General features: G+C 42.5%; 4 protein-coding genes across 26 annotated transcripts in view; 1 reads left to right on the top strand and 3 right to left on the bottom strand.

Moving 5' to 3' along the window:
- NRG1 (neuregulin 1) overlaps positions 1-6,306 on the bottom strand; it is a 456,310-nt gene extending 450,004 nt beyond the window's left edge. For 8 of the 13 annotated variants that reach the window (XM_072358889.1, XM_072358887.1, XM_072358892.1 and 5 more), the window contains exon 1: positions 6,260-6,306. Coding sequence is in view for 1 of the 13 variants with exons in the window: in XM_072358891.1 (XP_072214992.1) it covers positions 6,260-6,264 (5 nt within the window). In the remaining 12 variants the exon portion in view is untranslated. Of the gene's footprint in view, positions 1-737; positions 899-4,116; positions 4,154-6,259 lie in introns of those variants that run through there. The other 5 variants (XM_072358896.1, XM_072358897.1, XM_072358898.1 and 2 more) reach the window with 3 other exon arrangements.
- Positions 6,307-73,067: 66,761 nt separating this feature from the next.
- LOC140264553 (uncharacterized) lies at positions 73,068-73,682 on the top strand. The gene is given in 3 exon segments (XM_072360407.1): positions 73,068-73,188; positions 73,191-73,302; positions 73,304-73,682. Coding segments are annotated over 3 exon segments (612 nt in total).
- A 32,843-nt stretch (positions 73,683-106,525) lies between these two features.
- Positions 106,526-124,010, bottom strand: LPL (lipoprotein lipase). Of its 4 annotated transcripts, none has more exons than XM_072359323.1 (11): positions 123,918-124,010; positions 123,560-123,673; positions 116,928-117,091; positions 116,616-116,795; positions 115,822-115,933; positions 113,681-113,914; positions 113,188-113,430; positions 111,978-112,098; positions 110,848-111,030; positions 109,611-109,715; positions 106,526-108,779 (listed from the first exon to the last, which is right to left on the bottom strand). In XM_072359323.1, the coding sequence occupies exons 2-11, from the start codon at positions 123,624-123,626 to the stop codon at positions 108,734-108,736; spliced, it is 1,455 nt and encodes a 484-aa protein (XP_072215424.1). In that variant the 5' UTR covers positions 123,627-123,673; positions 123,918-124,010; the 3' UTR covers positions 106,526-108,733. The 4 variants fall into 4 exon arrangements, with proteins under 4 accessions (XP_072215424.1, XP_072215421.1, XP_072215422.1 ...); XM_072359320.1 differs by having other exon boundaries at positions 116,928-117,094; positions 123,918-124,006; XM_072359321.1 differs by lacking the exon at positions 123,918-124,010 and having other exon boundaries at positions 123,560-123,849.
- A 12,523-nt stretch (positions 124,011-136,533) lies between these two features.
- PSD3 (pleckstrin and Sec7 domain containing 3) lies at positions 136,534-274,309 on the bottom strand. 8 transcript variants are annotated; one of them, XM_072360361.1, is made up of 18 exons: positions 267,898-268,065; positions 260,802-260,910; positions 247,665-248,730; positions 246,079-246,474; positions 232,759-232,965; positions 232,574-232,654; positions 229,200-229,312; positions 226,730-226,788; positions 222,755-222,844; positions 198,419-198,462; positions 187,191-187,384; positions 185,177-185,247; positions 178,541-178,698; positions 177,517-177,661; positions 174,174-174,317; positions 168,526-168,666; positions 136,987-137,198; positions 136,534-136,894 (listed from the first exon to the last, which is right to left on the bottom strand). In XM_072360361.1, the coding sequence occupies exons 1-17, from the start codon at positions 268,063-268,065 to the stop codon at positions 137,172-137,174; spliced, it is 3,213 nt and encodes a 1,070-aa protein (XP_072216462.1). In that variant the 3' UTR covers positions 136,534-136,894; positions 136,987-137,171. The 8 variants fall into 8 exon arrangements, with proteins under 8 accessions (XP_072216462.1, XP_072216465.1, XP_072216463.1 ...); XM_072360364.1 differs by lacking the exons at positions 136,534-136,894; positions 136,987-137,198; positions 267,898-268,065 and adding an exon at positions 274,231-274,309 and having other exon boundaries at positions 158,860-168,666; XM_072360362.1 differs by lacking the exons at positions 136,534-136,894; positions 136,987-137,198; positions 267,898-268,065 and adding an exon at positions 273,840-273,956 and having other exon boundaries at positions 158,860-168,666.
- Between the last annotated feature and the right edge of the window lie 14,049 nt (positions 274,310-288,358).

The following is a 288,358-nucleotide window of genomic DNA, read 5'->3' as shown; positions in this document are numbered from 1 at the left end:
GTGGTCAAAAATAGTACTGAACATTGTGAATAACTAATGATAAAAAATTATACCAAAAAATTCTAACTGCCAAATGATTCTGTGAAAATATGTTTGATGACAGATGATGTCACCAAAAGAATGAATCAAAACATATTTGCTACTTGGAGCTGGTCTTTTTCCCATGGCTATGTATTTCCCACTGAGCAGTACAATAGAATTAGCTGTTCTCCTTCAGCCTCATATAGTTAATAACAAACATGAAAGCTGAGAAGAAAGAAGAATGTGGTCAGCATGTACGCGGCCTGCCCTAGCAGGAAAGACTGAATGTTTTAGACAGCTGTACCAAAAACTAATTGAGTCCCAATTCACCTGTTGTGAATCAGATTCCATCCTTCCACCAGGCTACCAAATGCTCTTTCACACAAAGAATGTGCTAAAACATACATACAGATAACTGTTATAAAACAACAACTGCTCTTGTCTGAAAGCAGACAGATTACAAATTAATTTTGACTGCTGCTGTGAAAAGACTCACTGCATGATGAAAAAAGATGCATTACTGTGTACAGATTAGGGCATTGTGAATGTTTTCTGATAGATACATACTTTATAAACAAATCAATATTAGGAGAACATTTTCAAAACATTATAGAAAATGTATAGGCTAATTTACACCGAAGAGTTGATTTTTTCATTTGGGCAGTTTAGAGTGTAAATATGCCAGAATCCCAGTGTGTACAGAAAACCAGACGTACCTTAGTTGAAGTCTGACATTTTCTGAAGTTCCTCATGCATTCTTGAAGCTTGCTATTTCTTCTCTGTAAGTGAGAAAGTCCCTTTGGAATGTGGAGGAATCATATCATCCCAGAAAGGCAATGCTTCCCAAATTTCTTCTGACTCACTTACTTGTGAACTGCTGCATAGATACACATGATGTGGAGCTGAGAGCTTATACAGTTGCAAGTTTCCCTTTTGTTTCCTCAGAGCTTGCATACATTTTTTGAGCATGTGAAAGTTTTTCTGAGTCATATATTTGCTACTCAAAGACCTTGTTTTGGATGTTGGTTTTGGTCAAATTATGATATGAGCTGCAACAGTCTCTGTCCAATAGCTCTATCAGGTTAAGAGTTAGCCATGAAGCAGTCATATTTCCTCTCTGCCTTATTCAACAAGCTGGTTTATTTAGCTGGCAGTCTCATTAAGAATCTAAAACTTTGTTAAGCCATAACATACTTTATAATCACTGAGCATTTATAGGTTCAGTTAAAACTTGAACACAGTGAAGACATACGTTGTAAAAACTTAGTTAAAATCTTCATTGGTTTTCTCAGACATGAAGTGCTAAATTGAGCAGTGAGCTTCAGGGAAGATGCTTGAGTCTATTTGTATGTACATCAACAGATTTTTCTTCTACAATATACTCTACCCATCAATAAGCTGACATAAATAATAAAAATATCCATAATAAAATAATATGCCAGTTTAGTGAACTATTTTAACAATGGAACTGCTGGTGTGCATGACTCACTTCTTATTAAGGTAATGATGGTGATGCACCCTATTTAGATATGCATCTCATTGCTGAAGATGATCTTGGCATGAGAACAGCAATATACCTATGCTATTCCAGAACATTACACAATCAGAAAACATGTACCTATTTGCAGGCAAAATGTGTGCTTACTATCAAATAAACAATAACAATTACTGCCAGAATGCAATGAAAGCACATTACTACTAAGCGTTAGAATGCAGCTCCCATATATATCAATAGATACACAAACATATATGAATGTAAAGGTGGAGAAAGTGTTTCAGGTTGTCTAAAAATAATTTAACGCACATCTCTTGATTTTCTTTTCCATGCAAAAAAAATGTGACTGGTCTCATTTCATATTTAGAAGTATTAAGAATTGCATCTTGCAATGCAGGTATTCTGATATGACTCATCACTCATATTATTTTGGAAGAAAACTGTGCTTGCCATTGTTGCTGCTGCTGGTTCTAGAAGTGGAGCCCTCTGGGCAGTGAGACTGACACATGAGCAAAGCAGAGACAATCTCTGCTCTACTCCTTCATGTGAGCAATCCCAGTCAAAAAACTGAATACAGAAGTGTGTGGTTGCATGTGGAAGGAATAGTCAAGAAATATTGTTACTTCTATCATGTAAGTTGAAAGAGTAGTAAATGAAGGTACACACGATGTCAGGGGAAAGATGCTCCCTCCTAGCAATGCAAGGTCCCCACCAGAGGGTAGACACTACAGAAGCCAGAGACAATACTAAAATTCACATTTGTTTCAAGGGCATGGGATTGGGCTTAGGGTGAGCACAAGAGGTAAACTGTGTACTCAGAAGGGCTGTCTAGCACTTCAAAAATTTGCCTCTTGGATGAGTTTCTCCACCTTAAAAAAAAAAAAAAAAAAAAAAAAAAAAAAAAAGAAGCAATTCATTAGAATGTGAGTTGGGGAGGCTAGGAAGGCTGCAAAATCCAGACCACAAGAGCCAGGTAGAAGCGCTGCCTTGACACACAGAGCTAGTGACAGGCATCTAGCTCCTTCAAGCAAAAGGGAAGAGGAGAAAATGCAGTTCAAACAGCTGTTGGAGCAGCAACACAGGAAAAAAAAAAAAAAAAAAAAAAAAAAAAAAGGAGCCTCCCACACAGGCTGCTTGATCAGGATCCAGCCCTTCATAACATTTCTTATTCCAACAAGTACAATTCAAGAAAACAATCTGCCCCATTTATATCATGATGTAAACATGGGATTTACACAAGCATAAGTATGAATCTAAAAGAATGACAGAGAAATATATTCAGAATTTACACTTCCAGTTCAGCAGAGCATGCAGAGCACACAATCTCCAAATAAGTATTTCCAGACAGTGGAACATCCTTTCTTTTAAAGAGACACATTAATCAATCTTAGCTAGCCTCAAACTGATGTTTATAGATAAAACAATTTAGAATGAACTATTGATGGAGTTTATTTTCAGTAGTGCTGGGAAAGGCTACAAATCAGAGTATGAAAGAGAGCAAAGTATTTAAAGTGGGTTTTAAGTCTGCTCTTTCCTCTTAATTTGAGTCCATCTGTGAAAGTGACTGTGAAATCATGTAGCTACTCAAAGACTGAGCTGACAACATGTTTAAAGTTTAGAATAAGCTTTCTTATTCCTCCCCTCATCATATGATTAGAAACATCTGTATGTCAGGAAGAAATGTGACACTTCAGCCGAGGCTGCTAACCAAACCTAAGTGATTTAGCACACTTGAGGTCTTGATTTAACCTTGTTGTTACAGAGAAGGCCTGCAACACCCACTAGAATTATATGTGTGCAAGCTGGGGAATAAAGATAAAAACAAACTCCCTGGCACAGGCAAATATTAAGTCAACTATTTTTACCTCAGATCTCCAAATGTATTTTTAAGTTGCTAAAATTTAGGAGCAACCCCTGAAGCAACTACAGGCAGTTAGGTCTGATGAATAGAGATGAAAAATTTTCTCATGTTCTGTATATCATATCCATACATAATAGAAGAAATGCATTTTAACTTCTCATTAAATTAAATGGATTTTAGGCACCATGGTGAATATATTTAAATAATTTTTGTAAGTACAAAGATATTTTTTTCAAACCCAATTAGTGCCGACATAGATACAATCAGACTATTACTAGTCTCAGAGTTAATTTCATGATATGGCTTTGTGACAATCTCAAGAAATGAAAAATACAGTCAAAATGCCCATCTGCAGCCAGCACATACAATATTCACTGTGTTACTAAATGGTTCATGAAGTTAAGGTTGGACTGAGAGAGTGGTGAGGTATTGGAATAGACTGTCCAAGGTGTCGAAGGAGTTGCCATCCCTGGAGGTGCTCAAGAACAGCCTAGATGTGGTACTGAGGAACATAGTTCAGTGGACAGTGTTGGTGGTTTTAATCCATAAAATTAGTCATACATGACTGCAAAGCTGAGCCATCAAAACACTCTGGATCCTTAACTTCTTCCTATTTTAACTACTGCTCAATGACAGTAAAATATATTGCAAGTGGGTACAGGTGTACTTCTAATAAGAATATGGGGGCTGCATAGCAAGCAAGACTGAACAAGTACACAGCTCTTGTATCAAAACCCACCTTCAGCCAAATGTTGACTAGTGCTTCCACAGCCCTTCTGCAGAGAGAGCAGAGAAAGTACTTCACAACCCAGTAGAAATTAAGGTAGTAAGGAATATGTGTTTAGATGTTGCTACATGAGTAATATGTAACCTTAGGTTGAGTGTCTCGTGTCCTCTCCTACACAGGAGTGGAGAAGGCAGATTATCACTGTTGACATTTCATCTCATGATTGATAGGCTTCCATGTTCTTTTTACACAGGCATTGTAAATTTCCTCTTATAAAGCATGTGAGCAGTCCAGCATGGAAGGCTCTATGACTTTCTGCATGATTGATCATGCCAGCAGAGCACACACAAGCCTAATGACTGAAGGCTCTGTCTTTAAAATGTTGGGGAACATTTATTTCCATGGTGAAATCTGCCTAAAGTCAGTAGAAGCACTTATACAAGCAGAGAAAGCGGGAAAGGAAAATTTATGAATGGGAGACAATGTCAAGACATTCCTGAGTTGTTTCATTCTTAATCTCCCACAGTTTCAGGAGAAGCAACTAAGGCCTATGTGGGAAAGAAGTAAAATTTTCTTTAGAACAGACTCAAGCAAAATGGTGTAGTTTCATCTTAAATAATAATGATAATAATAAATTGGTCTTCTAGCACAGTAAATGAGCATAAGATGAGGCTTACAAGCTGGGATATGCCAGCCAATGGCATACAAATTTTACTGAACCAAAAACAAGACTGAGTATGAATTGAGAGGATTCCAGATTTATTAGGTTTTACTCACTCAAACCCAAGATTTTCATGGAATTCCATTTAGAATGGCCTGAATTATTGCACTATTATTGTGTTATTCGTTTTGTAGAAGGAACCTTCACCTCTAGAAAAGTACTTTGATGGCTTCCGCACAGTTAAACAATGGTCTTTGTCCATGGCTAACCTTCCTGATTATTCAACAGACTTGTTACCACAGAGTTTAATTCCTCTCAGTCATAATCTAGCAATGCCTGTGGCACACAGTATTGTTTGCTTTTTAAGCAGGCAACTTCGTATCAGCTTCCAAAATAAACAAACAAATAAATAAATAAAAATAAAAAATAAAAATCTAACAGTGTCACACATCATGGAGTTATAGAGTTCATCTGCCTCTAAATCCTATGAGTACCTAGGAGCGAAGACCCGTGGATAACTGAATGTGAAAGCACGGCTTCTTCATGCCTACATAGAGACACTGAAGATCAGCAAATAATATATTTAAGATTAAAAAATGAATGTAATTCCAAACGTGCAACAGTGCAGTTCACTATTCATGAAAAAGGATTATTACAAGAAATGCCATGGAAACAATGACAAACAGCATGTTTAGTTGATGTAGTCTAACAAGCTAACACTGACTGATAGAAGGGAAGATTCGGAGTGTATAGTTACTGCTTCTTTTACATTCATAGAAGTTTTCATTAAAATAAATGAATTTACTCCTAGGAGTAAGGATGCATTTTCCCCCAGCCACCAGTTTTATCACTATCTGACGTAAGACCAAGAAAATGTAAGAATAAGACAGCTAAGCTTCAGCTGAGCCCAAATTCATTTAAGCTAATGCACAGCAAAAACAGACTGTATGTTTTCATTTGCAAAACTGCAGGGTGCCACTTCACACTGCCTGCTGCAAACAAATGCTGAGCAGATACAGTCTCAAAATGCCAACAGAAAAGCCCATCCGACACTGGGCTGCTATCCCGCGCTGTGCTTGTGTCACCCTACGTTCTCACCGATTACTCATGGTCTAATGTTCCAGCTGCTTTCTGCGACGACTGAATCGAAAACCCTGCATGTGTACCCGACAGGGCGCAGACACATACGTTCTGCCCTAGTCCAGCTACAATCCCACTCCCGCACAGCGACAACGCTTCCAGAATGGGGACGGGGAGCCCGCCTTTCCGCGCTCCCTCTCTGCCTTCACAGCTGCCGCGCCCGGCGCCGCGCTCAGCACCACGGACAGAGCCCCGCAGGAGCCGCGCAGACCTCCGGGCCGGGTCACGCGGGGCCGGCTCGGGGCCGGCAGGGCGCGGCCGCCTCCCGGATGCCCACTCACACACGCACACACGCACACACACACACACACACACAAACACACTCACGCACACCACAGCGCCGCTTGCACTCACCACATCCCCCGCAGGACGCCCCGCCGCCGCCGCCGCCGCCGCCGCCCGCCGCCCGCGGCGCCGCCGACGCCCCCCGCAGCGCGGCGGCGGTGGCGCCGGGCGGCCGCGGCTCCATGCGGAGGGCAGCGGCGGCGGCTCGCCTGCCCCCGGCCGCCCCGCGGAAGCCGCCGCCGCCGCGCACAGTCGAAGCGGGAGGGCGGGGAGCCGCGGCCGCATGGTGCTGCCCGCCGACGCCGCCCCGCCCGCCGCCCGCCCCCCGCGCACCGCACCGCCCCCCGCGCCAGCGCTGCTGTGCACCCCCCGGCGGCCGGGGCTGTTGGCAGGGAGGCGGGGGCAATCCAGAAGCCCCCGGCCCACCGAGTCTGTGAGCAGGAATCGTTCATTAGGCTGCTCCTTTCGTAAACCGAATTGGATATTGTTCCTGTGGCATACGGAGGTAATGTAGGGATGCAATATGCTCCCTCATTGAAATAAAATCCTACCAGATTGAGAAGACTGTGGCACAGGCATCAGCAAGGGTCTCAGAACGCCAAGCATACACAGAGCAATATCTCCCGACCCTAAATGGTGTTTAGACAGGGTAGGCAAACAACAGAAAAAGCATAGGCCACTAGATTCCATCTTGAAAAGCAAACTGGAGAACCCAGATTTCAAACTTTTAATTAAAACAACAACAAACTCCTACTGGCTCACTGATGCTTTCCAGCCTCATGGAAGGGCCCACTTGACACTTCTGATGATTTCATACAACCATACAATAGCCTGAGTTGGAAAGGACCCATAAGAATCACAGAGTCCAACCCCAGATCCAAGCAGCACCACCCAACTCCAAACCCTCTGTCTGAGAGCAGTGTCCATACAGTCCTTGAACTCCAGCACTGAGGTCGTGCCCCCCTGCCCTGTGAGGCACGTTCAATGTCCACTCCCTTTCCCTGACCCCCAGCTGCCCCTCCCTTGGCACAGCTCCATGCTGTTCCCTCGGGCCCTGTTGCTGTCACACAGAGCAGAGCTCAGCACTGCCCTCCTCTCCCTGTGGGGAGCAGCAGCCACCATGAGGTCTCCCCTCAGCTCCTCTGCTTTGTACTGAGCACACCAAGAGACCACAGCCACTCCTTATATGTCCTGCCTTCCAGACTCTTAACCACCATCACAGTCCTCCATTGGAAGCTCTCTAATAGTTGTATGCCCATGTTATACTTTGATGCCCAGAGCTGCACCCAGTACTGTGGGCCATGTCCAGTCAGGTTTGCCTGGGCTAAACTCCAAGAAGTTCCCAGCGGCCCATTCCTTCAGCCTTCTCAAGATCCTCTGAAGAGCAGCTCCTTCCTGTATATCCACTTCTCACCCCAGCAAGGAAACAATAGCAGACTTGCTGAAAATGCACTGTCACAACACTCTACTCACCAGTAAGGACACTAGGAAGTCTCAGCCTTAATGGTTACTTCAGAGGAACTTTGTGTGGCTGACTAAAGCACTTTGAGCTTCACAGTACTGTCCATTTTCCACAGCTCTTCTAGTCCATGCATCCAGTGTGGACAGCCTAATAGTTAGGCTCCTGAATGAGCAATGAATAATAATTAAAAATACATGCATTATTTTATTTTTTGCTGAGATTACTGATTACTTCAATACATCCCAAATTTGAGCAGTGCTTAACAAAGAGGTCTGATTTTCAATGAAATCTGTGACTGGAGCTCAGATATTTCTAGACAGCACAGCTTGCTGGTAATTTTTGGCTTTCTGAAAAGTCACACTTTGTAAACTTCCTTTTGAGTCACCTGATCTCTTCTGCTGCAAGCTGGCTACCCTGGCTGATCGCAGCTCCACAACTCAAATCCACCCTGACCACCTAATAAGGAACTCTCATTTTTATACCCTGCCTTGTCAAAGTTCCTTTGCCCCATCCTTTCATTTTAAAAAATAAAATAATGCTTATCTTTTTAGAATAATGGGCAACTTGGAAAGTAGTGTCCTCTTTGTAGAAGAAAAAGCTCTTATGTTTCGTATGTTTTTGCTTTCACTTGTATTTGCATTTTAAAAATAAAAGACTACTTATCTCCTTAATGCTGTTGATCTAATGTATCTTACTGCTTTTTTTTATCTAGAGCTTAACTAACCTTGCAAGATGACCACCATCCCACTGATTGCTATTCTGGGTGAGAATCTCCAATTAAGAAAGAATCAGAGTACATGTTTATGACTAAACATGCTTCAGTTATTCAGCAAAGCACTGCAACCTATGCTTAAACACTCAGACATCTTTCTGGGTGAGGACTTTACTCTGGAGCAAAAAAAACGAGTCACCTGCATTTCATCTTTCAAGCTTAGATAATAAAAATGCCCAGAAAGAATGTCAAAAATATAGTTTTGTTTCCAGTATGAGTTCGCTCAGTGCCCACTACCATACCCATACAGGAAATAATATGGACTAAAAAAACTGGAAAACTTAGATCTTCCTCTCTCTAATGTGAAATCCTTTCATAGCTTCCCAAAACAAACATGCAGTACAACTCCCAGGTATTCAGCACAAATACCTAACACAAAAGCTGTGTCAGCTCTGGTCGTACAGCTCAGCATGTCTTCTCACAACATGAAACAGTTCCTGACAGAAGCTCTTGTATCTCAGAGGTTTTAAGAGTAGATGACAAGACTCTTGCATTGATAAGTAGATCTACAATAACCATTACATACTTGGAACAAGGTGAGAACTTTACAACCATGTGTAATTCATCTAAGTATGTGCTGGTGACACAGATCAGACAAACTCCAGAAAAACACATGCCAGACCAATTGCCATGCTTCTACTTCCAAGTGGCAGGCCTGCTGCATAAACCAATGCTATTCTTTTATGAGCTGCTCTCTGAAGTTCAATCCGGTCATCACTAAAGTGTGCTGCCATACCCTCACAAACTGTGACCTTCTGCTGCTCTCTGTGGGCCAACACTTAGTAGCAGCAGCTCTGGATGGGCAGCAGCCACAGTGGGAATTTCCACCACGCAATACACTGAGTTTTTAACTCTCATGCATGGCTGCTTGGAGTTTAAGAGGAAAATATGATGATTCCTACAGATCTTCAGTATCAGGAAGATCTTCAGCACCCTTCAGGCTAAGGTTAGCATGTCTAGAAATGGATCTAAGCCCCTAAGATACATTTTCCTCTTTTTGTAACTACCATGTACTCACTGACATCTTTGGCAGCTTATCTGGCTGTCTTTCATATTTAAATTTGATGGCATTCAAGAGTAGGAATACTTCATACATAAAAAATATGCTGAGGCATAATTTCAATAATGTGTGATTAATGGCAGGCAGTGTTGAAAGCGAAATATCTCAGGCAAAAATAAGTATTTTCATTTCTTTCTTTTTCTTTTTTTTTCTCCAGAAGATTTGAAACCATGAGGGTAAAGAAAACAAGGAAAGGAAAAAGAAAAGGAAAAAGAAAAGGAAAAAGAAAAAGAAAAAGAAAAAGAAAAAGAAAAAGAAAAAGAAAAAGAAAAAGAAAAAGAAAAAGAAAAAGAAAAAGAAAGAGAAAAAGAAAAAGAAAAAGAAAAAGAAAAAGAAAAAGAAAAAGAAAAAGAAAAAGAAAAAGAAAAAGAAAAAGAAAAAGAAAAAGAAAAAGAAAAAGAAAAAGAAAAAGAAAAAGAACCATTCCTGCACTGTTTCAGGACAGAACACAAAAGTAAACATAGTAGATTTTGCATGCAGGAAAGAAAAAGTATTTGAAGGGAAAAAAAAAAAAAAAAAAAAAAAAAAAAAAAGTAGTGAATAAAGGGTAAATATCCATTTATTTATTTATTTTTCACCTAAAGAAAAAATAGTATCTACACATTGTAACAGGAATTCTGTTCATGAAGTCTTCCTCAAGAGAATGACAGTAGCAGAGACTGCCACATTGCAGCAGCAGTTATCTGCAAGAAAGCTGAAGGCCGTGCAAGGAGGGGCTTTAAATTGCTTTTGTTCATTTTTCTGAAAATTAGGAGATCCTCTATCTGAGATAATTCTTTCCTCCTTTCTTGTCACTCCTGAGTGCTTATGAGAAATTCAGCACTGCCTCTAAGACTTTGTTCTCACAGAACAAAGAAGACAAGCTTTTCAACTTCCTCATCTGAAAAGGACTTTCTGATAGTTGTTCTAACAGCTTTCCCTGTCTTGACCTAATGTCAGTCTGACTCTTCAGCAGAGGTACACAGTACTGCTTGTGAGATCATACCAAGGACTTGAATAGGAGCTTCTTACTGGAAATTACCCTTAAGCACAAAGGCCATACTTGCTTCTCCATCTGCCCCAGCCTACATCTTTCTCTTTCCTTTTTTGCCAGAAGGGAGGTTGTGTTTCTTACTGCTGTGTTCTCACCCCATGTACAATGTCTTTGTATCCCTACTGTCCTCAAAATAACCCACTCTTCCCACAGGACATCCTGCTAATCATGTCATACACCGTACATTTTTGTACCAGTGTCAGTGCCAAAAGATACTCAATAAGGCTTGTCCTATTACAGGATAGTAGGAACTGTTACGACTCCAGCAACCATGTCCTAGCTCCCTCTTCACAGATCACTGGATCTCCATTCAGAGGCTGGGCCCTTGGGGTGTGTGCTCAGGCTGAGGGACACAGCTTTACAAACACTGCTGAACGCTGACAAGGCACACAGCACACAGGCACAGCACCATCCCCTCCTGCTCTGGGGCTGGCAGAGCCAGCAGGCCCTAGTGCAGGCCCACACAAGAGATCTGCAGGCCATCATCGTGGGTGTGCCTGTCACCTCAGTGCTGCTCACACCACATCTGTGTGTGCTGGTCCCCTGTTAGCTGTAATAATTGCATGGAGCAACACAATACAGAGAAATGGTGAAGCAAGGATTTAGTAGGAATGTGGGACAAGACAAGATGATCAAGTTCGGCAATTCAGACAAAACCACTGAAGTTCTTTCAAAATATCATTTTCCTGCAGGACTTCAGAAGAAACACAACTAGCAGCCTGATCTTTGTTGGAACGTTTTTCCAAAAGCACCATGTCAATAAGATGTTTACAGTAACTTAGCATTACTTCAGTCTTTGTTGTAAAACATATCAAAGCCAGGCATAAAATAAATGAACTGCACACAGCACAGAAATATAGCTATAAACTTTTTCAACAGGCAGCATACACCTGTTCCAAAAACACTAACAGTTTTGTTTTGGTTTGGTTTTTTTCTCACTCCAAGATTACATCTATTGGCTGTGCCAGATGAAAAGTTAAAACTACAGTGTTCGTTGGTAGCATATAATGGAATCATAGAATCATCTGAATTAGAAAGGGACCCTAAAAGGCTACCTAGTCCTACTCCCTGGAGTGAATGGGGACACCTATAGTTGGATCAGGTGCTCAGAGCCCCATGAATTACTCAAGGAATGAGGCCTCCACCACCATTGTGGGCAACTTGTGACAGTGCTTCACCACCTTTATTGTAAAAAAACTTCTTCTTTATACTCAGTCTAAATCCTTCCCCTCCCCACCTTTTGCTTGAAACAACTTCCCCTTCTCCTGTCATAACAGACCCCGCTAAAGAGTCTCTCACCTTACTTCTTATGATGGTGACATATGTATGATGGTGACAGAATAATAACCGATTCTTTCCATAAGAGTTAGACTTACTTAATAAGAGGTTTATAGAAGCAGTGAGGATTATTGTAATGTTAGAACGTGAGATGATCCAGATGAAACGCGTATGGCCTTTTAGCTCCCTCTGGTGGCTAAATTGCAAATCATTATTGAACTTGCCACTTCACTAACAAATCCAACCTTTTGGTTAGGCAAACACTCTTTGCACATTCAGAAAAATAAAAGATTAGATCCCAGTGGTAACTTTGCCTCAGTCATTTTGGAAAGGATTACCACATGGGAGTTTTAACTCCTTGGGACAGGAGTATTGTTTTATTATTATTTATTATTATTATTATTATTATTATTATTATTATTATTGCTTCAGGGAAACAGATACATGCTCTTTGTTGATAGTTACAAACTCATTGCAGTGAAAAATTTATCTTATGTCCTGTAGACATGCATTTTTGTAGGAATTTTCAGTGTTATAAATGCAGTCTCTAAACTATCTATTTCACTTTGCCCTTGAAGTCTCACAAAACTTTGGAGAAAACAGCTCATCGGTTTGCAATATAGTTCATATAGAATGGGTGTGAGATGGAAACTCCCGACAGTTTCAAGTCTGATAGCTTAAATGCGTTACCAGTGCCAAAGTACAACCTTTAAAAGGTAATCTTCATTTACTGTAATGGCACTAAAAGAAAATACTGCAATTCCAATTAATTTTGTTAGAGACAGAATTCCATGCACTTCACAAAACAAAAGTAAAAAGACCCTCTTTCACCATATGTGAATAGGATCACAGAACCACAGAATAGACTGAGTTGGAAAGGACCTCAAAGATCATCTAGTTCCAACCCACCCTGCCATGTGGCTGCTAGATTAAGAACTAAATCAGGGCCCCATTCAACCTGGCCTTGAACATCTCCAGGAAGGGGCATTCACAGCTTCCCTGAGCAACCCATTCATTTTCTTACCAACTTCTGAGTGGAAAAGTTCCCCCTGACAACCAATCTAAATCTCCCTTCCTTTAGTTTAAAACCAACCCCCTTTGACCTCCCCTCTTCCCCCCCCCCCCCCCAACCACCCCTTTTTCTATCACTATCTACTTGTGTAAAAAGTTTATTTACTTCCTGTTTATGATCTCCCTTTAAATACTGGAATGTCATAATGCCTTCTTTTCTCCAGACTGAACAAGTCTTGTACCCCCAGCCTGTCATTTTAGAAGACATTCTTCAGTCCTCTGATCATCCACTTGACCTTTCTCTGAGCCTTCTCCAAAAGCTCCATATCATTTCTGTGCTGGGGGCCCAGACCTGGATGCATTACTCCATAGGGATCCTCACGAGGGCAGAGTAGAGGAGAGCAACCATCTCCTTCACCTTGCTGGCCACCTCTCTTTTGTTGCAAGACAGAATACAGTTGGCCTTCTGAGCTGCAAGTGCATACTGCTGGATAATGTTAAGTTTTTCATCTACCAGGATCCCCAAATCCTTCTCCACAGGGCTGCTCTCAAGCAGTTCTCTCTCCTTGTATTCATATCTGGAATTGACCTCAACCAAGCACAATATCTTGTTGAACCTCAATATCTTTACATCGGTCTACTTTGTAATCTTGTCAAGGTCTCTCTGGATGTCATCCCTTCCTTCTGCCGTAGCAGCTTCACCACACATTCGGTGTTGTCAGCAAACTTGCTGAGAGGGTACATTCAATCACTGTGTCTGTGTCTCTGTTAAAGAGTATCAGTGCCAAGACAGTCCCCTGGGGGACACCACTAGTTGCTGCCTCCACCTGTACTTAGGGCCACAACCTTCTGGCTGTGATTATCCAACCAATTACTTACTCAATATACTTCACCCTTCAAACCCACATCTTTCTAATTTAGATATAAGGATGTGGTGAGGGACTGTGTCAAAGGCCTTGCTGAAGTCCAGGTTGATGACGTTAGTTTCCTTTCATTTGTTCTTCAAATCTGGTGGAAGGTCACCAGACTGGTCAAATACAACCTGCCCTTGGCGAAGGCCCTATTAGGATCTCTCATGTGCCTCAACGTCTCTTCCAGGAGGATCTATTCCATCAGTGAGTCTCACCACACTATAGTTATCTCTGTATAACTCATTTCAACTACAATTAGTCCCCCAGCTTATTTTCCTGTGAAAAAACAGCTTTTTTTTTCTTTTTTTTTTTTTTTTTCTTTTTTTTTTTTTTAACCTTTCACCAATACCCAGTAGCAGTTCATATATGAGTAATGATAATGTTGATCTGAACTTGGACAAGATAGATGACTCCCTAAAGAATTACCTGGAGATATCCAAGCTTAATATTTTGTTCCAGAAGCAGAGAGGCAGGAAGTAGAATGTTCTTCTAGGAAAAGTGTCTGTTTTTTACCAGTTTCAGGTAGCAGACAAATTTTCTGTGAACAGACAACAGGAAAGGGAGGAATTAAGTTTAGGTTACTGGGAAACAGGGACCAAATGGAAAGGACAATCTGTCAAACTTGTCCTTATTTTCATTGTAAAACTGTTACAGAAATAAAAAACTAGATCTTTCCTCCTGACTATGTTACTCAAGTGTTCACAGTTGAAGAAAATCTGTTCTACTTACTTATGTTTAGACCATTTCATACAAGGTAATTTTTAAAAGCCTGGCAGTGTTCTTTACTTGTGTTTATGGTGTGTTGGGTTTTTGTTTGTTTTTCCTAAAACCTTCTTGGCAATGAAACTCCAAGTGGTCCTCAATTCATTGCCTGTCTGCAGGCAGGTTTGACTACAAAGTGATTTCTCTACAACTGGCATAAAGCAGAGATAAATGCTTCTATGCATATAGCCCTCGTGTTGTTATATCATTCTATTTTTGCATACATTAAGACTCCAAATTTACATAAATGTGCAAATACCTGAGGAGCTTGTAAGAACTGATTTTCATTTACATTAAAATCCATTGATGCTGAGAAAATATGGAAAAGATGTGGTGTAAATGGAGCAGCAATTTACTTTGAATGTGAAACAATACTTTTTTTTTAATAGGATTGAGACTGTTTTATAAACAGGAGTGAATTCACAGTTGGGTATTTTCCCCATGTATGAGGATGTTCCCTCCACCAATAAAGACCTGTGTCAGGAGGGCAGAGTTAAAGCAGTGCATTCATACTGTTATGTGCAGAGCTTTAGATCTTGCATTATTCTTGAAGAAAGAGCTATATTATACACTACTTAAATATCTACAAAATGAGAGGCAATAATAAATCATGTGTCATCTGTGACTGGAATGTATGTCAAGTCTTATTTCAGTATTAAATGCCTATGTTCACCAAACGTGTGTCTCTCATTCTGTTCTTCTGCCTCCTTAGAGGTCCAACTAAAAAGTTTTTAGTCTCAACTAATTCCATTACTTGACTTACTCAAGCAAAATCAAAAGGAAAACAGTACAGCACATTTTTTCTCAGATTGAATGGCACAATTTGTGGATAGGCTTAGAGCTACTTCTGATCCTTGTCCTCTGTTGGAAGATCAGTACAAAAATAATAGCAAGTGAACCATAACCTTCCTAGAAAAATTAGCTATTTTTGAACTATGATTTTTGTTATCCTCACTCTCTGTGTAAGAAAATTAACTGTCCTTTAAAAAGAATAAGAATACAAGGACAAAAACCAAAAAGTCAGGATAAGCAGCTCACCAGGATACAAGTGACACATGATCAAAACCTGACTGCTTTTATATTATGTCATGAAAATAAACATACCCTTACATACTTTTTTAAACAGTTCGATGAACTGCAGTGTGAGACACTGGCAGATCAGACCAAATGTGCTTCTTTAGCAGGTGCTGATCTAGAGCAGTATATGACAATCTGCCTAAAGATGAATAAAATCTTACAAAAGTAAAAAATGTACAAAGCTAACTGCACAAACTGCTTTGCTGATTCTCTAAGGGACAAAGTAGCCAACTGCCATGAAGTTGCTACCCTCTCCTCTCCTCTCCTCTCCTCTCCTCTCCTCTCCTCTCCTCTCCTCTCCTCTCCTCTCCTCTCCTCTCCTCTCCTCTCCTCTCCTCTCCTCTCCTCTCCTCTCCTCTCCTCTCCTCTCCTCTCCTCTCCTCTCCTCTCCTCTCCTCTCCTCTCCTCTCCTCTCCTCTCCTCTCCTCTCTTCTCATAAAGAACTACATATGTAAAAGAAGTTGTCTGTGGAAGATATTTCCCTCTTTATTTTGGAAGCATAGTTGATGAGATATTAAATATAATTGTGATTTACTTTGTCTGCAAATCTCTTACTATATATATACTATATATCTCTTACTGCAACAATAGAAGCAAAGTTATACATAATGAAACAGCATTCAGATAAAAAAACTCTAATATTAATCATACGTCATTTTCCTGTGTTAAAAGTATTCAAGTATACATCAGTTTAACTCCTGTGACAATGACAAAATGTAAGATTGTTTTCTCCCTTTGCAAGAAACTGGAATAATTACATCTTGATTTTTTCTCATTATCCATTTTCCGGTCATATGTATTAAACAAACACTGGTTTTTGAATTGACATTTTCTTCACTCAATTGATATATATGTAATAATAAAGCATCCTTTTCCCTATGTCACTGAGGCTTTAATCCTTCTCCTTTAGGGAAGATTCTTAGATGAAATCTGTGGTCTGTACTTGAAAAGCTCTAGGAAAATTATTCCATTTTCAGGGAAGCTACATGGATGCAAAAGCAGTATTGACTCTGGAGTCCCTTTCAAGAAAAAACAGGCTGGCCCCTTTCTTAAAAAAAGGCAGAAAGTCCTTTTTTGGGATAAAGACGAGCCAGACAAACAAGACTTGTTCACAATTGTTTGACTCTGAGGACAATGTCATAGCCAAGAATATTCATCAGTGTAGAGAAATATATGTCCCAACCCCCTAACAACTTCTTACATCTAACTTAAAATCTAATGAGATTTAGCTGCCCTACCTATACTAGGCAGACTTTAAAGAAAAGGCTATTAAAGTTGTGGGGTTTTTTTTTGCAGCACATATGGGGTATAATCAATGTAGCAAGCAGCACTAACACAGAAAATGTCAAGATTACACTTCACAGTGGAAAACTGGTGACAAAAATATCATTTTTCTGAAAGATGAGTAATTTTCTTTTCTTCTCTTGAGAGAGAAAAAGGGACTTATCTGAATGGGATGCAATTGACCCTGTTTTGGTTTACTTGACCTTCTTGCTCTTAAAACAGAACAAAGTATATCAAAGAATTGTCTTCCCATACTCTCAGTCCCTCACATTAAATAGCTCTAGAAATTAGATGTCCACAAAATGAGCAACATTTTGGTGTATTCTAAATTGAACTGATGCCACAAAATGTCACAGTCAGTTGATAGAAGGTGGGCTAAATGACTTTCAATTATTACCTGTACATAAGAAAGAAAGGAAGTTTCACTTCTGTCATCAGTGACTCTAAGACCTTGTGTCCCAAAGCTCAAGGTGATTAAGTAAGAACATCTTTTATCTACATCGTTTCCTCCTCCCTCTCCCCACAGAAACTGTTGAATAACAGATCTACACCGTGATTTCCAGCCATTGCACCACCATCAGAACTTGTAGTGCAGTACAGTGATAAAAACCTGATACTCATGTCACATATCACATGGTTTCCTTTTACAGTCTCTGTGATCTCACTTTGGTGAGCAGCAGATATAATGACCAGAAACACAGCTAGCTTTACAGTATGAACAACTTCATGCAAATCTCACACACAAAGAAAGTGCAAGCTGTATATTTCTTGCCAGTGCTAAAACAACAAAGGGAATACTTAGGGACCAATGCTTCATAATTTCTTCCATTATTTGTCTTAAAGAAATTTTACAGCTGAGTCTATTATATATTAAAATATTGACTTGCAAATGCTGAGAATTAGAATATATGGGGAAAAATATGAAGACCTAATAGATACCTTCTTCTTTCAGATCTACAAAGGAGGCTCAGGTGGAGGGAGGTAGTACTGACTCTGGTGAGTTAGCAAGTATCAGACTTCCCCTAGCAGAAAAAAGCAGTTTATAATTAGGCCTGAGCTAAAGAGAGATAACCTGTGATCAGGGAGGAGAGGCTGAAAGTATACATCAAAAAGCACTGAGCTGCCCAGACATGGGATGCTGGTGAACATAGAGATAGTTATGAACAACAAAGAGATTCCACTCACCTCAGTACATTACCAAGTGGTTATCATGCAAGTGAACATCTGGTGAGACATTTGACATGGTACGCTTATAGAAGACTCTACTGTGAGCCAGCCACCTAAAGTTTTGCTGACATCTGGAGATGAAAAGAAAATAAATATCAGTTTTTCAGGATATTCAATTTCTCAAATTTGAAGAAGTATCTTATGATAAAAAATATGTTCTACTTCAGTCCATCTTGCTAAGCAGAACCCTTCCACATCCTTGCATACATACATGTAGACAAGCCCCAGCTCAGTCAGGTTCTCAGTAGGAATATTTGAAGTGAGCAATGAGTTAGCAAACAAAAGTCACATTAGTCAGTGAGTGCCTCATAATGGTCAGAACTGATTTTATAATCAAAGGTCACATAAGTTGGGATAAATTCTGTATCTTGCAATCTATTTTCTTGAGAGAACTAGTTAAAATATGACAAATATTTAGTTTTTTTCCTCAGAGTCTGCTATGTTTTAACTTTCATGGTACCTAGAGTTTGAATTTAGATATGGTTACTTCTGTGAATTTTGAAGCCTGAAATTTGTTTACTCTTTATTTCATTCTTTTAATTATATTTGTCTCTTTTTCCTTGGCAGTATTATAATTATTTGTCTTAACATTATCTATGCTCAGCAAGCCTTTGCTTGTAATGTATTCTTCTGTAAATAAGGTGTAAAACCAAACACGCAATTCAGTAATTCAAGGACTCACTTTGGAAACACTGCTATGGCACACAAAAAGAATAGTTCATTATGGAAAAATTTTGTAGGATTTTTTTGTTTGTTTTACAAGTTTTTAAAAGTAATAAAGACTATTTTCTTTCCTTTTCCATTTCCAAATGGAAAACTGTATGGAATAGCATAATAAATTACTGGTCAAGTAATGAACTGCTTCTTTCCAACATGCTGTAGCAGATGCTCTGCATAAAATGAAAATCAAGTATATTCTGATCTTCCAGTCAGTATACCCTCTCAGATCACATCTATTATTGATAATAAACTAGTCCTCTTTAGTTAGAAGGTCTAGTTCTAGTAATTCTGTCTACTTACTTATAAACTCTTTTACATATTTGGTCAACATGACAACAACCTACAGTGAGTTCCAGAGTTTGTCTCTTTGTATTTATCTTTCAGAAAAGTTACAGAGGCTTCAAGAGAGATGTTATCTCTTTTCATAACTGCAACAGCTTCATCTCCAGTGAAGGTGGAGCTGTGTAGAGGCTTCTGTGTAACACTTCTTGCACAAAGGGTTTCAACTACTTTGCCTTTGCTAATGAATTAACCAGAACCTACACTTCTCTTTGAACTTTGATTCTCCACCCATTTTTGCAACTCTGATCATAGCAGTTACCAGGAGTCAAATTAAAAAATTTTATATTTATATTTATATTTAATATTTGTTTTTACTTTTGACATTTTCAGAGCAAATAACTCCTTTTCATAAAGAATTTTTAATTTGTGAGTCTCCCTTAAACTTAGAATAGTTAGGAAATAGATCCAATGCTTTGGTTCATGAAAAGAATATTGCTGAATGTGTTTCCATGATACCAGATAAGTGTCCTTTCCTTTTCTAAATACAAAAGACTTGCCTCCAGATTATTGAAGTTTAGGTGTTGCACAACCACTCAGGATGAAACCTTATGAGTTGGTCTAAAATGACTTGAATCAAAAGGCAGCACAGTGTCGATGTAGAAACTTGTGACTTATAATAGAAACAGGTTTGGTAGATTGGCTGGATATAATGTGTCTTGATTTTGCAGTGTTTGGGAGTACCTTTCATGGAAAATATTTGAAGAAAATGTATAGGCATGGAATGGAAACTGGAAATGTTGTCACAAATAAAGCTAGGCAGCAAAAGACAAATTGGGCCATGGGAATGAGCAGCTAGATCTCAACACTGCAAAGTACAGGGTGCATTCAGAAAGGGTCCACATCATGAAGAAGTTAGTTAGGACCTATCTGTTAAGGATGAACTAAGTTTGAGTCATTGCTTTGAAATATAAATGTAAAGCTATGTCAAAAAATATATATAGAAAATGTACATTCTCGACCAAATTATCTTGCTGTTTTCTTTAACTAGAAAATGAGCTTCAGGGAAATTTACAAATAAATCCAAGAACTGGTTCACAAAACCTGTTTCTCAGAAATGAGTCTTTTCATCTTCTGCCAGGCTTTTATCCCCACTTAATTCAGTAATAAAATGACTCCAACTCTTCAAATAAACTTTCTGATGTCTTGTTCAAAGGCTACTGCTGATGACTTTCCATCATTTCTGATGTTTCTAAATAAAAGATTCCTTTATTTCAGAAATAGTTACACAAATGTCCTGATATCTTAATCACCATGTACTCAAAGTGCTTGGCATTCATTCATATGACAAAGAAGAGTTATACCAAGAGCAAAATTAACCTTCAGATAATGCCTTTTGTCACAGGGCCCCTCTGCACTGTGGTCTTCTATCTCCTCCAAGCATAGCTCAGCTTCCCTCCTGGAACAAAGAAGTCTACAACAGTTCAGAGATGTATCCATCAAGGGCTGTGTCTATTCACAAAAGAGGACAAAATTGGAAAAAGTGAAAGTTAAAAAAAATAAATGGACAGAGAATGGAGATCAGAGAGTCAGAGCACAGCTAGAAAGCCTGACTACTTTCCTGATGAACAGTATTTGCTCTGCATGCATTTGCACAGCAAGAAATTGCCATTTGTACTGGGCTTTTCCTGAAAGTGTTAAGAGTATGCAAAATTGATCTAGATGTCACAGGAGGAATCCAGTGATTCAAAATATTACCTGTTCCAGGCTGATAAGTTTCACTGAAAGTAAAAGCAAAATATGTGAAGGCAGTATAACAGGTTCTTAATTACAGCTGATTTTTACTAATCTAAAATACATACTGTCTTTGAGAATTTTATGTAAGGAAAAGTTAATACAGCAGTCATTCTTTTCAAATGGTATGAAGAGATGAAGAATTTATTCACACATCTTGTGAGAAGTAAAGAAAGAAGGCAAATTTTTAATAACAGAAGGACCTATTTCTGCTAAGACTCATCTTCACAGCTGCAAATGAATTGTTTGTGCAGAAATAGTAGTTTGGAAGAACAATTTAGTTTTGCAATAATCCCTCAGATGGTGATGAGTCAGTGAAAGCTCCCATTTTCACATCTTCCTTCAGCCATTGAATAAACAACTTTGTTTTCATATTGCCAGAATGCTCCAGCAAACTCCAGAATTCACTAGCATTGTTGCTGGATATAAATAGAGCTTTTTTGTGTGTGTGTGTGTGTGTGTGTGCCACAAGGAATCTGCAGCTGCTTGCTGAATACAGACAGAAAGCAAATGTTTTGCACTTGTTACAGATACACATATGCATATCTTCTCCTCCAAGCTGCTCTGCTTTGAATGAATTTCCCCAGAGCCAAGCCACTGCATCACTTATACATAATAAAAAGGTTGCTTGCTCGGAGTCTCTTTGTCTCTTCCAAAGTTCCTCCAGGTTAATGTTTCCTGTGGGCTGAGGCAGAATGAGAGTCACATGCATCTTATTTTCTGTGTACAGCTGCTCAGATTGCAAACAGACCTCCAAAGTATGACTTTCATTTATCTGCGACACACTAGAAGAGTGTATCCTGACCTCTTGGAACCATGCATAGGCATATATGAATAACCTATTTATTTTTGTATTACATTAATTACTGAAATACAAAATAAAAGTCAATTTTACTCTCCCAGCTTTGGCCATAAAGATTCAGTTTTCATTTGCATTGTGATTCCATTCTTTGACTTCACACTTTCTTTGAGTGGTAAAGGAGGACTTAAATACTGAGCCTTAAAAATCTTGATTCAAGAATGAGTAATTGGAATATCATTGAAAGCATATACTTATTCTTGAACTTAAATTAGCAAAGAGGAGATGTGGCCATGATGCAGTTGTCCTAAGCTAGAGGTTGACAACAATAAAGCATCATATTGCCATTTTTGCAAGGCATAGAGGGAATTAGATTTATTTTTCTGTGGTGAATAAGGTGCATTTTTATCAGCTGCACCTTTGCTAATCAGCAGCTAGTCAGAGATGTATCTATGTTCTACATTTTCTCTAAAGATTCTGTTGCAAAACAATTACCATTTGCATTGAAAATTAACTCAGAGGTTTCTGTCCCAGATGGCAGTAAAACACAAGCAAGACACACTACCCAAAAGCCTATCAGAGTAGCAATAATATGTTCCTACAAAGACTAAAATATCCTAATGCAATGCAAAATGCAGTCATGTCCATGGAATCAGAGAATGACTGGGCTTGGATGAAATATATTACAGTCATCTTGCCCTGATCAAAAATCTAGGGCAGGTTGCTTAGGACCATGTCCAAACAGGAGACTCCACAACCTCTCTAGGCAACTTGTTCAATATTCAGTCACTTTCACACTCTCCACCTGTTAAAAAGCACGTCTAAAAATGACCCATCTGTGTTCTTAGAAAACTTTCTCCAGGTATTCATACATATATATATTGATGGGATTCCTCTCTTGCCTTCTCCTCTTCTATGAGGATAAATGTTTTTAAACTGAAAGAGGGTAGATTTAGACTAGATATTGGGAAGAGATTCTTTACTGTGAGAGTGGTGAGACACTGGAACAGGTTGCCCAGTGAGGACGTGGACACCCCCTCCCTGGAAGCATTCAAGGCCAGGCTGGATAGGGCTTTGAGCAACCTGGTCTAGCAGGAGGTATTCCTGCCTACAGCAGATGGGTTGGAATTAGGTGAACTTAGAGGTCCCCTCCAGCCCAAACCATTCTCTGATTCTAGGATTCTTCTAATTGATGACATGAACAGTGGGGTTGAGTGCACCCTTAGAAAGTCTGCAGATGATACCAAATTAGGTGATTAAGTTGTTGCTTCAGAGAGAAAGGGATGCCATCCAGAGTGACCTTGATAGCTTTGAGAGGTGGGCCTGTGCAAACAGTATGGAAAACATCAAGGCCATTTGCAATATCCTGAAGCTGGGTTGGAGTAATCCTCAGTATCAGTACTGACTGGGTGAATGATGGGCTGAGAGCAGCCCTGTGGAGAAGTATTTGGATATGGTAAATGAAAAGAACAAAAAAGAGACAGCAATATGCACTTGCAGCTCAGAAAGACAATTGTATGCTGAGCAGAACCAAAAGAAGTATGAGCAGAAGGTCAAGGAGGAATAATTCTTCCTCTCTATTCTGTTCTCTTTAGACCTCACCCTTGAGTAGTGAATCAAGATCCCCCAGCAGAAGAAAGGTGTGGAGCTGTTAGTGCAGGTCCAGTGGAGGGTCACAAAAACTATCAGGGGCTGGAGCTCCTTTTCTATGAAAGGATGTTGAGAGAATTATTTAGCCCAGAGAAGAGAAGACTGACGAAATGTAATGGCTTTCCAGTACATAAAGGGGGCCTAAAAGAAAAATGGGGAGTATGTGCAGTTATACAATAAGGGGTATCAGTTTTGAATTAAAACAGTACATTTAAAATAGAAATAAGGAAAAAAAATATATATATTTGCTCTGACTTGTGGTTAGAAGAGGTGGTCTAAAGAGGTTGTTGATGCCTCCGCCCAGGAAGAGATGATCAAGGCCAGGCTATACTGGTCTGACCCAGTCGAAGGCCTGGGCAATGGTGAGGATGTTGGATAAGGATGATCTTTAAGATCCCTTCCAATTCAAGCCATTCTATGATTTTGTAATATTTTTTTTCTTTCCTTGGACATCCATATGAAGCCAAGTCTAACCCACAGGTTAGACAATGCTATGCCAGAGTAGTCTTTTAACTCGATACAGAATTGTTAGTTTTCAGTGTGAGATTGCAATACAGTGAAAGACTGGACACAAGCCAGCATGCTGCACTCACAAAATCTTGTTTCTGTCACAGCCATTGTTAGAATTTTGACCTTGAGATCACAGTTCCACTGTATCTAAGCATCTTGGCACCAGAATGGCTTAGCACAGTGGGCCTGAAGCTCAGAATGGAACTCTGTGCACTGTTGCAGATTTCTAAATATTATCATTTGCTGAAGATTCCAGAATGACCTTGTCTCATAGAAGTAATCACTGAACTACAAAACTAAAATCTGTTATTGCAGAGATGAGGCACAAGAGTAGCAGGCACATTGTTCTCTGTGCTTCCCCAAACTATAATGGACAATGGTACAGCCCGAAGCTGCTAGAAGAAATCTAGCTAGAAGAGGCAGGATTTTGCAAGAATGAGGAAAAGTTACACAGTGTTTTACATGGGATGAATGTTCCAATTTAGTCTGTGGTAACTACTTTCTCTGATTTGCATTTTACCCCAGATTAAAGGTTGCCAGGTGGCCCAGTTAGTCCATCCCCACTCTCTGTCACACACACAGCATCATTAATGTAAACATGAAACACATTTTAAGAGCCATGAAGTAAACACAAAGCAATCATATTGCATTGCACATCTTCAGCCATTATTATCAGAAGAGAATAATCTCTGAGAACTGCTTTCCTCAGGAGCAGAACAGAAAACTTAAGATTAGCATGACCAACAAGTCTTTTCTGTCCCACTATACAGTTCCCTTCCCATGCCTCCCTCTGAAGAAAGCCAGGCTTACTGGTCTCAGCTGCACGAGGAGAAAGTGAGAGGAACAGCACATGCTTGGAATGAAAGGAGCAAATTAGAAATTTTGCACCTCAGGATGAGACAGAGCCTCTACCAGAGCACATCCTGGTAGTGTGTAAAACTGTGATGCTGTTAAGTCTTATGGCATGATAACAGGTTTTTAAAACAAAAGTAGATAAGTCTAGGTCAATCGAGTGAGGCTGTGGTAAGTTAGTCCATGACATCAGATTAATTTCATTCAACTTGCATTTTTAACGTTTGTAGAATTAAGACTCGGGCTTGATGTCAAGTTATACTGAGTAAGTTTCACTCAGCTAGTTGTTGATTTGCTTCTTCAGTGTTATTTCTTTTTCTGCACAATCGATTATTATACCTGCAAGCCACACTGTTCAAGGCAGCTTTAGCTCAAAGAGGAATTCTGTTGACAGCAAACAGAGATACAGCAAAAAATAGGAAATGTGTTGACTAGACAAACTGTAGGGCTTTTTGGCACAGGAACTCTGGAAGAATGTGGATGAGGGTGGGGTTTTACAGATCCCAGTGGTTGATGATCCCAAATATCTCACCCAAGTAAACTTCACATCTGAACAATTACAGGAACCAGACATGCTCCTGTACCACTGAACCACTCTCCCTACTCTTATGGCTCTTACAGTACTCATCAACATAAATCTGTTGTTATGAGGCTTTGGATGGCTAGGAGGCTGTGTTGGTCATCGTGACTTGCTACATAATGACTCCTCCATAATAGTATTTCAAAACTATGAAAAATTTTTTTTCCATGAATCCAGGTCTTACACCCTGCTCTCCAGTTTTGCCCCAAACTTTGTGTCTATTGATTCTGCCCTGCATTTAATGATAGAGTCCAACATTTAGTGTTTGAAAAAACCATATATCCTTGGCTACAAACAGTTGTAGGCTATCTAGAGAAACATGGCCAGTTTGCACCATGCCATGAATCTGATAAAGGTAGCACATATAAGTCAGCACAGCATTTCTCCAAAGAGAAGAAAATAAGAGAAAAATTACACACCACCACCTACATGGAATTGTAAATAGGGCTTAGGGTGATATGTTCTGTACTTGTTGATAGAAGGTCAGATGAGAACCACAGATATGTGGAAATGAACACAGAAGTTTTAGTTCTGAAGTTATGAGCCTCAGATAAGTTATCAATGTTCCTACCTACCCTACAGTATGTCACTGAAGTCCATAAAGGTTCACTTCAAAAAATAAATATAAAAATTGGCCAACTGAAGTCAGAAGCAAGCCAGGAGCCACAGAGTTTTCTTCAACTATCTCACTTGAAGACTACTTGAAATCAAGTGGTAGACCAGTCACATTTGTGCAGGCATGTAAAGTGTCTCTGACCCAGAAGGCTACAGCTCTGCCAGACTGCATAGAAAATGTTTTGTAATGCTTTCCTCTGGCCACTTGTAAGGCATAAAACTGGCAAAGGGACTAAAACAAATGCTGTCCACTTTAGATTTGAATCAACTGTAATTTTCATATCCATATCTACAGGAGGTAAAGCGGAAGATATAAAATGCTGATGGTATGAAAACAACAGTTGAGACAGGGATGAAAATACTTCCTATACATGAAAGAGTTAAACACTAGGAAAAAGCATTGTTACCATGCTGATCACTTTAAGGTGAAACATTTTTCATGCACTACTCTGAGTCTGGCACAGTATTCCCAGAACTCCTTCTGTCTTTAAAATGACTTGCTAGAGCTCACATCAAGGTTTTGCCTCGTAGGTAAGCTTGTTTTATGATAGGCCACAACAAAGGGCAGGCATTAGCTACAAGAAGTGCTAGACCACATATCTGCTAGAAATCATCCTCGCTGTTCAGTGATTTCTATTCATTTTGTTCTTTTTTGCAAGGCAGATGATCTTGCAGAAGCCCATGATTATACAACACAGATTAAAGAGAGGATGAGTCTTTTCTCTTTTGCCTTTACAAGTGACCTCTAAGCCTCCCAGAGATAGTGAAGTCTTCTGAGCATGCTGGAGGCACTAAAGTGAAAAGACATTAAAAAAATGTATTACTTAATGAAAAATACAGCGACAAAAACAGACAGAATTTTGTTATTAGATCTTACAAAAATTGCCAGTCAGAGACTGCAAGTTCTGTTTTTTTTATGCCCCCCTCAGTTAAACCCTGAAAATTTTGACTCATGCCTTGGACTCCCCCACCAACCCCGTGGATCTTTGCATATTGTTTCCCACACCTCTGCTGTAGTGATTTATTTAAAGTGTGCTCTCACCTGTGTAAAGTGCTTATAAGCTTCTATTTGTGATACACCACCAGATAAAGGAGCAGGAAGATGTCCCATGCTGCTGCACCAGAGCTCTATGACATAGCGTTCAAAATTTTTCTTAGTCTCTTGTCTTAATAGATGTTGTGCAGGCAACTCTGTGGTTCCATAACATCTCTCCCTTTCTACATCTTCAAATTACCAGTAATATTGTCACAGTGATATAATATTAATTACAGTTTGTCTAAATTAGCTCCCTAGCAGATGTCTTAGCAAAGCCAGTTAATCACATTTGGATGAGGCCACATACCTGCAAAAAATAATAGGATTCTCTGCTTGCCCCAGGAGCCAGAATTATCAGGTTAATTACACTCAACTCAGCCACTGCTGCTCTCATGAATAAAAGGATGCATTGTTCTAGATGACTTGAAATTTTAAATCCTGGTTATTCAAAATGCATGTGACTCTCTGACGTAATTAAAGAATGGGTTTGATCCCAGTGCTGAAGCTTTGTTTTCACACAAGAAACAGATAGCTCCTTGAAAAGTGCTGCATAATAGAGTTCCCCATTTTGAGGCAAAGAAAAAGCTAGGATATGCTGGTTTGACTTGCAGATATGTTTAATCAGACATCTAGCCATTTTAGTGAAAGCAAACAACAGCCTGAGCTAAGTGGTGACCCAAAAATTTCCAGTAGGACAAAATTTATATGATTTTTTAAAGTTCAACTTCATAAAGTTGTCACATGAATCTGACCCACTGAAGCCTGAGACTCCTTATAAGAAAGAGCTGAAATCTGTCAACAGCTTTTCTCTAACAACTCAGTGAGTTCACCACATAAGCTGATAATTTTGTATCCACACAACTCTGGACATTTTGAAAATGTAGTTTTTATTTAAGGAATCTGTTTCTGAGAACAGGCAGACTGAGTGGGTGCAGGCAACTTGTCCTTGATCTCACCTGAAATTTTATCCATTTTCTGTCTCAGTACATCCTGCATATAGCAGTCTTCCCCACTGCTGTCCTCAAAAATATTTGGGATTAATTTCCGCAGACAGGAGTTACTGTATGATGGCTTCTTGAAGACAAAGCAGTTGGGTAAATCTGTATTCTACTACAGAATTTTGCAACTTTTTATTTCTTTGCCACCTCCCACACAGTCATCATTACTGTGCTAAGTTTTCCTCATCTCTGAGTGAAATTACCTAGCTTGTATGCCAGCTGGCATTACATCATTACCCAAAATAGCCTGGAACACTGTATTTTGGAGCTGCTCAACACCACCTTCTCAGAGCCCTTGAAAAGTGGCTTTTAGAGCACATTTTTTTCTCCACTGTTTTCAGAGTCAGACCTAGAGTCTTCTGTGCCTGTCCACTTATCTTCAACCTGGATTGTGCCTCAGTGGTGTAATGAATAGGAAGGAAATCAGAAAGTGATAGACCTTGAAAAACAAATAGGTGCTGCTTAACCAGGGTAGACAAACAAGCTCTGACATTGATCTGGGTAAGCTGTAGAGCATTTATGTCTCTGTGTCACTCAATTTTCACATAAATGTTGGACTTGGCTTCCCTAGGAATGTGTTAGGTGTTGATCAAGCTCTTGTCTCCTGGGCTCTTCTGCTTCACAATGTACCCTGCCTGCAATATTTTCCTCCTTCGTATCTAGGAATCAAATATACAAGAGTAAATAAAGGCATGATTTCAGCAACATAATCTGAACATTAATTTTTCTGCATCTTTACAAAGAACAGAATAAACTGATGCAGTTTCTCAGACAAAACATACCATTTTAATTGGGTGCAAATCCAAACCCCCCCCCCCCCCCCCCCCCCCCAGCTCTAGAGCTTGGAAGAAGTTGCCCTGGGCTAGCTACACTTTGAGGTTCAGGACCCAAATTTGGTTTCACTGTACCTCTGATGTAGACTACACTACCTGGTGTAAACAGTAGCCCTACTAGGTCTGTTTTACTGATACATTCATGTGAATGTCTTTGAGTAGATTTGGATGGACCTACAGGAAGGAGAGGAGATGATTGTGCTGACCTCAGAAGCCATAGCGTAAGACAGGCAGAAAATACACCAGGGCATGGGACCTTGAGCTCTGCATTTCTGGGAAGCATCTACCAGGATTCAAGGGGTAAGAGAAAGTTTGTAGTGACCAATACATTTCTAACTAACTGTGAGAAAAGTATGCACAGATAAATGGAAAAAGCTGCTTTATTGGATAACAGTGGGGCAGGGTGAATTGTGTCCAGTTTATTTCAGTTTATTTATTTCAGTTTGGCCTCTCTGAGTAGCCACGAGTTTTTTGCTTTGATAGTTTAGATTTATTTTCATTCAGGCAAAACTTGGCTTTTGAGTTTAAAAACTCCTCAGCCTTTGCTGTGAAATCACTAGAGAATGAGAAAGGAACACCTGTGGTAAGATACACATATAATGTATGAATGTATATAAGTATATGCATATAAGTCCATGGGGTTGGATGATACCCATCCGAGGGTTCTGAGAGAGATGGCTGATGTGGTTGCCAAGTTGTTCTCCATAGTATCTGAAAAATCATAACTGTCTGGTGAAGTCCCCAGTGACTGATAAAAGGAAAACATTACTCCCATTTTTGAGAAAGGTAGAAAGGAAGACCCGGGGAGCTACAGGCCAGTGAGCCTCATCTCTGTTCCTGGGAAGATCACAGAGCAGATCCTCCTAGAAGCTTTATTAAGGCATATACAAGACAGAGAGGTGATTTGAGACGGCCAGCATGGCTTCACCAAGGGCAGATCTTGCCTGACCAACCTGGTCGCCTTCTGTGATGGAGTAATGGCATCGGTGGATGGGGGAATGGTGATGGATGTTGTCTTTCCTGTAAAGTCTTTTACATGGTCCCTCACCACATCCTTCTCTCTAAATTGGAGAGGTATGGATTTGAAGGACTGACTGTTTGATGGATTAAGAACTGGTTGGCTGGACACAGGCAAAAGGTTGTGATCAATGGCTCTGTGTCAGGGTGGAGACTGGTCACAAACGGTGTCCCTCAGGGGTCAGTCTTGGGACCGGTGCTCTTTAAAATCTTCATCAATGACATGGACGATGTCATTGAGTGCACCCTCAGTAAGTTCGCAGATGACACCAAGCTGAACAGTGCAGTCAGTACATTGGAGGGAAGGGAAGCCATCCAGAGGGAGCTGGACAGGCTGGAGAAGTGGGTCCGTGAGAACTTAATGACGTTCAACAAGGCCAAGTGCACTTGGGTCAGGGCATTCCCAGGTGTTTATACAAACTGGGGGAAGATCTCCTTGAGAGCAGCCCTGCAGAGAAGGGCTTCGGGTCCTTGTGGAAGAGAAGCTGGACATGAGCCAGCAGTGTGCGCTTGCAGCCCAGAAGGCCAGCTGTGTTCTGGGCTGCATGAGAAGAGGAGTAGTCAGCAGGGAGAGGGAGGTGATTGTCCCCCTCTACTCAGCTCTTGTGAGGCCCCATCTGCAGTACTGCATCCGGGCCTGGGGACCCTACACAAGAAAGATGCAAAGCTCTTGAAACAGGTTCAGAGCTGGAGCTGGAGCACCTCTCCTATGAAGAAAGGTTGAAGGAACTGTGCTTGTTTAGCATGGAGAATGTTTTGGGGAGACCTCATTGTGGCCTTCCAGTATTTTAAAGGAGCATATAAATAGGTGAGAGAATGACTGTTTACAGGGATGGATAGTGATAGGACAAGGGGGAATGGCTTTAAACTGAGACAGAGGAGGCTTAGGTTAGATGTTAGGAGGAAGTTTTTCACTCTGAGGGTGGTGAAGCACTGGAACAGGTTGCCCAAGGAGGTTGTGGATAACCTCATCCCTGGAGGCATTCAAGGTCAGGCTGGATGTGGCTCTGGGCAGCCTGGTCTGGTGGCTGGCAAGCCTGCACATAGCAGGGGGGTTGAAACTAGACGATCGTTATGGTCCCTTTCAACCCAGGCCATTCCATGACTCTGTGAATAGGTCCTTATAAACCCTAGCAACTCTATAACAAGGCTTGTTCACACACATGGAAGAAAGTGAATTTGTAGGAGTTAATAATGCTGTGTAGGCTGTAATGGCACATCTTCTAATGGTGAACAATGAAGGGTTTGTCAGAGTGAGAGCAGTTGAGCTGGCAGTTCAAGAATCTGTTTGAGCCAGGGTAAGTTACATTTCTGCCCTAGTTACAAGACCAGAGAATTAGAAACTGGAGTGACTTGGTATTTCTGAAGAATCAGTTTTAATAGCAGAAGCATGGGGGTAATAAGACAAGAAGCAAATGTTACCAAACATTTTAGCCTCAAATGATCTTTCCTGAAGGATCTGGCATACTGGCTACTGTGTAAAAGCAAGAGAATTAATGCCACAAGCTCAGTCTAGGGACTCTGCAGACCCTACATGATATCAGGTTATTTCAGAGGAGGTTTAGACTGGATATCAGGAAAAAAAATAAAATAAAATAAAATAAAATCACAGAGAGGGTTGCTGGGCATTGGAGCAGGCTGCCCAAGAAAATGTTGGAGTTGCCACCTCTGAAAGTATGTGTATGTACTACTTAGAGACACAGTTTAGCAATGGACTTACTAGCATTATGTTGATGGTTGGACTGCTGCTACTATATATACAGCAGTTTGCTATTGTAGCTTGCGCTTTCTGCTAAGGATATTGACAAGAATTGGACACTTTCCATTGGAGTGTGATTAAAAGTGTTAGTTTGGAAATGAATAAAAGGAAGTGTAGTAGACACAGACATTGCTGAGAAAACAGTGAAGAAGAACATTTGAGGATTCAAATTAAAAGATTTAAAGAATTAGAACATGAAGAAGAGAGCAGAATCCAACAGTCCAACAGTAAAGGTGAGAAAGCTTCCCATCTAGGCTCAGATTGAAATTAAATAGCTGCTACCTTCTTTGATTTACACCTTTTGAAGTCAGATCTGAGACCTATCTCAAGAAACATTTTGTTTGCAGATGTGAATGCATATAGCTTAAAATTAAGCCATGCTGGAGCAATCTGAGACCAAGTCACAGCCTATGAAAATCTAATGTGGGCAGAATACTACTCTCAGCAACTGCTGCTTCAGCCATTGTTGATGTTAGCATAAAAATTTGCCTTTATACTAAATCCATTCAAGTCGCTGCCACTATTTTATTTATTGGTGCTTATATGGGTAAAATGAATACACAGAGCTAGGCCCTTGCTTCTGCCCTTTCCAACAGCCCAGTACATCCAGAAAAATAACAAGTCATGACAAGCTGCAGGCAAGCCACTCCATTCTTTCACCATTTGTTTCCACGCCTAATATCTTGAAAACATCAGGCTGACCTTTTGTCCATTCTTGTGTAATAGAAAGCAGAGAAACTATAAGACAGTCAGGTGCAGACTACACAGGTTTCTGTCAAAGGGAGATAAATAAATATGTCAGTGGTGGTAGAAGACACAGCTTGACAGGTTATAGAACGATGTACTGGCTTTGGGCATTAACTTCACAGGGGTGAAATGCAAAACTGGCACCATTCACTCTCTTCTGTGTTCTTGGCAAGCATGTTTTTCTATTAATAGAGCATAAGTAGCTCACCAACCTCACAAAGGCATTTTGAAGTCCTTCCTGATCTTGTCTTCTGCTTTGTCTATGGAAAAACAGTTGACAAATTAAGGCATTGTTTTTACTGGGAAAAGACCGTAAAGTTTGCCAAATGCAATGCACAGTCCCACTGACCTGTCCATGGAAAGTATTCCAAGCTCTGTACAACAAAACTACTCAGTGCTGCATGTAGTAAAACAAAACAGTGTATTTCTCTCTTAAGTTCTAGCCTGTGGCTGACCTGAGCTAGGCAGAACACTAATAGCTTCAATTTCTGTGGCTCAATGTAATTGTCACCTCTTACCAAAATAGCTATGTAGAAAGTAGACAGCTGATTACTTAACCACCAAGTCATTTATTGCAGTGCAAGAGCCCTTTAGGTGAGGAAGTTTTGGGCCAAATTAAAGAGTTCCTTCATAACATGCAGTAACTGAGGTTTTCAGGGAAAATGCTTTTTTTTTAGTAAAAGAACTTTCCTAAGACAATGACTGATGACTTAGAAATGACCCCAGCATACCAATTTCAGTCTAATACATAATGAGCCAAATCTTTCTATTTATTATATCAGACCCTACAGTCTTTTCTTCATTAATTCTCTGAAGGAAATGAAGGGGAACCGGTGGAGATCTTTCAAGAGAACCTTTCTTTCCAACCCACCCTTGCTTGTAAGAACAAATGCAGACAAGAATAATCTTTCATCCTTAGCTAGGGGATTAAGTCAGTGGCTTTATGTTGTATTTGTAAAATTGCATTACTCAAGTGCAGTTGTGTCCTGCTTTCAGCTGGGACAGAGGTTTTTGGGTGTTGGGTTGTTTTTTTTTTTCCCCTTCATAGTGTCTGGTATGATGCTATGTTTTAGCTTTGAGAGAAAACAATGTTGATAACACATCAATCTTCTAGTTTTTGCTGAACAGTGATTGCACAAGGGTGCTTCAGCTTCTCATACTACCCTGCCAGTGAGGCCTTTGGTGGGGCACAAAGAGCCAAGAAGGGACAAAACAAGAACACCTGACCCAACTGGCCAAAGAGAAATTCCTGACCATATAACATCATGTGACAAAAAGTTTAAAAACTGAAAGGAATTGCCAAGGGTACAGCTGCTGCTCACAGACTGGTTTGGAAGTTGTCAGTAGGTGGTGAGCAATTGTTTTGAGTATAAATTGTTCTGTAATTATTATTATTATTATTATTATTATTATTATTATTATCATTATTATCCTTATTATCCTTATTATCCTTATTATCCTTATTATCCTTTCTTCCTTTTCTGCCTTATAGTTTTTACCTCAACCAGCAAGTTTTACATTCTTGATTTTTTTTCCCACTTCTCTCTCACATTTCAGTAAGAACTGAGAGTTTGCAAAAGACTCAGGGATGCTGAGCTACTGTAGAGTTAAATCAGAAGTTGAAATCAGGCTTCATGTGTATTAATACCAGACTGGCACTTCCTTGGAATCCTTCAGGAATGCTATGAATGCATTAATGAATGTGTATGTATTTCATATGAAAGGTGTTCTGTGAAAATCTGTGAATCACTAGGAGTGCCATAAGAGATGAATCTTTACCTTCTTGAGTTTCTTGAGTGCAAAACTGGTTGAAAGTACAATTGTCCATCAAGTGATGCAGCTGCTCTTCCCTGCTTTCCATGTTTACTTCACGTCATTCTACATAGTGCAACTAGAAAGGCTGTCTGAGGTATTAATTTGTCAGCATTTTTGGTGTGTTTCAGGTGGGAAAAAATCAGCAGCAAAACTTCTAAGCATATTCTCGTTGAAAGGAGTAAGAAACTGCATCCCCAGTTTGCACTCTCTGGTTTTCCTTTAGTCTTTTCTTTTGGTTTGGTTGAACTATAGTTATTTCAAGCAAATAATAGGCAAAGCTTTTAATGACTTTCAAATTCTCCTTTACAGAAATGTTTGAGCAAATCTTGTGCAGCTGTGTCAGAGGTTTTCTGGCCTTGACAGTATAACTGGTTGGAGCACTAAGGATGTTGAATTTCCTTTTACATTTTCTTCCTTCAAACAGCTCTGATCGTTGCAGTTAAGGAAAAAAGAAATCACACTTGTGCTTTAAACTTTTAGAGTTCTTTCAGTGGGACTTCTCCAAGGAGAAGACAACATGAGATTTGAGTTTAAACAATTTGCAGCTCTTAAGGAATCAAGAAGAAAGATTTTCTACACCATTAAGTACTGATTGCTGCTTTCTTCTGGGGAATCATCACACAGTCTGTGTTAAGGAAAAAAAATAAGACTTTAAGAGTCTCTGTAGAATCATAGGAGATGGATTGGACCCTTAAAGGCCATCTAGTTCAACTCCTCTGCAGAGAGGGACACTTACAGTTAGATCAGGTTGCTCAGAGCCAGGTTCAGCCTGACCTTGAATGTCTCCAGGGATGGGGCATCTGCCAGCTCTCTGGGCAACCTTTTCCAGCACCTCACCACCCTTATTGGAAAAATATTATTCCTTATATCCAGTCTAAATCTCCTCTCTTTTAATTTGAATTCATCTCCCCTTGTCCTATCAAAACCGACCCTGTTGAAGAGTCTACCTACTTCCTTTTTATAGCCCCATTTAGATGCAAAGAGGCCAGTATCAGATCTCCATGGAGCATTCCCTTCTAGGGCCCCAGCTCCCTCAGCTTGTCGTCATAGGAGAGGTGTTCTATCCCTTGGATCATTTTTGTGGCCCTCCTCTGCATATGCTACAACAGGTCTATGTCTCTCCTGTACTGAGGTCTCCACACCTGGACACAGTGCTCCAGGTAAGGCCTCACCAGTGCAGAGCAGAGGGGCAGGATCACCTCCCTCATCCTTCTGACCATGCTTCATTTGATGCAGCCCAGCACACAGTTGGCTTTCTGGCCTGTGAGGGTACATTGCTGTCTCATGCCCATCTGCCACCCACCAGTACCCCCAGATCCTTTTTAACAGGGCTATGCTCTACCCTTTCTTCCCCTGCCTTGTACTAATTGTGGGAGTTGCCTCATCTCAGGTGCAGATGGATTGCATTAGGATTTGTTGAATCTCATGAGGTTTGCCTGAGCCCACTGCTTGAGTCTCTCTGGGTTTTATTGCAGGGGCTGACATCCCTTTGTTCTTTGGTTCTTGGACTGTATCTGCCTCAGAACTGCTGAGATGCTGCAACCTTTGCAGAAGAAAAATGCATGTGTGCCTAAGACCTTGGCCTTAGTTGCATAAAGAATACTTAAACAGCAGAGAGAAGGAAAAATGGGCAGTTGAACAAGTAAGGACAAACAAAATCCCATGAACCAGTGTGCTGGTTCTTTGCCCAGTTTGCACAGGGGCAAAGAAAAGATGAACATAGCAAGGGATTTAAAGATTTTTTTCCACTGAGCTTGAGCCTCTGGATGTCATTGGCTCAGAGTCCTTGAGACAAAGATAATGTCTTTTTATTTGGTGGTGTTCAGATTTCTATTATTTTAATATGCCTAGAAGTTCTGAAAGATTAGATTTAAATGGTTTATGGTACCCTTTGCCAGTGAGCATAACGTGATGAAACTGCATTCCTTTCCAGTCAGGGGCCTGTAACTTGCCCCTGATTGCCCTGAGCATGACATGCTATGCTGAACCTGTGCAGAGGTCTATTGCACTCATTACACAACTGCTTATATTTAAATCATCCTTCATCCTCTTTGGACACAGATGTGCACAGACATATGTATAACATCTCTCTAGATTTGAACCCCACAGCATCTATGAATCTACCTCTAGCAATCAGTGATGCATCTGGTATAGTTGCAGAACAACATTTTAACAGTGCCCACAGAAACAGAAATTCTCTGATCCCTCACTGAAGACTAGGCTAATATCTACCCACACACCACTTAGAAAAAGAAAGGATAGAATACATGCTGACGGTACACTGAAAATTTAGCTTGATTATTCTGAGCTCAGTGGGAGTTTGCAGTAAACACCACCAAGAGAAACAGAGTTCAGCCAATGCTGAAAGCTTTGGATAAGCAGGCTTAGCCAGACCTGTGGCAGAGCATGTTCCTGTATAGTCAAAGCTTACTGCATCACTTCATTTTCTGGGGACATCCCAGTAAGGAGCAGTTATAAGATGAAAAGTACTATTGGATCCACTCTTCAGGTAATACTGAAAATAAGAAGAAGCAATTTTGCATAATTGGCGGTCTGATGTGCAGAGGGATACTGAAAACATGGGAACATCAACTCATCACTGTCTCACAGAAAATGTGTGAGCTGGACACAAGGCACAGTCGGCACAGGAAGTTTGCCCACTGTTTTATTAGATCGCATCTCTTAACCAAGTGCATGTCTCACCAGTTGTCAAAACATTACAAAGGGAAAAACATTAATTGCAGTCTCCATTTTGTTTGAGGGACACTCCTTTACGCTGTTAAGTAGAAAGGCCTGTCTTTGTACACTCCCCTCATAGTCTGACAAAAATAAAGAGACAAAATTTATAATCATAACAATAAATTAAATTCCTTATCCCGTAGATTGTCACTAATTATGTTTAGAAAACTGATCTATTTTTTAATTGGTGCCTCATGAATTTACAAATGCAATGCCGTAAGTGGAGCCAAGCAGCTGCCTCTTCTGCAAAAGAAAAAGAATCAAAGAATATGGCCATAGCTATGACAAAGAAATAACAAGCAGACACAGTTCTGCAGATGCAATGTCTAAGAAGCAGGGAAGGTATTCTTGTAGCTGACTTCGAATAGTTCTCAGATAGTTGACAGCTTTCAGTCTGGATAAAATGTGTGAAAAATCAAAGATGTTAACAGAACAGCATTTGGCATTAATAATGAACCTTCAGTATTTCTTTCCTTCTCTTTCCTTAATAATGTTCTACCGTGCCACATATAAGCTCTCTTGTTACAAGTGCTGTTTTCAAGCTAGTTACTGGCTGCTACAGGGCACCTGGAAGACAGAACAGAGTCATAACTGCCAGCTTTTGACAACAGAAGAGGAATAAGTTGTAAGAAACTGAAATAAGTAAGATGCTGCTTTAGCTAAACCACATCTTCTTTTTATTTTTTCCTTCTCCTTGCTGTTATAATCTGATTATTGAGTTCAACAGACATCTTTTCCCTGTCCCTCCCCAGGTTAGACAAATCTGACATAGCCAAGGAGAACCTTTGGATCTATGAACAGGAGACAAACTGCTGCAGTAGTGGATTTTCAGTCAGATATCTCCACCATGCACATGAGCCTGACAAAACAGAAACAGCTTTCTCAATGTTCCAGTGAAGACAGAGCCCTGTGCAAGGTGTTTCCAGCCCAAGAAAGAACAGAAAGCCAGTACCAAGAGTTTAGGATTTAAAGTGAACAGAGGCAAGAGTGGAAAGAGGAGTAACATTAAGTCTTTTAAAGGGAAATACATATTAGAACCTGCCACTGAATCTATTGGTGGAGTTAAGTCTAGGTGTGCTGACATCTAAGGTAATGCCCACATCTATTATAGCTTCAGTTTTGAAAATATTCAACTCTACAGTGGCTAGAAATGAATGCTACTAAGCTAGAAAGAGCAAGGAAGCGTTGCCATACTTTAGACAGATATTGGAAACAAAGCTGATGTGAAACTGCAGCACAGTTTCTTTCCATGATGCTGAGCTTTCTGGATTTTTCAGGCTATTGAACTACTAGCAGTTAACAGTGTCTGATTGAATTAAAGGCACTGTGTTCTTCATACAGTTAGATTTCTCATTTTAGGTAAATGTGAACACATTAACTATGGGAAAAAAAGCTTTCTTGCAAAGTGCCACAGATCTGTCAATTTCTGAAACAGAGGACAAAACTTTCATCCCACAGAACTAAATGAGCTAATAAAAAACTTCCTTTAGTAAGTAACTTTTTGTATGTGCACTGCATTAGTGGGCTTGAAGCTAAGCTTGACTGTAATGGTGCAAAAACAACATATTAGAAGATTTTGATGAACTGTTTCACGAAATGATAGGCTACTCGGTTTATTTCCATGCACTTTCTTCACCCCTTTGCTCTTCTTCATCTCTTGCACACATGAATGCTGCACACAAAATTGGACATGAAAAAGCAGCTTTGCAGCAAACTCCTCAAAATTTTATTCAACTGCCCCCTCCTGTGGATGCAGAGAGCTATGTGCATAAAAAACCACTTTCGATAGTCAATGAACAATGCGTGAAGTTAACCTGACTTGGAAGAAGTATCAGTTTTTATTAGAGCAAGTTGAACTTAGTCCTGTATATGACTGAAATAAGGCTGGCTTTCCAAGACTTCAGCTTGGAAAAAACTTTTTGTTTTAAGAAATTTATTAGTGTTTTCTGTTGTATATATTCTGTATAGTTTGGAAAGCCATGATCCACAGGAATAGTTCCGCAAATTCAGTTGAACTCTTCACAGTACTGTCAATGGTAAGAGGATCTATCACGGCCAGTGGGTTATATCTGGGCATTATCAGATGGAAAGAGGTGCAAACTAAAAGCATTCTCTGTAGGAAGAACTATCAGAGATGAGCTGCTGTTCCTACTGCATATTTATCTAAAGACAAATCCTGTCATGATACTACATGGCATACATGTTCTTCCGGACTCTATGTAATGACTGGCCAGTAAGAGATACTGATGACATGTTCTAAACATGATCTTTGTCTCAAAAGTCATCATATTTGCCATGGGGCAGGACCAGATTTTCTCAAGGCATATAAATTAGTTTGCAGGCTGCTACTGTAAATAGCACACCACCACTCTGCTGAAGTTTTCCCAGTGCAACACACATGTTCTCCTCTGCAGCATAAGCTTACTGCTTATTTAGCAACTCCAGGTTTCCTTGAAGCCTTTGACTTTTCATCTTTCTCAAAATAGACCAATTGCTTAGGCTTTCTTTAGAGGTCTTTTAAGAAATGATTCTGTGCTAGGCACCTTACAGGAAGGATTATATTTATGCAATACAGGGGATTCCCAATATCAGGTTTGGGAATAATGGATCAGTTACTCCCCATCAGCTCATATCAGCAGTGCAAGCCAGACAGTAGCCATTTTCCCTGTAAAATATGGAAAGATTACAGCAGCAAGCTATGTGTGGCAATTAGATACTGCTGGTGAACTCAGGGCCCTAATACAAGGAGTCTGGAGCCTAGTCCTCAGAAAAATTCTGTAGTGGCAAGTATACATGATCAGAATACACTATACCGGAAATGGTTATTGTCAAGGTTAAGGGACCGTTGTACAAGAGTTTATTACAAAGGCTGCTCCAAAAGTAATGCCTCTTGTTTTACTGTGTTGGTCCACAAAGTCAGAGGCAATATGCATTTCAAGGCTCCTTCCTCTAACATGTTCTGTAGTTAAGGGTTTTCCTTATTAATGCCAGCTGAAATTCAATCCTTGTGGTGAACCTTTCCTAACTCAACTGCGCATATCAACTGAAGAGGTGACCCTAGGAGTGCTGCATATAGCAAAGTACTAACCATATGATAATTAATTAGTCCACTGGCAATCAGTTGTTTAAAAGCTAATTTCATGCAGATCTATACAGTAAAAGCCCATATTCATTATTTCTAATAGTTTTTTTGTTTACTGAAAGAATAAAAAGAAAAAGAAAAAAAAAAAAAAAAAAAAAAAAAGGTATCACTTAAAAAGAAGACTCTAAAACAAAAAATGAGGTTCAAGGGGGTCCATTAGATTTCATATATTTTACAGCCATAAGATGGCAGCTGTCTAATTTAGCCATCCTAAATTCCAGGAGTTCAATTTTATTCCTAGCTTTGTTGGCAGCCTAGGAAACCAAGCTTTCATTCATGTCAAATTCCATTTCTCTATGGTAGTTCTCCAAGGGATCTTCAGTACCAAAGACCACTATCCTGTGTTGCTGTAGTACCTTAGCTCAGTCTTCAAGCTAACAAGATTTTGGTGTCAGTAACTATCGTTTCCTCTTTTACCTACAAAGAACAGTCTTCTTTCAATTTGGCAGCAGCTCCCCTGCAAGGTCTGGCAGTGACTGTTAAGAGAATCTGCCAAAAGTAATTCCTGTCAGACACATATCAAATCTAAAGTTTTTGGGAAGATCTGCTCCAGAACCCCAGTTCTTGGCTGACAAGAAGACACTGCTTCTCATGAAATCTTTTCTCTTTCATTCTCTTACATCCAAGATGACTCCAGAAGTCTGGGCTAACCCTGGTATAGCATTAATAAAGACTATTCTGCTCTATCTTTTCCCCTTGCTGATCTCTGCTTAAGGGAAAATGTGTTGGTACATCTCCAAGCTTTCAAACAACAGTGGGTAGATGAGTATGGGGTATTTGCCTAGCTAATTTTATCTACTAATGTTTTGTCATTCCTATCCTTTAGCTGCTGGAGTGGTGACACATGGATGGATAGCTTAGGAATCTGCAAGTGGTGACAAGATATCCACATTAATGTTGAGGGAAGAAGTCAGACTTTCAAGTGATATTCCAAAATTCCAGTCATAAGTGCTTGAAACAATGAGGCGGTTCCCACAGTAAGGTCATGAAGTCCTCATATTTGATGAAGTTCACTGCCAGTCTTTGCATTTGTGGTACAGCTGTTATGAGGAAGCCATGTACCTGTGATGGAGAAGTAACACAGGCATTAAGACCTCTGTTTTAGGGTTCAGTTTCAGCTCTCAGTTTTGGACCAGTTCTCTTAAAGGTTTTTGAAAATGATCTGGATACAGGAGTTGAATGCACACTAAGAAAACTAGGAGGAGCTATTGACACTTTCAAAGGTAGAGAAGCCTTGCAGAGAGGTCTTGACAGATTAAAGGGATCAATCGTCCTTAATTGTATGAAATTTACTAAGTGCTGGCTTCTGCAGCTAGGACAACATCATCCTGATTATACGTACGGACTGGGGGGCAATAATCAGGAGAGCAGCCTTGCGGAAGGGGATCTGGGAGCTTTTGTTGATGGCATAATGGTTGAGTCAGTGTTGATGACATAATGACTGAGTCAGTGCATCCTGGCAGAAATAGGGTGAACCATATCCTAGACCAGTTCCCAAAACTTGTAAACTGTCAGTATTCTTGGACTAGCATGGCTGATATCATCAAGAAACATAGAGATCATCAGGACCTACAATCATATTATTGCCAGTACAAAAAGTAAAAATCATCTCTTGACCATGTTTAAAATGAAGTTACATATTAACTGACAAGACTGATGTAACTGTTAACAGGCTTTGCTAAAATAACTAATTCTATTAGTCCTCTGAAGTGGAGTTTTCTAACATCTCTTCAGTACCAAGTGCAAGGTACGTTTCATTAATTAAGTAATTTGAGCACAGCAGATTAATGACCAGATAGGTATACTGATAGCATCTCTACCTTGGGCCATAAACCCTAGCAGCACTTAACCATTTTCACCGGTAATACTACATAAGAAATTTATTTTCAAACTTTAAAAGCTATGTAATTTCTCACATGAGAGTGCGAAAAAGAAGAAAAAAAAAAAAAAAAAAACACACAAATTTATTTTGAATTTCAAGGCTTCTAATCTGAACATGCCTATACTACCAATTAAATACTCCTTAGAGTACAAGATTGGTATTCAGATTTTACCTCTCTCTTTATCATGTTATGTATCAGCATGCATTCCTGAGTGCACAGTTATGGGTTTTAAAAGGATGCAAAAAAAAAAGATGTCTTCTGTTTTCATCTCCTGCAGATCCTGCAGTGCTGAGAGGGACCAAGGCACCACCATTTCCACTTACACATAGGCCAAAGGGGTGTAGTGCCAGGCCATGGCTAACCATCCATGACTATTCCTCTATCATCTGAAAAACATTAATTGTACTCTTAGGGAGAAGAAAGAGGAATGCTGTGAGGCTACTCAAGGCCAGCGTCAGTCAAGGAAAGAAAAGCTGTCACTGATAGGAGAGAAAATACCTGAGAGCAAGGTAAGGGCTGCATTTGAACTCCTGTGGGAACAACCAGATACACCTAGAGGGCTAGCTAAGCAGTAGTATAGGAAAAGAGTGCAAGAAGGCATCCTGCAGCCTCACAGGCTTGCATGAGGTTTTACTGAATGTACTCTCTTGCTGTAAGATCCTGCAGATATGTGCCATAGCCAGGTTGATCTGATGGAGATTCAGGGGAGACCTTATCACTGTCTACTACTACCTAAAAGAAGGCTGTAGTGAGGTGGGGGGTCAGCCTCTTTTCCCAGATAACTAACAATAAGATAAGAAGTAATGTCCTTAAGTTACACATGAGGAGTGGCACCCGGGTGGTGCACAGTGGTAGAAGTGTCGATATGCACCCTCCTGCATGGAGTCATGTCTTGATGCTGCTGGCCCAACAGAAAACTGAGGCTGTGTTCTGTCCAGATGAGCAACTGACACAACTGCATTGTGATCTCTCCGTTGACTTAGAAGTTGCAGAGGCAGCAACACCAACCAAAAAACCCACTCCAGGTGACCACGATGTGTCTGTGCAGAGTGCAGAGCCTGAGCAGCCTTGGCTTAGAGGTCACACAAGCTGTACATATCTGTGAGCTACTGATACATACTGCATGTATTTCTTTGACATGGAACTGGGGGGTGTTCTCCACCAGAGCAAGAACGAACATGGTATGTTAGCCGCTAAATGAATAAAGGCCTATCAGCCAGCTTTCAAAATGTAACTGTAAAGAAGAACTAATATTTCAGGGGGACAGGAACCACTCCCCATGATTTTAAGTGAATTCCTTATGAACTGAAAGAACACAGTTGCCATTGGGAAGAAATCAAACAGTATGTGGCACTTCCATCTAGTGGGCAGAGGGAAAACAAGCTTCCATAGCTAGAAGTGAAGCTGGAGAAATTCAGTCCTTAAATGATGTGCTCATTTTCATCATCGATGATACTTGATCACAAAAGATTTTGCTACCTGTTATGGTGAATAATTAACCACTGGAGTTCCTTTATTTCAGTCAGCCCCAAATACACTAGCTCAGGACATAAAAGCAAGGAATTTAAATAGCTCACCTTCCCTGGAAAGGCAAGTTGGTTTATCATAAAGGTCTGTCTTAAACTTAAGGTAGTAGAAGGACCAGGAGGGGAGACTGAAGGAAAACTGTTCTACTCTAAGGATGTATATGGTATGTATATGCCTGCTTCATGAGCCTTGTAGTAAATTCTAATTTGAGTATGTATTCATGATACAGAAGTAATTGATTTGTTCTGCTTTATTGGTCAAAAGCATTTAGGAGCTACACAGATGGACAGTTGTGGGTAGCATCTAGGCTTGCTTCTGTCTTTGGTGTAGCACAGTGCTATAAATCTTGCATTTCCCTTTTCATAAAGAGCTTGGTCATGCCATGGATTTGAAAAAGTGAATACTGGAAATTTTCCTCTTCTTATACAGATAATCAGATACAGATAGTAGATGATATAGATACCGGTAGACACAAATATTAGATTTTGATACAGATGTTAGATATACATACATATACATATTTGCAACAAAGGATTTACTGTGAATTTCAGAGATTCACATAGGATCTTAAAGAGACATAGGATCTTAAAATCATAGAATTGCTCAGGTTGGAAAAGACCTTAAAGATCATTGAGTCCAACCACAACCTAACCATACTAGCCTAACTCTAACAACCCTCTGCTAAATCATGTCCCTGAGCAACACAAACAAATGTTTTTAAATACATTCAGGGATGGTGACTCAACCACCTCCCTGGGGAGCCTATTCCCTTTCTGTAAAGAAGTGTTTCCTGATATCCAACCTAAACTTACCCTGGTGCAACTGGAGGCCATTTCCCCTCATTATATCAACCTGTTACCAGTGAGAAGAGACCAACCCCCACTCTTGCTGTAAGCACCTTTCAGATATTGGAAGAGAGTAATAAGGTTTCCCCTCAGCCTCCATTTTCCCAGACTAAACATCCCCAATCTCTCATGAGCTCATGAGACTGGGTATCCGTAAGTTCTCTGGTTTTGCTTAGGAGATTTTACTTTCAAATTACATGAATAGTTTTGCCCATTGTGTTCTAAAACAAAAGGACTTCCAGAGCAGAAAGACAGCTAGATCTTCCACACTGTTCAACAAATGAGCATGCTATATCTTCCTGTTGCAGCAACCCTGGCTAAGCTTGGTTCTGAGGACAAGAGAGCTGGATGACAGAGAAGTGACGATAGAAAAGATAAGATCGGCAAAATGCTGCTTTTGCTCTTCTCCAGCCCAAGGTGTTTCGTCCCTGTGGCCATAAAGCTATGCTGCTCTCCAGCTCTCAGGTCAGGCCCTGGGTTGAAGTGCTTTCGGAAGACCAGCACCATCAGTGTAACTACTTCCCTAACAAACCAACTCCCTTCGATCTAAGTGCCTTTTCATTTAGAAATAAAAATAAAAGGGAAGCAGTACTTAAAACTATAAGACCACTTTTCCCAACTCTTGGCTTCTTGGATGGCACTTTTGACATCTGTAGACAGATCCTGGCAAGTCCGTGTGTCCTATAAAGTTCTCAGGCTTGTTTTTAAAATCCCAACCGAATTAAAAATAAAAATAATAATAAAAAAAGAAAACTATCAAATCTGTGGAGGAAGAAACATGTGCATGGAAACTGCAGAATTTTCTCTGCTATGTGCTGAAAACCTTCCTACATTTAACGTTTTTTTCATGTAAAAGAAGATGGCGTGATATTTATCATCTCACCCCAGCATGGTTTCAGTATTCAGTAAAGAGTCTGCCAGGATATTCAGTCATCACTTCACCTCACCCAGTGATATGGCTGGGGGAAAGGGAGATGTAACAGCAGGCAATCGTTAGCAGGGATGTGGGAAAGGAACTTGGATTTGTTTCCTTTACTGTACTTTGCCAACTGCTTTGGAATATGAGTGCATTTAGCCTCTAAATAGAAACACAAGTTGTGTTTATCTGCCGCAGTGGTTTATTGTGCTATCTGATTTTCAGGAGAGTGGGTGAACAGCAGAAGGAAAATGAAGTTCTTTCTGTATCACATACTTCCAGTAACGTCACAACTCATATGTGGAAGACCTGTTGCTCCAAAAATATAAAAGGATCGTGGTACTTTCAGAGTGACTCACAGTCCAATCTGTTCCTTTCTGCAGAGAAACATCTTACAGAGTTGTGGCTCATCATGGTGTAAATCACTGCTTCCTCCTACTGATGCAGAACACTCCTAATTTTCAGACTCTACCTTCTTTCTACTAACTACTTAATGCTTCTGCTCCCATCCATGTACATGAGGTTCACATTGAGTCCTTCACTGAGGCTCAGCAGAAGGATTAAATGGGACTTAAATGGGGCATAAATGTGGGGATTTCCAGTCAGACTTGCAACGCAAGACACAGTTTGATTGTTCACCTCTAGAACAAATCACTGATCAAAGTCTTAAAGCTTCCAATGTTGTATTAAATTTCATGTAGCATATGGGGACGTAGTGTTTAGCAGTGACAGCTTAGCTTATCAGCTCTGGGAGAATGCTTCTCCTGCTGCATTTATGTTAAAGCTTGTACTGTATGAAGAGAAAAAGAAAATAAGAAGTCAAGCACCCACTGACCTATATGACACCCACCTTCTAAACCTCAAGGGCACATGACAAGAAATGGTAGCTTAGATTGTAAAAAGGAAAATTCTATAAGTGTAGGGTGTGATCCATCAGCTTCTGTTTGGATCAGCTTCATCCAGACTATTTAATGTGGCCTTGGCAGTCCTGTTCAGGAGCAGAAATTGGAGTAGTGCATCGAGAGCAAAGGTGTATGCTAGTTAATGAAAAAGATTTCACTGCCTTGCAGAAACCCCCTCCAACTTCAACACTGATTTAAGAAACACCCTTGAATAAGCAGTTTTTTGCAGTGGAGAAATATTAACACAAATGCAAGCAAGGGGTAATACCAGAGAAATGTAACTGCCTTTATTGTGCATTGTTGATATTCATAGCTGCAGTACAGACTACCCGAATCGCTAGTACATCCATGCAGAATTAACAACAGTGTTTGCAGAAGTACTGTTAGCATGCTAAGCTGCAAAACTGAACACAACATGAAACACACATTTCTAAGGAGTGTTTCAATTCCTGGTGCAGCCAATAGTTAGAGGTTTTGTTCGGCATTTGTTCTCTTTCACCTAAGAAATCTAAACCAGAGTCAAAGGTCAGACAACAGCTGTCTTGCAATACCAAGCTCATATTCAACCCTACAACTAACGAAAATCCCCTTTATGAAAAATTCTGGTGCTGTTCTCATGCTATTGAGCTTCCCAGTTTGGAGGTATGGGTTATCATATATCATGCTGCTCTCAAAGTGACCGACTGTGCACCCCAGTAGAACACTTGGACAGCCAACTTGACAGACCTGTGAACTGGACTTAAAGGCTTGGTCACTGAAAATAAATAAATAAATAAATGTCTCATAAATGTTACGTGCAGTGATGAGCCTTTTCTCTGATAACACACGGCCAGTGAGCTGTGTTTCCAAATTCATTTGTCTGCTCCCAGGTAAAGAATAATGGGACAGCGGTGGAAAGAGACGAGCTTTGCCTCACCAGTGATGCTGGAACAAATGGTCTAGGCCTCAGTCTAGGAAAAGGTAGCAACTTCTAGCAGCTTTCACGGTGGTCTGTGCAAACCACCATTGGACAGCCAGTTACTGGCGTCCCAAGGATTTTGCTGTGACCAGTTCACGTATTACATAAGCTTTCCAACCTGAAGTGAAGAAAGGATGAGAAGTCAGTCCTGTGAACAACTTAGTGATCTGTTTCTCTTCCTCAGCAGACATATGTTTTTGTTTTTTGTGGTTTTTTTTTTTTTTTTTTTTTTTTTTTTTCCTTCTGGTGACATAAAAATAAGAGAGATCTGGAAATATCCTGGCATGAGAGTGCAGAATATAAATGGTTTAAAATATATAAATAAATAAATAAGTTAGTATGTATGCTTTAGCCTAGAAGTCCTAATGAGAATTTAAAGGCCAGGAAATTTCATACAAAGGGGGATTAATTTCTGATGAAAACTATCAAGATTAACATAGCCGTGGGAAGTGCAAACCACTTAAACACATACCCATTCTTTCTTGTGCACAGTCTCTCCTTCCTTACTCCTAGTTACATGAAGACTTACAGAATAACTTCTGTTTATGCTAGATTACATCTTTGGAATCGCTTCTTTTTGCCTACAAATTAAAGACACTCAGTAGTTTTGCATCAGTACATGCTATGGACTCCTATCTGGATTTTTTGTCACATTTCCTGCTATAGAGCCACAACAGAATAGATATTCTCTGCTAAAGGTTTCAATACTTAGTTGCCTGGACAACGTGATGATCACAGAGAAAAGATCTGGTTTCTCTGCAGTCATGATCAGACCTGCAGAAACCTATTCCTCCTTACTGTCACCAGATGGTGCTCCAGTCCTGGACAAGTACCACTACAGGTACCTGCTGAAAAGTTTTCTGAATCCCTGGACTTCATGCCCTTCTGCCGGGTCAACTTCATTAACCAGCATTGCACTTCTGTCTCCTCTTGGCCCAAGCCCATTTTTGGCAAGGGGAAATGATCCCAGGAGAAATCCTCCCTTTGAGTTGGTTTGCTCCTTTGGACCTGAGCAGAGCTGTGGATTTTGTAGCTGCCATTTCCAGTACTGCTCCCCAATAACGGGCACTTCTATTTGGATACAGACATGCCTCAATCATCTTCTACTTATCTCTTTTCTGAGTATGACATGGTTCTATCATGACTGTCACATGCTTTTCCATCAAAGATACCAAAACTTCCACCTGGGTTGGAGTATAGTTCAAGCTGGACAGGAGAATGGTTGTGTAGACGACATGTCTAGCATGCTTGAAGTAACTGTCTTCAGGATGCTTTTGTTTCTGCCTGAATGTGTTGAACATGGCAAACTGGGCAATCTCATCATAGTCAGTCTCTGCACAACCTGACAAATCCATGGAACTCTGACAGTCATGAAAATGAATGTCTCAGCATTGGGAAGTCAATTTTTCCTGGTGTCTTGTCTTTACTATTAACCCCATCAGGTATCTTCAGAGTTGGGGGGTTTATTTATTTATTTGTTTATGTATTTATGTATTTATTTTGTCAGAGTGTAAAAGGTTCTTCAGTGTTCCCTGGCTTGTAGCACAGAATACTGCAATTTATTTTCCTGAAAAAAAGCAGTTGAAGAGATCTCGAGAGAATCTGCTTCCTGATCCCAACAGCTTTCCAGTGTGGTAATGGCCTGCTCCCTAGGATAATACAGATTATTTCCCAAAGGCTATGGGGATATATAAGACAGAAAATGATAATCTGGAGCCCAGGGAATAATCTTATTGTAGAGAATGCTTTCTGTTTTGTTTGACAGTTTATATGTTGGATGTTGGGGATAGATTTCCCGACCAGATGGATTATTAGGGAATTTCTTTCTATCTGGTTGGGTTGAGCTCAGGATCTGGTAACAGCTGCCTGGACATTCTTGTTCCTTGCCCAGAAAAAAACTTCCACTGAAATGAATGTGCCATTTTTGCAGAAGAGACTGACCTGCCCCTGACTTGAATTGTAAGGGTAGGAGGGGTTTCTGTACAGTCTTGTGCTGGAAGGGAATACTATCCCACACATTGCCTCTTGGAAACTGTGTGTTTTCTTTCTGAACATAAATACCTGTTTCTGGATAGGGTTCAAGTAAGGGACTTAATGAATGTGGCATGGACTACGTGGTGACTATCTCACTGTGAAACAGGCAGTGTTCTGCTGATTGCCCAATGTTATACATCATGAGCAAGGAGGGCATTGCCTTCCAGGGTACGAAGGACTTTTATCTGTGTTCTCCCTGCCAGGCAGACCGATTTCTTTCTCAAATGAATGTCTCTCAGTATTTAGCAAAGACACTTTGCTGGTTGGCTGGCTGTGTGCTGAAACAGGGACCCCAGTGTTTTCTCTTGGGAGGGGAATTGCTTTCAGGAGAGAAGATGTTTTGTTTGTGGCTCCTCTTACCGTCTGTGCGAGATGGCAAATTTTCCCTGTGGCCACAAGGAAAAGGGCGCTGTCTGTTTGGCTTGGAGATTTCTCCCCTCTCTGCAGAAACCTCCCTCCCCACTCAAGCAGGCCATAACTGCTGTGAGAAGACAAGTAGATGATGCTTCCACTCAGTAGGCTTATTTCTGGGGTGGATGGATGGATGGAATTTTTTCCATACCTGTCAGATTTATGATACACTGAGCTTAATGGGTGCCTTAAGAGGTAATTGAATTTTGCTTTCCTTTTCTGAAGTTGCAGAACTAGTCACTATGATTGGTCACATAATGACCATGGGTTTTCATCCTTGCCAGGAAGCTGTGGGCAGCTTAATGTCCTGATCCGTTGCTGCAGAACCAGTCTGGCCAGGGTCACAGCCTTGTCAGGTTCCCTAGGATGAAGACAGTAGCGGAAGGGTTGGAGGCTCTCATGGCAGGATCCACACAGGGAATTCTGCAGCTGGCACCTGTCTCAGGCTTAGGTCTGTAATATTCAACTCTGTGTGGGAGGGCTTGCCACCAAGATACATCCAAAATAAGCATTCAGATGAGGGAAAAGAAAGGGCACTTGTAGTCTGAGACTGAAGATTTCTATTCTTATTGCTCCTTTTGCATTCATGTTTCAAACACATTTTAGATACCTAGGGCTGTGATTTCACTGGGCAGAAGTTCCTCATAGCCACAATCCTTGGCAAAGGGCTTTGGGCAAAACTCTGTACATCATTGCAGTGAAAAAAGTCAGAAGGCAACTGCAAGCACAGCAAGAGGCAAAGATAATCAAGTACTGCAGGGAGATGAAGATGCACTGATGATAGGAATTCTAATGCTGGCACGTAAAATAGGCAGGTTGTGCATCTACGAGATGCTTTGCACTGAATAAACTGTATTCGGGGCTGCAAGCATGAAGTGATGTCAAAGATACAGCCTTTAAAACCAGAGCCTCTACTTTTACAGCAAGGCTGTTTGAGGCACCAGAGAAAAGCTTGGTAAACTACTATGTTATGCCCTGTAGGCATACTAGCTCATTGACAGCATGCTGATGGAGCCTGCAGTTCGATCAGGGTGGTTGAAACCCATTGCTTCTCACTAAAGAACAATAGAAAATCACTCCACCCAGTCTGGGAACAATACATAAATCTCCACATCCCGCCCTTGTTCTGTACAAGGAAAATCTCCCCAGTGTATGCTGAGAACAATGGGAGCAGTCTGGTCCCAAAGACATTTGGGAAACCTGCCTTTTAAGCTCGAATATCTTGGCAAATGGAATAATAAAATCTCTGGAAATTGGATTTGCCTCCAATGTTCTTCCTGTCTCACTGCCTGAGAGTCTGCACTGAACCAGCTGGCCAGGTCATAATGAAAACTGAAAATAAAATGTACCTCTCTATCGTGTCCCTCTATGTTTCCAGGACTGTTCTGTCTTTGGTATGATAGGCAAAACTGAATCAGTGTTCTGCAGCAATTAAATGAGAGTTCAAGAAGATGACCTCCAAGGTCTGAAGTCACACAATACCATCCAACCAAGAAAATTCTTGCTTCATAAACAGCTTAAACTCCATGATATTGATAAAGTATGGGGGTTCTCTGTGGAAAATTGGGTGCACTGAAAAATGGAGATCATTCATAGAAGCTGAAATTTCTCACATTTGCCTGAGGAATTACAAGAAATAGGAATTTTTCAGAACAGCTCCTTTCAGAACTTACATGGTAAAACTGATTACTGGCAACACTGCAGAGACTGTGGATTGACACACAGAGCAAGTGAAGAATGTAGTTCATGTGTAGGGTAGTTGCAGAAGTCAGGAGGAAATTTCTGCAGATGCAGAACTCCACCAGGATGCTGGGGATCTGAGCTAAGCCAAACAAAATAGCTCCAAAATGAGATCTTTTTTGCTTCTTTGCGGTCAGAGGCTACCAAGGCACTGCTGTTCCCCAACATAGCCATCATACATACTGTAGGGAGAGAATTCACTAGGGGAAAGAGAAAGGAGATGTTCTGAAGACACAAATGCTATCAAAGCCTATCTAAGGCCCCATACAACAAACAAGTAATCAGCTGTGGGAGATGAAGAGGTCAGCTTGGCCTTGTCAAATGTCTGAGATTTGAAAAGGAGACAGAAGGGGTGTTTTGTACCTTTTATGCCTATAAGATAAGCTCTCTCCTTCTTACAGAACTTGATTGCTTTCTAGCCAGTGGATTGTTAGTGGAAATGTACTGAATATGTGTGTTAGAATATAAAAGGTTTGCTTAGAAGACTGAGGAGGGATATACAAGATGGTAGGAATACACAAGATGACGCAGATACACATCGTGACCATAATCATCACAGCAATAAAGAAATCTTCCTGGCAAGTGAACCCTGTGTCATGTTGTTAGCGACAGTCAGTTTCTACCAAATGAAAGGTAATACCTGCTTTATGTGTCTTCTGTTTAGGAAACAAATGGCTCAGTAGCATTCAGCCAGCCTCCTTCCTAATTCTGCAGCCACTACTGCACAGGTGACTTGGACTTAGAAGTTTGCTTGTAGGATGACATTAAGTGATTGTCTGAACACCATGTAAAACAAGATGCCATGTGAAAGAGAGAGAAGGGCTGATGCTCAGCCTCTACACAACTACTACAGCTCTGTGCAACAGCATGAGATGCCTTAATTCAATATTGATGCATGAGCAGATGAAAGAGCCTATCCAGGAGATCCGGTTGGGCACATTGGCCTCAATACCTCAAAAAGCTGAAAGTGATGCTTATTCCTTCACAGCAAAGGTGATGGGAAGTGCATGGAATGTAGCTTTTTCAAGACCCAAACCAGACTTCTCAGAGATCTCTATGTCTTTCAGGACTACAAGATCTACTGGAAGGCTGGAGGAAATGTCCAACTCTTCTGCCTTCAGAAATCCACATTCAACAAAAACATGGAGCACAGTGGATCCAAAGAAAGATGCACCGGGAATAATTCTGTGAATCCAGGCATTGTCAGGAAGGGAGCTCTGAGACAGCTCTTTGTTTGGGGAAACCACTCAGAAAAATCAATTGGAAAGACATCTGCCTATCTCAAGGTCAGGTAGTCAGAGACTTAACTCATCACTCAATGGCTTTTTGGCAGGCTCTGCAAGAGGACCTGGCAGCTGTGTACCAATATCCTTGCAGACAAATACCTGTAACACCAGAAGCTACTTTCTCATACTGCCAAGTACACAAGCTGAATGACTCGGGGGTCATAGACAGTAAATTACCCTCTAAATGATTTTGCTTTAAGCTTGGACTGTTTTCATCACAAATAGAACTGCCTTTAAGAGAAAGTTTCTTATGCCTTGGAACGTGTTCAGCTGTGGCAACCTCTTGGTTGTAAATCTGGACAAACTATAAATGGTTGTAAAATGGACAAACTATATGCATGAATGATCATTTTTGGGCAAACAGTGGGGACATCTTTTGTACCACAACCTCACTGTACAAAGGCGAGCTAGCTCCTGCCATGAAGCAGTAGGGAGCACTGGCTATTAGAGTCATTACCCCATTTTCTCCACACCTCCTGTGCTCCTACGGAAAGTATCATGGCTACAGCTGAAACAGGATTTATGCATTGTCATATAGAATATACATCTGTAATAGAGAAAAGGCCACATGATGCCACCAATTTTATGCTACATCAAAGTGGACTAAGAACTAGCACAAACAAGGAAGAACATCCATAAACACACCTCGCTTGAATGAGATTTGAGGAGGAGACTGTGTTCCTTACCATGTGCTGACATAGATCCTTACATTACAGGATGTGTCCCAAGCATGGAGCTACTGGGCAGACAGCTGCTTAATTAAAATGTTGAATTGGTCTTTGTTCTTCTTGTTGGTGGTGAAGTTATGCATAACCAGGTTGGAAAAGAGAATAGCTTCAGGAAAATTTTCCATTAACTACAAAGAGCTTCTTTTTCCCTTCTGGAGCAATGTTAACACCACAAAATGACATGCCAAACCTGAGCCATGGACTAATCAGCTGGATCACACATCTGCGGGGAAACAGCCACCCATCTTAAGCTAGAGGGAGGCTATTTCTGGACATAAGCAAGCCCAGTTTTGGGCCCACTGGTCTGCATCAGGCCCGGAGCAGGAGCAACGTCCTGCAGGGATGGCCAGGGACCTGGCCCTATGGGAAAAGGATAAACCTGTCAGTGATAATCAGATCAACATCAATCATCTGCAAATGCAAGGGGATACAAACTCTCTGAAGAGATCCTTTCCATCCCCGCCTTCAAAGCCAATGAGATCAGCAAAGGGATTTTCCTTCTCACCAGCCCTCCCCTAAATGCTGGGAACCTCACTTGCTGCTGGCTTGCTGGACTGTTTGGGTTAGGCTATGCTGGGCAGGTTGCATTGGCTTTTGCTGTTACTACTGGCTGCTTTGCTCTTGTGTCATCACAGCTGCTTTAAGAGCTGGGGGAGGTTTAATCCTCAGTTGGAGATGTAAGCCAACTAGGAAATCCTTTGAAAATATCATTTCATTAAATATTTTGCAACCACTACACAAGAAAGTTCATCTTGTTCCAAGCCTAGTGATATGATTATAGCGAAGTACAGAGTGGCTTTTCTGACCGATACTCATGCATTTCAAAGTATGCAATTCAAACATCTCCCACACTGGAATGAAATCATCATTTTTTGTAGTTCTTCATGGAAAGAACTATTCCTTCAGGTGGCTTGTGCCCAGTTATCACAAAAGCATGATGTTTGGCTTTGTATTTCTCAGGCTGTGTTAAAATCAGCAAAAGTTTGAAACGAGCATTTCAGCTTCTCAGAAAATAACTTTGCCCCCCCTGGAACAAGAATTCACTTCAGAACTAAGATATATTTCAAACAGAATTTATTGTTTTTCTTGATGGGTTTGAGGGTGGGAGAGGGTGGATGGCAGTTTTTTGGGGTGGTTTGTTTTGTTGGTTTTTTTGTTTGTTTGTTTGTTTTTTGGTTGCAGTGTTTTTCTTTGTTGTGTTGTGCTTTGTTTTTTGTTGGATTTTGTTTCTTTGCTTATTTATTTTGTGAACTATGGCAAGCTTGCCAGCAAGGACTTCTGGCAAAAATATGCTATTTTTGAAATTTTAAATTCTTGATCACCCCTATCTGTGCATCCTACTTGCTCCAAATTAGTAGATCTGGTAACAAAGCCCATGCCTTTACAAATGGAGGCCCAGGTCATATCCCTAAAAGCAAGCATCGAAGAGAATTTATTAAGAGCACCTTATTTTAACATTCTGGGGAAGAAAAAATATGCAGCCTTTGTGAGCCTCTCCCAGGACTTTGTCCCAGGCCTCACTATTCAACAGATCTTTTACTCTATTCTAGCAGCCTTAGATCATGCAGCAGGATGCTGATCCTGGGAAAGAGCAGTTTGTTTTTAACAAGAGAGTGATACACCACTCAGCTACTCTGCAAAATACCCACAAGGCTCCTGGTGCCCATGTGCATGGGCTGTAGTCTCAACAAGCAGCTTTTCTAGCTAACGAGTGTATTCTAACAGGATTGGCTATTTATCTCAAATCCCATATTGATTTAATAATTGAAGTTGCTTGGCTATTAGTGCATGTGCTCTGTTATGAGTTCTGGGACATGGTGCCCTGCATAGGCAGTAGATATCAAGGCTCAGCTGATATGGTAAAAGAATAGTGCACACAACCAGGGTCAAACCTACTAAAGCTCAGAAAAGAGAATTAACAAAGCTGTGTCATAGTCCATTGTTGTTCCCTGCGTAGCTAAGATCTCTGTGTTAATTATCAGTCAGCTCCAGTCTAAAATCCACAGACCATGTAGTTGCAATGAAGTTTTTTGGTTTTTGTTTTTATTTTGTTGTTGCTTGTTTGTTTCTTTTTTTCTTTTTCTTTTTGTCTTCTTAAACATCATGCTGTGAACACTATTTCTTTCTCTGTCTTACCTGTATGTGTAGTCTAGACTGTGTCTAGAGTTCTGCTTCTCATTTCTAAAGTGGCATTAAGACGGAAATGAGAATACGGTGATAGTATGATTGCATTACACTTCTAACTGCTGTGCTTGGATTATAAACTAATGTCGAAATATCTGCCTCTGTCTGCATGCAGCCAGAAAACATAGCTGACTTAATTGAGAACTACCCTGTTTATCGTAAATTTGTGCTCTCTTCTATCCATTATTGTTACTACATATTAATCCAAGACTAATGAGAGTGAGCTGAGGGAGTTAAATGTGATCATATTTGCATGAAGAAAACTCTAAAACTCAGAAATGAGTGCAGAACAAGTACTTTCCTTATTCCACTTTGTCTTCTAATGTGATACATGAGATATAGGATATGCTTAGGCAGGGGTTATCATCAACTATGTAAAAAAGCACTTATATCCAAATATATTATATATGCAGTACATGTTTTAATCTGAATGCCTTTTCTATCTGTGCATCTAAATCAAAGCCTGCTGATGAATATGGGAAGGGTATTGCAAATACAGCCTAAATATTGATTAAACTTAAGAAAATAATGAAGACTTCCTTACCTCCTTAATATTCCTTGCAAATACAGCTTCTTAGGCTTGGCAGAGCTAAGAAAAAGGTAACTGCAATAAAAAGGATAGTTCACATTCAATAAATCAATTATTGTAATTGTCATACATCAGAAAATGCAAATCAGTGTCTGCCTTCATTCCATTTTCTGTATTTTTTTGTAATGTATTTCTTGTCATAATACTGTTTCGTTTCTGTGCAATAAAATTGTGCTCACCAAATTCTGGCTACTTCTTTCTGAAGAAAGGAGAATATATGGAAGGTGAAAACTAAATATAGCAAAATGAAAAAAGGACCAGAATTTGATTTTAGACAAACTCTCTGAAAGTTTTCCTAGAGAAAAGAGAAGTATTATGAGAAATATGGCTATTGTGATGAACGTTTGATAACTACTTAAAAAGTAAATATTTTCTAATAGGTTTGGGAGTTTTTGTGTTGTTTGTTTTTGTTATTGTTATTTGTTATTTGTTTGTTTGTTTGTTTTAACTTTATCCTTGTATTGGTAGGAGAATAAGAATAGTCAAAATGACCAAAGAGTATTCATGTGTAAGACTGATAGGAGCATGCTGAGCAGACAACATTCAGTAGCACTGCCCAGGTCCCACAGAGGCACAGGAAGAGTAGGTTTTCTGTCAGTCTTCTTCTGCACCTGAGAAGAAAACAAAACCAAAGCATTATTCTCTGGACCCACTCCAACTGTTCCCATCTAGTCTGCCCTCTCACTTTCTTCAACAGCAACTTGGGTAAGATCTTTGATCTCATTTCAGAAAACTTACCTAGAGAAGTAGCAGGAAATACAGACCAAGCCTGCCAGCACAAAATGTCAGATGTTCACCTGAAGACTTCAGTCTTCTTGGATATCCTTTGAAATCATTGAATGAAGATGGGCATTTTGGGACAGATCCAGGCTCTGAGTCTACCCTGGGATGAGTCTCTTACCACTGAGAAGAGGGAGATTTAGAAATGTATGTCACCCTGAACATACCTATGTCTGAGAATGTCTGAGACAAACTTGAACAGTCTTTCAGGTGCTCACCAGCTGACATAGCAATGCCAAGCTGTTTCTGAGAACTGCTTTTTAAGCTGCTTGAGCAGACTGCTCTTTGAGACTTTCAGATCCAAAAAAATCTCAGCATACTTTTAGGTGAAAAGGAAGTTAATTTTGCAATCTGCATTTTGCCATCTTTTGTGAGTGAAGGCCCTATACATTTTGTGTAATACAGGGGCAGATAATAAGCATACAGCTCACCCAATGTTAAAAATGAGTATTTATCAAGCAAACAAACAAAAACTCACTAGGAATTTACAAGGGCTAAAAAGGATCTACTCAGTCAAGATTTTGTTTTATCTCAGAATCACCTTAAGACTTTAAAATATTGTGTAATACACAGCTGTGGACATAATTTATTTAAAGGCAAAAGACAAATGGGGAAATACCACCTGACTGGGAAAATCTCTGCTTGAAATCTGGCCATACTCTAAGTTTAATGAGGCACCCTGGCACAGAGGTCAAATGAACAAAAACTCTTTTTCTACACTTAAAATTGTCACATTTTTATGCTGAAATTTTGATTTCTATTCTAGCTGATCCAATCATGTCTCCAATTGCAAGCTGTTTTAAAGTCTAGCACTGCTCTCAAAAAATATTATACATGAAAGCAGATTTTTCCTAAAGATCTGTGTAGGTACAGCAGAGTATTCAATTTGCAAATAATCATGGCACATATCTCTGTCAGAAACAAGCTCTCCTTGGTGATGACAGTCAAATTAAATTTCAAAGATTCAACTTTTCCATTAAATTTGGAGTATTGGGCACTGCACTCTAAAATTTCCCATAATGTTGGTCTCTTCCTCTCTCTGGAAATGGATTAAACAGGCAGACTACACAGCCTTTCACACTGGCAACTAAGTCCTATTACATCACGCTTATTCCATAATTTAGAGGTACATACCCCAGAGAAAAGGGTCCTGAATTGCCTTGAGACATACAACATGGAAGAGTTAGAAGAGCCTTTGAGGAACAGGGACCTTGAGACAGACACATTTACTGAGAAAGCAAAATTCTTCCCTGTGTCTAGCTGAGGTCACTAGAATCTATATACCCCCACAGTTTTCTTTCAGCAGCATGCCAGTCAGCTGCCGTCAGTCCCTGCAACTACAGACGTTCTCCCTCAAAATATACCTCCTATCTGTGGCATTTCCTTTGTGGAAATGCTTTTACACTCCACATCATCTCATTTTTCATGCATTTTTCATGAAGAGGTGTGTTGGATACCATAGATTACAACTCATGCTGGCAATACTCCTGAAGTGATTGTCTCTCTGCGTGTGCTTAAAGATGTGGCAGAAGTTCTGACACGTGCATTGTGCCCCCACAAAAATCTGCTCTGGGCACTGTGTCTGCATGGTTTATAGCTGTGCTGTTCTGTTCTTAGGCTGAACACACTTCTAGAAAACTGGAGTTTAAAATAGGGGGTAGATGTATTTGGTTGAAGACTATATTGAAGATTTGCCTGTATGTTTCCTAAAGCATTTTCTGGATATCTGGAACCACATCTCATACCTCCCATGCCCTGCTTTCACATTCAGGAGCTGGTGTGTTTCCTTTCTTTTTCAAAAAGCAGCATGCTTTAGTAAGCCTTTATTACTTAGGAACCACTTGGTTCTCAGTTGGTACCCTACCTCACCTTGGAAAGACATATTCTTTTAGTACTATATGTCACAAAAACATGTCATTTCAAAACGTTTGGTGGATGGTTGGACTGGTTGATCTTGTAGATCTTTTCCAACCTTGGTGATTCTGTGATTCTGTGATTTTTGCTGGACAGGTAAGAGGAAATGTTGAGTACGTTCTATCCTACATATGCAGTCTCCAGGTGACTGAAAATATAGCAACACAGAGAATTTACAGCAATTCACAGTACTAAAAAGAAAGCACTTATTCATCATCTTTTTTCCCTCTCATACAAGATGCAGAAAGGAAAACCTTCACACTAGTGTTTGCATAGTTGCGTACTTTGGTTAGTATAATGAATGCCATATTGCATGCTCTAGATGAACACATTACTAAATCTGCTTTGCCAGTGCAACATTCAGAAAAAGCACATGACATAGCTTAAAGGAGGATCTGCCCCATGATATTCTCAGGCACAATGGTGAGGGTCACTGACCTGTAGTTCTCCAGGTCTTCTTTTCTCCCTTTCTTAAAGATGAGACTGATGTTTCCCGTTTTCCAGTCATTGGGCACTTCACCTGACAGCCATGACTTTTTAAATATGACAGAGTGTCTTGGCAACCACACCAGTGAGTTCCTTCAGAACCCTGGGATGCACATCATCCAGCCCCATAGATCTGTACACACTCAGCTTTATGAGGTGGTCGCAGAATTTCTCTGCTCTTACACTGGGAGAGATTTTGCTCTCCTGACCCCTGTCTAGAGGTTCAGGAACATGAGGAACATGGAAGCCTGACAGTCATTGAAGATTGAGGCAAAGAGCAACTTAATACCTCAGCCTCCTCCACATCTATTGTTGCCAGTTCTCCCATCATTTTTCAGAGCAGTTACACTCTCCTCAAGCTCGCTCTTCTGACAAACAAACCTGCATAATCTCTTCTTGCTAATTTTCTCATCCGCCATTAAGTTCAGTTCCACCTGCACCTTGGCTTTCCTGATCACATCTCTGCTTGTCCAGATGGCATTCTACTGAGGCCAAACATCCCTGTTTCCACTTGTTTTTTCCTTAACTCTCAGTCTGATCAGCAGGACCTTGCTCAGCTATGTCAATCTCCTACCTCCTCTGCTTGATTTCTTATGCTGGAGTACGGTCAGCTCTTGTGCTCTCAGAATGACATCCTTAGAAAAATGCCAGCTCTGTTCTGTTACTATGTCCCTGTCACTGAACACTTTTAGGGAAGGGTATCCTGTGTGACACATGGCAACAGAGTGGCAGTCTGATGGAATGGCATCTGGCATGGAAAAACTGATGAAGCACCACAAAATGAAGAGCCATCCAATCAGCTCATCTGCACAAGTCAGTAAATTACAAACAGGGAACTGTGTACAGAGCTGATTATCAGCTTCAATGCATTGGAAGGAATATCACAAAGTCTGAATCAGATGAGTCCCAGTAGTGCTCACATAGGTACAGAAAGAAGACACAAAGAACACTGTAAGTTTGTCAGATCCTACTGAACCAATACAAAACTGAAGGTAACAGTTTCCTGGACTACATCATTACCAGTGAGAAGACATGGCATCACCACTAAGAGACGGAATCAAAATGGCAGTCCATGCAGTAGTAACACATGAACTGAGAAAAAAGTTCAAGACACAACCACCAGTGGGTGAAGTGATGTGCACAGATTTTTGTGATTAGAAGGGTGTGATTTTCCTGGATTTCCTGGAATCTGGGTTAACCATCAACTCTGATCACTGCATAGCAACTAAATTGAAAGCTTAGAATTAGGTTAGAGAAGATGACAACCTTCTCTTGCAACATAATAACATCAGGCTCTATACCAATTTGAAGACCCTGAAAGACAACACAAATCCTGACTGGACCTATCGCACACACCATATAGTCTGGATTTAGTGCCCTCTGACTTCCATCTGTTCAGACCAGTGAAAGACAGGCAGTGCAGGCAACATTTTCCTTTCATACCAGCTGTGAAACAGTGGGTCACCTCTGCCAGTGCAGAGTTTTAGGAGCATAGCATGAAGACTTCTGTGCATAACTAATGGTGGGGACTATGCTGAAAAAGAGGGTTTTGTAGCTGAGAATTTGCTCTGTCAAATAGTGCTATTGTGCTCGTAGAATTGGCTGTAGTTTCCATGGAATAAATAGGAGATATTACTTCAAAGCAACCCACGTATCTAATTTAAACCTTACCTCTTTTAGTTTCAAACTGTTACCTCTAAGGTTCCCTCAGAGCCATCTCTTCTCTAGGCTAAATAACCTCAATTCTCTCAGCTTGTTTTCATAAGAGAGTTTTTCCAGCCCTCCAGTCTTCTTCCTGAGACAGAAACCTTGGTGAAGAGGCAGCTGGGCCTACAAGGCTTAGTAGCCATGCTTTATTGTGCTGGGATGCGACTGCAGTGTAGGATTCAGCAGTGGGTTTTGTGATTGTAACTTGGATTCCCAGGGTTAAAATTATGTCATCTGGATGGCAGCCTAAGAGGATAGACAGGCACTGCGTGTTCATACATTAGGGAAAAGAGACAAGACTGTTATTAAAATGTGTTTAAAAAAAAAAAAAAAAAAAAAAAAAGAGAGAGAGAGAGAGAGAGAGATAGTCTTTCTACTGCAAAGTTGATAGCAATATTGTCCCAGAGTGAAAAATGATAGATAAGGAAAGCAATCTACCCTATCCTGCCTAAGATGATTCTAATACCACCACTTGAATTTCTCACAGTGCCCAGATATCACACATAAGGTTGTCTTTTCTACCCACAATCTTTACAAATCTCCTTTATACGCAAATCCAGTTCTGCAGCATCTTTTGCAGAGTACTTGGGGTAATGCTTCCACGTGTCAGATAAGCAGTGTATGATGGCCACAGCCCTACAAATCTTACCTGAACTCCAGGATCAGGATTTAGTCAATAAGCATTGGGTTTTTTTGTGGCAAAGAGGAGTTCCTTCCATGTGTGGCTGCTTTTTGCAGCAGTCTGGCTGAAACCACTGGAGTTCCCATTGGAATGAGTAGGAATGCTGCTAGAAATGTGCTTTAGTTTAGGAATTTATCATGATAGCTCTACAGCACATATGCTTCCACTAATGGAAGCTGGAAGCAACACTGACACAAAAACTGCAGCCAAAAGTACTCCTGTAAGAAAATAAAGAACGAATCTAGAACCCCACTTTACACAGTTACCATCTGTTAAGACCAGGAGATCTTGAAATTAGAATTCTGTCGGTAAACTCTCTGCCTCTCACTATTATCACTGTCATCTTTCACTTTAACTGAGCTAGTGGGGAAGTTAAGATCAAGAAACCTCTCAAAAACAATTTATTTTTGCTTTGCTTTTTTTTAATCACCAGAAACTTCTGTTAACACTTTTTCCTTCTTGTGCCTTTGCATACCACAGTTTGGTAAAATGTGTTGGATGAAGGTGTGTCACACTGTTAATATAACTCAATGAAGTGTACAGATCACAGCAAGGCCTGGCAGGCAAGCAAACATTATTCTCATGAACTAGAAGCATGAGTTTTCTAAAGGATTGATGGGCAATTCAGATAGAAGCGGGCAGGCTGTTCTGACACCAGATACTATTTAGTGGCTAAAACAAGTAGATGTCATAAGAGAACAGAAAACAACCGGGGCGGGGGGGGGGGGGAGGGGGGGGGGGGGGGGGGGAGGAAGGGGATGTGGAAAGAAGAAAGGAAAAAAACTTCCACAGGAGAAAGGTAAATAAATGTAACCTTCCTTCAAATTTCAAAGTTGCACTTCAGTCTATAAATTCTTCAGTCCTAAAAGGAATCACATTTTAAATTATTATACATCTTTTTCAGAGGAAAATTTGTCCTTTTTTTCTACACCCATTTTTTCTGATAATTACGGGAATTATGAAATGTTCATATAGCTGTAAAAATTTTGGCTAGAGTTACTTCTAAATTTCCGCTGGGATTTAGGGACCACAATCTGTAGTCACATGAAAGGACAGAGATGGCAAGTCACAGCAGGGGGGGATAATATCTACTATAGTGCTTACCTTTTTCACATTTGCAGCTCTGACCTTATTATTCAAGCAGTGATAATACATGGCTGCAAAGGGAGAATGTAGAACTTAAGTCTTATATTGGTCACTACCTGTGGCCTGTAATACTGGGGGTACATCTGCAACCAGACAGAACCGATACAATCAGGGATGATACTAGTATACATATAAACACAAGACGTTCGAGGAGGTCCAGGATGTGGTACAGTCTACAGTTATTATATGATCTCATATGCTGCCAACTTCAATATATATTCACTTGTCCTCTGCATTCTGCTGATAACTGATCACATCTGTCCACGCTGCTCTGAGACAATGATTGTATATATACTTTGTCTTGCTGTCTTCACACAAAGCCTGATGCTTGAATTTCTTAGTTTGTCAGGTCACAAGTTCCACAGTAAAGCCTTCCCTTTCCCTTTCCCTTTCCCTTTCCCTTTCCCTTTCCCTTTCCCTTTCCCTTTCCCTTTCCCTTTCCCTTTCCCTTTCCCTTTCCCTTTCCCTTTCCCTTTCCCTTTCCCTTTCGCCTTTCCCTTTTCCTTTCTTTTTCCCTTTTCCTTTCCCTTTGCTTTTCCCTCCCCTTTTCCTTCTCCCTTTCCTTCTGGGTTCATAAAAGGCAGGCCGTGCTTGGCCAACCTCATCTCCTACAACTGGGTGACCAGACTGGTAGATAAGGGATAGGCTGTTGATGTAGACATGTTGATGTAGTCTTTGACGCTGTCTCTCACAGTATTCTGGGGAAACTGGCTGCCTGTGGCCTAGAAAGGCATGTCCAGGAACTGGCTACAGGGCTGTGCCCACTGGGTAGTGGTTAATGGAGTTAAGTCCAGCTGGTGACCCGTTCCAACTGGTGTACCCCAGGAGTCGGTGCTGGGGCCCATCTTGTTTAATACCTTCATTGATGACCTAGATGAGGGGATTGAGTGTACCCTCAGTGAGTTTGCAGATGACACCAAGTTGGCAGGTGGTGTAGAACTGCCTGAGGGTAGGGAGGTCCTTCAGAGGGATCTAGATAAGCTGGATCACTGGGGTGAGGTGAATGGGATGAGGTTCAGCAAGGTCAAGTACTGGGTCCTGCACTTTGGCCACAATAACCCCATGCAGTGCTATAGGCCTGGGGTTGAGTGTCTGGATGACTGTGAAGAGGAAAGTGACCTGGGGGTGCTGGTCAATGCTGGGCTGAACATGAGGCAGCAGTATGCTCAGGTGACCAGGAGGGCCAACAGCATCCTGGCCTGTATAAGAAATTGTGTGGCCAGCAGGAGTAATCATCACCCTGTACTCAGCTCTTGTGAGGCTGCACCTGGAATATTGTGTTTAGTTTGGTCCCCTCACTACAAGAAAGACATTGAGCCCCTGGAATGTGTCCAGAGAAGGGCAACAAAACTGGTGAGGGGTCTGGAACACAAGTTTCATGAGGAGCAGCTGAGGGAGCTGGGATTGTTTAGTCTGGAGAAGAGGAGGCTCAGGGAAGACCTCATTGCACTCTACAACTTCCTGAAGGGAGACTGTGATGAGGAGGGGCCTCTTCTCCCAGATAACAAACAGGACCCGAGGAAATGGCCACAAGTTGTACCAGAAGAGGTTTAGATTAGACATAAGGAAAAACTTTTTTTTAATCGTCTGATCTAGAGAGTATAAACACATTTCATCTTCTCCAGGATCAGTGGCTTGTGAAGGAAAAATAGATTTATTGTTCATTGGCAAAATTACCTGGACATTTATTTCAGTTCAGTGGTGAAACATTCACAGAACCCAAGCAGCTGGGTAGATTGCTATGTGTCTTAAGTAGGCAAGCAACTTAAATTGCGATCCACACGGATATAACTTAATGGCAGAGCAACTCTTATGCCAAGGAGACATGAAATAAATACACATAGAGTGATGCTTATTTCCAAGAGCTTCCTGGAATAAAAACCATGTTGTGAGAAGTCTGAGATTAGTGTCAGCTTTAGAAAATCTGGATAATCATGTCAGTAGTAACAGTAGTTCTTTGGGAATAACCTTGCATATTTGATTGCATGTTGAAGTCTGTGGAGTACCAGTTTTCCACAATATTCATTTTCTAATATTAATGGGATTGTAATTCACCTTCTGTTGGGAACAACAATTAAATTTAGGGGTGCTATAAAAAAGGAGACACTCTTTAGCAGGATCTCTTTTGGCAGGACAAGGGGAAATGGTTTCCAATTGGAAGAAGGGAGATTTAATCTGGATATAAAGAAGTCATCTTTTACAATAAGAGTAATGAAACACAGGAGGGGTTGCCCAGAGGGGTGGTGGATGCCCCATCCCTGGAAGCATTCAAAGTCAGCCTGGATGGGGCTCTGAGCACCTGATGTAGCTGTAGGTTCCTGTTCATTGTAAGGCAGTTGGACTAAATGTCCCTTAAGGGTCCCTTCCAATTCAATCGATTCTATGGTTCTGTGATTTAATTACTGAGTAAAATACAGGATTTTATAAATTTACAGAAGGAAGTTTACCTGTGATTCTATTGTGATCAATAAATAAAATCAATATTAAATTATTTTAAGTACATATTTTATCACTGGTGTGTGATAATTTTGGAATACACAAGCTGCATAATTTTCCTATCCCCTCTTTTTTGAGCAACCTGTTACCTGAAGAAGACAGACAGCTATTCACCCTCATAATGATCCAATGCACAAAAAGTAGCTTTCAAAAATAAAAATTATGCGTAAGTACAAAGACAAATTCATCTGGTGTATGCCCCCTTCATGTTTAATTTCCAGAACAATGGGAATTTATTGATGTGTTGCCTTAAGATGATAGACCAGTGGAAAAAAGTAAATTCTGACTGCTTTGATGTATCAAATGATAAAACTACCAAAATTCTACACCCACCTGTATCACGTGAGACAGTGTTACCCATACTACCATATCAATCTGTTTTTCCAGAGTATGGAAGCAAAATAAATTCCCAGGAGATGAAGATTCTAAGGGAAAGAGTGTACTGTTGCAGTAATTTCTGTTTCTTTTTCTCTCATTAAGCAATAATCTTATTCACATGACTAACTAACCAATCCCGCCAAGAAGAAATACAAGGGAATGGCCCATTAGTTCCCATTCTTCTATTACAAACAAAGTTATAAACTTCTTTTTTCATTGTTTTTGATTTCATGTTCAATCCTGCATTTGATAAAAAGTGTTTGTTTGTTGTTGTTGGTTTTGTTTTTGTTTTTTTTTTGCAAACTTAGATCACATCAGTGAATTTCTCTGTAGTAAATGGGCTGCTCTATAAGCAAACAGTTCCAGCAGAAATCCTCATTCAGCATTCCATTTCGGTACAATCCCTGGATGATGCAGATTCATGATAACGAGCTTCATTTGAAGTACGGAAGACAAAGCTAAGACTTCTATAATTGTTATTCAGCCATGTAGACAGCCATCACCACAGAAGGATGCCAGGAAGAAGGTTTTATTTTCTGCAGTGGTAGCTTCTGAAGAAGTCTGTCTGAAAAGGCTTACGTACAGCTAGTCCCAACCTCAGTCAAGAGGCTGGGCTAGACATGATGTCTCTTACAGATATTTATTCTGGTTTATGTTTATTTGTTTGCTTGCTTGCTTGTTTGTTTTTATGGCAAGTCAGAGCTTTAAGACACAGGTCTTCACTTTGAGGTAAGAGTTTGTGCCTTGTAAGAACAGCAATATGGGACTCCTACTACCCTGGCGTACAGTGCTGCTCTCATTGCAGAAGTACAAAACAATTTCATGGAGGACAGTAAATGTGACTGCCTTCTAACTGAAATTCTGCCATTTTCTGTAGCTTTATGGGCTATATAATGGCACTGAACTAAAAGTAAGTCTAGTCTTTTTCCCATTAAACAATGACTATATCAAGAATAATTTGATGCTGCTCAGTCATGACTCCTCACTTTCTCTACCAGGGCTGCTGTGTGTCCCTCAAGAGTGATTCCTTGCCTGCTGCAGTTTACTCTCAGTTGGAAGCCTTGACTGAGATTCATTGATTTCAAACTGAAGACAAAACACAATTGTCAGAGTGTTTGTCTATACAGGGGTGCTTACATAAATGATTACAAACTAAGCAGAAGCACGATTTTGAAGTGATCAAACAACATTCAGTACTTCTGCAAATTCTTCCATCAAAGAGAAGGAAGCCTCATTTTGGCCTAATTCTTGAAAGGAGTTTAATTTGAAGAATAAAGTTTAAAAATCCATTCATAATAATTTCCTCAACTCTTCCATGAAAAGTAAATTCATCTAACAGTATTTTCCTTTCCTCTCCAAGAAAATAATATCCAAAAGAGGAAAAGAGGTTCCTCCATCCACTAAAGTATTCTCCAGTGTCTCTGGTCTTATCCAAGGACAATAAGTATAATAAGGAAAGGGCTACTTTTATTATCTGCTTAGAAGCTGAACAAGTGTCTTTCAGTTGTTTTTTTTTTGGCTTTAGATAGATGTGAAATACAAAAGAGTCATATCTGTGAATAACATGTCTGTGAATAAACAGTTTTCCATCATTTCTGATTCTGCCCCAGCTAAAGAAGGAACTGATAACACTCACGAGTATGAAATGAATAAATAAATACCAGGTAAATAATTACTTCCACATCCAGGGCAAACATTCATTCAGGAAGAAGGAAGAAATCTAGCTCTGAGCTACTTCATTGCTCATCAGGTGCTTTTCATCTGGCAGTAATTGTTTTCCTGAATCTTACAAGAACAAAACATAAGAATTATTTCAAAAATGAGTTTAAAACCTGGAGGGACTCTGGAACACAGTGATAATCTCATGGGGTATGACTTTAATCTGGCAAAGAACAGTTACTCCATTTTCATTAAAGGAGATTTTATTTTTTTTTTTAATTAAGATTCTATTAAAAGAAAAATAAAGCTTATGTGTGGCTTCCAGCTCAAGTAATATACTGTAACTGCTTCAGCTTGGCAAGCATTACAAATGCAGTATTAGTAACAGCAGCATCAATATTTGCTTGTTCTCCCAAAGCAATAACATAGAGGAAGACATTATGCCTTGATTTGTTTTCAGCAACAGCTCAACGGGGAAGCATGAGACTTACCATGCTTAAAATAATTTAATAAGTAAAGCATACATCTGAGATAGAAAATAAAAACACAAGTGTGAAATTGCTTGTGACTGTTGGCAAATGCCTCATGGAAACATGAGTCTGATTTTAGTTTAGAATAAGAAATATCTGTGTCTGAAGTCCAGCTGCCTAGGTGGAGCTCAGTCAGTAAGCAGAGTGATAGAAACAGCCTTTGCTATCTGCAGTTAGTGGCACTGTGAGAGAAGGGTTGCGGAGGGGAGGAAGAAGATAAACGTGTCTTGAAACGCCAGTCATCTCCTTGCCTGGAATGGAACTGCAAGCCCGAATTTGACTCTGTGAGCATACAGACTTAAATACTTACACTTCAAACAAGGGGCAAATCCCACACTTCTCCATGATTCCATTGCCTTGTGACACTCACTAGGACCTTTGCTCCCTCACCTTCAGTTCAGATAATGACCCGAGCTCCACAGTTTTTACCGTAGAAGGGAAGGATCACTTCCTTGACCTGCTAGGAATGCTATTCCTAATGCAATCAGTTTAACTGAGAGTTAAAGCACTGATGCAAGACCACCAGATCAACATTTTGGATGCAACCTGTGAAGATGTTAGTTTTCTCTCCTTGTGCTCCTCCCAAGGAGCTTTATCCAAACATGCCTTAGCATGAGTGAACACCACTGTGCTTCTCCAGATTCAGATTCCCTTCTTAGTTGAAGGTGGCACAATTCCATGAGAAAATCCTGCCCTGAGCTCTCCATACTGGAGCTACAACTTCGAGTGGCAGGGAGACAGGATACAGAAGGATGGGAATAGAACTAGCCAAACAATTATAGATACACTTTGTGTTAAGGACCCTTCTCCTGCCCTGGACAAATTCTGTCTTTAAAAAAAAAAAAAAAAACCTGAAGTCACTGTACTTCTAGTCATTCTTGAGAAAATTAAGATTTATAGTCCAGTTCTGAACGTGGTCAGCCTCAACTATTAGAATTTTACTGAAGTCCCTTTGCTATGCAAAACTGAAAAGTATTTTATCTTTTTTATTTTATTTTATTTTATTCTGAGACAGCACATAATTCTGCTTTCAACTTTTGGCTCAGTCTTGAATATCTTTAAAGAAATGGTGATCTACTCGCTGACAGCACAAATAGACCTTATCCACAGGAGAGAATGGAATGTCAGAAACATTTATCTAACCAAAGTGAAACTGGGTCCATACTTTCACAGTAGTATTATTAGGAAGGAAACTGCCAATGTCATAGCTGCCACTTGGAGAAATTTGTGGAGGTTAACATGATTTTTCTCTGCTATTCTGTGTCTGCATAGAGCTGTTTGTGCCCGTATGTATGCATTTGCCTCCACACTGGAAAGATTTTTAAAAGATAAACAAGAGGGCCTAAGGTTGTTTATATTGGATAAAAAGAGTTTGTACACAGTTTCTGCTTACATAGCCCAGCAGCTAGCAGCAATGAAAAGACAAATTCCCACTTCTCTTAAAATCACCTATTCTTGCAAGCAAGACACATTCATGGAACCAGAGCTAAACCAATAATCAGAGCATAAGATTGCATTGTCAGGTTCTGATAATTTGCAGTAAAGCTCATAGGGCTGTACAGCTTGGACAAGAATTCCAAATGTCTTTAATGTGCCTAGAGCTCAGCATTCTGAAAGTAACAGTGTATTTAAATACTTCCCAGTATCTGGACCCTGGACGCAGATGGGTTTCAGTAATGTTCTGGTGTTACATTGTGCAGAGAAAAATGGCTGCATTTCTGGGAATTATGTTCAGAGACATACCAGACCTGTTGTACCTATTTCACAACTAATTACAATGATCTATTTTTCCTTTGACAAACTTCATGTTCTATTTAATTCTGTAAACCAAAGATTTACTTGTATCATGAGATTGACTGGACAAAATTTGTGCAGTCCTTGAAATTATCGGTTTGAGTTTCCTTGTTGTGTATAGGAGGAAGATCTAACAGCAGTTTCTGGCAGTAGCTTAACATGTTCAGTCCTTCTCTTAAGCATTTCAACAAGTACTGAGAACTGCATAGCCTTCAGCCCCTAGGGAGAAGTATTAGGGTTTCTCTTTACTCTAAAAGACAGCACATACATTTCTGACCTTGAGAAATGACTGTTTGCTCTCAGAATGTGAGTCTGGGGGTTCTGAAAGAGCTCACCATTCCTGTCCCACATGGAGGAGAAACTGGTGGTGCACAACCATCAGCCGAAAACAGAGACATGAAACAAGGAGGTTTAGCATAAGCATCATACCTTAAAAAGTAAGAACTGTACCAATGAGCTCTTCGGTGATGCCATTTCCATTCTGCCAGAAGTCTGGATGCTGTCAGGAGGGGTTGGACCAATAGGGCCATCAGTATTTCAGAGGTGGTTCCATTGGTCTGCTGGCAGTAGACCATGATCATGATTCAGGAAGAGCCTAGTTTGACCCTGCAAAAATGATGTTCCTAGCAATCCAGTTATGGTCATTCTAGCAAGTATTTGTGTATCTAGTTGACAGGAATGGCCACAATGGCTAGGTGGAGGATCTGGGATCATGCAAAACTACACAGCAGCAGGCCAGCAAGTTGTATGCTGTCTGAACTGTGGTAAAGGAACTGTGTGCATTCTTAGTTTGTGTGAAAGGGAGACAGAATAAGTCAAATGGCAGTATGTTTATTGGAAGCTAAGATATGTCCACTCCTTCAGTAGCCACCTCTAGTTGTGGTGCAACCCTCTAGATGTAGAGGGCTGTAGAGACATCCTCTAGCAGTACTGCAGCCAGTAAAACAAGAGCAAGCCACCAGACCATACACGAGGAAGCTCTTGTACCAATAAGGGAAAGAAAAATACAAAAGTCAAGACCAACATTAATACTGTAGATTTCAGTAGTTGTAAGCACCTCCTTTAAATAAATAAATAAATAAATAAATAAATCCAACAAAGGTAACAACATCAAAACTACCAGGAAATGGAGGTATGTATGGGTACAAAGCCAATCTCCAGCACACTGATTTGTATGTATTTGAAGGAACTTCTCTAAGTCAAAAGGATAACTGCAAGAAAAAATTGACAAGGAATGGGCCATCAGTAATCAGTCAATTTGTGGCTACAGGAAGGCAGATTACAATATTCTCTTGTTTGTCTTCTTTGACAGTAAGGAACTAGAATGCTTTGAATGAGAAAGGGAGGCAACTTGTTTATAAGTGATAGAAAATAAATATCTCCCAACACTGCACTTCATTAATCTCTGGCAATGGATATTGCAAGGTTGAGCATCAAGATAGATTGAAGATTACAAAGAAATTTGAAATATTTACATTTCTAAGGGAGAAAACATAATTACATGAGAGAGGATAGGTATTATATATGGAGACTGGAAGAAGAACTCACTGGGAGTAGCACTGTGAGGAAGACTTGAGGTTTACTGTCACCTCAAGTGGAAGAAGAAAGGTAGAGTTGAAAGGTCAAAAAACACTTATGAAATTTTAAAGTAAACATATTAGGCTGAGTGCTTGAAAGAAAAGTTTAAGTGAATTCAATCCTGCTAAATCTATGCTAGCTGCTAATGTCCTTGGAATTGCTTTCACTTGAACTTAGTTCACTAAATAAACAGGTTAGATCAGTATGATCACAAACCTGACTGTAAATCACTTTGGGTAACACACAGATAATAAGAACTGCAAAGCTATTTCTCTGCAGCTACAGTGAGTCAGCCAACTACACGCATGGTCTTCAAGTCTTGTCATTTAAAATAGCAAGTCAGTTTACATTACATTCGAAATCTATTTCAATCTCAAAGTAAAAAGTGTGTGATTCAACCAAAATAGGTTGAATCAGGGTTTCAAGTTTCAAGCTATTTCTTTCCATACATCCAAACTATGCCTACCAGGTAAATAAAGTTCTCATATGATAACAAGAAAAGCAACTCAAGGATAAGACAGTCATGAATGTTTTCTTCCCTTAGAAATACAAGATTACAGGAATGTCTCCTTTCTTCTTGTTGAGGCAGCCTGGGGAATGCTTTGCCCTCCTTGCTGCAAAGGCATGCTGCTGTTTCGCTTGGAGCTTGATGTCCACCAAGGCAGCGTATGTGTCAGTTCAGTTGGATCAGCCATAAGAAGGAAGAAATTAACGTTTTAATGTTTAGAAGCAGATTTGTACAAATTTGAATGAATATATACTACCTTTTGCCTACAGTTTATGTAAGGAAGGGGAAAGTCAACTGCTTTCTACTACCTTAGTGCAACAACTGAGGAGAAAAGTAATACTAGCAACCCTTTCCAGGCCTGGCTGTAGAGGATCCCTGCTTAAAATGTGGGCACCGACACTTGTTTGCATAACAGTCCTAATTCATCTCATCCTGTTAGCACAGTCAATGAATACAACTCTTTTTTTCCTTTCATTAACCATTTTGCAACAATTTATCTTCTTTTAAAGTGACAGAACTGCTAAGTAGAAAGTAAAATTGATAAGAGAAAAAAGAAGGAGAAAGGAACTTAACAGAAGTGTCTGCCTGCAATGGTAAAATGTGCATCAATTGAGAAAGTTAAAGCCTGGAAGACTGGTAAGATGGAGAGATTGGTGAAGGCATGATGATTCAATGACAGATGCACTAAGATAAAAGTTACTCCATTTTTCAGTGCATTTTATGTCAGACAAAATACATGAAGGACAGCTCAGGACATAGATGAAAAGGTAAGAACCTTCCTTTCCTGGGAAATCAGAACATCGCTGTCATAGTGCATCACTAGGACTATTTGCTGGTTGAAGAAGTCAATTTATTTAAGAGGTTCAGAGAATAGAATAAAGTAATAAATCAATGAGTAAAGCTAGCTGGAGCATTTTGAATGTAAAACTTTGAGCAGTTGTATTGAAAATTTAATACTGAAAAGGCTGAACTACTGTGTCTTTCTCACGAAACAGTTGTCTCATGAGAAAGACAGCTGATAATTCTATGGCATAGGAAAGCCCATTCAAGACTTTGCGAGCTGTAGGGGAAGAAGACCAATGTGGGTGAACCGGGATCTATTGTTGACACTCTGGAAGAAAAAAAGATTCTGTGTCCTCTACAAGAAGGGACAGGCTACTTGGGGAGATTACAAGGAAGGTGCTAAGGTGTGTAGGGAGGAAGTTAGGAAGGCAAAAGCCCAACTCAAATTTGGATTGGCCACTACAGTAAAAGAGAATAAGAAATCCTTTTACAAATATATCAATGGTAAGAGGAGAACCAAGGAAAATATCCACCCAGTGATGCAGTGGGGAATGTGGCCACTGGGGATAAGGAGAAGGATGAGGTCTTCAACGCCTGCTTTACATCTGCCTTTAATGGACAGACCAGTTATCCACAGGTCCCTGATTTGAAAGTCTGGGACCCAATGCAAAATGGAGAGGAGCTCTGCAGAGAGGGACCTGGGCATCCTGGTGGACGACAGGTTGGCCATGAGCCAGCAGTGTGCCCTTGTAGCCAAAAAGGCCAATGGCATACTGGGGTGCATTAAAAAGAGCGTAGCCAGCAGGTCAAGGGAGGTGATCCTCCCCCTCTACTCTGCCCTGGTGAGGCCTCATCTGGAATACTGTGTCCAGTTCTGGGCTCCCCAGTACAAAAAAGACAGGGATCTCTTGGAAAGAGTCCAGCGGAGGGCCACAAAGATGGTGAAGGGCCTGGAGCATCTCCCCTACGAGGAGAGACTTAGGGAACTGGGTCTGTTTAGCCTTGAGAAAAGAAGGCTGAGAGGGGACTTGATCCAGGTTTATAAATACCTGAGGTGTGGGGGCCATAGTGGTGAGGCTGGTCTGTTTTCAGTAGTGCGTGGGGACAGAACTAGGGGAAATGGGCTGAAACTTCAGCATAGGAATTTCCGCATGAATGTGCGCAAGAACTTCTTTACAGTGAGGGTGACAGAGCACTGGAACAGGCTGCCCAGGGGGGTGGTGGAGTCTCCTTCTCTGGAGATATTCAAGACCCGCCTGGACGCCTACCTGTGCGACGTGGTGTAGGGAGCCTGCTTTGGCAGGGGGGTTGGACTCGATGATCTCAAGAGGTCCCTTCCAACCCCTACAATTCTGTGATTCTGTGATTCTTATTGAATTCTTATTGATTCTCTGGTGAGGTCACATCTTGAGTACTGTGTTCAGTTTTGGGCTCCTCACTACAGGAAAGACATTGTGTTCAGAGATGGGCAATGAAACTGGTGAGATGTCTGGAGCACAAGTCTTATGAGGGGTGGCTCAGGAAGCTCAGATTGTTTAGTCTGGAGAAGAGGAGATTCAGGGGAGACCTCAGTGCATTCTACAAATTCCTGAAGAGAGGGTGTGATGAGGAGGAGCTTGGCCTCTTCTCCCAAGCAACAAACAGGACCCAAGGAAACAGTCACAATTTGTACCAGAAGAAGTTCAGATTGGATATAAGAAGGAACTTTTTTTCTCAGAGAGTGGTCTGGCACTGGAATGGCTGCCCAGGACGATGGTGGAGTCGTTGTCTCTGACAGTGTTCAGGAGGCATCTGGTGAGGAGCTATGAGATATGGTTTAGTGATTTGCTGTAGCAATGGTAATGGGAGGATGGTTGGATTAGATGATCTCGTAGGTCCTTTCCAACCTTGTGATTCTATGATTCTATGACTCTATGATAAGACATTCAGCTAGGACTGCAGAAGAAACACAAATCCGTAGGAGATGTGGACCTCTGGAGTGGCAGCTGAAGAAACGGAGTATAATGTCTCTTGTCACCTATATGCAGACAACCAAATCATATTGCAAATGACTAGCTTAACATCCTTCTCTCTTAATTTCAGTTTTTGAGTGCATATTAAATGAAAGTGGGAAGAGCCCCAGGAAACATCCTGTCCCATTGCTCCCACACCATTCCTTGGGGAGTCACAGTAGTCATATATTAAATAATGCACTACTTTGGATGTTGTCTCTTTCCCCATTTGACTCATCCACTGATCTTGCTGCTGCACCAGCAGTACTCCAGTCAGGAAGCCACTGGGCAGGAGACAAGCCGTGCCCACAGCTTATCTGTTGCTATGACAAGAAAAAATACTGTATGTGTGTGATGAAAAAAAAAAAAATACGTATTTCATATTTGTTCACTCTTTTCTGTAATTTTGTTGGAAAAAAACTTAAGGGTCTTGATTTTTAAGTTATATATTTTTTCTTCTTAAAATACATTTGGTGCTCCTTATGCTTTGTTCTTCAATAATTAACGAACACAGAAACTAAGCCAGGCCTTCACTGGTTTAAAGTCAGCAATAATTTGATGAAAAAGGCTATTTGAAGAAAAATAAATAAATAAATAAATAAATAAATAAATAAACCTTCTAATTAGACCAAAAAATGGTACACAAGAGAACTAAGTCAGGTTGTTTTAATGTCTCACAGATTTCATATATGGTCCCACTGGATTTGACCAGTTTTCTCTGTATTCATTAAAGTCTCTTTATGTCCACCTTGTTAGCTTTTCCACAGACAATGCAAACACATCTGCTTTTGACCTAGCCTACATTAAAATATTCTTTCTTTTTTCCTTTCTTTCTTTCTTTCTTTCTTTCTTTCTTTCTTTCTTTCTTTCTTTCTTTCTTTCTTTCTTTCTTTCTTTCTTTCTTTCTTTCTTTCTTTCTTTCTTTCTTTCTTTCTTTCTTTCTTTCTTTCTTTCTTTCTTTCTTTCTTTCTTCCTGTTTTTGTTATTTTTTTTAAAATCAAATCAGAAAAGCTCATGAGAAATGTTTGGAGCAGCTTGATGCTGTTATTACATTACTGATTTATATTCCCAGCCATCTCTACTCCGCTTCTGACTGTAAAATGGATGTGAAAGGACTTGTCATACCTTGAACTGTTTAGCTATTCAGCTCAGGAGCCATTCATTGCTCTGGAATAGATATTTTCTCTGGAGAAGCTGGCACACAGTACCTTCCCCTGAGCAGGTATTGTGTTACTATCTTCATGTTACATTATTATAATAATAAGTAATTATTTATACTTTTATAATTATAATTAATAATATGAGCTAGCAGTAGTTGTTACTAACAGCTGCTTAACAAGTTGCTCTGCTTTGGATTTGCATAGAAGGGAAATGTGAACCCCCATCTAATTCAGGATTGATTCTAGCATTATAAGCCATTGTTTGCAAGATGTCAGCTCCTTGGCTGTCAAGTGAGATACTGAACCACAGTTTACAGGGTTAGAAATATGTACTATGATGGTGAGAAGAGTACACCATTTATTTACATCTGAGTAGACAGAACTTTAGGAGTGTAGAAGTAATTAGCAGACTTTGTGGAACAATTACCATGTCTCGTGCAGGATTACTTGTTTGCTGCTTTCTAAGCTACAGTCGACTAAGGGCTCCCACAGTCCTAAATTAAACCTCAGTCTAGAATAACCTGTTCACCATGCCTTTCTCTACTGGGTTATGTTTTGCAAAATACAGCACATCCACAGCAGCTGTAAAACTTCAATGCCAAAGCAGATATTTTCAAGTCTAACTGCTTTATATGTTCCTCATAAATGGGGAAGAAAATGCAATACAAAGCATCTGAAACAGTCTGGTATTTTTAGATAATCAAGTTTTCCCTTCAGGTTCAATTGGAATTTTACTCCTGTGTACCATTACAGCAGCTTTTTTTTATGACATTTCTGTTAAAATCCTAAGATAGCTCCTTTACAACTATAATTTCAGCTTCTGAGTTACAGGGCATTTTCTTCACACAGCAGAGCAATGAAGCTAAGTATTTAAATGGAGACTGCTGTAATATTTCACAGTCCTACTGTAGACAGAAATGTGGTAGCAGAATTGCAAACAGTCCTTTTTCCTTGCAGTCCTGTCAAAATCCATGAAAGTGCTTGTATGTTTCCTTAATGCTGAAGCTGATAAAATGTACCTCAAATGTATATCTAAGATGTATGTAATAACTATTTGCAGGAGCAAAGCTTTACTTCAAGCAAGTGTGGGTACTTGAGCAGATTCCTTGAGCATCATGGTTAAACAAACAAAATATAGTAGATTTTCTGTTGAAATGGTCTTCAGATCTCAGTGTTTAAGGAGGAAAATTGGAATTTTAATTTATTGATTTTTTTTTTGCCCACTGATTTTTTTTATTATTATTATTTTAATTTACCCAGGCAATCTCTTGCAATACCAGGCTATATCAAAACTGAAAAACAGCAAGTATTTCCAGACGTCTTAGACACTGTGTAAACTGCAATTTATCACCTACTTTTTTTCCCTCTCTTTTTTTATTAAATGAGCTGCCCTAGGCAATTAGCTGAACTGGAATATTCACAAGATGCTTTTTCAAATGTTCTCAAGAGTACAGATAACGTCATGCAAGGTTTTTATCCTGGAAATGAAAACTAATACTGATTGATTCTACATCACTGTAGCACAGTCCTGGAAGGAATATGACTGAACACTGTAACTGATAAGACTATAGACTTTGAGAAGAAAATATTTTTGATGTCAGACTTCTGAAATTCAACAAGAGGGTCCTGTACCTGGGAAGGAATAACTGTATGCATCAATAAAGGCTGGAGGCTGACCTGCTGGGAAGGAGCTCTGCAGAGAAGGACCTGGGAGACCTGGTGGATAGCAGGTTGGCCATGAGCCAGCAGTGTGCCCTGGTAGCCAAGAAGGCCAATGGGATCCTGGGGTGCATGAAAAGGAGCGTGGCCAGCAGGTTGAGGGAGGTGATCCTCCCTCTCTTCTCTGCCCTGGTCAGGCTACATCTGGAGTACTGTGCACACTTCTGGGCTCCCCAGCTTGAGAGAGACATGCTCCTGGAGCAAGTCCAGCAAAGGGCTAATCAAATGAGAGTCAGGAACATCTCTCATATAAGGAAAAACTTGGAGGGCTAGGCCTGTTCAGACTGGAGATGGCTCAGTGAGTATCTGATCAGTATCAAGAGGGTGGGACCAGACTCTTTTCAGTGATGCCCAGCAAAAGGATAAGAGGCAATCGGTGAAAACTGAAATACAGAAAATTCCAAATGAAAATAAGGAAAAATTTCTGCAATGTGAAGGTGACTGAACACTGGCACAGACTGCCCAGAGAGGGTGTAAAGTGTCTTTTCCTCATTTAAAAGCTGTCTGGAGCCAGTCTGAGATTGTGCTCTATGGGACCTTCCTTGAGCAAGTGAGTTGGATCATATGAATTTCAGAGACTCCTTCCAACCTCAAGACTATGATTCTGTGATGTTACCTAGCTAAAGTTGTTTTTTGGTGTTGTTTTTTTTTTGTTTGTTTGTTTTTTGTTTTGTTTTGTTTTGTCTTCTTTTTGTTGTGGTTGTTTTTTGTTTTTGTTTTTGTGGTTTTTTTTTGCTTTTGTTTTTGTTTTGCTGCTGTTGTTAGATCTTTGATGCTGCTTGCAGAAAGGAGTCCTCCAGTTTTACTCACCTATGGTAGAAACAAATCTCAGTGTAACAGAAAATGATTTGATTCAACTCTTCTAGCCTACCTAACTTCAAACATATAATAATTAGACATCTAGGCATCTCTGAGCTAATTATTTCAGGCAAGATGGAAGGATGTAAGTCCAAGGCAGGTATCCATCCCACATCTCTGAGAACAGGGTGATTTGTCACCTGAAAATAACTAAGGCCATGGTTTTCAATGATTAGAGTACAGTCAGCAGACTCCCTTTACAATCTTACTTCAAATTTAGAACAGAAACCTATTTAGTTTTGTACTAACAAGCAATGATCTTCTTATCTAGTGTCAAAAAGTGTCAGAAAACCAAAGTGACACACATTTTATCTTTTAAAGGCAGTCAACAGTAAGTCTGAGAAAAAGGATAAGTCTGAGTAAGGATACTAGCTGCAAAGCTGTAATTTGATGTCTGCAGCAGAAGGGCATCTAGGGATTTGAAGAGAAACATACAGCATCAGCAAAACAGTCTTGGCTTCATTAGTTTCCACTGACTCATAAAACCAAAGGGATTGCAGTGCTTTCTTATGACTGTAATAGTAATCCCCACAACTGTGTCACATCCAACAAGTAAAAAAATAAGAATCCCTTCTGTACAAGTCATGCATTACACATGATAAATAATCTTTTTTCTTGAACCAAAAGGTAAGAAAAAAATACAGCTCCTGTGGCAGTAAGTAGTAAAGGGAGAAGAACCACAAACTTCACGACTCCCAAGGTGCAGGTCAGCCTCTCCTGCACTTCCTTGACCAGAATTAATTTGCGATATCATTGTTTGGTTTCAGACAAGTGTAACTGCTGCTGCACAGGTGACACTAAGTATTCCTACACACTCCTACTTGTTGGTGTCTGAACTCACAGGTTAAGACCAAACCTCCACATTGCTAAGCAGCTAGTTTAGCTTAGCTACCCTTAGCATAATTCAAAAGCTTCATCCAAAACCCACCAAAGCCACCTTCCATGCATGGAGCTGTGAACTGTTTTATTCATACTTTGAATGTGAGATAGAAGGCAGTCTTTCATATGCTAGGCACATGCTTTTGAACCAAGCAACCCCCATCAATTCAAGCCCGAACAAAAGCAAAATGAGGCTGACACAGAGCAGAAGCTGAGGACATATGCATACACAGGGCCAAGGCACGTGACAGGAGGCACATAAATACCCTGCAAAGGTGAAGTGTCTCACTGACTTCTGTGGCAAACAGGATAAAGCATAGATAGGAAAGTCATTTCTTATCAGAATGAACTGTTGTGAGCAGCTGACTCACCAGACAGTTGTGCTGCTGTACAGTGGGGTCTTCATAGGCTAGAGAGATGAGAAGATAAGAACATTATGACAATCATCAAGGAGAAGTGTAAAGTCCTTTGCCTGGAAAGGAACAACAGCAGACACCAGGACCTGTTTGGGGCCACCCAGGCAGAAAGCGTCTTTGTCCAGGTGGATCTGGGTGTCCTAGCGGACACCAAGTTGAACGTGAGTGAGCCATGTGCTCTTGCTGCTGAGAATGCTGTCAGTATCTTTGCTGCATTAGGCAAACTGTCACCAAGAGATCAAGAGAAGCGATCCTTCCCCTCTACTCAGGTGCTGATGAGGCCATGTCTGGAGTGATGTGCCCAGACATGGGCCCCCCAGTATAAGAGAGTCCTAGATATACTGGAAAGAGTCTAACATAGGACTGTCAAAATGGTTGAAGGACTGAAGCACCTCTTCTGTGAGGAAAGGCTGAGAGAAATGGGACTGTTCAACCTGGAAAAGAGGAGGCTTAAAGAGGATCTTACTGAGATGTATGAATATCTGAAAGAAGGATGCAAAGAAGGCAGAGCCAAGCTCTCTTCAGTGGTGTCCAGTGATGGTTCGATAGGCAGTGTGCACAAACTTGAGAAAAGAATGTTCCCTCTGAATATGAAGGAGCACGTCTGTACTGTGTTGGTGACAGAATACCGGCATGGGTTGCTCAGAGAATTTGTGAAGTCTGGAGATCTTCAAAAGCTGCCTGAATACGTGCTTGGACAAACTGCTCTAACTGTCCCTGCTTGAGCAGCAGTGCTAGACCAGATCACCAGCAAAGGTTCCTTCCAACTTCAGTCAATTCTGTGATTCTGTGATTTTGTGGTACTGTGATGTCTGAACTTAAAACATCCAAAAAGATGAGTAAGTTTTGGACAATCAAAAATTGACAAGGAGATGATCACACCAGTCCATACAAAAATCTGCTGTAAAGAGACTCAAGATTGTGTTTGAAAATGCAGGTTCAGTACATTTGAGGTGGACTGATTGTTTCTAGTGATGTGACTATAGGGGAAACATTCTTTTGCATTTTTTTTCCAATCCCTTTCAGCAGAACTAAGCCAATGCTAGGAATCTCTAGCCCATGGATTGAGTACCATTTTCAGCATGGTCTCATGTTCACTTGCCTTTGACACTGGCGAACTCAGGCATTTGCAAGTTAAGTGTCACAGCATTATGTTTGTCTGTTACAGAGAACGATGGAGAAACATTGTACAGGCATCTGTGTGTGCTCAGGAAATATGTCTCCCCCAAGAGATCACCTCTCAGGACAGCAAGTACCAGAAAACATTGAGTGACTGTGATTTTACACTCAGTTCTCTTTGTAGGACATATCTTCCTCTTTCTTCATGTTCAGATTCATTTTATAATTGCCTTTAAGCAAAATGTAAATGCAGTCTGCAGTTGTGGCCAGGACACTTTGTTTGGTAAAACAGAATCAGATTTTTTTCCTGTGTTCTAATGAGGATCTATCTCACCTCTGCAAAAATCTCTGCTCATGGTAGGAGCAAGGATTTGTACCCCTCCCTGTGGACAGTGCTGGGCACTGCACTTAATTTTGTAGGACAATAATCTATCCATTTGTGGGCAACTGTAACAAAAAAAGTATTCCATCTATCTGTTCATCAGTTTTTAAAACCCGTCTGCCTGTTAGGAAAGATAAAGGAAATATCTCCATGGGGTACACCACAAGAGATTCTAAGCTTAGAGGATAATAGATTTTAATTTAATTTTCCAGAAAATGGAAAATCATTGCATTGTTAAAGTTTACCTCACCTCTCTATCATCCTTTTCCTGGTCTTTGAGTTTCCATGCACTACCTGGCATCCTCTTACTCTCTACCCTCTATGCCAGGAGCTGTCTACAGCCATGGAAATGGTCTGAAGAGCGCAACACAGACCTTAGGTCCTAGGTGAGCCCTCAAAGAATGAAGGAAGGACATTATGCAAGCTTCTTAGTCTCTGCAGCATGTTTATGCCAAGAAAATAAGACCCATGGGAATAACTAAAGGAACTAGAACAGATTGGCCCAGTTTCAGTATTAAGTGTGTGAATCCTTTACCCTTGGAGAAAAAAGTGTAAGACAATAAATCTCTAGGGCAGCTATGACAATTCTCTGCAAGAACATGAAGGTCTGAACATTGTAGTTGCAACTGAAAAGCTTAAAAAACAGCAAACTTCTAGAAGTCCCCATTAATGGTGCAGGATCTCTTAGCAGCTACAGGTCTGTTGTGAGTAAGATAAAGTAAGGCAGAGCACTTTTGATTCACCAGATGAACCATTTACCCAGAGCACTAGGAAAATGTAATATCCGAGACAGAAGAGTCCTCCTGCAGATTCAGGATGAAGACATAAAGACTCCCTGCTGTTGCAGGTATAAAATCTGTGAGTGCAACCAGTACATGCAGTCTCTACAAAAGAGAGAGGATCTACAGATGAGATGAAGTATGGGGTTCTTAATACACCCATAAAATCTTGCATGTACCAAAGAAAGGAGCAGGGAAATACATCTCAGGTAGCCCAGCTGATAGTCTGCCCAAGTGGACAACATTTCACTCTCTCTAAACAAGCTCTGATGCCAACAGCTATCCAGATCCAAGACTCCCAACACGAGTGTAGATATTCAATCCTTTGGAATCATCAGGAGATCACTTTAGCCCTTGGAATGAAGTCTCATATGTTCTTTACCATGTCCCGGGCTTTCAAGTCTGGAACACTGAACATCGTGAAATCAGATCTGGACAGAGAACATGGGTTAAAGCTATATTAGCATGCACCTTTTTCTAACTTTGTTCTCCACTGATTGACATTATTCATGTAAAGATTTTTCTTGGCCCTTAGCAAAAAATGTAGCTTGTTTGGGGATGCATGCTAAAGGAAGTTGAAAATGTCTTGGCTAGTAATTCCTTTATTTCATAACTACTACAAAACAGACCTGCTAAATAAAATTTGGTCTGCTTCTTCACAGTATTCCCTGCTCAAACATTCACTTAAAGTCCGTTGAAATATTTATCTCCCACTGCATTCCCTGGTAAGTCAGTTATACTGTCCTTGTGCTAGCTGAAGAATCCATAAAATTTCACAGCATCTCAAGTCTGACAGTTTTAAAGTATGATTCTACAGGTATTTTTTCAGCTGATAAGTTCTCAGACCTGGTTGACTGTTACATAAGCCTTCACACCAGTTTGGGGGGAGGAGTGAAAACTGGAACGTCAGAGTGGGGAGATGTGGGTTGTTCCTGTTGAGAATCAATGGGGGCATATAAAAGTTCAAGGTAACAGGAAAACCACAGTTTTTCTGTGGAGACCAGTACCTAGAAAAGAAAACAGCTTGTTGATACATAACCTTGAACATCAAACTGTGTCCCAGAGGTTTTTAAGTTCTCCAGAAAACCATTTTCCTTTTCCTACCCTTTCTCATCCCTCTAATAAGCATAATAACATATCAGAGAAAAATAAAAGTTGGATCTTTGACAGTTAGACAACATTACAGGCCAGAACTGAATAACTGAACAAGTAAGAGCTTTGCATTCTCTGTTATCCTTGTTTGTGGTTTAAGCTGGATGCCAGTTTTATGAGGACTTTAAAAGATGAAAGCTGAAGCACAGCAAAAAGGCAAAAACTGCAGCAAGGAAAAACTGTAATAAGAGAAAGTTTAGAGAAAGGTATTTTCAGGAGTTAGCATAATTTGGAAAATGCATTCCTAGCCCTCCTGAAAATATGTGTATCTAAGTAGACAATTACTGTACATGAGTGCCTGTGACAGACCTCCACGATAAGGAGGTTAGGATGTGCGTGCCTTAGGGAAATAAATTGTACTGAAAAGTTTTCTTCGTCCTTTGGCTAATTGCACACTGTGACCCTTTCCTGTATCATGCTAACATGAATTTGCAAGCTGATTCTCCCAAAGACTTAGACAAGAATTTGACAACATAATTATACGTTTCCTTATTCAGCAGAATATTTGAACAGATGTTGCTGGCTGTGGAACTTGTGTGTTCCCAGTGAAGAGCTCATGAAGCACTTACTTGGATAGGGATAGATGAATTGACTGAGACTCCAAAGTTGAGGACTGACAAGAGAGTCTCTGCATTTAGAAAAATCTTCCTTTGAAACAAGTATATACTCTTCCTCCTAGATTTCCCTTATCTTCTCTCCCGCTTTATATTTTGGATGCAGGTGAACTGATAATACACAGTGGTGTCTGTCATTTACCTCTCTCCTTCAAATCTCAGCTTAACTTTTTCCAGAGAATCAGCATAGTACAGCTTTTTAAAACTGCTTAAACTGTCACAGAATCCCAGAGCAACCCTTTATTCCTCAGGGATGACAATCTCCAGTTTATTTATCAGTATAGGATTACAGTCAGTTCCTTAAATGAAGAAGAGTTTAATACTGTCAGGAAACATTTGAAATGGCAAAAAGAGCTTGTTTCTGGAATGATGATGCATTTAATGCACCTGCTGATCTTTCTTCACTCTTCATGACTGTTTTTTTTATAAGGCCTATGGTATTATGTTTTAACACAAGGGTATAAGCCACCTATTCTCTGCAGCTTTTGTGGAAATGATTATTTTCCAGGCCTCACTGTGTAACCATTTTCTCTAGCACATGTAATCCAAACTCTTCAGAGCCAGTGAAGAGTAACAGTCTTCCATGCATCAAACTCTACCAGCAGACAGCTTGGGATCACAACCTTCAATCACATCCTTGGTGTAGTACTTGACTAATTGAGATTGCTGCTGACACAAAAATCTCCAGCTCAATAAAAGCTTCTGCCAGAACAATATAGAATCATAGAATGGCCTGGGTTGAAAAGGACCACAATGATCATCAAGTTTCAACCCCCCAGCTATGTGCAGGGTCACCAACCACTGTACCAGGTTGCCCAGAGCCACATCCAGACTGGCCTTGAATGCCTCCAAAGATGGGGCATCCACACCATCCTTGGGCAACCTGTTACAGTGCATCACCACCCTCTGAGTGAAAAACTTCCTCCTAATATCTAACCCAAACCTCCCCCGTCTTAGTTTAAGACCATTACCCCCTGTGCTATCACTATCCACCCATGTAAAACAGTCATGTATAGATATCAGCAACTTACATTGTCCATATGGCTTTCCTTAGACATCTTTCAGAGCAGCTCAAAAATCCAGGAGAATCTCCAACAGATTTTGAGATTTCTCTCCACTATGGAATGGAAAAAGAAAAACATACTTGTCCAAAAACTGCACTCATTTCTTCAAGATACTTCTGAATCCATGCAATTGGGTTCTCCTGCTCTTGCACTTGTGTACAGATGTGAAGAAATGACAAGTTTTCCATCAATTTTAATTGTCAGATTTTCATTTAGGTTATTCTGTAATGTTGATGTCAGAAGCAGACATGCTCTGAATGTTGACAGACTGATGCTGAAAGCAACAGTTTGCATACAGTTAAAGGAAATATAGTTTTCCTTCCCTGTGATCATTTCCCTTTCAAGACTGTCATATAAAGCACAAAAAAAATAGTCATACTGGTTGAGATAAAAGGCTGATTTATCTCATATCTCAGTAATACCAAAACTAGATAGCTAAGAATGTATCTGAGGTCAGAAGAGACCTGCAATGATACTATCAAAGAATTTTGTCATGGACAGTAACTGGAAACTTCAAAAGGCACAAGCACATGCAACTTCATCCATACTGATGAACTTACAACTAATTTTCTTCCTTGAATTTTTCCTGTCACTCTTTAAGCCATGCAAAGTCGTCCCCACAACATTTTGGAGATAGGGGTCTATAGCTCAGCCCTGTCTTATGTTAGTAGCCCCGTCCTTTTCCTTGTTTTGAACATATTACCTTATGTGTCACTTTGAGTACCTTACTTATTTTGTTATGAGAAACAGTGATTTCTCTATTTCCTTCTCACTTTCTTTATGCTGTTCCCCTCAGTCAGCTCTTTTAAAGCCTACAGCATCTTCATCTGCTCTAGGAATTCCTGCTTTGCTCCACTACCTGCAATATGCAGATACAAAGCAACACAGTCCCAAAGCAGCTGGACACCCTAAAAGCTATTGTAGTGCAAATGAGTAGAACAAGTGTGAAATCAGAAATGTCCCCATTCAAAAACAATTAGAAAATAGTTAGAGGGAACAAAAGCTAGCAGATTCTCCAATTCTATAGCCTTCCCCTCAGTGTAAGACAAAAATTCCAGCAGTTTCCTTCTGCACTTCAGTCAGGTTTGTTCACACGGAAGTGTGTGGGCAGGGCTGCAAATCTAAGAAGACACTGTATTTTGCTGCTTTATCAATAATTGTGGTCATGTGGCAAGAAATCATCTGTGTGCAGCTGAGCATCAGAACAATTTTCTATCCAAAGCCTTAACTATCCCTCTCTTCCTTCCAGAAAACAGTGACTGTGACACCTGAAATACCTCAGACCCAGCAAAAAAGTTAATTTCATTAATCATAACTGCTCTGACATTTACTGTGATAAATGTCTGCTCCAACTGATACACACAGAAGAAACTTGTAATGAAAAAGCTGCTTCACCCATAACAAGAAAACCATGAATCAGAGACAATAATTCTCCCTACGAGCAGAAAATTATGTCATCATTGTTCTTGCTAGTTGTTGCTTTAAGTCATGGTGTTAGATTATGGCTCTGAGGTGTTCACTGATAAAAAAATTTGGCTTCTGTCCATGCGAAGACACTTGTCCCCATCTGTTTGAAGTAGAGGCTGCAAACACTAACTCTGTTGACAACTATGTGCACCTTCAGTTCAGGAAATTGACTTGCTTTGAATTGGGCTATGCTTACTCTGAAGGCAATAAGGATTTCTGTGCCTTGTGAGCTTTTGAGCTATAAATGGATGATTCCAATTCAATTTTTATCTGCTGAAAATGGGCCCTACTGAGTGGAAGAAAAAGAAATCTGCTACCCACTCATACCAATTTTCTTTATACAGAACCAGCACTAGAAATTGGTTAGATTTCCCCACCTAAATAAGCAAAAGGAAAAGTGAAGAATGTTTTAATCAAAGTGTATCAACACCTCCAGGATTTCTGACATCTGAAGACTCCCTGGTCTGTTGCATCTGACCCACTCCTGTCCCTGTAAACTGAAAATACATCACATTTGACATAAAGTCCAGTTTCTTAGAAGAAAGAAGTTAGTCACTCAAACAGGAAGCATACAGTTTATGCTCTGATGTGAAAGCAAGTTGTGTTTCTAACTGATTTTCTCATTTCATTAAAAGATGCAGATGTAATATAGAAACCGCGGAAGGTCTGTTTGGACTAACACTGACAGAACATGACCATATATATCCACTTCCCTAGTACCGTATGCTTTGATTTGGTTCAGCAGACTTCAGAATATCATAGTATCATAGTATTGTGCGAGTTGGAAGGGACCTTAGAGATCATCAAGTCCAACTCCCGGGATTCGAGCCTTTCTGTGTAGCAGAGCAGCATTTCTGCCACTTGCGCCACAGGGGGGATTCGAACCCCGGGCCTCTGGTGTTGCAAGCAGCAATTCTACCACTGCACTACCGGAGGCACACGAATAGGTACAAAACGCCAGAAAATGTCTACTTTTGGCATATATACAGGGCAAATGGCAAGAACTCCAGGATCAGCATTATTTGCTTCATCAAAAAATGCTATAAGCTCCTGATAATAGCCAAGAATTTGACTACAGAAGCCACACAGATGAAAAAAGCCTTAACATGAGTTCACAGTGCAATCTGACCAAGACTGGTAGGTGATATATGGCATATTGTGCATGTGGTCCTAGCAGTGTCTCCTAGCAAATGGTTGTTGTGATGCTTTAATAAAACCCTTAGTTATTCACTGGATAATAACTCTGTATCCCTGCCCCTCACACCACCTCTTGTTTGGCCTGGCCCTTCACTCATAAGAACAGCTGAGATCTTCCTGCCTCCTGACCTAGACCATACAGGACATGTTTGCAAACTGAGCACTGCCTTTTTGAACAGCGAAACAGCCAAAATCCAGTCAGTTCTGTGCTTGAAGAACTAAGAATGTACTATTAAGATAGGTGAGAGGATTTAAAAGTCGTCAGTATCACAGCTGTGAATGAATGACATGGATGACTTCCTTTAACATCTGAGTGTACTGCATGAAAGATGGGCAACTAAATGGCATGTGTTAAACCTCGTTAAAATTTTATTTTAATGCTTTTCCTCACAGAAAAAAAAAATAAAAAAAAATAAAAAATAAAAAAAAGAAGAAGAGAGAGAGAAAGAGAGAGAGAGGGAGAGAGAGAAAAGAGAGACAAAAGTGATGAAATGTAACTAATTACATAAGTAATAAGCATCAGTTCACGGTCCAGCAAGTTATCACGGTGGTACAAAGCACCACAGAAAAGCAAATAATTCTAATTAGCATTGAAGAGAATTTCGTTAAAATCAAAGAGGGTGTTGGTTTGTGGTGTGCAGCAGACATTATTTCCAAGTACAGCTGTGCAACTGTGGGCTAGACAACAGCCAAAATGGTTAATAGGTCTTTGCAGGAAGAAAGAGAAAATGCCATTGACCAAAAGGATAGCCAAAGCAAGATAACGGGACAGTGTGAGGACAGGCAGCATTACAGTATTGTGCGAGTTGGAAGGGACCTTAGAGATCATCGAGTCCCACTCCCGGGATTCGAGCCCTCTGTGTAGCAGAGCAGCATTCTGCCACTTACACCACAGGGGGGATTCAAACCCCAGGCCTCTGGTGTTGCAAGGAGCAACTTATACCACTGCGCCACCGGAGGCACACAATGTTTCTGCCCACTCTAAATCTTGACTTGCCTCAGACATCTTGCAAATGAGAGGCTTAAATCAGAGTTACATCTCCAGTTACCTGGAGAAGACATGGTTGAGATCGCAATAATTTACTCATTTGGTTTTGACAAAAGGCACACTGAGAGATGAGTGACACTTGTAATTTAGGGCTGAAGAAAGACATTGGATCTGAGAACAGGAATAATTCCTCTTGTTAACCAACAAATAGAACTGGTGCGTAGTCCCAGAAAACACAAAAAAGATTTTAAGAAATTCAAGTTTTTATTGTGTTTCTTCGTATCTGAACAGTCACTTCTGCGCGTCATACACTATCTAAATTAGATCTGCAACTGTACAATATTTCTTTCACTCTGGGAGAATTTGTGGTATTTGTGGTACAAAGGGTGGTATTTGTGGTACAAAAGCTAGAGACCCAATTCCCTTCTTGTACTTTGGAAGTCAGGACTGTTATACTTGATCACTGAACTCCTTGCCATCTGCCTAATTAAAAGAAGAATCAACTTTATTATTTCTGAGTGTCTTAGAACTGAACACAGTATTGATGTGAACTGGCAGAATAAATTCACTTCTCACATGAAAGACATTCTCAAGTACCTTCCTGGTAGTGTATTTTGCAGCCAAAGTACAAAGATGATGTGAATCAGAGAGGAAAACAGAACTGGGAGGTCCAGTCTTTGAAAATACAGTCCATAAAATAAACAACTAAGGAAAACACCTCATACAAACCTTTCTCAGCATCCTGACAATGCAGTCAACCTGGAGACAAATTGTTCATGAGGACCTTAGGCATGAGGAAACAAGGAAAGAAGAACACAGGCCCACTCCATGAGGTAAACATAGCCATGGATGTGTTGCTTCAGTTCAGTATGAGTGGGTTCTCTCCGTAAACCTTTGTGCTTGTTTCTCTCATCTAGAAATGTTTCTTCTCAGGTGATAGAAATCACACCAATGCTGTTTCTTGGATGATTTGAACAAAATTTTCCACTACGTGAAGCCAACAATAGGAGCCTGCTCAAAGCTATCATTTAGAATGGACTTTTTTTAAAAGTTGTAATTTCTAAGGGTTTTTCTTTCTGTTTTGATATTCATGGCCCCAATTTATTTATTTTTTTCTGAGACTCATCAGAAAGCCTCCTTCCACAAAACAATGTAATGAATACTAAAAATCTTGCAGCTGAAAATGTGAGGACACAGACCATGAAAATGATTTGCTCAGGGTCACAAGAACAGTCAAGGAAATTGAAGCCAGGTCTCCTGAAACACTGGGTTGGTACTTAGTTTGCTTTCTGAACCCTCATTTTAGTATTCACCTTGTGCTCCACTTTTCTGAGGTGCATTGTTTCTTGAAATTATACCTCAAAACCAGACTAGATGGGGTAGAAGCCAGCACCAGTCTCATGTCTTGTCTGAACACATATATTACTTATCACAACTTAACTTTCTAAGCCACAATACACAAGAGACATCAGGTCTGCACTGTGTTTAACAAAGCAGCTAGCGTGCAGACTGTTGTGGCTTTCATACTGATTACTCTTTTACTTGCCTTGAAGTGTTATCTAAATGTTCTTTCACAAACACTTTGAAAGGTCATTTGGATCGTGCTGATGTCTGCATCTTTTGTTTACTGACTGTCTTAACCTCTTCAAGCCATTTTCCTCCATGAATCGTTGTGTACTTAAGAAATACGGGATGAAGATAGTCAATACACATATGACACATATATGCATACGTGTGTCTGCATATCTGACATACACCACAGTATCATAAGACACTCCTGAAAATTCTCATTACATTTTTTGTAACGGCTTACATTTTCCACCTTTTCACCATTTTCTAATGCATTAAAGATAAGCAGAATGTGATCTGCATCCTGCTGTAGTTAAATTTTTGACTTTGGACCTTTACCCTGAATAGGTTCATGTGCTGAGGTCGCATCTGAGTCAATTTGCCCACAAACTCTGTGTTGCTCTTCCATGGGGGTTTTGCCTGGATACAGAAAGCTGTTTGCGTTAACGACTGTAGGCATTTCCTTTGTGTACTCTCTCTTTATATGTAAAATGACAGCAGCAATTCCTCACTCCTATTTTTTGAAAGAATCTCATTCCCATGGGATTAAAACCACCACATGAATGCACGGGGATATTACTCCTGAACCCAGCTCTGGAGAAGGCCAAAGCATGACAGCCTTTTATGCAGTTTGAAGCTTCAGATGACAATTATACAGGAGCTGTGTCCCTTTTCCCTCTGGATGCTTTTGATGGCCCCAGGCTATACAGCTATGTGTAAATCAGTTTCTTGTAACAAAAAATTCTTCTGAGAATCTCCCTTCCCTCCCCAGTTAAGCATTTACTATCCTCTTTCCTAATGCAAGTAAGCTGGTCCTTTCTGCCTTTGTACATGTTTAGTACGGATGTAAGACAGCTTAACCCCATGGCTTTTCCCACTGAGATTTCTGAACAGTTACTGCTAAGTCAAGAAATGTTAATTCTCTACAGCTTGTGCATCGGGCTATGCACTTTCACAGTGTTTCTGTTGTGCACAGAGTACCAAGCAAAAGGAGCAAATAAAGCTGACTCTAATAGCAGAGATGCTTCAAAAGCAATGCTTCCTATTTTATTATGTTGACCCACAACACCAGAAGCAGATGGTGGTGGTATGGCAGGGTTGAACTTCACAGAATCATGGAGTCATAAAATCTTACATCTGGAAGAGATCATTGAAGGTTATGTAGTACAGCTCCTCTACAATGAACAGCAAGACCAGGTTGCCTAGGGCCTGATCCAGACTCACCTTGAAAGTCTCAGGGAATGGGTTAACCACCACCTCTCTGGGCTACCCATTCCAATGCCTCATCACCCTCACTGTAAAAGACTTCTTCCTTATATCCAATCTAAATCTCCCTTCTTTAAGCTTGAAGCCATTTCCCCTTGTTTGATCACCACAGACCCTGCTAAAGAGTCTGTCCCCTTCTTTCCTGTAGCTCTCCTTTAGTTATTGAAAGGCCACATTTCAGTATCAGGTCATCTTGGAGCCCCCCTCTTCTCCAGGCTGTAATGACCCAGATCTTCCCACCAATATTCCATTACATTTTGTTGCCATGTGACAGATGACAGCAGTGGGTCAGTCTGATAGAATGGCATCTGACACAAAGTTGCAGATGGAGCAGAGGTGTAGAATTGACTTCCTCTGTGCAGAAGAAATGGCACTCACTGACATTCATTGATGCTTGCTGTAAGTTTCTGGAGACCAAGCAGTGAATGTGAGCACAGTGAGGTGATAGGAGGCATTACTTCTGGAGTGATCTACCTATTTACTTTCTTGCAGCCTTTCCATAATGATGCATACCTCTTTAAAATAAAAGACTACACAATAATCAGAGAATATGGAACAAAAGAACTTCTAAAACATCTTAATTCAACTGCTGTAACTTGATTTTCTGTTGGTTATTTTTTTCTCTCTCCTTCTTAGAGGGCACTGTGCACTCTGTGAGAGGCTCTGATTTGCCTCAGTAATGGTTGCTTCTTCCTTTCTAGAGGGTGGATTGTGTTTGGATTAAGCTACAAACTTCAGCTTTATCTCTTTTGCCATTGGCATTTCCTGGAAAGTCGTAATGCTTTTTCACTGCATTACTGAATCTATTTCTTTTTCTTGTATGTTTATGGTGGATTTCACCTGTGGATTTATCCCACTGTCAGTCTACACCTGCAAAGCAAACAGAGCCCTCACTCTTAACAGAATATGGAGAGATGTGTAGATGATTGCTTTATTCCTCTAGAGGGAACTCTTACTGTGTCTTAAACCTCTCCATGCATTTCTCTGTAAATGCCACTGGGTTGCTGAGATGAGAAAAGAGCTACTATCTATTTTCCCAGAATTAAACCTGGCAGAATTCCACTTGCAGCTGCTGTCTCCAGGTGGCAGTGACCTCCAGGTCTGCCAGAGCTCCTCTCTTAGCCCAGCCTGGCATTTCCACCTCTAAGAAATGTGCAGATCACTGTCCTAAGTAGCCGGTTGAGGCCTGGATTTAGACCTTCACCAGTACTGCTGCTGTCTGTGCTACATTGGAGCTCCAAGCTGACAAATGAAACTTGAATTCTTCTGTGTATTGGCAAAGGGCAACGGACAGCTTTGTCCTGAGGGTTTAATCCTGCAGAGCAGGAGGTGTGGGCTGGGGTGAAGTGTAGGGAATGGCAACCATAATGCAGCACTTCTAACCTGCACTGTCCCTCCACGGAGCTACCTTGCTAGTTGCAATAGCAGAAGCCTTTTTCCCTGCAGATCTTCCATCTGTTCCCACAGGCCTATGGGTGATGGAAAGTGTTCATCCAGAAGGGTCATAGTTAGGCCTGAGTAGGTTTCAAAGTCTGTGGGTGGAAAGTAGGGAGTGAACTTCTCCATGGGAGGGGCAACTTCTGCATTCAGAGGAATGTGGATATCCTCTGTTGTTACCATGGGGTCTCTGTTCCAGGCCACACTGGTCACGGGGGTGGGTGTAGTTCTATCACAGGACCTCAGGGAAGTGAATAGGGGTCAGTGCAGATTTTTTTTCCCCATCTCCAGTTCTGTTCTGAAGAGCAATGCCAATCTGCCAGCTCCTCTGATTGCCCTTATATGGAAAAGCAATAAATCACCACTTCTTTTCATTCTGCCTTGGTTCAGTGCTAGCCTTCCTACACTCCACAGAAGCCTTTATAGGGAGCAAGCCATGACGAGGTGCAGATGCAAAACCGCTGGTGCAACCTTTGACTAACTTACTGCTGAGCAAAGGGACAGCTATTAATAGTGAACTCTGATCTCAGTCAGCATCCTAACTAGGAATGGGCCAGAAATGATAATAAAAATGGAGAAAAAGTGGGTAGCTAAGCTTGTTGAAACTGCACACCTTGTCTGCATTTCACAGAAATCTCCAGTCCCATCAGCTTGGACCAGTGGAGTGAACTGCTTCCAAAAATACTCCAAGAAAAAATGTGCATTCCTGCCTGTAAATTAACTTAGGAGCGGTCTGAGGCCATCCCACCCAGCTGGGCATGTCAGGTGGCAAAGAAGTTCTGTGTGTGCAAGAGTCAGAAACACAAGCAATAACAAAGCCACTGTTTTTTCTTCTAAAAGTTTTTGAAGCTGATCACAGATATGCTGTAAGCAGGAATTACCAGCTACCCCCTGTGAGTGAAAGGCATTGAAACAAATCACCAGACAAGACAAATATGGCTTTTCAAAGAGATACCGCACACATTCTTTGTTTGTAGGCAGCTGTATAGGAGGACTGCCTAATTTGCATGTTGCCAGGAGGCCTGAGTTTATCACAGACTGAACTGATTAAAAGTGATCACAGAAACTAGTCAGACTGCACAAAACTTCTGCAGGGTAACTTTAAGTCATCAAGCAGCAGGTATGGGCTACATGTTCACTCAGTGCCTTCAAACCCAAATCTTCCCCCTCCTGATTCCCAGATTCTGTCTTTTGTTTCTGCCATATGTCACCTCCGAAGAACCTGTATGTAGCACAGAGTACTTAATATTTTTTATTATACTTAGCCAACAGTTCTCTGCTCTGTTCAGTGCAGGTATGTGCTGGAAGAGAACGCTCCTGTGTCCAAGCTGAGGGACTCTGTGTATGTGTACTACAATATGACAGAAATCCAGATAGTTGGCCAGCCTGGAGCTAACTGTGCTCACAGCTACCTTTCCAGAGGGCAGCCTGAGTGACATGTAGCTTGAGCAACCTAGACAACCTGAGAGCTCAAACCTGGAAGTAAAATGTGAAACAAACCATCTGGGCAGATGTAAGTGCAGTGTAGCATGCCTTTGCTTTGGTATGTCAGAGGGAAAAGTATATCTGAGTATGCTTTTTTCAATTCAATTGCAGTTTCTTTGGAAAGTCTTACTGAAGCTGATAGCATTTTAAGGTATGCTTTGCAGCAGTGCACTCAACAGTCAAACAGGCCACTTGTGGTTTGGTGCAATCTTTCCAGCTCTACATGTGCTTGAACTGATGTGCTCTCTTCCAGCTCACAGTCCACCTCTGTTCATAGTTTTTCACTGAGGGCTGCTAAACATGGGTGGTTGTGCTCCTTGCAGAGGGTAGAAAGTCCCAACACTATGCGGTGTAGGCAATCCCTTCACATAACTCACAGCATGAGTGGAATTCATGATCTCACATCATCTTTTTCTCAGGCACCACATCACACATCATGATAGCTCCTTGCTTTTGTAGCACAGGGAATGAAGTAACGTGAGGCTAGTAAAACAGAATAATCTGTGTAAGCAAAGGGAAATAGACAAATACAGACTTCTGAATTTCAAGTTATCATGCAATCCACTACTAGTCTTCAGTAGTTCCATACTATTCTTATTTTTTCCTCACTTTCACAGTGCCCTGTAACTCTGCCTGCTGGTGCTAGAGGGGAAGAGAGAATCTTTCCATTGTCAGAGTCTGTTATTTGGCACTGAGAAGAATTTAGATGTACAGCTTTTGAAACATGATGACTCCAGACTCCCACAAATAACTTCTATTTGCCCAAGGAGTGATCTTCTCTCAGAATGGAATACATGAGATACGCCTCCTCACAAGTTGAAAAACCATTAAGACCAAACTCACCAACTGTGAGGACATTCCTAAATTATCCCCTGTCTGTCACCTTGCTGTCCCAAGATATGGGATCCTTTTAATATTCATTTACCCAGTGAGACACGCTGCAGTGTCTGTACTGTGAAACAGAGCAGGTCTTAAGTCAGGACTACTGTTACACTAGCAGGAGGGTTTTGGCCTCTCAAACCTAAGGGAGCCACACTGATGCCCCTTTGCAGTGATGGAGTAGCATGGGATCAGAAATGGTAAAGATGTCTGTCTGAACCAGGATGTTGCTTTGTTTCCTTTTCTTTCCTAGAACTCAACTTGCTCTTAAAATTGATTTTAAAATGTTTTTCTGGTGTTGTTTTTGTTGTTGTTTTGTTTGTTTGTTTGTTTCTCCTGTAGCTCTCATAATTCCTGACTTAAAGCATGCTTGAATCTAAGGAGATTGAAAAAATCTTTTCTACTCTTAATTAGGTTCAAAGTGCTTGGCAGGAAAGAGACTGATAAAAAAAAAAAAAAAAAAAAAAAAAAAGCACTGGGAGACTTGCCTTCAATTGCTGAACCATCCATAGTCTCTGTAGGTGAGTCATTTTATCACACTATCTCTGTTCTGTATTTTTTTAATAGCTTCTAATGAGAATAGAACTCATTAATGATTGTTGGACAAGGAGGCAGCAGGAAGGTGTGGGCCACAAATGCATAGATAACAGGGTAGAGGAAAAAAAAAAAAAAAAAAAAAGAAATAATAATATGCTGTTTCAAACCCATGCTCACCAGCAGTGCCTTTGAGGGTGGGGGGAAGGGGGGATGAGGAGGAGGAAACTAAGAAAAAGCAGTCCTGAAGCCGTAAGGTTGCTCTTCACAGTGCCTGCACTATGTGTTCCTAGTGAAAGCAATTCTCACGGACAAGTTATTCCTAAAGCCATAAGCCCGAAATAGCCCTGCATCTTCCCTCAGCATCAAACCTGGTGTACACTCCTGCACAAGCAGCAGTCACATGCAAAAGTCATCTTGCTTCTTTGGCAGGAATTTGCCCGAAAGTAACCTTTCTCCCCCCGCAAAGCAGTGGCATTGTTCAATTCCCTTCTCATGTTAGTCTCATGGTGGGCTGCTTCACTGTGGCGGTCAGGCAGCAGCTATCCAAGTGAAAAGTGAAGGAAAAGGAACCTGGAGGAGTCAGTATGCAAATAAATATATAATCCATGTGTAAATATATACATATTTAGGTATATGTTGAGATTTTAGAGAGGATTGCTGCTGGACACTGCTGATCTCAGAGAGTTCAAGCTTTACTTTCCCCTGGAGGCAGGGGAAAGCTTACTTTCTACGGTGGTACTACCCAGAATGGAAATGTCATATATTTTTACATATTCTTTTCTCCTCTCTAATTTCTCCCATGCACCTAATTCTGAGAAGGTTTCTGCAGAAACTGAACAGCCTGAAAATGTAAGAGGTCACACTGTGATCCATGAGCCACATGAGAGAGAGAGGTCAGGAAACAGTGAAGAAAGAGCTGTGCTGTTGAACATTAATCTGGAGGCTGGGGACAGGGGACGAATTATATTTGGGAGAAGGTGAGTAACGTGACAAGGATGCAGTGAGTAACTTCTCGCTGCCCACTCATGCCATTTGCATGTCATTTCTTCCTAGTCTGTATTGTTTTCAGATTGTTTCCTCTTCTACAGCAACTGGTTCTCCTCTCTGCTGGTGTTACCCACCCACACCATCAGAGGAAAGGCACACCCACAGAGACTGTGGCTTTCCTAGAATTTGTTGGGGTACAGCTCATCAGGACCCCTGTTGAAGAGAGCAAATGTTTCATTAGCTCCTCCTACCACTCTCTGTCGTCTCCCCGTCCTTCAGTGGAGATTCCCTTGCTTCTAACTGAGCCTTCTGCTCCTCTTGCTGACTTATCTCCCTACCAAGGGGCCTCTGAAGGAGGCAAACAAGTATCCCAGGAACTGATAATGTGTAAGAGCCTTTTTCAGCATGCAGTAAGAAGGACACATAAAGCCTACTCACAGCTCTATGAGAATATCCCAGACTCAGGGCCTCGTTTTCTTTGTGAAACATGTAAGCAGGACCTGTCTTTCAGTGAGCACTCAAAGATATGTCTCTCCAGAAGATGCAGAGGTTCTTAAACATCTCCATCTGACTCAGCCTTGTACCAGGAGAGCACAACAGAGCATTTGAGCCAATCCACTCACTGTTCCATACACAACATGAAGAGCTCACACATTGCTGATGGAAGTTTTCTTCAGCCAGAGCTGGCAGAAATTTAGAAAATGTGTGTGTGTGTGTGTGTGTGCTCTGTAAAGGTTTTATAGTACATTGAGCATAAAAATAATAGATAAGTCTAGAAAAGGAACCTTGCAATCCACTCTTCTCCTGTCAGCAGGACTCAAATATCCAGGTTGAGGGTACGATGCCAGACAGCTGTTCCTCCTAAAAGAGAGCCCTCACACACACATCCCTCAGAGCATATTTAGTAGTGTTGTAAAAGACCATTCTCACCTCCATCTTTATTCTGAAGCATTTTTCAATCAAAGCTGAAAAACATCTGAGTCTATAAACACTGCTTGTCAACTGTAATTTGTGAACACAAAAGAGAGGAAAGGATGAGATTTCTGAGCTTACTGTTGTATCACTCACACCATTAAGAAGAAAGGGTTGCTCTCATGCTTCCCAGAGAGAGAAGATGAAGATCTGGGGCCACTGACAATCCAAGACAATCTGTCTGGTAAAGGATGCCGTGGGAATTTGAGGATATCAGACCAAGATGTGACTGAATAAGGACCAAGCCAGCTAACCATCACAATTTGTCAGGGTGGGAGGTTGAGCACAGCTGGTATCCTCGTACTGCAAGGCTATGACTAGCTTATCTTCAGCACTCAGTCTTTAAAGTGTCAAGTTACTAGGAAAGCTTCCTTTTCTCCTCTCTCTCTCCCTCACTGGTTTTTAACTTTAACAAATGTGAAAGGTGCTGATAAATACTGCAAGTGAGTGATACAGTATTTACTCACTTATGCTCCTGGTTTGTGAAATTATTTCTCTCAGTATTGCATGGTAAGGATCCTTGGATCCTTCTTATATTACCCTGTCCTTCACACAGCAATGGCTGAGGCCTGAGACCAGTCTCTTCTCTGCATCAGTCTCTTCTGCTTCCTGCTGTTTGGGGTGCTATACTGGACGTTTCTGTCCTTTGGGAAAAGTTATTCTCAGAGTTTCTCCCAAATGCTCACTTTTTCCTCTTAACATCTATTTTCCACATGACAACAGTAGCAGTCTCACATGCAAGATCCAAGTGCTGCCCAAGACTTTCTTTTCCTTTTCTTCCTACCAAGGGAACTAATGACAACTTCATCAGTCTCTGCATTCATGGAATTCTTCTCCTAGTCACTGCACAACAACTTTTGTTCCTGGCTTAACCAAGGTCATATGTTTTTTGTTGTTGTTGTTGTTTGTTTGTTTGTTTGTTTGTTTTGGTTTTTTGTTTTTTTTTTATGGATAGCTTAATAGGCTCTCATCTTTGCACTAGTATGGATAGCGTCTCAGCTTTGTAAACACTGTAAGTAAACTTCTGTTTCTACTCTGTTGTTAAACTCAGCAGAGTTGGGAAGAAGACATACAGATATGTTTCTTATTATTCTTCTTGTACAAAGGACCTGCATTCCTGACTACTCCTCTACATAGTACTTCACATGTCTATTTATGATGTCCATGGTATGGGCAGAGGTTTTTGTTTGTTGGTTTGAGGCTTGGGGGGTGGGGAAGTTCTTTAGTCGTTTGGTTGGTTGGTTGGTTGGTTGGTTGGTTTTGTTTGGTTGGTTTTGTTTTGGTTTGGTTTGGTTTGGTTTGTTTGTTTGTTTGTTTGTTTTTGTTTTTGTTTTGCTTTTTTGTTGTTGTTTTTTATGGAAGAAGATGCTGCAGAATCAAATAGTGTCCACAGTGAATATACTTCCATAAAGACAACAGAAATATTTTCTGGCAGAAAGTGCTACATGATATGATCTCCAGTAACAGTCCTTAACCAAAAGATCTATTTTACTCTTGGTCTGGGATCCTAATGGAATGTTCCTCTTCTCCATGCTTTGCATCCAGTGTCTCCTTTCTGGCACTGATACTGTCACATCACAGATGACTTTCCTTAATGCAGAAAACTATGATGTATCACTCTTCAAAAGCTGCTACATCTTGAGTGCCAATAACAGTGATACAAGTTTTCACACAGCTCAAACAGGCCACTTGTTCATGGAATACGTTTGCCTTGTGATGAGAGTTAGGGCTCTTTCCTGCTTTGGTGTGCTGGTCCTTCAATGCTTTGATGTACTCACTGAAGTTTTGTGAGGACCAAATGCACCATAGACCAAATTTGTCCTGCAGGGAGCAGGCTGTTAATCCTATTCTCTGGCAGTCAGACTGTTTCTTATATACTTTCTCAGATCCTTTTTCTAACTCTTGAAGCATGCCTTCCACAAACAACAGGATTCCATTTACCACTGTTTTACATAATATTACAAACCCTGGTTTGGCACAGTGCTAGAGAAGACCTGAACTTGATGCAGTTTTTACTCTGCAAACCGACTTTCTGTCAGTCACATACAGATAGTGCTTCTTACATCAATGATTAAAATGTTTGTCTTCAAGGATTTAATTTTTTTTATCCTATTTCTAGAAATATTCAACACAGAACTCATACTCAAGCATGTAAAATATGTATATGCTGGGATTTTCATCCATCTAGCTAAGCATGTAAGAAACAAGACATGGAGCAGAGAGGATATCCTCTATGGCACTGAGTCCGTAGTTCTCAAAATGCACTAAGTCTAAATGGAAGACTACTGCTACTTCTTTAAATGAACTTATAGAGCAATTAACAGAGGTGGTTTCACAGATAGGTACTTCTATTATGTCAGGTGGGAGACTCACAGAGAACATGGGAACACCTATCTTATTATCTCACTATGTTGTTTTTCTCTGCCTGTCATCTGTGTTGGCTTAATCCAGAAGCTGGAGGTAAAAGATATGTAAGCAAGGTTGGTAAGGGGGTAAAGGCAAACGAGAATTGCAGAGACCTTGTTAAAGAATTAGCTGATATAGGATTGTCTCCCATCTGACTATAGGTAGGTAGTCATGCAGAGAATGATACACAAGTTCACCAGGCTCCTAAGAGGCCAATGCAGGGAGAACAGGTGTGCTGGTATCAAGGCAGGGTGCTGAATTCAGAAAACTTGCTCAAAAGAGAAATGAAAGGAGAAATGGAGAATAATATTCATCATCTACCTATGCAAATTTAGGAAGAAAGTCAGTGAGACTCAGTCACTGTTGCCTTCCAGAACTCTTTGGCAACTTGGCTGTACTTTGTCTGGAAGAAAACATAAATGCAGTTATTGCTACACTTAAGATGCCCAAGGAAAAGTCTTAAACATAATTGTCCTGTTATATTGCCAGTTAACAAGATGTCACTGTGATAATTCTGTAAGAGAATGGCTGAAAACAAACAAAAAAATCATGGCAAATCCTGCAGACAAGTAATGCTAGTGCCTCAGTGAGGGCTGCTTAAGGAGGAACACTGGAAAAGGTGCCCCAGACAAGTCATATGCAGAAGGCACTGACTCTCTTTTGATGCCTCCTCATGTATATTTAAAATGATTCTTCCAAATTCAGGAGAGAAATGGGAACCAACTTTAAGTGCAATTAGATACCTAAATTTCAAATTGAAAAGCATCCAACCAGAAAAAAATACCACTGTTTTTTCACTCTAGATTTAAATCAACATGCATTGATTAAGGGAGTAAAGTTACTGTCAAAAGAATGTTCCTCAGTGTTTCCCTGATTTCTGCCTAGGGTTTCTAAATTCACGGACATTAAAGGAGAAGCAGAGAACTACAGCAAGATCTATGAACAGAGCTCTATAAAGAAAAAGGGGGTGAAAAAACAGAAAGCAACTTGCAGGTCTTGAATCAGCCACTGTATTTGTATTTGCTTAGGGATGACTTCCTCCATCGTTGTCCTGTGATCCCCAAGTGAAGAGAGGACTGATGCTGAAAGCAGTGTTTCTGTTGCACTGTTTGTTCTGTGTCTCCTATTTAAGGCCTCAGAAATTAAATGAGAGTGATTAAAATCTACTTTTTACCCTTGTACTGAAAACCTTTCTGAGCAAAGGGCAAAATTTTGCCAAGATAAACAAGAAATTTTGGCTTAATTTTGTGTCTGGGTTATAAATACATTAAAAAGGGGAGGGGGGGGGGGGGGGGAATTAGTCATATATAAATAATAGCTCAATTACATTCAAGAATATGTGGGTGGGTGTTCTGGGTGGAATAATTTGCTAAGGCAGAACTCTTCTTTACTTTTCCTCTTCCTCTTAATTTATTCCTCTTCCCTAGTAACTAACCAGCTGAATATGTACTTCTACTTTTCAAACTTTATTTATATCTTGCTCTTTGTTCTGTAATATGGGTATTTTTCTGCTACAGGTCTTGATATATCATTACCACCCTTCTCTAGGATTTGTTTTTATGGACTAAATGTTTTTAATAGAGATCAACACAATAAAGCACAATAAAGCAACTAATCGTGTACTTAACCTCAGGCTCATGCTTCTATTTTCTTGATGTCGGGAGAATGTGTATTTAAAATCCATGGTATGCTAAACAGCTTTGCTGTATTAGTTTCAGCATGGCTGATTTCACCACATAGCAGTACAGTGTAGTACGGTACCACATGCTACATCGCCAGAGATTTCTTCCCTCTTACCTCTTCTTGAGTACTTTTGGTCTTTTAATTTCTGGACTGCTTTATTTTGTTGTTGTTGTTGTTTCTTTTTCCTTCTGTTATTACTCAAATAAATAAATAAATAAATAAATAAATGCACTGTCATGTAAGACAATGCTCCAAAATTTAGATTTCAGACAAGCCACCTGGCAGGTTCAGATCAGGAAACCACATGCTCCAGCTATACAACATCCTATTCTGCAGCTTGGCAGCAGTAAGGAATTTAAAAACCACTGTGACCATACCTGGGAACACAGAGCAGAGAGTTGGAGTGAAATGGCAGCACCTCTGAGAAGGCTCCTGTTGCTTTTGGGGAATGTCTGGCTTGCCAGCAAGGAGGTCAAGGCAAATTGTGGGGTTTGCTTGGGATCTTCTAGGTCTCTCATGCCCTTCTATGAGAGCTTCTAGATGTTTAGCGGGGTATTATGTACCAGTTATTTTCTTGCTCTCATTTAATTATTTATTTATTTTTCAATTGTGTGCTACTTGCAGCACTGCAATTACGCTGTTTTGTTCTGGTAACCCATTAATTTTCAAGACTGTATGACCAAGAGCTGCTGAGAATATCTGTGGGAAGTCAACCAGAGCTGGTATTTAACCTATCACTGGAGTAGAGCATGGCCCAACATTTCATACACTCATTCTGGTAACGACCTTGAGAGGACCAGAGGCAGGAAAATTTGAGCTGCTCATTCGTTTTAAATCTAGAGTATCATAGTATCACAGTATCGTGCGAGTTGGAAGGGACCTTAGAGATCATCGAGTCCAACTCCCAGGTTTCGAGCCCTCTGTGTAGCGAAGTGGCACTTCTACCCCTGCGCCACAGGGGGGATTCGAACCCGGGCCCTCCAGTGCCGCAGGCAGCAGCTTAAATCACTGCGCCACTGGGGGCACACAATACCAGGTGTTAGATATGCACTTGAGCCCACAGACTCAAGTTTTCTACTATGAGAGTGGTGAGGTGATAGCACAGGCTGCCCAGAGAGGTTGTGGATACCTCATCCCTGGAGCTGCTCAAAGCTAGGCTGGATGGGGCCCTGTAGCATGGTCTAGTATTAAATGTGGAGGTGGGTGGTCCTGCCTGTGGCAGGAAGGTTGGAGATTTGTGATCACTGATGTCCCTTCCAACCTGGGTCATTCTGTGATTCTGTGTATGATTCTGAGTCAGTAAAAAGACTTTTCTCAGCCTGTGGGAGTTGAATCAGGCTTCATGCTGTGAGGAAAGTCAGCATCTTCATTAGAAGCACAGAACTGGTAACCCTCTCCTCACATCCAGCATCAACCATGGGAGAAGATTTTAATTCTAAGGATTATGGGAGCCTTGTGTGGCAGCAGCCCTCGAGGCCACAGGAAGAAACCCCAAAACATGCTATGCTATGGGAAGGAAGCAAGGGCTTCAACAAATCTTTTTTTTTTTTTTTTTTTTTTTTTTTTTTTTTCTAATGATTCTTCTGAAAAAAGTGTGGCCATTTTTAGCCTTCTTTCAACCTGTTCTAGCATGGGAATTTGTTCCTGCTACTTCCAAATTCCACAAAGTGCTTCTACATATGAAGAAGCAAGGCTGATATTGGCAGTACTCTCTGTTTGGGAGTGTTCTTGTTTTACTACTTGAAGTATTCTAGGTTTAAACCTAATTATGCATTTAAAAAAGCCTCTGATAGGTGGAGCAACAGATTTGTCCTCACTTCCTGGCACTTTTGAGGACAGACACATGGCCAGACAGCCTATCTCACCGTTCACCAAGTACTTCAACACAGTGGGGTGATGAACAACAGCAGAAATTCTCCACGGTCATTGGAAAGAACCAAGTCAAACGATATCAGGTTACTTCCCACAGGAAGGCCCTGCAATGAAGAACACTGTGTTTATCTGACATGAATGGCTGGGAGATTACTTCACTGGACATACACAGCACCCACGTGCTAACGCCTGCTACACCCAAAGTGAGCCCTGTTTAGCATCTGCTTTTCTGATGTTGGTGCATTGTTCTGGCTGAGCTAGCTTGAAATGATTTAGGAAAGCACCTTGAGCATTGCTGAGCAGAGATAGCACCACATACGGATGTAGAGGCATTGTTGAGACAAGCTCTACGTGGGATGTTCTGCCAAATGGTTCCCTTCCCTTCCTCTTCTCATTTCCTTGTTCTCCTTCACTGGAGAATGCTAATCCCTTTATTTGTTTATGAACAAACTGGTGACTTTCCAGACCTGCTATAAATGACATCTGCCATTAGACTGTTCTGGAAAGGGACAGCAAGAGAAACTGGTAATTGACTTCCTTCATGACGACTTGATGGCAGTTCGATTGGTCCCCTTGGACATGTAGATTTTGATTTTCCTATGTTTGTCCAGAATATGGACAGCACTTCACTAATAGCTGCCTTATTACTAGCAAAAAAGACAATACTACAGCTACTTTAGTTCTATGATTCTATGATTCCTCTCTTTTATTGAAAATTTGATTTCAATGCCTATTTCTGTTCTACTTCAACTCTAGAAACAACACATTTGCAATGTCTTGATCATCCAAAGCAGCAAGCTTCTGATGTTTTATTCACAACATGGAAAAAAAGAAATGCAGCCACATGACAGTCTGGATGGAGAAAAGTGTATTCCATAGCTAGTCATTACAGTTTATGATGGATACAAAATATGTGTTGATCATCAAAAAAGTTTTCCATGATGTCAAAGCTCATAGAAATCCAGGATCAACCATAAATTTCATAAATGTGGATAAAGGAACAGCATTCTCACTGTTGGATTAGTTGAGTGCTCTCTCAGCATTTATAGAGGAACTCCTGGACTTATGAGTTCTGGTGGATGAAAAGCCATGCATAAGCCAGCAGAGTGTGCTTACAGCTCAAAAAGCCAACAGTATCCTGATGCACTGCATCAATAGAAGGGTAGCAACAGGGGCAAGTAAGGGATTGTCCCTATCTGCTCTGCTCTCATGAGGCCCCACCTGGACTACTGCATCCAGGTCTGGGCCATCAGTGCAAGAAGGAATCAGCATTGTTGGAGAGGGTCTCTGGGAGGCCATGAAAATGCTCGGAGGGCTGGAGCACCTCTCCTATGAAGAAAGGCTGAGGGAGCTGGGCTTGTTCAGTCTGGAAAAGAGAAGGCTCCAGGAAGACCTCACTACAACCTTCCAGTTCCAAAACAGAGCTTAAAAAAGCTTAGTTCCAAAACTAAGCTATAAGAAATTCTTTACTCAGAGGGTGGTGAGGCCCTGGCACAGCTGCCCAGAGAAGCTGTGGTTCCCCATCCCTGGAAACACTCAAGGCCAGAATGGATGGGGCCCTGGACAGGTGAGATGGTGGGGGACACCCCTACCATGGCATGGGATTGGGACTGTGAGAACCTTAGGGGCCCAGCCAATCCAAGCCATTCTGTGATGATTCTATTACTTGAGATGGTAAGCTGTAATTCAGAAAGCCTTACACCATGCAATCTATTTTATAAACCGTGTACTCATTGATGTGAAAGCATGTGCACATTTCAGACACCACTGAAGAGTGTGGTGCTTTGGCATAGGAGAAAAAGCAACTACCACACTGCTAACTAAGCATGGAGACACCTACAGACAGCAGTTTCATTGCTGGATTCCAAAAATTCCTCAAAATTAAGTATGCAAAAGTAAGTTCTAGGCTTTGGTCAGGATCCCCTTGCCTTGTGGCTGCATTAGCTGGTCAGTTTCTTTACAGCCTAGACCGACTTTTTCTGCCTGTTTGTGGCACTAACTGGTGAGATGGTGCTCATCTGCCCCACATAACCCAATCCAAAGGCTGTACTCATTGCCATGAACAGCAATAACCCCAAAGACCATCACCTTCCCTGATGCAGCTGGGAATCACAGAGCAGAATACTAGAGTTATACAACGAAGTACAGCTGCAAGCATCCAGGGGGTTCCAGTGTTCTTGTTTCCCCACAGGAAACAAATTCTCTGCTTTACCTATTAATGTGTCTAGTGATGATTGTGGACTGTATAAGAATACTGCCATACTGTTATTAATGCAAATGAAGCAGTATGTGTATATATTATATATGGGTCTGTCTTACAGAGTCCTTTCAGTCCCTTAACCTAGCACCTGACACATGGGAGCTAGTGCCCTTAAAGCACTCCTATTCATTCCCCTGCTGCATTTGGGTTCCTCCCTTGCCCATCCTCCCTTTCTCATTCATTCCGCCAGGGTACTTTTGTACCCACTTCCCTTTTCCCATTCATCCATTGCCTTTGTAACCATCCCTTTTCCATGACATACTTACCCTCTGCTTGCACTAGGAGCAAAATCCTACTCCTGGTGAAGAGCTGTTTGAAACCAAGTTGGGGCTCTCTAATTACTCTCAATAATGTCCCACACATGCAGGTTACTATATCCCCCCCAGTTCTACTACTCCCCTCCAAACAGCCTTGCTACAGCACCACTTTGCATTCCAGGGTAATTGTGTTTGCTGGAGCCCACACAAGTAAAAAGGTTCCTGTGAAAACCAGTCCTGAGCTTAGCTGAGCACAAGTGTGTGCAAAAATGGTTTTTCACTGCTATTCTCTTTGGAAAGTGGTGGTGTTAGGGAACAGTAAGAAGCATGAAAAGCACAGCACATTTCCATTCAGGTACAGGGAAGTGCAGAAGCACAGTTCTGCTATTTGTTTACACAAAAAATATAAAAATAAAAATAAAGGCTATTTTAGAATGGCATGAAACTTGGAAACCTCAAACTCCAGCCGCCTCACTGCTTCACTTGTGAGCAATAACCACAGGCATGTGGAGATTTTTTTCAGTATCTTGACTTGTGGCATAACCTCTTGGGAAACATGAAGATAAAAATGAAAACAAAAACAACAACAAAAAAAAAAAAAAAAGAAAAAAAAAAACTGAATTTTTATTAAAAAAAAAAAAATTATCCCCATCGTCTTATCTCAGAATCCAAGTAAAATGCTATGGACATACAGTAGACTGTCTCATCAAAATGAAACTAGTGAGTTTGGCATCAGTTTGAGAGTTTTATTAAAACCACAGGTCTCCATTCTGTACAAAACTGAGGAGCTTTTTTTTTTTTTTTTTTAAAAGCTTATTAACCACACCGGAAATAATGCAGTGTAAATGGTTTGTTGATAAAAGTCTCTCTGTAAGCTATATACAGGATGAATACGACACAACTGTATAAATGTAAAGACTCTCGGCAACTTAAGCAATATATACAAACTACCTTTAAACACATAAATATGGTATTTACAGCTAATAAATAACATTCAAGGCTAAATCATGTGTCCCCATGTAAAAGAACCTTCATTATTTTGAATCCAAGTTCTGTATGTGTTTGTATTAGATCCTGTATTAAAAGCACACATGTTTACACACTTTATTTCCAGAGAACTTTCACTCTTAAAGAGAAAATTGCAACAAAATGTGAAGTCTATAGGGAATATATCATCATATTTATTTTTAGAGGCTTCAGAAGAAGTGGCTCAATACTTAACCCCACCCTCAGTGACTCATCCTATCTCTGCCATAGTGAGGAAATCAAATGTAAGCAATTTCCGAGTTATTAATATTCCAGCGTATTGCACTGTTTAAAACTTTTATCCCCATATATACTAGCACCATGGCTAGGAAAAAAAACAAAAAACAAAAACAAAAAAAAAAAAACACACAAACAAAAAAAACCAAAAACAAACAACTGTGCACATTCATGTATTACTGTTGGTTTTGCAAAGATAGGATTATCTTGGAGGATCACCACCTCCACATTTTGTCTTGCACATATGGGAAAAGGCTGAAAACCAGCCCCAATAGCTCACATTTCACTTCTCCAAATGCCTACCTGCAAACCCTTCTGCCTCCCCAGTATTTTGCTTATTGCCTAGAAACCTAAAGGCTATTGATTTTGTTGTTTGTTTTGAAGCATAAGAAAAACTATGCATTACTTAAAGAAAAAAGCCTTCAATACATCTAATTTTGGCAACTCACAGCATGTCTAATTCAAGTGTTTTTCAGAGAGTTCATTTTTGTGCATCACAAAATCCTTTAAATGTCACAACTCCTGTTCCCTTCTGAATTCCACCTCAGATCAGAAATCCAAGCAACTCCTAGTATCTACCATTCTATCACAGTCAAGAAGCAGAGGCTGGCAACTGGAAGTCACAATTCCAGCACAGGGAAGCAGGAATATTTTTGTCACCTAGCAACTGGTTTCAGTTGTATCAAGGACTGGATACAGCTGCCACTCATCTGAGTGAATGACATTCCATTTTAAACAGCACTGATGCTCTTAGTTTTGGCATCTCAGATGCATGTAAGTGGTAAAGAAAAAAAAAAAAAAAAAAAATTCTCTGCAGTTTTTTGTAGCTTAGTTCCACTGCAGTTTCTTACTCAGTGTTGGAAGTTAGATGACTCCATTTTTGAGGGATGGAAGCATGAATGAAAAGTTGAATGTCTGCATAGGACACTGGTATTGCTGTCTTCTATTGCAACTTATTCCAGGATAAGCTACATGGGATTACATATTTTAACAGATTATAACTATTGCTAACAAGCATTGGCATCTACACCCAGTAAAGCACATCCATAACCACAACCTAGAAGATTCATACCCATATTGGACCAGTCCCTGACATTCCTCAGTTATAGCTTTACACACAAGGGTATTTTTTCCATGAGAAATCTGCTCACTTGCCAAACACATTTGAAGACAACAAGCTCTAGCCACTGAACTGTCTGAAAATTCAGTTAGCAAGGACAGGAGAACAACAACAACAAAAATGATCTGTGCGGTTCCAGAACATTTCTTAAAATGGAAACAAAAAAAAACACACACAAAAGAAAAAGAGACCAGGTACAGAGCTTTGCATCCTTTCAATAAATACTACAAAACTGATAAAGAGGATCTGACATCAAGAAACTGACACAAGGCACCACAATTAAGCAAAATTACTTGTTCCTTCCTAACACTCACGCCTTTGGCAAGTTGTTGCAGGGGTTTCTTTGTTTTTAATTATTCAGATAATGTAACTTTATGGTTAGTAACTTTGTATGCTGAGACTTCCTTACAAGAAGCCTCCTAATATAGCTAGGTATAGCAGGAAAAAAGAAGCCAGCAGCAGATAAATATTTCTATATATTTGGTTCTGAACATCCAGTTCAGAAGGATGAACAGACTCTTCTTCCTCCCCAGTGTGGAAATTCTCATTCTTGCCACTTTTAAGCAGACTCATGTGCAGAATTTTCTTTTGAGGCTTTCTTGACACTGTGGAAAGATAAAACAAAATACAGATTTGTTAAAGAGGAGTATGTGAAGTGTGTGTTCCATTTGTCCTACTAAGACTTAAGTTTTAAAGCTACTACTTAGAAGGAGAGTTATGTGTTTGGGCTCTTCTTGGCCACTGCTGGATTTTACAAGTGTGTGACAAAGACACACCTCTCTCTAGGGCTCACCGGGTCATTGCCCTGGAGCGAAGATCCACACATGTGCTTCAGATCTCATTCTACAAACGTCCCCATGAGACCTTTCACTTACAGCAATTGCACTAAAATAAATATAACCACTTCTTCAGTTCAAACTTTAGTGGATAAAGTCCAAATAAAACTGGCTTCAAAGCTGAAAGTTTAATCTAGGTCAGAAAAGTTACTACTCAAAAAAGAAAAATGTGCTTGCATGTGCTTGCTTTGCTTCTGTACCTGCCTCCAGACCTGCAACTGGCTTGTGAGATGAAAGGGCTCAGTACTGACTAAGTGCAGATGCCTGGACATCCCTGCATTAGGGGTAAATCTCAGGCATCTTTAGATATAGGAAACCTTTCCTCTGCCTTAGTACTTGGTCTGTAAATCCACCTTGGATGCTATGAGAGCATGAGTGATAGCAACTTACACTCACTTTACAGATGTTCTAACAGCCACCCAGGGAGATCATCAGTAGAGAATGATTGTTGAGGGTTTTAAGCTGCCCAGAGCTGCCTCAGGTTAGAGCAGTGATGCTTCTGAATTTTATTTTTTTTTCAGATCAGTGCAGAAATTGGTCAGATCTTGAAAGTTGTATGAGACCCTCTCACAGCCTTAAGACAATAATGCTCACTCTTACCCTCCCTTCTTCCTGCTGACAGGCTGCTCCAAGCACTTCACAAATATTGCTGCCTCTTCTCCTTTACCAAGACGTGAGCTTCCATCTCGAGAACAGAATACCACTCTGTGAAAGAAATATTAGATAGTCAGATTGTCCTATTTTAACTGTAGAAACAATACAGCAAGGAGCAGCATTCACACTACCATGTGGGTGCTACTACTTTACCAGCCTATGAGAATCACTGGCAGAAAATTGTTAAAAGAGTTCTCAGAGAATCTCTATGCAAGAAAAGTGGGAAAACGCATCAGATACAAACCTCAAACCACAGCTTAAGTTTTATTAGTCTTCTGCATAAAAATCTTTTGGCTAAGAGATCAGAGGCTCTGCCACAACCTTCCGGATCATCTTTATTTACTATGGTCATGTGACTTTTTCTCCAGGTTAATGATCTTGGAAGAAAGCCTTGCTCCCTTGAATGTTTGCACACAGAGTAGGTTGCCAACTCCAACAAACCTAAACAGTTGCTTTTCTATTTATCAGTACTTTCCCAACCCCTATATTGGTTCTGTTCTGATAACTGCTTTTTGATAAAGGGAAAGCCTTGTTTATTTAAAGGAGTAACATACTTTTCATGACACTACACAGGATACACACATTCTCTGCTCCAAATATGCTTTTTGCTAACAGATCTCACATCTAATGAATCTATATACGTAAAAAGATTCAGGTGAAAGCAGTACTGATTCAACTAAGTGCTTTTTGAGCATTCATGTCTTAGCACATCCTGTAATATTTATGTTTTAGCTCCCACCCAGCTACTCAGCTACCCCAACTCCCAAGAAAACCCAGCTTATTACCTCCTAAGCAAATGCACTTTTCAGAAACCTTTCTGAAATCCTCATCTTTGAAAGGAAACCTGTACAAACATCCAGCAAATGAAAGAAGGAAAGGAACCGCAAGCATGATCAGAGCTGCTCACTCATGGAGATCCTCTCTTTCATATTGTAAGCAATCTGATGCAAGTGAGCAGTAGGATGCAAATGAATTCTTTGGGAGTGAAATTACAGATTGCAGATCACACTGGAAGAAAACAGCTGAATCTGGCTGAAATAAATGCAGGTTTGGTGCTGCATGAGTCTTGACTACCGGTGCTGCACTTATTTGTGATAATTTTCCATGTTTTGTCCCACCCCGTGAGACACCAGGAATAAGAAAACACTGGCAAGTACAACTCAAGGCAATCAAAGCAAGTTACTTTTTCTGAGTTTCGCCTGACTTCACTCTGACTCTCTGGATGGTGAATGCAAATGGAGTCCACCAGTCTGACCAGCTGAAGAAGGTATCTTTCTCCCACTGCAGCTTTAGCATAAGCAGGTCACCAATGTCCACTTCTGTGTAGATCAGGAAGGAGAAGGTCTTGTTGGAAGAGACTTCAGGTCTGCAAAGAATCCAAAGGATCAGAGAAAAGTTTAATTAAAAAACCAAAACACAACAACAACAAAAAAAAAGCAAAAAAAAAAAAAGCACCACAACTAATGGAGAAGTCTTAAGAGCCAGATAGGCTGAAAGTCTTAAGTAAGCTATGGAAAAGTTAGAAAAAAAAAAAAAAGGACAGAAAAGTTGAAGGGAAAATAAAACAAAGACCTCTCATACTTCAGAGAGGGAGAAAGAAAACTGTATAACAATAACTTGGATGGATGGAACAAGACAAAGAAACCTGATGATTTTGCAGAAACACTAGGAAAAGTTTCTGCTGGAAGCTAGAAAAAGCCCTGGGACAAACAACCACACAAGAGAGAAGATCTCCATTGCTGGTGTTTCTCAGGGGTTCATTAGACAAGCATCAAACAGGAACAGTTTTGGTAAAGCATTTCCTTGTCAAAAAAAAACCACATCTTGGTGGTTCCCAGCTCCATTCCCTCCCAGCCCACCCACAGAGTGTATAAGCACTGATTTATGCTTCTTAGCAGAGCTTTGGAAGCATGTCTCCCTCAGCTTCCACCTTAAGGATATCTAACAATTAATTCCAGGTCACAGCCTATATTGGAAGGAGCTTTAACACAGGTGGAACAATACAAAGATTCAGAAAGGAAGATGGGGAAACAAAAAAATCCACACTACAAAAACTCTTACTGGTCTGACCTATTACTGACTTTCTCACATCTATGTTTCAGATCTCTTATAAGGAATGGCTTCCACAGAACTTAGATCCTTAGTTTTTTCAGCGGATGAATTGATCTACTTGATCAACGACAATAACAGATTCTGGGACCCTGTAAAATGGATTTGTGTAGCTAGAGCTAGAACTCAGAGTACTTCAGCAGGGGCTTGTAATTGATTTAGGCTAGACTAAGCAGTGTATAGTTGTTTTTTGTCACTACTCACAGCGTGAAAGCAATGTTCTCACTCTCGTCTAGAGTGCCATACAAAGAGATTAGGAAAGGCTGGTCTACCTTGGTCACATTTGTCTTTCCAAAGAAATGTATCTTGACCTGATAATGGAAGACTGGAAGAAGAACACAAAAGAAGAGGCCATTAGGAAAAAAACTCACAAGTTCCAAAGAGACTGCAAATAACAAATGCACAAAATGCCCTGCACATTTCCTATGATAGGATACATAAGTATCATTAAACCAAGCTCTGTGTGTCTCCAGGACAGTGCACAAGATTTGCAACCCTTGACATGAAGCAGAAGAGCTATGTCCTCCTTACACAGGAGTTTTGGTGAAGAGAACTCAGCCTTCTGGCACCACAGATTAAGACTCAAAGGCCAAGAAAACACGGTTCCTGGAGCTATTCTAAAAAAGCATTCTAAAACATATTCTAAAACAGGAACATCCCTGTGATTGATACTCCATCACACAGTGCACACAACGATGAACATACCACATGGCACAGTCAAAGCTACAGAGAAAATATGTAAAAATAATAATAATAATAAATTCCAACCTGCAGTTATTTCCCTAGCTGAAAGCCACCCAGTTCTTTCTGCAGTGTCCATTGCAGGTCTACCACTGTGGCAATGGAAGTCAAGAACTGCTGTGAGATTTTAACATGGGAGTGGTGCTCCTCTGGCAAAAACAGTATGAGAGTCTGACAAGTCTGATGGCTGCACACCTTTAAGTAAGTTACTCATCAGGCTGAGCTCTTCTGATTATTCTCTCAGCAGCAGGAAAAATTCAACCAAATAAAAATAGTGAGAAAACTCAGATTCAGTTGTTCCAAATTGAGTCACTGTCTGCGGTGCAGAGTAAGTCCTCCTTTCATTCTATCACTTAGTTTCTTTCAGAATACCTTTCATGTTGTATTGTAACTCCACCACACCTTGAATAAAATGACATTATTCTCTGATCCTGAACTATAGCTTGCAGGTAAGCTAAATGCAGGCAAGTTTGACCCCTGCTCACTGTAAGCATCAGTGCAGCAATACTACCCACTTGCAGCATGGCTTAGTGTGTGCCGTGGTTATAAGGTGATAGCTGGACTTCATGATCTTAGAGATCTTTACCAACCCTAATGACTCTGTGTGCCCACTCTGATTCACAGCTGAAGAACAACAGCAGCAGCTCTTATCAGTAAAGCCAGCATAACCTACCTTTGTAGGGCATCTGAGCACGGGTCTTCAAGTACATTTTGGTGTTTCTCTTCGTTCTCACTCTGTTGACCTTATAACCTAAGTTGTTGCAACGGTTCTTCCGGCAGCTTAGGCAGAGGCCCTTCTCAAAGGCCTCTTTTGTGTTGCAGCGGTAGGCCATGCTGGGCTTCTCTTCATAGAGGAGTGAGTCAATAAAGAGATGGATGGACCGCTCATGAGAGCACTTCACCAGCTGATCCACATCTTCAAAGGAAAAAATACACAGAATATATATGCACACACACACGCACAAAAAAAAAAAAACAAACAAAAACAAAAAAAAAAACACAACAAACGTAAGCAGTGACATAAGCAAGAAACACTAGCTCCTAACTGAGATTTATACAGAGCATTTTGAAAGCACCTAAAGGAGCAAACCTCAGTCATCCAAAGCAGAGATATGGATGAAGATCTCCCTTAAGATTTATTCTGCTTGTTTCAAAAGCAGCCTCACCTGAAAAGCCTTTTTCAGCAATCAGGCGGAGAGCTTCTCCCAAGTTGCAGCCTGGCTGGAAACCTCCACCATTAGGGTAGATATCGATGTGTCCAACAGGCTTCTGAATCCCAATGCTGCGATCTGGAGAGCCTCGAGTGTAGGTGTGCAGAACATCCACAAAGTCAGCATCATCCGGGGAGAGGCGGATAGGGGCATCAGCATACTCAAAAGTGGGACCAGCAGGATCCAGACCTTTATTGCAAACCACAAAGAATAACTGAGATGACCATCTGTCAAAACGCTGGCTATGACAGAAAATGCCAAACTCAGCTACCACACTGCACTGGACTACTCATATGGTATCACTGAAGACATTACAGAGGGGTCATTTCAGTAACATCCATGCAGGTAGGAGAACTGAATATACTGCATGCTGTCACTATTTCAAATATAAGGTATATGTAAACACATGTAAAGAAGCACAGACAACTTCTCCACAGCTCTAGCATCTCCAGTGGATAGAAAAATACTAAAAAATATTTCCTTCAGTGTTCTCCCCTCTTGTTGAGAAACAAAGGAACTGCTAAATTTCTATTTAAAGTGTATGAAGCATGGAAAGTGTCTTGCTGCTCTTTACTAGAGGAACTGGGAAATGTAAATGAGAGCTTCATTGTCTGCACACCTAAGGGTGACATTCTAACATAATAACATCAGTAGTGCTGCAGCTTGACACCAAAAAAAGAAAAAAAAAAAAAAACAGAACCATTCTGCCAGCAAGCAAGAATTCTCATTCACAAGGCACGCACAAACAGCTTTTGTTACAGTGCCACCTCTGGCATCCAGACAGACTACTTAGGAGATGGCCGATAGAGCTGTCCACACAAGACATGTATTCCCTGCACCCATCTCTGCCCACCCAGATCAACTGAACATACTGTGAGCTGCCTCCCACTGCTGTGGAAGCTTCAGGGACTACATCCCATCATTTCCTGTGCTTAAAGGCAATGCTGTTTCCCAGGAAAATGTCCATCCTGGACACCAAGGGACAACTGTGAGGGCATGACATAGGGCCACTGGTGTTTGAGTGATTTCACAACCTTGGTGAAACCAAAAAAAATAGGAGGCCGAGAGGAAGGAAGGGTAGAGAAACAAATGCTCTGGCCACCTCATGTAAACCGCTGCCTCTTGGGAATCAGTCCTTCCTGAAGCTACTGCTGCCTAGGCCATCCTGCAGCATCCCCATGGATCTGAGATGATAGTGGGCCTTGTAGAAAAGGCCCTTGATGCTAGGAAGAAGGGAGCTGGGCTCTGTCCTGTGGCTCTGAAGCTATGTCAGCAATGAAGAAACTAGGTGAGTGGCTTTCTTAGCCTCATTTGCTGACACTGGTGCTTCCTTTCCCACTGAGATTAGTGATGAGGCAACAAAGGGCTCAACTTTCCAAATGCCGGGCTGTAAACCAAACAGTCATGCCACAGCACACTACCTTATCTAGTATACTATTCAGCCACCAAAATTAAGAAAATGATTCAAAACAGATATCTAAGTATGCATGTGAGCAGGTCAAGCATAAGTGTACTTCCTTACCCTTCCTAAAACTCTTCCCAATATTATTTTCAAGAAGATTATTTGATCCCTCTGTTACAACTTATTTTTCAGTAACCCACAGCAGAGTTGTTCAGATCATTTATCCAGTCTCCTCTTGAACCTACACAGATCTCTTGCATACGCAGCTTCCCTCAACAATGAGCTCTGCAGGTACTACAACCACTGCAGGAGGATTGTCCTCCTGCTCTTCCTGAACAGGAGCCCAGCATCTGCAAGAGATGACCATCTGAATGAAGACAACTACCTGAAGTTCTGCTGCTGCAAGAGAGAGATCTTCCTCAGAATATACATTTGGCAATCTACAATCGCATTCCCCCAAGATGGTTTCTTCATGACCAATAAATCCATCTACCAGAAGCAGAACATGAATTCTCACTCACTACCCCATGCTGATCTTTTATGAATCCTCTCCACCTCTGCTACATAAATATCAGATTCTGATTTAATGCAGAATGAACACACAACCTAAGTACACCCAACAAGCAACAACTATTCTGCTAATATTTCAGTATGAAGAGAGGACCTTCCACTCTACAACCACAGATTTTCTTACCAGTAATTCTGTTCACCTTCTTCTTGGTTAGACTCCCAGCAATTCCAGCAGCATGAGCACCCAGACTGTACCCCAGCAAGTGGACATTGTTGAGAGGATAATTGAATTTCTCCTGCAGAGGAGAGATTTCTTTAAAATCCGATGTCAAACAGGACAGCATCAGATGACAAAGGAAAATATTTTATACAAACTGCAACTTCTCTTTGAGCCACAAATAACAGAAAGCCACTAAACGTAGTTGGCATAAGTTTGCTCTATATAAGCTTGCTTGAGCTTACTGTCTTAAGGCAAAAAAAAAAAAAAAAAAATCAACATAGAAAAAACGCAGAATTATGGACAGAACATAAGACTCTGTATTATACACAGTGCTTTTAGCCATCTTTTCCCCCCAGCTTTTGGATCACCTAAGTATTTCCCAAAGGCTAGTCAGATTCCTAACAGTTTGCCAAGTGATGGCTGCTATATAATATGTAGGAACCTGGCTTTCATAACTACCTCTTACAGAGCCTTCAGAAATCTTCTGTGGACCCACAGGACTCCATGGACCACAAGGTGAATAAATGAATCTGGGCTGTAATATAAAAGGCCTTCTTGTCAAAGGGACAGCCTTTACTTTAAAGCTGGGATTTCACCAGCCCAGCTGAAACACCGTCTGTCACAGCTCAACTCAGTCTACCCAAAAGGAGACAATAACTCTTTATGTCTACTCCATTAATGGCATGAAGATAAAATTGCTGCATCGTTGTTGTGTCCCCTGGAAGATTACACATGAGACACATAAAACTACATCTTACCTCCATCCAGTCAATAAACATAGCAACATCCTTTCCCACCAGCTTCGTGTAAGCAGCAGAGACTGGGTAGTGCTGCTGAGCCCGAACCAGCCAGTCCACAACAATCACATTTGAATCAGGTTCCCTCTTGTACAGAGCATCCACCAGCTTTGGGACCCAGCTTTCATACATTCCCGTCACCTGTTATGTTGTGAGGGTTTAAAACACAGAAAAAGAGAGACCATGATATTATGCGTGACTCATAGACACCAAAGCATCTAACAGAGTATCAAGGGTGCAACCAAAAGGGATATGCCATCCTTTTCTACTTACCGTCCACCCATGGATCACTACAAAGGTTTTACTGGTATGGTTGAAGTTGCACTGTGCCAAGGTGTCCATCTGCCCAGGAACCAGGTAGCAGACATCCTCATCAGGCTCTGCAGGTGTTCTCAAGGAAAACTTGCTCTCAATTCCCTTAAAATTCATCTCCGCTTCTGCTAGACAAAATCATAATGAACACAGCAGTGGTTTAGAAGTACTAGGACAAACAGAATTCACAGTCCATGATGCTAGAGAGAGATTATGAGCAGCCAAGAAATGGAACGCACTGTTTTCATTTTCCTCAGCAGCCACATAGAAAGGAAACCAAAGGGTGAAAACTGCTCATTCTCTAAAACCCCTGCTAAAGCAGTGAGAATCTGCCCAGCCATCCAATAGGCATGAGCTCCTTTTAGGAGTCATAGTACAAGAAAGAAAGCAGCAAGTTTCTCACCATACTATCATATACTTTGACCAAACACCTTCTACATAACTTCACCACAAATACCATTTGTTTATCGTGGCTTCTTTTAGGACACAGCAGTCACAGCCCATTAAAAATATGAGCTGCTAAGTCTAAATCTTACAAAACACAGCTATTTTATCAACAAAGGAAAAACAGTGGGTAACAGATACACTAAACCAAGAATGCAAAAGCCTGTATTTTGGAGGCAGTTTTTGGTTGTGTTTTTTGTTTGGTTGGTTGGTTTTTTGTTTGTTTTTAAATCACCTGATGAACAACACTATGGGGGAAAGGGTTGTCTTCCTTTGAGTCAATTTGGAGGGAGAGGAAAAAAAATAAAATAATTACTGCTAGTAAGAAAACACATGGTGGTCTCAAAGGAACACATCTCAGAACTTCCTCCAGCTTCCATAACAACAAAAAAAAGTTATCCTTTTGTTCCTGTCAAGGCAGAAAAGTGACCTTAAGCTTCCTGCTTGCTTCTTCCTCTGTCTGGAAGGAAAGGTAAAAGACTCCTCCTGGTAGGTCTGATTCAACACTTATGCACCTCTATAGCCAGCTGACCCTGTCATTAACTGCAGGCTTAAAACCCAATGCTTTCCTGAAACCAGGCCAAACTCTGGCAACTTGCTTTTAGCAAATATTGATGGCCTGTTTTCCAAGTGCAGCTGAACTCAGGCCAGCCCCATCCTGCTCAGTGCTGTTTCCTGGCATCGTGACCACAAAGCTCTCACAAACTTCTACACACACACACACACACACACACACACACACAAACACACACAAACACACACAAACACACACAAAAACAAATGGTTTCAAGTCACCAGCAAATACCCAGAAGCATGGTGAGATCCTCAGGCTAGGCATGCAGATTTCCAAAGGCCCTCTTTTGCCCACTGGAGAAAAGGTTTTTCCTGAATCTGGTGCATCTGTAAGTCTCCATAAAGTTTTGCTTCAATGTGCAATAAAACTGGACATTGTTTCTAAAATTTGTTTCCTAGTCCTCTCACTCAAGCTTCAGCAGGGCACGCAGATTCCTGCCTGACTTCACTCAGCCCTTGGGTAGCTGCATAAGGTCTGTGAGGATCCTGCTGTCCTTGGAGGGCCACAGAGGTCAAGGTCTCAGACAGCACGCTGGCTGGCAGCAAATGCTAATGTACAAGCCTTGGAGGGACTGCAGTCACCTGCAACCAACTACTTAATGCTGCCTGCATTCCTGCACACTTGATGAAAGCAAAGCATACACAAAGAAGCTAGCAGGAGCTGCTTGCTTAACAGAGGCACAGCTCAGCTTTACTTCTGACCTTGGCAGTGCTAGGCTGGCCAGCTAATCCCAAATAATTACACTGGGCCCCCTTCCTCCTCAAGAAAGGATGCAGCTCAGGAAAAATATTTTTCTCCAGATCTGCAGAATGATTCATATAGTGGTGAAGATAAGACTTTGCCTGTAGAAAACAAGCGTTCTACTAAGCTAAATGCTGGTTTTCACAGCAGTTGTCCACTTCTAGTTGTTTCTGCAGATTCAAAACATCATTTTCTCACAACAAAGAGATCATAAATAAAGAAATAAAAAAGGTGCAAAGGCCAATTGGTTAAATATCAGCTGAAACATCTCACTTGCAGAAAACCAGTAAGACCTTGAAAGACCAGGAACAGCTTCCTAATCTAAGGCAGCAAAGCAAGGACTTTCAATTATGTGTATTCCTGTTCCACACAGGAAGGCAAAGAATAATAGTCCACCTGCTCTCTAGTTAATAGTGCTTCCCTTCATATTTAGAAATCATTTCCTTTCTGAATTAAACTTATCTGATAATCATCCAAAATCCAAATAAAATCCAAATCCCATTGTGCAGTGTGTTCTCAATTACAAACATATGCCAGAATTTGCACTTCAGTTCAGAATGCATCTTCTCTAGAAACAAGCTTCTATGAAACGAAATTTGCAATGCAACGTGTACTTCATCTTGCTATGCTGTGTGAGGAATTAGAATGTCAAGAATTACTGCAACATCCTTTCTGCTCAGAAGAAATATAACAGTGTACAGCATTCACACATGTTCAACTCCCAGCAGCAAGATACCATCTGGACAAGGCAAGTGTGTGCCGCTGAGCTTTTTACTGACTTCCCAATGGCACACTAACCAGAAGCCATCCTCGAGAGCTGCCCAAGTTTGGTGCTGCAAATTCTGTTTGAGTGACAGCACAGGATCACTGTTCCTCATTCCCCACTGCAATCATTGCAGCAGTACCTCACTTCCCATCTGTGGTGTATTAAATTTTATACAGTACAGAGGTATGTGCATAATAACAGACACACACTTAATTTGCATGCTGACCTCAATAAATACTGAAGTAATTTGAAATCATGGCTACAAAGCAAATTACTCTAGAAAGAAAGCACTTTCAGTTTTTGTACTTCAAAGTACAACTCACTCATACTGAAAGAATAGGAATCAAACTGTCATACACGGACTTTTGTCACCGACCTTGCTTTAAATCAACAAGAAAAAGAAGTCTCTTGAATCACATCCTGTCTGAGTTGGTCAAACTCTGTGACAGTGGGTCTCATTCCTGCAGTCTTACACAAAACCAAAGAAATGCAGAGACAATGTAAACATACCACAGACTAGTTAACAATGTGTTTCAACTTGAGTTAGTTAAAACAAGGAAAATCCAGAGAGCCTTCAGCATTTTTCTGGCAGGTGGGCAGGAATTTAATTGAATTTGCATCAAATTTTACATAATGTAGTTGGTAGAAGCTAGATGAAGAAATTTATGTATATCCTTGCTGAGATATTGAAGTCATTTTTGGGATGAGACTGCAACTCTATTCCTAGATGAGGCATCGATGAGGAACAGAGCTAGAGGTTAAAATTAGTAGATGAAACAAATCTATGCTTTTGCTAGAAATCACACTTTCTCAGGCTTAATTCAGCAGGGGCATAAAGGCAAGTACTATGTCGCAAGAACTTCCAGGTGCACAGTCACAAAAACAAGCACCCATTACAAAGTCAAGCTTTCAGGTCACCCTACTGACCATAAAGCCCACAGCAGTGCCCAGAAAGGGTTATTTACCTCTTTAGGGAAAGGAATAAAGGAACTAAACCACCAGTTTCAGAGTGAAGCTGGCTTCTCTTGCAGCCAGCACTGCCAAACTCCATTTTAACCTACTCCAATGCTTCTCTTGAACTTTCACTTACAAAAATCTGTTTTCACCTTCTAAAGAAGCCGCTGTCTACATCAAGGTATAGAGGATATTTTAGAACTCAGAAGTGCAGAAAATCAGCTAGCAACTAGAAGTCAGTAACCTCATTTTTCTGCTTAAACCTCAAACTTTCTCCTAAAACCCACAAAGTAGCCTTGCAAATTGTCAAATTCCACTCAGTTCATGATTCCTGTCAAATCTGAAAACATCCCACTGACTTCAACGTTCTGTCTCAATATAAACACAGGTTTACTCACTAATAAGAGATCCAACCTCAAATTTCCTTCATCAGAAGCCAATGGCAGCCTGGCAATTGTTTTGAACAAAGAAAACCATCACTGGTCACATGGGTGGAGACAGTGAATTCTGAAGAAATGACAGCATCTGGAATATGAATCAAAAACTCAAACGGCCAGTATCAGGTGCAGGATGCCAAATACAGTAATACTACATGTGCAAGAACCAGTGTAACTCAAATACAACTTAAACGGGAATCTCTGGTAAACAATATCCTGGCATTACATACACAGAAATTGGAACACTATCAGCTAGGTGCAAAGATCATCAGAAGTTATACTGTTAGCCTGTGCAAATGCAAGTCCACACACACAGAAGCAAACATCTGCATGTGACATTAAACATTTACATAACCTGTTGAAGCTAAACAGAGTAACTCATCCTCCCGTTGATAACCAGCATTAGGACAAAACATCCACTAGTTAGACTGAACTCCTAAATGAGCTCTGAGGCAAACCGATGGTCAGCTGTAATTAAGAGGCTACACAACAGGAAGCCTGATTACTTCACTTGATCTACACTATAAACTGAAAGCAGACTACTGCGTTGCAATCTGACAAAACCTTTCCCTTCAGTAAGGTTACAGTTTAACCTTGCTGTGAAAGAAGTTCCAGTTTCCAGCTTTCCAGACAGCAGAGCCCTGAGGCTGAGTTCTCCCCTCCCTTCCCAGAGAAATGAGCAACACCTCTGGACAGCACGCAGCAGGTGCCGCACGTGGCCCAACCTGGCAGCTTGGCAGGGTGAGGACATGCTGCGGCTGCTGCACTGTGTGCACAGGTGCTTACAGCTCGCTGAGGAGCTCCCTGTCAGATGCATGCTTACTCAGCTGCAGCTGGGAGACTTGTAACTCAATCCAGCAGCAAAGCTCCTGCCATCCATCAGCTCCTCTGGGATATCTGGAATTAGCCCAAGACAATAAAACACAATCACTGCCAGACCATACGGCAATATGGAGGAAAGAAAGTATGAGAAAGCCACAGCATGTAAGCGCATCCTGCACAAAGAGGTTCCAGTGAGCTTCCTTAGGAGTTTGTCTGCTCATGGCATCCCACAGCACGTGGTGATGCACAAGATCCTCAGCCGTAAGCCATCTCAGAAGGGCACTGCTTCTGCAGAGGACATGCCACAGCTGCCCTGGCAGCTCTTCCCCAAACAAGGCCATAGCAAAAGCCAACAGCTCACCTCGCACAGCAGCATTAAAAGTGTAACCCCTGCCTCCTGATTTACACTGGTAAAAATAGAGATCTGCACGTGCTCCAAGCAATTTATTATCTTTTCCTGGAACACCAATGTTATCTTCACCTACAATATAATTTTTCCATGTTGTTTATTAAATACTCTGGATTCCTGGAGGGCTGCATCATGTACTTTCCATGGTTCCTGAACATCTTTTTGCCATGGTGTCAGAGAAATAGTGCCAGGCTCAGGGCTTATACGGTTTTAGGACAATCACACAACCTGTTTTCACATATCTTGTTCCTATGGAGAAATTATGCAATCATTAAGTCTATAACAAATCAGTTCCTAGAGGTATGAAAGCCTGCTCTGGGGAGAGTTATTTTAGCATATGAAACTTGAGTACTGTGATGAAAGCCACTTTTGATTGCCTTTGATAGCAGAAGACTGGATTCAAAATGAGAATACATTCCTTTGGCTGTACCCTAGCATCCCATCCTTTTTCTTGTGAGTGGTTCCCTCCAGTTTCCTCATACACCATGGAAATAAAGGCATCTGCAGTGAAAAAGCAACAGCTTCTTTACTATACTTAAGTTTCACCTAGCAGTTTTGGGGAACTTTTGAAGAATACAGACCTCTAAAGGACACACTTCTCTCCCATACAATGGCTAAGAAAGTAATACCAGAACACAGCATTACTAAGATAAATTTGAAGAGTTGTAACATAATGAAATCAAGTCTCATTGCTTGCTAAAGCTTCAGTCATGTTGTGCATTAACCAGAGAGTTAGGAAACACCCAGTAGTCAACACACACACGTGCTACTTTCTCTGTCCTGCAGAATGCCTACACAAAAATGTAGATACCATAGGTGTGACTATACATATTGGAAGCATCTACTCCTCTGCTAACATTTTTTCCCAATGGATTTTGTTTGCTGCCCAAATGCATTATTATGACATTGATGGCATTCGGCCTTGTCTTACACAGGGCAGGCTGAGAGCCCAAGCAAGCCGGGACACAGGACTGCCACAGGGCTGCACCTCAGCACAGGACTCCAGTCCTGCACGGAGCCGGGGGACCCTACCATGATGCTACTGCTGAGTCCACCTACCTCTAGCGAAGGACTCTTAGAAGCTACCTCACCCCTAAGGAGAAAAAAAAAAAAAAAAAAAAAAAAAAAAAAAAAAAAAAAAAAAAAAAAAGCAGATCCCAAGCGCCCGAGCCGCGAAGCCGCCCCAGGACTTCCCTAGCGGGATGCGAGTCCCCCTCCCCCCCGCTCCTTCTCCAAGCCCACTCCACGATCTACGAACTAGCAGGACTGGGCGCTGCACCCGCCCCTCCCCAGCCCCTACAAGAGCTCCCCTCACCACCCACACCCAAGAGTATCCAAGGAGGAGAAGGAGCCCCACACGCCCCTGCAGCTTTCCGCCCCGCCCCGTGCACGCTGCCGCTCCGCCGGGGACCACCCGCCCCCGTCCCGCTCCGAGCCGGCACTCACCAGGATCCGACCCGGCGGCCCCACGCAGGCAGAGACAGAACACGGCCAGCAACACCGCCTTCCCCATCCTGCGTCCTCGTTCCGTGCGCTGTGCCGCGGCGGAAAAGTTTCACCCTGTGTGGGGAGTGGGTTAAAAGTAGACAACAACAAAAATAGAATAACTAAGTCTAAAAAACACGACTCTAAATAAATAACAAACACGAAGTAAAACGGAGACGCTCCGGGAAAAACCCGCAGCAACAGCCCCCTCTAAAACCTATAAGCAAACCACCCCAACTGCCACCGCTCTCTCCCGGCCCCTTAAGTCCCCGCCAATATGCAAATATGCAAATGAGCCCCCACACCCATTGGCGCGCACCACGAGGCGTGGCCACCGCTGGCCCGGGAACAGGCAGCGGGGGAGTGGGCTGGGCCGCTCCCGCGGGGCCCTCCGACCCTCGCGCCCCCGCACGGCCACGGGCACGGCTGGAAGCCGCGAGCTGCGTCAGCGGGTGCACCTCCCAGCGGGTGTACTGCCCCCACTCTTTGCCGCCCGGTGTCCCGCTGAGCTGAGACTCGCAGCCCGCCTGCACGGCCCTTCCCCTGTGTTCACCGTCCTGGTTCCCCGAGCCTCGAACGCTACCTTTCCTCTTTCCTGTGCTGTTGTACCAAGAAGCAGCTGATCTCTGCTTGTAAAGCACCTTTTGCTGCTCGCTTGAAAAGCCTTTGCCAGTGCTTTCTTTTGCCAGCAACCAAGGGAGTGCAAGCTTGGAGTGCAAGTTGCTGGAGGTTGCCCTGTGTACTCCTCAGAAATGCAGAGTTGCCTTTCCTAGCTTTTCTGCTCTTCACGCCCCTCTGCCAGCAGTTCACCAGCGATTACTTTTTGCTGCTGCCACAGGGTGAAGGATCAGCTATGTAAGGAAATGTAACAGAGAAATATTAAATTTGCAACGAGCCTTGCTTTTATTTCACTGTGCATTGTGTTGTCAAAGGCTTGGCTTCATGAAGTGCTTTCAGTGTAGGGGGGAAAGGAGGATTCCTTGGTTTTGACAACATACTGCAAATGCCATTCACTTCAAGGGCAGTGGCTTCTCAGAGTGGAAATTAAAGCACACCTGGTCCCCGTGGGCACAGCTGTTCAACAGGAGGTGGATCAGGCAGAGCAGCTCTGGGTCACCTCTGCAAATTGTCAATCTGATAAAAGACCAGTAAGATCCCAGTGCAAGTGTGTGTCTCAGGTTGGGTGTGAGGAAGAACTCCTTGGAAAGAGTGTTGAAGAAGGGCACGGGCTGCCCATGGAGGTGATGAAGTCGCTGTCCGTGGAGGTGTTCAAGAACCAGGTGGATGTGGCACTGAGGGATGTGGTTAGTTGGCATGGAGGGGACTTGGTGGTCTTAGAAGTCATTTCCAGCCTTAATGATTCTATGATTCAGTGATGCCTTTCAGAATGCAGCTTTTTATATCCAAAAGGCTCTGGAAGAATTTAACAAAGGTGCAATTGAGACTTTCTTCCAGCCAAGATGAGTTGGGTGCAGGGCATAGAGCAGCACAGGAGATGGGCTGGGAACCAGCGGCTGGGGGTGAGGAGAGGGACCACAGGGTGGGAGTGTGTGCAGGAGAAGCACAGTGTGAGCTCACTGCTTGAGTAAGTGTTGAGCATATCCTCTGACCGGTGGTTGCGACTCTCTCATCAAAACAATGGCAAGAATTTTCTCATGTCTTTTTTTGTTTCTTCTCAACTGTGTTCTAAACAATGCATTTTCTATTGATTTAATTTAGTTGAAGCTCTATAGTGTAATTTCCCCCCTAGAAGTCAACCTGGCTCCATCCAGGTTCAGACATCCTTCCTAGAAATTTCCACTCCCTGCAGCCAACATTTAGCAAATGATGAGAACAATGTAAAATAAGGCTCCATAACACATGCTGTCAGGCCACCATAGTCATAGGTGATATTTCCAAGCCACTGGAGCAAAACAGGGCATGAAGTCTGTCCCTCCCATCCTTCACAGCTATGCCAATGGCTACTGCAGGAAAAATAGTAAGTTAGAGCATAGTGGTGAGAAGACATCCAGTGCAGTGTTAGTGGCAGGTGGGATGAGGTAGAAAAGAGCTCTGTCAATGCAGGCCAGCCCAGGGGCACTGCTGACTCCCACAGCCTCTGCAGATCTGCAGGCTGTAGTCAAAACTTTAGTTCATTCCCACCCAGACAGTGGATCCTATCAATAGCCAAGGGCCGGCAGCAAATCTGCAGGCTTCCTGGAGTAAGATCTAATTTGTTACACTGGAAATGCCTGTTTGCATAATTTTATTTATTTATTTATTTATTGTTCCATCTCATGGCCATGCCTTATTTTAAGACGTGATCTTGAAAGTGTTATGCAAAGTCTCCACCTAAAAAAAAAATAAATAAATAAATAAATTGCAAACAGAACATTAAAAGCAAATTTTGATGTGATGAAAGAGAAGAGGCTGGGTGGGAAGGGGACAAATCAGTTTTGAACGAGTTGCCTAAGTCTGTTGTAAACACAGCTGCAAAATAATCTGAAATAATGGGCCATCGTGAGGGCAGGATGTGCATGTTTGCCATGCAGTTGCACTGCTCTGACACAACATTTCTCCCAGCATATATTAAGTACTCCTTCCTCGCAGATGATCATGGCCAGACTGTGAAGGAGCTTTGTGGCATCAACTCACTGCGCTTCAGTGCAGCCAACAGCTGTGAGTTTTGCTTTCTCTGTAAATCCTGTAGGGGAAGCTAAACTTGATCTATGAATCAGAGCCTGATGTATCATTCCTGGAGATGCTGAAGTAAGTGGAAGGTAACAGAGCTAAAATACATTATTTCCAATAGGGGCGAGTGGGGAGTGTGGAGGCAGGGAGATGGGAGTTGCATAACTGGGCTGGTGCTTGCACCCACAGACCATGTGCAAGGTTAGACTCAGAACAAGCCCACACGAGTCTGCCATGCAATGTGAGCAGGCTGGGTTGTGTGGTGCAGCTGGGTTAGACCTCAAGAAATTCACTGCCTCACACAGCAGCAAGCAAGGGAAGAATCAACCCCAGCATTTATTTCCACCAGACCTAAGGGAGCCTGAAACACAAGACAAAAGCCTGTGGGTGTGTATGTGTGTGTGAGAGAGAGAGAGAGAATGAGCTGACACCATGACTGTGAACATTCCTGTGCTGCTGTAGGTTCTCCTCACACAGGTAGATAGCTTGGGACAAGAGGTCATCCAACAAGCATTATATTCCTAGGAGCAAGCAAAAGCCTTGTTCTGCTTTACTACTTGTGAGGAGATGCAAGTAGGTAGGAGATCTTTGTTTTCACACTGTGAATATTTGTTTTACTCATGTGGAAGAGGAAAAAGGAAATTAAATTCAGAAAGTTAGAGTAATTTTTCATATGATTTCTCCTCCAGTAAGTTTATCAATGAGGAAGCCTTCCCACCTGCTCAAAGTTTGTTCAAAGATAACAAGAGGTAACAAGAAGGGCTCTTCTTGTGAAAACCAGCCACCTCAATAAAAGCATGGCTTGAGGGTAAGAAATGGCTCTCCCCAGCCTGTGGGCAACTGCTCCCTCAGTCTCCAGTGTCCCACATGCAATAGGAGAAGGAAAATGCTAAACAACCTTTAGCGTTCTTCACTGCCTTGCCCTTTCTAGGTCTGTGTTATGGCTTGCTGCTCCCTTCCCATGTAGCCTTATCTTGCAGACAAGGTCCTGGCTAACTGATTAGCCCAGGGCTTCATTCCTCTTTGCCCCGCTCTCTGATTTTCATTTCAGAACGCAGGCTGCCCACGTGCTCGCACAGAGAGACCTGGGCTCCAGCACAGCCTGTGCCATGGGCCTGTGCCGCTATTTTCTCAACTACACTTTAATTAGTTACCACGCTGCAAGCAGTGCCTGCCAAAGCCAACGTGCTGTCTGGCCAGAAGCATCTTTCAAAATGCATTGCCAGGGGAGATACATTCCTGTAGCCTGCTTGGGGTGGTGGACAGGGGAGGACAGGCCTGCTTCGTGCTCATTGGCTGCAGGCTGAGCCCCTCGCTGCCCCTCACACAGCTCCTAGCCCTGCCTGCAGTAGGGTAAAGATGACGTTGTCTGAAACTTCTGCAAGGTTACGCAAATGTGTGAGGGCAGGGGGGAGAAGGAGAAGGGAGAGCTCATGTCTGGGTGGCACTGCTCCATCACTGCAACACTTGGGCATGGCAGTGCAGGGACAAGGCCCACACCGTGGCAGTGAGGTGCCTGCTGGGATGCCTTCAGCCTCCCCTGCTTCTTTCATGCCATTTGCTAAGCCCGTTCTCTAATCATGGGAACAGAACCCTCTGCTTGGGCCCCAGCCTGGCAGTCTGCATCCTGCTTGCCATGGGGACAGCAAGGAGGCTGAGACGGAATGCATGGTGAAGCCAGCGTGGGAAATCATGCATGTTGTTTCTGTCTCAAGAAATGTACCAGGGAAGAGAAGCCACTTCTCTGGCCTCTGGGCTCCCCAGTGAGGGATAGGATAATCGCTCACTTTCTGCTTCTCCTTTGCTTTGCTCTGCAACACTGACAGATGGTGTGTGGTGCAGCCAAGGCTGGATTCCAGCTTGTATCTCCTCCGGTCGCTTGCGACGTACTCAGAGCAGATTCCTCCTTGGGTTAACATTTCCATCTCATCCCAAAGGGGATTTGTTTTTAATTTTCATTTAAAGTTTAGGCTGAGCTAGCACTGCTGCTCTGGACTTTCGCAACTGCTATGTAAAAACTCCCTCCTGGCCCTGTGCTGCTGATGTGGACATCCAACCCAAGTGCTCATGGAGAGAGGGCTGTGCTCTCCCAGGACAGGTCAGCCTGCCTGCAGTCAAGGCACGCTCATGGTGCACCACCAGGGACTGTTGAGGGATCTTGCAATGATTTTGTGCTCCTAGGTATCACGTGCCTCAGTTCCATGACCAAAATTACAGGAGTTTATTCTTCTTCACGTGCATAAGTGGACACATCCACATGCATGTGTACCCTCTCCATTTTACTCTTCCTGCAGGGTTTGTACATAGCTAGCTTAATGTAGATTTAGAATTCTGATATTGGTTCCCAGATCCTCTGTTCAGTATCAGATAGGCAACTAGATTATGCCAAAGAAAGGGGAGAAGTTAATTTGAGATCATCCCCAAGACTGAAGTGCAGAGCAGGGGAGGCAAGTGGCTGAGTATCTCTCTCTCCAGCTCCTGTTCAGTGATTCAAAGTCACAGAATCACACAGAATCACAGGACTGTAGGGGCTGGAAGGAACTTCTAGAGACCAAGGCCAAACCCCCCTGCCCATGAAGGCCCCCTAGACCACGTTGCACAAATAAGGTGTCCAGGCAGCTCTTGAACGTCTCCAGAGACTCCAGAGACTCCAGAACCTCCGTGGGCAGTATGTTCCAGTGCTCCATCACCCTCAATATGAAGAAGTTCTTACACTCATTTGTGCGGAACTTCCTATGCTTTGGTTTGTGGCCATTTCCCCTTGTCCTATTGCCACACACCACTAAAAGAGTTTGGCCTTCTCCCTTTGCCTCCCACGCATTAGATATTTATAGACCTGGATCAAATCCTCTCTCAGTCTTCTTTTCTCAAGGCTGAACAAACTCAGGTTGCTCAGGCTTTCCTCATAAGAGAGGTGCTCCAGGCCCTTTATCATCTTCATGGCCGTCCACAGGAGATCTCCGACTTGTTTGTATTGGGGAACCCAGAACTGGGCACAGTACTCCCTTGACCTGCTGGACACACTGTTTTTAGTGCACCCCGGGATCCCATTGGCCTTCTTGGCCACCAGGGTACACAGCTGGCTCATGACCGACCTTTTGTCCACCAGGACACCTAGGTCCCTCCCTCTGAGTTCCTCTTCAGTAGGTCAGCCCCCAACCTCTCCTGATACACGCAGTGTATCAGTGTATTCCTCCCTAGGTTCAAGACTCTACACTTGTTCTTGTCAGACCTCCTCTCTACACAGCACTCTAGGGTGTCCAGGTCTCACTGAAGGGTAGCACAGACTTCTGGTTTGTCATCCATTCCTCCCAGCTTTGTACCATTAACGAACTTGATGGGGTGGACACTATCCCCTCATCAAGGACATTGATGAAGATGTTGAACAAGACTGGGCCCAGCTTTGAGCCCTGGGGAACAGTACTAGATACAGCTCTCCAACCAGACTCTGCACTGCCAAACATCACTTTGAGCTCAGACAGTCAGCCAGTTTTCATCCCACCTCCCCATCCACTCATCTATTCCACAGGATTTCGGTCAGTGAAGCTTGGCTAAGTTTGCATATGTACTGTAAAATTTCTTTGTCTGGTCTATCCTATTTGTCACATGTGAAAAAAACAATAGAATCATAGAATCATTATTTCCATCTATTTCTTTTTTCATGTAACTTCACTGTCCTCACAAGCATTCTGACACTTTGTAGGAATGTGTACTTGCTATGGTCCCCACCCCAGAGGCAAAAGTAACTTTCCTGACAAAAGTAGGACATAACAACCAGAAGAGGATATAAACAAGCCAGAGTAGGAAGAGAGAGGAAGGGCAGAGGCTGTAGTGACAATATCCCACCACTCTTTCAACAACCATGTGAACTATGAAAGGGACTGGAGACACGGCAGACCTGCTTCTGTTGTGGAGGCCTTCAGACACTGTAGGCAGGCTCTGCAAGTTGGAAAGGGATATTTTCCTTTCACCAAGAACCACTGAGGGAAGTACCTCATCTTTCCATCAGGGCATCGGGTGAGGCCAGCACTGTCATGTGCTCAAGGCAGCCACTAATGCAGGGGACCTTTTGCCTGATTTTAAAGCCCTAAAGTGCTCAGTCTGGCATTTTTAATGCAAAAGTCACATGCATGTCACTGAAGACAGAGAGAAGGCATGTCCCAGCTCCCACTGGAGTCAAGGGGCACCTGCTCTGCATGAGGGCAGCCTCTGAAACAGAAAACACAGTCAGGCCTCATCAAGGTAGTACAGACCTTTTCACTAGGCAGTCACGTGGAGCAGATGGACATTCAGGTTTTTTTAAGTTTTCCAACATCATCTTCCTCACAGCTCATTCCTGCTGTGCCCAGTGCATCCCTGAAGCTGAAGAAGAAAGCAGGGAGACCCCGATGTTGCTGCAGGGAAACTGCTGGTGGTGACACCACATCTGGGCAGCAGTTGTCCTCTGCAGCTGCTGAGGCCTTGTGTCAGGGCTCTACAGAGATCAGGAAGCCAAGGAAAATGTTCGAAGTGGCCTGCTCCTATGTTCTGTACAGGGCAGAAGGAGACACAGAGCTGAGATGTCCTTTGGCTAAGAGGCATGACACAGTCCAAAGTATTTAAAGCCAGAGGGACACTGTGCAGGTAATGGAAAGCAAGAAAATTGTTTACTCTTTGTCTCCGTCAGGTGCCACTGGTTTCAGGCTCCAATGGATCCCTTATGTCCTTCCCATTCATATCACCCAATGTTTCCATGAGGTCCATGGTGGGAATATTTGTTCTTACATCTAGCAGTGAAGAAAGCCATCTTGTGTGTTTGTGCACAAGCTTGCAGTTGTGTGGCTGGAATGATGCCAAAAAAAAAAAAAAAAAAAAAAAAAAAAAAAAAAAAGGCTATTCTTATAAACCTTCCTGTTTACTTAGTATAGCAGCTACCTCAGTAAATGTTCCTGTGTTTAAAGTTATAAAGAGGCCATTCAAAGAGCCAATAAAAGGCTTAGAAATCTCCAGAGGATCAGACTCCAGGCATGAATTAGGTAATAGTGGTATTAGCATAGCCTGTTTCTCCAGGCGGCTGATAACATTGTAACTAACCAAACTATGACATAAATTTGCCAGAGGAAACAGGCAAAATAGCTCTGTGGGTTGTTTCAAATTACTTATCCTGCGGGAATCCTAAGAATCCCAGTTAAATAATTAGGGACATGTGAATTTGGTTTCCAATACTTCTAATGCCATGAGAACTCTAGGGAGGTGGCTTTTTAAAGGCGTATCTGTTCCTTTGTTGTTAAGTAAACTTAAATGTTCTGGGGTCATGATGCTCAAAGTCATATATACCCTTAAGGATTATTTTGTGTTACTAGGGGTTCCAGGTTTTCCCGTGTAAGACCGTAACTAGAAAGCTTTTTGACCTATAATTCTTAGGAAAATGAAGTCATCCAGAGAAGTTCCTAGGACATGAACTGTCCTGGTCTCACTCCTGGCTGCCCTGCTTGTCACCAGCCCAGGCCAAGCAGCATTCCTCCACACAGGCTGTAAGCACAGGCTGTCATGCAAAAGGCAGTTCCTGTCTCTTCTGTGAGTTAAGACTATTTTGAGCAGCAGTGGCATTTTCTGAGAACATCTGCATTCACTATTCATGGGCTACTTTTGGATGTGCTTGACTGCATTGTGGATAGGCACCCTGCAGGATGAAATGTGGGACTCCATGGCAGTAGCTCTGAGTGAAGTGTGTGATCTTGAATTCGGGTCTTATAAAAGCCACCTAAACCTCTCCTAAGTGCCATCATAGAAAATGTGAGTAGTTGCTGCTGCTGCAGAGCAGGAATGGGATGACTGTGCCCTTTGAGGCACATACATATAAGCCTACACATGTACCTGTTCCACCACCTGCAGAAGTGAGGTCATACAATTGTGCACACGTTTTTTAAACTTGTGATTTTCTGTAAATGCTGTGGTTGAGGTACAGGGCTGAACAGACAGCAGAAGCTGAGGAAATACATGCAACAGAAAAATGAACGCTACTCAGCCTAGTTTAAAAACTGCTGGGCTTTCTTTGCTTTGTTTCAAAAGACAAACGGTGAGACATTTCTTATTTACCTTCTGTTTTTTGAGGTTTAACCTTCTCCTTGTCAGACTCTTCTCTGTGGCCATGAAGGCTAAACATTTACTCTTCTGTAATGCAAGCTGTGAGTCCTGAGCAATTGCAGGACTAGAGAGAGGTCTTAAATAAACTACATGCTTCCACAAGATTCACTGTAATTCCCGAGAGCTTCCACCTCTCTTGGGGTTGATGACCAGTTCACAAGCTGCCCCAGGTTTTCTCTTGATTGTCAGCATACAATCAAACTTACTGAGTAATTATTGTACTGTTGTTTATTTATATTTGCCTTCAAGCTGGTGAAAAGCCACTCTGCTACTCCTTCAGCAGCTCATATCTCAGAGTTGTAGTTTGTTGTCCTGGTGGAGCAGGTTTGTTTTCTTTGTTGTTTTGGCTGATGGATTTCTTTTCCTTAACAGCGTGAAAAGTGGAAAGCTTTGTAAAGGAGAGAACCAGCCTCAAAGGAAGTTCCACCTGTGGTCATGGAAAAAAAATGGTTCCTACTAAAGTATTTTCCTTACACAGGGGAGAGCTAAATAAATTCTTTCTTTGTGTTTTCAGGACATGAGAGGACTCTGGTCAGAAGGGAGAACCATACTGTGAGTTGTTTTGCAGGCAATTGAAGAGGACAGTCACTGCCCTGTTCTGAGCTAGGTTGTCACCTTTATTCCATACCAAGATAAAGCAGAGACAGACAACAGAGCAAACAACGCTAATGGGATAAGGCAAATTTGGGGCTGATTAGGCATGCTAAAGGAAGGAGTCAGTGCTCCATGGATAATTCACGGCGAAACAGCTGCAGGCTTCTCTTTGGAGGCAGAAGTAAAGCTCAGCACAGTATTTTCAACTTAAGTAATTCTTGGCTTTGAAAACTCGCATTATAACTCAAACACAATATATTGCAGTTTTATGCTGAATTAGCTAAATTGCTGAAGATTAAATGATAATTCAATCAAAACTTTTTGGTTTTATATTTTAAAAGCAAAATGCTGCCTTTTAAAACTTTTCATTTTGGCGTCTCATTTCAAATTTGTTCTCAAAATGTAGAAAAGGAAACAGCCATGCAACTCTTGAATACAAATCTGAGTACTGCCACTGGTTTGATTGAGCAGCTGTGTTTGCCTCTGGCAGGTATATCAGCTGCAAGCTTTTCGGTTGCACTAAATCTCTTTGTGCATACAACTACATTCAAATATCCCATGTAAAGCCACAAAGACAGGTTCAGCTGTTCCGTACTTCACATGAATGCCAGTCTCTGAGGTGCTAAGCAGCTATAAACGTGGTTCAGCTGGCAGAGAAAGACATGTAACATCCTTTGCTTTTGCTGGAACAGTACTAGCCAGAGGAGTACTCTACAAACATGCCAGCCTGACTGATCCTGGCAGAAAAGTATCACTGTTAATGATAACCCACATCCATACATCTTGCTCTGCACATTTAGAATCCCTGCAAAAGTTAAGTTGTACTTTTGCAGTGAAGCTCGGTACAACAAACAGTGTTAATAAGATGTGGTTCCAGATATCTGGGGCCTGTAGCAGGCAGGACATGTCAGGGCTGCTGCTTTTGGACTTGCCCCCACTGGTATATCTGCATTCAAACCAGTGTGTAGGGATGTGTGAATCATGCTAGGAGTGAATGTTGCAGGATGAGCCCTCCTGATTTACCTTGCAACACAATAGAACAAAAAGTGGTTAATTGTCCAATTTTCCTACTAAGAGAGGCAAGAATAGATCTGTGTGTATATTATGTATTTAGTCTCTTTTTACCCAGACATTTTGAATACCTGCCTCTGCACTGCTAGTTTCTATTACCAGTTTTCTCTTTTCTTTTTTTCTTTTTTTCTTTTTTTTTTTTTTCTGCAAGAAAAAAAAAATAAAATAAAATAAAAAAATCCATGACATTTTCAAACGTTGAGTTTTGTCCAAAATGAAACACTTCCATTCCCAAGAATTCCCAAAACTTTATGATATCAGCATATTTCTGAAAATCTTGGGGGAGGATGGGAGGAGGGGTGTTGAGGGAAGGAAAAATCTGAAATTATAAGTGCATGAAGAATGCAGATGACTTTTTGTAATTTGACATCTGTATAATTGTTGGATTTGTTCCTTCTGGAAAGGTATTTTTTCCTGGAATTGCAGACTAGATGCTGTAAATCAACTCTAACCACCCGGTAGTAACTTCACAATAGCTGGCAGTGAAGGGTAAGGTTTCTTTACAGTGAAACAAGACCTTCTATTAGGTGGCCTTTCTCCTGAAAAGATGATCCTATTTCTGTGATAAAGAGCTGATGCACGTGGAAACAAAACCGGGTACCTCCTCAAAGGGGAGAGCTACTATGCATCCCAATGAAGTCTGGGAAGGAACTGTCTCATTCCTGCCAGCAGAACACCACAGCAGACCTTGGTCTTGTTAAGGCACAGGGCTGGGAGCATTGATTGACTTAAGCAGGGGACAGTATTAATTTCCTTCCTGGGGCCAGCTGAAATATGTCAGTGTGTGTATTTACGCTTAGTTACCCTTGCTACTGCACTCTTTGTTGCTCAGTGAGAAATCCCCATCCTCAAAACTTTTACCATTGTTGGATGCCAGTATATAGAGAGAGTCTTACAGCCATGATGTATTACCTTGCCACCTGTCATCTGATGGCTACAATGTGTATTGCAAAAGATAAATTTCCAAAAGCTCTGTAAGCTGGGTCACCCCAGGAAGTGGGAGAAGGAAAAAAAAGGTAGCAGCTTAGAGGAAGAGTTTTGTAACCCAAAACTGAGCATGAAATTTGCTTGGACAGACATGGAGGAAGACACAGTGTCAGGGAACCATGCACAGTGCCTAACAGATGATGTAGACAAAGGCTGAAGGCGTGTATTTCTGTGTCAATCAGCTTACTAGTTTTAGTCACACAGATTAGTGTATCTGTCAGCCTCCCCTTCAGCACCTGTTATTGAGGCAAAATCCGGAGCCAGAGGGACAGAGGCCTGGCCCGGTCCAACCACTGGTGCACTGCTATTCAGAATTTATCCAAAGATCCAGAGCTTAATCATCAGCCCTTAGAAGAAGTGATGTAAAATCACAGTCTGAAGTTCCAGTAATTCTAGAGCTCCAAAAACTTAGCAAAAAAGCCCCAGAATCCTGTGGAGGTTTGCTACTTTCCATGTCAGATAATCCTTGCAATTTGTGCAGTTTGTGGAGTTCATGAAGGAGGCCTCCCACTTACTGGACATGAATTCAAGCAAAATCAGTTTACTAACTTATTCTGTTATGACTTCTTCTGGCCTTTCAAAACATTTGGGATGAAAGGTAAAACAAGAAAATAGTGTTTTCATGAATATTCTTTATTTCTTAATTATGTTCAAAATCCCACTGAGAACACAATTATATAAATTGTATGATCCACATAATGATTTATTTTTCTGACTGGTTAATAATTTTTTTTTTTTTTTTTTCTTTTTTTTTTTGCTGCTATTCATTCTCACACCACCTTCAAAGACATTTGCAAACTGTAGAGTTGAAGTAGATACTGCTGGTCCATTTCTATCAATAAAGTCTCACGTGATAAGTCCCTTCTTTCAGCAGTCCTCATGTAGTTTTCAGTTGCATGAATGCACCTCTTTCCTAAATCTTTTTCTTGTGTTGATCAGTTTTCTGTCTTGTTTTCAAAACACAGCTTTCTCTTTCACCCCACTGAAATCAAACTTGAGCTTAAGGGTCCTTGCACTTGGGTAAATCATCTTAATAAATCAGTACTTAACAACCCAAGAGGAGTCCTATTCAGGCCTATTCCCCTCTAGCCTCAAACTTACTTAAATCCCAGCCTCATGTTTTGTTCCAAGAACTTACACCATCCTTTCTCTCCATACAACCACACAGACCCACTGGAAAATTAATATATTCCCCAAGGATGGAGAAGGGCAATCTAAGCCCCACGGGAGACCAGCCATGACCTTTTTAAAAGTTACAGGCCTTTCCTGTCTGACACAATCCTCTGGAGGGAGCACACAGCTGAAATTGCATGAACTGAGCTTGCTTTGCAACCACTCTAGACAAACGATTGCTAAATGCAACTCAAAATTCACAGCAGAGTGTTTTCTACAACCTGCAAATACCTTCCCTTTACAGTTAATCTGGGGATTAGTGCAGATTTGGGGAAGGTGTTTGATGCAAGGTTGATATGGACACCAAGACCTGGAAATATCTCATTGCAAAAATTACTCCTTGAATGCATATGCAGCATGTCCTCCCTACCTTTGGAGACTTTTATTTCATTACTTGGGCTTGTGCATTCTGATTGTATGAAGTATATATATTTAGCTCCCTGTATGAAAATATAAATGGAAAGGGATCTTATGCTGGAGATGAATTTGATAATGTGATACCTTCACTGTGAAACCTTACTGTGGATTTCATGTAAAGCCTCCAGTGTGAACTAAGTCTTTATGCAGAAATGCTCTGATCCAGCTCACAATTAGCTTTCAGGTGTACACTAACTGGCTCACATCACGTTTATAAGTATGACTTCAGATCACTGAAGATCCAGCACACAGGGAAACCTGAGAGAAACAAGCAGGAAAAAAGTGTTTTTGTATCATTTCTTGAATGGTTGTATGCTCATTGTCCCCCTTGGTAATGGATCAGTACTCACCACTTTAATCCCCCTCAGTCCCCAGAGGAGAGTGTCAAAGCCAGCATTGCAGTTCTTCCTGCTCACATGTTCAGCCACGTAAATCTTGAGTGAGTCAGCTGGGAGAAAGATGATGGTGTTGCTGTTCTTCCATACACTCAAGTCCAACTTTTGGCTCTTACTTGTTAAATTTTTTCCCTTGCTCCTTATCCCCCAAGGATGCAATTCAGCACCTAGAAAGTCAAACACAAGCTGTAAGATCTGTTCATTAAATTCGGTCAGAGGAAAGGTCCAGTCATTTTATTTGGATGACACCCAAGATTTGATGAACAAGAGAACAAAGCAGATTTAGCCCCTGATCCCACTCAAAAAGTAGCCTCGCTTCATGCTGCCTGAATAAGAATGTCAAGACCCACATCTCATGCCACTGACAGAGATTTCAGACTTTCTTAGAAGATCTGGAACCTGGAGAAGAAAAGGCTCCGAAGAGACATAATTGCAGCCATTCAGTGTCTAAAGGGCAACTATAAGAAAGAGTAGACTCTAGATGAGCATGATGTGATAGGATAAGGGGAAATGGTTGCAAACTAAAAGAGAAGAGATTTAGGTTAGATATAAGAAAAATAGATTTTTATGATGAGGATAGTGAAGCACTGGCATAGGTTGCCCAGATAGGTGGTGGATGCCCCATCCTTGGAGATATTCAGCGTCAGGCTTCCAGCAACCTGGTCCGTCTGTAGGTGTCCTTCCTGGGCAGCTGGACTAGATGACCACCAACAGTTCCTTCCAACTCAAATAATTCTATGATTCCATTATCTGATCATTTGACATCCAACCTGGTGCTAAAGTGGCCACCCAAATACATTAACCATTCTGGAAAAACTCAGTGCTATTAGGCAGTACCAGAGACAGACAACAAGCCATTCAAGATAGAGCTGTCTGCATGAAAACTATTGATGTTCCTTCATATTCTAAGTTGGGTCTAAAATCCTGAAAGTTAAAAATATACACAGATCTGGAAGATCTTACATACATCATTTGATCAGAAAGATAAAGTTGCAAGTCTCTTGGGAGCTACTGAAAAGAAATAGGAAGTTAAAGGTAAGGAAGTCTGGGTTATTTCCTTAAGTCTCTATCATAAGCAGTGAAATGCAAAAGAAGGAACAAAAATCTCCTAGGAGAAGCCCATCATTGCTCTGCAAAAGTATCCAAACTCATGAAAAATCAGTAAAGATCTGCATGAATTGGTTAATTATGCAATAGGACATAAACTTCTACCATTCATCCCTAGTGTACAGTTAGGAAAAAGACAGTATTACACAAATTATGAAACATACTGCTATTTTAAATTTTCTTCATTATTTGCTGAAATTAAATGCAAGCTAAGAAGTTCAGAAATATTTCTTAATACAATTTGGCCTCAGAAAAGGTCACTTGCTGCAGGAGAACTTATTCCAGTGGGGGTGATCAATGCCTTTAACCTGTAGCACTCTCTCAGCCACCAAGCTCTTCACTCTTGCCATAGACAGTTTATTACGCTGGAGACAAAGCATAGCTGAAGTTTTAACACGTACCTGGAGCAAGAAATCCCTATATTAAAGCAAGTAATCCATATTCCTACCTTCAGCTCAGGCACCACACTCAATAATGAGTTTCTAAAGATATCTAGAGTAATTTTATCTTGTTTCTTTTCTAAGAGTCTTCCCATACAGGCCGCAGGAATGAACATTTCAAGTCTATAGGTAGGAGCAGGCCTGGTCTGTGGGTCAATACCTACCTGTGGTGAGATGTTAAAGAAATTATAACACCTAGATCTGAAACATGATTATATAGTTCTAAATAGGTACTATAAAGATTTTACGATGAGATTTGTAGAAGAAGAAAAGAAGGCATGGAATGGACCCCAGATTGAAACTTCACCCAAAATACACCCTTGCATACTATCAGCTAGCTGGACTAAAGTCTAGCATGGGCAAAAGATCTTGTAATCTCATTTTGTTACTGCAAATGCCCTGAGAAGAGCCTAAACACTTTGCTGTGCCTCAGTTTACTCCCTTGGGTCATTGCCAGATGATACAGAAGACACACTGAAGCCTGCAGAGATTCATCTAAGGATCCTGGCCAATTTGTTTTTCTAGAAGAGCAATCACTGGCATATGCTATGTGCTCTCAGACTACTCTAAAACATACAGTTCCTTGCCAAACACAGTGATGGCTACTTCTAACCAATAAATGACATGATCTTGGAAGTACCTTCTCTAACTGAAGGAGAAAGCCCAGAAATCCAATTTAAACATATTTCAAGAGTGGTCTGATGGGACTCCAACTGTCTGGTGGCTGTTTTTGTGCCCAAGGAACAGTGGGCTTCATGCAGGCTGAAAGCTTTCTTCACTACATGCTTGGAACATGCCTAGAAAGCTGGATTCTGGTCTTAGATGGCACCCGCAAGTTCCAGCCTAGCATGATGAGCATCTGGCACACCTCAGTTTGATGCTAGTCTTGCTCTATAAATAGAGAAACACTGGGATTCAATGACTGGATCTACAAGGAAACACACAGCCATTCTGTCCACAGCACATTCTGACCAGGCTATCACTACATCTCCTTGTTAATGAAGAGATATCCATTGACTACTAATCCAGTTGTCACACAGTGTTTCAGGGGCACATGCAGAAAGTGTTAAAACAGTATGTCATTTTATGCCCTCTTGTACTCCTGGGTTGTTTTTCTAGCTTTCCGGCACCAAGCACAGTCCCATGGAGCTTTATATCCTGTTTTTTTTCCTGCTGCTTCTGGTGTTTGGTAGTCAGTATAGATAGTTAGAAACAAATAAACATCCCAAAACTTGCTTACACAACTTATCTTTTTTATGACAGAAAACACTAAGCCTCTCCAGCACTACCATCTTCCAGAGGCTTTGCACCACTCTTTTCTGTGGCCTTTCATATCTGGAAAGTAACATGCTGCAACTCTATCTATGACAGAATCCAAAATCTCCCAAAAGCTACTGGACAGATGATTTGTTTTGGTACTAAATCCTTGGTTTCACTTGTCCTTTACACTATAAAAGACAACACACTGTCATTTTCTTTCAAAAATAACCTTATTTTTACATCATTCAGGAAGAGTTCTCTGAACACAGCCACATAAAGTGTGAGCAAGGAAGGAGTCCTCTTTTTTCCCTTTTCTGTTGAACTCCTTCCCATTATAGAGCCAGCAAAACCAACCAGGTTTTGTAGTAAAGGCTGAAACACTCCTGGAAGCTCTGTGTCTGTGTTTGAGTGGTTCACCTTCAGGCTGGGATCTCCACATTCACCAGCAGCTCCTCACTCAGGCACCTGAACCATTCCCAGCTCTTGGCCATTTCAGGGCTAATTCTGTCCTAGCAAGTGTATATCATACCAGTGATGACATACCCTGCAGTGCTAAGATCTGAGTTGGGAAAGGGCTGCCAACAGCAGAACAGGGCCACAGCCAAGTTCAAGGAGAAGACACAATGTGTTTTGTGCCTCTGCTACTGATTCATGCTCCCTAGAGGACTCTCAGTCAGAGGAACTGGATAGCCCAGGTCAACCTGTCCTGTGAAATTTGCAGCCAAGACCATCACAGGTAGAGGAGTGGGATTTCCTAACCGCTAGGGGAAAAAAAGAAAAAGAAAAAGAAAAACAAAACAAAACAACAACAAAAAACACACACACAAAAGAAAACAAACAAACAAACAAACAAAAAAAACAACACAAAAGAAATAATCAACCTGCTGAAGCATGGTTTACTTGGCTGTCAGCTCCTTGACTGCACAAGTGAAACAGAGAGTTCTGTTATTTCTTATTATCAAAACAGACATCGTGCACATCCACTAATTTATTTAAACCAGCTGATTTCCTAGCATACAAGCCTCTTTGTTTTCCACTCCCTTTCTTATGCAAGTCTCTCCTAGCTAAGATGTTCTAGGCATGACATTGAGTAAGCAAGTGATGAACTGATTTTAAACCCCAGGGGCTAATTTCCCCTAAACAACTCCAGTGTTAGCGAACAGTGATTTCCTTCCATTGGCACATGAATAGACAATACATAATCTGTACTGCATTACATAGGAGCAAACTACTGGAGCTATGCCTTGGGGTCAGCTGTGAACCTTGTGGACCAATAGGTTCCATAATGGATCTGTCTATTCTAGATAGAGGGTTTGAACATGTCAGATGTCTAAAATGGTACTGGGTAGATGTGTTCGGGGACCTGAATTGCCCTCAAATTTTCCCTAGGATACTGCAACCAAAAATGGTAAAGCCACTGCGTGAGAAGGCAACCTGATGCCTTCCATAAGAACATCCCACACCTTGTTATACGTCACTTTCCAAGAAGAATAGACTCTGGTGCTTTGCAGCAATTTAAAAATAAACCATGAAAGAATAATTGAAGTAGACTCCATAGAATTAACATACAATGGAATTGAAAGTATTTTAATTCACAGTGAGCATTGTCTGATGCTAATTATATTCTTCATTCAAGAGTCTTCAGTCTGGGACAAAGGAATATTATGATACAAACTGAAAAATATTTAACAGTGGTCACCTGATAAGGAAATGTATTCCCCAGACCTTGCACTTGCTACACAGCTCATGTTCAGAAGCCAACTTATTCATCTCTGGTCAGCAGCAGGAGGGAGAAGGTAGAAAATAGAACCTTTCAGATTTGGGCATAGAGGGAAGTGGGCTGGAGTCACTGTCTGTGCTCTGAGGTCTTGCCAACAGGGTGCCTTCTCTGTGGCACAGGTTCCTGAGCCTATGTCATCAAGGCCAGGGTTGGCCTCTCTTTGATATAGATCAAGGTTTCCTGCTGTAAGGGAGAGATCATACACAGTTTGGTCCATTTCATTTAATTGAACTCCTGAAATGGTGGACATAAACTCCAATGAGCCTTTTCTAAACAAAATATGGGTACAGCTCTTGATAGGATAGAGAAATCACTACAGAACCAAAAGCAGCCTGATTGTCTTTGCCACAGTCAGCTTGTATGAGACATCAAATGAATTCCATACCTGAGTCAGATGCCATGCATAGCACAGAAAATAGTGGCCTGCTTGCCATGCAAAGAAAGGCATAGTCATACTGACCTCTGGAGCTAGATCAATGACACGTGCAGCACATCATCTTGACAGCAAGAAGCAGAGTTTTCTAACAGATAGCAAAATATTGGTATTTGACCACCCATGCCCCGTGGTTATGCTGTATGGTACTCCAGGGTTGAACTAAGCCTGCTTCCACCTTCAATCCTTTTTCTATAGGCTGTTCTCTGCACAGAATCCCCTTAGAGGCAGCCAGTGAATCACACAGTCCCTCATCATTATACTTGAGACACATCACCTTTAGGTAGATTTAGATGCTCCAATGGGACACCTTATCCTATTGATCTGGGCAGTGATACAGAGACAGTTAATTAAAAAGTTGTGCTTTGCCCTCTACTTCCCTGCATCAAGATGAGTAACATGATAGCCACTAGTTTCAGAGATACCTGTCCAGAGTGATCCCAGTCATGTCACTTAATGTATCCTGTCTGTCCTCTTTAGTAGTCTGTCCTCTTTAGTAGTCCCCTCATGGGTGGGCTGAGAATAGATCTTCTGCCCATAAGTCTAATGGAGCAGTACCAGCTGCTGGGACAGTGCTCTAGGATACTCCCTGACAACAAAGAGTTGAGACACGTAATTTTTCCCTTAAGTAATGTAGATATCTAAGTGTTGGGGTTTTTTGTTTGTTTTTTGATTTTATTTATTTATTTATTTATTTTTTCCTGGATTCAGGACAACATCTGGGTTTTTCACCATTCAGACTTCCCGTTGCCTTTGTGCTGCTTGCCTTTCTCCTTATAAGCGGCATCTCTCCCAGTAGCCAGTAGGCACCAGTCTCCTGTGGCAGCACTATGGCCAACCCTACTTAGCCAAGTTCCCTTTCCTGGAGTGCTGATTCTCAGCAAAATTGCATTTGCAGTGTCAAAACCAGGAACTTTCAACATCCACTTGGAAAACTCCCCCAGTTTATGACAGAGAAATTATGTCCCATGTCTTTATTTCCAGGACAGGAAATGGCTGTCCACTGGGGACAAAATGGCATTGTCGCATCCTTGGCTGTCTGTGCCATGGAGTAACACAGGACATGATTGCAACCATAACTGCAACCTAGTGCAAGACAGCGTTGTAATTACTGGTGGCACAGCTCCATTGAGCAGCAGACTGTCTTCATTCTTGGTAAGCCACTGTAGAAATGATAAGGGCATGTACTGTAGTTCTTTAATAACATGAGTAATCACATCATATTACCCTGTTTATATATTTTCTTACAGCACAAAACAACCTTGTTTCTGCTCCTGCATTTCCAACAAGAAAATGCTCGAACCAGCCTAACTTCAGACTCTGGTCTTGGATGCTGTAGTAGTGTTGGGAAAGGCTGTACCACTTTCTAGCAGGGTACTTCTGAAGGCAAGACTGAATGCTATCTCGGGTTTGAGGCACTTAAGAGAGTAAGCAATGCCACCTACTGGCATGGAAATGGAAGATTTAACTACTCCAGTGGGTGCGGTGATGGAAAGGGAAATGGCTGTCACTGCTCTTCAGAAGGTCTTTTGCAGCTTCATCTTCAGCTGAAATAGGGGTGGAGGCAATCAGGAGCTTTCCTCCTAGCAAGTGTTACTTGGCTAAGGTCTGTAGGAAAACACCTAGCAGCTAACTCACTATCTTTCACTGTTCCTTTTGGAATGAATCGTGATGAAAGCAGCAACTTGACCTGGCATTGATGAGCAGCCTGCATGCCAGGGTGGTACCAGAATATCCTCAGATGCTGAACATGGAGTGGTGATGTGAAAATACACCCTTGCCTACCAGCACTGATAGCTAAACAGGCCTTTGAAAAAGGTAAGTATTTCACACAGCTTCAAGGTCTGAAGGATTAATTTCAGAAAGAGAAGTCATCAGTGGAACTTAAGGCAATGCCTCAAATACTGAATGTCGTAGTGGATGGGCAGCTGGGTAATTCTGCCCTCATAATTACACATGAATATGGAAACATTTGCCAATAATAGGTTTTAAACACATAAAGGGAAGTAACAAAGGCTGTAACTAAACTAAGGAAGTCCCCGGGACAGGATATTCTTGAGGCAACTGCCACTGTTTGTTTCTAGAGGTGGAATGCACACTGAGGTAAGTGCTTACACAGAGCATCAGTGGAGAGCATTTCCAGAGTACTGACTATTTTTCCAGCCCTGCTCCCTTGGTTAGTGAGGTTTTCTTAACACCAGTTTCCATAAGGAGCAACACAGGATGCTGCAGGGCATGCCTGCAAAGCCTTCACAAGCTTCAGAGAGTATGCTGGCCACCAAGGAGCTGCCTCCTAACTTCTCAGAAGGGAAAGCAAAATCCTAAGATCAGCGCTGGGGGCCAACATAGGAAAGGCTAGATGTGTGCCCTGGCAAGGGGAAGGAAGACCAGAGTTGGTAAGGCCCTGGGGATGAGAGACCCCTTTGGTTGCCTTGCCCTGGCAGCCCTGGAGCATCTTGCTAACACTTTCTGGCATCCACGTGTAGATACATTACAAGGAGGGAGTCAGAAGCACACACAGCAAAGAAAGGTGCTGAGCAGTGGTGAAGAGGCACCACCAGATAGCAAAGCAGAACAGGAAGCAGGGCATGAGACCCAAGCCAGTGTGTGCATCTGACTGCAGGTGTCACTTCTGAGACCTGTCCTGCAAAACCAGGGACAGAATTAGACCCTGATCATTCACAGTTGCACATTTTCCTCTATCAGGGCCCTAATTTTAATCCTACCCTGTGTATCCCCATGTTTTTTCTCTGCTTGTCCCTAGTATGAGGAGACAACACTTCACACCTGAGCTGTGAAGTGAGAATAGTCCCAGGGAGCAAAGGAACAGAACAGAACAGAGAGTCTCCAGTGACTACAAATAATAAAATATGTGTGGTCACATCAGTTTATACAGCAGTGTATTCACACTGTACTACCACTGCAATCTAATAGGCTGAAGTAGTTGTGTGAGAGGTTCAATTAGAAGCATACAGATAAACTGTTGCTGATGAACTGCTACTAATACTTTGTGATGCCAAATCCTGCCCAAGTTAATAAATTAGGAGAGATTACAACTAATTGCTGCTTAAATAGCTGAGATTGAACATGTCTCCACAGATGCATTCACCCTCTCCCCTGCCACCTGCTCTTGGAATAATTAGTTGCAAAAGAGAAAATAAACCCAGAAACATCTGAAAGAGTAAAACTTACAGCCTTACTAAGATTATTACATGTTATACTGGCCTCAAAAGACACTGAGGTATGGAATCTATAACAAATTTGCTTTGGCCAGTGCTAAAATTGCACTGAAACCAGTGAAGCTGAAGTTATTCAAAATCAGTGCCAGTAAAGCATTGTAATGAACTATTTTCTCTAAGACAGAAAGTGGATTTAGGCAGTGACTTGGAAAAGACTGGTTCATCTTTCTCCTCAGTCATGTATTACCTGCATGATCTAATGCTCCAGGACATAACGGAACATGCACCTCACAGTCAGGTTGTTTTACTGCAACTTCAGGTGCATTGGTGGTGTGTACTGAATTGTGAATCCTCTGGTGAAATACAGATGCACTGTTTCGTTTCAGGTGTGTTAGCTGCTTTCGATGAGATGGATCAAGTAGCTGACTTCCACAATATTGTAAGCTCCCTAAACAAACAGTATCAGTTAGATACTGTGGGATAGCAAGGTGGGATAGTAAGGTGTTTACCTATTGCCACATGAGGACTAAGCTAGTGCCATACAGGAAAATCCTCTGAGACCTCCCTGGGCAATAGAGACAGTACTGCATCTGAGAAGGAGCCAGGAGCTCACCCTGGAAACAGGAGTTGGGGCAGAGTGACCCCCACTTCTCTACCCATGCTGCAGCCTACCAGGGCTGTTGCTACACTGAGCTACTGCGGGGATCTTACAGACACCAGCCTGGGCAATTCATGTGTGCTGCACCTGTCCCAGGGCAGGGAATGAATCTCATCTGCATTTGGACACAGCTGTGGGCATTTAAATGCCATCTGATTCATTAAAGCACTGTGTTGATGAACACCCAGGACCTTCCCCAGATTTGACCTCTGTGTACCTGTCATACTTAACAGCCTATCTCCACCAGTGAAGCCACCCATTATGTCTCCGTGTAGGGCAGATGCTTATTGGTGACCCACCAACCTGACAAATTCTCATCTCCTCTCAGGGCTGCTCCCTGTATGATTTGTCTTGTTTTCCATGACAGTGAATCCCATAAAACAACAATATAACATGTGGGCTGTGAGCCCTGATTTTGGCTGGGGTCACTAGATTCTGCTGTTAGACAGGTAATACATGATGACACAAAGCCACTCATCCCACTTTTAGAAACAGCCAAACACGGGGTCGTACTGTGTGTGTCATCTTGTATTTCCACTGGGTCTGGGAGAAGGTTTTAGTTACAATGCAAGAACCAGCTCTTCCAACCACAGTGCTTGGGCAGAAAACAGGGAACAGTTGGTTCAATGTGGAATCAGCAGATATACCACCACAACCTGTTTTCATAGCCCACAGCACAAAGTTCAGGGAACTCAAAGACCATCAGGCCTTCTGAACTTAGGAAACTGACCCAGAGACCACTGCGGAGTCCAGAAGGAATGCAGGACTATGTTCTGTCTGTCATTACCAGACACTAAGCAAGTTAATCTACCAAGTCTCTACAGAGAGGAAGGACAAAAGGTGTGACCCCACATCAGCCCACACAAAGGAAACTGAAGGAGTAATATTGCATCTGAGTACTCAGTCCTGTGAAGGTGAGTAGGGAGAGGGCTAAAATGGGCTTTTGGTGCACATCAGGGTCTGAGCAGGTGCCCAACACTGAGAGAAGTGGAGGGTTTAGGAGTAACCAAAGAGCCCATGACTGTAGTGTAGAAGCATCTCAGTGGAAAACACTGGATCTTGAAAGGCTGTTTAATCAAGCAGAGAAAGGTGCAATGTGAACCAATGGCTATAAACTGAAGTCTGACATTTACAATGAGATTAGAAAGATTTGTAAAATTAAGGGAGAACTAGCCATTCAGTTGGAGGTGTCAAGGGTGTATTATTAGAACCGTTCTGGAAGAGCACAGCCTGGCCCTATCCACTGCACTGACATGCACACAGCTGGGGCAACACGGGGAAGTCCCCAGCTGTAATGTAAAGCTAAGTGAGATAACTGCATCTGCTGACACTGCTCCATGGGAGGCAAAACAGGACAGGCCGGTCAGTACCAGCAAACCTGCACTGGGCTGGTAGAGGACTTTCCAATCATACCATGCTACCTCCCAGAGGAAATTCTTGGTTTTACCTTCTCTCTCTATACTTCTTCTTCTTCTTTTTTTCTTTTTTTTTTTCTTTAAGTATTTATATATACATACATATATGAACAAAAAATAACAGCTCCTGCAAGCAGTGGAATCTTAAGACTTTTTTTTTCTCCCTCATAGCTCTTACCATGCTCTCCACACTTCTGCCCTTTGAGGACCAAACCTTCATTCCCAATTCAGCCCTACAGTGTGAGAGAAGGACACCTTCAGCTAATTTACATCTAAGTGAGCATTTGTCAGAGTAAAGAATAAAGGTCTTAGTGTGCAAAATGGTTCCTGTGGCAGTACTAATCAATACTTGCTTGATGGATTGCCTGCCAGGAGTCTTTCAGGCACATCATTTTAGCTGCTAGACTTTCTGCTTGCTCACTGCTTAACAAAATAAATAGAGATGAATCATGGTATTTAACATAAAACTCCAACCCAGAATCAAAGCTGTTTAAAATGCACAGTGGTTTGCCCTGCTCCATCCTTCCTTTCCCTTTGCTCAGAAAGAATGCTAAGTCCCAGCTCTCCTGGAGCAAGCACAAGGTTTGCATGATAACCACTTCACCAAGGACGGCCCTTTCCTCTGCAATCATTGACCACAGTCCCAACACAGGGCTTGGCTCCTCTCTGCCCCTGAAGCAGGAGCTGGCTGAGAAAGAAAGAACTGAGATGTATTCCTGCGTGGCTGATGGGAGGGTGATATTTCACATATGCCTTTCTTAGTTGCTGTGATGCAATGCACAAACTGTTCCTTCTGCTCCTGCGCCTATTGTGCTACTAATCCACGTGAAAGCTCCCACCACTGAACTGTCTCCGCCTGCAACTGCATCACATTCAGAACTGCAAGCAGCAACACAGAGCCAGGTTTTCAGAAGTATTCAGTTCCTCAGTAATAACAAATGTATGTTTGTCTCTCCAAAAATTCACAGTTCTATTCAGAAACATAACTAGTAGCTGATTTCTTTATCTAGCTTGAAAATAGATGATGCTTTTCTTGAAACTCTATACACCTACAAGCCACTAATAGCCTGGGAAAGGGTGAATAATCATAGCAGTGACTATTTTGGCCAGATAGGAAAGCCAAACTTCATCTAGCAGTTCTGTCCACTCCCATATCTCACCAACCCCTAAAACACCACCCTGCAGCAAAACGCAATCAGGCAGGTGGGCAACTTGAAGGAGGGCAGGAGCTGTGCAGCCAGGAAAGACAGAAGGCAAATGATGGGAGCACAGCAGCAAAGAGGAGCTGTACTTCAGGGTCCCAGTTACCCCAGCACTGGCGTTCTGTGAGATGTTAGGGCAGCAGGAGCACGCAGGACCTGGGCTCATGGGTACAGAAAGCCTGGAGCAGGGGTGTTCAGGGAAGAGACAAAGAGGATACCTGACCTCTAGAAGCTGGTGGGTTTCAGATAGAGTGCAGCTGCAAGAAAGATCAAGAGGGACTTTGAGACTGAAGGCTCTCACTCTGCACCCCCACCCCACCATCCTCTTCACAAAGTGCTTGTGAGGTAAGCACCACGAGAGATCAGAAGGTTTGGTGCTCTTTTTGATAATGGTATGATGGGATTTTTATTTTTTTTTCCAAGTGACACACAAAGTAGATGCCCTGAAATCTTTCCAGTGGGACTTTCGTAGCTCAGATGTGTGGGAGCTGCAGGTTGACGCTCTGTGGTGCACCACTGTGGAAAGCTGGGATGCACTGCATCAAAACACAGGGAGGTCAGGCAGATCATCTGGTACAAGGACAGCTTAGAGCCAGTAATAGTAACCCCACCCAGTGCTTTGAAGAACACCTCTAGCACTTATCAACAAGGTTCTTCCTGGCCTTAAAACCAGGGACTAATTTTTGTTTTCAGTACCCAAGGAAAATTCTTCATTCACAAGTATTTTGTTTTAGTTTTGGTAACTCCTTCAGTTTTCAATATCCTTCTCTCTCTTGCTCAGCTTACTTGTAATCCAATATATCCATGGTTAATAATTGCTGTGGCAGTGAATTCTTTGAATTATAGATAAAGGATCCAAAAACAATCAGAGAACAACTTGAATATTTCATATTAGACCTAAATGTTTTATGATTGCTTGCAGAGTGAAATTAGTAAGGACACTTGGTCAGTGCTGTATAATTTATGCTGTGCTTAAGCAGGAAGATTACAGAACTGAACACATGGAAAGGCTGAGGTTGGCAGGGACATCTGTGTCCATCTGGACCAACCCTGCTCCAGCAGGAACAGCTAAAGCAGGGTGCCCAGGCCCATACCGAGTCTGCTTTTAAGTTCTCCAAGGAGACTCCATCATCTCTCTGAGCAACCTGTGGCAGTGCTCCATCACCTTCACAGCACAGAATTGCTGCCTGATGTTCTGTAGGAGCCTCCTGTGCCTCAATTTGTACACATTGCCTTTTGTCCTGGCACTGGGCACCACTGAAGAGAGCCTGTCTCCATCCCTTTTGCACCCTCTCTCCAAGTATTTATACATACCACTAAGATCCTCCCTGAACCTTCTTTTCTTGATGCTGGACAGCCCCAGCAACCTCAGCCTTTCCTCACTCCTGTGAGGAACAGAATGGAAGATCTCCATTCTTTCATCTACTTAACAGCCCTCTGCTGGACTGTCTCTTGTAGTGGCCTCACAACTCCAAGAGTAAGCTACAGTAATTTTTTTTTTTTTTTTAAATCTGTAAAGTTATTTAATATTGGGTAGGTGAATGTTTCTATTAAATAAGGGGTATCCTGCATCTTAATTCACAACACTACCCTTCCAATCTCAGTGAAAGATCAGAACTTCCATTCTTAGTTTTGTAGTTGTGCTTTCCTCCTCTCACCTGTCAGGATGGAGGCTACTGAACAGGGCAGCACCAACCTCTGCTCTCTATCCAAGCTACTGCTGTTTTTGTTTATTGTGCATAATAACAATTTTATAGAACAGTAAAACAATAACAATCTGACTGTGGGCAAAATGGTCACTGTGTGCCTGTTTCTTTGTCTTACTTTATCTGTCTGTTCCAGCTATTTTGTCTGCTAATGTTTTTGCTCTGCAGCCAGACAGTGCATCCTGACTCTACTGCAAAAAGCCCAATAAAGTACTTACCTCTGAATTTCAGTTTGAGTATAAATCTTTTGAGAGCAAATGGATCCAAACAATAGTGTGAAACCGTGGGGGGCTTGCATATTGCTTAGCATAACATTGCTTTGAACTGGGGTGATGACTTCAATACAAGTGACCATTAATAATTCTGTCTGAACTTTAACAGGAATTTTCAGAGAGGAGAGGTGCAGATATGCTTGAGGTGTTAGCTGTAATTGTGAAGTTTTCTCTGCTGACGAATCAGAACTAAACAAACTGAGAGCAGCACTGAAGAGTAAGACCAAGATGGGATGATCCTCATAAAGGAGGTAAAGCTGCCAAAGTACTCAAGGCAGCTACAAGAGGAGAGTGACTCTGGAGTGGGAGATGGGAATTCACATTGTGTATGTGCTCACAGATTCTCAGGTGAGATAATTACTTGGTCTTTTTCTGCTTCATTTCTGCCTAGAGGACATCACTATGGGGAGGAGATAGATTATGATGCAACCAGAGCAAGTAGTGGGGGGCACAGACCACAGGCTATTCCTGGTTAGAAGGGACCCATAAGGATCATTGAGTCCAACCCCTGGCTCCTCACAGGTCCACACAAAATCCAAACTCTGTGTTTGAGAGCAGTGTCCAAACATACCCTGAACTCCAGCACTGGGGCCGTGCCCACCACCCTCTGGTGCAGACCCTGTCCCTGACCTCCAGCTGCCCCTCCCCTGGCACAGCTCCGTGCCGTTCCCTCGGTCCCTGTCGCTGTCACACACAGCAGAGCTCAGCGCTGCCCTCCACTCGCTGTGAGGAGCTGCAGCTGCCATGAGGGCTCCCCTCAGCTCCTCTGCTATGCACTGAGCACCTTGAGGGACCTCAGCACCCCCACACAACACGCCCTCAGACCCTTCCCCATCTTTGTAGCTCTCCTTTGGATGCACTCTCACAGTTTCATGTCTGAAGTACAAAGGCTGAGCAGTATCTATCATGGAAATTTTGTTTTGCATTAGTCATTTGGAAAACCTTATCCAGTAGGTGTCACAGCTGAGACAGGCTGCATAGAGGGATTTTGACCTCTGACTGTAGATGTGGCTGTTTTCTTTTAAGGCAATCACTGATTTTTCTACAAGTCTATGATGACAGAAACCTGAAAGATCCAAAATGTCTCCCAGAGAAGACCTCTGAGATTCCAGATAGGGGCTCCATGCACGGTGAGCAGAGGCAGCTGTCTCTGCCCTTGTAGAGAATGAATCTCTGCAAAAGCAAATAGTACTTAATCCACAGCCCAGTAAAAGAGAGGTATGGCACAGGAAAAGTTTACTGGGAAGCCTTCACATGGAAAGATGGGAACAAAGGATGACAAACTTCAGCTAGACAATTCTACAGCTAATACAAGCAGCCAAACAAATGCAGTGTTTTCTCACATCCATCAGAAACAACAGCAACAATCAACTATGGCAGCTTTTCATTGTTCTAAGAGGAACAGGCCAAGAGCTGCAGAAACCTATAGGAGCTCTTGTTCTTGTTGTGTGCTGAGGAAATGTGGAATAAAAACTGCACTGCAATGGAAGGAACTGAATAGATAAATGGGGCTGGTCCCTAAGCAAAACCAGGATTCTAAGGCATGGGATGGCAAACTTGAAAATCTTACTGCAGAGAGATTGGTTAGGATTTGCAGGATTTTTATTTTTATTTTTTTCTGTTGTTTAAAGTCTATTTTATTTTATTTTATTTTATTTTATTTTATTTTATTTTATTTTATTTTTTAGGTTTGGTACCCCAGCAAATTTGCATTTCATAGCCAGCAGAGCTCAGCTCTCAGCTGGTGAAAGCTGAGGACATGCTCTCTGCCTTTAGCATCCATACCATCTATCCCTTGCTACGCCTGTGGTTGCTACGCCTGTGGTTTTGGCAGCCAGATTTTTTTCAAGCCTGACTCCTAGAAGCTTGAATTGAGTCAAATGGATATTTAAACCCCTCGAATTCACAGAAACAGCCTTGGTGAGTCAGAAGGAAAGGACTGCTCCTTTGATCGATCACATCTGTGACTCAAAGCCAAGTATGCATTCAAACAAGTTAAACCATCTCCAGGGCTCATAAAACATTGTGCCAGGACTTTTGTGCTCTCCATTAAAGCCATGCCAGTCTCCAAAAGCCTTGCAGTTTGCAAATCATGGGGATTAATATTTATTACTGTTGAATGTACTGTTGAATGTGGTCAAGGCCCCTGCCCTGGAGAGTTTGCATTTAAATAGTACAGGAAGAACTGGCACATGCACTCAGCCTTGGCCTTTGTCTGCTCCCAGCCAAGCTAGGGGTGAAGCCTTTCTGGTTCCCAGGCACACACCAGATCAGGCTGGGGTGGGCTGGATTCCTGGGCACCCTCTGAAATCAAGGGTGGACAAGACCCAGACTGCATGATTGGCATATGTCCCCTGGAGGACATCTGCATCTCCTAATGCTTGGCAAGGAGGCCCTGTCAGTCAGACTGCACTCTGAGCTAAACATGAAGAGGCATCTGATGAATCACAAGCACAGCAAGAGCCCATAGGGCTGTAAAATACCTCTAGGGACTTGTTTGTGCCAGATCTTGTAGAAAGTTCAAGAGGAATTAGCTAAAGATGTGAATCAAATTGCTGTGGGGAACGTGTTCAGATTTTAAGAGGCTCTTGCAGGATTGAGCATGCTGCACTCCGGAAGCCAGACTGCATGGGGGTCATCTGAATCAGAGTGCCAATGAGCAGCAGATGCAGTACATCCCACGCATTTTAAAGCAGTTACCTCCACTCAGATGCAGCTGTCCAGCTAAGACCTTTGTGGTGGCATCACCTGCCACATGGAAGTGAAGAGACATGGAAGTGGAATTACAGTGGAGCTCCATCACTGTATTCCTGAAAAGAGAGAGCATCCACATGATGCATGCTGTGGCCACAGAGGCTTCGTCAACTCATCTTTTCTTTCTGACAGTGTGCAAATAATCCCTAGGAAAAATGATAAAAGAACAAACAAAAGGTTAGTGAACATGCAGGACAGTCTAAACCAAGGGATCCCACCTTGTCAGATAGAACAATATCCTGGGAGAAACGCAAAGGTCCCCAGTCTACACACACAATGCAGTGGAAATGCCATGGCTGCGAGGTTCAAGCAGCAGAAGGGCTGATGTCTGAAATTCCCCAGCACTGGTGTCAGAGCCCAGAGCCCTTATGGACAGAGCAACTAGGGAGACTGAAGCTGGAGGACATCCTTTCATGTCCAGATGGGCGGCTGAAAGAAAAGAGTCCCATCCACCTATAAGAATTTCCTTTTTATTGCTGTAGTCCAATGTTTTGGGTCTCTCCAGCAGTTTTACTGCACTCCTGCCGGTTTACCTGCCTACCTGCCAGTGAAGATTATTTACCATGAGCACCTGCTGCTCTGGGTTCACTGATCTTCTCAGCTCCCAACATCAGAGGTTCAAGACTCAAAATGGAGCCAATGAGGAATGGTCAGAAAACTAGCCTTAGAGGAACTGGGAGGGCAGAAAAAAAAAAAAAAAAAAAAAAAAAAAGAAAGAAAAAAAAGAAAAAAAAGAAAAAAAAAAAAAAAAAAAAAAGAAGAAGGGAAAAAAAGCAGCAAATGAAAACAAGGCTCTCTGAGTGAGGTTTCACTGTACTGGGTCCCCACCACCTGCCTACTTTTTGCCCACACACCGTTTAATCAGCATGCCAGGGAGTCTGGCTCCCTGCCAACAGGAATGTGGATTCTGACAATTTGTCTGAAGTGTAGTCAGGAATTGCAGCTAAACAGAAAGAGCACTTCTTTCTCTGTGGAGCTTTTTTGTTTGGGTTTTTTTCTTTTTGGGGGGTGGGGGGGTCGTTTTTTTGTGTGTGTGTGGTGGTTTTTTTTTTCGTTTTTTTTTTTTTTCTTTCCCCCCCACCCCAAAAGCAATTACAACCTCTAACTGCCGCCCACACCTCAGTTGCCTGAGAAACGCAGCGTGGGTACGGCGGCAGTAGCAGAGATTCGGGTTTTACACTATGGTTGCTATCACTGGGTAGCTGCAAGGCCCCCACAAAACCATCTCTGCAGGATCTGCTGAAAACGCCCAGACAGGGAGAGTACTGCCACCCCAGGCACAGCCCACTTCAAGAGCCTACCATAGCAAGCATCACTCTGGGAGAAGCCAGGGGTGCAATAATTGGTGTCTGCATCACACCGCAAATTATTCTGGCTCCATCCACCCCAGACTCAGGACTTCATGTTCCAGCAGAGTACGGCTCTGTATGCGATGGAGGGCAGCATACACTGAGAGGTGGGTATCACACATGCTTTTGTTTCATCAGGAATGCTTTCCACACCTGCCATCACAGCAGTGCTCCAGTCATCACCTTATCTACCTTCAAGCACATGCCTGCTCTGGGGATTGTATCCACCCCAAGTTTCTAGAGACATGCATCCTTACTAACAGGCTGTGGCTGGAGTTCATCTGAAAAGACAAAGTGCTGTTCTGGATATGTGGGCAGAAGGGTGAAGCTTGCTCAAGCCAATTAAAAAATACCTTCTCAAAGAGGTGACAGAACATCTCTACTGAGCACTTCTGAGCACAGAGTGAAAGAGTGAGGGGGATGGACAGAAGGATGATTTATGTCTGACAAAGACTGTTCCTTCAGAGAAAAAAAAAAAAAAAACACAAACACAAACCCACTGTTTTTTGTTTTCTTTTGAACAATCTTTGCACAGTGGTGCAAGGGGAAGTTTGCTGTCTGTGAGTTTTTGTTCCCCTGCTTTTCCCAACAAAGAATTCCACATCCAGCAGCCAGCACACAGACCCAGGGATGCTGCTGTCTTCCAAGCTACAAAGCACAGAAAGGAGTACTTATCTTGGCCACCTCTGAGCAGTCTTCTCTGAAGGCCAGCACACAGCACCCTCTCTTGACCTCACGGCAGCCCTGAGAGTGTTCGAATCTCCCCTGCAAACAGTGGGGGAACACGAACTTTTTGCCAGAAGACAAAGGGAGGTGTTAGGCAACCTTCATAGGTGGCTGCTCCTTTCTTATTAATGGATTGCTTTTTCCAAGTGATAGATGGATCTGTATGCAGTTTGCTTGCCTCCCATGCTATTTCTTTACACTCTTGCTCAGTTTTCTCCTTGCTTTAGGGTTTCAAACCATTCCTTGTTGCTCTCCCCTGCTGCAAATCCTCCCTGACATTTTTTTCCACAGAGCTTCCTATCCTTGATGCTATATTCTGCAGTCATCTGCAGTTTTCCAGCCATCTGTACAATACATTTCACCTACATTTCAAGACTGCACAGATAAAGACCCACCAATGCCTTCACATGTGCAGACAAGTAGTGTTTGTTCTTAGAGAAAACATGACGCTTCTGCACTTCAGAAGTCTGTCCCCGAGATTTTAACTCACAAACCTTGATTTCTCAAAATGTCCTCCTACTGTCATTTTTGCATTCTCAGTATTCATCCTTTTTTACCTTGTGGCCCCTGGCAGAGCTCCTGCACAATTCAAATAGTTCCAAATATTCCTACAAACATCTTTTTAATTGCCGGAGTCATTAAACTTATAGTGGCTGGACCAAGTTTACACTAGGTGGAACCTGTCCCGGAGCCTTTCTCCCCATTCAACTTATTTCAGGAACCAACTCAAACCACTACTAAGAAACTGGTCAAGTTATTAAGTAAGGAACATACCAATTACCCAATAAACATAAAACTCTCACTTGTCTACAATTATACTATTTTCTCCACTATTATACAATTACAGATCTGTTAATCAGTACTTTTACATGCTACACATCACACAGAGCTACCATTCAGTTACATATCCACCACCTTTCCCTCTCCACATGACCTGTAACCAGGGTTCAAACTTATCCTTCTGCAACCCACACCAATTTTTTCAGACACAGACCTAATTTAAAATCAACGGGTTGTCGCACAGGAATTGCATCTGACTTGGGTTTGTAAGTCAGCAGCACCATTGTTCATAGGCACAAGCACCCCTCCCTCCAGAATATTCCCCCATACTTTGTTCTTCACCTGATTTTCTACCTTACTTGTCACCATTTCTGTTTCTGGAACATTTTTTGTCTCTTTTTCATACCTTCTTTTCTCTGCTTCAGGTGCTCTGTAAGACTGATACTACTTGCTCGTGACTGGCCCAGTTCTGCTACATCTGTATACATTTTTTTCCGAAGTTCCTACTGGGGCAATGTCAGCTTCATCCAGTACTGCTGATAGACTGCTTTAAGCATAGGGGACCCTACAGTTTTCTACTGTTTACCTCAGATCTTCTCTAAGAAGAATTGGTGTGCTTCAGATAATCAACAAAAAAAAAAAAAAAAAAAAGATCTACATCACCTATGTGCCTTATCCACTCAAAAATTAGCTGTGGAATCATGACCAGAAGAGAGGTCCTGTAATGAATATGACCAATCCCAGAGTGGTGGCAATCTGTTGTGTAGTAAGTAGTTCATCTCTTCTAGCGTGGCCCAATTTGAGGGAGAAATTATTAGGGTGGTGAGTGGTATAATTTCTTCTGAAAAACATCTGTTCAGCAGCAGCAAACATAGAAAGACAGAGCAGGAAAATACAATGACATAACAGATGAAAACCTGGGTCATCACCATATCATTCTCTTCATAATGCTCCAGGCTCTTAAAAGCCTCCAGGTATTTTTGTCCTTGTCTTGTCATTTAGGAGGCCACCACAGCACATCAGTACTTTGCTATCTATCTTAAGAACTCTTCCAATTTCAAATCTAGAGATATCCATGCCAACTTTAGATCTTTTAGACCTATTTGTGCTTTACTTTGGGTTGAAGTCACTCTCTCATGCTAGATTATTTATAAATAGCAAAAGACATCTGCAGTTTCTGCGGACTGTGGAGGTTTTAGCTGTATATATAACCTTCTGGGTTCACTTGATAGCTTTATTACTTGGAAATGTAAACTGAAAATGGACAACGAAGAATAAAGAGAATGTGCTCAGAATTGACTTGGTCAGATGGGAGGACAAAACAGGAAAAGATGTAGTGATCAGCACTGACATTACCTTTTACAAACAATTAAACATTCATTTGGACATTTGAGGAGGAATTAAATACACCTTCCTAAGTATAACACCCACTCCTCTTCACCACCACCTTTCTTAGAAGAAATACTAAGACATGAACATGTATTAGGACCAGAAACTCCCAAAGCTTTGATGTAACCAGGATGGGAAATACCGGAACAGCAAAGAAAAAGTCTGACATCCCATAGCATACTGTGGAAAGATAGCATAACTACCTCAAGTCTTGCTATTCATCTAAGGCAATATGCCAAGTTTCTAGGAGAAAAAAACACACAAAAAAATAATCATCTCAAAATGGTCATTCAGAAAGATCTTGGTAAGAAAAAAATAGCTTCCTTACCACTGTTCCGAACAAAACCTCACAGCCCTTCTGTGAATGTTCTCTGTGCCAAACCCATGATTGAAGGTGTCCTGTTACCCGTTCAGCAGTTCCTCCGCTCCCACAACGAGCCACATCCAGTGCAAGAACAGCAAACACAAAATCATTTGCCTTCTGTGCAATGTGCAGATTCCTTCCCTTCACTCTGGTGAACCCAATCCCAACTGTATTTCCGTGCTCTCTCTTTTTCTTTAGCATCCTGCTTTTCTGTCTGTCATGGGTCTTTGTTTCCTTCCATTCACTAGGCCATCAGCAATTTCCAACCCTGCTCTCAAGCAAAGTGTTCTGCAAAAAAAGGACAAGGGGAAAAGGCCTTAAGTTGCGCCAGGGCAAGTTCAGGTTGGATATTAGGAAGAACTTCTTTACAGAAAGGGTAGTTAGGTACTGGAATAGGCTCCCCAGGGAGGTGGTTGAATCGCCATCCCTGAATGTGTTTAAGAGCTGTTTGGATGTGGTACTCAGGGATATGATTTAGCAGAGGTTTTTTAGAGATGGGGTACTGGTTAGGCTGTGGTTGGACCTGATGATCTTCAAGGTCTTTTCCAACCTGGGTAATTCTATGATTCTATGAAAATGGCTGAGGTCATTTTCCACTTTTCCACCTCTTGCAGGGATACAAGGAGAGATGCTTGAGCTGTGCTCACTTAGGACTAGTGCACATGCACTACTGCTGGCCCCAACCACGTGTCTCCTCAAGATTCCTGTGATAGGGAGTGTTTGCTGTGTAGCACCACAATGCATTCTGCGATGCCAGTGGTATGCTGGTCCAGACTATGCTTCTGTAAGGTACGGAGTACACACACTCTCCAGCTCCTGAAACTTGGAGTCTGCTGACTGCCAGAGGCAAACAGGATGCTCCAGGGAACGGCTGTACCAGCTGGTGGATACACATTTTCCCTGGGCAGGTCAGCCCAGCTAGGGGTTGCTAAGAGCCCCCGGTACCACCTTCATGTTCCTATGCATACAAAGAAAAGGTAAGGGCTCCAAAAGAAACCATTCAACTGCAGAAGATGAAATACATTTGGTTTATTTCTTTCTAAAGTTTGTACATATACATATATCATTATACATATGTGAGATCCTTCACTAGGGTTGCTTGAGTTCAATTACATAAAAATTATTGGGAAGCTTGCAGGCTCTCTGTTGCCCGTAAGCAACACTTATTCCAGCTTATAAAAACACAGAGGAACAGAGTAATAATCAGGAACATGGACACAAGAGAGAATTCTACTTTATATCTCACAGTTTCAATACATCAAAGGCAAATTATTTGTCTGTATACTGTAGGCTTACTTTATCAGCAATGATAAAATAGAGGAAAATATTTATATACAGTCACCTCAAGTGAAAAATAAAGCAATGTAAACTTAAATTCCAAAATATTATTTTAAATGATATAACAATATCCCCAGAAGTCCTTCTTCCACAGAGAAGAGGACTGATTAAGTGCCTTCATTTATCAGGAAATGATCATTCTAGTACCAGTTACATGAAGCAGAATAAGGGAGGGCATCCTGTGGTACCTGTAGAAAAGAGCGACAACTCTGCTTCAGGAAACCATCTCTGTATAAGCAATACATGTTTGAGTCCTTGTGGACATCAGCAGCACATGGAAATGTCTCCTACGAACCAGGATTTAAATCAGCACAGCTCTGACTCTGACCACCAAGGAGGAATGTGCTTTTCTGGCAATGAATGCATCCAGGGACAAGAAGGAGTGCCCTGGTGGTAAGACATCCTCAAACCTGACCAGACCAAGAGTCAGAGCAGCAAAATTTCATGCTGCTAGAAAAGATAGTGATTACCTCAATGCTGTCTCAGAGCAGAGCCAAGAAGTACCACAGAGCAGTGAGACCAGGACTGCGTCTCCAGTGTGTCGCATGAAGAACACTCCATTGAGTCAGTGATGAGAGTAAACTGAGTTGAACAGTATTAGAAAGAAGGTTCCTGCACTTGGCAAAAGGGACAGGAGGCCACCAAAAGGAAAGATCTTGCAAGGACTGCTGTTAGGCTCAGTAAAATTAAGTCTGCACAAAAGAGATTCAGCGTGTGCACACATGTGTAAGACACTCTTTGCACTACTGCTGCCAAGGGTTACTGTTCCCATCGGGGTACTATTCAACAGTAACTGTTAATTAGGCGCTTTTTCTGAACTGCATCATCTCACTGCATCACCAAGAGAAGCAAGTAACCCGAGGGAGAGTTTGGTGCCTGAAAAGGATTACAGCTGATCCAAAGGAAGATTATGAGGATGTCCCTCTTAATTTCACCCACCGCTGCAGTCAACTTGCATCTCAGTCTTGCAAGACACTAACACTCTGGCCACGGTCCAGTGAAGCATACAGCCATAACTTCACAAAGGCTGCTCAAATACTTTTAGCTAACTGCATGATAAGAGTTCTATGACTTCAGGTAAGAATCCCACCCTCTGGCTCTGCTCCTTCTCTCCTAGGATAATGCAGATATTCCTAGCTTTGCACTAGCTAGAGCAAATGGGAAAATCCGCTGGACTTCCTTATGCCTTTACTTAGCCCAGCAACTTCTTAACAACTTCTTTAAATACCACAAGGGAAACCTTTGGGAGTCAAGCAAGAAGCCTTACAGTGATATTTTACTCCTGTTGCTCTTCTTCTCCCCACTGAAGAAAAAAACATTCCTCTTGAAATCTGGACAATTGCAGAAAGAAACCCTCACTACTGCTGTATGACTCTGTCTGCAGGAGACATCACAGGCACCTGTCCTGCTTGGACACGATTTTGGACATGAGGCCCTTCTGCTGAATTTTCACAGAGTGAGGTCAACAATTTCATAGTATCATAGTATCATAGTATCGTGCGAGTTGGAAGGGACCTTAGAGATCATCGAGTCCAACTCCCGGGATTCGAGCCCTTCTGTGTAGCAGAGCGGCACTTCTGCCACTTGTGCCACAGGGGGGATTCGAACCCCGGGCCTCTGGTGTTGCAAGCAGCAATTCTACCACTGCGCCACCGGAGGCACACAAGTAAAGCTGTATATTTGATCTTCAGAGTGTGATTTTCATTAGTAGATTCAGAAGTAGATACATATGATAACAGAAATGGGGAGATAGCCCAGTGTTGTGCTAGCAGAAAATAGAACCCAGTGATCCTTGCTTAGACTCTCAGATATATGCCTTTGCTTTCAGCTACACACAGCCCCTGGTGGGCAACACAAGGGATAGGCTAACTCTGCAAAAGCTCTGATGACTCTTTAACTTATTTTGAGAACAATTAGAACAAGCATCCTAACAAAGCTGGTAGCTTCTTAAGTGCTTTGACCAAAATAAGCCTCAGAAAAGAACAGCAGGCTCTGGAGTGTTGAGTCATAGAAGCCATACTATACCTATGGAACACATACACACATCTATAGGCATCACTTAAACACATTCACCACGTACTGTAAGCCTCAGATTGTACCTCACACAGAGAGTATTGATTTTAAAGTTTTCAAACTGCCAGAAAACTTTGTTCTTTTATCCACGTTATAACCCTAGCCTCAAGTAAGATGTCACGAATATGTACATATTAAAAAAATAAAAATTTAAAAAAATCCACCACTGTTCTCATCCTACAGTTTTTCTCAACTTGACAGCACTGAGCACCAAGTTTTCCTAAGTGTGTAAGTGACTTAAGACTATCACTGTCAATAGCACGAGCCTTGTGAAGCAGCACAAACAGGGAACCACAAATCAGCCTTTTCCCAGCAAGAGGCTCTGGGAAGACAAAGGACTTTGTGTCCAACATGTCTCCATAGCAGTTGGCTAGCTGCTAAGTGGTTAAACAAGGATATTCACATTGCCCAAGGCAAAGCTGAAACCTTGTCTGCTTGAGCAAAATGCATCTCGCTGTGCTGGTCTAGTATAGGTGAATTAAATACAGGACCACTGCTGCAGAGAGGCTGCTAGTTGCAAAGGTTTATGTCAGAGAAAAGCCACACTCTTCTAATTTGTGGCATTTCTAAACCATGTATTGCCAAGAAACGTACTTTTTCCTCAGGCCAAATACACCTTAGGCATGCACTCCAGCTGATTCCTGGCACAGCTTTAACAGCAGATGCCATGGTAGGTCCCTTATTGTTTAACAATTTATAACTTTTACAAAATACTTCATTACTCAAAGTGAATGACAGAAGCACTTTGTGCTGGCCTACATTTGCTCCTTTTGACCACAGCAGCAAAGTCAGGTCAACAGTGTAGCCTCTGGGAAAGCTGTAGTTTGGGCTTGTTAAGGAAAGTGATCTAATAAATAATTAACATAAAGCTTCAATGCAGCTAACAAAACAAATGAGGAAGGTACCTACGTGCAGGCAGGGCTGAGCTGGTTTCCTTTCACTGTTGAGCTGGATGCTGCCAACAGGAGAGCTGACATTCACACAGGGCTTCCAGACACATCTCTCCAGGGCAATCTCTTATCCTAAGTCTTATTTAAATTAGCCTCTTCCCAATGAAGCAGTGACACTCCAGTATGAGGCTGCTGCAGTCACAAGGGAGAGATGCAGCCGGTGACAGAAACCAAGGGCAGTTTCCCAAGCAGAACAGTTTATGTGAAAAGGGAAGCCAGCATTTCTAATTTCCCCCAGCACTGAGGTCAATGCTGGAGCACAGTGTGCTCCAGGACCCAGGACGTGAAGAGCCATGGAGGGTGGCACTGGCTTTCTGAATGCCTTCAGTAACATCAGCCATATAGGAACTGGTTCCATGCAGCAGACTGTAGCTTGAGGAATACAGTTTCTCTAGAGGTCAACAAGCCTCCTCTTCCTGGAGCAAAAGCTCAGAAACCCCAGGTGGAGCAGTTCACTAAGCCATACCTATGCTGCTGGGAGAGCTCAGCGAGGAGAAGTGAAGGCAAACTGCACAAATATATGCTATAAATAACACTCTCTATAAGCTGGAGATCACTTATTTCAAAGACATTTCTGACACAGCTTCTTCAGCTTGCCCTTCCTGGCAGCCTGGGCAGCTGACACCAGAAGCACATGCTGAGGAGCTTCAGTCATGCTCTGGCAACACTGGTGAAGTATGGACTTCAGAACTGCACTTTCAGAGCAGATGTGGCACCCCAGAGTTTCTGGAGATCCACGAGTAAAGTTTTAACAAGCAGCCACCTAGAAGATTGCTGCAGATAAGGTGTTTATACTGCCTTTGCTTTTGCAAAGGTGGTATTTCTGGGCATCCTCTCTCTGTGCTCGGGGACACATATTGAAAATGGTGTCTTTTTTTTCTTTCTTTTTTTCCCCACACAGCTCCCTGAAAGTTATGACCTGGAATTTGGGAAAGTCCCCAAATCCATGAAAAAGAGCATGTCAAAGTTTCTACCCAGAAGGCTGCCTCTGCCTCTGAGATTTGTAGAGAGGTGACTAGGAACATCACAAGTGTCTGGTCTCAGTGTGGGAGGGGGACCTTGTATTCATGCAGCACAACACAAGAGGAATACAGGAGCCTGAAACTCTTGTCTTGCACCTTTTAGCTATAAATGTAGCTGGGAATACAGGCTACAAATGAGCAGAATGGGAAAGCTGCTCAAAGGGTTATCTATGCAATGCAGCACTGCTTCAGAGCAGGTTTTCTCCAGGCAAGATGGGACAGTCAAATTTTCCACATTTCTACAAGCATGGAAGGAAAGAGACCTGTTACACAGAAGCAGCTGAGGTGCTAAGATGACAGACAGAAGCAGCTTGACAGAAAGGAGGAGGAGCTGTCAGACTAACTGTGATAAGGCCAGAATTGATTTAGGGTTGGAGAATGCAGACACTGTAAGCTACAAGCCGTCTGCAGAAAAAAGCCATCTCCACTTTCGAGAAGCACACCACAGCGCAATTGCTCCAGAAATGCAATGATAATCCTTCTGCAGCTGACTTTCTCCACTGCCACAGACACCTACTCACCAAAGCAACTGCTCTCATCAACTGGGAGCCCAGTCCCATTGGAGTGAGCCAAAAGCTTGGCTGTTTCAAGCTGGATGGACAACCAGCCTCAATACAAGAATGCACCAGTGCAATCCAGGTCATGAAGAGCCTCTGGAGGCCAGTTAGCTCAAATTCCTGCTCTCAGCAGTGCTCCGCTGCACACTGCACTCCAGAAGAGCCCCTAAACTTGGACAGGCAGCATCCTGGGAGTGGGCAGGATCAAGGAGAAAGCACTTAAGGGATGAGCTGTTACAGCCCTTAGAAAGCTTCTGGTAACCATTTACAAGTGGCTGGCTATAGATGAAAAAGTGTCTGAGTTGGCGTCACAGTTGAACAGTGTTCCCCCACAGCTCTGCTACATTAATCACCCTGCTGGCTGACTTATCTCTCTACATCAATTAAAGACACAACATAAATACTGGATTAAAAAGCTGCAGTCATGTTCACTGGTCCATGCGTGATTTATCTGCAAGACGCATACAAACACAGCCGGCCCAGAGATTTTCTTTCACAGCACTGCTGACAAAAATCTCAGCATCCTCCTGCCTTATAAAGGAGTGGGCAATTTTAGCTTTGGGAGAGTATCTCACCTCTGGTTGCAGGAGAGGAGCGAGAAGCACAAAGATGCCTTCCCTCCCTCCCCTTTCTGCTGTCATGTTCAGACCTAGTCCAAGCCTTCCTGCTGCTCCTCCATCAGCCAGGAGAGGAGCCCATGTATGTGAGCAGCCAGCAGTGCTTCACAGAACGATGCTGGCCCGATCCTGCTCCCTTCTCCACATCCCCCTCTCAAGACGTGGGCTGCAGCTTTGCCTGAGCGACGGTTTCCAGGCGGCACACTGCAGCAAGGAAGAACGATGCCTCCCCGGAGGCACCAACGCAAAGGCTGCCTTGGGGGCTGCTCACTCACACACACACTTGTGGTGGTCTGTCAGTTGCAGTTGAAGGAGCTGGTGCTGCATTGTCTTAACTGAGCATCTAGACACAGCTCCACCTGTGCTGATCAGGGCCCAAAACAAGCCCCATGTAACTCCAGCTCATAATGAGCATCCTCAGAAAGCCATACTAAGATCAGATGCATGGTGGGGGCAGCCAGGCATGCAGGGGCCCCAGGGGAAGGCTGGAACTCAGCAGAACACTCTTAAGATATTACAGTGGGAGCTCCTGAGTCACTGAGGTCAAACATTCAGCAAAAAGAGTCAGGGTACTGATACCATGCAAAGCCATCCAGTCAGACTCCCCGTGGTACCACCCAACAACATGCACCACTGATGCCCCCTGAGAGTCTGTGTCCATTCTTTACAATAGCATTGGGGGAAAAAAAAAAAAAAATAAAAAAGCAACTGACAGACTGACAGTACTGCTTAGTAGATGATCCTGTTCCTAAGGGAGTCCAGGAGGCTTAGGCTTTCACAACAGCATCTCCTTTTTCTCTTGGCCTCTGAAATGTGCATTTTCACTTGGGTGCCTGGGATGCCTAGAATTTGTAAAGCAATGGAGCAAAATGACATTAATTAAAACTCAAGCAGAACCTGACAAATTCTCAGTAAACTAATCTGCACATCTCAACAATCTCACCAAGAGTGCTCCAAGCTCAACAAATGTTTAATCACTAAAAAATACAGTGAAAAACTGCATTTGCTAAGCACAGATGAGACTTAAAGCTTACACCCTAATCCACTTGCTAGTATACCTTGAAATGGAAACAAAATAATAAAAACTGAAAAAAAATCATTTTTGCAGCTCACTTTTTGACTTTCCTATTGCTTCAAATCATCTCCTCTGCAACGACTTTGAAAAGGAATTAACCAGTTTCTCTGTCAAAGCTGGGAAATGCATTTTACAGGAATCATTTCTTTTTGAGCTCAGCAATTTAACTGCAGCCTACAGCAGCCAGAACATCTTAAAAGCTGAGAAAAAAAAAAAAAAAAAAAAAAGTTCAAATGTCACCTCTTCACCTTTTAAAGCTATGCACTCTGTATTCACAAGAGGTTTGCTGTGCATATTCCAGGCTGCATTTGAAAAGCTCACCCAGACAACCCCATTGTGAAAGTCAAGCAGGGCCCATTTACAAACCTGTGCCTTTTTTTCTATTTCTGTTGCATGCTTTCTATGAAATGCCACTATCTACAGCTGGGCAAGTTTTCTTCTCAAATATGCATTCAGCATCTCCCATATGTCTTTTTTCCCCTCTCAGCATAACCTCCCTCTCTACTGTTTGTTTTAAACCAGCAGAGTATGACAAACAGCTGCAGGGATCTCCTCCTGGCTTTGTTCCCCCACCCTCCACCCCCCCCCCACCATCCACCATGAGCTGTTCACCTACCAGATATGATACATACAAACAATCCCCTCCAATAAGCACTATCACACAGTGAGTCTCCCAGTGCAGCATGCTGCACTCTGTTCCTCCAGCTCCAGTAAAAGAAAGCATCTTTCTTCAGCAAGAGAACTGAAAACATGCTCCACCATAATCATACATAACTTCTACAGGCATAGCACTAAACAAGCACTGACAGTTTCTATTCAGGACTGCAGTTTTTACAGACATTGCCAGGGCTAGATGCTGACCTCCTGACTCCTTGCATAGAGCAACCACACTCAGTGGCAAATGCCAAATGTGCACATCACACAAGCATCTTGCAAATGCATCATCACACATGGAATCGGTCCCATCTGGTTTCACTGCCAGGCTGCAACTGCAGGGATTGATGTGTTTCAGTACCAGGAGGTGTTGAAGCATCTGAGGGCATGTCATCTCGGTTACAGCCAATAGTGAGCACACTGGGAAAGCACAGTGGTACTCTGTTGGGGAGGCAAGTCAAGTGGCACCTGTTAAGGCCTTTCAGTCTTTGATTGTTCCCTTTTCTGTCCATGGAACCAGCAGTTCAATAAGTTAGACTAATTGACTTGGACACTTTGGGAAGTCTGGCAGAATGCACATCCAGTCAGATGGTAATTTTTCTTGATGTGTGACCCTACATTATTTGGGCTGAAAATAACAGCACATTTCTAATCAGTCCTTGCATTGATCTTGACGTTTCTCTATACATTAAGAATTACATCCATCAGGACAGCTGCCCTGTGCCAGGCATAGAAAAAACACCAGTGATCAACATTTCTCAGATGGCCTCAAACTCACCTCTCAAGATGGTTTGTGAAATGGGCCAGAATGGTTATACTATTCTGTATATGGAAAGGGTGAGGCGAAGAGGGAAAGACTTGTCTGAGCTCACCCAGCAAGACAGTATCAAATCAGAGATTAAAACTCAGAGTGTACAGTACCAGACAAACCAATGCTCTTGCTTCCATAAGGCAACAGGGGCTGAGAAGCAGACAAATGACTTCTGCATCGTTTCTGTACTCAAGGCTGCCAAATACTGCAAAGATCTGTGGGCCAAAAAGTTTTGAAGTATGGATAGCTCTACCTGTGGTGGCCTCTCCCCAGCCTCTACTTCCTTCTGAAAGCCTGAAGCAGGATGTGCTGGAACTGCAAGGTGAGCTGGCAACTGGCAGGTGAGGGGTAAGATCTGTCAGTCAGACTGCCTTGTGCCAGCCTCCAACACAGAGTAGCCAGGATAGCATCAAACCCTGGCCCTGACTGAGAACAGGTCTATGTCATTCTCCAGTTGGCCCCAGCCTCTTCCACCTATATATCAGCTAAAACAGAAAAATCAACTGCTGAGGAAAACCATTTCCTGAAGAGAAAGGGCAAAGTACTCTATCACTGTCAGAGATATTGCATACATCCACAGTACCAACAAGGAAACTCCTGGAAAGTGGAGCATCAGGAGACAATGTATCATAAGGCTCTATATAGCAGCTAAGTGAGAGCGTATAGTTAAAAACTACACAGAGGCCCTTTGTCTTTAGAACACACTGCTAATGGTTGACATCTACAGCAGCCACCACCACAACCCAGTGGTTCATTCTGACTTGGTAATTTCTCATCTCCCTGAACACAGAGACAGCACAGGTTTGGACATCCCCCAGCCTGCTAACTCAGGAGAAGACTTCTTGCTTGGAAAGAAGCAAATGATTCCAGTGCTGTCATCCCAGCATTGTCAGAGATTTCCAGGTTGCAGTCCTTTGCATTCATGGGTCCAGAGTCAATTCAATAACAATAAGCAACAGTGGCTATTTACTACAGCACCCATTGCTAATTACCAGTACCAACATGCTCTGCACTATCAGGAAACCACTGTTCCCAGCATTGTAGACTTTATTCAGCCCTCTGCAGCTGCCTGTTTGTACAAATTTCTCACAGCTACAGCTCATATTCACAATGCTGCAGCATTTGTCCAGTTATTTTTCCCACCCACCACGTAAATAAAGTGACAAGTGACTTGAGAGATGAAAGCCACGTGCCGATGGGAGGAGATAAATGGGGAAGAGACAGAATATACGTCACAGCGCTCTACCCTTCCCCCAGCTCCTTTAGTAACAGAACACAAAAAAGTCCCGATGCTTCAATTGCTAAATGATAAATTAACAGAGCAAAGCAAAGCAGGAGCAAAGACATCTCCCACAATCTGCACAGAAACAGCAAAATATACAATAGAAAATGTCACTAACACCCCATTCAGGCAGATGCACTTATTTTTATGTATGACAGGTTATTAAATGGAAAAAATTTGACCACCGGTACTTTGCTGCATGGCTGTTCCCCTAGTTGTCATTTCCACCCTAAGTGACCTTCTGCTTAATGCTGGGTGTTTCTGGCCTGTAGTCCTTCCTCTCTGAGACACTGCGTTTCACCTTGGCACTAACTGGAGACTCCTGATTGAGCGACGAACTCGAGTGGGATTTCTTCAGTCCTGATGCATCATTCTCTCCTCCACTCAGCAGCTCCTTCACTCCTTCTTTCAGGAGGCCAATGTAAATCTCATAGCGATTTTTCTGGAAAATGAAAAGAAAGGGCTGAATCAGTGCATGACAAATTCTGCAGAAACATTTGAAAGACCATCTAGGTAACATAATAGCTTCAAGTTTAAAGTGATGTTGAAAGTAAGGAGTCTAATATGGATACGAACAATGGTGGCTAATGTAAATTACACTGTGCAAACAAAGATTTCGGTCAGGCTGTGCACAAGGAAATGCTGTGAAATTTAAAACACTCAGTTCTGCAGCATACATATCCCAGTAGTCTGATGAATGGTGGCTCTCGGCTAGCTAGAATGCATGGTTATTTCTGAGTAACAACACCAAGAAGGAGCTTTCTGACCTTAGCCCCACTGAGTCACCTCATATATATATATATAAAGTCATTGTGTGCTCAAAAAACAAAAACAAAAACAAAAACATGGATACAATGTGTGGCAAAACGAACTAAAGGAAAAGAAAAATCCCCATGGCTACAGCTGTCCCTTGCAACCCTCCATTCCCATCAGTAGGTCCTGTTTTTCTGGCTTGAGCCCGAAGGGCAGAAACCAAAGTCAGGCCCATCTAAGTTCAGACTACAGGCTTGGCCACCTTTGAGACCCTGAGAAGAAGGACACTTTGAGAAGAAGGAGTAGATGAGGGAGTAGCAGAACATATTCCCCTGACAAGACATTTTGAACAACAAAGGCTGGTTTTTGCCCAAACACTTCTATTTTTTGTATGGGAGAAGTTCACTTTACCACGAACCATTCCCGCTAGCTCTGGATTCTCATCTGAAGTGAAGTTTCCCCTTCCAATGGGAAGTTTTGTTCTGTTGTTACAACATTCTTCTGCACAGAACACCTTGGCAACTAACAAAATGAAGGTAGATAAATGAAAGGATTAACTGCAAGGCCTCAAACACATTACCTGTGGCAGGAGGTGCTGAGAATTGATCAACCCATTTTTTGCCATTTGTTCAACAATCTGACCCCAACAGAGCCACTAAGGATATGGTGCAAACATTGTAATTAAGGCGACCTCAGTGGGCAGGGGGACAGAGGTGAGAGTAAGTATTTTCACTGAAAACAGCTGCCAAACTGTTATGTTCCTGACTAAGGAAAAAGCATTTAGTGAAAATTCTTCCAACTTGTAATAAAAGTTCAGGTAATAATACCTATTTGAGGGCAGAAAGGCTAAAAGCTTGATAACTACTTTGAAGAGCAGAATATAAAGAGCAAAACATGAGAGAATGTGACAGTGTTTCCAGAGAGCCCTCTGAATAAACAAAACCTCACAGGCAGAATATACCTAAAAAGTAAATTAAAAAAAGGCATTCTTATAAAATTCCATATTTGGAGCTCTAGCTCCACAATGCAAAAGACAAACACATTAAGCAGATTAGATGTGTCATACAATATAAAAGGAAATGTAGAAACAGCAAGCAGAATTCAGACGATGCACTGGGCTGATGGATGATTCATTGCAAAATGCATGGGACATCACTGCAAAAAAAAGAAGCCAAGAAAGTGCTCTAAGGCTGGTATCAGCATAATATTCATCATGGGTGAGGGAGACATTACCACCATATGGAATTCTGCTTATTGTTGGTACACTAAACACCACCAGGGGACAAGGAGTAGTTTCTGCCTTGCACTTTCATCAGTGACCATTTCATTCTGGATATTGTGCACTTGCCATTTCTGTATCAATTAACCAATGCATCTACAAGTTTCTCATTTGATTTCAGCTCCACACTTGCTCTATTAATGTTCTGACACTTGAAGGTAAGTATTCAATTTGGCGGAAATTTCCTTAAAAAAAAAAAAAAATCTAGAAAATTCTGTCAAGAAAATAAGGCACAAAAATTAAAAATGGTTATCTATGTAGCCTGAACACATGTAAAGAAGAGATAAGGCAGCCACCCATCAAATTCCTAGATTCACCTCTCACCTAACAGCACTAAGAAGATTTCTTGCTCATGCATTTCCCATACGGAACGATCACAATCTGGAGTAGTGCTTCTTCAGATAACATGCAAAGAGAAAATGATCATTGCTTGGTTTCTACAAGCAAAGACACCAGGTAGGGAGAAATGCTTGAAGACACATCCCTGAACAAGGAACAATCAACTCCATGGTCACATCTGCTCACAAGGAAACATGACATCAGGACCCAAATCAGAAATAAGAATGATGGAAACCGAGGCAGTATAATGAAGAGAAATTACAAGGGCCTAAACAAAATAAATTTGGCTTCTTCCTCCCTAATTGGACCATGTTGCTTCCTTGGGAACTAAGAAGTCCTTTATGCGATGCTTCTGGGGATGTATCAACCTGGCCCTTCATATGCAGATGAAAAGTGTACTCAGAGAGCAGGCTCTGCCTGACAGAGACAAGTATAAAATACCACCTCTCACCTGCCTCTTGTACTTTTGCAAGGACCTCATGCAACAACATCTGCTACCAGATCCTGTATGACACTGACAGCACTCTGTTCTGAAGGGAAGGTGATGAAATTCCAAAACTGGTGGAAAGCTCCCATTCTGAATGTTCAGATAGCTCACTTTTCATTTTCCCTACAAACTGTTGAACTGATTGTTCAATACACCCTGTGAAATCTGTGTCAAATATGTGGGTAATGCAGCATTACACAGAAACACCTTGAATCACCATCTTGCACACACAACTGAAGTCAGTTTCTCCATTTGCCTGCTTAGACAGGCGTTCTTGCAGGGCTAATCACACATTTGAACCACGCAGACTAAACCTGTTCGAGGCTCTCACTAGGGAAGAGGACATATTGTTTCCTGTGCTATACTGGTTCTGCTTTGTACAAAGGTAACTGAGATACACTTTTAAAAATAAAATTGACAGAAAACACACACACACACACACACACACACAAACAAAAACAAACAAACAAAAAAAAAAACACCAAAAAACAAAACAAAACAAAAAACCAACCAACCAACCAAACAAACAAACAAAAAAATGCAACCACCTCTTTTACCATCAGTCATTACAAATAATCAGACACCATGGTCCACATTTCATCCATACTCACCATGCTTCAAGAAGCAATAGAAAATAGAAGTCGAGAGTCCCAACACAAAGCTACCTTTTGCCTTCACAAGTTACAAAACACCACCATAGAGAGAAAGTGCGTGGCTTGACTCTGCACAACTGAGTGATGTGTTCAACACTGATCAGAACTGTTTGACCATCAGCTTCCAAACTACCTCACTGCCCACATTCCCAGTCTACTAATCAGATTGTCTAAGGGTGTTAGAGAAGGTAATATCAGCATCTATGTTAAAGTCAGGACAAACCATTTCCACTGCTTTCCCTTCACCTATCAAGCCAGACGTATAATTGTAAAAGGCTATCATGGTGATCAGGCGTGATTTCTCCTTCATAAACAAAAACTGATTACACCCAGTCACTTTCTTGTCTTCAATCCTTTTGGAAGGGGTATCCTGGAGAATTTACTCTACTAGCCTCTCCTGGATGGAGAAGAATCTGACCAGCCCATACATAGTCTCTTGGGCCTTCCTCTTCTTGAAATAGGAATGACATAAACTTTCCTCCAGTCCTCAGGAACCACTCCTAGTCACCATGATTTTTCAGATGTAATTGAGAATGGCCTCCCAGTTATACCATTCACCTCCCTAAGAACTCCGCTCATGGGTGAATCTTATCAGATTCCATGGATTTGTGCGTTATCCAATTTATATCATTTCCTAACTATGTAAATCTGCCCTGCTCCAGACTTACTCCCTGGGCTCCTTTCTCCAGATTTATTCACTAGGCTCAGGGATTTGCAATGATGAAGGCTAGTCTTACCAATAGAGATCTAGGCAAAGATATTGACTACTTTGGCCTTTCTCTGCCCACTGTGACCAGGTATTCTGCTCCCTTATAGACTCCAACTAGGACCCATACTTTCCCTGGCTATTCTGCCACTAAGGTGTCTATGGAACTCTTTTCTTCTTGACCTTCCAACATTTTGCCAAATTCAACTCCACTTCCTTAAAACCAACAACACATACTTGATACTTGAACAGTATCTCTATATTCCTGCTATTACTTGCTACAGCTTCCACTTCTGCGCACTTCATTTTCAGGAGCAGCTTCTTCATTCATAAAGGCCTCTGCCACTTTTGTTTGATTTCTTACTTGTGCGGACCATTCCTGAGCTTGGAAGAGGTGATACCTGAAAACTGACCAGTTCTCCTGGAGCACTCTTCTCCTGAGGGCTGTATCCTATAGGATTCTTCCACACAGTTCAATGAACAGGCCCAAAGTTCACTGTTGCGATCTGATTCTTTGCTTCAACTTCTCCTTACAGGATCATAAAGTCCACATCTCATAGCAACTTGCTGCAATGGTTGTCTCCAGTCTTCATGTGCTTGAGTTCTTCTTTGTTCAGACAAGAAGTCCAGAGAAGTGTCTCTTCTTGTCTGCTGCTTGATTAACTGCCTTAGAAAGTTGTTGACACACACCAGAAAAGTCCTGGATTGCTTGGGCCCTGCTGTGCTGTCTCTTAAGCAGATAACAAAGTGGTCAAAATTCTTCAGGAGGACCAGGGCCTACAAGCACAAGTCTTAATGGCAGATCTTTGAAAATGGCCTAACAGAATCTCTGTGATCTGTTTACAGAATCACAGAATCACACAGAATGACCCGGGTTGGAAGGGACCTCAAGGATCATGTAGTTCCAACCCCCCTGCCTAGCAGGGCCACCAAACATACGTCTTTACTAGATCAGGTTGCCCAGAGCCCCGTCCAACCTGGTCTTGAACACCTCCAAGGACGGGGCATCCACAACCTCCCTGGGCAGCCTGTTCCAGGACCTAACCACTCTCCTAGTAAAGAACTTCCCCCTAACATCCAACCTAAATCTTCCCTCTTTTAACTTAAAACCATTTCCCCTAGTCCTGCTATTATCAGCCCTTTCGAAGAGTTTGCTCCCCTCCTGGGAGTAAGTTCCCTTCAGGTATTGAAAGGCTGCAATGAGGTTCACATCATTGTGTACCTTTTGCTTATCAGCCACTTCCTCATTTGGTTGTTGGTCAGATCACTGCAGATATGTGGCATGTAGAAAAGCAAACTAGCCAGCCACACTCCTTGAACGAAACAGCAGAAATGCATCTCAAACTCACCATATGCAATGACACCAACACAGTGCTACAGTGAAGTCCCATCACTCTGGACAACACATGGCTTTACAGCATGAGACAGCTCCTGCCTGAAAAGCTTGTAATGTTTTCAAAAAGATAAAAGGGGCACGAAGAGAGGGTCACATTTTTCCATTTTACAGATAAGGAGCTAAGCCTGCAGCCAAGGTCACAGGAAGTCTTTATCAAAAGGAGGACCCACATCCAGACTTCTGGGACTGTTGTGACTTATTTGTTGAGAAAGAACATCATCCTATTCACCTCCTGGAATAAGGTGAAAACTGAAGAAATATAGGATTATACCAGAAGAATGAGACCAGCTTCATCCACACACAACAAGTAAAGGCAATAAAGTTTCCCACATGTACCTCAAATTCCAGATAGTGGTCCTTCAGTTTGTAATCATCTACTTCCTTGCCTTTAAGCTTCTTGTCAGGAGGATAGGAGCGATGTTCAGCAAGTTCAGTGGAGATCTGCTTCAGCTTAGCTTCATGGGATTTCAGCTGTTCATCCTTCAGAAACATATTAGGCAGATAAATTACAGAACCTAAAATATTCAGTATGTAAAGTAAAAGGAGAACTTTTGCTTAATCTTAGCTAATCTTAATTAGATTGATCAGACCTGTTTTCCCAAAGCTCTGTCCCCAACAGCATTCTCAAAGGCATCCAAGTAAAGTGGCCAACTTTGCAGAAAAACTCAGCAGTGAGCAGATGCCACTGGGAAGGATAGCAAACTTGTCATCCCTCGCCTTGCTGAGAGCAACGGAAGCAGCTTGCTGCAGAGCTTTTCTGACAACATGACACTTCTGCTCTAATATATTTTTTGGCAAATTAATTAAGGCTGTTACATGGAGTCAGACCAAGGGCAGAATGAGACCCGAGGCAGGGTCTTTGCAATACAAAGGCAGTTTTTTCCAGGACAGAAAGGACATGGAATCAGAGCCCGTCCTTACATTTCCACACTACCAAATGCTCTCCAGTCCGTGGCTTCCATTTGTTCAGAAGAATGCAATGCATTCAGAAGAAGAGGGGCTGCCCTCTTCTAAAAAGGTATCTCATTTTGCTAAGCTGCTACTAGCTTTTATCCCACTGTGCAGTTGGAAAGAGTGAGGAGCTGCTACTCTCTCCTTTCTAATTTCCTTTATCATAATCCCAGGCCCACTCACTTCCTCCAGTCCATCTGTCAGCTAACCTTCCCACAGCTCAGAAGGCTTCCAGCTCCTGCTGCATGGCCTTCTGGCCCTTTCTATGCTTGGATTTAAAACTATGTTTGATTTAGGTAAATCCAAAATATAGATACCACTGCGCAGACCTTAATGATCTGGTCAGTCATAACAGCAGGTAGCACCTAGCTCAGTTACCAGACATTTACCTAGCCTTAGCGGAGAGGACTGCTGCCAGTAGTGTCCTAGTGGTGTGGATGTGCAGCTTGCAGCTTCAAGTCTATCTCAGACATATATGCAATGCACTATGAGTAACACCAAGGACTAAGCCTTTCAGCTCACATATGATCCCTACTGGTTTCCAGAAATTGTTGTTGCTGTTAGTAACTACCATGAATCCACTGTTCTTTCTGTGTCCCAACACTCTTTGTGCTAAATTGCTGGTCTCAGGGACATCCTGTTGCAGAGGGTTCTCTACTCTGATGACGGGAGGTCTTTGAAAAGCTCTTGTAATTTCCAGGGCAGCAGCCCTCTGCTGTATTTGTGTATACATTCACACCCCCAGAGGAAAAAAAAAAAAAAAAAAAAAAAAGAAAGGAAAACAAAGTTACTAAATCCTTTCTACACTGGCTACCATTATACGCAGTTTTGTCACATCCCTCCAGGCTAACTAAGATCAGACACTGAAAGCAAACTAAGTAAAACAATTGCATGGAAATTGTCATGTCTATCCTCCCTCCCTCAGCCATGTTAGGTTCTCACAGCATCTTCTGCCTGACCAGGAGGAGGCCCCTTGAAGAAGTATTGTGCATCACGATTCAGCCCACGGAATCCTAAACAGCAACCAGAGGGATTTGACAATTCCTATTTTTTTGTCTGCCAAATAAGAAGCAGCCCGCTGGCAGCTCTTCCATACTGACAGATAAAAACAGACATGTTTCTGCTTGTCTTTGAATTTATCTGCTTTGAACACTTAACATTCTTCTGCCGTTAGCTAAAACAGCTTATCTTATTCCACTTTTTGTGTCTCCCTTTCTTCAAGATACAAACCACAGGGCTGTGTTATATTTTTTCCCTTTCCAGATTAAACAGAAACAGTGAGACTGGGAAACAACGTGCTGAATGGAACAATCACACAGAACCATGAGTAAAATAAAAATGTTTTTTTTGTGTCTGGGGGAAAATTTTTGAAACCCCAGATAGCATATATAATAAAGTATGCATGAGCAAAAGGACAAGATATTATTATCCTGTATGAGACATAATTTAAACTTTAACCCAGAATAGAAGATGGAAAGTCGGTCACCACATTGTAAGAAGAAAGGCTACTGCCACAGAGCAGGAAAAAGCAGGGGCGACATAAAAAACACCCCCTTAGAGAAATGCAGATTATGAGATAATGGTTTCTAAGGAGTGTTGCTAGGCTATGAAGATGGCAAAAACACATTTAAGAAGCAATCCAGCATGGGGAGATGACTTTAAAAGTTATAGCAGCTTACTCATAAAATTATACAGCAACGATTGGGATCTCTCCCTTCTGCCACCTGATTAATGCAGTCAGTAGTGGGCTCCTGCCAATGCAGGAGAAACTGCAGGCATGTATCACATCAAAGTACACAGAGCTACAGGTGCAAGTGTCAGACACAGCCAGGCTGAAAGAAGCAGGAGATGTTTGTTCATGCAGTAAGTATGAGAGCTGTGAAAGTCCCTGACACAGGTTGTTGCAGAAGGTAAAACTTATATAATCATATGGGAAGACCAAGGATGTTCATGTAACAGTTAATGAACATGAAACAAGAACTCCCTCAGCTGATAAGGACCCCTGAAAAAATATTAGAGGAGAAATAAAGTGGTGGAAATAAACACATTCATAAAAATACCACCAGTTTGATGGTATTTGAAATGTCCTCTGCAGGTCTATATCCATGGGATGAAAATCCTGTATCTGGTACTGGTCACACTAGCTACTCTTTTCATCAGAAATATAAAGGAATTATATTCAAGTATGTTTCTTCACAGAATCATGGAATTGTCCGAGTTGGGATGGTCTTCTAGAGGTCACCTAGTCCAGTCATTCTGCAATGAACAAGGATACCTACAGGTAAGACTAGGTTGCTCAGAGCCCTGTCCAGCCTGACCTTGACTGTGTCCAGAGATGGGGATTCAAAAAACTGTGGCGAGGATCCACCACAGGCCACTGAACCACGATTCCCCCTGCTTGCTGAAAGGCTCCAGATAGCACCATGTCTCAAACTGTTCCTCTGAGCTTAGACAAGGGGAATAAGGAGCAGTGCTCTGTAGTGTTTTCTGATTTTCTCTTTGGGCTGGGGAGCAAAACTCTTTTCCAGTGTCCTCTTTGGGCCAACTTAATTCTTCTTTCTGTCTACTTAAAAGCTTGACTGAGGGAACAAACAGATTTATCTTCCTAGCAGACATACTATTTTTCCTAGAAATACTAGTGTTGACAGGAGCAAAACAATGTTAAGGATGACTTTCCAGACTCCAACCAGTCAAGAACAATCTCCGTTACCAATCACCAACAACTCACCTGAGATAGCTTTGTTGTGGTGGCTGGCAGGAGTGGGCGACTGAACTTCTTCTGGGAGCCAATTGCTGCTGGAAACGGTGGTGCAGAAAAGACAGCTGCCACACAGTTAATCTTGTTGATCCAGGTCTGCATTTCTTCTTGGCTCCTGGGAGAAAAGACACATATTAAGCACATTGTTCACTCAGCCTCCTCTCCCTCTTTCCCACCCTTCCACTGGCACTTTCAAAGTGAGAGTAAGAAGAGTGGAACAAGTTTTAGAGTCTGCCAAGTCTTCTGACTTTTGAGAGTGGTTAGTTTCAGGTGCCTCATTCACAGGCTGGCTCATGAATAAGTCCATAACTCACCCTAGCATGCATCTTTTTTTATTCCAAACCAAGTGCAACAGGAAACAGAGCCAGTCAATGCCCTGGTTCAGACATATGTCCTCAAGTCTCATCTGCTCTGCAGCCTAAGATCTCTAGGAAGTCCCATGCGGATTTCAGTAGAAAATGGCTAATACAAAAAACCTGTGCATCAGTTTTCAATGCCAGAAGTCAAAAGAAGATCATCTGTTCTGTCTGCATATCACAGCCTGAAAAACTTAATCAAATTATTCTTCTATTAAGTACTAACTTTGTTTCTAAACACAGTGTATCTTCTAGAAAGACATCCGGCTAAGTCCTGATGACATCAGGAGACAGAATCCAAGATTGCCTTCGGTCATCTGTTAAAATGATTAATCACTCTGACTGTTAAAAGTTTGTGTCTTGTTTCCAAATTGAATTTCCTGCAGCTTCAGCTTCCAGCTGCTGCATCTTGCTATGCCTTTCTCAGTTAGATTAAAAAGCCTCTTAAAACTTGATATTTCTTTCTCATGAACTACTTGTGCACTCTAATAATATCAGTGCTTAATCTTATTTCTGATCATATAAACAGACTGAACCTTTTAAGCCTCTGCTTTAAACTGTTCAGGCATGAATTTACCCCTCTTTTAGAACTGCCTTCTTCCCTCAACTATTGGCACAGATCAGAAGAGAGCACTTACTGGGCTTGAAAAAGCAGGACCCTCCAATCTGCTGTTTTAAGCTTGAGGACATTGGGTTTCTTCTCATAGTCTGTTGCCTTGGATGCCAGTGCATGATGCACACTAACTGCATTCTTCAGATCTTCCTCCAACAAAGCCTTTTCTGGCTTGTATTCATCCTACAGAAATTAGCAAGGAAAAATGACATCTTATTTCTCCATGTGCTACTTCTTTTTCCTTAATCTAAACAAAAACCTTGTTGCATAGTGATGAAAAGCATTATTAAAGTATGTGGTCTCTTTGAAAGGAAAAGAAGTAGTTCCAAATCAGCAGTAGACTATTAGTCTTCATTTCAGGAATCCTTCAGGGCCAACTGTCCACCTTCACTACTCAACTGCTCATTCCCGCTGGAGTTCTCAACTTCCACTGCTCTGCTTGTCCTTAACAGTGTAGAAGTCACCCTACCAGCCTCCACAAAGCAAATACAGCAACATTCTTTAAATCTCTCTTTTGCTACAGTGCTAGAGAGAAAACCTAGCAATGGCTGGTCTGCCAACACACTAACAGCCTTATGGATCCAGCACCATCACAGAGTTCCTTTGCACATTTTCTTCAATCTGTATCTATCTTCAGTCTTTATTAAAGGCGGATAAAAAAGAATCCCTGGGGTTACCAGGCCAGCTTCTAGTTACACCACATTATACAATCTCTTTGGAAGCACAAAGCTGTATGACCCACAGAAGAGAATACCTTCACTGAGTAGGGTCTGCAAATGGCAAGCACAGCATTGTTCAGGTTTGCAACATGGTACCACTCCCAACAAATAATAAACACAGTGAGTCAAACCCCTCTGTTTTGCAGTTGTCCGCTGGGAGCAGTGTTTGAACTCCTGAGCAACAGGAGCTGGACAAATGCACAATAATTGTGTTGCCAGAAGTTCAATTTAAAGCACACTCCAATACAAATAGCTTGCTGAACATAAGAAAATCCAGAAGCTTTCTTAAGATAATCACCAGCAGTCTTGTACAAAAGCTGTCAGCAACTGATTCTACATCTGTCCTGTATGACTTCACCAGAAATCAGTGTCATCTGAAGCACCCACCAAGGGAGCTTGTATGATGGCTGCAAAGCAGAAGAGTAATTCCCTGCAGGTATCATAACTATTGATCCCTTCACTCGAACATAAGAGTTATGAGATGGTGTTTAGCAGGCAACAGACAGGACACAAATCATACGGAAGGGACAGCATTAGCTTAAACATCCAGCAAGGAACTTCTTCTGGAGAAAAGCTACTTAAGATGCAGCTTTTGAATTAATGGACTCATTTACATGGTTTATCTGCTGCTATACAGACAGAAGTTTCAACTGCTGAAGTCATCTGTGTTCTCATCAGTGAGGCTGAGTTTGTCTGGGGCCCTCCAGGATGAGTTTCAGGGAATGACAGTCACCACCTGTAGTAACCACCATTTCCCAGATGGGAGGGCAAAACAACCCCCTATTCTGCCAGCTCCCAGGCTAGTCAAGCTACTGTAAGTCCAGAACCTGCTGCTGTTTAGATACTTCATCAGTAAGCCAAGGAAGAAGCACATAACCAGCAATATCGTCACAATCAGCAGCTCAAACTGTGTTGAGACAAGGGCACACAACCCACCACAGAGTTGTGGAAGAACAACCAGAAAGGCAGAGAACTGTTGCACTTATGTCCAAAGGGTAGCCTTCAGCCTCATCACCTATGACATAAGGAGTTTTTAAAGCCTGGTGAGCTAAGGCAAATACTCCTTATCCCTCCTGGCAATAGGTCCTGCCAAGTCCCAGCAAGTACTGAATGTACTTTCCTATCATGAGGTACTCTGCCTACTCCCATTCAGGACACTCTCTACCCCTTCTTCAAGGCAAATCTGTGAAGGTGTCTAGCCAAAGGGCAAGAACTAGACGAGGCTGGCCAACATCTCGCCCAGCTCTATCATGATGATGAAGGAAGCAAGCCTCCTCCTTCAAAGGTAGAAAAGTTGATTTCTTTGCTGGTTCTCCTGGAGGAAAGGACTGGCTCCACTATCCAGGGAATGAGAAAAAAATCAAGTGCAGGAAATGAACTTAGACCTCAGAAGCATGACATTCTGGCTTTCCTCAAATTACTGCCTTGAGACAGTGTCAGTTACCACCATGCTTGGTTCCTCTCAGCTTTCTGTAAGATGAATCCAATGGTCACAACTCATTCTGGTGTCTAAATCTGTTCCAGAACAACTCCACATTTGGGCAGTCCCAGAAGTGATACTGACTCAGAACCCCTCCTTACTGACAGTGAGATTTCATAATAATCCTTGCTAATCACACTGGATCCGCTGGTTGCACTGTACCTTGACAGCTGGATCCCTGCCAACGTCTCCAAAAGTAGTCATCAGCATACCAGAAATGTCTACTAGTAGTTGGCCAGCCTAAGAGAAAGCTGAAGGGACATGAATGTGCTGTCAAAAATCTTCCTCTAAGGCCTTCAACTCTTCTTAGCTGGCAGGCAATGCTAGGGGCAAAGGAACATCCATATTTCGTATGCCACCAAGGACAGCACATGTGCAAACGTCAGTGTGGAGGTGGAGCAGAAATGAAAGGCAGCTCACTAAAGTTAGACCAAATCAGTGGCAAGAAATATATAAGGAACCAGAAAGGAAATGTGACCTCAATATCAACTGAAAGCTGCTGTGAATGCTGCAAACAATATAACTACATACTGAATTCATCTTTCTCAGACTCCTAACAAATGACTTTTCTACATTCTGCTGACCCAGTTTCTACATGGACACACATTCCTGCATCTACTTCTGATACACTCAACTACAGCAATCAGCTTTTTACCAGCTAAGGTATCTGTGGGTGGACACCTCTGGTTTACTGCACGTAACAGATGCAAAACCCTTTCAGAAAGTTTTGTCTCTGATCACTTTACACCCTTCCTTCCTTCCTTCCTTCCTTCCTTCCTTCCTTCCTTCCTTCCTTCCTTCCTTCCTTCCTTCCTTCCTTCCTTCCTTCCTTCCTTCCTTCCTTCCTTCCTTCCTTCCTTCCTTCCTTCCTTCCTTCCTTCCTTCCTTCCTTCCTTCCTTCCTCCCTCCCTCCCTCCCTCCCTCCCTCCCTCCCTCCCTCCCTCCCTCCCTCCCTCCCTCCCTCCCTCCCTCCCTCCCTCCCTTCCTTCCTTCCTTCCTTCCTTCCTTCCTTCCTTCCTTCCTTCCTTCCTTCCTTCCTTCCTTCCTTCCTTCCTTCCTTCCTTCCTTCCTTCCTTCCTTCCTTCCTTCCTTCCTTCCTTCCTTTTTTAATTTTGACAAAGGAAATATATTTGAGAAAAACTCATAAAAATACCTGAAATCCCACAAGATTATAAAGTATCACATCATAGGGCCAAGATTTTGCAAACCTCAGAGCAGAGTCAAAACACAAATGTCCATGTCCTGCAGTGCCTGCTCATATACAATTTCTAACAAGGAATTGAGGTCAGCTTTCTGCCCTCTCCTTATAAGCCTCTTTTCTGTACACACATCACATCCCATGTCAGTCTAGCAAAAAGACATTCTGTCAAGCTCCTACTTTGCAATTTCCTCTTGCTATAAACAGAGGGCAGGAAATTAGCCTTGACCTGAGGATGTCCAGAGTCAGGGCCAACAGCCCAAACATGTCAAATTTCTCATTTTATATAATATTGTGCAGGCATGTTTAGTTGGCTAATTGTGAATGCTTCCACTGAGCCCCTCCAGTGGCCTCTGTGCTCGCTAATTCAGAAACTCTCTCTCTCAAATCACTCATTAAAAAATAAAACAATATGCAGTACAGTAATTAGCACTGGAGCTGTTCCAATGGAAAAAAATAAAAAAATAAAAAAATAAAAAAAAATAAAAAAAAATGGGCACAGAGACAAGATTGCCCAGATAAACTTCCCTGTAAATCTCAAATGACCGCCATTTAGGAACCATTCTCATCTATAGACTCTGACAGCAAAATAAGAAGAATTAGTCTGCTATGCAAACAGAATGGGAAGAGAATGGGGATCATGCTACCTACTGGGAAAATCACAGCTGTTACAAACTATTAATATTTACATTAGAGTAATGTCTTGAGGGAACAGCTGAGTTACAGATTAGCACAGAAAGCAACAGTGCAGAGGCCTGTTCATTTATCTGTGGGCATACAGTATCTAGAACAGGGAGATTTCTCTCTCCCCTGCTTAAATAGTACTCAATGCAATGGAACTATCATCACAGCTTTGTCCTCCGCAGATGTACAGATAATGAGAAAGAGGGAAATCTTGTAAATGCACATGGGCATGCATCCTGCCCCGCAGCACTGCATAATTAGGAGAGAAGGGAAACAGAGAGAAGGAAATCCCTTGGCCTTAACTACCACCATGGTTCTGCATCTCTACACAGAAATCAAGCCACTCTAAAATCCTCAACTTTGTGAAGCTGGGATCATTTCTGTCTCCCAGTACGATGCAGAAGGAAGTAACAATTCAGCAACTCTTCTATCACTAAACTTGGTCTAGCCATATATTTTAAAGCCCTGTCATTACCAACTTCTGCAACAGCATGCTTCTAACAGCACAAGGTTTATTTCAGGGCTGGAGCAAAGCCCTTCTGAACCTTCTGGAGCTGAAGAGAAATCAGGATGTTTCATTGATGCTGCATGAGGCACTGCTGCTGAGCAGGAGTCACAGGCACCCTCGGGAGGCTCACAGCTGCCCCATCACTTAGGGAGTGAGTCACTTTCCATCAGACCTCTCTGTCAACCTTTCTAGCGCCGAATTAAAAGTCTTGCTTGTCACTTGCTCTTCAGTGAAAGTGGATTCAGGGCTATGTGGGAGAGCACAGCTTTTCGGAGTAGCCATCTTGTAATCACTGAATTGAAGTGCCATGACAAATGCAAGATACACAATTGAAAAACAAATAAGAACAAGAACTCCACCAGTGTATTTGTTCTGCAAAAGTGAAATCAGTGAATTTCAGACATGAAATCACTCTCACACTTACCAAGAGATGGAGGATGACAGTGGGGAGAGCAACCTTCTGCAGAAAATCTGCATGCTATATCAGCGTCTGTAAATTCTGTCTAGGAGTTTTTAACTAACATTACAGTGATACTTACAGAAGTTTTCAATTAAGACTCTAAAATAGACAGCACCTCCACTTCTTCCCCTTGAAAGCTTATTAAATCCCCCTCAAGGATCAAATAAAAAATTAATTCATATGCTACGGACAGGAACCTTCTTACTTCTTAGGGAATCTTCCAGTCTTTTCAGATAAATGCTAAACATGACTCATTTCAGAAATCAAAGCAGCTGACTACAATTCACACAAGAAAGTGAAAATGCAAGCCTACCATATAGACCATTTTAATAAATTCTGAAGCTGCTGCCAGCAAAAGAACCAGAGGGAAGGCTTAGCTGCAGTTCAGGACACTTGGTTCTAGTCTCTCACACTGGCTTACTGCTCCAGCATGTAACATCCAACTTTTAGTGCAAATCTTTCCTCCTGTCTCCAGATATTCTGTCTGCTTCATCACTTCAGCCCTGAGCAAAGACCAGACACCTCATAAACCTGCGCTGTAAGAAATGGATTGAAACCATTCTGATCCCTCTTGAAGACCATACACCATGCTGCCTCCAAAGAAACCAACAACTTCAGAAACCCAGAACAAAGAACAAAGAAGGAAGAAGTAACAGTATGTACATGCACTCTTTACAGTTGCAAAACAATGTGGAAATGCAGAAACACTTTCAGCAGAGCATATTTCTACAGTGCAGAGCAACCTGGACAGAAATCACCTATATGAAGAACATTATACTTGTGGGAGACATAAAGGCTTCAAAATCTACAAACCAACAAAATGTGATTCTGTCAGTCCTTGCTCATATATTCCATTTAACTTTCCAAGAGAAGTCATAGTTTAAAAAAGCTTATAGTTAAAGCTGTATTACAATCAAGCTTGCGCCAAAAGACTTGAAGGGTTTGAGCTGACGCTTTTTTTAGACTTCTTGCTGGCAGAAACTAACATTTTTTTTATTTTTTTTTTTAGAAATAAGTGTTTCTATCCTGATTTAGGTAAAAAAAAAAAAAAAAAAAAAAAAGAAAAGAAAAAAAGAAAAAAAAAAAAAAAGTATCCTCCAATTCTGCTATGGAGCAGAAGCTGCAGATTCCTACCAAGATCAAGCTGCTGTTAAACTGTTTTGCAGCTGCTCTTGCAGTCACTGCAGAAAAGTATACTGTGAAAAGACTGGAAAGGAGGACAGCCTTATAGGACGTGAAGTTATACATATCAACTGCAGTGTTAAAAGCAGCCCAGAGGAATCTGTTCAAGACACAGAGAGATGATGCTGTCTTTGCTCGTGAAGCTAGCTGTTTTGTCAGTCATGGGTGACAGTGATGGCATAAACTGGAATTGACAGGGTGCACATCTGGATAGCAACAATGAGACTGAATTTGAAACTGAGAAACGGAGGGGGACAGCAGTGAAAGAATTCACATCTCACTGTCTGTGTAAACAGGGTGGGGCACAAAGAGAGCAGATACACTGCTGGTCAGAGGGAAAGGAACCTGGAGGTGGGTTGTGAGAGTGGAGAGGATGCCTGCTGCTTTATCCCCCTTTAATTACTTTCCAAAAGATAGTAATTTCTCCTACCTTCTGCAAGTACAAGACTGTTCCCTTCAGCACAGCATAAAAGGTTTTCCAGCCTCGCTTTCCCCAGGGAGCTGCAAAGAAAACAAATGAAAACCCATTTAACTCAGATCCATTTTTACACTTTGTCTAGGCAACAGGAGAGCTACATTAGTCCTGTGTTAAACCTCCTTTGTACTCTTCTTTTCAAAGGACAATGCAACTCTGCACAGCGCCTGCACATACCTGCTGTGAGGTAGAGTAATAAAACTACCCTGATGACAGCACTGGACTAGATCAGAAGGGAACAGGAGCAATGCAGAAAGCAGGCCAGAGACCTGGTCTTTCTGCTCTAGCACTGACACTGCCCCTATACTGTTAGGTCTGAGCTGTGTATAGTGATGATGTTTTTAGTAGCAAACACCCTTTCTCCATGTCAAGACAGGTTGGCAGCCACTGCTCAGAATCGGTATGTCATTGCTCAAAAAGCAATGCCTCCCAAGAGCATCCTTCCTTCTTGCAACCGTTGTTCACTCAAGTGGGCACTGAGTGGCCTGATGCCTGCTTCATCCCATCCTTTCTTCCTGCTGGGGAAGCCAAAGGGGAAGCAGAGAGGACCCAAATCAAAAATTGCCTCTCAAGAAACCTGAAATAACACTGAAGACCGTCTCAGAGGCAACACAGCCAACCCACAAATCCCTAGGAATAAGAATGGGGGTGGGGGGGGGGAGGGGGGGGAGGAGGAGTGGGAAATGAGAGAGAGAGAGTTGCAGGGAGATCAAGTATGAAAGCATGAAAGTTCCAGTCTGAAATTCAGCTGTGGTACAGGAAGAGAAGGCACGGGCTGCACAGTCACACAGAGAACAGAAGCATGCATCAAAGCTTGCTCTCCACCAAGAACACTGAGCTGAATAATGAGTGATTCTGAGTATTTGTAATTAAGTAAGTTAATCATGGCAACCATATACAATTATTTATTAAAGTTAAATAAATGTAAAATTTCAAAAGAAGAATCTACTCAGAACATCCACTCATCACAAAGAATGAGGTCAGTTTGATTACACTACCACCACTTGGATTTAGCTGTACTAGCCATACTAGTCTCCAGGTTGAAAACAGAGTCCTCCAAACATACCTTACAAAACACACTAGCACAACATGAAGATGCAAGACAGCTTAGCTTAACTAGAGTGAGTTGCAGTTGCTAAAAACTAACCACCAAGTCAGCTTTTCTCTTCAAGATTCACCCCAGCAGTATGAACCATTAGTAGCTGATCTTCAACAATAATTGGGAAAAATACAGGTGTCCTGAGTAGCCTCTGCTGTTTCTAAGATTTCAGTAGAAAGCAAGTAACTGAAGATACCCAGACAACAAAACATATGCAGAAAAATCAAAAACCTGTGATAATTAGCGCACCAAGAATGGAAGTAGGACAAGAAAGAAAAAGGTTAATTAAAAGTAAATAAGGAACACAGCAGGATTATTACAAAGAATATTTACAAAGATTATTTATGTGTGGCATAATTCTTGCTGTTACCAAACACTGCTGGACTTGTCAGTGGGGAGGAGTGGGGAAGGAGGGAATACTTATTAGGACCTTGCAAGCAGAGATGAACAACCTTTTTTTAAAGACTGAAGTAGAGGGGAGGGGAGATTTAAAACAACCTGATACCACACAAGGAAAAGGAGAATTACCAAAGTGCTAGTGAATAGCTGTAATTCACTTGTAATTGTTTTCTCTTCCATAAACCATGAGATTCATTTTCTTTGAGCACAAAAGATTCGTGCTGCTTTGCTGTATCACATTACTCATTAGGCACATGCATTAGAGCTGATGCGAATGGAACTGAACATTGTAAATCCTGGCCTGATAGTAACAGTGTGATAATCCAATTGCTGTGTTGTTCGTTATTGCTGCAATTTTCCCTAATGAAGCAGCACCATTCACCTTGAAAAGCAAACAGTCTCATCTTAAGTGGTACAGTGCAGAGATTACAAGGAAGAGAGATGTGATGTTTACATGTGAGGGATACTTACTTTTCTTTCCATCCATATCTGCATGGATTTTCCGAGCCAGAAATCCAGTTTTATACACAGCAGCATTGGGGTCATGAGGGATGTCCAGGAATGGGTTGGTAGAGTTTCCAATCCGACTTACAGCCTTCGTTTGGTTGCCATTATCTTTTTCATCTGTACCATCTGAATGAGGTTTTTTTTTCTCTTCTTCATCCCTTAATGAGTAATGAAATATGAGAATGAATGAGCAACTGACCAGCAAGGTTTCATTTTAGTAATTCTTGTCAAAACTCACCCCTCTCTTCATAAGGGACTTTATTTGGAGAGAAACCCAGATGTACACTATAACATAGACAAATTATAAGCAAAGCATCAACATCACTATAAGCAAAGTTCATCAACTTCACCAGCACAGCCTACAGAAGCTGAATTTTAAAGAAAGACCAAGTTTGCCCTTCTATATTTCCAAAAGGCAGGCTTTCAAAAGTGTTCTATGTCCTACAGCTTCGCTTATTTTTAATTCCACTTATCTGAGTGCTAAAATAGAAAATAGTTGCCTGCAAGGTTCTCCTGAAAAAATAAACTTTGATTTCTTCAAGTGTTCACATGTACATGAAAAGAATTAGATTACTAGAGATCACCAGGGCTTACTCCTTAACTTCACACATGAAACACAGGCTCTACTCTCTTCCCTTTAATTTCCTCCATAGACTAGCATAAAGACATTAACTTAAAAACTACAGTAGGTGAATTGTCTTAACTGTATCTTAGAAACAGAATGCTGCTCAAAATGTTACTTATTAGTAAAGTGTACTCAACACAGCCCTTGGGAATAACAAGGCAATTTATTTCAGCAAGTCACAAGCACTGCCTAGATAATGAACGCCTTCTTGCTTGTCAGCCAAGAGCAAAAAGGATAAGTTAACTTGGAAAACAAAGGATGTCCATGTTGTTTTCAGAGAACAATTGGTCACTGGATCTAGGTGGATGGTGCATCTGGAGGAATCATTGTTAGTGTCAGATAACAGTGCAGCCCATACTCTTTTGAAGTCCCTGCACGTTTCTTTTCAGTTGGCTGACAAAGGTGGATCAAGTAGGCTGAAGGTTGGTAACTGAAGGATATGGTGGCAATGTTTCTCCTAAATCCAGCATCTGACAAAAAAAGTCATTAACACTTGAGTGCAATGATAGCTACTTGAGGGGGAAAGTGAAATGCTGCAGCATTTCACAGGACCCAAATGATCAGCACAGATGGAAAACTACATAACCCAAAGCAGAACTTCCAAACATGCATATGTTCACAGTCTTGCATCAAACAAGGATTAACAAGGCATGCATCAGTCTCCTCCTGGGACATGCTGCAACCACATCTATGAACGATGACCCAAAGAAATATCCTCCAAGACACTGCAGACTACAGCAATCATCTGTGACAACCCAACCCTTGCTGAAATGGTTTCCTAGGGAATTTAATCTGAAGAGATACCAGGATAATGGACTGTTATAACAACAAAGAAGCCAAATCCAGAAGCACAGGCGAGATCTATCAGCTGTATGGATATGCGTGCTACATATTCCGCCAGAGAGCAACAGAAAGGTCCTAGATATTTGACTCAGTTACGGAGATGTAGATGGTGGTGCACTATATATAATCATGACGTTGTCTGGAAAAATCTTCTGATCAGTAAGGGAAATAAAACTTTTATTGGAAGACCAGACTCCTGCAAGGGATACCAGTTCTTCCATCTTCTAGCTTATCAATACGTGTGTTGCCACTCCAGAACAGAGAGAGATGCAGTAAAATTTCTGTTAGTCAAAGCAATAATAACTTCTTTGTGCAGAGTTCTGCTGAATCCCTGTCCCAAATTAAAAAATCTAGGAATTCCTGACAGTTTTGACTGTCCCCACCTTTCCTTTCTTGTTCCTACTGCTCTGACTAGCCAGTGGCAAAACCAGACCACTGTGACAAATACTTTCTATATTTGTCCATTTCAGGAGTACATTCTCTCAACACAAGTCTCTGTGTACTTCATAGTGCCTCATCTACACTAAAATCTTCCCTAGGGCACTAGCACTCAGGCTGATTTGTCGCATATAAACGCTTGCAAATTCTGGGATCTCAGCCAAGGATAAAGTGGATTTCTCATTGTCAGCAGGGACCCACAACAGTAAATGGCTTACAATTTTTTGGAATGCAGTATCTTCTTTGAGTCCATGGGAGCATTTTATCCTATGTAGATCCTGTCCTGTGGGAATGTACCTGCACTCTTATGCAAGCAACCATAGGAGTTGTGAACAGTAGGGATCCTAGATAGCACTATTGCTTAGAGTGGCACTCTCATAGTCAGCATCTCTAGGGCAGCTAATAAGCAGGAATTCTTTAAAAGACAATTGTAGATAGAGCAGACAAGGACAAAATGGTATCTGCTGTCCTGACTACTGGTCAGGGAACAGGCCTTAAAATGGACCTTCAAGCTGACACTGAAAATGGGACATCTTTGAGACTCAGAAGCCTATCACACACCTGAGAGCTGGATGTTCTGATTGTTTGGAGATCAAGACACGTAAGGCAGTCTGTAAGGTACAGTGAAGGGAACCAGAGAGGCGAGAGGAACTCATTACAGAGGACATGAAGGAATGGAAGAATGGATGATTAGCCTCTATGTCTTTCTGATCTTGAATATCTAATATTAGAGGAAATAAAACAGCAGGCTTTGGGACTCATTTCTTCAAATGTTTCATGTTACTTCAGTGGTCAAGCATAAGAAGAAAGCTGCACTGGGAGGAGTTTCTAAGCAGTAGAACAGTTCAGGTAATGTGTTTCATGTACCCTGAAAAATCAGAATAGGACTGGTCAGGAATGGAGTCAACTGGCGACAGATAAAAGCACACACCCTTGCATAGACTAGTCAGCAAAAAAGGTGATAAATGGCTGCAAAAATCACAGACTGGTAGGGGTTGGAAAGAACCTCTGGAGATCACTGTGTGTGTACAACCCCCTACAAGCAGGTTCTCCAAAGCAGGTTACTCAGGAAGTCATCCATGTGGGTATTAAATATCTCCTGAGACACTCCACAACCTCTGTGGGCAGTCTGTTACAGTGCTCTGTCACCCTCGCAGTAAATAAATCTTCTCATAGTTATATGGAACTGCCTGTGTTCCAGTCTGTGCCTGTTGCACCTTGTCCTGCTGCTGGGCACCACCAAAAAGAGACAGTCCCCATCTTCCTGACTCTTGCCCTTCGGATAATTTAAGTGTTGGCAAGATCCCCTTCTCCGCCTTCTTCAGGCTAAAGAGTTCCAGATTTCTCAGACTTTTCTCATACAGATGTTCCAGGCCCTTAATCATCTTTGCAGCCCTCTGCTGAACTCCCTCCAGTAGCTCCCCTTCTTTCTTGTGCTGAGCAGTGCCCAGAAATGGATACTGTACTCCAGATGTGGCCTTCCCAGGGCAAAGCAGACGGGGTGTGTCACCTCTCTCAATTTGACAACCACACACTTTTTAATAATACCATAGTCTTTCTTGGCCACAAGGGCACACTGCTGGCTCATGGTCAAACTTGCTCACTGGGACACTCAGATCCTTCTCTGCAGAGCTCTATCTCAGTCCCTAACCTTTACTGGTGCATGCAGTTATTCCTCCACAGGTGCAAAACTCTATACTTGTTCTTGTTGAACTTCATCAGGCTCCTCCCCATTCAACTCACTAGTTTGCTCAGATCATGTGGAATGGTAGCACAGCCTTCTGATCTTTCAGCTACTTCTCACTGATTTGTATCATCAGTAAACATACTGAGGGCAGCCTTTATCTCTTTGGCCCAGTCGCTAATGAAACTGTAGAACAAGACCAGACTCAGTACCAATCCCTGGGGAACACTGCTAGTTACAGGCTTCCAACTAGACCCTGTACCACTGATCACAACCCTCTAAGCTCCGCCAGGCAGACAGTACTCCATTTACCTCTCTGCCCACTCATCTATACTACACTTCCTAAACTTATCTACAAGGATTTTGTGAGAGACAGCATCAAAAATCTTGCTGAAATTGAGGTATACAACATCCACTGCTCTACCGTCACATAACCATCTGGTTATGACTCTGTAGAAAGCTACCAGGTTGGTGAAGCATGATTTCTGCTTGGTGAATTTTAACTACTCCTGATCATCTTCTCTTCTTCTACTTGCTTGGAGATGACATCCAGAATAAGCTGTATCATTACCTTCCCAGTGACAGAAATCAGGCTGACTAGATAGTAGTTTCCCAGGTTCTCTTTCTTGTCCTTTTGGATAGCTGCAGTGACATTGGCTATCCTCCATTTCTGAGAGACCTCTCCCACTCTCTATGACTTTTCAAAGATTATATGCAGTAGCTCAGCAATCATTTCTGCGAGCTCTCTCAGCACTCATGACTGCATCCCATTAGGGTCTACTGAACTGTGTGTTAAGTTTGCCTAGATGATCTCTGATCAGATACTCCTTAAGCAAGACGGAGGCTTCTTTTCTCCAGACTGTTTTATAGTGATACGGGTCTGGGATTCCCAAGGAGTAGCCTTAGTAGTAATGCAAAGAAAGCGTTGAGTAGCTCTGCCTTCTCAATATCCTCCATTCTCAGAGCACCCACCTCAATAAGCAGCAAGCCCACATTTTTTCTAGTCTTTCTTTTGCTACTGACATAAAAAAAGGCTTTCTTGTCCTTTACTTTGCCTGTTACATATAACTCCAAGTGGGCCATAGCCCTCCTTTGTGGCACCTCTGAAAGCCCTGATAATATTCCTATATTCCAAGTGGCCAGACCCCTTTTCCACATTCCATAGGCTTTCTTCTTCCATTTGAGTTTTTTCTTGAGTTCATTGCTCATCCATGCAGCTCTCCTGCAATTTCTGTAGGATTTCTTACGCTTAGGGATGCACCAATCTTGAGGTCTGAAGAAGTGCTGTTTGAATGTCAACTCCAGAACAGAGCTCTCCTGCCCCCCCCCTCCCCCCCTTCCAGTGCTCTAGCCCATGGGATTCCTCAAAGTAGGTCACTGAAGTGGTCAGAGGTGGGCACTCCTGACATCCAGGATTGCAATCCTACTTAATTGCCTTCTTTCTTCCATTTAAGATCCTGAACTCAACTATCTCATGGTTGCTGGATGCAAGAATGCCCACAACCTTCATGTTCCCAAGCAGTCTCTTCTTGTTTATAAGAAGTTCCAGTAGCACTCCTCTCCTCATTGGCTCTTCCACCCCTTATATTATGAAGTTGCTTTCCACATACTACAGGAATCTCCTGTACTGTGCATGCCTGGCAGTGTTGCTTTTCCAGCAGGTATCAGGGTGGTTGAAGTTTTCTACAAGAACCAGAGCATGCAATCATGAGGCTACTTTCAGCTGCTTGAAGAAAGTAGCTCATCAACTCACCTCATCAATTTCCTCCTTCTGATCAGGTGGCCTGTAGTAAACACCCACAATAGTGTAACCCACATGAGCCTGCCCCATAATTCTCACCCACAAGCTCTCCACTTGTTTATCATTCATCCCTAGGCACAGCTAGATACGTTCTTGATGCTGTCCCACTTAAAAAGCAACCCCACTATCTTACCTTGCTGGTCTTCTTTTTCCCTAAAATGTATGTATCCACCCCTGACAGCATTCCAGTCATGCAAGCTGTCCCACTAGGTCTCCATGATTGCAATGAAATCATGGTCTGACAAACACTCTAAGTATACCTGCTTATTACTCATGCTGCATTCATTGGTGTATTTGCTCTTCAGAGCTGAAAAGGGAGCAGAGGGCACAGATTTCTCTAGAGGGATTCAAGAGGATGCCTGATAGCTATACGCACCATTGTGGTGGTTAGCCTTCTGGCTCATGTCATGGAAAGCAGCTAACACTGGTCACTGTTTTGTTTGGCCTAGCTCATTTCCCATACTCTTGTAGGGCTGTACAAAACATAAGTCCTTGGAAGAACAGTCCAAAAATGGATGGACTGTAATGAAGATATATTAAACTGAGTTTATTCTGCACTAGCTTTAGAGTATGGTTGTAAAGAACAGGTGCAAAAAATTCAGCTGGCCTGAATACTGATCTTTGCTTTAAATTCTGTATTGTGAAGGATGAAACTACTTCCTCAGCCTCAGGAGGCTCTCTGAAATTATTTAGGTCCTGTAATGTCCCTAGCTTGAAGGTCTTTTGTGATGCAGATAACAGTCACCATCTAGCATCTCTATGCAAGTGTACTCCAAGTCATAGATCTGTTATCACAGAGGCAGTGATTGCATTCCTGCCAAAGCCAAGCTCAATGCCTTGTACAAGATAATGGCATAATCTTTGTGCTTTTGGGTTCTAACACAGATTTTAGTAGTAAGATATTATCATTAGGTCTGCAAGAATCTGAAGAGGTTTTTAGTCTTTTTTGTCCCTCCCAGCAGAGGGATATCAGTCTTGGCTCTCAGCCCGGAAGTGATACCTCTGGTGAGCCTCTCTGAGGACTGGAAGAGGCTAATGGTTGTAAATCCTCCTGTGGAGACTAAGGATGCAAAGCGACTACTAGCATCTCTGCTTGGCAGAGTACAGGTACAAGAAAATGCTTCTAATAGAGCTTATCTAAGACTCTCCCTACAGTAAGTAATATCTGCAAAAGGCAGGGCTTAAGTTCCATCTTCCTTTATGTTATCTCTTTGGAAAAGGATCTAAAGACAGCACAGTACAACAGACCACTGGTTTCTCATGAGAACCAGCATAACCAAAGCAATAATTTGCTTATTCTTTCATTTGAAGATGCTGAATTGAAAGAGTAGGCTTTTTTCCCACATGCTTGATTGCAGAACAACAACAGAAAATGTCTGCCTCTTAAAAACAGTTTTGAAACATAACCAGAAATGAAGATGCTGCCATACAACATGTTTTTTTGGGTTCTTAGAGAAAAACAACATCCACTTTTCTCAGTAACAAAAGCACTTCTGTACTGCTCTATAGCCTGATTTGAGGCTCTGCCCTAGAAAACACCGAGTACATCAATTTAGAAGTCAATTTAAAAGAATATTCATATTTGTAGCATATAATTATACAAAACTGATAACTTTATCATCATGAGCTTGACTTGAGAAACCAGTGGAAAGAAGGTTCCCATGGCATCTTTCCTGAATAAAGGACAGAAAAGAGAGCCAAGCAGTCACCACTTGACTCCTCTTTATAAAATCAATTAAGTTGCAAACAGAAAACATTCCAGACATTGAGGGGGGGAAAAAAAAAAAAAAAAAAAAAAAAAAAAAAAAAAAAAAAAAAAGTAAACATAACAGGGAGAGATTTCTGGATTTGACCTAGAAAAAGTTGAGCTTCTGCACAGATCAGCCCAGTTTCAGCATTCCAGTTTGCAACAGGAAACTCAGAAGTAATTTGGCAGAAACCTTTTTCCACAGCCTTGTTCTTCTCCAGCATCACTGTCTCAAACACCTATTTTTGTCTAGCTCAAAGTAGTTGATCTTTCAATGCAGTTGATTAGTGTTTTCAAGCCTAAACTTCTGTGGAAAGAAAACTGTGTCATCAATTAGTCGTAAACCATGGGATTCTCTTGAAAACTGTATTGTCCTGCTTGGAGGAAGCTATCACAGTACAACTAACTCAAATGCAGCCATTTGGTTACTGCAGTTTTGTAAGCAGCAACTTGGGATTTCATGTATTAATCCTAGATCACCACTTAGTCTATTTTAAGATGATTATTTTATTACTCCTATCATTTGCAACAGGAAGCAGATATAATATTACAAATAAAGGAGAACAACAAAGGTCACTGCTGCATTTCCATGTAGACATCACACAAATCAAACATACTTAGCTCTGGCATCTTTGAAATCAAACTCCTTTTTCTTATCCACCTTACAGTTGACAATAATTGGTGCAAAAACCAAAGGAAGAGAAACACCTACAAAACCTGGGCTGTAGAACTGTAGACAATGGGACTGAAGGGATGTTAAAATATCAGCTAATCCATCCAAGGTTGGATCCACCCCTCCTAATCCATTACAGAAAGATATTTGCTCAAATGGTTCATGAAAACCTCCAGTGAATAAACATTAATAGCTTGTACTGTCAAAGCTATTTCCAGGGTTACAAGGCTTACTGATAGAAAATTTTTCTTAATGTTAAACCCAAACTTCCTTTGATTCAAACATTAGGCAACCTACAATGGGTATGAAGAATAATTTACACCTTTCTCCTTTGCATCAGCCTTTACAACCTGAAAAGAATACATCCAGGTCCCTCTCATCAGTGTTATCTGTTCTCAGCATTAATGTTCACAGGGTTTTGAATTTATTTAGTCTTACTGGAGATGCAGGGCAGAACAAAGAGGTAATCATGAAAAATCTTATGAAAAAATTAACAAGCCTTGAGGGAGTTTAAGAAGCATGAGAAATTGAAACACAATAAAACTGGGGGGGTTCTCGTGACATCAGCACAATGAAAACAGGATGTGTTGGATTAAGTGGATGAAATAACTAATAGTAACTAACTGGATTCACTGTAGTAAGTATGAATTTTCACCAATGATTTCAGTGATTTCTCCTCACTACTTTGTGCTTTACTTGTGATAGAGAAAATGAACCATAGTACAACAGACAGGAGAACTCTAGAATGGTATTCTGTACAGAAGAAATATGGAACAGGATAAGAAACAGAAAAATCATAAATCCGATGGTTAATTTTCCCATACTGCTTTTATAAAGGCAGACAGGCAAGAGGAAATAGCAAGTAATCAAAGTAAATAGCAGAACACTTCTTGGCAGTTTTATTGTGAAAAGTAAACAAAAACTTTGGGATCTGGAGGAGAGTGCTCTCCAGATCTACATTTACTCGATGGATTCAGGGTCTGATTCATTTGTTTAACAGATCATGGCAAGTGATTCACTTTTAATGTTTTGGAGAACTCAAAACTAGAACAACTGCAGAAGAAGAACTGCAACACAATTTTCTCTTCCAGAGCTATATTCATGTTCCTTTATTATTTATTATAAATTTGTTTATTATTTATCTTACTTATTGTAAGAGAATATTCCTCCTACAGAATGCCTGAGGAAATAAATGAGGAGCACATTTGCTGATTAAGGTGCCACTGCTGTTGACTACAGAATTGGGATCAGTGGTAGCCTTTTCTCTTAGTAGGCTTAGGACCAGACTGTAATTCTACATGAAAGGGACAGTGACCCATTTAGGATGATGATATGTCTAGCTTGTAACTACTGAGATAAGGATCAGGTGGCAGTTCTACCCATCACACTCAACATCATTAGGATCCCTTGCCTAAGGACCTACTGACGGTCATTAATCCACCAATAATATACTGACAGCAACGCTCTTAAACTGTTGCCTAACTCATAAATAAGGGTCTTAAAAGTCTCAAGGTTATTCTTGCTAGTGGAAAGGTGTTTCTTCATCACATCAGGGTCACAAGGCAGCTTATCCTGAGGTTTTGCAGCCCATTTCCACATTGCCTTACTTCTCTGCCAGCCAACTCCATCAGGGAAAGCAAACGGACAGTCTTTGGAAAGGACAAAGAAGATCATCCTCAGTTCTGTCACAGCAAAACTGATCACATCTCTTTCCCACCCACTTCTCTCCTCAAGAGAAAGTAATGTGTCTTTTCTGTTCAGCTCAGGCAGTCTTAAGGCTGTCTGGAGGTACTTTACATCAGCCAAGAGATTATGTAATAGCGAGGAGAGACATCTTCACACACCTCTTCCAGACAGACCTCTGAGGCCTAAGGCTAAAGGTACTACCTCTTTAGCTTTGTCAAAAATTAGCTTCACTTCTCACCATATAAAGTAATTTTCACATCAGTTCCAGCATACTTCTGAGTTGCTTTACATCTATACCCCAAAGTCTTATTTAAGATTATGTTTTTCCCTTCTTCTAGTCTGTTTTGCTTTTTTTTTTTTTCCTCAAAATAATTCATTATCAAGAGATATGACTGGGCTATGTAAATGCCAAAGGAGTTATTGCCTATACGAGACCAGGCTATCTCATAAATCACCTTGACTTAAGCTAATGGGAGCAGAGCCGGGTGTGAGCCAGTTCCTACCTGGAAGCCACCCAAATGGATTGGACACAATATGGTCTCCTGCAAAGAGCTGAAAATTCTGAGATCATGAAAGTCATACAGCAGATTACGCTGGGTCTAAAATATCTATGATGGTGTCCTGCAAAGAGCTCTGATGTTGTGAGAAGTAAGGCTCATAAACTCACTCTTCTTCTTATAAGACTCATTAGACAATACATTTCTTGGTGACTTTCACTACCAATACAACTTCGTCATTATCCAACAAGCTTCCAAACATGGACTGCAGTCTTAGTTGGGATTAGCAGCCCCTATTGGCCTGGGTTTATGCCCTGACAGGAGAGCCAATTGAAAATTAAAAACTTCAGGAAGACCAGAAACCAGTGGGCTTGCAAGATTTGTGGCAGTGTTAGGACAGCTAGCACAAAAGATGTATAAACATGTAGTCTCAGGAAGGTGAGGCTTCAGGTAGGTAAATCCACACAGGCAAGTATTTTGTACAGCCAAAATAAATAAATAATTCCTCTATTTTACACCAATATCCACTGCTCTTCAAGAGGCAAGATCTAAAGCAGGTTCTTCTACCCATTGCTGATACACCCGCACCACATAAGACCTAATCACAGAGGAATGTTAGTTTAACATGGTCAGAAACAGAAGCTCTTTCTTATCGATAGTATTTCAGCAGTTAACATGTGTTAGCCTGTCACAAGTAGCTAATATCAGCAGATATCAGACTGTTCAATTTATCATCTTTTGTATCAGGTTGTTGTCAGGTTATCCATATTTAATCAGAAGACAAACCAAGACAATAAACCAACAGCAGGAAACTCAATCCAAGACCTGTGTTTCTATTCAGTGGTTCTGACACAGTGTACTGAAAGATAAAGGGTGAAATCAACATCTGTTTTATTTATGCAGTCATAGGACAATGGAGGATTTAATTTCTCTCTTTTCATGCTGCAGTTTCCTACTAAATGAAATGTCCTCTTTCCTTACAAACGCAGTTGGCTCCTATCACTAACTCTCCCCTCACTGGAGAAACTGATGAGGCAGTATTGCCAGGTCATTCATTAACAGAAAAGCAAACTCAGTGCATACACTGGCTATTTTCAACAGGCTTTGGAGCCTACTCAGATACTGAAATAGGAATTATAAACAGATTACTACATGGGTACTTTTTAAAAAAATTCTAAATCCCATGCAGTATACTTACATTGCCCATTCAAGCTTCTCATTCTTGATTGAGTTGTAGAGGGCCTGCAAAGGGAAAGAAAGGAGATATGATTATTTTTACCTCTGCTACTCATACATTAACACGCTAATGAAAATTATTTAACTCTGCCAGCAAGTGATCAGTCTCTGATTAAGAACCATATCTGCTTATGGTAAGATGAAAGTCTTGAGCAGAAATTGAGAAAAAAATAACAAAATGATGGGCTTGAGAGTACACTTACTTTCTGGAACAGGATCATTTTATTTTTTATTTTTAAATAATCCCAAAAGTTTGCAAAATCCATGCAGCTAGGGTCCTACATGTCACTACAAAATTTGAAGTCACATTTCTTTCCTGCTAAACCTAGTTAGACTTTTTAGCTGTTGACATTAATAGGGACAAGATTTCACTACATGGGCTTTCCCATAAAAATATAACAGGATAACTATACAAAGCCTCTAAACCTCAGAGACACCTGAATACTTCCCCTCATTCAGATATAAATACATTTAATTTAAGTGTAAAACACAAAATAAACTATATGCTGTTTTTCTATTTGAAGAACAATGTCTTAGACTGCTATCTGCTAACAAAATTACTCTTTTACATTAAAGGACAGAAGCTGGTAGGTTTGACAACAGGGATCGCAATTCTGTTGTTGATAATCAGCCTACAATGAAAAGGGAGGGTGAATTAAGCCTGGGAAGAGATCAAATCGTTGAGACAGATTCCTTTTGAGAGGAAGGATGTACATCATTTGGTTAAGAATATCTGATTCCAGCTCTTCATTAGATGATATATACAATGGATAAAAGCCTGCAATTACTATAAGCTAATGGATTTGTTCAAATAGGGCACTTGACTCAAGTGAAGTATTTTGGTATGGAATGTCCCTGATTCTCACACTTATAATCCACATTTGTGATTTACCTTATATACACAGCTAGATTTACTCCCTCTGGCACATAACTCCTACACAATCTTGAAATATGTTAATGTGTAGAAGAACTGTTGATGCACATGATTACCAAAAAGTAGCACATCAAGTACGAACAAGCCTGAAAATCACATACTATAATAGCTATGATATGCTCAACAGAAACGTTAGCACTTAAACAGTCTTAAGTCTGACCCAAACCAAAAATAATTTGGAAGACTACAGAGTTGAAGCCTTGTGCCTTTATCACAATGGAATTCACAATGGCAATCCCATGAACATATTCCACTGCTCATCCTATGATCCACTGACTCCTTTCCATATATTGAATGATCTATTTGAAGATCTTTAATATTCAGCTTTGTGAAAATCTGGCTTGCTTGAACCATATACAAGTAGGTCATACACACTAGTAAAACTTGCTGATGCTGCGCATTTAACAACTTTTAGGCACTGTGTGCCACAAAAGTAGGTTTCTCAAGAGCAATGGAACAGATATGACCATCAGGAGGAATCATCCCCCATGCTGCTCACACTAGTGGAGAGGTTCCCACCACTAAAGGCTTTCCTGCGCTACCCATAGCAATATGATTAAACATTTTCAACTCTTGAGTGCTCACTGTCTATTTATCTAAATCTTACAAGAATCCGTAACCCAAAGGCAAAGAGCCACACCAAGGTGAAGGAAAGGGATTTGCTGGCATTTTGGGGGCAATTTGCTTAATATTTGGATGTGAGTTAGCAAGAGATTGTAAGGATACTCTGCAGGCAAAAACAAACTAACAAACAACAACAACAACAACAAAACACAAGGGGCTTACATTTCTCCTACCATGCAGCTAGCAGTCTTGAAGAATTACATGCACTTCCATTTTTCTGCATAAGCAGAAAAGCAGCACTGACTGCCTGGGACTGCCCAGTACTTTAAATTAGAAGCCACAACACTTCCAATGATTTGTTATTATTTTTGACTTAGCCTTTTTGCTCTATTACTATTAAAGCATTCTCTATAGTTCAAAGACAGAAAGCTATTTCTCAGTACAAGGCGAAGAGACAGAATTTTCCCCTGCTGGCTGGACAAGCTTTGCAACATAGCCTGCCCTCAGGTATTAGAAATGCCTCTTGTTGCTTTCTGGCCTAAATGCCGGATGGGGTCACAATGCCCGAAAATGAACACTTGCCCTGTGCGGTATTGCTTTTTATGGATTTTGCTGCTAAGAAGGTCTCTAAGGATCACTGCAGCCAAAGAGCAGGACACATAAAAGCAGAACTCCAGATCAGTGAAGGAACAACAAATGCCCCAGGCTTTTGCCTTGTGGAAAGTGACATGTGTTTGTATCAAACTTTACATTTGAGCCAGACTCCATTTTCCTTCTTTAGAGAGTAACAGACACCAATCCAGTCATATGGCATACACTGGAAAGAGGACAGTGTCCCCCACAGAGCATCAAATACAACCTCTCAGCAAGTCTCTGCTATTTACAGAATGGAAGAGCACACCCCAGAAAGTATCCATGGCCCAGGCAGCTGTGTGCAGAGCATGTCCACTGAGACCTTGGCGAGCAGACCTCTTAAGGGATGGTGATGCACCCTCTCTCAACCTTGACCCCTCAACCCACCTCTCTATCAGAGACTGCTGTGCATTGGCCACTGGATGCATGAGCCTTTTCATGCTGCTTTGCATTCTTCCTCCAACACTGCTTATGCATTAGCATATTCCCATTATCTACTGGGCTTTCTCGTGACACAGAGATTACTCTCTTTCTCTGGTATTTTGCAACCAGTAGCAGACATGAACAGCCCAGCACCTGCTCTGTCATTTCATGGCTGTTTCCCAAGACCCTGATTCAGACAGCAGCTCTTTTCAGCACACATCCCTCTGGAGTATGATTAAATCAAACGAACTTGAACACAATTGCTTAAATGCTTCACTAATTTGCAACAAAGCTGATCAGAAATTATGGTAGGGACATGGTTTTTACTGTACTTGGCTAGATGCAAGGATAGGTTTTACAAATTCACTTCTCTTCCTTATTCTCTAAACTTGAATATGAAGAAAAGACCTTGATTTAAAGCACAGTTGTAACTTGACAACAGTTGGAGCTTCTTACCTGCTAGCCTGGGAAGTGTTTGGCTGATTAACCACCTAAGCCAAGAACAGGAGGCTGAACCACAGCAGGGAATGTCAGAACTAATATTTCACTGGTCTCACCTTCCAAGCTGGACTGATACTACTTGGAGAGACTCTTGCTCAGCACCCAAGGATACTGTAAACAAGATCCAGACCCCAGCTACCAGCTACTCAGCAGTGTCCAATATCACTGCTTTACCTCCTAAGCCATATTACAGACCCCAAAAATCTATGGCCTAGAGTTTTTCCTTTTCTGAGAAATGCTGATCTCTGGGTACATCATACTCAGCACTTCTCTGAGCTACCTCGGGAAACAAGAGTAGTTTTCAAGGGAGAATAAGAAATTGACTGATGTATAAAACAGAATACTACAAACCATTCTCATCTCCAAAGCTGTTTCCTTTAGCTACAATTTGACCCTTAACAGCTTGTAGTGTCTTTAAAATAAATAAATAAATAAATAAATAAATAAATAAGAATAAAGGGTGATTTATTTGTTCATAAACTGGACAACAAATGTGGACTTCCTTTTAAAAAAAAAAAAAAAAAAAAAAAAAAAAAAAAAAAAAAAAAGCAGTAAGCCTATAGATAGCTCCATGAGAAGTCACTAAGTTCCATCCTCAATTACCCTTTGGTGGGTAAACTAGAAATCTAGATTTCAACGATCTCTCAGCAATCAGTAGCTTTATCACAATTGGAAAGAGAAGCAACACTATGCAGACAGCCCCCCTGAAAACTCCCGTTTATTTACAAAGCTGACAAGAAAAAAACAAACATAAAAGGTCACTTTGTATCATTACCTTCCTCAAAACCCCGTCACATGCAAAAAACACTGAACCCATTTAAGCAGGCTGCTCTTAGCACCTGCCAGCTGCCTGCTGTGCTGTGAGTCAGTCTCTGCATGCAAAGCAGAGGAAGACACAACCAGGTGCACACACAGGGACAAAGACGTAGGGAAATGCAAAGGTACTCATCATGGTAAACTGTTTAGGTAAAAACGCTTGGCCAGTAGAGCACAAGGAAATGAATATCTCTTGGGGCACTGTGTGAGTCCTTCCTTCAAAAGGCCAAATAAGATAAGCTCTTGAAGCACAGTTTCTGTAATTGCCATAAGGTCACACTTGCATGTATCCAGAAAAGCCTGTTAAGAAGAAAATACACCTCTGGTACTTTTTTACACCTGCTTTGTGCATGAAGGGGAAAGCCAAAAGCAACTAAACGGTCAAAAACAAATCCAACTCTGTAGAGTCAGAATCACCCATATCTGTTTTTTGTTTTGTCAGGCTCTCTGCTTACATCCAGTTTTACTCTGATTTCTGCAGTCATTCCTGGGCAAAAACCATCTGATCACTGCAGGAAATGGAAACATAGCATATGGAAAATATAGGTGAGCTGATTGGTGGTAACCAGCATGGCTTCACCAAGGCCAAGTCATGTCAACAAACTTAGTGACCTTTTATGATGGAGTTACAGCATCAGTGGATAAAGGAAGAGCATCACAGTCATCAGCTATGTGGAACTGGGCAAAGCATTTGACACTGTCCTGCATGACATCTCAGTCACCAAACTGGAGAAAAATGGATTTGATGGGTGGATCGCTCAGTGGATGAGGAGTTGGCTAGGTGCTTGCACTCAGAGTTGCAGTCAACAGCTCAATGTCCAAGTGGACCATTCCAGTGACAAGTGGTGTTCCTCAGTGATCAGTGCTGGGACTGCTGTTATTTAACATCTTTGTAGGCAACACGGACAGGGGGATTAAATGCACTCTCATTAAGTTTGCAGACAATACCAAGCTGAGTTGTACAACTGAAGGGAAGCAGAGGGAAGGGATGCTACCCAGAGGGACCTGGACAGGTTTGGGAATTGGGCCCACGCCAACCTCATGAAGTTCAACAAGGCCAAGTGCAAGATCCTGCACCTGGGTAGGGGCAATCCCAAGCATAGAAACAGGTTCAGCAGAAAATGGCTTGAGAGCAGCCCTGAGGAAAAGGATTTGGGAGTGCTGGTTGATGAAAGACTCAACATGAACAGGCAGTGTGTGCTTGCAGCCCAGAAGGCCAACTGTATTCTGGGTTGCATCAAAAAAAGTGTGAGCAGCAGGTCAAGGGAGGTGATTCTGTCCTGCTCTGCTCCCTTGAGGTCTGGAGCACCTCCCTTACAAGAACAGGCTGAGAGATCTGGGGCTTCAGTCTGGAGAAGAGAAGGCTATGAGGGGACCTTCTGACAGCCTTCCAGTACCTGAAGGGAGGCCTACAGGAAAGCTGGGAAAGGAATTTTTATAAGGGAACATAATGACAGGATGAGGGAAAATGATTTTAAACTGAAAGAGGGTAGATTTAGACTAGACACCAGGAAAAAAAAAAAAAAAAAAAAAAGTCTTTACTGTGATGGCTAAGATACTGGAACAGGCTGCTCAGAGAGGATGCCCCCTCCCTGGAAGCATTCAAGGTCAGGCTGGACGGGGCTTTGAGCAACCTAGTCTAGTGGGAGGTGTCCCTACCTAAAATAGGGGGATTGGAATTAGATGATCTTAAAGGCCTCCTCCAACCCAAACCGTTCTATGATTCTATGAGATGCACCAAGTGATCTTTACAGCTTCCATCAGATGCTCCAGCTAGGCAGGAGATGGAGGATGAAGCTGCAGCTGTGTTCTTAGAGGCTGGCCCATGTCACCCTGCAGCTACTGTCACAGGTCCTGTCTGAGGACATTTCTTCTTCATTTCAGGCTGGTAGCAGAATGATTGATTTCAGGTGGACAGGTCAGCCCCAGGCACAATTCTGGACAAAGATCTCCTATTCCAGCTAGCTAGGGCCAGCTAGCACTGGAAAAAGCAGTCTGTGCATATCTTCAGGCAAGACGAATTCAGAAGCATCTCCTCCATCTGTCTCCTTTGTGTTCCATAGGTGAGAACACAGTGAAACTCACTCCACTCCCTTCCAGCCTGCATGCCAATTTAGCTCTCTCACTCATTCAGAACCAATCCATCAGCTCTACCCCAATGACTACAGCAGTTAGCCAAGCACCAGCATGGCTCCCACCATACACCATTTACTGTAGGAAGAAGCAAACACTAGAGGAATGAAGTAGATTGCAGAAGCAACAAACACCAAGCATCACAGATGTCTACATACAGTCCTGACAGGTGTTGTACTTAACATGCCAGCCCTTTGGACCACAGTATCTCTCAGTGTCACTACCTTCTGACAGGTTTGAACGGACTAACATATGTTGCTATATGTAGATGTATATACCTTGAAGGGTGACCCTCTCCCAGAAATATTAGCTGCATTTGATCTACATTACTACATTCACCATCTCCTATTCGCTACCTTCCCTCAACATTCAGATCTTTACATTTTCCTCTCCCTCCATGCATGGATCTGTAATGCCTAGTGAGATAAGGACTCAGAACACTGAGTGCCTGAAGCATCTTGCCAGCCTCAAAGTCTGCTCATGTCCAATGCCTTATGCATTTCCTCCTTCCTGTCACAGGGGTATAGCGAAGATGCCAGAGGAGTACCCCAAGAAGCCCATAGGTTAGTGCACAGCAAGGCACGTCTGCTGATATCACTCTTGATTTTATATTCCACTGGTTTGTACAACAAACATTATTCTAACAAGCCTGCATACATTATTCATAAAACAGCACAGAGCTGTTCAGCAGCATATGGAACCAATGAATGTTGTTTTGGTGTGGGTGGAGATAGGGTTGATAGAAATGTTTTAGAGAGAAGGAAAAGAGATCATTTCACCCAGGGAATTTCAAGTGCGTCACCAACTGGAGAACATTTCTAAGAGAAACTCCTCTGTTAAAAAATCTGGTTTATGTGAAGAAGATGGGGAATGGAGGAAGGAAAAAAAAAGAAGAAAGATTGTGTCAGATACATAATCATAAAACAGAAAAGGGTGGTTAGCCAGGGCTCCCAAGAGCCAAGAAATTAATGCCATACAAGAAACACTTCCTCTGTAATCTTGACACAAGGGGGTTGCTAGAAAGATTTGTCCTGTACTAGCTGGAATGCTTCTTTAATTATACTGGTAAAGGCAGCATAATGAATTATTAAAATGAACAGAAAAAAAGCTAGAGCAATGTTTCTTGATAGTGAAGCACCCACACCTCTAATATCATGAACTGTTTTACTAGACCTGTGCATTTGCAGGCAGGACAGGTACAGGCACTCTGCAATTCTGTCCATGACTGCAGGAAATCAGCGTCTGTCAGGAGATGAGATTGCTGAGCATGCTGGATCACAATGAAGACCCTGAGGTCCTCCAACTCCTTTTGCCTGGAGGCCGGATTTGACACTACTCTCTGGAGAATAAGAAAACATCAGTTTACAATATTCTTTTCACAGGTTCTCTTGCTGGCCTGTGACTGTGATACCTACCTATAATGTTCACCCAGCACGTACTACCTAGCGAAGCCCATACGTGCTGTGTGTTCACAGAAACATTTCCTAATTTTTTATGGAAGATGATGGGTCTTTGGGCTATCTGACTTCTTTGACACTGGCAGCAAGCAGATCTCACACACAGTCACCACACTCATGCCTTGTTCACACTGGCTGGAGCACAAGGGTATGTAATACTCCCTAGAGTAGCAAAATAGACTGTGATGTAAGTGCAAAGGCATCAGTGGAATATAGTTCTGGGGCATAAATAGATTAAATCTGTCTCTTATCCCTGGCAGCTAAAACAGTTACAGAAACAGGTCCTGAGTACCATAGTTCCTTTGTACTGGGAGCAGTTAAAGTACAAGGTGGTCCAGACAAAGGGGAAGGCATGTCCAGAGAGGTATGACGAAGAACAAGCTTGCAAACCAAAATCTTTGAGACGGAAAGGATCAAAATGGTACCATCATTCAAAAAATAAATAAAATAAAATAAAATAAAATCCAGCCTAGAACTGAAGACATTTTGTGAGAGGTGATGTACAAGCATGTACACATGGACTTCACTGATTAAAAGACCTCCTTCACAATGGACAAAGGCAGTAACTTCCAGTGATACAGCAGTTGAGAAGAGCTAAAACTCAACCACATATCAAGTCCCTAAATTGGTGACACCTGAATAAAATAGTTGGTCAGACAAAGAACAGCAGGAAGAATGGATCCATGGAAGGAACAGGGCTGTCCAAAATTACACATCCAATCAGTGACAGAGCCAAAAATACAAACCTCACTTGCAGTCCTGTCTACAAGAAATGTTACAGCCTGTAACAGGGACAAAAGCAGAAAAACAGACAAGAGCAATAAACCCATGCATGCTTATCTTATCAGCTGGGCAAGTACCACTGATGGGCAAGGAAGGAGCCTTCTCAGCCCTCCATAAAACAGCCTTTACAGGTTCTAGGTACTTCAGAGATACAAACGTCTTAATATGAAATAAGGAAAGAGAACCACAAACAAAACCTAACCTGCAATATACTTTAAAGCACTTGAGCCAGAAGCTCAAGCAGCTGTATCCCTCACCACAACCTCCTATTCTCAGCACTTAGGAGGAAGAAATGGGAATCCCACAGAGGGATGATCACCGTGACCACTACTGCAGCAGCAGCTATCAAAGTGAGACATCACCCCTGGGAGAAAGTCTCCACTCTGAGGACATTACACCATGTGTACACAGTAGACATTAAGCCTGTGACAGGAAGCAGAGAGGTACTGAGATTAGGTGGCTCACTCCCATAGGCAGAAACTTTGTGTACAGAAATCCTCCCAGCAAATAGACTAGAATTATTCTGGTACCTGATGTGAAAGCGTTACAAGAGTACGGTACTTGCAAGATCCAGCCCTTATTTTGGCATATGCCAAAGCAGCAGTATTTAAGTAGGAGACGCTGCATCAGCAACAGACCAAGAATGATGATCATGCTATCCCTCTGCCATAACCTCTACTGTTACACTGTTTCTTAGTTATGGTGAATATGTCTCTGGAAACAGAAATTCATAAAACAAGACTGAATAAAATATCAGTTATTTCTGTGTGCATCACTCTGATTAAAGCCCCGCAGTTAAGCCTCTGAAACATCATATAACTTGCAATCTAGCAGAGTGTGATCTGCCAGGAACTCATACACAGCATTAAGAATGTTTTCATGACAGCAGAGGAGGTTTCTCTCAGGACAGATAGAGGATTTAGAGAAGGGACAGTACAGGCAGATCCATGTGCATGCATGCTTCTTTGCATGTATGCAGACTCAAGACATGGTTAAACATCTTTATCTGTTTTGAAATACTTCAGCCTCATTCAGCATACCTCACCGAATGATTTTATCTTTTAATCCCGAACAATCAATTTGCAGAAGGAAACAAATTAGAGGCATATCTGGTTACTGCATAAAGTTTATCCAATCCTTAGAATCACTGAGCATCTCTGGGAGGGAGACAAACATTAAAGCTCTGCCCAGAGGTTCCCAGGTACCCCTCAGTAGTGATGGAATATGGAAAGAAGCAATGCTGCGTGAAGTGGGGGTTGTTCATCTCAGAAGCAAACGACTGATTTGGGCAAGGAAATGCTGAACACAACCACTGTAGCAGCTGAGCATAGCCTGTGCCACTGACAGACAGGCAGTCATGTATATGCACATAATTGATGCTTTCCTAATAAATACTTGATGGCAATGTTTAATCATGCATGCAAGTAAGAGGACGTTTTTATCTAACATCCATACCTACTATAACAGAGCTGCAGAGAAAGAGCAAAAACTATTTTTCTTCAGAAAATAATTCCCGTTAGATGGATAATCGCAAGGACATTGCTTGCTAACTCAGTCTCCTTTCCCGAAGCTCCAATTAGCATTCAGTAGCAAGTTTTCACTGCTTACTACTGCACCAAGCTCCGTGACAGGGCATTCCTCTAAAACCCAACCACTGCCACTGCACACATCAGACCTTTTTTCCACTTTTAGTCTCTCCTCAAGCCCAGAGATCTTTCTGACTTGACAGCAACTCCGTGATCACTGCAGATTATTCAAAGCCCTTAATTCCTGCAGAGCATAACCTTCTCGACATCATCACCTCCATTCTTAGCAGACAGAAACACTATAAATATTCAGTTATTTACCTTGCTTTCTTTAGTAGAAAACTCAGAAGAGTTGGAGATTTTCATAGATTTTGACCGATGGGATTGCCGCCAGAGGGATTCTTCTCGGGAGTATTTCACTGAACCTGTGGCTCTCACCCGGACTTTGCTGGTGCTCTGAACACTGTTAACTCCAATCATTTCCAAAAGTGATGGGATGGGATGGGGGAGAAGAAAGCTAATGGCACTTGCCAATCCCCTGCAGAGGTTTTGGAAAAGGTTGCGTCTGGAGAGCCCGGGCTCAAGCAATCAGTGTTTGCTTAAAAAGCACTAGGCTGTTTCCTCCAGCATCTTCAGGCACTCTGTTTGGAGCCTGCCTGATTGTTCCAGGCATTGCTCACGTCACTGGATAGGGGGGAAAAAAAAGAAGAAGAAAAAAAAAAAACAACAGAAAGAAAGAAAAAGGATGACAGAAACTCCACCCCTGCTCCACTCCCCTCTCCAGCACAGACGCCCCCTTCATACACACACCAACGGCAAGGGAGAGAGGAGGAGAGAAAGATGCTGGAACAAATGCCAGCATACTAAGCAAGAGATTCATTTTCAGTTCACACAGCCACGCTTCTCTGCCTGCAACAGCCTGCCATACTCATTACTGTCTGAAATAACAAAGGATGCTGCAAAAAGAGTGTTTAATCACCTGCCAGCTACAGGCTTCTGGGTGTTAGAAATAGTGATGGGTTCCCAAAGCACTGGAGGAACAAGTGAAAGCCCAGAGCATCATGATGAAGTCTGGGACACACACAAGCCCCATGGAGATGCCCCCATTTCATCCATTCTCAGTGAATTTGTTCAGCAACCCAAAGTATTCTCAATCCTTGGCCAGGGCCTCTCACTCCAGCAGGGGTTTGGGGAAAAGAGATGCTTTCCCCATGGATCTGCAGCAGGGCTGAGAGCAGGCAGATGCAGGTCCAGCTCTCCCCCTGACATTACTGGCAGCTGTGACCACATCATTCTGCTAGAAAAGCATATCCTCCAGCGACCAATCCTGCTCACGAGCTGCACCTTGCTCCTCCCCAGCAGGAAACCTACAAGACTCCGTGGCTGTGGGGCAACTGCCAGCATCCATGTGCGCAGCTGGCGCTGCTTGAACCCCTCAGTGGGTCAGACATGCTGCCAGCACCTAAAGTTGTGTTCTCCCAGGCATGGGGTAAGGGGAGGCCGGCAACAACTGCAGCCAGTGCTGTCACCAGGGTGAATGTGCTATATAAGGGAAAAGAGAGATGTTTACCTCAATGTTGCAAAAGCACCATCATTTCTGGCTCCTGGAGACCCAGAGCGCAGCAGACTGCGCATTGCCATGGCAACATGCTACGATAAGAGAGAACTAACTCTACTATGCTCAGCATGGGGTCACAGCAGCTGACGGACACATGCTGGGACAGGTGGAGCATCTCCTACAAGTGCCAAGGCAGGAGCAGTCAAATGGGACATCATCCCAAACTCTAGAGGGGGAAGCAGATTGTTGAAAAGGCAGCACGAGGAACCAGGACGCAGGACAGCATGAGGACCTCACCCTGGCTAACACGGGCTTTGGCAGCCTGGCCCATGACAGGCAAGGCCAGGCTAGAAACAAGGTCACAGGTCTGGAGGGCCCCAGAACCTGTTGTCACATCATAAGGCACCTTCCACCACATGCTCAGGTTCTTTAGAGAAGCCCACAGATATCCCTCGTCCTGTCTTCTCCCCAGTGAACCAGCAGCCATGCCCCAAGAAGCCAGGCCTTACAATCACTATGTTACACACTCACATGCCAGGATGACTGTACCAAAAGACAAGAGGCCACTGCCCTGGCACAAACACCTCACATTGAACCACATCTGTCAGCTCGGTGGACAGCCTCTAGCCTTGTCTCATGCCCAAGTCCCACTCAGATTCAGCAGAGCCAAGCCAAGAGCTTGCTTAGCCTCCATCCGTGCTGCAGTACCCAGCAGCAGATGAATTGAGTGGGTGTTTTACATAGTTACACCCTCCCAGCCTCCTACAATCAGGCCTGAGGGGACAAATGACCAGACAGCCACACGTTCATGGATGCGTTTTTTTGCTTGCAGAAGACGCCATTCTCTCCCTAGTGTACACCAGCAGTCACCCTTTGCTCACATTATACCAGGGATACTATAAACACAGATGCTCACTGCGGGCCATGATTGCTTTGGGCAGTGCTGAAGGGCAATGGTCACTGAACCAGGGAACAAGGAATCAAAGTATCAGAACAAAAACACTGCGTGAGAAATTTCTGATTCTCCACAGGTCCAGACTTTGTCCTGCTTGGCTACCAACTTTCCCCATCTAGCAAAGAAACAAAATGCATTTACATTTCCATGACAGTCTGGTCTAGAAAAGGCCATCCCCATCCCACACATAAGCATCACGCTGCAGATGACCTCCAGCCATTCTACACTAACTGACTTTGCAAGGTAGGCAACAGGAGACCTTTCCACTCTGGCAACAATCAAATGCATACTCAAAGCTACTTGCACCACTTCCCAGAAATCATTTTATGTTACTTAACCCAACAGAAATTATCCACTGTTAGTGCAAAAGCTTTTTAAAGAAAATCTCCTTAGTGGAAATACACTGCAATCAAACAGCTCCAGAAGAGCGAAGCAGCAGGTCCCGACAGGTGCTACAGAAATGGCCACAAATCACTCCCTAGCGTACCAACCCCCTGCCCAGGCAGAATATTCTTGTTCCCAGATTTATAAGGCCACCTCCCCAAGCACCTTCAATGCATCTGAAATAATTATATTCCTTAAATACCACATGCAGACCTAGGCCAATGTGCAATTTGCAGAGCAATTTCATTATTAAACACAAGCTGGACTGAATCACCGAAACATTTCTCTTTCCTTGCCAACATCAAGAACACCTAAGTGCTGCAGTTCCCTATCTAGCATCCTCCCAGCTAAGGTTAGAAGAACCTCAGGCAGGATGGGAACCTGAATTTACAGGGGATCACATCTGGTTTAGCTGTAAACAAGAAGTAGTCCAAAACATCAAGGGTGACAGGTTGCCTCCTGTTCATTTTTTTTTCCTCTCACCTCAAGACAGAGCATGAAAAACACCTGTCGGCTCTGAAACACAGAGAGCTCCTTGAGACAATGCTTCTGAAGCCTTAATTATCTTTATCCTATGAATTCAACTATTTTATCAGGGTCCCCAATTTTCATCTGTAAATTTTAATACAGTTGTATAGTCCTGACTGAGCAAGGAGACCCCTGTACCAGTGATTTCCTTTAGGGAAAGATCACTCTTGAACACTAGAATTCCCAGCATTTTAGAAATGATCAAGCACACAGGATTGATTTGCATCTGTAACTGAACAACAGGAATTTCTGAAGGAGAAAAGAAGTGGGTTGTTGATGTGAAGGCAGAGAAAATAATTTCTTTAAGGAGAGACTGGTAATGCCTGTACAATACCAGCAAAAAAATTAAAGCTGTCTGCACCCAATGCAATCTCCAGTTGAGGCAAGAAGCTATGGTCTTCTCTTTGATCAGAGATCAGCGAAAGAGTTGGTAGCCAAGGAGCAGGACAGAGATGCTTGGCTGGCACTGAGCCAGAACAGCATGGTGATATCACTTGGATGACCTTAAGGGCAGTGACCCTATTCGTGGATACCTTCTATCAGCATCTGTAACATGCAAACCCTAAGCTTGAAGGTGAACTTGAAACTTTGGGCTAAAGCAAATGAAGGTAGGGTGGGGACTGGGAGGCAGAATATCTACTATTCTTCCCATTCCACTTTTTTTTTTTTTTAAAGCTATACAAAAGCTTTTCACTCGTCACAAGCACTGTAGCAGACTACACCAACCATGTAACAGGCAGTCGTGCCAACTTACTGTGCAATAAACACTTTCCCATCTTTTCTTCCCACCAGTCAGGTTTCCCTGGCAGGCCAAATTTACTCAGTCCTTCCTTTGTACTCCTAATGTTATTCAACAAATCAAAAACAAAAGAAGAAAAGCTATGGAATTCAAAGTGAAATTTAATACTAGCTTTTAAGGACCAAACCCAAGGACTGAGCTATTCTGTCTGAAGAACTTCAGTGTCCTTAGACAAACCCACAAGAATCCATTAGTATCATTTAAGCCTGATTCCAGTGACAATACCATCAACAAAAGCTAACAAACAAAACACGTACACACATCAATTACCTAAAATATACTCTCAAGAGCCAGTAATCACATATTTGTGCAGCACAGGAAAGCAGCAGTATTTAATACTGCTTTTATATACTGCTGTTTGTTAAATAAACATTAAATCTTTCGTAAAAAGATTGCTTTTCTTCTTCTTTCATGCCTGTTTTTTGTTGTTGTTTTTTTTTTTTCTTCCCTCCAAAAACAGATGTAGAGGGGAAAGTTAATTCTACTGGTTAACCTACTTAACCAAAGCTCAACAACTGATCAGTGTTGACATTATTTAACTGACACTGCAGTGATATTAAAATAATGATTTCTGAGGTCCAATAACCAAGGGGAGCTGACAACCAAGATTAAATCTTAATGTCTCCCACTGCAATCCCTGTTAATAGCAAAAATACTGGAGCAACAACTTTGTTTCTAAATGCATAAGCAATCAGGTCAACACAGAAACCCAACTGTAACAAGTTTTACATATGGTGACAGAACAATGGACGTCGACTGAAATTTTCAAAATTACTCACTGAATTATCCACCTATTACCCCACAAGATAGTTCTGTTTTCCACTATCCTCAGGAGATTATCAACTAACATTTACAGACACTGAAGTTTTACCTCAGTGTCAGCAAAAAACATTTGTTGACGTCCTCAAGAAATAATCTTTTGCAGGTCATATTGTAGTACTTATGGCATACTCTGAAAGAACCCCTGGAGATGACTCTGATTTCTCATACAATACGGAAAGTAATCCTTACAATAGAAAATGGTCAAATTACTACAACCTAAAAGGCTATCCTCTGTCAGCTAAGCTATTGTAAGTGCACGAGCATGTACTTTGAGACCACCTCAACCAGGAAACAAAGCACATAAAGTCACAGTACCATAAAAAAACAACCATTGTTCCTATGAGCCCACGAGGGTAACTTAAGATTGTATGTTTTACATTATACAAGCAAGCTAAAAGCACATCTGTGATAGGCTGACTTGCAGTCACAGATGGTAAGGTTTACCCACTGGCTTTTTACATTACTAAGTCACTAAAAGCAGGCTGAGTGATGAAACCATGTTGGCTGATGGGGATAACCAGTCAATTCTAGGACTTATGTTTCTCAGAATCCATGCTATATCTTGAGCCAAAATAAATTGTTCCTAAGATGTACTGCCTTGCTGAGAACAATGGGAGAGCACAAGTTTAATGGAAAAAGCTCTTTTATAATAACAGAAATAATAAACACAATCCAAAGAAACCATGCCCTCTTTACAGTGATTAGCATTACAAGCGAAGGGATGCAGTTACCCATCTTTAGATTCTTCACAGCATATCACAGAACAGCTCAGCATTGTGGACTGGGGTCACACTGAGTTCCTTGGTCAAGCAGCATAGTCTTAAGAGGAAAAAAGTTTCTCTTCCTGCATCATTTTTTTGGGAACTAGAGTCTACTGCAAATATGGCTGGCAGAAATGAATGGAGACATATAATGGGCATCAACTCACAGAGACCACCAAATTCCTTAAGTTAAAATGTAGCTACAGAAGAGAGCAGCATCCCAAGGAAATCTAGAAATCTCTACCCCCCTACCTCCCTCCTCCCTCCCCCCCGCCCCCCAAAAAAAAAAAAAAAAAACAACAAAAAAACACACAACCAAAAAGAGCATTCCTAAGTGGCTGTAACAGAACCCCCCAGTAAGGCAAATTGAACACAGTTGCAAAACCATCAGCCACAAACAACTCCTGCAGAGAGCACACTACAGCCAACAACTTAAATAAACCCCTCACCACTCAGCACTCTCCTGGGGACTGCATTAAAAAGCAGCCCTTCCTCAGTGCCTCTTTGTGATTCAGACAGCAAACACAAAAACAACAACAAAAAAATCCAGGCCACTTCCAGAGCCACAAAAGTTTCACGTGGGTGTTGCCTGCACTGCAAGCCTGCACTGTGGAAGAAGCAGCCCACAGAGGATAAACAGGAACAGCCTCCAGCATCCCTGTCTTCCACCAATGCATACCCCTATGAAGGCATGTCTGGCTTGCCTCAGCTGCAGGAGCAAGCCAACACAGCCCTCACAATGCCTGCCAATGCCAATCGGTCAGCAGGGCAGAAAACATTTGTCTTGGATTTTCCTGGTATTTTTACTGGGACCTTAGAACTATGTTGTCAACCAAAGAAGTAGGACCTCAGACGGAAACTAGATGTTCCATTTAATATCAAATGAAATAAATATTATATACACACACACATATATAAACATACATAGAAAGTGGCAACATAGAACATTTGCCTGAAAGGAATCAGGTATCTAGGTCATAGAGAAATCTCATGTCATTGCCAAAGTCTGATGACTAACAGAAGGTAGGAATATCAAAGATTTATGGCAATAATTCCCAAGCTGGTGGAAGCAATGTTTTCTCCTTTTCCTTTTACTTTTTTTTTTTTTTTTTTTTTTTTTTAAAATGTGGTATAAATTATATTCCTACTCCTCCTTCCCTCAAGTTGCTGTACAGAACTAAAATTTCAAGCAGATCAGTGGGTGGAAGATCAAAGAATGTTTTTCAGAATTTGTTTTCTACCTACATGGAGGTGGGAGTAATATGTCATAGGGACCAAAATGTATGTGTGACATTGTATTAGAGATTTCCCAGCTCAAAAAGAGCCTAAAATTCTTTCTTTAAAGTGGCAGAGCACAGCACTGCTGAAGACTACCATTCTGTATCCTTCACAATGACAGCACAAGAAATGGGAAGCTCCGCACAGAAACATTTGTCCTTGAGGGCTGCAAAGCATTTTGGTTACACCAGAGAAGAACTGACATCCTTGGCTACCCAACAGGATGGAAAAGCTAAACAACAAATGATTCACTCGCCTGATCAACTTGTACAAGATACTGCTGAGACTGCCTCCACGGATGAAAATCCCCTCCTCTCCCTCCCCAGCGTTCATTAGGAGCCTGGTATTGAGCCATGTAATTGCAGCTAGTCCTAACAGAAAACTCTTAGCCAACTGCTTGGATTTCACTTCTTGCTGACACAGAAGCCTGGTGGGCTATGTGAAATCTCCTGAATAACAATCTGAAAGCAGAGATAAAAGTCTGAAAAGGAAAAATACTTCAGAGAAATGCAGGCCATGAAAGTAGAAACAGACCCATCTCAAAATACCCACTTCCTAGCAAAATAAGCAGTGCCTCACACAACCCCCAGACCACACAGAGGAACCATCAGTCCTGCATCACCATTGCAAAATTTTACATTTTAAGGCCATTTGAAAGTTTCACCTTCCCTGCTCAGAGGCAGAAAGTCAGTGGAGAGCATTTGACTTCTTATTATCTTATGTTGCTTTCCTAGATGTATACCTGAGCTTGTTCGGGAGAAGAATATAGCTTTTGGGTTTTCAATATTATATGATTATATAAATATATAATATTTATATATGATTATATAAATTCCTGTAACACAAAATAAAACAGATGTGCATGTCGCCTTGGGCAAAGGAGTGTCAGAATCCACGTTGATAGCAAAACTTAAAGCAACGTGCACATCACCCCAACTTGGCTTAACTGACAGTTCTGCAGAGGCATGCTTGAGCTGGTAACCATCCCTACAGAGGATAAGCTACAACACCCATCATCACATGCTAAAGCAATCAAAGCTTATCGCCGCAGGAAGGTCCTGACTGAGGATAAAGGAAAGCAAAAGCAATCCAGGTGTTCCCTTCAGCCACTGTTACTGTGGCTCTTTGGTGATTGAAAGGAAAGTATGTTTTCACAAACAACTGTTAAAGACGAGGATTAATGGTTTTATCCTGCGTTCTCTGACTTCTATACTGGATTAGACTCGGGTGTATCCTAGCAGCTGAAAGAGGCCTTCAGTAACAGATTTTTCATTTCAAACATAAGAAATGGCTGCCCCAGGAACAATATCCCCGCAGAAACATTTTAAAAAGGAAAAACTTCAATCTGGAGTGGAACCAAGGAGGTAAGTCCTGATTCCTGCCAAGCGGAACTCTGGCTCTTCTAGCAGAGCACAGACATTTTGTCCCCTCGGCCCCCACGCTTTGCCCACAGCTGCACACTGCTCCAGCAATAAACACTGCCCCTTCTGGCACGCTGTTACAAACTCTCTTCTTGTGAATTTATCTGGCTCCCTTTTCCATTCAGCAACAGCAGGAGGGTGGAAATTCTTTGCTGAAGAGCCTTAGCCACAAAGTGGAATTGCAGATGAACAATTAAGAGCATTCGAAGCAGTTTGATCAGTGTGATTTCCTTTGAGTAAACAAGAGAGGACAAGAAGTTAGCTTACTGATGCTTATTCTTCTCCAGCAAACACCTGAAATGATGGGAAAGGATCAAGCAAGGTGCCTTGTCTTTTAATTGACTGTTTGCTTTGGGTGATTTTTAAGCAGGGAAAGAGAGGAGAAGAGATAGGAGACAAAGACTGGCAAAAAAAAAAAAAAAAAAAGTATTCCTTAATTAAAGTACAGGGAACTGACAGTAAAATGAGATAAACTCTACCTTGCAGCTTCTATAGGAAATTGCATATCCCAAGAATCCTGATCAAGAATTAATATCATTTAGGAAATTAAGGGAGACTGGTTCTTCAGAAGAGAGTGCAGCACCAGTGACTCCCACTTAATTTGGTCACTTGATTACAGCTCTTTTCTGGGAGATAAAGCCCAGCCAAAAATTCAGCCTTTGAGAAAAAGCAGCTATTCTATGCAGGACTGGAGTCTTATCTCCATCAGCAGTCCCTACTGGGACAGCTCTAGCCAAGCATCCCAGCCCCTTCAGCTTGGTGAGGCTGCCTGACATCCTGGATAAGAGTCACTACCTCCACCAGAAGACATATGGCCAGGCACACCTTGTGTTCAGTGTTCCTCCTCGGGGACAACACAGCCACCAGAGCTGGGAGCAGCGGAGGTGTTGCAGATGTACAGAAATGAAGGTAGACTCCTAGTAGCTCCTTCCAGCACAACCCATGCAATTGTGTCACAACAAACTCCCATGATTCTCCATAAACAAGTTATCTTAGTCACTCCAGATGCCAAGGACATTTAAACATATGCGGACAACACAGGCAGGTGGTAACTTAGCACATGGCCTAACAACCAAGTATTTTTCCTACAGTGGAAAGCATCACACAATCTAAGTACTGCCTAACAAATGCAGGAATCCATTTCTTCAGAAATGACTCTTCGCACACTCTGTGGGATTGGGTTGCCATTTTTCTTCGTGTAAGAAAGCCCTTGTTACTGCTCCCCTGTTGGAACAAGATGACAAGAAGAAGATTCAACGACCATCATTTTACCAGCACAGCATTAGGTAGGACCACACTGCCTGTGGGAAATGAAGCATGGCCAAAATTAGACTATTTCCAAGCCACTCACATGAAGTGGAGGAAGACAATAGTTACATAACAGAGTACAATCAGCAGAGATGATATGACTGTATCAGGTTAAAGCTGGTGTGAGCATGAGGAGGAATTAGCCTGCAGAAAGTTAATCCTGCAGTGTAGGCAGGAGATTCCCAATATTCCCCTAGAGTGACTTCATTTCCCTTCAAAGTTGCAGGATACAAACAATGGCCTGCCTTTCTTCAGGAACAAGTGAACAGTGATCTGGTAATGGATTTCCTCTAGCTAACAGCCCACATATTGGATGCAGTTGTTTTAACTGCTTCTGATGCATTCAACTCACCTTCACTAATGGAGGTGCAGAATCTCTCCTGCTTTCATCACCTTCCGCAGCAGCGTTTGCAGTAGCTAACCTGGGGTTTCAGGCATATTTGCTTTGAAGATATTACTACTGTGTCTGAGTTCCTTTGTGTTTTTTGGTCTTGGTAAATTCTGTCACTTGTTTCCATCTGTAAATTCTGATAACTATGCCATTCACAGTCTGCCGTCGGGGTAAGCACTGAGCCCATCCATACTGCTGCACCAGTCAGAACATGGGTAGTCACAATTCTTTGTACTCACGAGCCCTTGCACTCCTTCCAAGGCTTAGACTCACCATGGCAAAGGGACCTTTGCTACAGAACAAAGCTGAAAACACTGCTAGTAATTCAGGAATGCGTTGCCCGGCTTGATATATAATAAAATTATTTGTATGCTTGGAGTGTAACAGCTCAGAGTCAAAGGAAAGGAGTTATAAAAGGTTTTCTTGACTTTGAAAAAATTCATTTCAATAACCTTAGTCTGCCTGGATTTAAAAGGCTTGATTCACCTTTAACACCAGTCAGCCCCACAGAGATAGTTCTGTGACCCAGTGAATCACAGCTTGGGATGCTGCTTCTTATTTACAAGGAGTTGCTCTCACTTTGAAGGTACACAGGAACCCTGGATTAAGTATAAAATACAACACTCAGGTCTACATGCACTGACAGCATGTAATGAAAATCAGGCTACTATCTCTTACTTCTGATCTTTACTAGCAGCTCATAGCAGATTAATGTGTGACAGACGGTCAAACCAGAACCAAAACAGAATATAAGGGAAAGAGCATTTGTCTGTCTGCCTGGCAAAGCACTGAATATATGAATACTGCAAGCAGATCCCATGGGGAGAAACACACTATAAATCAGAGGTTTGGCATACTTGCCACTATGGATCCCAGCTTTAAAGGAAACCTCGGATCCAACAGAAGGAGGGAGAAAAAAGAAAAAAGAGATGAGCCGTTGTGCAGATGGGTGTACAAAAGTAAAACCATTTTCACTGTTAATGAACAGACAAAAAGACACACAGTGAGTGAAACCATATTAGCATTTCTCATTTCCCTGCTATCCAGAAGAAAATCCCCATTCCCAAAGCACTATCATTGACACTAAGAATCAAGGTCTGAACTACAAGGCCTGATGGTGTTTACCACAGTGGCCTTACTGTTGGGAAAAAAAAAAAAAATAATAATAAAATAAAACCAAGGTTGGGTCCTTCATGGGAATAGCAGGGGGAAAAGTGCAATCAGATCTCATATCCAAAGCTTTCTGAAGCTGATCATGCATAAAGGAGAAGTGAATCTCCTCACATGTTCATATATGCCCACTGAAAGTCTTTTTTCCTGTTCAGACAAAATAAGCACCCAGGGCTACACTTTGGGCTCAGTGGAACTAAGGTCAACTATAGCGACTGATCTGACTCCTGCCTGCATGCCCTCTGTGTTCTGGATAGCTCAAGCAGGATTTGCAGCCCTGACTGACTGTATTAAGCAGTCACCAGTTCACAGAATCACAGACTTGTAGGGGTTGGAAGGGACCTCTAGAGATCATCGAGTCCAACCCCCCTGCCAAAGCAGGCTCCCTACACCACGTCACACAGGTAGGTGTCCAGGCGGGTCTTGAATATCTCCAGAGAAGGAGACTCCACCACCCCCCTGGGCAGCCTGAATTGGACCCACCTCAAAAACTGCAAGGCAACTTCCAAGGCCTGGATGAATGGCACTTGCAAGTCACTTGTTAAGACCTCTCCCCTCTTCTTTCAATTCCAGCAATTTGCTCGGGGGATTGGCTGTGCAAAGACTTCGTACAGTGGTGCAATGCTCATCTCAGAGCCACGAGGGGAATGCAGGAGCACCAGAGGCAGTAAAGCACAATTACTTCCCAACCACATCGTGGGTGCCAGAATCTCGCTCCCGCAGGGGCACACTGCCACCCTGTGGAAACAATCCTTCTCTCGCAGAAATCTTGAAGAGCTGCACAGAATCAGCCAGCAGCCTCAGCTGCTTGTCATTAGCTGTCCTGCTAATGCACCAGCAAGCCAAACGTGCTTCAGCACTGTGCTGAAGCAGGGCTCTGTGAATTTAATTTATTGACACTAATGCAAATTTAATTTCAGCTAAATCTTTGTAATCATACATATAGTGTCAGGGTAGCTGCTGTGGACACAGTAATGTAGCAATTGAAATGCACATTTACTGGCACTTACTCTGCTTCCCTTCACCAATAAATTAGTAGAACAAGGGACAGAACATCTAGAATATCTTCAGACAAGTCAGATGACAGACCAAAGCTGGGTCATCTGTCATCTGTCCCCAAAGCATCAGGGCAGCATGCAGAGAAGGGCAGAACATCTCAAATGAAGCAGGATGCTGAAAACCAGGTTTCTTCCATCCTACTGCCTCCAGTACATCTTGGGTCCCATTCTCTTGCTCTCAGTGGGCTGGCAAAGAGACACTCAGCCTCAGCACTAGTCTGAAGGTCAACAATAAACACCAAGATTCAGCCCCAACTGTGTACTTCTGTCAGCAGGAAAATAAACAGCAGGTGAGAATCAGTGGAAATCTCTCCTCAGTACACTCTGAAGGTTATTTAAACACAGCCTGGAGACCTTTTTATTCAATAAGGGCTGCAATTAGCTTGCAAATTAATCTCAACGCATCTCTCTATGACAGAGTAAGAAATGAACTTCCGTGAAAAAAAATTAAGTGATGCTACTGACAGATGAGCACTGCATTCAGATTTTAAAGATAAAGACTTGAAAACTAATAACAACGGATTTGATTTTACATTCCCAGTTCCTTACAATGAATCACAGAAACACAGAATCACCAAGGTTGGAAAAGACCTCCAAGATCATCCCATCCAACCAGACACCTACCACCAATATTTCCCCACTATACCACATCCCTCAGTGTAGACCCACACAGTTCTTGAACACCTCCAGGGATGGTGACTAAGCCATCCACCTGGGCAGCCCGCTTCAGCACCTGACCACTATTTCTGAGAAAAAATTTTTCTTAATATCCAACCTGAACCTCCCATGGTGCCATTCCCTATCTCTAGCTAAGCAAGAGAAGAGGTCCACCTCACCACAACATTCCTTCAGGCAGTTGTAGAGAACAATAAGATCTTCCCTGAGCCTCCTCTTCTCCAGACAGAACAATCTCAGCTCCCTCAGCCGCTTCCCGTAAGACTTATGCTCCAGATCCCTCACAATTTTGATGCCCTTCTCTGAACATACACCAAAGCCTCATGTAGTGAGGGGCCCATACCTGAACACAGTACTCAAGGTTCAGCCCCACACAGTGCAGAGTACAGTGGGATGATCACTTCCCTGCTCCTGCTGGCTTGCAGTACACTTGATACAAGGCAAGATGCCACTGGCCTTCTTTGGCCACCTGGACACACTACTGGCTCATGTTCAGCCAAGGGTCAACCAACACCCCACTGGTTCATTTTTGCCACAAGCTTGTAGTGCAGGACCCTGCATTTGGTCTTGTCCTCCCAGAAAAGCTGGAGAAACTGAAGAAACTACCAACTGCCATAAAACAAATTCTGCTACTTATGGTTATGCAGGCCCGTCTGCAATTCACAGTAGGCCTTACAAAACCCAAAGAAGAGGCAGCAGCTCTTTTGATTTACTTCAGTAGGCTGTGGGTCAGATCTCAGATGCAGCAACCTCTCAATTATTATTTCCATTACCAAAAAAAAATTATGGACTCTGGTGTATGCACTCCTCATTCAAACAGATTGCTGCTTCATGCCAACAATCACACAAAAAGAGAAATGAAACATTCTCATTATTATTGACAATGAAACAAGATTCGTCCTTTTCAGCCTCTTTCGCAGTTCTTCAGATTTGACTTCTGGCATAAACTTAATGAATAAAACCTGAAGCAAAGCAGTCTGTACCAGACAGCACATTGTAATCTGAAATTACATCTGCTCTGATGTGAAAACCCCAAAGCACCTTTGATGAAAAAACATTCGCCTTCCAGATACACAGCTCAGGATTAGTCCTTACATATTCAATAGTCAGAACCAAATGGCTGCTTCTCTCTGATTTAATCAAGAGACAGCAATCTGGGACTGCATGGCCACCTGAGCTTCTAAGACATATGGCTCTGAAACTAGCCCTATTGAACACAGGTTTCGCCTCTTCATGCTGTATGTAGCCTCAGTCAGGTTCAAGAAAAGGCAGAAGGAAAATGACAGAATATACATTGTATATATTGGATATACTTTAGGAGAGGAAACACAGTCTGTCCTGTTTCACATTCAGAAAACACAAACAGGGTGTGAGCTATCTCACTGATACTGAGATCCATGTTCTGCAGTTCATTTCTTACCTTCAACAGTCCTTTTTGGAAGTCTTTACCATCGTTCATCCCCTGGAGGTTAGCAATGAATTCTTGGCAGGTCATCTTTTTCCCAATGTTCTGGAAAGGATGACAGAAAAACAAAGCGCTATAGCCATGCTGCTTTCTAAAATGACATAAACATGCAACACCTCAGATGAATTACATCTCCCGGCTTTAATTCAAGCCCAAGGCAGGTGTACTAAGAAGTCATTCCCAACATTACTCATAGGCAAGCATCTCTTTGTTAACTTCGTTGGAAAAGGCAAGGTGCAGTTGGACCCATCTGAAAAGAAAAAAGCTAAGTACTGGAGGGTAATGAAGAGGGTGGTGCTGAAGCTCACTGGTATATGCATTGTACCTTCCACCCCTGTGTTTCCAAATGTTCTATCAGCTTCTAAGAGAAAATATTTAATTGATACTGCTGTAAGGCACAAGGAAACAAAAAACTGAGTCCCTTTCCAGACCTTTCCCTAATGCTTTCCAGTTCCCCAGTAGCAACTGCCTTGTAACAGCTAGGTACACAGAAGCAGCCATTTTCTGAGTCACAGTGCTGAGATTAACTTCACATGGAGCTGATGTCATTGGAGAGTCAGGGGTGTGTTAGAAAAAGGTTCTTCACCAGAGGGCAACAGACATCAAACAGGCTGCCCAGGACAGTAGTCAAGGCCCCAGTTACCAGAGTTCAAAGAAGTGTTTGGATACCTTCTCAGACATAGGGTTTGAATTTGGGGCAGTGCTGTGTGGAGCCAGGGGTTGGACTCAATGATGCTTGTGGTCCGTTTCAGCTCAGAATGTTCTGTGATTCTGTGACATTTCCAGGTAATCCTTTTTCTTTCTTTCTACCTCATTCATTGTCTGAAATTACCCAGCAGAGCCACAATCATAAAGTAAATGGCTGCTGGTCCCAAATCTCATCTGGAGGCTTGAGACTGCCTTAAATTGCTCTTGAATCCCAGTCTCAGTCAGCCATCAGAGAAAGTGCCTGTGCTAGGTCTCCCTAGTGCCTTGTGTGCTAGAAGCCCCAAATTTGCATGTGGGGAGCCTTGTGAGTGGGCAGAAATGATGATATCAAATTGATGAAAAGGAGGCACAAGAAGAGACATGGTAGGAACAACGGGAAATCGGGACTCTCTGATGACCAATGTATTTTTACGGATGCTAGAGAGGACAAGGTGGTATGCCTTGGCTGCAGGATAAAAACTGACTATAAACTTCTAGGTCAGCTCAGAGCTAGCCTCTGTCAGGCTACCAAGCTGCAAACCTCCACCTATAGTGCTATGTCCCAATAAGCAGTACGAACTGCACTTAGTCCCTCTGACTAATAAAAGTGCATTACAAGGTACCTGCCTTGTTTCTGCATGCAAAACAGACTGCTTACTATCCCCTTGAGGAAGCAGCCTTTCAACGTTATGGCCTCTGCCCTGCCTTGCCAGCAAAATGTGAAATATTGACAACCTACAGTGGAAGAGCTTTATGCAGACAGAAGTGAAAAGCCAAGGGATGAGTCAGTAATACAGATTATTCAATGTTACTGCTACATGATTGCTTGGGCTGCTCATCTACTGGGGATGACAGAGGACTGGGGAAATCTGGAAAATCACCAAACCTTGACTATCAACCCCAACTAGATGCAAAGGAAGATTCCACGGTCTTTGGCTACATAGAAGAAGGCAGGCAGGAATGCTCCTGCACAAGAAAGGAGATACTTCCAGAAGAGCACACAGTACTTCCCACATTATTAGAGATGTTAACAACATCATAGGGCTACAACCCAGGCTCTTTGGTTGCTGAACTTTAGAATACAGCTTGTAAGTGCAGTTTTTGGGTGCAGGCTGGAGCTGTTCTCAGACTTGCAAACACCTTCTTTCTTCCCTGTTACAGATGTCAGCCTGTTTCTGTTTCCTCCACAGCAGTCTGTAATTCTCCACACTGAGCAAGTCCAAATGCAGTACAGCCCATTTTACTTAATGAGAAAATGAGCACTCCAAATGAATAGCTGTTTTGCTTCAGGACCACAGCTAATGTCTCCAGGCAGTGCCATGCAGGTTCCAAAAGATGTGCCTGGAAGTCTAGAGCTACCCTGAACACAGTTACCTCTCCAACATGTTCTTACAGTCTGGATAATGGCAGAAAAGTGAGCATGCATCTCCAAGACATAGCTAGCAAAAAATGCTGTGTTTATATAGAGAAAGAAGTGTGGTAAAGCGGGGGATAAATAAAGGAAAAAGTAAGAGTTTGTCTACAAGAGTTAAGGGAAGGTACTGACTGGAGGCCTATAGCCTTACAAGGAGTTGAGCATACGATGAAACAAAAGCATCTGCAGTTACTCTTAGTATGTCAGCAACAAATAAAGCTCAGTGTAGACAAGCTCAAACTCATTTGTTTTCTGCTCTAGTAGAATCATGCACAGATCAGGTTGAAGCATTGTGTCCTTGTTAGGAAACAGGCAATTAGTAAATTTGTGCAAGGGGCTGCATTCCAAGTCAGAAATGCCCAACTTACCACCTATGCAGAAAAAATGCAAAACAGTAAGAAGAAAACCAAGATTAAAGGAAATCCCAGAGGGACAGAGAGAAGCAACACACATGCAGAAGTCTGGTAAACATTAGGGCTCTATACATGTAGCTGCCAGTAGGACGAATCTTCATCATTACACTGTGCATCACTCTTTCTAGTTTCAGCTACAAATCAACAGCAGCAGAGAAGGGTCAGATCATCTCTCTCCAGTATCAAAAGAAGGCCCACTAAAGCAACATAGAGAGTAATAGGTAACACTGTCAGCTCAGGCACAATATTCAGTCCTCCCTCCATGGTGTGCCAGGCTGCTCGCTGCCCTGTGTAACAGAATACGTGTGCAGGCAGTCTCCGATGCAGTCAAGGGAAGCAGAGAAGGTTGAGTTACATTAAAGCAAGCTCTCCTAATTCCACTCAGTGTTCCATGCAACTAACGTACTTCTAAGCTAAGGTAAGCCCAGCCTCCGGGGACAAAATTCTTTACAACTCCCATTCCTCTCCTGCTTCTACTATTTTCAGACAAAGATCTTCAATTTATGTGAAGTGGGCGTCAAAATCCCCGGGGAAGCCCTGGCTTTGTTACCTGCAACCACTGCAGAGCTGTGCCCCACAGGGGCTGAGCAGCCCTTGCAGACAGACCCACCAAATCACAGCCCAGGCTACCCTTGTCCCCAGGGACAAGCCTCTGTCTCCTGCTGTCCAGCCCACCATCCCTGCTGTGTAAGGACAGAGAATACCACCCACCACAGGAATACCGTGAATAGAAGGCTATTGCACCATGAGTGATGAAAGACATGTCCTAGGGCTGCTGGCACCCTGCTCCAGTGTGACTAAGAAAATTTCAGCTAGAAAATTACTTCCCTCAGGCAGCCACTTGGGAGAGGCATGCACTGGGGGAATTTAGGGCTTCAGCTCAGGATGCCCATGCCCCTCCTCAGCTTTTTTGCCTCCAGGCACACCCACCATTACCCTGGCTGAGCAGAACTCTGGTTCCACCAGATCTTCCCCCTGCAATATAAGGCCTACAACCATCACCTTCCCCTTGTGAATTTCCCAGCTTCTCTTCCTTCTTCCAATTTCCCAAATGCTTTTATATACAGGAAAGGAGAAATCAATCCCAGCAGCAGCTCCCCAGTCAGAACCACCTGCCATCACCAGGAAAGGATGGGGATCAGATAAGAAAAGGAGCTCAATGACAAGGAGCATCTTCACAAATAATGGCAAAATCACACGCAACACCAGGCCTAGATCCGTGTGCCCGTGGGCATGCTGGACAGCTCTGCCCTGTACTTCAGCAGTTCCAGGGAGAACAACCACCTCACTGTTTGCTGTCTGCAACAGAGATGTTCTAGGATCAGGCCATCAGCAAAGGGATTCTGTTGCCAGAAGACCACTGCCTCCAGGCACAGAGTTGTCAGGAACAATCTGAATGAAGCTGTGCATACTCACGTGGCCATGCAGGTCAGTGTTTAGCAGCATCAGGGCACACGTGAGACAGTGAACTCCATCTGCAGAGAGATATAACCAGTCACATGCAAACTCAAGATGTTACCCTTAAGAACAGATGAAAACCAAACCTCATAGTCTAATTGAGTCTGTTCTTTTCATGATAATCTGTTTATCAAGAAATGCAAATAAGTAAGTGAACAGTGAGGCCATTCCACAGTTGCCAAAACAGAGAGACCTTTCTTTCACCTTTTAATGAATGTCAAAACTATCTTGCAGCACCCATGAATGGAGCATACTAGACAAGAAACTGCTGAAATCAGTACCACAGCTTGAATGAATTCCTTTTTGTTTTATCTGTTTGGGACAGAAAGTGAAGACAGAACACCGCTATTTTTCTGTACGGTACGATAGAACATAACAATTGTATGTTTTTCTCCCCCTTTGGCCTTCTCCTCATTCAGTGGAGAATTCTGATGAACTTCAGCCAGATACTTTCACTGTCTAGACTTCGAGTTGGGGAATGAATACTCCAGCAGTGCCTAAGGAGGTCCAGCATGTAGCACAGGTCCTCCACAAGCCACCAGAAGAGACATGTAGTATTCCTGACTGCACCCCCAGAGTCACTGCAGTAGACCTTGGAATGTCAGTAAGGATCACCATTTGCAAAAGTAGATACCACTCTTGTGTTCCTCGTTTTCCAGGTATTTATTTCAAATTCAATCTCCAAATGCTTAAATTCAGTTTCCAAACATCGATTATACTAGGAAAAATAACTTCTCCATTCTCTTGTTTATAAACACCAGATGTCATTCTTCCCTTCTCTCACGAGGTGAGAAAAATGATCATTTATAAAGCAAAGACACCCTGTAGTGAGCTGCAAGTAAAATCTCTTGTAGGCAAATCATGTACAGATTCCCCTGTACTGTGAAAGAAAAGAAATGGTGGATGGGGATATACGTAGATTAAAAGTCAGTATGACAGTGTGATCACAGGCCTAAGGCCATTACCAAAAGACATCCCTCAAGGCAAGTACTGTTTTCTTACCGTGTTTCTAAAGGGCCTAGCACCCAAGCAACGTGGCAGAATTATAGCAGAGCATGGAATGAAAGAAGTACTATTATCATCACTAACAGCGGTAAGTCTGAAGCAGCTTGATTCTGAGACTGTGGTGCCTCTGTTCAGGTCTATGCATTTCTCCACAGCAGCCTGCCTTCCCAATTCCAAATCACAAATATATTCAGAAAATTAAGAAGGGAAGGGGAAAAGAGAAAAGCAAATGCAATCCTGGATTTCCCCCGAAAGAAACAAACACCACATTTCTGCAGTGCACCACTTGACTACTGACAGTGGAAATCCAGCATCAAAATTAAAACCCTACATAAAGTCTACAGAACTCACTTTAATTCAGCTGCTTGTACAGGCTCTGAAATGGAAATGTACTTTCTGCAACTTGGGGTAGAGTAAGGCAGCCATGTCAAAACACAAATCATTGTTTTAATCTATAAATGACAGGCTTGTTCTTACTTACTGCCTGTCCTGACTTTAAATAAGGCATTAGTACAAAGACAGAGATAGTATGGGAGCAGATCATGTCTTATCACTACCTATTCTCTTGTCTGATGGGCAAGCCAGTGAAGCTAAAGAGACACAATGAGGGCAAATACCATCTCACTTCAACAGGGTTAACCACAGAACAAGGGATAAGTAAACAAGACAGTTCTTCCAAATACAGGAGCTCCTACTTACTTACTTAGAGAACCAAAGGCACACTTCAGCCTATGCATATTTCTTTTTCACCCTCCTTCCTTTCTCAGCTTTCTCAGTGTGCGATCAACCAGCACTGGAATTACAGTCACATTCCTCTGCTGGTGTGGCTGGCTGAATTCAGGAGCCACGCCAGCTGACAGTCTGCCCTCCTTCTGAATGCCAACTTCCTTGAGTTTGATCTGTGTGCTTGTTTGTTTCTCACATCAGTTTCCAAAATGACTGAAAACAGTGGCAAGAAGGCAGCATTCTGCCTGATGTTGTTAAAGATGAAAACATGCCAGGGTCTACAGCATCCAAAATTCATCCCCATAACTGGCAAGAATGGGCGTTTGCAGCATCAGTGTGTGAGAAGAGACAAGCACTGAATGGTGTATGAAAAGTGAACTGTATTGCTTCTAGATAAGGTGGTATTCTCATTTACTGTAGCTACAGTGCAGGTACCCACACACACTCAGAGTCAGTGAGACCGAAAAACAGAACTGCAGACACTTAAATCTGGAGATGATAAAAATAAGAATTTACACTGAGGATGCCCAAAGGCCTTCTCACACGAGTACGTGTGGACAATGTGAAGGGTTTCAATGCTCACAACAGGCAGCTTCTAAAGCATGGCACAGCAATTATACATCACCATACATGCAACCATACAAACAAGGCAAGGATAGAGGGAAACTAAACATCTTCTTATAAAAAGCAAAGTTACCTTTAGAAGAAATGGTGTTTGGGTTACACTGATAGTATCTGCTGGAAAAGTGGACTAAAACTCTCTCTCGTTCCTGAGTTTCTCCAATAAGTGAAAAGGCTTTAAAGAAACTCCTAAAAGAATTGCGTAGAAAGGAGAAATTAAAATCATAAATCCTTCTATCCCCCTCAGATGGGGGGAAGCATATGTAGCTATACAGCTGAAGAAATACATAAGCACATGCCCAACAGCTGGCTTCAAGAAGCCTGTCTAGGAAAACAGACTATCAACCCATACACAGTTAATTCCAACATCACAGTACATGAACCAGGAGTTAAACTACCACTGGTCTTAACCATGGAATACACCAGTTAATAAGCAAATTTAATAACTGGACTAGTTTTTCTTCATTTTCAGTGTTTTTCATTTCTTCAGAGAAGACACTGAAGCAGGTCATGTACAACATACATCCGGGATGTTCTCTGCCATTTTCACCGGCACCTTTTAACTTTATTTCCATCACTGTTTCCATCAAAATCAGATGAACTAATCCAGGCAGTGAAGTGAGGCACATGCACTATGGGCTGGGAGTTGGGACTGAACGTAAAGCAGGACTTCTCATGGGACATGTAACACAGCAGCCACAACCCAACAGTTACCTTGGAGATGGGCAATGTGTCCATGTGCCCTGCAGAAAACATGGGAAGGAGGACAGAAATTTCTCCTGTTGAACTTCAATAGCAGAAAGAGCAACACCTGCCTTGCTATTGCTCCTGACAGTCCTGGGCAGAGGACAGATACATATGGGAGCACAGCCTGTCCAAAGAGAAGGGACATCTTCATCTGCCGCCTACTCACTCCACTATCGCTCCTGCTAGAAAAGCTAGCCTTTTGCAACCAACTCTCTTGAAGAAACAGAGAATGTCCTGGATTGAAAAGGACCTCAGAGATCACTTAGTTTCAGCTCCCTGCTGTGGCTGCCCAGAGCCATTCAGACTGGCCTTTAATGTTTCCAGTGATGGAGCATCCACAACCTCCTTGGGCAACCTGTTCCAGTGTGTCACCACCCTCTGTGTGAAAAACTTCCACCTAATATCTAACCTAAACCTCCCCTGTGTTTAAAACCATTCCCCCTTGTCCTATTACTGTTCACTCTTGTAAACAGCCGGTGCCCCTCCTATTTATACACCCCCTTCAAATATTGGAAGACCACAGTGAGGTCTCCCCAGAGCCTTCTCTTTTAACTTCTGCACTTGCCCAAATCCCCACATCTGCAGCCAAGAGATGACCTCAGTGCTATCAGCCTACACTCATTTGTCAAGATGCTTCTAAGAAAAGCCTGAAAACACAGACCCTCTGGTTCTGAAGCAAGAAGGCATACAAAATGAGAGCCTAACAGACAAATTTTAAATATCTCATAGGACTGAAATGAGCACCAGATCTGAGAAGTGAGGAATATGCCGCTGAAGTACTAAAAGTCTATCTGACCTGGAAGAATAACTATTAATTGTTTTTCTTTGATGTAAGGTCAGAGACAGACTATACTTGCAGTGATCTCACACCCGTACAGAGTGTGATCTGCCTGGTAATAACTTCATTTCACATGCAATGTATTGCAAATAACTAAATTCACAAGTACATACAACTGAGTCTCTTCAGGGCTTCTCATCCAACCCCATTTCATTCCCTAGTGGGACATTTTGAAAACTAGCTGTCCCAGCTCTTTCAGCTCAGGCTCTCTTCAGCAATAGCCCCTGCTCATGCTTGTCACCAGAGACCATCAAGCCTCTCCTTGTCTTCAGAACATTTACCCACCTAAAAGACCCTTGGATTGGCAAATGGTGGAACAACACTTGTTAAATAAACAAGAAAGATGCACGAGTGACGCAAGGTGACATGCAAATAGAGAGTAGAAGCTGAGCTGGGCAACAAATGACTGTCATTATATCCTGGACTCTCAATCAACTGCGTTACACACTATACAACAGCTTCACACAGTCTGGAGGTAATACGGGTCTGGGCTGCAGCCATGGGCTGTGGTGTGCCAACACATCGCCATGGTTTAACAAACCATGGCTCACTAGCAAGCCAACAGTAATGGCACAGCTACTTCTTACTCCTGCACATGGGAGGCAGCATACCACTGGGGATCAAGCTGATCCTTTGACTTCAGACCGTCCTATCCACTTCCTGTGCCTGACAGACTCTGCAGTTTGGCTCAGGTTCCTTGAGTGTCTAAGTATCAAGCCAGAGAGAGCATATTTTAGAGAAGGTCACAACTATTAATATTAACCAGAGATCCACAGGGAGAAGAGACCGTCTAAAAATGTGCTGCAAAATAATTAGGTGTTGGATTTCACAATTTAAAAGATGGGTATATTTAGAATCACGCCTCAGGGCATCTAACACCCAGAACAAGAAGCCAGCATCCTCCACCCTGCTCAGGGCTGGTGCTCTGCTCCTTGAAGCATACAGCACTGTAGCACTCAGTTAACCCTGCAGGTGTGTCCCCATTGCCATTAGAGTGCAGGACTTAAGTGCTGTTTTTTTTCCCTGTGCACCAGGGCATGGTTCGGATGTAGTTGCTGGCAGCTGACCTCCTGGAAATTATTTGCAAGGGGACTGACAAAACTCACAGCCTTCTGGGGTTTTTACAGTTAGTGAAAAATAATAATACTCTAGAGTAACACAGGTCACATGATTGAAACTCACTTTAAATCCCTCTCCGTTTTCTGTCAGCATTTACTATCTACCAACTGTGCCAACAGGCCACTTCTACAAAAATTTGGTACACTGCCTCCTAGGAAAAAATACTGAAAACCAACATTTGAGGCCCAACTCTGGTGTAAAATGGAACAAAACTTGAAGGATGGATTTTCAAACACCCACACTGGCAGCAACCAAACTCTCACAGGCATTTTCAATTCAGAAGCTTTCGCCGTTCTGCATATTTTTAGGTGCCTCAGGGGGACACAACAAGAGGGCTGCTGAGCCACATGAAATCCTGGCCTCTGCTTTGCACTGTGCAGCCGAGCAGAGCAAGTTCCAAAAGGCATTAGTAAAATAGTTAGTAAGCACCACACAGCTCAGCATGAGCAACAGCCTCATTCCTCAGCTGTGCCTGGCAGTCCTCCTGTTTACTGATCTGTCAAGGATCATACCTAAGCAGGTTCACCCAAAGACCTCCTTCTCCAGGAAATGCCACTGCTCCAACAGTGCTGCAATGGTGGCATGCCAAGCCAAGCAGGAGAGAAATGCTCCATCCCAGAATATGTCAATCTAAAACTCCTTTGCTATCTCTTTACCATCTAAAACTCCCACTATTCAATGAGGACAGCAAAGCACACAGCACTGTCATTAGAACAAGAAGATCAGGTTTGCAAAGAGGCATATACCTGAGTGAGAAGTCCAGCGTCATGCCTGTGAAATCAAAAAACTTAAGGTATTCTTCGGCCACAAGCTTGCTGAATTCATTGCTTTGAACAAAGAAACAAAAAAAGAAAGGTTAGTCATTCAAGAGTGAACTCCCCCAAATCAGTAACATGAGCAACAGGGCACATGCCCTCACATCAGCACGTACTTTTTACCCAAATGCTTTGCCACATCAGAGCGCTTGAATCTGTCCAGATGGTAGAGGCGTTTAGCTAGGTGCCTGGCTGCTTCCAAATTGCTGCTGCTTCCATTGCTGAGATCATGGCCAAGGGCTCCAGCAGCATCTTTCTCCTGAAGTTTATAGCTCCCCATGGCAGCACTGGAATCTAACACCATATTCTGTAGTCCAGCATCGCTATCAGATACAAAAAATGTGGAAAGAAAAAAAAGTAAGACGACAACACAGTTTTGAGAAGGATTTAATTCCTCTCAGAATAGAAGGTAATTAATAGTACAGAAGTGATATTATGTGATAGAGCATGTACCAATTAACTGAAGGAGTTCTGTAGAACAGGAACATTTATTTAACCATCGGCAGAGGATAACAGAGTTAAACACAGAGACACAAATACGGGTTTTCCATCCCAGGAACACACTGTGCTCCACACTCACCTTTTGAATATGCCCGCTCACTGAACAGGCAGCTATTTGCTACAGTCAACCCACAACTGCACCAACAACAACTTCTCATTTACTTTTTGAACTAGTATTTTTTAACCCAGTCATCTACAAGCAGCAGGTACCCAGAGTCTTTGAGAACAGCATGAAGAGGCCTCTGTATAAGCGAGCCATTAGCCACTTTTCACAGGAAAATGCAGCCAACCAGCTAGGGTGTTCAGCAGCTTCACACTGACTCGGCAGAAGTCCATTCCTCGTTTTTCCCCAGTTGTCCTGGAAACAATGATACTCCCCAAATAACCTCCCCGGAGGACTTAGCAGCAGCCCACACACAGAAGGAATCCCACTTGGAGGCTCCACCAGTGACAGTAGCAGGACTTGCAGCAAGGAGCTTGGCATGGAGAGCTGGAGAGAGACACAAACCACTGGGCCAGCCTGGAGAGCTGCTCATTTTCCTTCTGTTCCCTAATGGAAGCAGCGATTTCCCTCATCAGCTGCTCAGAGTCAGGATGTTCAGCAGTCCCAGGGCACCTTATATAAATCATACATTTATAGATTCCTCCCACTTTTACTACCAGAGGAAAGTTCTGGCTAAGCTGTGTATTGCTTCTCCCCTCAAAGAAGCAAAAACCTTCCACATAAGAAAGTGTACCCCACATATACCTCTCCGCACAGGGAAAAGCCTTTTTTTTTTTTTTTTTTAGTCTCTAAAAGCTTTTCCCAAATACTTCTGTGAAAATTCATGCACAGTCTCAGTTCTGTGTGTATGACAGCATTTCTATTTATTTATTTATTTTTAAAAAAAGCACCGTAGAGAAATTCTTTTCACTAAGCCTTAGTTTACAGGGAGCTAATGAGCGATCAGCAGAGGCCACGTGCAGGGCAGATATGAGTGGAATGAGTTAAAGATGATTTTAAACACAACACTTTGACATGCCAGAGTTTAATGTGTCACTGCAATCTTCAGGCTTGACAAGCCACAGTCAGCACAACTGATCACTCCAGCAGCAATTACCTACCAATTTACTGGAAGGTCTGCTAGTCATTTATTAGCCCTCCAGTGATGACATTTTCATGCAGTATGAACTAAGAACAAAAATATTTGCTATCCCGCACACCTCCTTCAACACATATCATCACTTGTGTCCTACCTCTCTTTCCATATATGGTTTAAGTGAGGGAGGTGTGCTGTGCTACTTAGAGAAAGGAGTGTTACCTACAGAGTAACACCAAATGGAAGAATCAAACATACCCTCACTACAACTTCTCTTTTTTTCTCCCCTTCCCCCCTCTTTTTTTTTTTTTTTTTTTTTTCCTTCCCAGTTCCAACCAAGTAACTGGGGAAAACAGTCATCCCTTGTTCTTACAAATATGCGTTTATTTAAGTGCACATAATAAGGTGTTTCATAAGTATAAATAAAAGGGCTTCATTCTCAGTGGTCTATCATGGGATTAACGTTGAAAATACAGCATTCAGAACACTGCCCACAAGCCACCCCAGAAAGCAAACAAAAAAGACCATCCTCACACTGATGTTTTGGGAAGTACCTCCTTAGCCCTCTTCAACAAAGGGCTAGCCAACATCTGAAATTCCTTTACAAATAACTAAATTTGCTAAATTTGATCTACTCCAATCTTGTGAAGAAAGCAAATTCCCAGCTCCTCTGACATGTGGCCAAAGCAACACCTTATCCATTTGCACCTGCCACAACAGGTTTTGAACACCCATCTCTAACACTCAACAAGAGCAAAGGATAACCAGGTGATCTAACACACCCACGGTGCCTTCCACACACCAATGCTACTTCAAAAGCCAGGCCAACTCGTGCAACCTTGTTCATAAATCACAGCCCTGTTTCACCACCACTCGTTACTAAAGGTAAGTATTTATAGCCTTGAAAGATGGCCAGAGCTGACAAGGAACATCTGCACTCTGCTAGGAACCAGTGCACTGCAAGAGTCAACATTACCACAAACCTCCAGGAGTTTAGAAAGAGAGGAAGTACCAGTGTCTGCCACTTAGTGAAATGAATCGTGCAGGAGCTGCAGGCTTCTGTTCTGCCTCTTGGGCCTGCCATTCAGATGCTGAGCAGGAAAGCTCAGCAAGAAGCTGGCAGAGCTGCATAGAAACCTCATCCTCCAACTTCCCCAATTTAAACTCTTCATCTTTGCTGAGAGTCCTGGAACACATAATCAGATCACGGCTTCCTTCCATCATTCTAGCAATCAAGTAACTTACTGCTTAATTAATAAATACAAGAAGGTGGTCAAAACGATAACACAGGCTATCTGTAAGCCTCGTGTTGTGGGAAATTGGAAAGAGACTTCAATTCTCAAGTTTTCTACACGGTGAGTAGACACAGCTTGTGCCACCAAAGGCATACAAACACCTTATGTTCACAGCATGGCTACTGCAAGCTGTCATTTCTATGTTCCTCCTGGACAGGTCAATTTAACAGGGCCTGGAAGGTGCTACTCAGAGGAAGGGCTGACATCTCCTAGCACCTTCAGGTTCTGCAGGTACATTCATTCCATCTGACCCTCACTGCTGAATGCAGATACTGACACCAGTTTCCTTCTGCAAAGTGCCTATAAAGGACTTAAACCAAAGTTTAAAGCAGCTTTAAAGCCTGTCTTCTATGGTCTGCAGCGTCTACACATCAGAAGTCTACAGCAGCATTACTAGCTAAATAGAGGCAGGAAAGGGTTTTAAACAGAGAGCATGACTGGACACGGATTTCTCATGCAGCTTTACTCTTTGTCATATAAAAATGAGAAACTTCCACTGACCAAAGCAAGCTGAAAATGTAGTAAATTATACTTCACATAATCCTGTATTCAAGGCCAAACTGCAACAGTACCACTGGCAACTGCCTTCGCAGCAACAGCTGCTGATCTTCATCCAGAGACTCTTGTACTAATCTCTTTTATCAGGAAACAGAAGCTACAGAAAAACAGACCTCTTCAGCCTCACAGCGCATGGGCTCTGGCTTGAAATCAGGTCCTTAGACCTCTTTTCTGTCCCCAGCAATGACCCGTCCTCCCTACTTCTTCTGCCAAAGCATTCTTACATTCTCAGCTGAGCATGCACATGCTCTGGGCCACTACTTCCAGCAGAAATTACAGCAATTCTGTCAACAGCCACTGCAGTAAATTCAGTGCTGTCTAACAGCAGCAATCACTCCTTCCATACTTACAGTTTAAACATGCAGACAGCAACATCTGCAAAGCTGCTTTCCCATAACATGCCTCATCAGCCAGGAAGGGACTGAAACACTTTGTAGTGTTTTCTTTATTTACTCCATTACTGACCAGGTGCATGGGGATTTAGCTCCTAACACCAAGGTATCTCATTCTGCTCAGCACTTGGCACACTTGATCTGTTTAAGAATTTTCTATACTAACTTTTATTCTTTTCTTCTTCATGTTGTTTGCAAAATTCAAACTCTCCACAGAAGAAGGCTGAAGAGGGCTGGTGAACAGCTACAATTTCCCAACAGCATTTGAGCAAGATCACTAACCCAAAGGTAAGGGTCCAGGCACGCTGCATCTCAGTTTCTATCTCCCAGTCTACAGGGCTGCAGTTGGAAACCTCAACATGAGTACCTGCATTGTTGGGCACATCAGACCGTGGGATGCTCATAATTTTCAGCAAAAAATTCTCAGTTTTGTCCCACGGAGAAGCACTTTAGCATTTTGTATTATGGTGATCAAATGGAGCAGCCAACACAGCCACCAGTGAGAAGATGCTCGGGGCTTGACCTAACTTGGGTTTTTTGGACAGAAAGGAGGAGGGAAGGAGCATGGGGTTCATAATGAATTTTTTCTCTCAAACAAATGCACACGCCTTTAGTATCAGCTCTGCTTCAAAGCAGGCTAAGTCAGGCATTTGCCAAACTCCATCAGAGCAAAAATACAGCAATTATTAAAAATAAGGAAGGGTGGAGAAGACTTCTGGCTCACTGAAGCTAGGGCCAGAACAAATGTTGTCTGCAGTAGGAATGCAGCATCTGCCAGGAAGCAAAACCAGGGCTGATAACGCTGCACACTACACTGCTTGTTGTTTGAAATGCCTTCATCCCAAGTCTTTTGATTCCCAAACAGCCCCCACGGCAGCTCACACCCTGCAGAGCAGCACAGATATCAGAAACGCAGGAATCATTGACAGCAGCCTGGATTGCTGAACCCAGCTAGTCTGTGTGAAAAATCCATCCCTAAGGGAATGAACTCCTGCCGCACAAACTTCCAGAGGAATGCTGATACTCAGCCAGCAACTCGCTTCCGTGCTTCAGAGCAGATGAGGAGCAATTTGTGGCACTGGCTGAGCTGTGTTTTCAAGGAGCTAAACAGCAGTGCTTGGATAGGTTGGTCCCAAAGGGAGAACCCAAGCCTCAGACATAAATTAAACCCTGGCAGCATGAGGGCATGAAAACTTGGTTCCTGTTGCAAATGACAGGCTGAGAGCAGCTCTGAACTAGGTTTTCCAGAGACAGAAGTGAGCACAAAGCCATGACAAGCAACAATTTACCAGTCACCTCCAGTTCTAGGGCACTTCCAAAATAAGACCACAGGAGGTTATAAAACAATAATGCTTTTCCCTTGTAGATGACTCATTATGCAATTTCATTCTGAACTGTTTAATCAGCTTTGAAGTCCTACAAAAAGGTTCTCTTCAAAGGCATGCTTTGAAGTAGATCACTCTTTGAGGACTGGTGCAGCTACACCTCGCTGCTGCTCAGTTCAGGGGGTGTCCATGAGCACACACAGAGGCAGCATGGACTGCAAAAACCTGAGACACCAAGGAGCTGTGAAGAGGTACTCAAGCTACCTCATGTCACAAAGGGTGGAGACAAGAACAGATAAATCCCACAGTGTTATTGGCTATCAATGAACATATATGCATAGTCACTTTCCAGCACTGACATGAATGGCTTTGCTTAAAAATAACCTCTTGCTCCCTATGATCAGATGCCTTTTTATTTGATTAAAAGAATTCCTGCCAGTCGTAAGCACACAGCTAACTGCTAAAATGTTCAGAATATGCCAGTTCTGGTAGGGCTGGATTCCAAATGCTGCCTTTACGGGATTGCAGCACTAGGACACAAAGTCCCACCACACAGGGACAGGATTACAATCGTTTTAGGAGACAGCATGTCCTTTATTATGCTGGCTCACTGCCACCCAACTACAAGTGTTTTGCTAAAAATACTCCAGGTTTATTTTCCTTTCAGCTTCAGGCTCCTTACATCACTTTGGTAGGGTTAGAGACAGTAAAGTGCACTACAGTCCCCACTCTCTTCAAGTGCCTTCCATCCCAACAACCACACCACAGCAGGAGGAAAGGAACCCACAGTACCTTGAAGCTTGACAGATAGCCAGACGTGGCCAATGGACATGGCAGCAGCCTGCACTCAGCACTGGCTCAGGTTGGCAGGTGCCTGGGCTTGGGTGAATGGAGGCTTCCTGACCCACATGGCTTTGACTTTAATGGAGATATGCCAATACATGCCAGCTTAGCGGAGCCGCTGACAGCTTTATACAGAGTGCTTTGTGCAGTGAACTGATCAGCTGCTCCATGTTCCCCTACTTTTTTTTTTTTTTTTTGTCTCAGTCAGCTCCTGGATATTTGTTTTGTTTGTTTTGTTTTTGGAGGAGGCTGGGAACTGAAGAGGCGAGGAGTCAGCAGCCCTTTTTGCCTAAAACAACAGCTTATTTAAGAGCTGGAGGCACTTTCACAAAGTCTCACTGAACTTGTACCATAAGCACTGTGTTAACCAGAGCTGGGCAAACCCATATCGTGTGGGTTTCACACAATGGGCTTCACACCAAAGCACCCACCAGCAGGGGAAACTACAGTGGCAAGTGGCTTAACTTTTCTAACATGACAAAGGAACAAATCCCTAGCTTCCAAAATGCTGACATTAGCTTCAGGAGAGCCCCAGAGAGGGGCTAAGAGCCAGCAGTGTGCTCTGCTGGCCAAAGCCAAGGCCATCCTGCCTTGTATCAGAAGTAGTGCGGCCAGCAGGAGCTGGGAGGTAACCATCCCCCTGTATTCAGCACTGGTGAGGCCACACCTCAAGTACTGTGTTCATTGTTGGGCCCCTCACTACAAGACAGACACTGAGACCCTGGAGCGTGTTCAGAAAACAGCAATGAAACTGTGAGGAATCTGGAGCACAAGTCTTATATGGGGAGCAGCAGAGGGAGCTGGGATTGTTAGCCTGGAGAAGGCTAAGGCAAAACCCTATCGCTCTCTAAACTTTGTGAAAGGAGACTGCTGTGAGGTGGGGGTCAGCCTCTTCTCCCAGGTAACAATAATAGGAGCTGTAGTTGCACCCAGAAAGTTCCAGTTTGGATATGAGGAAAAACTTCTCCAAAAGAGTGGTGATGCAGGGGCACAGGCTGCCCAGAGAGGTGGTAGAGTCATCATTCCTGGACGTGGAGTCATCATTCCTGAACCATGTGGATGTGGCACTGAGGGATGTGGTCAGTGGGCACGGTGGAATGACAGTAGGACATCGTGATGACAGAGGTCATTTCCAACCTTAATGATTCTATGACTCTGTGAATCCAAAGAAACCCATCCCTGCAGGTTGTGTCACACACTGTCTTTACCTGGACTTAGTGTTTCTGTGCCAGGCTATTGCACTTTCTCACAGCTCAGTAACCAATGGATTCATCCAGCCATGCACAGAAAATGCACTCGTATGCATGTGCTTGCTGTCTGGCTGCAGACACATTTGATGCATTCACTATTCTGTAACAGTGAGCAACACTTCTCAGAAAAGTTCTCCTTATTCCAGGCATTCTTGCATTTTGAGAAAAAAATATAACAACAAGCATAGCAGTTTCTGCACCTTTGAAAAGGTGCATGAGAAAGACAGTAGCCTGGATGCGCTGACAGGCAGGCTCAAGTCTGACTTCTGCTTCCTTTAGTCCCCTCAACCCTTTCCGGAGAACAGCCCCTTCCACCACAGAGTTGCATCATTCTATCTTTGCAAAAAAGATGAGCTCATTTCCTAATTCCAGGAACTGCAACTGCTGTTGCTGTCATTGCAGTGATTTGAGAAGTAGCTTCAGTTTTCTAAACGGGCACTTTCAAGTGAGATCTGGCATAAAAAAGGCAGCTATGGAGATCTCTACTTCTGTGAGATGCTGCCAGCAGCCGGCACAGCAAGAAGCATGACTTACCCAGTCATCACACTGAAGCCAGCTCATGAGCAAGCACACAACCAAAAATATACCAGCTTGATAGAAAGTTGCAACTGCTCCCAGCCTACACCACTTGAATGCACATCCAGATGAAGACAAGGAAGAAACAAAACCAAACGTTAGGCTGCAGTGTGCATTCAAGCATCCAGTGTTCATCTGGACCAGCTCTTATTCTCCACATGCTTCTCCATAGGTCCAAAGCAGTGGATAAAGAGTGGCAGTACCTTCTGACAGCCTCAGCCCTCCTAGGTCCCCAACATCATTGTGATGGCACGCATGAAGGCCAAAACACAGCCACTTCAGAACATAGGGATCTCAGGCAGATTTTGTACTAAACAAAACACAGTCAAGTCATAAGTTGAGTATTCAAAGGGGAAAAGTCCTACCAGGCTGCAGCTGGACAGGCTAATCAAATTAATGAAGAATGGTTATCTTAATAATTCATTCATAATAACCTCTCTTAATGGTTATTAAGTACGCAAGTCCTGCATCCCACATTTACACTGAAAATCAAATATAAGCTACCACTGGAAAAATAAAAACAAAGTGCACTCTGAAAGCCAGAAGTGTAAATAGCATGCAGGATACTGATAAGATGGGAGAGCAAATTCAAAACTGACTTTACGTATCAACAATTTTTACTACCTCTAAGGAGGAGTAAGTAGAACACCAGTAAAGAATGCCCTGGAAATGACCCACATGCAGAAGAGTGAAAACAGCTGGAACTACTCTGAGAATTTGAGAGGTCCAATCCATTAAGAGTAGCCTGACGATCACTGGGAACCACAGTCAGAATCTTCTGCATCTGCTCTAAGAACCAGCAGATTGCTTTAGGGAGTTTGTTTCTCAGCATCACCCCTTGAATTACAAAAGAGTGCATATGAGACTAAAATTGTGTTTGCATTGCTAGAGAAAACAACAACAACAAAACCAGGACCTGCAAAAATTGCTGAGCAGCAGCAGTTCTTTGAAGAAGATGGCAGGTGGCAAATATTTAGCATGTTTCAGGATTTGGAGTTGCTATACGCATTTTTTTTCTGCTATCTCCTTGGATTTGGAAAAATGTTGGGTTATATCCTACCATTAGAGATCACACTTTCAAAGACAGCTCAGGAAGATAAATGCCAGAAGTTGGATCTTTTTGTTCTGACAGTAGTAAACAAGGGAAGACGGAATGAAAAGTCTGCTACAAAGAATGCAGGAAATAAATAAATAAATAAATAAATAAATAAATAAATAAATAAATAAAGATTAAAACAAATTCTCTGTTCAGAAAGCAGAAAAGAAATGTGATCATCACAGGGAGAGCTGCTAGCTTTGAGACACAGCACTGTTCAGTTGCTCACCGCATACATAGCAAAGACACCTGAGGGAAAAGTGAGTTATATCTTACTGCTATAGAAATATGTAACCTTTCTCCCACTCTGATTCTGTACGAATGATTACACCTATCTTGGGCCACACAAACTCAGGCTCAGCATCTCAGTAGAACCTTGAAAATATTCTTTTTTATTGCCTCTGAGAAAGAGTAAATCCCAGGCACTGAGCCTGAGCCCCTCACCCTTCTCAGCATGATGCCAACAGGAGCACTGCCCTACCCTGCCATGCAGGTGCATCTGCAGGGATAGCTCACAGGTAAGAGGACCAAATGCCATCCAAATACAATGTTACTGTCACTGCATGCTGTGTGAGGACCGCATGATGTTCTAATAAGATGAAGGCTATTTCCAGGTCCTCACACACCCTCCCTCCTCCCAGCTCAGCCCCCGTCAGCTGGGGAAACTTAAGCCTATCTCAAGTACAGAAATTTGTTTCTCCCCACTGAAATGTCTCAAACACAGTTAAGAAAGAGATTAAACCCCACAATAATGACAGGAGCTGGAGTTGTTCCCAGAAGAACATAAACTGCACACACATCTTCCTTGAGGTTCCCCTTCTCCCCACATCTGAGCCAGACACAAAGGGCAAAGAAGCTCTGCTGGGAAAGGACTTGCTTCCCTAAGCAAGCCAACCTTCTGCAAGGGGCTGCATGGGTTCCCCCGGCCAGCTGCAGCCCAGGACAGCACACTCAGCCCTGCACAGCTTGCGCAAACACTTACTGCATTCAGCCATGGCCAGCAGCTGGTAGGGATGAAGTATCCGGACGCAGAGGAGCCCATAGGAACTAGCAGCCCGCAAGCCTTTAATCTTTTTTCTCTCTCTCTCTTTTTTTTTTTTTTTTTTTTTTTTTCCCTTTTTTTTTTCAGTTATGAAGACATGTGACTGGCCTTCACATACCAGGGCTGACCCCTCCCAGAGCCAGTGATTTCCTAAGAGCTGGGAAGGATGTTATCCTCCCGCCCGCTCAGCAGAACACGGGGTCACTGCGGACTGTGCATTACAGCCTCACGCCACCTAGGGTCCACGTGCCACTAGTGCCCGCGATCCTTCCCGATTCTCGGGCACGGCGGGCCGGCCCCGCTCCCAGGCCACCAGGAGTCCCCGACTCCCCTTTTGCAGCAGAGCTGTGTGCCATTTCCAGGTGTAAAGCTCTCTGCTTCCATATCCACTCTCTCCTCCCGTGCTGAACCGAGAACTGCCAGTGATTTACAACCTGTTCCTCCACCAACTAACGCAGGTACTGGGAAGCGTACTCCACCTAGGCGCTTTCCCACACGCTCTACATGTCACGGAAATAGCCGCGCATAGGGAGCTGCCGCATTTTCGCTTTCGGTTTTTGTCTCCCTCAGCTGGAAGCACGGCTTCAGCAGAAGAGGAGGGGCGGGCAAAGCAGCGCGGTGTCAGCCCGCCCCCCTCTCGCTCTCCCCGCTGCCGGGCGCAGGGCTCGAGGACCCCCGGCGGCTCCGCGCCGCACTGCAGGCGGGCATGGGCCGGAATGGGGCAGCCGCCTGCGCACCCGGTGCTCGAGCACAACCACGCTCTCTCAGCCTGTTCTCGTAGGAGGGGTGTTCCATCCCTTGGCTCGTTTTTGTGGCTCTCCTGTGTATATGTTAGAACAGGTCTATGTCTCTCCTGAGCACTGCACATCCGAATGCAGGTACTCCAGGTGAGGTCTCACCACACAAGATTACCTCCCTCACCCTGCTGGCCAAGCTTCTTTTGATGTAGCCCAGGATGTAGTTAGCTTTCTGGGCTGTGAAGGGACACTGCTAGCTCACATCCATCTGCCACCCATGAGTAGGCCCAAGCCCTTTCCAGCAGGGCTGTGATCTATCTTTACATCCCCCAGCTTGTACTCATAGCGGGTGCTATCACAACCCGGGTACAAGGCCTTGCACTTGGATTTGTTGAATGTTGCATGAGGTTGCTTCAGGTAATTCAATCACACATGCAGTCCCTTAGCAACAGTAACTGTTTGCTTGTCAGCTATGGTTCACCTGAGCATCGCAGTGATGGTCCATCTTCATCCTCACCTAAATAAATCCAGTGCAATCCTCAGCACTCAGACTCCACATCTCAACAGCATGCTGCAGCACCACAGTTCTTCCATGGCTTCAGTACTACAGAATACATGGTTTACCAGCCATCTGTGCCCTGGTATAATACAACACAATTTTAGACTGTCAGAGTGGGGGGCAGTTAATTAGGATATTGTTTGGAGGATTACCCCTTTGGGCACACCCGTGCCTGGCTGCTCTGCTGCAGCTACACTCTTTTATCCCTACCCACCATAAGACAGCAAGCTCTCAGGCTTTGTACCTAACAGAGTCGTGCAGATTGCAACAGCAGCTTGATTACAAACACACTTCTGTGAAAATTTTTGTTTTTTCAGTAGGAGAGAAGCTCTTTAACAAGCTTCTGTTAGCATTTCTCAATCACTGCAAGTTTAAGCTCGAATGAACTTAATTCCTAATGAAATCCACACTAGGTGGGCAATCAGCATGTTTCCAAGCTCTGCCTAAGCTCACCTCGTCCTCATGACAACTGCCATCTTGTGAACCTTGCCCAAGGATAATTTTCAGCAATGAGGGCCACCTAAGGCAACACCTAAGGGTAACATATCAGAGTATGCACACTGCTTGTCTTCTGCTACTTCACAGTCTTATGGCAGACACAAGTTTCAGTGGAAGAGGGAGCTGCAAGTGTCAGGACTGACTTCAGTTTTTGACTCTAAGCTCCTTAGGAAGCTGACAAAACCACTTCTGCTCAATGAATAATTTACGCTTGCATAAAAAAAGTCTAAACATATAAAAGAGGTTCTGCTACAAATGCCCAGAAAGCTCAGACTATACAGTCTCATCTAAGGGCTATTAAAATATACTGTCCTGTCTCTGGAAGAAAGAGACTCAAGGCACCTTTGTTGCTTGGAAGATCTCTCCCCCCTCCACTGCTTTTGGCTGTACACCTGTGCTGGTCCATCTCCCCATATCTCTTCGACAACACCTTATGAGAGTTTCTCATGGTGTGAGTTTCTAGAAATATACAGAATTTTCTGATTACTTAGCCCAGTGTTTGCTTCTCTCTTTTCTTACTTGTCTCTCCCTTTGCCTGAATCTTCAAAGTTTTTGCAACACTCCTTCCTCTCTCAGTCAGATCCTAGTGCACTAGTTAAGAAAATCAGCTAAGTAGTGCAGTTCCTAGGGCAAAGTGGGAGCAAAGCCTCATCTCAACAGATGAACAGTGAAGCAGGAAAACAGGTGCTCTGCTAGAATTCCGAATAAAAGGGGGCTAAAAGGGGGATAGTTAAAGGTAGTTTATAGAAATAAGTAAAGGAAACTTAAAAGTAACAAGTAAAAGAAACAAGGGGCCTAGGAGAGCAGGGAGGATGCAGATAAGGAGTGAGACCTCACAGACAACATCAGGCAAGGAGGAGTAAATACCAGAAGAGGAGTTGCATTCCCCCTGATAAGACAAGAGGGGGTCTGCATGCTAAAGACAAGAGGGGGTCTGTATGCTAAAGAGCTATTGAATAAGTATCAGTATTCTGAGAACTATTGACTATGTATTAGAAGTCCAAGAAATCATTGACTATGTATTAGAAGCCCAAGAAGTCATTGACTATGCATTAAATGTACCTATATCTGTGTCACGATTTTGCAAGTTGGTGTGCAAGTTTGGAGGAGCTATCCCCCTTGCACCCGGCACTGCGCAACGCTGGAATAAACATACCTGCTTTATAACCAAACTCTGGATTATAGAGTTTGATTCCGCAAGTCACAGAAGCAACTGGAAAAACTCTTGCTGATCTCAAGAGAGGTAAAGAGAGACAAACCTTTAATGTTCAGATCAGGAGTTTGTTTGGACAACTCATCAGAGCACACAGGATTTTACTTTTCCTAAAATTGCTGCTGGCAAATTCAGGTGCAAGTGAAAACAAGAATGCTCATCTGTATCGGGTCACTAACTCCTCTGTGACAGATCCCAGAGACGCTACAATACAACTCATCCTTTTTCTTGTTGTAGAATCAGAGTATCATGGAGAAGCCTACAAAAATTTGCACATCTGTACTTCCTAATAAACAGCAGGTTTGGATGGCTCTTTTGTCTTCTGCAGCTCACCCTGTTACACTGGAAATCATTTAGTGTACAAAGCATGCAGTGTGCAGAATCATAACAATGCTCTGAGACGGTCTGCATAAGTACACAAGGATTAAGAAAACTGAAGCACAAACATAGAAAGCTTATCCACTACTTTTACCTTCCCAAATGAGGAACTTCTGTGACATCTCCTCTGAAGAGTGTTTCGCTTACATTCCTTAAGCCATTGGTGATCCCTTCACAGCAGCTCTTCTCATCCCCATCAGGGGGAAGATCAAAGACATCCATCTGTCCTGAGGCTGAAGTCCGCTCCAAAAACTGACTGCCCTCCTTCATACGCTGTTGGATCATTGGAGTGAGTGGCATCTCAAAACTGAAGTAGCTATCAGGCTCTGAGTACAATGTCTCCAAAGACTCCACACTATAGTATAAGGAGGCATTGTCTAGGATGTTTTCAAACTGAGAGCTGTACAGATCAGTGGAGACATCAGACTGCTGCCTCTGCCCAAGGACATCTTCATATCCTCCCATGGTTGCTTCCCCCTCCTCCATCATCCTAGAAATTAATCACAAACAGCTTGTTTCAGTTTGGCAGCTAGGTTTTGACCACTGAGAAGACCTCCTCATTCCCCACCTTTGAGAAAATAAAGGTCTGTGCTTTGTACAGGAGGGCATTCAGTGGACAGCACACTAGCATCTCTCCTCATGCTGCCTCCACTTCTGGCAGCACTGTCTCCCTCTCTGCTTTTTACAGTCTGGGGGACGAGAAAGGATACAATCTGCTGGGCAAGAGGCACGAGGGAAAACACTACATACAGCCTAATGTAAGGGAATGTCAGTTTCTGCACTCGAATTCACAAGCTCTCCACTAGTACCATTCCAGCTTGCTATGATGGAGACTGCATAGGCCAGAGCCACATGCCCACGTGGGTAGTCTGTGGGGCTGGAGGAAGCCTCTCAAAACTGTGAAGAAAGCAAGATCCTAGACCACAGGTCACAGAGCATCAGGTAGGCAGAGTGCACTTTGGTTATTTTTTCAAACTTTCCCCCATTTGAGACAATCCAGCAGCTTTTTACATGTCTCATGATGAGATTTGTGTGCCCTCACGTGGCAGTAAGGGCCTGAGGTATGGGGGCAGATTTCAAGTGTTCGCAGTACTCATCTGCCATCAGGGCTGAAACCAGACTGACTCTAGCACTAACCAGAGCAAAGCACTCAGGGACCCAGCACACTTGCTGGCCCACAGCCACCAGGGGCACCCATCATTCCATCACAGACACGGTAAGGAAGAGCAAGCAAATCAGGACACCCTTACAAAGAATGGCCCACACCACTCTTCCATGTACTTGACTCAAAACCAGAACATCTAGCAGGGTGCATGTGGGCAGACCTTTGCAATGCCTAAATTTAGTTATATATCAAGCCTGGATGCTACTTATGCATGCCACAGTTTCTTTGTCACACAACCACTACCAGGCAGATCACAAGAGACAGTTCCACACTTCCAAATAAAGCTGAGCCTCATTTCCAGCTCCAGCAGTGTTGTGTGGACTGGGCTCAGCTCAACTTCTGGCACTGCCCATTACTGTACACTAAACATTACTGTTTCCACCTTGCTGCAGGCAGAAGACAAAAGTGCTGCTGATGGCAAACCAGAAGCTCCTAAATAGGCAGACACAAGTTCCATGCTTGCAAGGAGAGATGCTCATCCTTCCCCCCCATGCACCACTCAGGCACCATCTCACCTGCCATAGCCTCTTGCTAGCACAGTGGTCTCCTCCTTGCTGCGGTTCTTCTTGTCCTTCACAAAAACTTCATCCTCCCCACTTTCATCAAGCAGTGCCAGAGGAGCAGCTCCATGGGCAGCTCCCACACTGGACTCTTCCCAGACCTCAGTCTTAGCACTGTCTGGCAAGGTGACCAAGCTGGGGGCAACCATCAGTGGCACAGAATGGCTAGATGTTTTGGGGAATGCTTTCCTCTCCACAGATGTGGTCTCCAGCAGCGAATGTGTCTTTCTGTTCTGGTCCTCTGCTTTTTGCAGCCATAAAATTTCCACCCCTTGAAATTCTACATGTTTGCTCACAGCTGCCTCTTTAGAGAGCCTCCTCTCAGGACCTATTTGAATTTTGCCTTGACTATAAGCTGAATACTCCTCAGAGTGCGCCCACCCCTCCACTCTGCTGGCTGCTTCCAAGTTTGTCACAGATGGTCTATGACAGCTCATTTCCTCTGCTGTGAGGACCTCCTCAGATTTATTGCTGGTGGCTTGCAAGGACTCGGGCTGCTTTTCACCAGTCCATGTTGCAGCCAGATCTTTTTCTATGATCAAATGCATTTTTTCCTCAGCTGTTCGTTCAGATGGAAGAGACATGTCTGAGGGCTTTTCTTGGCCTGCTGCAACTGGTTCTCTGGCTGTCTGCACATTTTGGCAGCCAGGAACACTCTTTTTTTCCACGTGCATCTCCAAATCAAGAGAAGTATTTGCTCTCTCTTGTACCTTTGTTGCTTCTAGATGTCGAGAAATCTTCATTTTCTCTGGCAAGTTACCCACAGGTTGCAAGCCTTCTTCTGCAGTGTGCAGCTGCACTGCCTTAACCTGAGCTCTTGGCTCATCTGCAGAAGCCACAGACTGGGGAGGCCTGCCAGGTACGTGGTGATGGTCCCGTCCTTCTGGACTGCACGTCACAGGCTCTGCCTGGCTCTTTGATGGAGTCCTTAGTGCATCTCTACTTGCCTCCATAGTGCCGTACTCTGGAAATTCATTGATGATGGTGTGGGGCAGCAAAGTATTACTTCCATGGCCACTACCTGCAAAAAAAAGAAAACAGCACATGGATTTACCTACCATACGCATAAGTAAAAAGCCTAACCTTCCCTCCCAGCCTTTTCATAACAGAGCAACTGCATTCACTCCAGCAGGGAAAATACCATTCTGTTTAACTCACTTCTGTGTGCTCACACTGCTGTTATCCACAACTGGTCCCTCTTACATAGGAGCTTTTGGGCAGCCCTACTTTGGAAGTGTGTACTGCTGAGGAAGGAATGCCAAAAATGTCTGCTACACTTCGGAAAGGGTCCCAGTGGCCTATGAATATCTAAGGCCATGTGCCAAACGCAAAAGCTGAAGAAAGCAAATATTCAGAGGTTCAACATCATCACAGCATGTGTCATACACATCAGTTTTACTTAAAAAATGCTTCTAGGTAATTTTCACTTATTGTGGCGAAACACAAGGAAGGTAATCAGCCACACCCCGTAATAAATACTACAAAACCAATGATGTAAATTACATGGCAGTTCAACTTTTTGCCAGTACCAACCCCCTCCTTTAACAACTCAGGTTAACTGAATTTGGTGTTGCAGACAAGCATGCATACCAAGTAGCTCCCATTTTCTCTTTGCAAAAGTAAATTCACTGCTTCAGAAAAAGCCTGCTAGCACTCCCTCCTCATGCTGATTCTCAAACCAGTATAGTAAACAAAGAGGGAGAGAAAACTAATGGTGACATTTTCAAAGGAGCCGAGCACCCAGTGGCCCCTATTGTTCTCGGGTAACACAGAACCAGCTGTTCTCAGAGCATGGATGAATCAGCATGGATGGCACACTGACGCCTATTTGGCCACCTGATATCACTGTCCAAGGAGGACACGAGCTTTCAGAAAAAGCAGCTGCAGCTGTGTTCACTGTAAACCTACAGAAAGGCCTGTCCCGAAGTTGAAATTGGTTTAAAGCAAACAACAAGGAGGCTAGATCCAAACACTACTCTGAAATACGTTACGAGGGACAGATCTGAAACCAGATAGCAGTTTGCATTTGGATGTTTTGCTCTGCTTGAGGTGTATCTCTGGATGCTGTTCTACAAACACATGGCTGCTGCCACTCCAACCTGGCTCAACAAGCCACTGCTGAGTAGAAACTCATGTATCTGTTTAATGACAGGCTGAGTTCAAGATAAAAGGGAGAATGATTTAGTGCAAGTTCAGCATCACACAAGTATGGCTACATATCTGCCAGTGGTTTGTAAAGACAAGAAGCAGCAGCCCATACCTGTCAGCTAAGACAGTAGCTCTAACCACAGGATTACTACTGCACATGAAGTGAGTGTGCACTGGATCAAACTGACAGACTCAGACAGTGCCAAGACACAGTTTCTACCCCTGTAGGTTCTCTGGTATTTCTGCACCCTTGATTTATTCACTCCAGAATAAGCCTTCAGTGGGTCAGATTTCATCAAGATGACTCGGCTGCCACTGAGGACAGTGTCTGGGCCAAGTAAGGACCTCCTCTGCTGCAAGATTCATGCAGCCTCAGACTAAACAGTAAGATCTCACACAGCTGTGAAGTGCAGAGATGCTCTGTCTACACCAGACGGCTAGCCTGGCTCCATCACAGGGTTTCCAGCTCACTGGTGGGCATGCACTGGAGGAGCTGCAAGACAGTGAAGTCTCCTGCCCTAAGGTGAGCACTTCCAGGGGTAGTCCCTTTACTAAGTGCCTGGGAGATCCAGATAAACAGTACCCACTGCACACAGTTTCAGCTGCACAGCCACATAGGGGATGTTTTATATATGTTTTATGACACCAGCACCAGGACACCATTTCAACCAGGACACGTTTCTGCCAGGACAAGACTCATGAACAAGAACAATGCTGTGTCACTGTGGTGCTTCCATACTTGCACCAGCACTAGCTCAACCTCATGGCGGCAAAAGGCTCCCCACACTTGAAATGAGCCTGGAGTGTCATCCCCCCCAGGCCTCCATGGAGCTGAGATGCAGCCAATGCATGTTGAAGGCCAATCTCCAACAAGGCACAACATACAGCTCATGCCAAGCAGACTCATCTCTGCTAACTGTTATCTTAGCTTCTGAACTGAGATGAGGGAAACAGAAGTGGCCTTATTTCTAGCAGTGAATGCTGAACACATTGCTGAATGCCTCTTCTATTGCTGGTGGCCGCTGCACACAACAGTAAACAGTCCCAATAAAGTTTCTGATTTGCTTCTACTCGTAAGTGTTTTCCATAAACTACTCCCAAACAAATGTTACCCTCCAGCAAGCCCAGTACATTCAGGAAAAGCCAGGCATGTAGAACAGGCAGGTATGTATGCAGGAACACAGAGACACACAGGGAGAGAACACAGTACGCCTCTCTGATGAACACAGAAGCTACAAGTGTTTCACATGGGCAAGAGGGAAGCACTTCCTCAGTATAAAATTAAGGCATTTTCTACAATGATGTCTACAGCAGCAAAGCTCTGGCAGGACTTCTGCAGCTGCAGTGTGACTACAAGCAAACGAGATTCTTGCTTTCACAGCATCCTGGAGAAATATTTTCTCATTCAGGGATGAATGGAATAAATTCATATGTAGCACCAAAGCAACAGCCTGTTCCCCCTGCATCAGGAAGAGCCATACACAACATTGCTACAGACTCTGCTCCATGCAGACACCCACACCACCTGCTCCTGCAAGAGGCAATGCCTTTCCCACTGCTCAGCATGTTGCTTCAGGTGTCAGCATCTGCAGCAGCCTGAGCTCTTTAAGGGAAACTCCTCCCTTATTCCCATCCACCACTACAGCATCATGTCTTGCCGCAGCTACTGGCATATCCCGTCTAACCCCATCCCCCAATATGACTGCATTACAAACAAGGCTAGAAAAGCAACAACATAATTTAAGGACTGCACTGAAGATGAGCAGAGAAAAAAACCACCCACCACTAAACAAACAATGAAGGGACACATATTCTCAGGTAACACTGATTTCTACTTTGCATTGAAAGCAGCTTCTTTCAACAAAGCAAAATTACAAGGAGAAAGAAAAGGCTAAAATAGCACGGGGGTGAGTGGCTAGAAAACGGAGACCGGGCAAATATAATCTAACAGCAACTGGCAGCCTTTCTGGTGACTAGAGGCTGAAAGAACTCATGACTTAAATCAGGCATAGATATGATATTCCATAGATAAATAATCACTCCAATTCAATCAAGCTTGTCTACAGCATAATAAAAGGAAATTCTAGGAAGAAAAACACAAGTTACAAGCATAGACAGACATTCTGTTCACAGGTACATTTTACAAAGAATGGTGTGAGTGTCTCTCTCTAAACAGAATTTATATATATATATATATAAGCTAGGAAGAGAAATCAGATATATTTGCTTGAACAGTCTCCTTACTCACAGAGGTTACTGTAGCTCCAGCAGTTACCCATTGGTCAAAGAAATAAAATGCAAAGATCATCAGTTTATCTATAGCGATATCAGCTAATTCAATTGCTGCTGTTCTAGTCAACTGGAATCAAAATAGTTTCAAATTTCCTGGCAGCTGCTGCCCTGCACTGCACACAATGATGTAAATGGAAGCTTTCTGAGTATTATGAAACTGATGGGGGAACTGCAGTCTCATTCAGTCTATCGCCGGAGCTAAGGAGTCCACCTTGGCAGCATGCAGGGGGAAAAAAATCTCCTCCAGCAAAGGCTGCCTGACGATCTGCCAGGGAGATATTTGTGCTTAACTGCTGCTTGCTCTAGCTGTGTTCATGGAGGAACGGTGATCCTGACAATGCTGTGTTGGTTTTAGAGCAGAAGGTGCCCGACAGCATTTCAGCATTACTGAGCTGAAGATTTCACACAACAGCATGGTCATCTTGCATCCTATTTCTCTGAAGCCCTCTGCACCGACCACTAGCAATGTGTGGATGAAGCTGCATGCAGAATCGCAGCAGTGACCTCTTTCTGCTGCAGGCATTTATCACCTTTCTTTGTAAAAGCCAAATTAGGGCAGTATAAACAACGTGTATGTTACAAGGAAATGATCTCTGGGTAACAAAGTTTAACGAATAAATCACATCGGTTGGAGCACTATCATTATTTGCACCCATACAGAGCAGGCAGGGGGGGGTGAGGAGGGCACACAGATTGCACACTGCCTCCAGCACTTCATCAGTGCCTAGAACTATCCGGATCCACAAAGCAGCACCTGCACAGCCTGAGCTGGGGCGGCCCCTGCCTGTGGGAGAGCAGGGATGCTTCTCCATCACTGTCAGCAGCTCTTTTTCCAAATGATGTCACTCTCCATGCCCTGATAGTCCTCTTCTAGCCAAAGCCAAGGGATTTACATGTTGTGAGCACCGAGCTTTTCTAACCAGACTGCAGGCATCCACAAACCAGGCAGACTGCAGCCACTCTGGGCTTTTAGACATGATTCTCACCCAGGGAAGCTGAAGCCAGGCCTCTACCTACCCTGCAACACAGTGCAAAACACAGCATAGTGGAAATACGGGAGCTGATTTAAGCAGAGAGAGGAGTGGGGCCTATAAAATAGGTGCAGGTTAAATGCCATTGCTTTCTCCACACTCGCCTTGGCAAACACCCAGGAATGTGGAGGGAAACCAGAAGTGCCTAACTAAAAGAAGCAATCATGCTGCCTGGAATCCCTCACCCCAAATAAAAGAGGAGCCCCAGGAGCACAGACCCAGCGGTGGTCAACAGCCCAAACTGATCCAACAGATGAACTAACCAGCACAGGGCAGGACTCCATCCACTGCATTACTCCACACTGCTCAGGAAGCCCCTGGCCCACAGGACTTTAGAAGAATTTACCAGAGAGGTATTGCTCTATGTAGTTCTCTGTTCCCTAAATTCTAGTTTTGACCACAAGAGGCTGCAGGAGGTGAGCCTTCAGTCATGGGACAGCTGCTCTTACATCAGATTCATATACCAAGAACCTCTCTAGCTGCAAGCAGTGCCCCAGCTCTTGAAGCTTGTGCTGCGGCACAAGTCATCACCACTTGTGAAAAGGATCAAGAAGGGGCTCCCAGGCTGCATACTGAAATACTGTCCATTAAGAAAGCAACGACCAGAACAGCATGTTATTATTTTCTTTCACAGATTTTATTTTTTCCCAGTGGTAAATGAGGTTCGAAAGTTTCTGGTGTAACTCAAAATGCACTGAACTACAAGTTCTCCACTGGGCACCTCATTGTTCCCCAGGATGCAGGAAGGATGGCACCTTGCCACAGCAGATTGCAGGCCCACACTGAGCTCACAACAGAACCCAGTCCAAAACTAACACACAGCACGTGCTGGGAGAGTTAGTGGGAGGGATTACATGCTACAAATTGCTGCATGGGCCGCAGATGGTCAGTGAGATAGCTCAGTCCCCAGAGTCATTACCCTGGAAAGCAAAAGTGTAGAGTGAAACAGCTGCTAGCATGAGGGTGAATGGGAGGGAATGCAAAGGGAAAAACGGGGCTTCTATTGTGATGAAGGCAAATCTTGCTAAATGCTAAATGTCCCCACAGTGACTGTAAGAACATCCAGTTTGGAGTTTAAAAAAAAAACAAACAAACTGGAAAATATAAACATTAACCCCCAAATTCAAACAGCAAGTCCAGAAAGAATCCAAACTTTGCAATTTGTTCACTGCAGAAACGAAGCTCCTAAGAAGCGATTTTCTAAGTTCAGACAGATGTAGTGATATCAAGAATTATTTTAAAAACTCCCTAAGAACCTCCAGCTGACAGAGCAAACTTCTGGAGCAATGACAACCCACAGCTGCTTTGACACACAGAGAGAAACCAAATGAGGACTCCCTGTATGCACTTGTATTTAAGTATTTAAAATGCTGTGTTTTTAACAAAACTTTTTAAAAGCAGCAAATAATAATAATAATAATAATAATAATAATAATAATAATAAATCCTTTAAACAAAAATACAGAAAAGCCTCTCTAGATCCCAAGGTAGCAATGATGTCTTAAAGAAAAACAACAACTCATTAAGTTGTATACAAACTCTTGGTCCTCGCTTCACCCACTGAGGAAACCAGGCACACACACAGGAAAGGATGTCCTTTGTTGCATTTTGAGATTCAGGATCAATAAACCAGGATAAAAGAAGGCATCCTGCACAGTCATCGAGGGATCCCAGGAGCTGGATATCAAGTTACACAGTTAAAATAAAAATAGGGCATGGAGGGATGTGTGTGTATCCCAGCCTTTGCTGCTAAAGGTGTGGCTGCACACTGCATGGGAACTCTTCAGGAACTGACATGGTGAACAAGATTCCCTTCCTCAGGAAGCTGAGCAGTGTTAAATAAACAACACAGGGCTCCAGAGCAGAAGCTGCTCTGTGTCAGATGGTGAGTAGGAAAAATATTTGTTGTACCATGTTATGCTTTCTCAGTACAATACCACACCAGAACTCCACCTACCCATGTAATTATGATCTTCTACATGTTCATAATCAAGACTCCCTGAGGAGCAAGACAACACACTGCTATTTCTCCAGAAGCCTTTAGAGACGAACCAGGGCAACAACCTGTCAGAGGGATAGCATCTGTGTGCTAGCATCTCCCTCATCTGCCTCAAAAAGTGATGGGGCTAAGGCAAAGAAGCTGAGAAGTGCCCATGACAGCCGTGCCCCACTGTGCCCATGTCTAGCTGGCCTTATCAGCCCGTGGAGACCCTCCTTTTGTGCTTGTAAGCAGGGCTCCATCGTGCCAGGAAAACATTTCTATTCAGCTGCTGCTGTGCTCTGCCTGCACCATGTACAATCAGGGTGCCTGAAGGAGACCAGCCAGCACCAAGGGCTGCTGGCAACACTAGCCCCCAACCATCATGCGCACAGCCAGCAAAAGGAGAGGTCATTACTACCTCCATCTGGCATTTCCTAGCCACTGAGTGTTTAATTCTGTGATTTAAAATCAATAAACAAACAGCCCACGTTTTAACTATAACTCCTACTAAACTCCTGCCCTTCAAACACTTTGTTGTTTACTGAGTCAAGGATGTGGCAATCTCCTCCCTGCAGCTGTAGGTTATGATAACTTGAACTACCCAGCTTTAAAGTACAGGTCAAGAGACGTGCAATTTCCTCCTGCGGAGCAAGGAGCCTCACATAATGTCTAACTGCAACAGAGACAGCAGACACCAGGGGCAGCCACTAGAAAAAGTAGTCATGCACACTACTATATAAAAACTTTTGCCTGTCTTCAGCACATCACAAACAAGGGTAGGACCCTAGAAACTACAATAACTTAGCTTATAGATTCAACTGCATATAACAGAATGATGAAATTTCCACTCAGTGTGTGAGCACCATGTTTTAGCTTTCCAGATTCATTCTTAACATGCGTCCCTACTAAATGTTGAGGGATAGATCTCAAACGCACATTTGCCACATTTATCTTCAGGGGCTCTGTCACTGCAAAATGGACTTGGAAATCTGGTTACAGGTATAACTTTCTTAAGGCTGCTTAAATCAGCAATATAGGACCACAAAAAGGGTGTGCAAGGTGAAACAAGTCCAAGAAATCTACAGCAAATGCCCTCATCTCCATGATTCACATTCAAGAATAAATATTGTTGCACGGGTTAAGGTATGTATTTCATTCTTTTCTGCATGCCAGCTCTGGCACTGTTTGACCACTTGCAGAGGTGATTCAGCACACATTGTCAGGAGAAACTATGTCTTTTGTTAGATCTTTTCTTACTAAGTTTTTGCTGGATTAAGCTTGCTAAGAAATGAGAAGAACAGAACAGTTAGTATGAGGCAATGTGCAGCAGTGTGTGGCTGGAACCATCTCTTTTGGCAAAAGCAAGCTGTTACAGTGAGCTCAGTTGCCTCACAACACCTCACTGTACACAAATCAGTGAGTGACAGGCTTTCCAAAAAGCTATTTGTTTCACCAGGAATTCAAAAACAAGCTTTTCCCAGCAGCTGTTGGGAAAGACTAGATTTGTACAGCAACCCCAGGACTACTTGTACAGGGCGCTTTTTGTGGAAAAGGAGATTAAACTCTGTTACAGAGGAGGAGTGACAGATTCTCCTCCTAGAAGTATCAGAGAAAAGACTTCATGAATTTTAAGATGATATTTTCTTGGATTTCTCTCCTCATACGATAGGCATTAGGAACGTCTTGGATTATGTTTCTTTAAGCAGTCATTTTGTAGGGCTCCCTACATAACAAGGGACACGTTTTTTAGGACTGTCATTTTGTCAAGACTCTTTTTTTGGCATTTAGATGTATGAAGTGCTAAGTCAGTAAAATCAGTACCCTGCAGCCAACCAAGGCCTAATAGATAGGGCTGTTCAATAGAGACCTCTGTTTGCATGGCCACATCCAGAGGAGGATATGCTTCCAGACCTAAACAACAAGCAGCCTTTATGCTAGCAAAGCTGAGAGGATGTCTTGTGCACTCTTGCCAAGTTCAGATTTTAGAAAATATTTTCTTTTGCTGGAGGCAGAAGGCTGACGCTGCTGAGGAGTATGGTGAGGCAGTGCTGGGGCATGTGGCCACAGAGACCATGAGCAGGGAAAACACACATCTCCTCATCCTGACTGGATGAGAAAAGGATGCTGGGAGCCTCAACCTGCTTCTGTGTGGATACATCTACCCAGTTACTACAGAGAGGAGGACCAGCAACAGATGAGTAAGAGAAAAAGCCAGACAGAAGTCACGAACTGAAGACAGAGAGCGTGAGTACAGATCATCAGAGATTATAAAACTCCCAGATAAAAGCAGACTAAGGGTACCAAAGAGAGAAATGAGGAACTGTTTGTAATGTGGCAGCTTTATTAGCATGCACAATTGAATACAACAATTAAGCACCTCTTCTATATGCATCTAACTGGATTCTTTTCTCCTCTCCTCTGTGAAAATGACCACAAGCTTAGAGCTGGAATGTAAAAGTCAGCACAGCAGCTTGTTAACCATGTCTGCTGTCTCCAGAGTGAGACTTATGCAAACAGAAGCGTTCTATGCCTTCCCCCAGTCATTCTTCCCTCTTTGTTAAACGTCTTATTCAATACAAGTATTTCACTACCCAATTAAAAAAATTAGATTCTCAACAGCATCCAGCAGGGTCTCAGAAATAAGGCTGTTTTTGAGAGAAAGGATAAATTGGGAGGCATAACTAATTAAGCTGTTCAGCAGCTTATGTATTGTGTCCTCATTTTCTGAAGCCAGACAAGACATTGGTGAAACCTCTTTGGGTTAGATGAAAGAAAGTTCAGCTTTACTGCTCACAGTGACAAGCTGTTCTCCTGATTAAGTTTAAGCAGGCGTGCTGCTCCTGGACACTATGCCTATCACTTACTCACTTGAAATCTTACATACGCTGACACATGAAAAGCATGACGTTTTTCTCTTAAAAGCAACTACAGAAAGTAGCAAGTTGGTCTGGACATTCAGTGGTGTTTCTCCCACCCCACAAACAGAGAGACTTCCACACATAGCTGTTTCTACTGAAATAGTTTCCATCCCTTGCATTTCTATCATGACATATTTACTACATACTGAGTCAAGGGAAGATGGGCTTTGGTGCATAGGGCACTGAGTTTGTACTACTGCACTCAGTCAGACCTATAATGATTCATATGCAATGAAGAACAAACTAAAGTTCATTGTTCTAAAGAAAAACAGGAGAAGGGGTAGCACCACCCTTGTGTATCCGTTTTGGTCAAGCATCTTCCAGGAGGAAGAGGAGGCTGTGTTTGCCTGTGACAGCAAGAAACAGGTCTGGGTAGGCATAATGCCACACAGTAGGGAACCTGAGTTTTGGGCAGGAGCAATAGCAGCCTCAAGGAGTGCACATTCTCTCATCCCAGCTGGGGAAAACACACAACAGAAGCAGTATGTATTAGTAAACTTTTATCACTACCCAATGGACAAATAGAAGACCACAGATCCCTGCCTGGAGAATCACCAAGTCTAACTGGCTGGAACATGGGGCATGGAGACTCCTTGAAGTCCCATATAGAGTTCAATTTCTGCCTTTCTGGCAGAAGAAGCCACCCATTGCAAGGTAAGGAACCCCTTCTGGGACTCTACATGGTATTCATCATAGTCATTCACCTTTTAGGCATAATAGTATAGAAAATGCATTCATATAGCAGTTTTTCAGTATGATTCACAAATATTAGATGTTAACTACTGTTAAATTATTTGCAAATTCTCCATTGCAGCCATTCACTCTTCATTAATCATTAGTCCCTGATAACAGTTTCTAATTAATAAAAGTACAGAAGGAAGTTCAGGTACAAGGCAAGAAGCAACAGAGGAAAATTGTGGTACAGGTTCAAGCCCGTACTTATGGCTGATACCTTTGCCACCCTTTCTTTTATCGTTAAGTACTCAAATGACTCTGAATGCCCATCACATTTGCTAATTGTTTTGGCTAGTAACAATAATAGATTCACTTGGATTTGTTAGACACAGCATATTTCATTTATACCAATCTCCAGAATTGCAGTATTGTCTGCTGACAGTACTCTCACATTGTCTATTAGCAAACAAGAAATGAGGTCACTATGATTCATGTAGCAACGTGTTATACACTTTTGTAGCAATTTGTAAAAGGTTTTAACATTCCTAAATGAAGACATCCGCTTGGTTCTGTGTTTCCAGCTATTCTGCAATTAGGATTTCCCATGTGGAAGACCTATCTTTAGAAAATCCAGGAGAAAAATACTGCTCACTTTCCAGACTTCACTGATGCTTTTTCTTTTCTTTTCTTTTCTTTTCTTTTCTTTTCTTTTCTTTTCTTTTCTTTTCTTTTCTTTTCTTTTCTTTTCTTTTCTTTTCTTTTCTTTTCTTTTCTTTTCTTTTCTTTTCTTTTCTTTTCTTTTCTTTTCTTTTCTTTTCTTTTCTTTTCTTTTCTTTTCTTTTCTTTTCTTTTCCTTTCTCTTCTTTTCCTTTCTCTTCTTTTCCTTTCTCTTCTTTTCCTTTCTCTTCTTTTCCTTTCTCTTCTTTTCCTTTCTCTTCTTTTCCTTTCTCTTCTTTTCCTTTCTCTTCTTTTCCTTTCTCTTCTTTTCCTTTCTCTTCTCTTCTCTTCTCTTCTCTTCTCTTCTCTTCTCTTCTCTTCTCTTCTCTTCTCTTCTCTTCTCTTCTCTTCTCTTCTCTTCTCTTCTCTTCTCTTCTCTTCTCTTCTCTTCTCTTCTCTTCTCTTCTCTTCTCTTCTCTTCTCTTCTCTTCTTTTTTTCTTTTTTTTCCCCTGTCTGAAGTGTAAGGGCGTACACAGCTTGTTTCTGTGCTGCCCTTCTCTGGTAGGAAGAGAATCTTCTTTAATTAAAAGTGACATTCCAGAAAGTTTGCAATTAGAAGGGATCAGGGTGCAAAGAGAACAGCCTAAGGAAATACTTTTGCAAAGAGGGCAGGGATTGGTGGTAATTAAAATGAAGCAAAAAACCAAACCAAACCAAACCAAAAACAAAAAAAACCAACAAAATAAAAAAACAGATACTGCAACAACTTCGTTTTTGTTTTTGTTTTTTTTTAATCTCAGCCTGGGTTGGGAAAAGGTAGGATACACCCCTCTGTTTGAAAGAATAGCACAGAAACAAGACTGATCCTTAGGCGTAACAGTAGATATTGCGTCTGGTGTACATGAATTACTGAACACAGTGGAGGGTGCAGTTCAGTTTTACCTGGAGTATCTAAATTAAAATCTGGTCTACCTCTAGCTGTCAGGACAGCAGCGTGGAGCTCACGCATTCCTGGAAGGATTGCCAGGCAGAGCTGTGTTTCGCCATGTGGAGTGCAGAAGTGTGGCCAAGATGATTCTACTGCATAGAAGTGGCAGTCTCCATCCACCACCCCATCACTTGTGTGTGACTGGCACGTGAGCCCCCTCCACCATGCCAAGGTTGCCCAGGTAAGCCAGACAGAAAGGTAGGGACATAAGACAGATAACTGCTGCAGTCTGCTGTGGCCAAAACATTAGGATCTTTTGATCTGGCACTGCACTATTTTTGCTGAAGGGCAGCATGGCACAGCAAGTGAGCCCTTGTGCAGCTATCAGGAGCAGCTTCTGTAATTCCTTCCCAAGGGGCTCCAGGCTGCTTTTGCGCATGCTAGGGATAAACAACACTTACCCACTTCTGAAGGCTTCTCTTCTTCCAAGCCAAACAAAAATTCATATTTGGCCTTGGCAACAGACTGGGCATGAGCTGATATATCATTATCCCACACAAGTGCTTCTGCCTGCAGAGTTAAAATAAACAAAGCTTATTTATCTTCCAGTGGGGGGAAAAAAATGGCAGCAGGAACATGAGATCCATTCAGGTGGGCTGTAAGGTAAGGTTTAAATTGTGTGGGCAATAGTATCAGAAACTGTAAATTCAACTAAGAACATTACAAAACTAGAACCCTTATGAAAAACTATGGACAGGACAAGCTGTTTTGGAGGTATAAGAGCAGGACAGTGAAAGGGAGAAACAAGAGCAACAGCAGGGAGTCAGAAATGGGAAAAAGAATAGTGAGGCATGTAAAAAGGTGCTTAGTGATGTCTTAGGGTCACTGTCAGACAGCCTACGCCTGACCTCCACTGTTTACATCAGGACAACAACCCAACCTGTTTTTATGATCACACCACACAAGTTAGACCTGCTTCTTTAGCCAGGAGGATACTCAGGGTGGTCCTCCTGGATGACAAGGAGGCATCTGGAGGGATGGATGAGTGGACAGATCAAGCATCCAGGTGTCACACAGGTTTGCATCCCACCCACCACTTTTTACTCATAAGAAGCAATTTGACACAGTAAAGTCCAGTTTCTCAGAGGAAAGAAAGGCTGCATTACAAACATTAAAATTAGTTTTCTGAACAGGTGAGGACAAATCAAATCTCCAAGACACACTCCAGCAATAAACTGTAGTGCAAATACTGTTTGCAATCAGCACTAAGTTTCTATCTAGCTGGGCAAGACAGAGCATGTAATTCTTGTTTCTGAGGTGACAGATGAAATAAACCATTAACTCTATAAATCCTTCATCAATCTTCGTATTCATATCCCATGTCTGAAGCAGACAGCTCTTACAGTGTATCAAGTCATTTCATAGTTCATACTGGCAAAGAACTTTGTTTACAAAAATACTCTTAAAAAAAAAAAAAAAAAAAAAAAAAGGGTAGATGGGACATCCTGCCCCACAGGACATCAGTAACTTCTATGCACTTACATCAGATACCTTAGGGTTCGCATCAGCTATACCAGCTATGACCAGAAATTCAAAATACAGGACACACATAAATCACAAGAAAACACAATCTTTAAAAGATGAAATAGATGAAATCACAAATCTATACTATCCCTCACGGCCAGCTCTCCAACAGTTGCATTTTCTTCAAAAGACCACACTGGCAAATGACCACCTTGCCCCATGTGCTAGAACAGTGCCTGGCTTTCCTGTTTGTTTGTATTTTTCCAATTACCTCTCCCACCTCTCTGCCTGGAGTCAGCACTGAAGAATTCAATCTAGCACACAGCCATAATAACTGAGCAGTAGATCATCTGTGACGTTTTTGGAAGTATTCATCACTCATTCACTGGCCTATTTACCACTATGACTCTTACAGCTACTTTGATGGACCTGCCAACACTAACCTGTCTAAATAATTTGAGAAAAACACACAAAAAACAAACAAACAAGAAAAATCAGAACAAGGACTTTCAAGCATAAAGAATGCTATCATGAGCACAATAATGACAATATAAGTATGGAAGAAGTTTCCATGTTTCTCCTCCTTTTTCAGGCCTGCATTCGTTTGCAGGATTTGTGGCAGGAAGGACTGGAAAAGGGACAGCTGAGTGCAGGTAATAGCTCTTTGTTGGAGATATCTTGGTCAGGGGCAGCTTGTGGAGCCAAAGACCTACTCTACCCAGATCGATGGTAAGGGATGCTGTGGTTAGACTTCTAGCTGATGCCAAATCCCACTCACAGATGAATGAAATCTGTTGGTCTGTTTTCAGTAGTGCGTGGGGACAGGACTAGGGGAAATGGGCTGAAACTTCAGCATAGGAAGTTCCAGACGAATGTGCGCAAGAACTTCTTTACGGTGAGGGTGACGGAGCACTGGAACAGGCTGCCCAGGGAGGTGGTGGAGTCTCCTTCTATGGAGATATTCAAGACCCGCCTGGACGCCTACCTGTGCGACGTGGTGTAGGGAGCCTGCTTTGGCAGGGGGGTTGGACTCGATGATCTCTAGAGGTCCCTTCCAACCCCTATAATTCTGTGATTCTGTGATTCTGTGAAATGGTAAAACCAAATGGGGAGAATGGTCCATTTCTTGGGTAGTCAGGAATTTCTGATCTACATACCTATGCAACACAGCACCTCCATCTCTCAGCAGTGCTCTTCAGAATTTCACAGACATCTTCTGCACTCAGCTTCCCTGCCAGCAAACACATTTTTCAAGGGCCTGTATTTGCCTATACCCTATTGTAAAGAGCACTATGAACAGTTTGGTTCACAATGCTCTCTTCACTACCCAATAACTAGTAGAAATGAATGATTTTTCAGTGTACAGGGCAAAATTTCACAGTTAAGGGGCCCAAGAAGGGTCTGCAAGACCTTCATCTTGGCACCTGAAAGAGATAACCTGATTTACAGAAGCACTCAGAAGCTTATGAGAATTCCATACAAGTGGTTTGTGCACAGAAACAGCTGAGTCTAACATTTATTTAGGCTCTTATAGTAGTATAAAGTTGTGTAAAGGTAAAGCAATTCACAGCCTCTGGACCCAGGCTTAACAACAAGGTTATGTTATTTCATCTAAACAAGAGATATTAGAGAGAGAGAGGGAGGGAGAGAGAGAGAGAATGAGAATGCTATGAGGTATGATCTGGTTTTAAGACTACTGCTTTACTGTACTCCTTCCTTAGAGACAACAGAATGAAGAGTTGAGTTCAAACAGAAAATCAAGAAAAAAAATTAGCTCTCCTTTCCTTCCTTCACTCTGTCACTCACCTAAATCTTGCTGAAGTCATAATGCCCCTGAAACCAGAAGCTCAGAAAAGGGCTAGGCAAACATTCATGGAGCTTTCCAGGCAGCATTAGCAAGGATTAAAAGCAAGCAAGATTGGAAGGGATATGAAACTCCTGCTTAAGCCTTCCCCTTCAGCTCAAGAGGAAAGAAATCTACATCCAGGTCAGCCCATTTCTTAATTGCTTCCCTCAGAGGGCTTTAACCACCACCTTTGATGCATTTGGTGATTGTCACTGCCACAGAAGTTGAGATTCACTCAGAGCATCAATCCCCTTTAATCAGCCAAGCTGAACATACACTTCTCATAACTTTCAAACACACTGTTTTTCAGTTCAGACTGAGCTCTGGACAGAAGAGCAGCAAGTCCTTGCCCATTCACTCACCTCTCTAGCAGCCCCTTTTGCATATTTGATCATGTTTGATCAAGCCTAATCCTTTGGGTCATGGTTCTTAGTTGGGAGCTGAAGAGGCTGTGTCCGTCTCTTGGATGAATCTCATTTGACATATTTGAGTCTGCATTTGCTTGCTTATGCCAGCCCTCACCCTTCAGACCTCCTAGCAATACATTGAACCTTTCCATTGATCTTGCATTGGCATGGGTCAGCAGAGGTCCCAGCTTGCTGGTGCTTCATCCCTTCCCTGAGGGTGAAGAGATTGCTTAGGAAATGCTGGCAACACTTTCAGTGTTTTAAGGCTAGCACAGGAAGCAGAGCTGTAGAATTCATGTTTCAGCACCAAGAGAACAGCAGTAGTATGTTAAGCAGAGGTCCTGCTCCTCTGGTGTAACCTGCCAAGTATAGATAAATCAGCCACAGGAGAAGTACTCATAATACCTCTGTCCAGTTCTGCTGCCTGAATGCTAATCAGAGCAGTGGGTCAGTGCCTGCAAATAGAAACCACTGTCACAATTTGCATTTTCACAGTTTGCCCAAAAAGGTTATATCCAGACCCCAAACAAAAGCTCACTGCCAGCTTTCAAAAAGGAACACTGGTGCCTTGCTTGGTTAATCTGTCAGTATCAGTTGTGGACTCCCTTCAAAACACCCTGAGAAAATCCAAATGGTTTCAAGTCACCCAAACCTGAAGGAAATACTTCTCCTTTCTCCATGGAAGGGAAACACCAAAACACCTTCTTTTGAAGTTAACTGACCAGGTTCTGGCCAGGACCTTTTGGGGGAAAACTGTTTCCCCCAGTTCTTGGAGAAATTTTATTTATTTATTTATTCATTTATTCAATACTGAATACGTGCTTGCATTTTCTTCAAAAGACCACACTGGCAAATGACCATCTTGCCCCATGTGCTAGAACAGTGCCTGGCTTTCCTGTTTGTTTGTATTTTTCCAATTACCTCTCCCACCTCTCTGCCTGGAGTCAGCACTGAAGAATTCAGTCCAGCACACAGCCATAATAACTGAGCAGTAGATCATCTGTGATGTTCTTGGAAGTATTCATCACTCATTCACTGGCCTATTTACCACTATGACTCTTACAGCTACTTTGATGGACCTGCCAACACTAACCTGTCTAAATAATTTGAGAAAAACACACAAAAAACAAACAAACAAGAAAAATCAGAACAAGGACTTTCAAGCATAAAGAATGCTATCATGAGCACAATAATGACAATATAAGTATGGAAGAAGTTTCCATGTTTCTCCTCCTTTTTTCAGGCCTGCATTCATTTGCAGGATTTGTGGCAGGAAGGACTGGAAAAGGGACAGCTGAGTGCAGGAAAAAAGCTCTTTGTTGGAGATATTCTGGTCAGGAGCAGCTTGTGGAGCCAGACAAAGACCTACTCTACCCAGATCGATGGTAAGGGATGCTGTGGTTAGACTTCTAGCTGATGCCAAATCCCTCTCACAGATGAATGAAATGGTAAAACCAAATGGGAAGAATGGTCCATTTCTTGGGTAGTCAGGAATTTCTGATCTACACACTAACATTAAGAGAGGAATACCAAAGTCTACTGTTCTCTCTGCTTTCTGGAGCTGATCCAACAGGAGAGCTCCTGGGCTCCATCTCTTTGGGTCCCAGCAGCAGGAAACTACATTCCCTGCCCACAGCAGGGGGTTTGGAAATTGATGATCTTCAAGGTTTCTCCCTACTATAGCCATTCTACAGTTCTATGATTCTATGACATCACCCACAGCTGCTGTGACAAGAAACAGGCCGGTCTGAAGCACTCACAAAATCACATTTTCTCTGAAAATACCTAGTGAGGATGAAGTGTTCAAAGGAGCATGACACTAACTGGCAAACAGCAGTTTAGAGTGTCCTGGACACCCTGACAGGTCAGATGCTGTGAGACAGACCACAGTGACCTCACACAAGAGACTTGGCAACATGATGCTCAGGAAGAATCAGAATGGGAGAAGTACATGAGCTTGATCCTTCAGGGATCATGGGTAAGACAGGCAGCAGGAGACTAGTCATGTTAAAAATGCCTCAGGAGGAAGTGGACCTCTCACTAAGAACTTTGCCAGGATACAGAAGTGAAAGTTCCCTCAGAGGGTTCTCTGCAAGGTTTGTTAATAAAACACTGCCACCCAACTCAAAGAAAGAAAGAGGATTCCAGTTCTTGGCTTACTTGACTCCAGTTCTTCTGGAGGTCCAAGAGGAGACTGTTAAAGTGAAGGGTTTACAGCTACAGTGTGCCATGGGAGTGTAGACCCAGTTCTGCACTTTCTTATGTGCAGAGCTCCACCTGCCAAAGATTACCACCTTCCTCTTTGTTGTGAGGCTGAAGGGAATTAAGTACATCCAGCGTCAACTGTGGATGACTTCACAGCTGCACACACAGACCACTTCCCATCCCAGGATCCTCACTTCTTCACCAGCATCCCTAGCAGGATACAATATGCCTCTCAGCAGCCTATCACATACCCTGATCTGGTGAGCTCATGCTTGCAGGAACAGTTCAAATATCTGCGTTGATGTTCTCTTCCACAGCCCAGAATCTCCCTCAGAGATTCACTGAAACACAGTAACTTGAAAAGAAACTAGATTTTTAAAAAATGCAAATAGAAAGAAATACATAAGAGAGAGGCAAAAATGATGGACAGGTTTTGAGAGACGTGCTACCTTCTGCAGCAAGTTCCCAACAGTGTCCATGTCAAGCTGCCATTCCATGGTCAAATCTCCACAGTCAAGCATTGAGAGCTCTGCCTCTGCTGTCATGGATGGACAAACCATCCAACCACCTGGCACCGCTAATGGTCAGCCTTTGGTTTTTAAGCACATTCAAAATTCCTGCGTGGGCGTGAACTCAGCAAGCCTTAGTGCTTCTGACAGGTTGTACTAATTGCTCTGAAAAGACTATTTCTGTTGAGCTTAAGTCTTTCCAAAGCAACAAGATGAAATGGGGAAAACTGGAGCTAAAATAAACATGCTAGCTTCTGAAAGCCAATGCACTGACAGCAGTGAGGGAACTGAGAGAACACTGGTGCTCATAAAAAGACTACGGAGATGGTTTGTAGTTTTTATTTTTGTATGACCTCGTACGCCATGTTCTTGTTTTCCTCACACACACTCCCACATGCTAATATGTGTGTTTGCAATTTTTAAATTAAAGCATTAGTAAATAGATTAAGACTCAAAAGAGCAGAAGAGCTCTGTAAAGCTTAATCTCACCTGAAGCAGCCAGTATCAGTGTTAGCAAAGATTCAGGGGAGTTACAGGGAGATTTGTGAAGAGCCAGGAGGCCTGGGAGAAAGAATAGGACTAATGAAAAGGCATTAAATATAGTCATTCTCCAACAGAAAAATTTGGGTTATACAAAGGGATGAGTAAGTCAGGTACAGCTTTTCAATTCAAGGAAGGAGCTATCTGAGAAATGTGCAGTAGAGATGCATGCACTCACAAGGGGTCTGGAAAAGCCTATGAGAAGTGATTCACCACCTCTTCTAATACATCAGTCAGAGGACATCAAAAGAAGGCATTAGGAGTCAGCATTGAACCAAGCAGAAGGAGATGGTTCCTCACACAGTTTGTAGTCAAACCACAGTGCTCCCTTCAAAGCAGTGTCATGGAAACCAGAAGTCCACAGAATAAGCGGGCAAACTCAAGGGATACACACTGTCCACAAAGGTAGAGACCGCCACATTCTCCTCATGAAACTCCAAAACAAACCTTTTCTAGGCACCTGCACAACCACCTAAAGGTTCCTGGTCTAACTGTGGGCCCACTTATCATCAACCAGTGCTCTTACCTGCTTACTAGGCTCCATCATGTCCTGGTACAAGGCAGGCCTTAGGCTCAGCACTGGGGCAGATGTCTCTGCTCCTTCATCCCCACTGCAAGGCTCACCCCAGCACACGCCCTGTGCCCTCACCCCAGGAATGTGCCGAAAGGAACCAGGACTCTGCAGGCTTCTCATTATGCTCAGGACGCAGCAGAATTTGTTTACCAGGAACCACCTCCTGGGAAGCATTCAGGCTGAAGAGAGTAGAACTAAGAGAGGGCAGATACTATCGAGGCTGTTCTCCCTCCTCAAAGGCAGACTTCACAAAAGTTCAGTGTCTGATGAGAGGCTCAATTCAGAAAGTAGGCACAAGAGTCTCCTCTTGGAAAATCCATGTAAACAGTAACTCAAAATGCATTCCATACCAGCAAAATCAAACAGCTGCAGGTAGATTTTGTTTCCAGTCTGTTAGTCTTGTTCTACACCTGTACATCACTTTTTTTCTCCCCTTAAAGAAATGCTTGCTTTGTTGTTTGGTTGAAGCTGTAAGGAAGCAGTCAGCTGCTATTCTGAATTAAATGCTCTTTAATATGCAAAGGCTGACACTGTCTGAGCTGTAACTGTGTGAATGTGTACAGCATTTTAATTTAAAGTCTTTATGATTACACTTTACCTTTAAAGGTCACTCAGCATTTTCTATTTGCCGAGTCAGTGACTTTTGATGTGTGCTGTAAGGACATCTGTGCATTATTTCTATGGTATGCGCACAGCTCAAGTCAAAGCAAGCTGACTGAGAGCTATGCTACTGGTCACTGTATGAAGAACCATCTTCTTGGAGCAAAAAGATCTAAATCATCAGAAGTCACAGGGCAAGTATTTCTCCTTCATTATATCAGACAGCATTAGGACAGAGGCCTGATTTAAGGAAAACTGCACAAAGCCAGCATTTTTATTCAGAGAACTCATCAGTGCACATACTAAACATCTTGTGTTCACTTTTTTCCCTTCAATCTGTTCAGAGTATATTTAGCAAACTGACAGACTGCTTCTGTTCAGCAGGTATTGCACTGCCATGATATTTAGATATCTCAGGAAGCAGAAAAATGTTTAGATAGACTACAGGTCTGCCCCACACAGATTTCAGCCCTACAGAAGCTAAAATATGACTCCTCATGAGGCTACCAGAAGTTACATCTGTATCTTTAAGCAACCAGTTTTTTTCCAAAACCCAGGCCATCATCTGCTGAGACCTGAGAACAGCTCAAGTGCTGCCCCTACATTTCCCTTACACTGAACTAAGAAATTCTGGGTTTACTGATGGAGAGGGTTTATCAAGAGAGACCATCTTCCTTTCTCAAATCAGTGTTACAAGCATGGTTGGTCTAAGACTGCCCAGAGTGACTAAAATATTCTTTGCGCCTCGAGCTCAGGAAACTCAACAGTGGGGGGGAGAGGGGAGGAATAACAACAACAACAAAACCCAACCTTTCTTCAGAAGAGAAAATTTTACATTTGCAAAGGTGTAAAAACCTGCATTTCCTCTGTAGCAAAGACAAGCTGTAGAGATAGAACATGGCATCAGAGCATGCAAAAATGTGCATGTGCATATATATCTGCCTCTAACATAGCCAAAGCTCACTGACCCTGCATGATTATTTCATATCACATATTTAGATTTATTTTACAGCATTCACCTCCGCTCTTCCTTCTGAGCCTTAATTAGACTTAACAGAAGTTATTCAGATCAGAATTCTGTCTAAAGTTTGAGCTGATCCATCTTCCCCTTGCAGAATTAAGGCAGAAGCTGGAGGTCACACCAGTGAAATTTATGTGACACTCCTGCTGTGAGTCTGAAACGATGTTTTTGCAAGAACAGAGTGCTTGCTAAGAAAATATGAGTCAGGGAGTGCCAGCATGGGCACCCTTGAGTAGTTGTGACCCCACAGATCACCAGAAGCCACCAGGCCATTCCAGCCATGGCAGAAAGATATAAGACACCAAAGGTTATACATTCCCTGCAAGCAGCACAAAGTGGGCCAGCTGGCACAACTGTCCCACTGGTGGAGAAGCTGATACATGTCTCATCTTTCTTTTTCATTTGGCCACAGATATTTCACACAAAAGAAAGCTGATGAAAATCAGAACTCATTGATACTAGAATTTGTCATCTTCTGACAGAAGTTCCTCCCTGGTTAAAGGTTCTTCTGCTAGGGCTGAAACACAGTCATGTTCCAGGCTTAAGTGCATCTTGCCATTGCATTTGGCCTTTGCCCAGCCTGGAAGATGCAGTTATTAGTGACACTTCCTGTTTGAAAACTGTTGTAAAAAAGTAATGAGTACCATTTGGAGATGAGCCACTTCTTCCACAATGCCACTTCATGCTAAGAAGGGAGAGTCACGCCACATTTACTGCTCCTCCAAAAAAGGAGGTTTTAATTGTTTAGCCCCTGTCATTTAGGTTGTTTTCTTAGTGCTCCAAAGTACTGCGTTGCTCACTCAAGACAGCACCTTCTTCAGTTCTTTTACCACGTGTCAAAAAAGTTGCTGTGGCTTTAATGTGAAGTTCTCGAGTGAGTGTGACTGCTACCATGCTTTGACAGCCCAGCCTCAAGAGCTTGCTCCAGGCTGGTCTACTTAGGCTAATCCCACCTGTCATGGCACTGAAAACTTTTCTACAGTGCAGTTTAGCAAAACAAGCCATGGCAAGCACTGTGCATTTCCAGCAGATGCAGCTGGTGTCCGAGGTGCTTGGTGGAGATGGTAACACAGAGCTCTGATGGACAGCTTGATCCTGTGCCCCAGCAGGTTTGTACAGTCAATTCAGGAATAATTCAAGCTTCGAGGGATAGACAGTTCCTCTGATACAACCCCATAGCAACCTACCCTCACCTGGAATAAACTCCACTGCACTGCACTTAAGCCCATTCATGACCCATCTCTCCTGTCGCTGTGACACAGAGCACAAAGACCCAGATGCAAAGGCATCCCACGAACATGTGCTCTCTGGCAGGAGTTGGCATCACAGCAAGAGGAGCCTCTGACCTCGGAGGGGACATAGTCACAAAAAGCATCTGGAAACACACTGCAAGAGCATACTTCAAACAGTGTCATTCCTGAGGGGAATGTGACATGTATGGCCAGGCTAAAAACATCAGACAGGCGCTTACCATTGCTCTGAAGCAGCTTTTTCCATCCCACAGAAACATCTACCCCCACCACTCAGCCTCATCTCAGTGCAAAAAGCAGAAAAGGACTGAAAATAATCTCTGCTACCATGGGTCCCAGAGCACAGAAATTCTCTCAGAAGAAGACACAAATTGCTCAAGAACTTGGTCTCACTGCATCCTTGATGCTCCACACAGCAATGGCTTGGAGGAGCTATCTGATTACAGATATCCCTAAGCAGAACCTCCAGAGGGCATGAAGTCTGGCTGGATATCCTTGGAACATGCCTCATCTGTTCCAGTACAGTCTGCAAGCTACAGCGAGGAGGTCCCACTAGCCACACTGCTGCTCTCACTGCCACAGGGCCAGCATGTAGTGGGATGCTTGTGTGTGGCTGGCTGACCCAACCTTTGAACCAGCCCATGGGCTTCCTGAACTTCAGGCAGAGCACAGCAGCATGGCAGATTGTTACCAGGTACCCTGGATACTCATCTACCATTTTGCACCAGATGCTGATTCCTCCCTCCCTTCCTTTTACTTCCTTCACAAAGCCTCTACCTAGTGTTGCCTTTCAGCAAACTTCACACCAGCAGTTCAAGACACAGTTTTTGCAAGAACCCAAGCTACTTGCTCACTCAGGACCCTTACAACAGAGGGACTCCAAAAAGCAACATGAGGAGTGACTCAAAATACCCATTATGGCTTCCAGGCCTGTTGACGACCATAGCCAAAAGATCCTTCCCGTATGCTGACAGCCACAATTCCAATTGCCACAGCCACCAGCAGCACTGCTGGAGCTCCTGGCATTTGGACCTGCATCTGCCTGCATAGATGCTCTGTGGCACCAGCCACAACCCTCCCACAGACAGCTGCCCCTTCATCCCATGGGAATCAAAGCTCAAACTGTCTCTTAATTCCAAACTGCAAAACCAAAGGCAAAACCTTCTTGGAAATGTGAGCAAGAATAGGATCATTCCTGGGACAAAGTGCGAGAGAGAAACTCTGAAATACATCCAGGTTTTCTTGACACCCAATTGACAACAGCAAGGAAACTGTCGCTCCCCTAGTTTCCAGGGAGGAAGAGGAAGAAAAGGTATCAGATGTGTTCATGAGGATCCTCAGTGCCCTTCCTGCCAATACGATGGTGTACGAATGGTGACAGTAAGCCAGGTAATCTGCTTGGGCACCAGCAGCACAAGAGGACCTCCTTCACTCAGGTAAGTGGTGCAACAAGAATTTTCTTTATCTATCAATAAGTCCTAATTTTATTTATATATATTTTTTTTTTTCATGTCAAGTTCAGAAGAGAGCAATGCATAGCATACTTGGAATTTTTTATTTTTTTTCACTTCGCCACTACTGCAAAGGAATTTCTTACACTCTTTTCTACAGCAAACCAAGGCTATAATTGAACGGGGGTATTTCCACCTGGTTTTCCTCATGTCCTCTCACACCAAAAAGCATACTCCCAAACCACCAACTGCATAGCCTAATTCCCAGTCTGTACAAACTACAGAGCTAGTTCAGACATACAGCTAGTGTTAAAATGGCAACATCTGCTAACGCACATCAACTGAGGATGTGACTGATGAAAAAGCACTTAGAATAAAAGAGATTCCTTACTACCAGCTAAACCAGAATGGCTTGGATGACTATCAGCAGTATATTACAGCTGCTTCCAACCCTGGTACGCAGCAAGAATTTTCATTAGAAATTCTGTATTTGACTTTCTCTCCATTTTAATGGCCCTATGCACAGACAGAATTAAAGTGTGACTGAAGCTGCAAAAGCAGTTACCTATTACACATCCAAATCGCTTCACCAGCACACAGATGTGCTCTGCCTGACAATGTACTAACCAGCACCCTGTGGGAGCCACATAATTGCTGTTTATGGCATGGAAATACTGAGCCTGCATGAAAAGTTAGCATCTTCAGCGAGTTTGTGTGAAGTTCAAGATCATTACCACTCTACATGCTCCCACTGAGAAGCGCAGCCCCATGCACTGTAGCAAGGCTTAAGATAAAAACGCCTTGTGAGGATGTTTGTGCAAGAATGTATCAGTCCAAGTTCCATGCTGTAATACTTTGTATCTTCGGTGAATTTGCCTGAACCCAACTCCTCAAAAAGCGCAGCGGTACTGACTTGCACTCAGGCTCCTTTAATTCAATAATTTGGCATGATTAGAAGAGCCTGTCAGTGCAGCAAAAGCACTGATACGTTTTACTGACAAATTACACAGAGACCGGAACAAGATCAACCACGCGGGATGCAGACTAGGGGTTCCAGCCATGGGACAGAGTCCCAGCGCTGCTGCCTGCCCCTGGTGCGGCTGGGGATCTGGCAGCAGCGGGTACAGACGGGTTCCGAGATTTTGCTCCTGAGGAGAATGTGAGACGAGAGAGAAGAAAAAACGAGACGGGGGGGAAAAGAATAAATGAAGAAAGGAAGAGGGGAGAAAGGAAAGGGGAAAAAAAAAAAAAAAAAAAAAAAAAAAAAAAAAAAAAAAGGAGGAGGAGGAGGGGAAAAAAGGCAAAAAGAAAAAGCAAAAAGAAGGAAAAGAGAAAAGTTAAAGCTAAAAGAAAAAAAAGGAAAGGAAGGGGGAGGGAGGAAAAGCAAAATAAAAGTGTTGATTAAATACATTAGAAAATAAGAACTAAGTAATAGGAAGGAAAAAAAGAAGAAGTAGAAGAAGAAGAAAGAAAAAGTGAAAAAAGGAAAACGACAAGTAGACGAAAGAGAAGAGGTGCCCCTGTCTGGTGGGCGCGCCCCCGCCCCGCTCCCGCTCCGCACGCCGCCCTTACCGCTCTGCCGGCTCCGTCCATCTCCCATCGCCGGTCACGGCGGATCGCAGCCACCCTCCCGCGAGGCCGCGCCGGGCCGTGGCGCCCAGCCGGCCGCAGCGCCGGCGGCGGAGCCGGGCAGCGCGGCCGCGGACGGCCCCAGCACGGTGGGCGCGGCGGGAGCAGGCCGCCGGCGGGGCCGGGCCGGGCCGGGCCCGGCGGGGCGGGGCGGGGGCGGGCCGGGCCGGGGTTCGGGTGGCACGGGAGGGGGGAAGGGGAAGCCGGCCGGGGGAGGTAGCGAAAGGGAAGAGGAACGAAAGGTACCACGTGCTCGTGAAAAAGATTTAAAAGGTAAAAGAATTTCGGGATTACTGAAAGCAACAGAGTGCGAAACACAAAACAGAATGCGTACCCATAACGACGGCGTGTGCGAGAGGCACTTCCAAAAGCCCACGGGCGTCAGGACGTGCTGTTCTCCCCTGCGCCCCCAATTCCCTGAAGTGCTCCCGCAGCCGCTAACAGAAATACCCAGCTCCAGCCCAGGGGCTTTTCCACGCAGCCTGATGCGAAGCGCAAAAGAGCACAGATGTCTTCTGAGCAGCCCATCTGAACCCTCGGTGCTGGCTTGTTTTTCACAGTTCACTGGAAGTTGTCTCAAAGCTTCAGGTTTCCAAACGTGCGGTTGTGTGCTGGGGCTTTCTAAAGAGAAACTACAGCTCGTCCCTTCAGCGAGGGCTGGGTTTCCCCATGGGAAGCTGCATTATAAATTACCCCCAGATGGCATGAGCCTTGTGGCAGAAGCTAGGCGAGAGGCTGGCAGAGTGGAGGAAGGAGGATGCTCATTTCCTCACTTAACGTTTTGTTCAGTAACAGCTGAAAGCTTCCATTTCTTTAGCCCAGCAGAACTGCTCTGGGCTTTCTGTTGGGCATCTGCAGGGTTTGACAGAGGTGATCTGGCACTGAAAATATGATTGAAAGTTCTTTCCAACTCAGAGCCATCACATGTAGCTCTGCTAGGACATGTTCATGACCAGGGACACCTTACCTATAATCTACAGCCCAGGGAGGCGCATGGGCTGTGGGCAGAATGAGGGTGCAGTATCACAGAATCATAGGATCATTAGGGTTGGAAAAGACCTCTATCATCTCCACGTCCAAGCACCAGCCCATCCCCACCATGCCCACCAACTGTGTCCCTCAGTGCCACATCCACACGGTTCTTGAACACCCCCAGGGATGGTGGGTAGCCTGCTCCAATGCCTCACCACTCTTTCTGAGAAGTTTTTCCTCCTGTCCAAGTTCCTCCTGTCCCTGGCACAATTTGAGGGCATTTGCACTTGTCCTATCACTGCCACCTGAGAGAAGAGGCCAACTCCCACCCACCTGTGGCTGGCAGGGAGCAGAGCTGCAGGCCTTCACCCCTCTCCCAGCCAGGCCTAAGGAACCACACGCCTTTCTGCCCTGATGCCATTTTATCCCATCTGCTGTACATTCCCCAGAGGCCCTGAGACCCAGAAGGGCACAGGCCACAGATCCCCCATCTGTGCCACATCTGAGCTGGCTAACGCAGCGGAAAAAAACACCCAATGTCTGGATCTCTGAGGAGGTGATTTGCTCCATCTGGCTTCTCTCAGACCAGGCTGAGGTAATGTTGGTGCTGGCCAGGAAGCAGCTGGAAGAAAAAGATGATTTTTTGGAGGGGTATGGTGGGTTGGCACTACTCTGTGCAACACAGCTGCCGATGGCCCAGTCCTGGATGCATAGGTGGCCGCTGCACCTTGATTTGCTTTTTTTCCCTATTTGTGTTCAATTGAGAAGAATCTGACCTTTTCTCTCGGGCCCTGGCACCTGGCCTGAGTCACTCAAACATTTGGGCTGCTGGGAATATGCTGTCTGTCATTGTGCTGGGAGATGAGAGTGTTTGCTGGCTTGGAAAAGGATGGTCCACAGGCCTTTGTCATGCTGGCATCTGGGTAAGTTTACCTCACTGTAAAGGAGGGTGATAGGTTCTTGCACCACCCGCCTTGAGACTTGCACAAGGAAAGGAGGTATTTCTTACACCACTGACCATCACTTTTGGCATGAAGGTAATAATAAATCCCAAAACATTGCTATAGACAAGTAGTCTTCAGGGAAATGAGATAGTTTTAGTGTGTTCGTGAGGAAAATCTAAATATTTTTTTTTCCCAAAAACTTGATTTCAATCAGTTATATATATATATATATATAAATATTTGTCAGAAACCTCACACAAAAACTGGTAGCTTGTGAAGCAGTTATGAGGGCCATCATATCTACAGAGTGCTCTGAATTGCCACCTGACCAAATGGCATGTATTTTAGTACAGCCCAACCTAGGTTAAAAAAATAAAAGAAAAAGGGTGGCAGAAACCCAGTAGTCAGCCTTGATAAAAGTAGCAAGCGCAGCAGGAATGCCCAGTGTGGTCTAGAGACTTAAGCTGCTGCAAATCCCACAGTGAAGGGCACTGTCAGCACCATGGATTCCACAGCAGTGCGGGTGAGTTGGAGCGGATAGTAAGCATGGCATGAGGGCAACAGGCAGGTGACCTGGTTGTCAGCAGGTGCAAGCAGGATGCAGGGAGCTGGAGTTGACACTGGGAGCTACTGGACAAGACAATCAGACATGAGAGGCGGGCAAAGGCAACAGGAGGGGTAGCTATGGTCTTTTGGGTGTACATGTGCACTCTTGCTCATTATTCTCTTACAGGCAGATGAGAGGAGTACAGGAAACTAACTTCCAATTTGTTCCCCTTCATTCAAACATGGAAGAAACACATCATCCAAGTGCTCACCAGAAAACAGCTCAGGACACTGCATTTCAAATCAAACAGAAAATGCCTCTTTCCGTGGGGAAAAGAGAAGGCTAGCAATAAACAAAACAACAGCAAAACCCACAAAAACACCAGAAACACTATTATCCACAGATGGAAAGACTGAGTTAATCATTTATTGGATTTTCTTCTGTGTGTCTGGTCTTTTCTGGAAACAGCTGCAAAAACTTTTTTTTTTTTTTTTTTTTTTTTTTTTTTTTTTTTTTTTTTTGTTCTTGTTTTACTCAGAAAAACTGTGTCACCATCACAACCCTTTCACTCTTACGTAAGAGTGGAAAAGTTGCTCTAGCAGCACAAGGGGAACAGCAGATACAGAGGTAAGGTCCACAAGCTGGGCTTGTGTAGAGAGCATAACCTTTCTGTTATTTCTTAAGAGACAGACGGTAATAATAAATCATTGCAATAAAACCTTGAGTGACAGTCATGGCAAGGGATGGGCTGGTGTGCACATGGGCTGTCTAGCAGGCATTAGTGTGGCAGTGGTACTGCAAGCTGTGCAAGGGTCATCACGCTTCCTCTGGTACTGGCTTTTTACCCCAGACTCCTGGAAATCTCTCTTTCAGGGGTTAACTGATTCTCGTTTTGCTTCTTCCTCTTCTGACAACTCCCTAGAGTCCTGCCATACTCAGGACTCTGGGAAACATAATTTTTCCAGATTCTCCATCTCTTCTCTATAGAGATTCCACTTTGCTTCCTCCTCCATCTGATCTGTTCCTTGGGAGGAAACGAAATGACAAACATTCCCTGCCTGTGGAGGCAAACAGTGATATTTGTCCTACAGCTGGCCAAAATTAAAATCTTTGATGGAAATCTCTTCAGTCCTCTTTGCAGATCTCCAACCTGACATTTATCTCTGAAAAGCTTCACGGTATAGTTATCTCCCCTTTTGTGACCATCTCTGTCCTTTAGTAATCTTCTTCATAGCCACATTCAAATGGGACAACACAGGAAACTCTGATGAATGCCCCTGCTCTGTAAGACCTCTCCTGAATCTCCTCTGTTATTTCTGTCTTAATCATTTTCCTTCCTCATCTCTGTCAAAACTCTCCTTCTGGCCTTCTCTATAGCAGAGTGCTGCAGGGTCCCAAAGTCAGCTGATTCACAGTGTGTCTGTGCATCTGAATATCTCACCAGTGACAGACAAGAGCTTCCTCACTTCCCTAGCAAATATCCAGAGGCCCTTAGGGACCACAGATCCTCACAGTTTATGTGGGAATGATGAGACCACAACAGAGGAAGATCACTAAGTCTTTTTTCTCTCCACTCTGTCTTCAGAGGGCAGTCCTATGCATATTGGTGACCCAGGAAACCCTGTTGAAGGTTCTGCAGGGTACAGAATCCAGGGATCAGTCCTAGCCAGACTGAGTTTTTCAGTGTTCTTCCCAGACACCTCTGGAAATGGTAGAGAAGTGGTTGGATACCTCTGGGCTCCAAGGTACTCACTCCTCAGCTCTGCTGCAGCTCTTTCCCAGTGCTAAGGTGCAAGGCAGCCATCCCTCTGAGTAGGGAAATCCTTCCATCTTGCTTCTGAGCAGGAAGCAAGGAGCCAGGTCCACGAGTCCAGCGCACTTCAGCAACAGGAACACCAACACTGAGGACAGGGAAAAGCAAATTTCAGCTAGTTCCTAGGATCTCAGTATTGTATCTATGGCTGGATCTGTGTTAATGAGGGAGATTTCTAAAATCACAAAGCATCCCTTCCCTTCCCCAAACCTGTCATATAAAGGGTAAAAGAATCACGGGTTGGTTTACTTGCTCTGTCATCCACATGGCAAGGGGAGGCTTCAACCTGTAGAGGTTATGGGGGAAAGGGGCTTTTCTCCTGCTATCTAGTACAGATCATGCATCACCCCATACATCTGAAACACACAGCTCCTGAGCTCTGTCCCAAAGGAAATACTAACTGGCAGCAGAAAAGCAAAGGAAGAATTTAAGGAAGGAGAAACCTTTCCTCCTCAGATTGGAGCACCCAGCCAGATGTTCATGATGTCAATGCATTATTTGTATGCTTTATAATAATAATAATTCTGGAAGAACTTTGCTAAACATGATTACTCTAGAGGATCTTCCACTTAGAACCCCATCTACCCTAGATGCCACAATCCCTCTGGTTTCCCTGCTTTGTGTATGATAAAGCTGAGAGTTTTCTAGGCAAAGCAAAGTAGCATATCTGGATGAACAGTCAGGAGAAGAGAAAGTTTTGCATGAATATCAATAGCATATTAAACAAATCTTCAGCACGAAGGAAAGTACAGAGGTGTTCAAAAGTGCAATCGATGCAATGCACAGAGGAGGAGACCACATTGCATTTGAGCAGAAGAGAAATGCTCCAGGTGGTATTTTCACAGGCTGTCCTTTTCCCTCCAGAATAACGTACTGGATTCTACAGAACGACATTCTTTCCAGGGAAGCTTTAGTCAGTCTTATGTAAATCATTCTGGTCTTGACCTCCAAAAAAGGATGCCAAATACTGCAACTTCATAGTATGCTGTGATCAAAGGAAACTTACATCTCAAGCCAAGATACTGTGGCTTTGTTTTTGGCTTCCTGAGACATTGGAATTCTCTAAAATCCCCCTGTGTGGTTTTACCCACGTGCCTTTTTCTTTCCTGCCACAGATTAATCAGACTGGATTGGAACTGTACTTCAAATGCCAAGCTACTGAGAGCTGAGGGAAAGAGTGTGGCATGTGCTGAACGGCTTTTTCTTTTGGTAGGGTAAGTAGCACCTTTTAACAGTGCTATGAGTGTGTGGAAAACTAGAGTCAGAGGACGATTGCTGCAGTTATAGCTATGAGTTCACTGGTATGCAGCAAACAGCTTTCAGAGTCAGGTAAACTTAACACCTCTCTGTCCTCTACAAAATAGTATCATTATGGCTCACAGTGCTGTGACATTCATACAGCAGCTAGTAGATGAAATGCCGCAGCTGTGGAGGGAACTAACACTATTAAGAATGGAACTACTAAAACCAACTAAATAAAGCAACCTCACTATGTTGCAAGGGTGACTCGAAGAAATGGGGTTAGCCATCTATACTGCATTTCACTGTCTGTTCTCAATACAAGTATTAGGATTGTTCTCAGCATGAGAAATTCTTCCATGTGCAGGTATTTCCCCTCGTTTTGCTTCTTTGGTCTAAGAAGCACAATGGAGCCCCTTAGGCAAGTGAGATGTCAAGCAGCCATGCCCAGCTTTCCAGTGAGGGACATAGTGTTTCCTTGTGTCTGCTTGCATACTTAGAAGAACAGTACTGGCTTAGGTCCCAGCAGTGTGTACGATAAAGACCATGTTTAGAGCATTTTCAGTCTCGTGCATAGTTCACATCCATTCTTCTCTTCCCAAATCTCTCTCCTTCTCATATCTGGAAAACCTTTCCAGTAATGCAGTTTCCATGATGGAAGAACACATGCAGTCACACTAACAAGATCTGCTTCCTTACACAAAATAGCACTGGATGTAGGTAACAAACAGCAGAAAAGACTCTGCATTCATATATCTCCTCTGATCTCTCAGTGTATTGAACACATGAAACACAAACAATGGATGCAAGTTTACATTCACAGAACAGCGCATTTCACTCTGACAGAGCAAGCCCAGTCAATCTGGTTAAGACTTCATCTGGAAGTGAAAGGTTTCTGAAGCCAGTATTCTTGAAATGTTTTCCAAACAAAGACACAGTTCCCACAACAGAGAACAGGAGCCAAAACCAAAGAAGACCCGAGCTGAGGGTATCATGTGTCTTGTCAGAGAGTGACACTAGAGACACACCAGTCTTCAGGTACAACACTATGGCAACAGCTTCCAGCTTGCATCTGAGAAGATTCTGTCATTAGTTTGAGGGGAGGGAGAGGTCAAAGCATTTTCTCTACTCTGAGACGGAGGTTTCTTGGAGGCAACTTGACAAGCAAAGGGCTGCAGAGCCTCATGGGCTAACATCAACTTTAAAGAGTCACATGAAGAGATGGAAGTCCTGACCAATGAGGCCATTCTTGGGAGGATGTAGTGAGAAAGAAGGCAATAGCTTTGTATTAGATGACTGGGAGTATATGCCAAAAGTTACCTACTGAAACTGCATGTAGAAAAGGAGGTACTAGCAGAAGACACCCGCTCTGCCCCACTCCCTCTTCTCATGTAAGTCTCTTATAGTGCTCCTGTAACAAAGAAAGACCTAGACAGCCTTTTGAACTCTTCCACACTCTTTCTTCCCTCCCCATATATCAAGTTCAGCAAACATCCTCTAAATGTTTACCTTGTCTTGTACCTCCCCGTTTCCTCAGTACAAATTTCATCTCTTGCTCCTCACAGCCATGGTCTCCTAACAGCACCAATCAGCAGATCCCAACACAAGAGAGTCAATCCCAGCACAAGAGCTTCAATTCCCCTGTCCTTCTGCTGTTTATCACTGCTGCCTCCTAAAAGAAGGGTCCCAGTCCCACAGATAGAAGTTTCCAGTCTCCCACTCCCTATCTCTCAAGCAACCATTTATACACTTATTATTACTATCTCCCCAGAAAGTTGCTTATTCCCAGCCTACCCCTGGCCAGCAATCAACCCTGCAACAGTGGGATGGGTATACAGCCTTGACATTCAACATCACTTGCAGTGTGAGCAGCAGGAAAGCTGGAGGAAGTCCCCACCCAGACTGTTCTTAATCCTGCCTACCATCTGGAAGCTGTGCCAAATGCCAGGTCTTGTGAGGCCAACTGTGTGCAAACGGAATGCTCTAGCCAAGAAGCATCACTTTCCATTAGCTTTTCTTATACATTTTTTCATCAAATGAATTCCTATTCATGATTACCCTACCCCTGTACCACAGCCTTAATTTTCCATTAGCAACTGGATAAAACACTTCCTGCCTGTTCCTCTGCTAGCTCTCAGGATTAGTTTTCATGATTTTCATACATCTTCCTCCAAACCCTAGGTAGCTGCACTAAAAGCTAGGCTAGCCAACTATACAGCATCTACATCTTTTCATCCTCTTACTTTCAGGAAGTTCTTACCTGGAATTCAGAAGACATGAAATGAATTACATAAACACAGAGATCCAATTTCCCATAAAGCAGGTTTCATCTCAACAGCTGATTGTGTTGGTGGGCATTGTCTGCCATTTCTGAATCCATATCAGTCACTATCTCCGTGTGGATCCAGAATCTATAGATGAAACTGATGTGCTGCTCCTGGCTCCACTGAATCCAAAAATATTTCTTTACTCAATTACTGATAGTTTTAATTTTTCTCCTTTAACATCATGCTGAGTTTTTACAGCTCCATAAAACCAGATTTACAACTCCATAACTATCTCAAGATCAAATCCAATTCCAAATTCAGCCCTAGGGAAAGAGCCACTCAATCCCATAGGTATGTGCCCTAGTCCTTAAGAATTCTTTTCCATTTAAATTTTTAATTAGGATACTACATTTTTGGTAGCTGATGCAGAAGCAACATTATGTTTTCCTCCTTTTCTTGGATTTCAGAGAGACTTGTCTCCCGGTGAGCAGAGCACACTGGATTCCTGTTTTCTGAGATAATTAGAAGGTGAAGAGGCAGGTATTGTGATGAAAAGTGTTTGAGCCAGTTGCAGAAGCTTAGGTTCAAAGCCCGTTGGAGTCAGTCGAAAGCTATCACTGACTTCATTGGCCTTTAGGTTCTTCCCAAATGTTGGATTTCTACTGGCAAACTTAAGTTCTTAGTCTGATTCTGAACCTGCTGAGCACAGTGAACTGCTTTGAGCAGTAGTGGCAGTCAGCTCTGCTCAGGATTAGGGTGCTGTGCAAGTATTTTCAAGTGCAAGATAAACAATTCTAAATTATACTTTTTCATACTGGCAGGCTCCTCTGAAGTTCACGGCACACACTTACAAATTAATCTTTCTATGTCACCTGGTGAAAAGCCAAGCTCCAACATTCTTACTTCTCATATGAAACAAGTGAGATATGGAAGTTAAATGACGCGATCAGATCACTGATGTGAGTAAATGTTAAAGTCAGTATGAAAGCTCTCCTCTTTACATAGTAATAAACCAGATGTCTTTCAGCACAGCACCTCTCAGTCTCTACCAACTATACCAACCAGGCATGCAAATGCATGATAAAACTGGGACCCAAATATCCCAGATTTATATTCACATTTTCAGACACTGTTCAAGCACAATGCTAAGGCTAGGGCTGCAGCACATTTACCGCATCCATAGTCCCTACAAAATTGTAAGCCAGCGCAATTATCTCAGGAGTAAGCCTTACACAACCGAGCCTTCAAGGAGAGCCCAGGTTTCCCTACATTGCTTGAATGTGAGCTGTTGGAACTGTGTGGAGAAAGGAGATATATGCTGCAATATATTGTGGCACTCAGGCTTGTCCCTCCTCCCTGACTGCCTGAGTAAGGAACACTTTTCCATCAGTGACCTCAAATTCATAAACCTAACTCACATCTTGGGTTTGAATCTGAAGGGATTATCTGAGTTGGATGGGAGCTCTTAACCTCTTTCTGTAAGTCAGTATTTGTTGACATGTTAGCTGCTTTCTTGAAACGAAGATCAGTTTCCTATATGTAAAATAAAAAAAGTACATCTTTTCCAAAGAACTTGTAATTCAGCAATTCTTTAGACATACCTGTGATACACAGACAGGTTTATCCTGAAGGTAAGAAATGTCCAAGGAAACAAAGGAAAATCCTTCTCCTTTACATACTGGGAAAGTGGTTATTGATAAAGTGACTTGCTTAAATGATGGACTAGTTTAATTACTGTTTTTATATCCAAAGAAAAATATTGCTGGCTTGTGATGATGTAAAATGACTACACCATATAATGGTATGACATGACTAGGATCCTTTTCCCTTCAGGGAGTGCAGGTAGTATGTTTTGAACTGTAAAATGAACAATGCTAGAGGAAACCTTTGTATCAAAGTTATGGGCCTCAAGCCATGCAGTGGTAGTTGATGCTGCCTCAGGAATTCCAGCTACCTCACCAAGGATGTCTTCTCAATTTAAAGACATCAAAAGAAGAATTATGGTACGTGCAAGGTTATCTTGCAAAAAGGCGTTGCCAAAGACCTTTTATTTTTAACTTCTAGAAATCCATCTTTAACTGTAATGAAGACTTGAAGATCTCTGGGATCCAAGGGATATTTTAAAGAACTGGGAGGGACTGGTGTAGACTTCAAGCGTTCCCTTTGGCCAATGTGTGTTTACAGAGGTCTGGTAGAGGAAACTGGTGAAAGTGAACAGACTGATGTCTTCTTCTTAACACAAATGTAAGTTTTCCTGTAGGCCAGAGCTTGTAAAAGCATGGGCAATGGTAATATGCAAAATGCAGTGCCTATTGCCTATGACTGATGCTTCTCAAATGATCAAGATCTTTTCAATGTTGGCAAGACAATACACTAGCCAAGACTCCCTTCATGAGCTTAGGGGACTGGGAATGTACTATGTAATTCAAATGATATTGTTGAGACAAGCTGGAAAAATATGGCGAAACCTCATGTTCTTTGAGTGGATCAGAGAATGAAAGGTATCCCAAAGATGAACACAGTTCTTTGCTTACAAATACTAGAGCATATTGCAGTAAATAAGGTACAGTAAAGACCACAGAAAAACAATTAATACACCTACATTTTACCCCGTGATACAGACAGAGAAAATATAGAATACTTTCTGAACATTTCTCCTTACCCAAGAAGGTCAAGTTTCAATCTGCTGTTTTGCTGGAAATCATGTGAAAAGGAGACTTTATTAGTTGACCTGGAAGGTGGTACTTTCCACTGCAGTTCTGCTGTTCTCTGCTGGCCATACCATTCAACACACTAAATTCTCCTTCTACTTACTAAAGAAGCCACTGTCACAGATGGAAACAAACCCAGTCCTTCTAAAATCAGTCCTGTCCTTCATCTCTAAGGCTGTTTTCATCTCCTGTGCCTAACAGCTGCTGATGCTGTAGTGACAGCAGTACTGAACTTTAGGCAGAGGTTATTCCCTCAGACCAACCAGACCAGATTGGGCTGGGGCTTTATATTCACTGTGTGTGCCTGAGCTTGTACTGGATTAGGCCTCCTGGTTGTTGTTTCTTTTTTGAGGTTAAGACTCTCTCTTGAGTGTCAGACTTCACTAATATACCGGCAGCAACAGACTGCACTCTTTTTAGCTCAGTTGTCTAAGAAAGTGAAGCTTACAAGATTATAATACCCATTATCTGTTTGTTCATCTACCTGCCTTCTGCAGTACCTTTTGAACTGGATAGCTAATTTCAAACAGAAGTAGGACAGAGATCTCAGGGAAAATTAGGTTAATGGAAATCAACACTTAATGCTTGTTTTGAGACATGGAAAAGCACATCCCTTATGCAGCAGTCAGTACTCGCAAGTGGTGTGTACAAATTCAGGCACTTTTCTTGCCTCCTAGAGCTATCCAATAGAACACAAATGGGAAATATTGATAGAACTGCATAAGGCAGAGGCAAAAGAGTAAATCGACAGGAAATGAGACTTTGCAAAAAGTCACATTTTTTGTTACCATTGTTAGACATTCCACATGATTCATGTACACTGTTATCACAGGTGCGTTATTGGTCACTGAACACCAGACACACAGCAGGTCCCTTTGAAACACTTGGTGCTAACTAAAAGGACTCCATTTTCTTCCCTGGCTAACTGCCCTGATAATCAAAGCAAAACACATTAGCAATTAAACAGGTTGCTGCCTCAAAGCCTTGATGATGCTTAGGAAGGTTGGCCATAAGTGAACATGTTGGTTAGCACTTGATCAACGGGTTACCATTTTACAGAATGGTATCTTTACTGTTAATGCCCCAAAGTTGTTGGAGTAATTCCTCAGAGCAGAGGGAAGAGATCTGCCATAACTCTGTTGTCTGTCGTGTCACTACCTGGAAGCATGGACGCTGTACAACTCATAGACTGTCATGCTGTGTTGACAGTTCAGTTTAGAATGCTAATCTAACCCATATCAGCTATGCAAATGCATTAACATCATGGAACCATCCCTAATATTTCCAAACATGGATATCTTACTTTGTCCCAGGCAATCTTTTCAAATGTTTCACTATCTTAAGAAGTGGAAAACATCTAACTGAAATTTCCCTTCCTGTAATTTCAGCCTGTGAGTTTTATCTTATCCGCCACAGACAGAGAGAACAGATTACACTGCCCTGAAGCACTCCTGTAATTACCTGCAGAGGGATCATGTGATCCCTCAGTAGTATCTTCTCTAACGTACAACAATGCTAGCTTTTGTTCAGCATTTCTCGTAAGTCCTGCTGCCTGCCTCGAGATGGATCTAACTGTTGGATAAAGTAAAACCATAGAAGTCTATGTCCTCATTAGAGGTGAGCAGTGATTACTGGAGCTGCCTGTCACCAAGTATGAGGAAAATGTCCTAGGTTCACAGACTACATATTTGGGTAGAAACTGAACTAGAAATACCTAGTTCCAAACCCAAGTTCTTCTTCTGCCAGTCTGTCTGGTCCTAGGCAAATTGAATTGCAGTTCACAGCTCCTTCACTTGTCAGACAAGTCTGTTTAACTTGTTTAACTTACCATATTGTGACCAAAGTTGTAGACAGGGCAGACATTGTAAAGTGTGGTGGATGACAGGCTTCCATGTGGACAGGTGTTCTGTCTTAGAAGTTATTTAAAATTTTTGTTCTGAAATACAACAGGTATGTTCAATAAAGACAGTTCTTATATGACTATATCAAACTGCTGAGACATCAACAGCTTCCAAGTAAATACAGTGAAGTGCAGGACTTTAGAATACCAGGAATCCTACTGGTAAGAGTTGATATTTCAGGGCCTTCTAATGAATAACTACAATGGTTTGCTTAACATTGCTGTGACTCATGGGGCTCCTAGGAGAAAGCCATCTCATTCGGTTGGGAGGACCCTCTCTAAAATAGATGTATTCTTTCACCCTCTAGAAGATGATTATGAGTATCAGGATGCTTTCTTGTTCAGGCTTCTCCTTTTTGTTTTTATTTTTATAACCGCACTAGAAGTCTACATGGAATCACTCAAATATGTACTGCCATTCAAGACTTTCCCTTCAGCTCGGAACTTTGCATATTATCAGTTTTCTTTAGCAATATTGATCAACTGTTCAACAAAGATTCCTAAAAAACTGCAGCATTTCTTGGTTTTACAATTTATTGAAAGAATGAGTCTCACATGGGTTGATATAAGCTGGTAAAAAGAAGAGAGTATTTTATTGTAGAAGGGAGTGGGTGTTGATGTACTTTATAGTACCCAGGTGAGCCAAGCCCACTTGCAAATGTTCTTCACACAGTGTGGCCACTCAATTCATACCTGCCTACCTGTAATTTATTCAGGCCACTACAGTTGCTCCTGCAGTACCACGAATGCCGTGGTGTTTCTCAGAGCCCTTGCTGTATAATAACACTCTAGGGATTGCTTTGAGGAGAACAGCAGTGGAACTTGTCTGTTCTGTTCGTGGTTTCCATCTTCTTCGCCTATTGATTTATTTAGCCAACTTACATCCTGCTCAGCATGTTCAACCTGTGTTCACCATAGCTCTCTCAGAGACAGATGAAGTAGTCCAGCTTTCAGCTGTGCTCTCCTTGCACCAGGATGCAGGTTGGAAGGAGAGATGTGGTAAAAAGATCATGCTGGCCAGATGCAGAGGTAGCTAACAAGTACTGCAACAGCTGCAAACTTCCATTGTGTAATTAATAGACCTCCATCTTGTACATAGAAAGAAAGAAAGGCAAATAACTGACAGCAATAGAGAAGTGCAACCAAGGAAAGGGGAAAAGAGGATCTGGTGCTTTTTTTTTTTTTTTTTTTTTTTTTTTTTTTCTCATCCTTTTTCAGCTTTAATTTTACTGGGGAAAACTGTTAATTGAGATAATATCTGTGAAGTCAAAAGTCAACCCAGCTGGGTCTTCCCCATGTAAACCTTCCTCTGCATAATCACGTCAACTCTTTTCCTACACAGACCTTACAGTTCTCAATCTGCACTGTGCTTGAAATACCCACAGTGGCAAAAGCCACCATATGTTGCTCCATCTGTAAAAATGTGAAAGCAGAACTTATCTATCTATTTATTTATTTATTTTGGTAGAATTAACTGAAAGGGGATTAACTAAAAGGAATAATTCACCCTCAGATTTTAAAAATATCATTCACAAAGCCTGTGGAGACATTCTAAGGTGAACAATCACAATTACAGTGGTCAACTAATAAGCATGAGCAATTAGTAATGTCTTTGAATGTAATATTCAAGAGCTGTTGGTAGGAAAGATTGTTTTGTTCTGTTGTTTTTTTTTAATCAGAGGTCTGGAATAAGACCATTTTACTGCACAAAAAAACCTGAAGCAAATAGAGGATTTGAGGCATGTGTTATCATCACACAGCCTTCTCCAGCAAAGGGAGAACATGACAGCAGGTTTCTCATTTCCCATTCACTGCCTTGTAGGGCACCTGAACACAAACAACTGTGGCTTCAGCACACCCCTATGTGCAAAGAACACAACTCTTTTTGGTGTAATGGCAGAGAAGGCACTGGTTCCAGTGGTTGCCACTGAGTTAATGTTTACAAACAATACAGATTGTTTAGATGAGGTGAGGAACACAAAGCGTTCAGGAAAAACCTGGAGGAGAATGCTGAGTTTGGTAAGCTGTTCCTCAGATTTTCATGTGGAACAGCTGGAGAGATGGAAGCA

This window comes from Excalfactoria chinensis, chromosome Z (genome assembly GCF_039878825.1).
Source record: "Excalfactoria chinensis isolate bCotChi1 chromosome Z, bCotChi1.hap2, whole genome shotgun sequence".
Taxonomy (NCBI): domain Eukaryota; kingdom Metazoa; phylum Chordata; class Aves; order Galliformes; family Phasianidae; genus Excalfactoria; species Excalfactoria chinensis.
Note: the sequence above shows the minus strand (reverse complement) of the source record. Positions and strands in the feature narration are given on the sequence as shown.

Bases quoted from the DNA above. Each gene is read 5' to 3' on its own strand.
- PSD3 (XM_072360360.1), bottom strand. From the start codon at position 268,065: ATGAGAAGCCTGCAGAGTCCTGGTTCCTTTCGGCACATTCCTGGGGTG. The intron at 226,789-229,199 runs GTAACTTTGCTT...ATCTCTCTGCAG, and splicing joins AAACACCATTTCTTCTAAAG to ATGGAGTTCACTGTCTCACG. The intron at 198,463-222,754 runs GTAAGAAATGAA...TTCCCTTTGCAG, and splicing joins TCCAAAAAGGACTGTTGAAG to GCCCTCTACAACTCAATCAA.
- LPL (XM_072359320.1), bottom strand. From the start codon at position 123,626: ATGGGGAAGGCGGTGTTGCTGGCCGTGTTCTGTCTCTGCCTGCGTGGG. The intron at 111,031-111,977 runs GTGAGTAGTGAC...GATTCTTTGCAG, and splicing joins GAGAACATTGCTTTCACGCT to ACCTGAAGTCTCTTCCAACA. The intron at 108,780-109,610 runs GTAAGAGTGAGC...ATCTTTCCACAG, and splicing joins GTCAGCAGGAAGAAGGGAGG to TGTCAAGAAAGCCTCAAAAG.